The following is a 288,358-nucleotide window of genomic DNA, read 5'->3' as shown; positions in this document are numbered from 1 at the left end:
TAATTTATCGTAATTTTTATCTTTAAATATTTAAATACACAATAAAATATTAAAGGCTTAATATATTTCTATATAGTCTCTTTTCGACATATTCTATAAGTTTTCTTTGATTTTAATACTAAAAATTGTTAGCTTAAGTTATTGATAAATATGTTAAAAGTTGTTTTCCGTTATATGCTTAATATAAAATATATTTCCTTCATCTTGAAATTTAAAACAAAGAGAATAGCATTAAATATTTGATAAAGTATACATTTGATCAGCTTACTATTTTGCAATTATTTGCAGAATAAAGTCCGCTATTGCTTTTATGATATCAACTATTCTACTTTGAAGTTCTCAGAAGAAATGAATTTAAGTGTTTTTACTTTATTTCATGTTTTTAAAAGCAAATTAAAATAGTTCTTTAATAAATATTTAAAATCAGTGCATTTTAAATTGTTTTCTGTTAACATTATTTGGTTTTACATTTACAATTATAGTTTTATGTAATTGCATTAATTTTTAAAGTATTTATTTTAAAATCTCTTTCTTAAAAAAAAATTGTATATTTGTAATTTTCTAAAGAGAGAGGTTGAAAACGGATAAAAATTACTTGAATTAATTAATATTATAAAACTATTAAACTATTAAAAACTATAATTATTATATTTTACGTATTTGTAATTCTTGAAGCTTCACCTCAACTTTTTAAGTCATTTTAAAACTAATTTATAATATAACGTTTTGTAGATTATTATTTTAATGTAAAAATACAACGTAGAATAGTTCTAGTGCGCATGACGTTATAAATTTATCATACAAAACATGATTATACACTAATTTGAACAATAATTACAATCAAGTTTTATATGATATATTAACAGAAATTCTACAAAAAGAATATCTTATCATGCAAAAACACTTTTTTTTAAAAATATTTAAAGATTTAACTTAAGCAAAATACTGTATTTATCTTTTCATATTATAATATCAACAATTTCATCATATCTAGTGTACTATACTCTTAATATATTTAATTAAATACGTTATCATACGGATTCATATCACTGTAGAACTGCAAACAATATTCTATTTACTTAAAATTTAAAAGAAGTAAAGAAGCAAAATAATTTTAAGAGGAATTGTCTTTTACGAGATGTTTCTATTGTTCATTGCAGTTGTAGTTCTTAGTAATATTTTTCAATAACGGTTCAATCTTCTTTATTTTCAATGTAATTTCTGAATGATGTCCCCATATTTTCATGACGTTTGGTTAATTTAGGCAAAATATTTCTTGTTTCCCAAAAATTTCTTGAATTTATATTACTTCCATTCATAGTTGAGTGTTCAATTCATTTTATAAAATTGGACATACGTATTCTAAATGTTTAATACCTGCAATATTATCCTGTTCATATCTTATATAATTTATATATTTTCTTAATAATCAATATATATATATTAATATTATATGAACAGGCTAATATTGCAGGTATTAAACATTTAGAATACGTATGTCCAATTTTAAGGATATATATATATATATATCCTTACCTTACCTCCTACAAATCCCTGATAACACAGTTTTGCGTAAATCCCTTTGCGACTTTGATTTTCAGTCAATATTGCTGCTGATATATATATCCTTACCAATAAATTGCCAATAAGGATACATATATCCTTATTGGCAATTTTAAGCATAGACTTCCTATATTAAATCATAAATTAAGAAAAGAGCGTATGTATAGTATATATAGTATATCTTTATGTGAGGATTGGAAACTAAATAATAAGCACATGTTTATAAGGCAAAAATTATGATTATCATGCTGTATTTAAAACTGGTTCCCTATCTATCCATACGCAGAATGATTTCTTCCACCTTCGGACCACACGTACGCAATAGCGAAAGGAAGAGATGCGGATAAGGTAGACTGATCTAAAATGGTGTTTTCTAAGTTAAAGCAGCAATATTGACTGAAAATCAAAGTCGCAAAGGGATTCACGGCAAAACTTTATTATCAGGGATTTGTACAAACTTCTAGAACATCTGCTTTACCGTACAACACCGTCAGAAAATGTGTGAAAATAATCAGAGGTCATCAGAAAGCAGACGAGGATCAACGTCTGTTTTCTGATGACCTTCTTCTGATGTGCGTACATCTAGGTGAAGAGCATCTTTCCCCACATTCTCACAATGTTGCGGAAAAACAGGTGAGACACTGGCAGCATTGTTGGAGAATAATCGGATGTGGACAATTCGTCAACTAAATCTTGAGAGCAACCTGCCTCACACGATTATTCTTCATATTCTGCGGGAAGAATTGTGTATGCGAAAAATCACATCTCATTGGGCTCCACATTATTTGGGTAACATCCTGAAATGGTAGGGTTATGAGGCGGCACGTCTCTATTTGGAGCGCTATCAGCATGAAGGGTCAGCATTGTTATGCCACTTCATTACTCTAGATCAGGGGTGGCCAACTTTTGTGTACATAAGATCTACTTTTTATCATAAAAATGTGTCGCGATCGACTCGTTGTCATAGGCATAGTCTAAGTGGGGAGAGGGAATTGCGAAATACATACTATGTTTATACACTGTTTCAGTACGAAGTGAACTCACTGCTTATGAGTCGAGTCATAACTGCATGCAAACAGTTGCGTTCGGTTACAAATATAATACATTAAGTCAAGACATCGCTAGCGATCGACCAAAATTGGCTTGGCGATCGACCGGTCGAGCGCGATCGACTTGTTGGCCACCCCTGCTCTAGATGAAACATAGGATCGGTCTTACGAACCGCAACTGAAATTCTAGTCTACCGAGTGACTACGTTGCGGCTCTCCGCGATAATGGAAATTCTGGCAGAACCTCAATAACATAAAGACTCTGATTCTTTCCGCATACGACTGTGAAAGTGTTATCCCAACTCACACAGTGCCTTCAACGCAAACCATAAACGCACATTACTTCACGCACTTCTTGGAACACAATATGCGACTAGCACTGCGTAAGATACGACTTAAGAATCCCTATCATTTTGCACGACAATGCCGGTTGCCATGTGTCAAGAAGGCCTAACGATAGTGTTCTAAAGACAAAGCGTTTTTGTCTTCCACTTGCAAAGATTGGTTTTTCCGAAGCGGGTCACTTCAGCAGGAGGCATAATTAGCAAATTAATCAGCAGTCTCAAACAGGGGTGGACCTGAATGAAAGTGACTGGCCAGTTCCGGATTGGACAACCGTTAGGCCTAGAAATTCTCTTAAAAAGGGAGAGGGACTGTCGAAAGGGAGTAGGACAAAAAGTAGACGGTAGACTTCGTCTGATTTAGACACTGCACGAATTTATTACCTGGTACAATCTTTATATTTGTGTATTATAAAAGACTGACTATTAAAATTCGGGTCGTAAGGTGCCTTTCTGACGAACCACATTCTTAGTGGAGAAGAGAACCTCTGACCGAGACTTCACTTGATACTAATTTGAACTTTACATGTCAGCCTTAATGAAGAACCTGTTCAATAGATGGGGTTGAAAAGCGTTGTACCATCCTCCATACTCTCCAGAAATGAGTCTATATGATTTTGATTTGTTCGCTAAGATGAAATAACATCTCAGTTGGAATTCGTTTTAAGATCATATAAGACATTATACAACAGTAGAGCGTCCCGTAGCAACTTTCAACAGCAATCGGAATGCTAGCGGCATCGATCGACTTCAACGTCATGGGAACGGATGATTAACAACGCAGGTGGCTACATTCAAGGATTATAAACTGTGCACAGTTGAACATCTGTCTGTTCTCTATAATAAATCAGCAATCATTATATATCTTCCCAACCTCGTATATAAATTTTCATATTATCTGAAAAGTTATATATTAATTATCAACATATCTTAATATTGATATTAATTAATAGTTAAAACGAATTTCATGTAGCAGTGAATAGATTTTGATTCATTGATTTATACTTCATTTGATGAACATGTATTTTAACTTAACCATGGTGAATATTAATGACATTCGACGTTTAAAGAAAAACAAAATAATTTACAAGTATTATGTTACAGTAAAAACAATTTATTAATAGTAAAAATCTAGCTCAAACTTTATTATTTCGTTTAACTTATTAATAGTTATTGAATAATAATTAATACTAATCAAGTAAAATTGATTTTGAAACTTCGAAATGAAAGAATAGGTCGAAACAAAAATAATTACAATAATTATTTTAAATCTTTCTTTTTGTACATGAAATGTAAATAACGTAACATCCAATTAAAATGTTGAAGAGAAAACTTTAATACTTAGCAGTTTTGTAATTAGTGCATTGAAATATAAGTTTAGAAAATAAATTACTGAAATATATTTTCGGAGTTTTAATCAGTAGTTCAGACGTATCAAATCCATGATGTTTAGGTATTGAACAGATTAAATAACGCGTTGAAGAGTTTAAAATAGAAATGATTATAATAAAGTCTTGATCATGAATAGATCATGATTTACAATTAAACTGAAGGCGAATTAACTAGATGCAATGAAGTTCATGCGATTTAATGACAGTTGAACTTCCAATAACGAACATCTCCCAACAATTCTAAACAGCAGCAAATTTTTCACACACAGTAAAAAATGCATAAAAATAATCTTCATACAACGACCACTAAATAACGCCACTTTTTATGTTCTCGTCAGTGGCCGTTCTCTATAGATTTGACTGTATATCGTTCATGAACACTACATTCCATTTCAATCTATGTTCTAGAGGCATTTCAGAAGTGTGTTACGGAATTGCCAGTAACACAGCCAATCAGAATCAAAGAAATGAATATTAATCTTACATTAATAGATGTCACAAAGCCAATGGGATTCCTTGAATCTTCTGCTACATTTTATTACAAATATACAGCAACGAGTTGCTTAACTTTCCCAAAATCATTCAAAACTGTGTGTGTAGTGCTTTTGAGCTTAATTTTGTGGGTAGAAATGGGTTTTATAAAAAAAATTGTAAATGCTAATATCGAAAAAAATCGTCATTAATTATGACCCTACTCTAGGCATGACACAGGTGTAAGGTGACCGGGGGAGGGGAAATGTCGAGAAGGCCGAGGGGTCGCTAAGAGGGTCGTATAGGGGTGCGATGGTCGCTGAGACGTACTATATGGTCACAAGAAACAGTTTATTTGACACGAATGGAGCTTACAAGATTTCCGCGATCTTGGAAGTTCTAAGTCGGCAGCAGCCTCTTGGTCGTCATCTCCTTTCCAAGATAGTCCCAAATGAAGGAATGTTCCTGGTTCGCAAATGACAGTTCCGTCAACGCCTCCATGACTCCAGGACGATGCGGTCTATTTCCGGAGATGTGAAGATGTCGATCCGAGGACGGGAGACAGGGAGACGAAGACAAAGATGGGCACAAGGCACATACAACAATTTGTCCGAAACTTGGAACTTTCGGGAGAAGAAGCCGTCGTGTTATTGAATTTCCTGATTTTTATAAATTTCCGTCCTCGATCGCCCACTCCGATTGGTCGCATTACTTCGTTGTCGCTTTCCAAGAGGTGGATAATTCGTTACTAATTGTAATGAGATGTCAGCTGAGATCAGCACAGAGGTCAAAATTGATGTTTAATTTGATCCCTTAACCGGAGATTGTGGATTTTAGGACTTACATTCTTCCATTGTTAATAAGTTCGCGTCGCATTTTCATACAAAAAAGTATTTCTGGCATCTATTTTTTTTTCGTTAAAAAATATTTTAAGACGAATTTTAGTGAGAGTTCAGACCTGTCCAGAGCCTCAAACAGGATCCCCCCCTCTATCTCCCTACCCTGTCGACCTTTGACCATCAAAATTTAATAGTAACAATCCCCTTAATAAACAGTCCTCCCTGCAAAATTTCAGAAATTTTCGACAAAGGGTACAGGAGTTATTAAGCTTCAAACAGGGTGACCAAAATCGTTCCCCCCATACACATACAGAAATTATTCCCGAATTTTTTGCATTTCTTGACGTTTCAAGGCCTCTTGAGTCCAAAAATGTAAAAATCTGGGGGGGGGTCATTTTTGACTGATCATCATACTTTCCCTCTGTTATATATAACAGAGGCGGGAAATAAAAATCGAATGAAACACTAAATTAACTATTTATATATAAAAAGAAAATTTTAATTAATTTTCTTTTTTATTTCCATATACTATAATTATCCTCGTTTTACACTAAAAGATTACCCGGAATGCTCGTCACAAAACTGTCTGTTATTTTTCTCTTTTTTAAAATTCAGAATAAAGCCGAAATTAAGTTGATTAACGTGTAAAAAATTCAATTACTCCAAAATAATTATATTAAATAGTATTTTTGTAAACAGCGGAATATTTTGTTGTTATTCTTTTCTCTTTTTTTCTTAAATTTAAAAAATACAGAACAAAATATTCTTTAGATTTTTGTTTTTGGAAATTATTATTTTGATTTTTAAATAAAATTCATATCAATCAAGAAAAAATTAAATTAATTGAATTCATCGTTTGATGTTTTTATTTAGAAGGTAGCTTCAAAGCGAGTTTCATAACTTTTATGGATTCGTATTGTTCAGATTTCTTAAGAAATATAGAAAACTTTTCCAAGTACTTTTTGTGTAAACATTATTTTTACATTATATTTTAATAAATCTTTAAAGTATTCTTTGAGTTCATTGTTTATTTGAGGTTATTTATATTTAATAGATAAACATTTCTATGAAGGAAAATTGAAAAACATTAACTTTATTTTGTTTATATTCTTATATATATAGTATATAAGAGGGACGTGTATGCACAAACCTTATATATACTGTACTGTACATACTCTTACATACTTCACAAGTATACTTGCACAGTATGTCCAGTACATGTAGCTACGGACGTCCGCAAAGTGGTATACAGGATACTCTCTGGGATCGAGTAAAAACTTCCACAAATTGTAATCATAAATAATTGAGATATGTAACTTTATAGCCTCGGTTATGGGATTCTTTGATACAATATCGTAGTCTATAATCTATATGTGAAAAAAACCCCCCAAAATTAAATAATTTAATAAAAATTTTTTGATGTAATTATTCGACTCCAAGTTTTGTCCCCTGGAAATTTTTCTGAAGACGTCCATGTATCTATCATATACCAATGAGGGTACGAGTTTACATACTCCAGGGCTTCTTAAACTATGGGTCAAGTAAAATTTTCTCGAATAAATGAGATCGCGAATGAAAAATGTTTAAGAAGCCCTAAACTACACTATACAAAGAATTTGTATATAAAGTGTATATGTAGTATATATATATACAGGGTGTATCAGTACAGCGGTTAAAAACTTTCAGGAGAGATAGAGTACACTTAGACGATGGGAAATCACATAGCAATGCATGATCGGAGACGCTTTCCTGCGCGGTAATGACGACACAAAACACAAGAAACAAAGGACACGAACAGGGTAAGAAAACATGTTTATTATTCTTAGTACAGCAAAAATGCTGGGACGTCTTTGGCTGGAGTAGCGACATGTATCGCTTACACCAGCCAAAGACAGACTAAACAAAAGTTTGACTGCCCTAGTATTTTTTTAGTGTTAAGAGTTACGGATCTCAAATAAAATCTAATCTTACTCAGAAAAAACAAACATTTACTAAATAAAATATATTTAATAATTCAAAAGTCATAAAAGATACATTAAAAATATCAATCATTGTATTACTTTCCGACTACAATCAGAGGTGTAAAAAACACTGTATGGTTTCATTTCTCTGCACATGCACTACAAAAATTGAAATTTTTTGAGTTTAATGTAGATTTGCGTCTGAATGAGAAATATTGGGGTGCAAAGTGCAATCGAGTGTGGCCTAATGTTTTGGAGAATTAAAATTCTCTGTAGAAAAAAAAAACCTGTGGATCTTACTGACTCTAGTCGCAGTGTAAGCAACAGTTTTTAACCAACTGTTGCATTTATCAACTTATCAGCGTTCAGAACTGATTTTTTGGATTTGTTTGAAGGTCACGACAATCCGATAATTTGTCTCTTGCTATTTTGTTACTACTGAATGCCACTATTTAATAATTGATTGTAAAATGGGCAAGCAAACTTACTACCCGGACCATGATCATGCTGCTTCCATGCACGAAAACTGTATAAATAATGCTGACTTGTACAAAAATTGTATATAAAAGGATTAATAGAGGTCATTTATTTTTTAGGTGAAAATTCATTTGCAACCCTTTATACAGCTTAAATTAAATGGTCTCCGTGACCATTGATTGCCCTTAATGTCGAAAATTGGATTATTGCAGACGGAAGGTTAATAAGCATTGAATTCATCGCTATTTATTAATTTAAAATTAATATTATATTATAATATATTTATATTAAATTTATATTAAAATATAAATTCGAAAATAATTATCACAAATGAAAAATATATAGAAATTTAAATTATTATAAATTTGATAAATAAATATAATAAAAGAATTTATTAAATTATATTTATTTGTTTTAAATTTTGATATTTGTTAAATACAACATATAACTAATTCGTATTTATCATGTATTCAATAATACTTAAAATATCTATAGCTGTTTAGAACATATTTGCGTGGAAGTTTAGGAAGCCATTTTATACACATTATTATATAATTTAATAAATAGACTATTAATAATTAATAATTAATAAATTATTATAGCTATATAATAATTAATAATAATATATAAAGTGATAGAATTTATTAAAGTTATATAGCTTTGAGAGCCAAATAAAGATAGAGTAGATTTGAATTTGTTATAAAAGATAAAATAATTTATAAATCATTTTTCTTAAAACATTTTATCTTATATAACAAATTACTTTAAATGAAAATACAGCAATTTAACAAAGAACTTGTATTGTTTCATATACATAAAAATATTTTTTAATATTTAGATTTGGAGAAAACTGTTGGCCTACAATCGATTGTATATTAGCAATTGATAACCAAACATTTTTCATAGCAGAGAAGTTAGTCATGGCATTTAAGTTATCGCACAGAACATTACTTCTCAAACAATTTATAGCTGAATGATTGAATGATGTTTTTTAAAGTCGATTCTCATAGTTTATGATAAACGAAAAGCAATAAAATCTTAATAATTACTATTGATTTATCGAACATCATTCTAGTAATGCACAAAAATATATTTTTCTAAATATTAATATTCGTAATTAAGAAAAATTTAATAAATTCATTTATATATATAATCGAGACGAGTTGATGATGATGATGATGATAATAATAATAATAAACGGTTAGGAGTTGAAAGTTGAAATTTGGTACACAGTTAAGCTTAGTTCACACTGAGCGCGGTTCGCTGGCGAAAGCGAAAAACAGAGCGAACAACACGTCAGACATGACGTCGTTTCCGGCGAATTTTACCATTTCGCGAATCGCTTCGAAGTTCGGAACCGTCGAGCTTTTTCGCTAGCGAAAAAATTTCGCCACCAATCGTATTCCCGCTAGTTGTCACGTGGTTCTTGTTGTTTACGAGATGGCTACAGAAACTTTCTACTCAATAGAGTAAATGCTGTAATTACGGATTTTTAATATTCCTTTCACCCAGCATCGTTTTCTTTTTGACGTATCATTCTTCCTCAATAAATAAACAGACGTGGTTAACGACGGAATGTCGGAAGCGGCCATTTTGTTTTTCGAGATAACGTTTTCTCTCGCTTGCAAATGATTGGCTCCTTAAAATTCTCAATCGCTTTTCGCTTTTGGTTGAAGGGTCAATTTTGCTAAGCGAATAAAAATCGCTTTTTGCTTTTCGCATTCGCTTTCGCTATTCGCTCAGTGTGAACTAAGATTTAGGATACGTCACGAGGACGCACACTGACTTAATCCTGTCTCCTATCCCTCTCCTCCCTACGGGGGAGAGGGACAGGATTAAGTCTTAACACTTCCATCGACAATGGAAGTGTTAAGTAACAATGGAAGTGAGAAATAACAATGGAAGTGTGAAGTAACAATGGAAGTGTCAACGATGGAAGTGTTAACAATGGAAGTGTTACGTAACAATGGAAATGTTAAGAGCCCAAACGGTTAAGAGTTGAAATTTGGTACATAGTTACGGTACGTAACGAAAACGCACACTAAGAAGGGATTTTTCGAAATTCCTCCCCACGGGGGAAAGGGATAGAATTAAGGCTTAACACTTCCATCAACAATGGCAGTGTTAAGTAACAATGGAAGTGTCAATAATGGAAGTGTTACGTAACAATGGAATTGTTAGAGAAAGCGACGTGCAAGACGCAGATGCAATTTTTCGTTTTTGCAGGAAATCGAACATATTTTTAGACCCATCTAAAAATTCTTTAATTAGACTGGAAACAGGGGGACCCAATTCTTGCATTCTGTGAAAACGGGTAAGGTTGACTATAACGTTATAATCTTAATCTTCGCTATCGTTATTTTTGCCCGAGCAACGCCGGGCCTACCTGCCAGTATTTATTATAAGCTTTTAAATAAAATTCAAAGTTTTATCATATAATGATAATACACTCAATTGACATAAAAAGTTACGCTGATAGAAATGAGGGATTCTGGAAAAGTGGTACGCTGACAAATAGTGTAAGTTTAATATATTAGCAATAAAATTTAACATTGTTTAAAAATTATATTTTATTATATTAAGTAAATAAATGTATATATTTACTTGCATATTAATGCCATTGATTATCCTTTTATTTTTAAATTAATACTTTTTTTCTTTCAGTTCCACGTTATAGCTTCATGGGACCCATGCAAATTCGAATTAAGGGCCCCTACAATGCTGACTTCAGACATTTTTCTTTGAGAGAATTTTTGGGGAAATATTTTCTTATGAAAGATTGAACCCCTGGCAATTGCCCTTTTTGTATGCCCATAGGATATAACAGAGGAAAGTATGGATGATCAGTCAAAATATCCTACCCACGAGATTTTTACATTTTTAGTCTCAGGGAACCTTGAAACGTCAAAAAATGCAAAAAAGGGCATTTTTTCTCTATGTATGGCTGTTAGTGTGTGTGAAGAGCACGATTTTGTTCACCCAATTTGAAACATAATAACTTCTGTGCTTTTGTCGAAAATTTCTGAAATTTTGCTGGGAGGTTTGCGTATTAAAGAGATTAAAGCTATTAAATTTTGGTGGTTAAAATTCAATAGGGGCGAGAAGACAGAGGAGAGTCATCTATCGTATCTGAAGTGTAGTCGAAATTAATGAAGATTTACTTGTTATTAGTACTTACAATTTTAAAAAAATAAAATTTATCTCTATGCTCAAAATTAAATTTTTTGCCATTTTGTTATCATTAAATTAATAATATAAAAACTTTTTAAATTTCATAAGTGATGGCGCCACAGACAATTTTAACCTTTTTTGGCGGTAAAGTTACGCAATTCTTTACTGGATTTTTATACTTTAGTAAAGAAAACGGTTTTGACACTTATACTACTTTTCCACTCACCCATTCAATTGTTCCATTATTGCAAAACTTGGCATGTGGCTATCAGACATGATCTGACAGTTATCATTAGATGTATCAGAAAGTTATTATCTGATTGCACGCCACATAATGTCATTCGAGTGGCTTAATATTTCTATCCCAGTATCCTATAAAAAAGGCGTTCAGAATTTTCAATGTAAATTGTTGTTCACTGTGTGTTGAATGATAGTTGTTTGAAAGTTTTCGAATACCAGACATGTTTGTATGACGCAATAAAAGACATTACGCATAGTTGATGTAGTTTGACAAAGGCCATGTAATAGAGCTAAGGGAAGCAGGATGGACGTTTCGCCAAACTTCCGCAATCTGCGCCGTTTTGATGTGAGTGTAGTTGGGAACAGTGGACAAGCTTTGGTAAATACACGGCAGACAGATTCTGGATGTTCCAAACAGACCATCAGGAAGTATGAGTGTCTTGTCTTTAATGATCTGATTGTCCTACAAGTACAAACAACTGCAACTTCTCTGTCCATTTAATATTCAAAGACAGCTAGAAGCCTCTCTGGATAGTGGACAAAGAATTAGAAACATAAAAAAAAAATTATACATATATACCTTATGCTATCTTTCTTTAGTTTACGAGAATATATAGTAGAATAGAATATAATTATCCTATGTATAAAATCTGTTTTGAAATGATATTGTAGTAAAACAAGCATTGTGAATAGTACCCGAAATAACGACAATAGCAGGCTAATAGTATGAAAAATATTCCACGTAATTTTTAACAAGATAACTTAACAAATGGAAATGATAATGTTCTTACTCTTGTTAAAATGTCAAAACAATCATGTCTTGTAAATTATCAGAACAATAATGAGTTATTGATACGAATAAGTAATTAGTAAACAATCGCATACCTAAATTTAATATTAGAGTCAAAACGCATAAAAATCCAGTTAAGTACAGACCTTTAATTGATGTTAGAAATTATGTATATTACAATTTAGAAAAATTTTTAAAAATTAAACTTAATACGCTAGAAATTTCGGATCATAGTTTAAAAAATGTAGACTTATTATTAAATAGATTAAAAAACAATAATGTTATAATTAATAAATATACAAAAATGTTATTTTTAGATATTAAAAACATGTACCCGAGTATAATCAAAAATAACATTGAAAATTCCTTACAGAAAATCTCAGCACCCAACTGGATTATTAAATTGTTTGGTAGTAATGGAAACAATTTCTTCAAATATGGTGATAACTTTTATAGTCAAACTGAAGGGATACCAATGGGAACATGCATAGGTCCAAGACTGGCAGAAATCGTTATGATAGACATTGATAGAAAAATTAAAGATATAACAGGAATAACATTCTATAATAGGTATGTGGATGATTGCATTATTTTATTTGATAGCCAAAAAACTAACGAAAATGAAATTTTAAAGCAAGCTAATTCAATAGAAACAAATATACAATTCGAAGCAGAAATAGAAAGTAATAATAGTTTAAATTATTTAGATATAACCATTAATAGAACTGATAATAAATTAGAATTCAAAAAAATTATAAAGCCGATGCAAATACCAAAAGTATTAAATTATAAATCTAATGTCCCTCAGAATATGAAATTTAACATATTTAAAATGTACATAGATAAAATTAAAAACAGAACGAGTAAATCAGAAAATCAGGAAACAGAAATAAAACAAGTATTAAAAATGTTCCTACTAAATAGCTACCCCCAAAAAATATTGGAAAAATGGTTACATTGGATTAATAGTAATAATAACAAAAATAGAAATTTTGATAAAGATAAAAAATGCGTCAAGATGACATATGACTCTAAATTATTTGAAAGAGTAAAAAATATAGTTAAAGGAAAAGTGAACTTGATACCGGAAAAAAACAATTTATTTAAAAAACATTTATACCATAGGTCTGACAAAAAATTAGATATAATGGATGAAAAAGAAATTGTTTATTCATTTAATTGCAGTTGTGATCCAGTTAAAACATATATAGGTGAAACCAAAAGAAAATTAAGTACAAGAATAAAAGAACATATAAGAGCAATAAGGGGTAATTATGCAAATTCTGCAGTCGCAGAACATTGTAATAATTATGGGTGCCAAATTGACAAAAATAGTATAAAAATTAAGAGAAAAGAATCAAACAATTACAAAAGGCAATTATATGAACATTTATATATATAAAAAAAAGAGAAAGGAATAGAATCAATAATAATTTGGGTAGAATAATCCACCAATCATGGAACACCATACTCGGTGACGTTATAAATCAGTATGGTTAAGCAACTCTGTTATTACACTGTGGAATGGCGAAATGTAAAAATTTGATGTAAGTTTATTTCTTACAAGTTTTATTGTATTAATTTATCCGTTTATCTTTTGTTATTTATTATATTTTACCTTTTAATTATACAGCAAATTGTTTAATAGTAGAAAGGAAATTGTCAATTTAAATTGGAGTACGCATTTACACAATATCTGTAAGTGTAAAACGAGAAACATCTATTCATACTCGGAATGGAGATATGTATTTATAGTAGGTTTTAAATTGTATTTTATTAATTTTTTGGAATATTTTAGATTTTATTGTAACTTATATATTTTATTGTTAATTATAGTGCATAGTGGTAATACTACTGATGAGGGGCATGCTAGCCCGAAACACGTGTAAAATGTGTACGGATATTGCTACTACAGGTGATAAAATAAAGAAATTTTCCTGAATTAACTCTCATTACTGTGCCAATACACCAGTACAAGGTCCTATTAATAAATAACGTCCACGTAGACGACTATAAATAATAATTAATTTTTTAAGGACAAAGTTATTGATACGCTTTACCTGGTTTACGAGCGTAATGCTTCCTTGGAAAATAAAACAATAAAGAAAATTCTGATAAATTGAGGTCGAAACTACTATTAATTTCAAGTATCTGAAACGAATTAACCGAAGAGACCATAAAAGGAAACTTGAAGGAAATGACAGACAGTTGGTCTATACTAAATGAACTTTTCCGATGAAATGATAAAGGGTTACCATCTAGCTAATGTTTGTGTAATTTATCTCCATAATGTCTTCGTCTCGATATCACAACATGCTCTGATAACAACAATGCAGAAGTAATGGTTTGCATCTTTAGAAGGGACACATTTGTAACAACACATATTAGAACAATTACATTTCATAAATACTACATGAATAAAATTTTAATACAATGTTTTACAAAATTATCTAAATTGAATACTTAGTAAAAGTGCTTAAAAATCTTCACAAAGAAATAATTAATAATTCCTTTTCAAAATAAGTATTTATTCAGCATTACAAAAATTTCTGGAAACGAATTGCGTAACTTTCCCTGCTGTTGTTAAATTCTATTTAAAAAATAACTTTTATATTATTAACACAATTTAAAAAATTGTGTATGGCGCCATCTGTAATGAGATTTTGTTATAAAAATTTTTCATATTTTTAAGTATTATCGAATGGCAAAAAGGTTAATTCTGAGGGTAGGAATGAGTTTTATAGAATATTGTAAATGCTAATAATGAATAGCATTTTCATTAAGTCTGACTCCTCTGTAAGTGCTAATAACTTAATAACTGGAAGGAACGGACTTAATAAAGAATTTACTCATTACTAGCATTTACAAGTTATTTTTTAAAATATAAAACTCATCTATGCCCTCAAAATTAATATTTTTGCCATTTTATAATAATTAATAATATAAAAAGTTCTTAAATTTCATAAGAAATGGCGTCACGTACAATTTTAACATTTTGGCGGAGGAAAGTTATGAAACTTGTTGCTGGGAATTTTCTTCTTTTTAATGATTGTTTAGAGCACTGACAGAAAATAAGTTTTGAAATGTATTAAATTAAGCATTTTTCAAGTTTTCTTTTTACAGCAAATTGATATGTCATATAAACCTAACATTGAAAAGTTTTTTCAAAATTGCTGCCAGTTTGATAAAACGAGGTAACCATGGGATTTATAAAATACTTTGTTTTATCGTATATACTGTACTGGTATATGTTGCTAGTTTATTTGATCTCTTTTAAAACCAAACGTATATCTGGACATTATGAGAGAAAAACGAATCGAAATCCTGGTTAGAAGCGAGCATGAAAGGAGCCATTTACGTTGTGTTGTCTAGATATTTGGGTTATCTGAAGGTTTCCAAGGAATTTAACATTCTACAGTCGACACTGGAGTCATGAATTAAGAAAATTAAATCAAGAAATGGCGCATTCACAGTTGATAAGTTGATCCAATCTTGCAAGTAAATATGAAACCTACCTTATGACGTTTGCAGCTAGAACTTATTGATTTTTTTAAAACTTATAAATTAAACATCATTCCTTATTGTATAGCGAAAGTGTTTCGATTATAAATCAAACAATTTCTTTTAAGTTGCATTAGTTTAATACAACTTAATTGGAGTTTTCTAGTTAGTTTTTCTGTGTAGCGCTTTGTCAGTTCTCCTATCCCGTTTTATCATAACTGTTTGTTAAAATGGGGTACTTCGCAATTTTTAAATTGAAAAGGAAAATCACATAGTGAAAATACGCTTCACTTACAATAGAAAATCGATAATTATTCATTTATACACGTAAAATACAAAGGCGTTTTGGAACTCTCTTCATTAACTTTAAGTTGACAGTTGTTTTTAACTTTCATTGTAATCTTATTTCAATATGTAAAAGGTCTTATTAATCGGGTAAATTATTAATTATTATTGAGGTGAGGTATTATTAATCAATATGTAAATAAGGGCAAGTTTTTCTTAAAAGACCTCCCGGGATATATTTTCCTATCGGTAGATCGCCCATGTGTCACGTTACCGTAATCAAATAAACCTAAACCGTAATTCTGTTTGATAATTCTGTTTATTTATAACATTGATAATTTTCATAAGTTACATTTAAGAGCAGTCATGTGGGATTACTACCTTACCTCTTATTTCTGATATTTATGAATATAAAATTAAGTTTAAAAGTTTATAAACTTTTAAACTTGAAAATTTTAAAGTTTAAAAGATGCTTCATGTTTAAAAATCGATACCAGGGTATCGATTTTTAAACGTGAAGCATAAACATGTACAGTACTTTCACACTGTCCTCTGTATAGCAACACCAGGAAAAAAAGCATTTTAAAAGCTAGGATAATTTTTGGAACAAGGAAAAAGCCTTTAAGAAATTTTCCATTTTCTAAAAGCTATGTTCATGTTTGAGAATCTATAATTATTTCTGTAAAGAGAAACTATAATTATTTCTGTAAATTTAAAAAGAATTTAAACTACTTTTATAGACTAAAGTATGAATAAATTATTTTAAATTCAGCAATTTTTATCAGCTTTATAATTATCGATTTATTCAATAAATTAACTATATATATATATATATATCTGATATTGTTTACATTTAATTCATCATTAATTTGTTTACTTTATTTTCATTTCTTTTCTTTGTATTTACTTATTTTTTCATTGATGTCTGATGTAGTTTAGAAAAATAGTTTAGAAAAAAATAGGCTCTTGTACAAAAAGTAAATAATCTAAAATATATAATTCTTTGAATTTTTCTGAACGTTTTTTGCTTATACTGTATTATATTATTTCGCAATAATTGATAAAAATAAAATAATAAAAAATATATTTTACTTCATTTATATAGTTTGCTCTTATAAAATGCTTTATATTCGAATAGATGATATATTGTTGAAAACTAAATTATCATATTTGATAAAATGTCCTTGCTATTCATCCCAAAGACGCCTATTCAAGTTGTACGTCCCTGGAGAGTAAATAATCATGTAAAAATATCTTATAAACTAAAAGTATATATTAAAATTAAGTTTTAAAATTGACTTACGTAAGTCAATCAAACATTTGATAAAAGGAATCTACAAAATTGAAAAATAAAAAAAAGCCAAAAATGACTAAGAAAAAAGCTAATGTATATAAATATTTTATTAAATGAGTATGAATGCACGCTTTTACATTTTGTGATCTTTAATAATTCAATACTTTCTCACAATTTTTACTGTAAAAGAAATAGCAATTAAAGTCATTATTTTCGCATTATATAACCATCGGGATCAATTCAGTGCTTTTCAGATATAGCTTTTCAGTAATTCAGATATAATTGTAGTGCTTTTTCTTATTATCGGATTATTCTGACTTCTTTTCTTACCCTCCTTTCTCTAATTGTCAAGTTTCGGTAAGTTAATCAGTAATTAATAAAAATTAAATTTAATAATATATTGCCTAAAAATTATTAGAAAATATCGATAATTAGATACTAGTTCGATTTCCAGTTAAAATATATTATTACCATTTTCTTAGTTATTCTTTCTTAATATTGACTGAATATGAAAGACTTGATTGAAAGTAAAAATATTTTGCTTCTATCAAGTCTTTTTTTTGAAATTTACAACACGTTAAAATTATTTTTGGCATTTTCGAAAACATTCGCTTTACAGCTTGCTTAGTCCTTTACAGTATGCTTATATATATCCTGTATTTATTTCTATCTGCAAATTCATAGCTATTTAAAGGGTTTAGGTATTCATTTGAGATTTTTGTCACCATTTTTAAATTTTATATTCATATTTAGAAACAATCGATTTATTTATACTTTAGTACAATGTGACAAAATTTGAGAAATATTTTTATATTAATAAAAAGTACGTTTTACTGGTCAGATTAAATTAGTGTTTAAATTGGAATAAATTATATTAAATGAAGGAAAAGGATACGAAATTAATAAATAGATAATTGGAGAAGTCGGTAGCTGTTGGATTGCTTGTATTATTATAAAAATATACAGTATAACTGTTATTAATTATAATTATACTAATGAGATTAATTCGATTATTTGCAAATAAATAATATTCAAATACTTGTAAAATTCATTTTTTAAAATATTTATTAATTAGAATTATACATTTTTCTTGTCATTTTAAATGTAATTACCATTTAAATTTTAAATTTAATCTGTATATTATTTAATTAATTATATAAAAGCAATGAAAATTAATTATTTTTAATAACATTTTTATAAAGGATTTTATTATAAAATATTTAAAATTTTATATTTATGAGGAGTAAATTATAATAAAAATTTATAAAACTATTAAATGATTTTTTTCATAAAAAATTAATAAATAACGTATATAAAATTGCTGATTAAATGAATATACTAAAAATATACAGAGAGAAATAATAATTTTTAAAAATTGTTAAAATAATTCTTTAATATTAACAAAAATTGCATAATTTGTCGCATAAAGTAAATACGCTTATCATGTTTATCATTTATTATAAAATTAAATTAATTTATTATTTTTTTATACACACGAGTTATTAATAAATATGATGTCTCGGAGATATATTATATAATTTTTAGTACTAATAATTGTTAAAACAGTTTTATACTGTTATTTATAGGCATATTTATGTGATAATATATGAGGCCTCGGAATAATGCATATTATTGAATTTCATTTAAACTAACAGATAAGTTTTATTAATATTACATTGGTCAATGTTATCAATGTTATTTAGGCTAACAGATACAGCGGAAACTCGATTAACGGAACTTGATGGGAACTTTCTGATAATCCAGAAACTTAAAGCAGATACTAGCTCAGCCAATAATTATTCTAATTCACAAAATAACACCTTTTACTTATAGCTGAGATAATTTATTGAGGAAACTAACGTTTTCGGCTTACTCAATAAGCCATCTTCAGGTTTTAACTTTCGAAAAAGGAACATTATCGTTCCATTAAAAGAATACAATTGTTTGAAAAAATTCAAATCATTAGTAACGGACAAAAAATAAAAACAAACAGGAAGAACATGGTAATATAAATAAATAAATATACAAAAATAAATAAAAAGAGAAAAGGAAGAACATGGTAATATAAATAATGGATCGCAGAAAAACTCAAACCATCGCAGAAAAACTCATTCTATCGGCTGCTGTAGATATGTTGACCATTATGATCGGTGGATCTGCTGGAAGGCAGCTTTCAAAAGTGCCTTTGTCCAATAACACCATCAGTCACAGAATACAGCGCATAACGGAGGTCATCAATGATCAGTTAATTGAAAAATAAAGGGAAAGGAATTTGGATTGCAGCTGGATGAGGCCACGGATAATAATAATGATGCTCGAATGTTTTAATAAAAATAAAAGCTAAACTAATTTTTAACGTTATATCAATATTTAACAAGTAATTTTAGGAAAAATTTTACTAATTTGGACATAGGAAAATGTGTACTTTTATTTAGAAAACAAAAACATTTTATAACTTAATTTACGTACAAGTTCCTATATCATATTCGATGCATTATTTTATTTAATTATCTTAACTAATGTTTAATAATATTTAAAATACTAGAATTTTATACTTATCAATAACTATTTAACGTAATAGATTATTTACTCTATAATTTAAAATTGCTGATACATATACAAGTAAATTTTAATATAATATACACTTAAATGTAGTATTTTATTAAAAATAATAGATTTCCAAAGACAATTTTTCCTCTTCAATACTTTTATTGGTAAATTTCATTAATATAAAGCAGCCACATGTTTTTTAACTTATACTGTAGCTACTTTATAGGCAATGCTGATCAATTTTAATAAATGGATGGTAACAAAAAACAAGTCAGGATTAATACCATTAAGTATCACACATGCAACTGATCAAATTTGTATTTTTGAAAATATCATGATTTGCATACCATTGATGGTGGTGGTGACATCCTGCACCATCGTCTTTATCTACTTATTAAAGCAATATGGCACACAGAACAAATACCAGCCATCTGGAAGAAAGCTATTATCGTGCCAATCCATAAGAAAGGTGATAGCCGGGACTGCAGTAATTATCGCGGTATCAGTCTCGTTTCCATCGTTGGAAAAGTATTTATGAAGATAATCCAATCAAGGTTACAAAAACACCGTGAAGAAACCAACCGAGAAGAACAGGCAGGGTTTCGTCCTGGTCGTGGTTGCTGCGATCAAATCTTTGCCCTGCGTCAGCTTATTGAGGAAAGGACCAGATGCGGCAAACGGACTATTGTCCTGTTCATCGATTTTAAATCTGCATTCGACTGTGTGCACAGGCCAGCGCTATGGAGAGCACTTGAGAATGAGCATGTCCCACAAAAAGTTATCACACTACTTAAGGAAGCCTACAAAGATTCCACCAGTCAGCTGCGAATCCGGGGGGAACTGTCTGAGGAGTTTACCATCCAGACAGGGGTTCGCCAGGGAGACGTAATCTCTCCACTATTGTTTAATATTGTGGTGGATTCAATTATGAGGAAGACATTTGATGGGAAACGTGGGGTCCAGTTTGGGGATGGCCACTTTCTAACTGATCTAATGTTTGCCGACGACAGTGCCGTCTTCACTGACAACGATGCAGTGGCTACAGACACGCTTTATGATATAGCTACTACCGCTCAGTCATATGGCGTTAAAATAAATGTGGACAAAACCAAAGTGCTTACAACGGAAGGATCGCGGGCAACTGTTTACCTTTATGGAGTCCAAATCGAGCAGGTACAAGAGTTCAAATACCTTGGGTCACTGATCCAGGAGAAGAAAGTGGCATCGTCAAAAGAAACTCATGCCCGTATTGGACAGGCAGCCCATGCATTTGCCTCACTTAAATGGTGTGTATGGAAAAAGAATAACATCTCTTTGATGACCAAGATCCGCCTGTTCCGTACACTAGTCATACTGATCCTTCTCTATGGGTCAGAAACTTGGACCCTGCTTAAGACAGACTTGGACAGACTTGAGACCTTTCAATTGAAATGCTTGAGACAGATTCTTGGTATCTCCCTTTGGGATCGTATTACCAACAATGCCGTCCGGGCCAGATGCCAACAACAGCCATCTGTTAAGACACAAATTCAACAGCGACGGCTGAGATGGTTCGGCCATGTGTGCTGAATGGATATTAACCGAATTCCCCACTAATTGCTCTTCCGTCAGCGACCTACTCTGTGGAAAATCCAACACTCCGCACCTAAGAAAACGTGGACCAAACACGTTGAGGAGGACCTCAAGAACCAACGGCTTGATTTGAACCAGGCAAAAACGGCGGCCATGGATCGGGGGCATTGGAGGGGCATTGTGGAGAAAGCTCGACTTCCTGCGGCACCCACAGCAGCATACTGGTTGCGCGGACACCCGCAGCCAAATGCCAGCTAGGGATAAAAGAAGAAGAAGAAGCATACCATTGATTATGATCACTTATTCCCATTGAAAAGAATACCATTATCTGTTTTCTAAAATATCACATCCATAAACTTTAATTTAAAAATTTATTTCTATCTTAAACGTTACTCAGAACATTTTATTATGCTGACTATCCTATTTATTTGACCTAATATATTCTCATTATTTCATATAAAATAGCCTGTACTTAAAATAATTTTTAATTAGTATAGTCAGTTCATTTCTTATTATCCTATAATTAAAATTATGTTACCGTCTTAACTATCAAACACACTAACTTCATAAATGGAATATTCTAAAAGATTGTGAAAAATTATTTTAAAATATTTAATAAGTTAAAAATACATTATAAAAAATGGCTACTTAAATATCTGATTGTTCATAGTTTCCTTAATAACTAAATTTTTCAATTGATACCTACAAAATATTTCATTATACTCTTAGCATATTGACATCATAATATATCAACAATTATGAAAGTTTTCTACTTATTTTTACTTCTAAATACAGATTAATGTAACAGATTATACAATTGTTTATTAAATAATATTTTTGAATAAATCGTATTATTTTTCCAATAAAATGTATTAAATGGATACTTTCAGAGATGCAGTTCATAATATTTAAACTAAAATATAATCTGTAATCAAAAAATAACGAAGTTGCTTTTTTGTTCTTTTCCCCTCAACGAAAAATTCTAGAATTTTATTTGTACGTGTTTAATCGCCAAGTTGTTTAATAAAATAACTATTATTATGATTTTAATTATAATATGCTAAACATTCATAATTTTGGCGATGTGACAAATATATAATGAGAAAATACAAGAACATTGTTATGAGTTTTTCAGAAGTATTGTACATTCGCCAGCTTTATTTTAGGCTTTCTTAGTTACAAGATTTTATGAAAGGCGTTCTACAAAACGTACTGTACCTCACATATCGAATTCTGTGACTTGAAAGATCTCTGCAATTTCATTCAGCAATCAGCTTTTGTTGTCCCATTAGAACTTCCTTAACATCAATTTTGGCACGTGGAACACTTTGGATCTTTCTAGCATCTATAAAATTCCTTCCCTTTTAACAATAACATTATATTACATCGGATCTAGTTCACGTGCACTTAGATACAGAATCACTGCACTCAAAAGGAAGTTTTAGCCAAAAGAAGTTCCATTAGCTAGGTGGACTTTATACCACATCTCAACTTTTAACCATTGTGGAACGAAGCTTCATTGATACACAGGATAGACAACACATACATTCTTTTCTAGTTTCAAACTTTGCTTATCCTCGAAAACAGACCTGTAAACCAACCCACATTCCATCTAACAGTTTTCGCATTGTATGAGCCCTACAACCAGTGGTGATATTCGAAATATTTAACAAATGGTTCGCTAGCAGAAAATTTTTCCCTGACAACCACCGACGAACGAAATGGAAGTTTTGGCTAGAAATAAATACAATACCTTTTCTTGCGATATATCCAGTGATGATATTCAGCGGGTTCACACAGGTTCGGCCGAACCCGTTGTTAAAATTTTCAGTTTTCCGAACTTTGTTAAACACACGGAACATTTCTCAGCGGTTTTGTTTTGTTTTTTTTTTAAATATTAAAATATACGTATTATACTCTGTATTACTACTAAACTAGAGCTTTATACCCCGTTCCCACCAAGCATTTCAATCTAGATTGTGAGCAAGGTCGGGGACTATGTCTTGGTGCGATCTCTCTCGACCGTTTCAATCTCGACCGAAACGAGGTTTAATCGCGATCGATTCAAGAGAGTTCTTGAAACTAGATCCAGTCATAAGAGAGATCCCACAATCTCACGCGCGCGAGATAATACAAGATGGCTGTGGAACACGTGTCGGGCTATGGACAGCGAAATAAAAAGGATATTGTATTTCGAGAGATGATGACATCTATTTATTAGCAGCAGTGCCATTCGGGGTGGAAAATTTCTCTGCCTAATAAAAAGAAAAAAAGGGTCGACAGCACTATTGTTATATACTATTGTTACCTGGTCTTTGCCCAGGGCTCGTTACGTTCCAAATACGCCACTGATTATTAGATATATCGCAAGAAAAGGTATTGTATTTATTTCTAGCCAAAACTTCCGTTTTGTTTGTCGGTGATTGTCAGGGAAAAATTTTCTGCTAGCGAACCCTTTGTTAACTATTTTGAATATCACCACTGGATATATCTAATTATCAGTGACGTATTTGGAACGTAACGAGCCCTGGGCGAAGACCAGGTAACAATAGTATATTAGTGCTGTCGACCTTTTTTTTCAGGCAGAGGAATTTTTCACCCCGAATGCATAGTACACAGATGTCATCATCTCTCGTAATACAATATTCTTTTTGTTTCGCTGTCCATAGCCCGACACGTGTTCCACAGCCATCTTGTATTAACTCGCGCGCGTGAGATTGTGGGATCTCTCTTATGACTGGATCTAGTTTCAAGAACTCTCTTGAATCGATCGCGATTAAACCTCGTTTCAGTCGAGATTGAAACGGTCAAGAGAGATCGCACCAACACATAGTCCCCGACTTTGCTCACAATCTAGATTGAAATGCTTGGTGGGAACGGAGTATAAGGCTCTAGTTTAGTAGTATTACAGAGTATAATACGTATATTTTAATATATTTAAAAAAACCACTGAGAAATGTTCCGTGTGTTTAACAAGGTTCGAAAAACTGAAAATTTTAACAACGAGTTTGGCCGAACCTGTGCGAACCCGCTGAATATCACTACTGCCTACAACTAATAAAACTTAAATCGTTTCTTTCTCTCTCTCTCTCTCTCTCTCTCTGTCTTTAGTTTAATATATGTATGTAACGCTTTTTCTTAAACATCTTGCAACCAAGGAAATCTAAAAGGAAGTCGGCAAGACTATTTTTTAATGCATAAAAAATTCGTAACGCCATTCTTGATTTTCATTTTACGTATTATTTATAATAATCATATTTTTATCTACAACTTAAATTCATAAAAAAACACTAAAATTAAAAAAATCAATAACATAAACGAGATATTTTTTATATTGAAAATTGCAACAAATTTCGTTCTATTATTTACTTTTATTTTATTAATTTGTGTTTTTTATGTTTCACGTTCCTTTAATAAATAATAAAATGTTTATTTTAAGGTTTCCAATTAATTTTCAAATTATCATCTTTTTAATTTCATATGCTTATATTTTTCTTCTAATTTATATAATTAAGTAAATAGTTTTTAGTCATAATAATTCTTACTTAAAAATAAAATTTATATGTATAATTTTCGCATAGATACCGGTATATACAAAAAGTAAAATGTGATCTTTTATATAATGTTAAAAAATGGTATTTTCTCACGCTATATTCATAATTGAAATTTAATGAAGACTATTACAAATAACAGAAATATTATTGTTACCTATACCCAATAAAAATTCTGTAATCAACCTGAATAAATATTTATAAATATTAATTTCTAAAATTATATCAGATAACTGAAGTAAAAATTACGAAATTTATATTATTTTCATTGTTTGGATTTATAAGGGTAACTGAAACTTTGTTGATTATTTTATCGTTTGAAAGCATCATTTAAAATAAATGTAATATCTTGTCGTGATTAAGTACATTAATTTAAATTAAACCGTTAAATAACCATCTTCCATTCCCATTTTATCATTTATTTTCCTGTGACCAAAAGAATTTAAGTAGTTATAATCCTTTTCTCTTTGGATATAGATCATTTATCCTAAATTAGTGATGGAACTTCTCGACTCCTTTGACTATATATATATCCCTCAGTTGTCGGCTCTTTCTACAAAGAGATTAACGTGAGGCGTCTGAGCAGTAAAGTGATTAATGTAGTTTTCCATTGGTAAATAGACATAGGTGAATTATCATCCTAATTAATCTTATTTTATCAAATACTCTGGTAAAATACGTCTATCGATACAAGTAGAATACACTAAACGATTACATAATGAATCGACAGAGGTAACACTTGTTTCGGGGAGCATTTATATTTATCTTGGAAGCAATTAAAAACTTGCTCCCATGATAAAATCATATATTTCCAAAGATGTAATGTGCATCCCATCTGATAATATTTATTTTTTAACTTTTTATTGACTGCTTTCCATTAATGCCAATCATTTGTAATAATCTGTAATGTTATAGATTTCATGAGTGGAAAACAGTAATTATAACTTATTTAAAATTTTGCTATATTGATCACGTTGGTAAAATCGATATTAAAGAATAAACGAAAATCTTTCATTATAGTTTCTTCTATTTACTTAAGCATTTGCTATTTGAAAAAGATTTTAACTAATTTAAAGTGAATTTTCCGTATTCAGTAGTGTGTTACGTTACAAATATATATTATTATTTAATCAAATTTTACAAGTAAGATAATATTTGCGTTTAAGAGAAAGTATCAATAATGACAACAATAAAAGAATAATTATATAATTTATGAAACCGTAGAATAGAGGAATTAATTTTAATTCACTTAGATTATTTTTCTGTGACGTATCAGAACATAACTATAACCTATACAGAATGATAATAGCCTATGTAAGCTATGTAATGTTTACTATTTAATAAGCAGTTATATATTATTCATATGTTTATCATAACAATTGGAAACTCGAAATATTATAAATACTAAGGTTTGACAATAATCATAATTCATAATTTATCAACTAAGAAGTTTCAATTGTTTATCACTTGTTTAATTTCAATAACAAATGAGATATTGCGTAAACAATTAAATCTATAGGAATCTTTAATAGAAAAAAATTCGGAGGGAAAATAACGTCTTAATTGCTTGTCATCAATTCACTTGTCTCCAAAACTATTATTCAAGATTACTTAATTAACAGTAATTTAATTTTGAATTTTATTTAATATATTTTGATTTTTTATTAAATTACTTTGACGTTTTCATCAATATTTTTTAATTTCACAATCTTATTTCACTTTATTAAACTTATCTTAAAATACTTGTGTCTAGAAGTAAATTTATCATAAAATAGTCTATTATTTTTATAAACTAAATAAGATGTTAAATAATTACTTGTAGTTTCTAACGTAAATGATACCACTAATATAATAAATAACATAAATTATTTTACACTTTTCACAATATTTGCAGTTAGGTATTAAAAATATTTATATAAAATTAAAATAAACATTCAAGAAAATTTACCATTTTCTAGGCCTTTAAAATAATCATTGGACTTTATGGAATTTTCATGTTACACAATAACAAATTTTACGGTATTGATAAATAAATACGTTTTGCAGATAAAAGAGATTTATTTAGTGGTTCTTCTGAATGCCTACAATATTTTTCGCTTTATTTTGATAATAAAAGGAATCGAAAAAAAATGTTACAGATTCGTTTAATACACTCTTTTGTTGAACTTCTGCCATTTTCTCGCCAAACAAATATATGTAATACGTTAATACGTGTGAAAAGTATTACATAAATGTTTCTTAATCCTTCACATATCTTATATACACAAAAATAACACAATGCAATTTATTAAAAAATAGTAAATATACACTTGTTCTTTTTTGTTTTGTTTTATCTTGTTTTTTATTAACTTGTAGCTATTTAATATTTTAACGAGTGAAAGTAAAACGGTTAAATTAATTTAATTAAAATGTAATGTTTCGAGGAAAATCCATTTAATTTACAGAGTAAATTGCTATTTATTTACTACTTTCTACTATTTGAAGACTTTATCCATAATGATTATAATTATTATCTGGCAAATGAAAGTATTTTACAATGTTTTTTTTTAATTCTCTTCATTACCTTTTAAAGGCATATTTATTAAAAATAATCCTTTAACACATTAACATTAAAAAGTTTTTAAAATATTTAGCTCCTGAATAATTAGCATTAGGCTACGACGACTAATTGTAATAAGAGTGAATCAATTCGAAGGTAACTTTAATAGGACAGATAAGTTTTGTTAAAAACTTGAAAAATAAAGAAAAACTGAATTTGTTTCAACATATTAAACGTTTTTTAATGATAATTCATATTTTAATGTTGTACATTTATCATTCGTTTATTTTCAAAATTTACGATGGGAATTTAGTTTGGAACTCGTTTATTTTAAAATGTCGCGTATCAAACATTCTAAGACTGAAACGAAAAATTTTCTATTGTTTTTTTCCGAATTCATTTTGCTCTTTGAGACTTATTTAAACAAGTAGAATATAAGTCAAAAATTACTCTATTTTTGACATATTATCATGTAATTATAAATCATATTCAGTAAATAGTTTATATATTTCTTCTTATCAATTAAAATATTATATTTCGGGTTCAAACATTTGTATAAAATATATATAAATATATTTTGGGAGTGCGTAATGCATTTCCACAGAATATTCCTAATTTCAAATATTGCGAGCTCGTTAAATAATACCATATCATATATTATATAACATTTCATTTTGTGCTGTTTAAATAGCTTATTAATAAACATGGGTCGACGGGATAAAAATTTTTGGGACCCCTACTTTAGATGGATAAAGCCTGCTTAGATATCGTCGTTGTGTGTTCCTGTGTGATTCATTCTCTCAAGCAATCTTCTGCTTACGCCAAACAATTAAAACGAGAACAGGAAACAAAATCTTTTGTATTAATATTACAAATATTTTAAAAATTCAGATCATGACTTTAAATAATATTGTATACTAAGCGAAATGTTCAACTTAAATTTAAAAATGTTTAACTTGAATTTAAAAATATATGAATTGAAAGTAATTAAGTTAAATTGAACTTTACCTTTTTTTATAAAACGTTTTAATCAACTTAATTGTTAGACATATTTTATTGAATAACTTATTTCATTCCAATTAATAATTTACTGATCTCTAACCAAGTGAATGCTTTACATACTATGTAATGCATTCTAATTTCTATCACATTATTAAGAGCTTAATGTAAGAGATATGATTCATTTGAATAATTAATCGTCCAGTTCTATAATTCATTTTGATAATATTTAATATACCATGTATTTTTCTTTTCTGCTCTTTAAATATCAAATCTATCAAAAAGTTTTATCAGACGAATTATATTATAGATATTTTAAGACACAGTAATATAAAATTATTTTCCTTTCTAATTAAGAAACTAGCTCAAGTCATTTTTTATTTTCTGATAATTTGACTTTTGAATTTGTATGGTAACAATTAAAATACTGTAATTATATACATATAACAAAAATAAAACACAAAAATGTTTACTCTTGCAAAATAAGTTCTATTATTATGTTAAGTGGGTTAAGTGAGATATACTCGGTTAACACCGGTGGCTGTGTACTATGCCGGACCAAAGTCAAGGCATAGTAACCAAAACAGAAATTAAAGAAGTGTATCAGTGTGTGTGTCTGTATTCAGGAATTTTCTCACAATATGACATGTATTCAATATAGTGGCCTTCTGTAGTGTGATGTATGTGTTTCTATTCAATTGTAATGTGCCCAGGCTTTTGTGTAGTGTGTGTAGTATGACACCTGTAGAGGAGAGAACAACAGGTACAATAAGCACCCTATCCATCCTCCACAGATGCCTTATTTCCTGGGCGAGTTCTGTGTACTTGCTAATTTTTTCAGTGCATGTGTTTTGTATATTGTGAGTGTTTGGAATGGATATGTCTATAATGTATGTGATTTTATTGTGTTTGTCAATGAGTGTGATGTCTGGTCTGTTGTGGTAAATTGTTTTATCTGTGATTATGGCTCTGTCGTAGTACATTTTGTGCGTGTTGTTTTCCAATACTGTCTGTGGAATGTATTTGTAATATGGTTCGTGGATGTCTACTAATTTGTGTTTCCTTGCAAGCTCTTGGTGTATTATATTTGCTACTTGATTATGTCTGTGTAAATAATCTGTTTGTGCCAAGAGCTTGCAACCAGAGGTGATGTGTTGTATAGTTTCTGGCATGATGTGACATTTTCTGCATGTGTCATTTGTGAGTGTTGCATCTTTGAGTATGTGTTTTCTGTAGTTTTTAGTATTTATGACCTGATCCTGTATGGCAATCATGAATCCTTCCGTCTCCCCAAAGAGGCATCCCCGAGCTAACCAGCTGTTTGACGCAGTTTTGTCAACAAAATCATGGGCCAGATCATAAGGATGCCTGCCATGGAGTGCGCTTTCGAGCCCACGATTGCTTAATGGTGTCTATGCTTTTTATATGTTGTGTTGTGTCCATATGATGTGAGCGTAAGTTTAATGGTGTGTTATTTGAATCTGCTAGAGTTACTGCTTTATGTAAGTGTGATGTTTCTTCATTTTTGTAAAAAAACTCGCAGTGAATGTATTTGTTTGCAGTGAAGGTTAACTATGTCAATCAGGCCACGTTCGCCATCTTTACGTGGAAGGGTTAATCTTTCTGTGGCAGATTTAGGATGATGTTGTTTATGCTTAGTAAGTGTTGTTCTTGTTTTCCTTTGGAGTTGCTCGAGATCTGTGTGAGTCCAATGTATAACTCCAAAATAATATGTAAGTACTGGAATGACATGTGTTTATTGCTTTAACTGTATATTTTGCATTTAACTCTGTTCTGAGAATAGCATTAAACCTACTTTGGTATTCTTTAATTAAGCTTTGCTTTATTTGTGCATGTTCTGTTAGTTTGGCCTTTTGGAATCCTAAATGCTTGTAGAACTCGCCCTCTTCCATGGATTCAATAACATCTCCATTTCCAAGCGCAAAATCTTCTTTCTTCAGGATTCCTTTTTCTATGTGAACTGTTTTGCATTTATCTAGGCCAAATTCCATTTGTATGTCCTTGGTGTATGAATGTGTGATTTGTAGGAGTTGATGAAGTTGTTTTTGTGTGGATGCGTAAAGTTTTATGTCATCCATGTACATGAGATGTGACAGTGTATACTGTGTGGTTTTTTCATGCGTGATATTGTAGCCATATTGCATGTTGTTTAACATGTTGGATAATGGGTTCAGGGCTAAGCAGAACCAGAGAGGACTCAAGGAATCTCCTTGAAAAATTCCTCGCCTAATAAAGATTTGGTTTGTTTGTATGCAAGTGTTATGAACACTGAGATGTAGTGTTGTTCTTCAGTGCTGCATAGTATTTTGGAAGAATGCAATGAGTGATGGATGTATTTTGTACGTGTGTAGAATATGTAGCAGTCAACTGTGTGGAACACTGTCGAATGCTTTTCTGTAGTCTAGGCCATGTGTGTGTTTCTGTGTTGTTTGTGTGCTTGCCGTAGAATGACTGAATCTGTGAGTAACTGTTCTTTGCATCCCCTGTGATTTCTATGGCAACCGTTTTGTTGTTCCGTTAGAATGTCGTGTTTTTCAACATGTTTGTATATTTTGTTTGCGATACAGGATGTCAATATTTTGTAGAGTGTTGGAAGACATGTAATTGGTCTGTATTGTGTGGGGTCTGTGGTATTGTTGTTTTTAGGTTTCATGTAGGTGATGCCCTGAGTAAGAAAATTTGGCATGTCTTGTGGATTGATGATGATGTGTGTTAGGTGTTTAGCTAGTTCCTGGTGCAGTGATGTAAACTTTTTGTACCAGAAATTGTGAATGTTGTCTACACCAGGTGTCTTCCAGTTGTGTGTTCTGTTAACAGTGTATTGGAAATCATGTATGCTTATTTCAGCACAGGGCACAGTTGGTATGTTGTGCAAGTTTCTGTTCTCCTCCTCAATCCAGCCTGCTTCAGCATTGTGCGTGACAGCACTGGACCAAAGAGAAGACCAATATGTTGTGAGTTCTTCTTCTGTTGGTGTGCCACTGTGCTGAGTATTAGTGTTTGCATTGTTATTAATTTGTCTGTAAAAGAGTTTTTCATTGTTTGTAAATAATTTATTTTGTTGTTTTCGTAGTGTACATGTTTTGAATCGTTTGAGTCTACGTGCTTTGGCAGCAAGTTTTTGTTTTAGTGTATCAATGTATTCTGAAATGCGTGTGTTGTGATGTTCATGTTTTGTGTATGTTTTTTATTCTTGAAAATGTTTTTGAGCTGTTTCCTTAATTTGGGTGTTATGTTGTTTTTAGTGTATTGTGTCAGCCTGCACATGTTCGATATTGTCCTTCATCCGCATTTATCAAGAACTCAGAGTCGTAGTCAGAAAATTTCAGAAAACTATTTTAGTTACACTATACATTTCGGATGTAAGCCATATCGGTTATCCCTCTCGAATTAAAAAAGATCTACAATTATCTTTTTCTTCGATGTTACAAATTAAAAAAACTAGACAGCTTATATAAGCATTAACATTTTTTACAAAAATGAAAACCGCTCTCAAATCGTCGACATGTATATTACAGGACATTCCCATTCCACCGATATCGACTTTCTCGCATTTCCTATTACATTCAGTATTGTATCCAATTATCCACCGCCTACTTCCATTCTGTTATTTGGCTGCAATTTGAAAAAATTGGAGACCTATAAATTTCCATTGTCGTTCGTCCGTCGTCAGTCTACCTGTCTTTCCTTAATCTCGAGTACTAAGTTAGACAGATGAAAGACGAGAGCAGATATGAAAAGCTTAGACCAGAAAGTTCTAATTAACTATGTAGGAAATACCGGTTAACACCAAAAGTCACGTAATTTCAATTAAAATATTTTCCACTGAAAGGAGTTAGATAAAAGACTGGTACGATTCTATTGTTTAAGGAAAAGCATGATGTACAGGGGCAAGCCACTACTCAATTGAGGTAGAGAGCATGTATTTTAAATTAAATAAATTTAAATATGGTTAAAAAATATATTTCAACTTATTCTGATGTTATTAAAAATAAATTTTAAGCCCCAATTTAAAGATTCCTAACCTAACAAAAAATGGGGCCCCATTGGACTTCAATAAGCCGTAGGCACCGAAAAACCTAGATCCGCCCGTGGTCACAGTATTTTATTTTAAAAACTACATATTTATATTTTTCACTATTCTGTAACTGAAAAAGCTGAATTTTGAGGGTAGGGATGGATTTAGAAAAATTGTAAATGCTAATGACAAGAACAAGAGAGTCCTTTATAAAATCCTTTATATTAATATTATATATATTTCTAAAAAATCAGATTATAACCTTAAATAGTATTGCATGTTAAGCGAAATGTTCAACATGAATTTAAAAATTTATTAATTGAAAGTAATTAAGTTAAATTGATCTAATTTAAACTGAAAACTTTGACTTTTTTTTATAAAACGTTCTAATTAACTTAATTGTTAGTCGTATTTTAAGATTTATTGAATTCTAACCCTACAAGAGATAAACAGGACTCCTTTAGTCATCAAAATTTAATAGCATCAATCCCCTTCATAAACAAACCTCTCTGCAAAATTTCAGAAATTTTCGACAAAAAGCACGGGAGTTATTAAGCTTCAAACACAGTGAACAAAATCGTGCTACGCCATATTTTTCCTCTCTTATAACAGCGGGAAAAGTAAATATAACAGGAACATATTAGATTTAAACTAAAATATTAGCAATCGTTCGATTAATAGTATTTAATTCAAACAATTCAATTTAAGCGTAAAGTTTTCAGATAAAACAAAATTTTTAAATTTTCTCTTAATTATTTTGTATTACTTAATAATAATTATTATTTAATACGTATGTAAACTGCTTAATAACATTAATAAAAATATATTAAAATCAACTAAAAGAAAACAAATTTAAAAAATTATTAAAAAAATTCAATGTTAGGGCTTTAAAATGAAAATGAATATTACATTATATAAATATATATATATCTATATTTATAAATTTAAAAACTTATTTAAATTTATATAAAAATATTTCAATAAAATAAAAAAAATTTCATCTACATAGAATAAAGCTATAAAAATGCAATAAGTTTTGACCTTATTTCTCAAAACAAAAGTCTCTTCATGAAAATTTAAAAATTACTTGAAGCAATAAAAATTCTAATATATAATTTGAAATTACTTCATTTCAAAACATTTCCCAACAAAAACAACATACATTTTGGATTGGTTTTTCTCAAACAATGATAAATATTATTAAAAATTGCTGTTTATAACACATATTTTTCATATAATTATTAACTCATCTTTAAATAAATTTTAAAATTATTTTTAAAAAAGAGTTTTCTCGTATTTGCATTTAGTTGGAATTTAATGAAACTAACTCATTAAATAAATATATAACATGAAAAACAAGAAGTTCTCGTGAGACTGATATAAAATTTTGTTAATGGAGAGAAAATAAATATATTATGTGCAGAATATAAAGTGGCAACACTTTGTTAACCCCCAAAACAAAGGGTTAAAGAGACAAAAGGAGGCCACCTTTTCGAATATAACACTACACAAACAATTAATATAATTGAAAGTGGTTTTTAAAATATATAAATAAAATTCATTAAATGTGCAAAATTATCTTCGTGTTCGGTCGTTACAAATACACTTCGACTACCAAAAACACTTTTCAGTTACAAAGAGGACGTTTTATTCGAGGTTTTGCCCCGCATTTTTATCCGTTTTGCATTAAAATCTTTAAAATATTTTAAATTACATTAATTGTTTTGTGTAAAGTGTTTTTATTCGATGTTTTTATTAAAAGCGATGGAATGAGTAAACTGAGAAACACGAAATAAATATTTATCAAGCGTTATTTAAATTTTTAAAATTACATTTCATATTATATTTTAAAAGGGAAATAAAATAAATTTCACGAAAAATCTCGAAAATAAGAGTTATAATAACACTATTATTTTAAAAGTAATTAATGTAGGGAGATTTATAGAATCGATCATAAATTAATATACATTTTTTAAAACTCTTTCTGCCCTGTGTTTACTAAAAAAAACCTTTTGTGCAAGTCATTAAAGGTTCGATAGGCCCACGATTGGCCAGTCTTGTGGCGAGCGACGGACTAAAAATATCCGGATGGATCACCCCTCGAAAAATTCCTGGAGTTTTTCGACCTATTGGAATGAAAATAATAATTTACCTAAATTATTAAGTCATGAATGCTATTGGATAAACACCGCTTGAAACTGATTAAGTTTAATTTTTCGAATTGAATACTGAATTTACAAAATTATTAATAAGAGATTACGACTTTTATCAAACTTATTGTATGTGATCTAAAATCGATAAACTTCCTGAAAATTTCTTTTTTCTGCAGTGAATTTTCATTTTTAGGCCAATTGTCTGCGAAGAGGTTTGAGAAACTTGTTCCCAATCTCACCAGAGCTATTAATGAAAATCCATAATGGCAATTTAAACACTGAATTTGAACACTGATTATTTAATTATGAAAATTAAAAAAATTTTCTTCACCATCGTGTAAAGTTTATTTTTTTATCGAATCTTATCGATTTTTCTTTAAGTATAAAGATCTGCTTTACTTAAATCATTAATATATTTGCACAGTTTATTTTATGTTTAAGGCACAGTACAACTACATAAAAGAAATATTCAAGTAAATTCATTGATCATTTTAAGATACAGTGATTCAAAAAATGTTCACATGATTTTTGTTTTTTAGTTTTTGAAACTATAAAATCCGAATATGCATTTAACTCTGCAAATTTTAATATGCCATAAAATTTGCATTTTCTGTGCATTATTTTTACAGGTTAGAACATTAAACAATCAGTTGTGGTTAGCACAAAATATTAGGATTTTGACAATCAGGAATTTGAACATTTTCATTGCTGTTCGACAATATAATTTTCGAAAGGTTAAAAAAACAAAAAAATCTTGAAACGTTTATTTCATGAAAATAGTTTTCAAATTTAAAGCATAATTGTTTCTAACAGAATAAACTATGAGACCACTTTCTGCACAACAGAAACGAGCCATCATTGCTGTTGTTAAACAACAGTTATCAATCAGAAAATTGCCTCACGTATTGGCGTCAGCAAAGGAAGTATGTCTAAAATATGTCAAAAGAAGCTGCCTAATGTCAAAAAGCCGTTTCCTGGCCAACCAAGAGCTCTAGATACAGTCTAAGAGTGCAATATTGTGAGAAGAGTTACACGAGAAAAAACTGAAACTAATGTTTAAAATGACAGAAAAATATCATGGATTAAATATTAATGCTCAAACAGTTAGTTGAAACATAATGGAGTGAAAACAGCAGAAAAGCAAAAACACAAGAAACATTTGAACAAAGACTTTTGAATTTGCAGAGAAGTATATAAACTAGGCTTGTGGATGATTGGAGACACGTAATTTTTTCAAATAAAACACAAATTAACGTTTAGGAAGTGATAGACAAAATTGTGTTGGAAAAAAATCACATTTACAGTTCCATCATGTAATACTAACTATGAAAGATGGTTGGAATTCATTAACGGTATGAGGTTGTGTAATAGCGTACGGACCTGGAAATTTTGTTCGAATTAATGATAGAATGGATTCTCAGCTTTATTGTGATATTTTAAAAGATAACTTGCTGGATATATTACAGTTGTATAAATTAAAATAAAAAAATATTATTTTGTAACAAGATAAAAAAGTCCTAAACATAACTGCTAAATGCACTATAAACCTTTCTTCAGCAATTGCATATTGAACGTTTTGATTTACCCCTTCAGTCCTCAGAATTAAATCCAACTGAACATCTGTGAAACTAATTCAACCATGTTTTAAATAATTTTCCTAATCCAGCTAACAGTACTCGTGAACTATGGAAAAAGAGCTGAGGTGGTTTGGGATAAAATAAGTAAAGATAACTAACTGTATTTACTTATTTTTAACATGCATTATATATGTAAATTTCATTGATATATTCAAGAATATAAATTTAAGAGAGCTAAAATTTTAAGCAAAACACATAAAACGTATTTTATATAAGAAATGTAATTTTGTAGAGAAAAAGAAAATTTTGGCTAACAACTGCGAGAAATTCTGTCTTACAGAATTATTGAAGAAAAACATTAACATTTTTAAAAAATTCTTCTTTCTGGCTAGTATCCAACAAGAATATATTGATATAAAGATTTTCTTGTTGATTCACTGAATCTTCGACATAACATAAGACTACGCATAATAGCTGCAAATTTACATTCGATTCGTATGCGAAGAAGCGTCAAGAAAGTTTTTTGAATTCAATGATTAAAATTTGATGATAAACTTGAAAACTGCTTGTAATATTTTCAATTTACTCGATATTTTTTTCTCTTATTTTGTTTTTAGTTTGTATACATCAATTCCATTTCCCCGAAGAAATGGTTCAATATTAATGCACTTTACAAATTTAATTAAAAAGAGAAATCGCCATAAGGAATAGTATGTAAATGAAAATTTGATTCGATAAAAAGACTATTATTTTAATCGGAACTACAGTAATTTATTAATACGTTGCTATTTAACTCAATTCAAAGAATGAACAAACTGTAATAAAATGTGTTCTTATCTTACCTATTAATATTTATTATAACCTTTACAATCATCGCAAAGTTACTTTCAATATTTTATGAACATATGTAAAACTGAGTGCAATTCAGTGAAATGCACTGAAGACCACAAAAGTTATTTATGAAGTTATTTGCATAAAAGTAATGTAAAAAATTTTCTTTTCTTTTCATCAATTGCATTCAATTACAAGTAATAGGCCCTACAAAACTTTCAAAGATGAAGTTAATAACAGAAATAATTTAAAGATATAAAACAAATTACTATAAAAACTAGAAATTAAATTGGCTTATATCATAAATAATAAAAAAACCTAATATCTGACGTAATTTATATTATGAATTTTAACATCATGATTTTAAAAAGAAATTTTTAAAACCATAATGTTAAAATTCTTTTTATTATGGTTTTATTTTTAAATGTATTTATGAATTGATATTCATGAATGAAATAGATAAAATTAATCAAAGATAAGACATTTTTGTTTATTTAAATTCCAATACCATAATAAGATTATTTTCATGAAGTTTGACAATGGCGTTTGGAACGTCATTGTCAAACGTCTAGGCTTACAAGATGGCGGCGCTCAACGTTTGACGTTCACGTTTTAGAGATGAAAACTTCGGCCGCAACCTCTCAATGTCCGAGGACATTCGTACTTGAAGCATAATTAGCGAGTTACTATGCGTTAAGTGTAGTGACGTCATTTCCGTTTTCATTTTAAAGGTCCACATAAAGTAGCCTACGATTGTAAATAATAAAATCTTCTTTTAAACTATTTTATTGCTTTAAATAAGTTATAAGAACTTTTATTTTGCACTTTTAAATTTGTAATTATTTTTAAATATTTAATTTTTTACAGAACATTTTTAATAGGAAAGATTTAACTAAACATAGCAACATCTGGGTAAAATAGAATGCAATTAAATGTAACTATTACTGTTTGTACTATTTTTTCACTTTCGCTTTTTACTTTCCCGGTACAGTACATAAAGGAAAAGTATTGGAATCGTGTCAAATTTGTCTCTTAGAGATTTTTTGCAAATTCCAAATTTTAAGACATCTTGAACTCAAAAAACTAAATAAAAAAGAAAAAACTCCGCGCGAATGTATGTGTGTGTGTGTGTGTGTGGTGTCATGGCGTCTATTTCGTTTAATTTCTCAGAATGGAGTAATGAACAAGAAATGGTAGTTTGAGTGTAAGAGAAGAGACATTGATAATGTTAAATTTTGGTGGTTAACGGTAGAGGGGTAGAGGGAATGCGGAGATAGAGCGAGGTCATATGTCATATTTCGAGGGGAATCGTTATAAACATTTATAATGCTTTTTTTTATAAAACTCATCTCTACCGTTAAATTAAGCTTTTTGTCATTTTATAATAACTAATACTATTATTTTTAAATAAAATCTCATAACAGATGGCGACATACTACGATTTTATTTATTATGATTAATAATATAAAAGCTAATTTTTAAATAAAATATCTTCAGCCGGGAAAGTTATGTAAGTCATTGCTGGAGTTTTTATAAAGCACTTTAAAATTAAATGTACTATGTTTTGGCAACCAAATATTTTCAGAATTAATAATAACTCGCAGCGTCCCTCAGGGTGATCCATTGTCTACTTATTTATTTAATTTCTATATGTTGAACATTGATAACTTGTTTTTAGATGGAAAAGATGGAATTCAAATATTTGATAAAACATATCATTATTTACTTTCTGCAGATGACTGCTATATTCGCTCCAACGAAAAATCAATTTTTTAAATAATTATTTGATTACTATATAACTGAATCTACTAATAACTGAATAAATCTACTATATAACTGAAAATAAATATACAAAAAATCAAAATTGTTATACTTAGAAAAAATATTAAACTATCAGAAAAAGAAAAAAGAATTTATCTGGATGGTCAACTATTAGAATTGGTAAGCGAAATACAGTAAATTAGTCAGGAATAACTTTTTATTGGAATGGAAAGTTTCATAATCATTTAAATAAATTAAATTCTAAAGTTAAACTGTTAGTTTGTAATCTGATATATATATGCTCTTCACTGAAAATTACCAATATTATAATAAATTACATATAAAATTGCATTTTTAATTCATTCTAAATTAAGCTTTAATGTAAATAATTAATCTTCAGCCACGATGTGATAGTAAACTTTAAGTTGTATTAAAGTAAACAATATACTGTTTACATGCTGTAAACAGTATATGTTTACACTATTTTAATATACATAATTTAGTTTAAAATAAAATAACAAAATAATTAAATTAAGAAATAATGAAAATGAATAAATAATAAATGAATAATAATAATAATATAAAGTATTTTCTTTACATTATTAAAAATCAGTAACATTAATTTAATTAATACTTCTTTTATAATCAGAATTAGTTGAATATCTATAATAAATAAATTAAATAAAACTTGAAAAAGAAAAACAAATATTAGTTTAGAGTTGAACTAGTGAAAATAATCGATTTGCTTTCTATTTATTTTGTAAAATAAATTAAAATATATGTAAATTTTTATTTATTTTTAAAAATAAATAGAAGAATAAATTGATTTTATAATTCCGTCTTTTTAGTTTAAAATACATTTATTTTTTATCTTTAATGTTACCCTTTCATCATTTCCAAAATAGTTTCTACTGTATTTTAATTCTCTATTTTAACTTTTCTATTCAAGAGAGCAAATACCGTTCAATCAACTGAATTTTTTTCATAAAAATCTAATTTATTATAAATTTTCTTTATAATGTTTACAAGAGTGTTTATGTAGCTTGTATGTTTCCAACTGCTGAAATAAATCGTCTAAATTAAAAATTATATAAAGTGAAAAAAACAATATAGTAAAATGTGAACGACAAAATTGACAGGGATTTATTTATTTTGTTTTTTGATTTTTACACAATTAAAGACGTTATTTAACACAACCGATATTTCATTTCGAACTTAACAATTCCAATACCCCATTAATCTGACTTTCCAACGTTTAAAATGTTTTCGTATATTGACAAATTTTTCAACCCACATAGACAGGAAAGGTTTTGGGGTTTAACTACAAATTTCAACAGAATAAAAAATGTTTTGAAGTATAATTTACGACACCATAGTTTATACAGTAAAACGTTTCGCCCGTCTTGCAGGTATTTTTTGTTTTGTTTTCTTTTTTTGTTGTTGTCGAAAGCATTTCAAATAATAAAAGCTAATTTTATATTAATTTAAATTAATACAGTAGTTGTAATTAAATAAAGATTCAAAACTTATCGATTTATTATTACCTGTAATTTGGATACTCAAGGTATACAAACATTAAGTAAATAATATTATTATTTGAACAATGAATAAACAAGACAAAAATAATAAAATATAAAATGGAAACGCTGCAAACATAATAGTTCATTCATACGGATAATTCACACATTGAGTTTAAGTACAAACAACTTATTTTTTTGCTTATGCTTTGTACTTTAAAAGCCGCAAATACACAGAAATATATTATTGTTGATGCACTGTCTTGGTTCACTCGGAATTTAGTATTAACTAGGATTATATATTTTGCACAATATCAAATACCATATTGTTTTTGTTAGAAGAAAGTGCAATCTTTCAACATCTGCAAAAAGGTTTAACTTTAATTAAAAGCATAGCCGTTTTAATATCTTTTAAATCCTTCACTGCACTGCATTCGAGAAGTAGCTCGCACGCTTTTCGGTTTTCGATTTCTTCAAACCTATTGTAACTGTATCCCACTGATTATCGTAATCAAAAAATATCAACAAGTATAGTGAAACCTGTAAACAGTAACTTGCAATCCAAAGTGTAATCTGAAAACTACTGTTGTTCCACTATTATCTCTGATTACGGCCCTTGTAGAATTGCATTTCTACAAGCACTTATCTAAGTAGGATCTAGGAGACAATCTCTCTTCGACGAAAATCACAATAACAAAAAATGAGTCCTTAAACTCGAAATAGAAAGCACTTTAATAAACATTTAACTACATGAAAATTACACCAAATTTACTCCAACCATTTCTGGCAATACTCTCTCGCCAATGCCTTTGTCCTTTTTCTGCATGTCTTTCTGCATGCTAATTACCCCATACACAAAAAGTTTATAGACAAATTTCGTTTTTATTTTCACTCGTTCATCGCGACACGCTCTTAAAGTTTTCAGTTCAATTCGAGTCCAAGCGGTCCGTTCTATTTCCTCGAGTCCCGTTTGATGTCTGGCCCCTTGTATAATGAAATTGTTATTTCCTCGTGACAGCTCAAATAGAAACAATAATTGTTTTATTTACTAGATCCCTCGTTAGGCCTAACACAATAGACCGCAGTTTCTTCTTTTCAGCATTAGTTCTGTCGCTATGCTACAACCAACTATTGCGAATAGCGGGAAGATGTCACTCTTTTTGTTTTTGATAAAAATGTCAGGTGCAGCTTATTTATTTGTGTTTTGGATAAAATTATCAAATTCGGGAAGGTCTTTCGAAAGTACGTTTTGACACAGAAAACAAAGGATAAAGTTTCGTTTTTGAAATAATGAATTTCTTTATATGAAAATTAGGCATTTTACCCCAACAGTCGGTAAGATATCTAGTTAATTAGATTGATACACAGAAATATATTATTGTTGATGCACTGTCTTGGTTGTTGATTATAACTTTAAAATTTACCTTACATAATTTATGAATTTCTTTCTAAAGTTTGTTTAAATGTTCGGTCAGTTGTATAAATGACTCCACTAAGCGTCATACTCCAACAGTCGCAGAAGTGGAGTCATTTAAACAAACGTGGCGGTTTAAGGTCAGTGGTTGCTGACAATGGAAAGTCGGAGTCACAACTACATCATATATTAACAGGTTTTCTTACTTTATAATACATTTAAATATTATAATAGTTTTACTTTTTTGTAAAGATAATTTTCATGAAAAGAATGAGTGGCTTTCTGGTTTGTGCTTCTAGAAATTAGAACGTTTTCAGACATTGATAATTTTCGTTTCTCAGAACATAACTGATTCAGGGAATCTGCGCCCCAGGGCGGTCTATGTTGGCAAATTGAGGAACTATAAGAAAATTGGCATTTTCCTCCGATAGCATCATCCCCCATATACATTCACAATATAACAACTAGGACTTCTCGGGAATCCAAAATCAGAAAAGTTCACTTTTTTCTTATTTTGTGTTAAGGTTGAGGAAATTTTGCAAATAGAAAAATCATTAACTCATAAACTGTAAGAATACATTTGTATTTATTAATTTTAAGCCTGCATATTAGTTTTTTAAATTTTTGCTCGTTATGGCAATGTCACAGATTGTCAATAATCAATATGTAGAGCTTATTTGTGGCAAGACTGAAAATTTATTACTTGTCAATATATAATATCTTGAATAAATGTGCTGATGATGTCTTAATTTTTAATTTTAAAGTACGATTTAAATTACAAGTGCAATTTCATTTTTAAATTCCTTATGTAAATACAATGAAAAATAATTTAATTTTAAAATTTTTAAAAACTCCATAAAAAAACTGTTTATTTGAAAATTTTGCTTCAAATACATTTTAAAGTTGTTATTTAGTTTTCATTTAAAAATTAAAAACACGTTTTAATTTAAAAACCGTAACCAATTAAAAAACTTTTTAAAAGCATAATAAATTTAAAAAATAAAAATATTTTTAAAAATTATTTTAAAATTACTTTTTGTATATATTTATTTCTCGTAAACATTGAATTAATATGAAATTTTATATATTTATACAATTTTATTTATTGAATAATTTTTTATGTTAACCTATTAAATTTTTAAAAAAATTTTTGAATAAAATGGATAAGCTCTATGATTATTATTTCTTTCACACAGCAATATATGATTATAACTTCAAAATAATTAGTTTAACTCTCGATATTAATAAGTTTATATGTTATGAAACTATTGAAGTATCGCTGAAAATATATCTGTTTAAAATAGTAATGAATGAATTTAATATTACTAATTATCATATATCATATAAATCTTAAATTTTGTAATGAACTTTCAAAAGAGATTAAGAAAACGCTCAAGAAATGAATTGACTTTTTGTTTCATGGAATGAAAGTGTTCGAATAAGTCTTAAATAAAATAACTATTTATAAATATATTTTTTAAATTAATAAGATTTGACAGAATATATATGTTTTGTTGAGAAGATCATAGATTTATCACAGTTTATAATGAATACTCCTGGAGGCTGGATGTCAGAACGGTAGGTTGGGTGGATGCGAGATCGAATTTCATACTTTCCCTCTGTTATAAACAGTCAGGAAAGTAATGCGCAGTAGATATCAAACTTTAAATGCAGAAATTTCATCTCTTTGTATTCTCAATAGGATAAATGTAATTTACATTACCTGTCTTTTTAAAACAATGCGATAATTATCCAAGTTTTAAGGGTTTTTTTCTTTTTTCTTCATCGACTTATTAATGTTCTCCTTTGATCTATTTGCATCTTTAAAATCTTTTAACATACATTTACGATATTTCTTATGGGAAATTATATAAGTTGAATTTTTCAAGAATTCCAAATACAGAAATGATAAAGAAAATTCTTACTATTAGTTTAATCGTTTATTTAAGCTTATATCAATAAATATTTAACTTATGAAAGGATCACATCAAGAATAATTCTAGCCAAATAATACAGTATTTTAAAATTAAGCTATTTATAAGTTAAATATTTAGTGATATAAGCTTAAATAAACGATTTTTATTATTATTTCTGTATTTGGAATTCTTCAGAAATTCAACTTACATAATTTTCCATAAAAATATCGTAAATGTATGTTAAAAGATTTTAAAGATGCAAATAGATCGAAGGTGAACATAAATAAGTAGATGATAAAATAAGAAAAAACTTTAAAACTTAGATAATTATCATATTATTTTGAAAAGACAGTAATGTAAAATATATTTATCCTATTGAGAATACAAGAAGATTAAATTTCTGTATTTAGGGTTTGATATCTACAGTATCTCTCGCAAATGTAAATAAATGCATACTTTAACGTAATTTAACTTGTTAATAAACTAGACCTGAAACACATTCTTGTCTGTAATAGTCTTTGTATCTTCGTTAAAGTTACCAATAAGTCTCAGAAGAATAATTTATTTAAGACGAATTTAAATAAGCAGAAACAATTTAATGCAGTAAATATTTCAAAGATAAGGAAATTATATAATAATAAAAAGGAATAATTATATGTTTAATAAAATGTAATTACTCCCCTTTGTATAAATTTTGAAGATAATTTGAAGAATTTAATAAGGTAATTATAGTATAAATTTCTAAAGTTTCTGTAAGCATATTTAAACAAATTATTTTATTGAGATGTAATTTAAAAAAATTGTGGATCTATAAATTCCCACTGTCGTCTGTCTGTCCGTCCGTCTTTACTTAATCTCGAGAATGGAGTTAGATATATGAAAGTCGAGACTGAAATCAGGTTTAATCCAGATATGAAAACTTTAGGGGCAGGATCCTTCGATAAACTATATATGATGCACGCCGGAAGTCATGTACTGTACTTTCAATTCAAAACTTCCCCTGAAAGGTGTTAGATAGATGACTGGCATGACTATTGCTAAAGGAATAGTATGATGTACACGGGAAAGCCGCTATTAATTTGAGGTGGAGAGCATACATTCGGCATTGTGAACAATTATTTACTACTATCACTTTTGTATGCAATTATTTTTATTTAAAATTCATTGGATTAGGTTGATAGATTCATCTGTCTAATGTTACTAAAGGGGGCCAATGTTACTAAATGTTACACACGTTAAGGAAATCCTTTGAGGAATTCCTGTTAGTGTTTGGAAGAAAACTGTACAGTCCGCCGGAGTAGAAACGAAAAACCATTTGATTTTCCTGCACAGTTTTGGACTGCGCAGGCCAACGTGTGTGCCGTCGTGTCGTTCAGTTGTGAGGCCGCTGAATAGTGAGAACAATGTCTCGTGAATGTTTGGAAGAATTATTTTTTATAACCTTTTTAACTTTTATTATTTATAACCTGGAAAATTAATTTTTCGGATTATAAATTAGTTTCAGATCAAAAATTTCTTGAGTAAATTAAAATTATAAATAATTTTAATATTTAGAAAACTTCTCAATTCATTTCTTCAGTTTCTATATTTAGAAAACTTTTCAGTCCATTTCTTTAGTTTTCATAAAACATCTTGATACTCATTTTCTTTTACATTTTAAAAAATTTATTGTTTTAATATCCAAGTATATTAAAACACGATAACTTAAAATAATATTTTAACAATAAGACAAAGTAAAACAGAGAAATAGTTTAATATAATAATTATTTAAATTATATTTGTTACTTATTTATTAAATACCTATACAACGTATTGATTTTGAAAAAATATATTTTTTGTTCAATTAAGAATTGTTCGTAAGATAGAATATTGCAAAAAGAACAATGCTTTTTAAAATATCTGTGGTAATAACAATTCTTTTTAATATCTGATTTCAGACACCCAAGAAGTTCGATGTCTAAATAACTGTAACTCCAGTTTTTGAAAAGACTTTTTTCTCGTATCTCTCAACCTATAAATAAAAATAATTTTTTATACGTTGAGAAATAATTTAATAAGTTTTGTAAATTACTATGTTCGATCCAGCCAGTTATATCCGATGGTTTTTTGTCTATAAAATTTAACCCATGAATTTTTTTGGTAGTAAAATCGACTTACCATTGATCTTTCGCTGGTAAGTGATGCTTTTTAAAAGAATCTATAGCCCAAGATTTTTCTTGAAAAATTAATTTTGTGATCTGAAATAATGCCATTAAAAATTATTTATATGAAAAATTAATTTTGTGATCAGTGTCCAAACCTCTACTACTACTCTTTACACATAGACTTATACACACATGTTTTTCCCCGCGAGTTTTAATACAATTTGTTGCCAATAAACATCCAAGAACAGCCAGTATGTCGTCATCAGATGCCATGGCCGACTGACTAACAGAGATTTTCCTCCTCGTGTGTGGGCGATAGGAAATTCTGAATTTCCTCAAGGCAAGGCTTGCACAGTTATTCCTCAAAGGATTTCCTTAACGTGTGTGCCCCCTTAAGGCATTGTCAGGGGATACGTCACACGCCTTCCCTTTTCTCCCAACAGAACTTTCTATGAAAACTGGTTTAAAGTATTGGTCTTTTAGCAGAAAGGGAAAAAAAGAAGCGCGACCTTGTGACCTTATCAATTGGATCCACCTGCGGTCAGGTAATATACCACTTGTATGGTGTTGACTTGTAAACAGAGGGAAAACAAAGGAAGCGCCGACTTTATCAATTGGACCCACCTGTGGTCAGACAATAGGCCGCTTGCCATATAAAAACTACTAAATGTAAACAAGTGGCGGACATTAATGTAAGCTTCACTCTCGTCGAATATCAGTGGACCTAAGTATAGTTTGTTCACGAAAGAACGGTTTGTGATTTGTCGGGAGTAAAAAACTCTTAAATAGCGGAGCGAACGGGAGAGGGAGGAGAGAAGGGCAAGAGGCTGATACGCGATAGTCGCAGGCACTTGGGAAGCCTGCTAAGCATAGAGAGAGTGTTCTCCTCTGATAAACATCTCAGAGATGGGTTAGTGCGGAGACTGGACTGACCATGCAGTTGAGCCAACTCCACAAGCTGACTAAGGCCTCTCCAGAGTTTAATAGTTCCCGGAAGTCAATCCAATAGGTGATCAACTTTGTTCTCCTGTATATATTATGTTGTCGAATGTGTACATTCTACGTATTTTGTTTTGTAAATAAACTGTAAATATTCTCTGAATTGAGTGTGAAGGTGTACTTTCCATCTAACGAGAATTAACTATCGGATCGTGATACACTCGGAACTCAACTCAATAAGACAGAATTTGGGAAAGAACTTTACTACTGGCCTGTATTTAGGTGTTAAATACGCAAAGAAAACTCGGAAAACTCCACATTTCAGGCGGCAAACCCACGACTAATACCCCATGTTCAGTGGTTTTTAATTATTTAAATTAATGTATATACCTTATATTAGCAATTAGAATAGAATATGCATTGGTATAAAAAGATGTAGGTTTTAATCTAAGATCTAATAGGTCTCAACATACACACTAAAATTCGACATAGATCCAACCAATCTCCCTTTATTGCAAAAAAATTGAATAAAAATTAAAAATTTCTTCATATTGAACTGACATATTTAAAAGTTTCTATGACCACTTTAAAAAGTTGGATAAGGTGCAATTGAAAGGAATTTATTAAATTTTGAAAAACTGCAAGCGTTAAATATGCCGTATATCATTGTCATGGCTATGATATATATCATTTCTTGACTTTATGTGAAAGATTCTGCACTACCTGCATATAATCTTATTTATGATTAACTATTATTGGTTTATTCAACGTCATACTAATTACAGACCTTTTATTCAAAAATATTATTTTGGGATATGTTTGAATGGCAAGTGGAACATTTATAGCTGGCATGACCAAACATTTTATTATTATCATTTTATTTTTGCACATGAATCGTGTTAATAAAAGCCTAAAATTAAACTCAGAAAATAAATGAAATAAATGAAGATGTTTCATATTTCCCAATATTCTTTCAATAAACTCCCGTAATACCGATCATTTACGAACTTTAGCTTGGTCCTATGTAGAGTATTAGGCTCTATTGTCATTATTCTTCTTTAGTTAAGTAGAAAGACGAATAACATTATTTATGTTAAGAATTTGGTCTTGATTTTTAATTGTATTTATTATGAATTACTTCAAGCTTTATCACCTGGATAAAATTTATGTTATGCCTATGCATATGTTAACAATATGGACGTTAGCACAAATCAGGGCCGGCCTTCTCGATAAAGGGGCCCGGGTGCAAGAAACTATTTGGGCCCAAATGTTTTTCTAAAATAAAAAAATTTACAAACACGAATGGTGTCAGCTTGATAATTTAATTGCTTGTTATTTTTATTAGTGAAGCCCTATATTTATCTTAAAACGAGCAATACAAAAATTTTTATTAACCTTATAATTCTTTACACAACTATTACTGTATTTGTGTTTCAATGAATTAATTTATCGTTCGGATCTCCAACAATAGACTCATTCGACGAAACAAGATTATGTTGCGCGGCTACAAATATTCAAGTTTGATGTTATTGACAAAAAAAGTCGGATTAATTTTAGTTTGTTTTGCTGTTATTTCAGCGGTTTCAGATATAACATGACCTTCTAGGAATAATTTATTCACGAAAATAAATAGTAAATATTAAGAATATTTTTGATAATTTTAATAGTTTCTTCATTATTTATCTGTTTGTTAGTTTTATCAAATATAAAACGAAATCATTAATTACATTGTATTTACTATGATGTATCTTAGAAACGACATTGTAATTAATGATTACAATATTCTAATTATTATGAAAAAAATAAATTCAAGTTACATATTCACTATAGACATAATATTTTCGAATAAAATGTCTTTAATGATTATAACATTAGTTAAAACAATAATTATTTATAATAAATCAGAGTAAATGGAAAAGATGTAATCTCTTCATGAGATAATAAAAACATTTAACGAACTAACATTTTAAAATTTGCAAATAACAATGGATTAACTTTTCATTTGATATAAAATACAGCAATTATAAATTGTGTTAAAATCAGGGCTGTGGAATCGAAGTCGTCAAAAATCCCCCCCGACTCCGACTCCTTTTTATTTTCCCAACTTGTTATGTATATGAAAAACGAAAAAGTATTTTAATCGTGTCACATCTGACTCTCCGAGTTTTTTGCAAATCTCTACGTTTGGAAATCCTATAAACCCCAAAAATGTCAAATAAAGGGAAAAATTCACTCATCCACGCGCGTATGTTGGCGTCTAATTTGTTTAATTTCTTTATTCTGCTCTGAACTATTAAACAATATCTCAGAATGAGTAAAGTTTAAGAAACAAACTTTGGCACAGTAGCGTGTGTATAAAGGGCATTAATGCTATTAAATTTTGATTCTTTATTAAAGGTCGACAGGGTAGAGACATAGAAGGGGTCATGTGTCATATCTCCAGTGTGATCGGACTTAATGATTATTTTACTCGTTATTAGCATTCACAATCTTATAATACAATTGAGATGGGTTAATAATAATAATAATACCGTAATAATAATGATAAGCTCAGAGTTCAAACGGTTAAGAGTTGAAATTTGGTACACAGTTAGGATACATCATAAGAATGTACACTAATAAGGAATTTTTCGAAATTCCTCTCGCGGGGAGAAGAGAGAGATGTTTAAGGATTACCCTGAAGAACGCCGTTTCTACCGTGCTATTTAGATGCGTTTTTGTGTACCGTGCTATTTAGATGCGTTTTTGTGTACCGTGCTATTTTGCGTTTTGTGAAAAATCAAACATACTTTTAGACTCATCTAAAAATTCTCTAATTAGTCACGGAAGAGAGAGGACCCAATTCTTGCACCCAGTGAAAACGGGTAAAATCGGCTATACTCTAAATATCTTAATATTCGTTATTGTTACTTTTTGCATGAGCAACATCTGGCTCATCTGCTAGTTTTTCTTTTTATAAAACTCGTCTCTATCTTCAAAATTAAGCTTGAGTTCTAATATGAGAACAGACAGAAAAGGAAATCTTACAAAATTTGAAGATGATAGTATATTTACTATTCACTGGAAATAATAATTCACATTGATCACTCTTCAAGTTTGGATGTTAAAACGGCAATACTGCACTATCCAGACATTATCCAAAATACAACATTGATTGTCACAGCATTGTCACCAACCAAGTTTCGGTAGAGCGTTTATTTTTCGCTCTTAAAATTATTAAATATGATTTAAGAACTTCAGTGAATGCTGACTTAATAGAAGTGATTTTTTTTGGTAAGCAGTAATTCAGTTTGTATCAGAGATGAAAAATAATAAATTAATCAACATGGCAAAATAAGCAACCTCTTTTTTTACCAGTCTAAATGTTATATTTCTCATTGTTGACTTAGTTTAATGTATCTGTATACTTATATATTATCCAATATACTCATATATTATGTACTGTACAACATTTTTATTAAACTAATTTGTTTGTATAAGAACGTATTTACTATTTTTATTCACATACGCTTACCAAATATCAATGCCGTCATCAAACGAGTCAATAAATGTGAACTTATATATTCAGTAGATGTGTCAAATTTTAATGTTTAATTAATTTTTTAAAATCGTTTTATTTTGTGTTTTTTAAAAATAATCAGAATCGTCGTCATTATTACTTTCCCGGCTGTTATACAGTAAGACCTATAACAAAGAAAAAGAATGACGATCAGTCAAAAAATGATTTTCTCAGATTTTTACGCTTTTGGACTCGGGAAGCCTCGAAACGCAGATAAGTGCAAAAGCATTCTGGGTTTTTTCTGTACGTACGGGTGTTAGAATGTCTATCAACCGATTTAGTTCAACCATTTTCAAGCTTAATAACTCCTGTGTTAAACCATCCGACTCCGATTCAAAATCGTGCCTTCCATACAGTCTAACATTCGTACATACAGGAAAAAAACCCGAATCTTTTGCACATCTCGACATTTCGAGGTGCCCTGAGTCCAAAAATGCAAAAATTTGGGGTGGGATCATTTTTTGAACTTTCGCTACACTTTTCCTCTGTTATATATAACAACAGAAACATAAAAATTACCGTATTGACTCATTACTTACAGGAATATTTTAGCTTTGGAATAAAAAAGTTTCTACGTTCTATTTTTATTAGAAATATATTTATTGATGCTAATATTCTGAGGTCACGTGATAACGTGAAAATTTTTGGATCTACTTTGTTAACAAGTCCGCCCATGGTCGGAGTCGTGTAAAAATCTACCGATTCCACAGCCCTGGTTAAAATTAAAAATTAAGATCGTTAATTATAATGAAGCTCAAATCATAATAGCAATCTGAATAGAGAGAAGTTAATCAATGTTAATGATAAATTACAACAAACTCCACTTTTTAATTTACATATTCTGTAGCATGTTTTTAATGTTTATTGTTTTCATTTTATTCACATAAGAATTTAGATAATTATAACCTAATCAATAAAACAATTGACGAGTCTTTCCATAAGTGAGGTGAGATTTTAAGAACTTCTGCAGTAGTGATATGGTTTTTTGCGTGTTTTAGTTTTATTGTTAATGGAAAACTAAAGAAATTTTATTATACAAAGCATTCGTATTCTAGAAATATTCTACTTTCTACTGTGATAAATTCTTGTTCAGGAGTAGCGAACTCAGCGTTAAGAAAATTAACGGTGAGTTTGCTACTCCTGAACAAGAATTTATTACAATAGAAAGTAGAAAAAAAAGAAAAACATTACAAAACTTATTATTGATTAAGTTTCCTATGATAATTTAAAATTAAGTAAAAAATATATATAGGTTTGATATTCACTAATCGTGTTATTGGTGTTTTAGAACGTAATATGTTTTTAGATGCTAAAATTAAACACGTTTGTTAAATATACAAGTTATAAATAATCAAAAAATTACTAACGAAATTTTAATTATTATAAATTTGAAAAATTCATTTTTACATTATGTTAGATTTTCTTTTTCTTTTCCATTTTTTTAAATCCAATATCATACCTTAGAATTGAGCTTTCTGCGATTTTCACGACATTCCTGCTGCATTACATTTTTCATTTATAAGATATAATTTGTTACTCTATTACACACACATACAGTATATTCTATATAACGTAAATAATGTATTTATCCAAATATGTTTGGAAAGTAGAAAATAAACGAGTGGTTTTTAAAATAAGTCAAGATATGCTTTTGTGGGACCTTCAATATACTATAAATAGATATCTGTTATGTAACTGCAGAATGACTGACATTAATCAGCTTTTATTACATCTGACAAGTCGATACAAGTATGTGATGTTTTAATCTTTTTATCCTGGGTACGTGCATGACCATTAGAAGAAAGAGGACACAGAAGACAAGCTTTCAACTTTTTTCCGGTCTAAGAGAAAACAATTCTGAGAGAACATTCTAAGTTAGTAAAGGCAAATTAAATAAAGACATATAGTGTCAGCATTGATAGCTGTTGTATATATATTAAGAATAGAAAGATTAGAAATATTAATAGTTGACACTGACATCAGAGCCTAACAATTTAAAATATATGTAAGTAATGCGAGTCAAAAAGTAAAGACAAGTTAAATAAAGTAAATAATGAAAAGCATAAAGTAGAAAAATAAGAAAAGATTAATTTTAAAAGAAAGGGGTTTAGAAACCAAAAGATTTGAAAAATAAACACTGTCAGTCTATCTATTAACAAATATTAAGATTTCGTTTTAAATCATAATATACAATAGACAAAACAAGAAAAAAAAAATTAAGAAGTTCGAGTTCTGGGTCCAAAGCTTTTTTTTTTTTTTTTTTTTTAATTACTTTCCACTTTGTCATATATAGCAGAGGGAAAAGTATGCAGATCGGTCAAAAAATTACCACCAAAATTGTTACATTTTTGGACTCACGGAACATTGAAACGTCGAAAAATGTAAAAAAGGGGTGTTTCTGTATTATGGATGTTAGTGTGTGTAGATGTGTTTAGGTTTGTGTGTGTCTGGGGCACAATTTTGTTTACCGTCTTTGAAGCTTTATAAACTGCTGTGCGTTTTGTCAAAAATTCAGAAATTTTGAATGAAGGTTTGTGTATTAGGGGATTGATGCTATTAAATTTTGGTAGTTAAAGGTCGATAGGGTGGGGAGATAGAGGAGGATCGTGTCATCATGACGATTTTACTCGTTATTAGCATTTACAATTTTTTTACAAAACCCATCCCTACCCTCGAACTTAAGCTTTTTGCTATTTTATAATAATTAAAAATGTAAAAAGTTTTTAATTAATAACGAAATATTATAACAGATGGAGCCACAGACAGTTTTAAATGTTGCCGGGAAAGTTAAGCATCTCGTTACTGGAGGTTTTTATAGAAAAGAATTTATTAGGATAAATTTATTTAATTCAATCATTTCTTTCAAACTGTCGAAAAACGAAAATTTTCATTTGCTTAACAGAATTCATTCAGTGTTATAAAACATGAATTCAATTTGACTAGCTCAAAGAAAAATGAATAGAAAACAAGATGACGGACTATAATAATCGACGATAAGAAAAATAATATTGGACGATAAGAAAATATATTAGAAAACTCAGATATTATTGAAAGCAAACTAAATGGGATTTTTGTTCATTTAGTCAAGAGAGGAACTAGATTATAAAAGAAATATAAGAATAATGTTTTCTGTTTACATTATATTATGTTTTTCAATGATTTAAAAATGATTGTTTAAAGACTGTAATTTTATTTTATTGGATAATTATTCATAAATTCTGAATTACTGTCTGTTAAGTCTTATGTAACTCAGTATTTATGTAGAAAGATTTTTTCCTACTCCATATATTGAAATTGCTACGAAAAATAAAATTATCTTTAATAAACATGTTTTATATAACATCTGTAATCGTTTGATTTGAACGTTATTTTACTTAATAGAAATATGTTATATATATATATATATATATTAAAGTCTGCGAGTGAGTTAAAAAAATTTGCTAGGCAATTTCATAAATAAAAAAAATATAAAATTCATTACTGTAATGATCGATATTGGGTAAAACTTGATTTTTTAATTTAATGAAGAATTTATTTTTCATATCTGTTGTAAAATTACTTAAATTTAATTATTCAAATGAATTAAAGTTAATCTAATTACTTAAATAAAATGGATAAATTTACAAAAAACTCTGCTCTCATAATGTTATAGATATTTTTTTATTTCTGAAAAGTCTTATGTATAAATTTTTACGAGTAATGTCGTATAAAATGTAGTTATAATTAACCTTGGGGCTTTTTTTCTTTAATAATTTATACAATCGAGTTTATGTCGGTTTCGAACAATTAACCTCATTCATTACATTCAATTTACTCTATTAATGCATATGTTTTAACCTAAAATTATGTTGTTTATAATTTATTTCTTAATAAATTATAGATATTTTCTTCGGAAATAAATTTAAAAATACCCTGTTAGATAGTCAAGGAAGTTAAAGTGTCAGCCTACCGCTCTTAGGATCCAGGAAAGAATCCGAACGGTCAAAAAGCCATCAGGAAGTTTTCGGGTGGTCCGTCTTGGTTATGTCTAGTCCCGCCCTCATTATCCGGCCGCTCCATTATGGGCCTGGTCAAAATCATAATGGGCATAATGAAACAGACCCTCTTAGTGTCCAAAGGGCGGAAAGAATAAAAATCACTTTCTAAATAGCTGAAAACACATTATTGTGACAACAATTGCCACTTTTATATTTTTAATTTCAGTAATATTAACGAAAACATCATTTTTATATATTGAAAAAGACAAATCTTGAAAATTGTTGTACTTATCCGAGGAGAAATCAATATAAAGTTTTAAATCTTTATTTTAGAAAATAGCGTGTCTTCTTAGATAACTTAAATTGATGTTTTCCGTCTCATTTATCTTTTACGATTTTTACAAAATCAATACTTTTTAGTTTATCACATAAAAATTTTTTTTGTAAACCCTTTCTAACTTATATCTTTAAGGTATCTATTGCTTTGAAACAAAAATTGCAAGAGAAAAATAAAAATGAAATTAGGAAAGTTGGTATATTTTATTATTTTAAATTTTCACTTTTATTTACAACTGTTTTAATTATTTTATTAAATTTGTCTTAAATAGGGGAAAAATAATGTTTTCAGATATATGCAAGATGTATTCAAGAAATAATTTCAATGTATTTTCAAATACGTAATTGTTTCATTTCATAACATTTCATTTCTTTTAGTGTTTGTTTTTCGTTTATAAAATAAATTTAATAAATAAAATAAAAATAGTGTTAGTTCATTAGAAATTTTTAAGTACTTTATTTATTTATTTGATTAGTTTTATTCACTAAAAATAGTAAATAAAAAGTAAGAAAATAAATTTTTTTATATATTAATTGATTTTTCACACCTGAAAATGTATTTATGAATATAAAATGAAAAATGTTACCAGTAAAATAACCCGGTTAAACAATTAACGAAAATAACATTAAAATTATCTTAAAATAATTATAAATCTATTAACACATTCAAAACAATTATTTTTAGTCACTATTGCTTAATTGAATTCATAATATATTAATTTATACATTTGAATGGTACTTCAAACAAGTATTTTCGTTTATAAATTTAAAAAAAACCTAATGTGATTAATTATTTTTGTGAATTATATTTTCGTGTTCATTTTTTGCTCTGAATAATTTTTATGCAAAAATTATTCAGAGCATAATATAAATATCAAATAAATAAAATATAAATACGAATACTTATTTTTATCTTTATGTCAATAATGTCTATGACAGAGGTAAAATGACATTGCCTCTTTTAGTAACGCTCTGCTAATAAAAGAGAAAAGATCAATACAACGTACATTTTTACATATTGTCATATTGGAATTTATATGAAAAAATAGTAGTAAACGATAGCTTTCATCACTCTCATTGAAAATTAGGACAATCTACAGAAAAAGTAAAATTTTATACATGTTTTTTCTGCAATTGTACTGTACCGTACATGTACTGTACATAGTAATTGTAAATCGTAGTAGTTGTAGCATTTATCAAAAATTGTTTACTAAATATTCTTGAACAATTTTATTTTCTAGAAACTTCATTTTGTTCAGATGAACACTAATAAAATGATAAAATAAACTCCGTAAATTAAATTAATACTTCAAAATTTTTAGGTTTTAAGAAGGTTTCACAATAGATTCACGAGAATTGTTATTGCTGCTTGTCGGGGTGGAATCGAGTAGAGACACGATTCCCGCTTTTTTGGACTGGTAACGGTCGCGCCGTTACAAAAAGAAGGTTGAGGAAGCGACCATTGGACTTTGAACGCGTGATCACCGGTTGGTCGTCCGGCCGCGGTAAACGACTGTAAAGGGTCAAGTCGAGGCGGGAAATTCGAGTTTGCTTTCGGGATGTCAAGTAACTGATAGACTTGGTTGTCAAGGAGAAGTTCGCCGGGGACGTTACGCTATCCCTACAGTTCGTTAGCAGCATCAACTATACGTTGAGTTCGTCTGGGACGTCAGACAACGCATCAAAGCTCGAAGCGAGACAGAACCCAGCGCTCTGTTCGGCATTGGAAGATAGCTACCTGCCATCAACCATCTAAATCGTCACAAGGTGTTTTTCCGACGAACCTCATCAGCGGTTACTCCTAATTGACCCTTCCGAACTTTATCTAATGTTATTGGCGCACCAAGTCGATCGCCAATCGTGTACACATTCTATGATTTAAACTTCACTGGCGCAATCGACAGGATTAGAAAAAAACCCTCTTCGGGAAGATTGAGCTGCGACACAAGACAACGCAGAAGGCGAACCTAGCAACAGACGGAGCACCTCCGGCAATCATAGACCCAGATACTCTCTTTCGCACAGATATGCCGAAACGCGTGAAATCCCCGGTTTTAATGCAAGGGATTGGGATGACGATGAGCCGGGGACGTCGGGCGATCATAGCGAAAACAGATAGCACGAGGCGATGGCGGTCCGACCGTGGGACGCAGGCCAAACGTGACCAATCTAGAAATGAACATGAAGAAGTTAGGCTGCAGTTCGAACTCGAAAAGATCAAGCGGGAAACTGCGAGAATCGAGTTGGTACAGGTTTAGGCAATTTAACGATGCCCATGATTCCGCGCGCACTACCGTCACAGAAAATTTTGACGATTATGCACTGAGAGTTAGGCAGGCACTTTCTAAAATGCCCGAAGAGGAGGAAGTAGTGCCGTCTTGGTTTCGCGCGGTAGAGTTAATTATGGGAATCTATGAAGTCCCAGAAGGGATGCAGAGACAGATAGTTCTCGGGGCGCTATCAGAAAGATGTAAAATAGCCCTAACTAGGTTATTAGGAGACAAAGCTAAACACTATTCTACGTTAAAACAATTTGTTCTCGAAGAGTTAAGGTATTCCCCCGCAGAATATTTGAGGGCATTCAAACGGGCAGAACACTATGCTGAAGAGTCATGGTCTCAGTTCGCGTCACTCTCTGCTGTCTGTCGACAGCAGAGAGGTCAAGACCGTTGACGAACTCATCATGCTAATGGTAGCCGATCAACTAAAGGACATTTTACCCCATAGCGCGAGAAAATATGTAACTCTAAAAGAAGGAAAGGGCTGGTGCAAGCCTGGGGAATTAGCAAAATTCGTAGAGAAGTTCACGGAAGCGTCGTGTAGTAGGTTGGCAATCAACAGCGGGAAAATTAAGCAGCAACAGGATATACGCAAAGAGAAATGACAGAAAAACCCCCCCGCTACACGGAGTTCGGTCGGAACGAACTTCCAAGGCTAATTGCTATGCCTGTGGGAAGGCTGGGCATTACAAAAATAAATACTTTAATTATAAAAGTAAGCAAACTCTTTGCTTGAATTGCTCAAGCTTATTCAAGCCTACAAACAGCAAAATAAAACTCGTTAATAGAAATTTAAAACACAAAAGTTTTGAAGAAAGACGTGAAACGAATTAATTCCTATTTGTGCAACACTAATTATATAAATAATAAATTTTATGTAAATGAAATAAGAAGTTATAATGAAAATAAATATAATAAACCTTTGATATCGAAAAGTTTGTTTGTAGGATGAATGAAATACTAAATACTTAATTCTTTAATTTTACCTTTTGAAAAAATTACTCAATTAAAATAAAGAATTAAGTATTTAGTATTTCATTCATCCTACAAACAAACTTTTCGATATCAAAGGTTTATTATACTTATTTTATGAATTATATTAAAAGAAATATTGAGAAAAATACAATTATAACTGTTTAATCTTGAAGTTTAAACGTATAAAGATTTTAAAAGCGAGTAATAAAGTTAAAATACGTATTTCTGCTGCATATATTCCTGAAGTTTTTATAAGTACATCGTAACTTATTCATATGAAATTTTTTGGTTTAAATTATTAATTCATTTGTTTTATTTTTTATATTTATATTTTAAGTTTCTTCTCATTAAGTTTGCATTTTTTTTATTTGCTTGGAAAAGCTCGAATAGTTCGAGCGAAAACTTAATTCATTTATATTTAAACGTTTCATTTTGTAAAATCGGTAGAAAAGACTTCATTTTCTAGAAATTTTTTGTTATTTTATTATATCATTGCATAAGAATAGTTCAAAAATAAATGTAAGAATGTTTAACAATGATCTGTCTGTTAATTATACGCCGTTAAGTCAAAGTCAACAGTCTTCAACAGTTTCAAATCGTCATAATCAAGTCATGAATTTTTCTGATTAAAATTTAATGTAACGAATTACAACTGTAAAATGCAGTTAAGAAAGTTGTATTATCTGATATTTAAACTGTTATTGAATCATTTCATGAATAACAATATCACGTTTTCATGATTACTTTATAATTAATAAATTCTTCCAACTTTAGTTAATTAATTCTGCAAACGCTAATTAATTTATAACTAATTAATTTTAATTAATAAATTCTTTCGAATTTCAACTTAATTCTGCCTCTTCTAAGCAGTTTCTTTAAGATATATATTGAGGTAAAAATAACTTTTCAGCATTTTCACATATAAATTATTTGTAATGTTTTTTTTTTCATAAATAAATATAAAATATAAATACGACTTTACAAAGTTCCAACTTTGTAAAGTCGTATTTATATTTTATATTTATTAAATGTGAATAACGCCGGCCATTTTCTGTATTTAAATTTTATTTAGAAATGTTTTTTTTTCCTTCTTATGCAACGTATGCTTTATTTTTCTTAAAATTACGTTCTTCATAAATTTCAGTTCATTCTTTTAAAGTATGTTGCTATTTCAAAATTATTATATTGTTTTCAAATAATAGTTTGCCACGGTTTCAAAAACTACAAAAGTTAAACTTTTATTCATTTTCTATTATATAAAAAACAAAAGAAACAGACTTAAGTTTGAATATTTCGAGCAAGGCATCAATGAACTAAAGAAAATTAAAGTGAATTACGTGGAAGAATGTTAATTTATATTGTGAAAATATACAAGTTTTTTTGCCTTTGCATATGTTTAATACGTCCGAATTCATTCGTCTTTATTGTTTTAGCAGTTAAATTTAGCAATTAACATAAACTATTCAAAACATCAAAGAAAAATTTATTTTAAAATTTTGTTATTATTAATAATAAAATGCCATTATATACAGATTACATCTTCACAATTTCAATATAAATACTAATTAAAGTATAATCATTCTTCATTTACAGCCACAATATAATTAAATTATGTCGAATCACTTGCCAAAATATATTTTAATTCCACAACTGACATTAATTTTTGTTAAAGTTTAAGGCATTTTTCCTTCTGTGTGAAATGATGTTTTAATTGTTTTAATGGTTTAGATGCCACCTGATTACAGTTAATTTATTATATTATTAAGATTAATAAATCATTTATAGCACAATTTATAATGTTTTCCTTAACTGTTTAGCTGACAATTAAATTTAGATTATTGTAGGAGTAAAAACTCAGGACACAGACAAGTGAGGCATTTGCCTTGGGCTCCGCGATGCGTCAAAACAAAAGAGTATCACAAAAAAAGAAAATGAATTTGAAGTATACACAAATCAATTCTAACTCATCTTGGCATCCAAACTTGTTGCAAATTTTAAACACGACAATGAATAAACAATACTTTAAAAGCCTCTCCAAAAAGTTCGTCGGGGATCCCGCACAACTTTCGGCACTGACGATAGTGAATTGATGTTTCAAGGAGTTTTAGTTGCACAAACATTATAGGCAAACAAAATTAATATTTAAACATAAAGAATTCCTGCAATTTTTCTTCGGCGACAGCCTTGGGGTACGTTTTTTATCCTTTAGTTCAAAATTTCATGAATTTTCTTTTTAAACCACATTTCACATGTTCGCAGTTAATTTTAAGTTAAAAATTCTATATGCGTACACATACATATATTACATATATATAGAATTTACATATATATGTATATATATTCTGTACAGGGTCGGTTTTGGACTGTTAGCTGCCTGCGTGCTACAGATATTTGACCGTTCTATCAATGCTGATCGCGAGTAAATTTATAACCTAACCCAACCCACGAAATCCTACTGGTATGTTTTAAAATAGTTTCATAGAGTTGACAGAGATAAAAAAAAATCTATTAAAATGTTTGCTATAAGTTATATTTATTTTCATTTTATTCAAATCATGCCGCCTTGTAGATAAAAGGCGCCTTTGTTCAAAATTATATTTTAGCGCTACCAAAGAATAAAATTTGCAAATTAAAATGAAATTAATTTAAAGAAATTGGCCTATTTTCTCAAGAGCTAAAATTAATTCTGCTTTTACTTATATTAAATTATTTCTTTTAATGATTTCATCCTTATTACTATACGCCGCACCTATATGGGCAATCACTTACTATGATAAACTGGAAATCGTCCTTGCTTTATATTTCAAAAAAAATTTTCATGTTTTATAATAAAATTCCAGCATACATATTGCGATTAGAGTTTGGAGTCTCCAGAATATCATTAATTACAGTAAAAGAAATAATTTTATTTTGGATACGTCTCTTAAAATTAGACAATAAAAGCTACGTTAAACTAGCGTATGATAAACTTTACAGATTGTGTTCAACGACAAAATATTGGACATACAATTGGGCGTCGGCATTGCAAAATCTGTTAAATCGACTTGGTTTTACTTTTCTATGGCTATCTCAGGATCCTCACTTGATCGAATGTTATCAACCGTTAATTATAAAACTGTACTATGAACAAAGTATACAAGAAGATTGGTCTCTTAGAAAAGAATAAGCACTTTCAGTTATATTACAGCATTAAAACGACGTTCATGTGTAAAGATTATTTGCTTATGGACATGAATTATTATATTAAACGATTAATCCTTCATTTGAGATGTGGTCAAAATTATATCTTAACGTATAATAGCAGACTAACAATAGATCCTGAAAAAATATGCAGTAACTGTACTATGCAAGCATATGAAACTTGGAAACGTGTTTCTTCATTGTGTAAAAATAGAGATAGTAGGGACAAGTATTTAACAAGGTTTAAGGCTTGGAAAGATATCATTAATATATCGCGCTTCTCAAAAACTGATTATTACTCGATATTTTCTTTGTAATATTTTGTACTAAATTATTAACTTGTTAAATATTATATTACTACTGATTTTGTTTTTGTAGTAAATTATCCCTTGTAACGAACTAGTTCATACAATAAATAATTGATTGATTGATTAAATTTAAAGAAATTATTCTTATTTAGTATATAAATACTATATATACGTACGTGTGTATAAAAATTAATTTAAATATAAATATTTAAATTAATAACGTTCGTGCGCATTTCTTTCTATATTTAATATTCTTTTGGTTCCGTCAACAATTAACACAATACTGTAATTAACGCTTTAAGATTAACGATGCAGATTAATGACCCATTCACAAAGAAAATTAAGCATAAACATAAAACCTTGTATTTATGTTATTTAATGCAACTATTCACAATGGGTTAAGTAAGTGTAATCTTAAACTTAATCATAAGACATTAACATAAATAAAGCTTGGAGTTTGCAAACTTTAAAAGTTTACGAAATTCAAGTTTATGAACTTTTTACGTGGTTTTAAACCAGAAACAATCGTAGTGTTATGGAATTCCCACTGATGAATTTTTCTCTTGTTAAATGGATAAACTCCTCATCAGCTGTTGCTTGCACTTTTACGTTTTCTAATAAAAAACAATTAACATTCTTCAGCATTACTTATATGCATTAACTGCACAGCTATATTAATTTTATATCATCAATTTTCATGCAAACATCAATCTGTTTCATCGCCGACCACTAGATTGAAATAATATTAAATTATATTGTAAATTACACTATTGGCCGCCCTATTAATTTGGCCGCCTGCGTGCACTCACGCACTGCACACCTATCAGAACCGGTTTTGATTCTGTATCATACAGAAACACATATATATTGTGTATGGGTGTGAGTGAATGTGTGAAGATAGACTTTTGTTAGCTTGATGACTCAATAAATTTTTAGTCAATTGTTATCCCGTCCTGATCTTAGAATAAATCTTTCCTCTCTTGAGGCAAAATAATAGTAACCCCATACGTAGTGTTATCAATTTTATATTCAGTGAGGAGAAAATCGATTGATGTTCTACATGTGACATATTTACACATTTAGATACAACATGAAATGCCCTCGTAATTCAAAAAGGATCATTTAATTTTTTTTTTATCTTAGGAAAGGAAATTAATTAAGCAACAGGTTTACTTGTATATTTTTGTTATAAGAGAAATAAATATAAACAGAAGTATACGTTATTTCTCTATTTCTATTTCTTATTCTACCTAAAAATATTAGTTTCTCCATTCACTTCCTAAGATGCAATAGGATATTCCTTAATAATTATATATATATTTAAGTCAGGTTAATTGTACTGTATATTTCATTATAAATAAAAATATGCAGTCATTAATGAAATACAAAAGTTAATTACATAAATTATTTACTCTATAATATCAATTAAGCATTAATTTTTAAGAAACAAGAATGCTTTTCAAGCGAGACATAAGAAAAATAATGTAATTACCAACTGATCAAATTGCTTGAATATATTTAAAATGAAGAAATATATTGGTTAATACAATAAACATATTCTTGACTATGAAGAACCTTTTTAATTATTATGGAATATTAAATACGAAATAAAAATAAATAAAACTAATGGGGCAAGGCAAATTTGAGAACTATCATAATTAGTTTTTATTTATTATTTTTTCTCGAGGCACTCGTGTTCATACTATATAACATCTTTTCCTTGTCTTAATTCTTGAATATCACATTTAATGTATTAATTTAATGCTTTTCAGTTTTAATGTTTTTTTATGCAATTCAATACTTAATCCATTAATTATTTATGTTTAAAATGAAAAACTACTTTTACAACATATTTTATAGTATTAAACGCAGAGAATTATTTATCTTGTTAATTATACAGCATTTCGTAACTAAGTTCTTTGTTCACTTCTTGAGTCATTTTGGATAGATTATTTTTATATATTAAGATTTTATATTTGTTTTGTCTTAGTAATATTTATTTATTTATTTTAATTACAGAGAAACCTAGACAAAAACAACAAACGCGGGTAAAACGGTAAACTGGCTACATTTGAAAAACGCTACAAAATACATTCTATGCTGCCCTGAAGGTTGCAATGGTGATCATTATAAAGTTCTGACATCAGAAAGAGTCTTTCGCTAAAAGAAAAAGAAAAAAAAAAAAAAAAAAAAAAAAACATTTTTCTCTACAATAAAGTATTATATAACATATTATAAGTATGCTAAGCAAGTTTTTATCATCGTAGACTTAATTCATAAATAATTCAAGAAGTAATACTTTCAAATATAAGTAATCTTCATAAATAGCAACAAACTATTTCTCCATCTCTAAAAGTTATATTATGTTATAGCTTATTATTATTCTTGAAGAATACAATAAGTTACATGCATGACTAAATGTTCAAGTTACAGGCTAATATTTTATGTAATGATACTGAATAATTGTGACTTTAAGGTAATTTAATAATTTAGATTATTTAAATTACAGTTGTAAACACCTGTTACTTAAAAAAGAGTCTGAAGTTTTCAGTTTTTGTTATTAGTATTACTTGTGTTATTCAGTGTGATATTATATACCAAAATCACTAAGCATGTTATCAAAGAAAATATTTTGTTTTTACATTTTTCTTAGGGTGTGTCATTGCAGGCCAAGTTGCCATATCAATATTTCTTCTTGAAAGGAACATTGATTTTAAATAAAAGAAAATTTAAGTGGTTTCAAAATATATGTGATAAAAAGCAAAAAATATACTAACTTATTTATATCGTTGTTTCATAGATAACAATCCTGGATGGTTTATTGTGTTATATCAGCTTTTATAGCCTGTGTCATATAAACTATTTTATTAACTCTCGTTATCCAGGAAACAGATATACGAACAGCGCCGAAAGAATGATATTTATTTCTCATTTCATATAATTGATGAAGCTGAAATTACGAGGATATATTAGTATTCTCAAGTTTTCATTTTCTCATTTTATATTTATGTATTAATTAAACTTTAAAATGAATTTTAATCATAATGTAATATATTTTATCAATAGAAATGAAGTAGTTTCTTAATTGAATACCTTTTTACTAGCTTTATGTCATTATTAGTTATTGAAAGTTTTCCCAACAAGTTAACTCTTATATGTTAACAATATTAAATGTTTAAAATCATCATTTATATTAAATCTTTAATATTGTGTTATTATTAAATACAAGTTGCAAACTTATTTTGAAATAAATTGTCATTTGTATATATTCTGCATATAAGGTTTCTGAGGGATAAGAATCAACAAGCATAGCAATCTGTTCTGCTTATTTGATAAGAAGCTGATTACTTGATGCTACGATCGAATGTACAGTATCTATTGTATGAATAGTATGAAAGACAGGAAATAATATACTTAACAAGAATCGTAAGAGTTTCATAAGAAAGTTTCTATTAAGATCAGACATCACATCAGTCATCAAGTCCTATAATTAAGATTCAATCAGTTTCCGGAATTCAAACCAAAACTAGATTGATTATATAGGCAATTGATTGTCTTCATAGACAGACATTTACGTCATCCAAATTTGTTCGTCTTTATTTCAGGTGGTTACTAATTAATCCACTTCTTCAAGATATAAAGGAAAGTTTTAAATAATACATTCGATTTTTCAGTTAAATCTTTTTCCCTTTATCGACCTTCTTTTCACGATTTATAAAATTTCAATAATTAGAAATAATTTTTTAAATAATCAAACTATTTATAAAAGAATATTTATACAAATATAAATTTGTAATACACAAAAATATATTAAAAATTATAAATACAAATTTATATATACATGTAAATAAACATTTTCGATGATATTTTAAATATCTTCTTCTAATATATGAATAAAAATGTTTGTTTGTTTATCTAATAGATAAAGGAATAAATTTGTTTGTTTGTTTGTTCGCTATACACTGTTAGGCCGTTCAACAAATTGCTACGAAACTCGGCAGTTACATTTACATGCTTCTAATTTAGGTAATGTCATAATCATAATAAAAATATCTATTGAATTTCTGTAAATCAATTAATTTCTATCTACATTCAATTTGCTGATTTACATGAAGCGCCATCTATTGGCAATTTTTTTTAACAAAATCAAAAACCAAATATAATTCTTAGAAAAAAATATAATTTTAAAAAAAATGTATATTTCATTCACTTAATTACTGCGACAGGTAGCATATAGCACTTCCCACTCGGATGTTTTCATTTCTGAACGATACTTTCTTCATAAGTTCCCTCCAGTATCCGAATGGATAAAACAACCGAACACCGGTAGTTAGTTTGTCCTGAGTTTGGGCATGGCCAATGGGCTGGCCACGTGCAGTTTTCCAGGTTTTCTTTGCGTTAGTAACACCTAAATTGGGGTTTACATAAAAGCTTTATATCTTTCCGAACCAACTTTACATAAAAGTCTTTTCGAAATGCATTTCCCTCGGCAGATCGCCCACGTGTCACGTTGCGGTAACTGAATAAACCAAACTGATTCTAACGAGTGATTATTGTGACATCGTCAAAATACAGGTCTGCAACTTTTTGTCACAATGTTCTCAACGCTTTTAGTGGTTTCTTGCCCCTGCAAATCATACTTTTCCTGTTAGATGATCGACACGAGTCTATTGCTATCTAACTCCATTCGGGAAACTTTTGAATCGAAGTAACATGACTTCCGGTCCAAACCGGAAGTTAGTATATAGTTAATCCGGACTTCCTGCCCGAAGCTTTCCATACCAGGTCTCAATTTTCATATATCTAACTCCTTTCTTCAGATTAAGGAAGGACAGACAAACAGAAGCAGTCAGAAAAAATTTATAAGTCTACAGTTTTTTTTATACTGCAGCCCAATAATTTTTCTAAACGCAAAATTTACGAGAACATACTTACCAAGTATGTTTATAAAATCTGTTGCAAACATTTAAACATTTTATCACATAAAAGCAATTATTCTAGCATTTTCACAAGATTTTTTTATTTAAACAAGTTTTATATGAACACTTTCGTACATTAAGGTTAGCAACTTCGGTCACTTGTGGGGCCATCACAACCTATCACTTTCCAAATATTAATAGTAGACTGATATTAATTAGTAGTCGTTGACAATTCAGGAGAAGGTCAACGACTATTTTTGGTCGAATTACTTCAACTCCCTTCCGCGAATGTTCCTTCTTCCTACGGACCGGCGGTATGGTGGCATTATTATTATTAATCAATACTACAATAATAATAGAAAATTAGATAATACAAGGTAACTGGCGAGCACAAAATATATTTTAAGTAGTTTTGCAGAATGCCTATTTTAAATATTTTCAGCGAACATTGACTGGTTTGCAGATTAATCCCATGTATTATCCATGTATTAATCTATATTTCTTCTTTATTATTTATATTGTAGCTTTCCTGTTTTCTTTTATATAATAACTTTCAGATACGACCAGATTTGCCCGGGCAAATTCTTTAAATTATGTACAGTAAAGGAATAAAGAAATAAAGAATTTTTAAAATGTGTTAGATTGGTCAGTTGGTGTGATAAACTCTTACGTAAGATATCCTTCGTAATTATGAAAATCAAACACTATAATGTAATAGGAGGATTAGAAGTACGAAATAATCTAATAAACTTACTGTTGTTATATTTTGTCCGGGCAAAGCTGGTCTTGCCTGCAAGTTATTATATAAAAGAAAACAGTCAAGTTACAATATAAATACTGTAATAAAGAACAAATACAGATTAGTACATGGATAAAGCATGGGATGAATTGGATTGATGAAATAAAATAACGCAACACGTGGGCGATCTGCTAAGAAGGGGTGCTTCACGGAGAACTTTCTATAGGAAATTAATCCGTGTTTACATGTTGGAAACGTGAAGAAAACCGGACACTTGCAAACAACTACAGTAGAATATCGTTTTAATGGATCGCAGAACAACGGATTTCTCGGATAACGGATTTTTTTCTAGCTCTATCTACTAAAAACTTTGAGTTTTTCAATATTTAGTTAATATTTAAATGTTTCCGGGATTTATAGAGTTCCATGATGCACTTTTCACATCTGGAATATATACAATTGAAGAATTGTATGAAGAGAGTCAGCAAGCTGATACAATTGAGGGGCCACAAGGTGAACGTTCTGACACTGCTCAAAGTGCAGTGACGAAATTTAGTCTTTCCATGTCGTGAAGACCTTCTTGACGAGTTTCAGCATAAACGAACAGTCTGTACACGACATCGCTAATATCAAGCGATTGTTATATTCAATAGACAGAAAATCGGCGTCAAAACAAGATGGACGGGTTTTTTTTTAACAAATCGTGAAGTCAAGTGAAGTGCTAATAAGCATACGTAATTTGTCTCTTTTTGTGTTTACTGTGCATACAGTTTTCGTAGCTCTGTCATAAACAAGTACGGCACAATATATACGATCTTGTAACATCCGTATTTTATAGAGTAAAGTAATAGAGATCTCAAGAGACTGAATAATTTCAAGTACAGATATTTCTTATATGTAGGGGATTAAATAACGGATATTTTCCTGGATGTTCCGGAAATCCGTTGTTCGTGATTCTTGGAACAATGGATGATTTTCGGCCTCCTGAGTGATTCTTGAAAATGAGATTCTACAGTTCTAGTCTTCAATGGCTTTATCCATTCGGTCACTAATGGTTATAAAAAACTATTGATCAAAAAAGTGTAGTAAAGTAAATAAAAAATTTAATTACCTAACTGTTAATCAAAAGGTTAAAAAACACCTGTAAATATATCAAATGTACCGTACAGTATATATTTCACGAGTTATTTATGAGTATTGTCTAAAAGTCTAGATTTTAATGCTTCAAACGGACGTAAAACATAAAAAATAGTGGCAACAGTTGATAAGATTTTCAAACATACATAAAAACAGCAAAGAAATAAATGATTTAAAACTAGAAATAAAAATAAGTTTGGAGAATACTTCAATATCGATCAAAAACACCAAAATATAAGACAAAATAAAGGCTTATACGTAATTAATTAATTTGAAACTTGTAAAAATTGAGACATTTTTAAAACTTTAATTATTTTTCAATAAGATGTCCAGAAGGTTGTTACAATGGCAGAATATTGGCTAGAAAAAAAAGGAATAAAAATGACACTAAATGTAAAATATTAGCAGCATCTTTATGAATAATTATTTATAAAGAACTAAATTTGAAATAAATAAAATAATAAATAGGCATATAGCGGAATTTATTTTAGACGAACGAAAATAATACCGATAGAACTCCAAAATTACATATAAGAAATAAAGTCATTTGTCGATTTTACATTCATAATGTTACTGTATATAATTTCGAAACTCCTATAAAGACTCATCTAAAAGAATTTCATCAGTTAAGTTTTTCAGTAAAAATTATGACGTAGTCAATTAAACCTAAAAAGTCCTCATCAATCTGCCATTTTGGATGTAGTAGTCTAATTATATACAGTACTGTACTGTACGCTATTACTTGGGACTTTATTCAAGAAATGTATAAAAGTACTAATATGCAGAAATAGTTTAAATAATAGAACTTGCCTATAATAGTAATTATTTTAGACTACAAGAACAGTTTTATTCCAAAAGGATGAACCCACTGGCCGAATGGATAAAACCACCGAATACTTGAACCGGTCGCGGGCCCCCGCGCCCATCAATAGGCTGGTACATGGAGCCTTCCAGATTTTCTTTACGACACTTAAATAGGGACCAGCTCCTCACAAAATATCCTCCTGGGAGGCAATGCACTTGTTGCGTTTCCTTAACCTTATCAATCTATTCCAATCTCAAAAGAATAGGATTAGTAAGAGTACGATTATACATCATAAAACTGCGTAGTATATTAAAGGTTTCGATAATTAGATACGTAAGAACCCGGAGAGTTCCACGTGGACAGCAGGTGAGGCGCAAACCCGCGATAAGTGGCCAAATGGACAAAATATCTATATGCATTTTGTATTGTCTAACTTAACGTAATTTGCTACATCATGTTGAGAATTTCATACCATTTAATATGTGATAGAAAGTGAATTACGACACAACAAATCATAAAAATGTGGTAAATTTATTCCAATCTCATAAATATTCAAAAATAATTCTGTACAAATTATTCGTAAATATTCATTACAATGTAGTGGTATGTTTTGTTATGAAAATTATGAGCTAATTCTATTTAAATTCTTAAAGTTTACATGTAGAATAACCTCTAAGGTCATTTTTCAAATTTTTGTTATAAAGTATTTTGAATAGTAAACGACGAATTTTTTAAAATTCTTTGAAAAAATAAACCAATGAGATATATAAAAATGTTAACAAATAAATCGATTAAAAATTAAATTAATCTGGTTTTATAACAATTGGTATAAAATTTACTTTTATAGTTATTATTAACAAACAATTATAGAATTTCATAATTCCTATCATAACTAGAAATCTGTAAGTTACTGTAAATTTTCAAACACTTGTATAAAAGTATTTGAACTTTCTATTTACTGTAATCATAAAACACAGCTTTATTTTTTATTATAAACAGCAATCTTATAGACATAGTCCATATATTCCATTAGATACGCTTGCCAGAATTTTTATTTTCAGGTATATCACATTATATACAAATACATAAGATCCTGTTCAGCGTGCCTACTAATGGCCAAGTGATAAAAATACTTAATTTCGCGCCTGACCATTTGAAGTTGCCGCGTTTTCTTCTTGTGTCTAACAATTGGTTTGGGGACCTATTTTTCACGTAGTATCCTACTGACAGCACCTCCTTGGCAGATCTCTCTTCTTTTGCGCTACTTTATTCAATTCAATCCGAGATATGTAGACATGTTCCTTAAATTTTCTCTTGTAAATGTTATGTTCACAATGTAATATACCATCAATTCTGCCTTATGTTCCTTAACTGTATGTTTTAATTTTCTATCTCTTTCAGCAATGTATACTTTTTATATTCACAAGTATACGAGATTATATATACAACACCTACTCTTTCCAATTTACTTACATCAAAGTTTTTCTGTGTTTACTCTCTATTTCAAACTATCTTAAAAAGTAAACAGACTTAAATTATTGAATAAATTTATTAAAGACAATTTTTTTTAATTTTCTTTTTTTCTGTTGTTCTACTGCATATCTATTTATATTCCTTATTAAACATTTTTTATTACATCATTTGGTACACATCAATGCTAATTAATTACTTTCCATACATCGCATTCTTTTTTATATTTCAAAAAGTCAATATTATCACCTTAATAATTAAATCTAAAAAATTTATACATTCTGATTAAAAACTTAAATTAGGACACCAATATACAACTTATAGATTTATTATTTCGTTATTAGTTGCTAATTAACACTAAAACAGGGGCAATCTACCACAAAAGTCTTGCCAAGAAGCGCCCTCTTTGAGAGACCGCCCAAAAGCCGCTTTGTCTTATTCCGTCAATCCAACCGAACCCCTAAAATAATTAATTAATTATTCGATTTATAAAATAGTTGCATAACAATTATATTTTTAATTAAGCACTCTAAGAATATATATCATTGATCTTAAATGTTTATTCAGGCGTTTCCATTGATATAAGTATCCGCCAGTTTCACGTTTAAGAGATCTATAATGTAGATCCATTGGAAGAAGACTTAAGATTTTTCAAAAATAAAAACATAAGAATTATTAAATAAAGAATTTGGTCTTTGAAGGCATTTACTTAATACTCAAATACGCCATTGAAAGTCGTACACATCAGTGAGGCATCTATACTTTTGATAAATATTAATGAAATGTTTTCCCTTATATTGGGAATTAGAAAAGAACTATGTACATAAAAAGAATAAGCAACAACCTATTGTAAACATAGAAAAACCTATTGTTCTGTTCCATAAAATGTTATAGAGATAATGGAATTTGTTATGAATTAACAAAATTACAGTTCAATATATCAACTAAAATGACACAAATGATTTAAAAAGATGAAAGATATTCTGTTTTTTGTGTAACGAGTTTAATAATATAATTTTAAATCATTTTAATTTAATTTATTTATTACTTTTTATAAATTGTCAAAATTAGAACGGCATTAATTAAAAACTTTTGAATTATAAAGCAAAAATTACACATGCCAATAATATAAGAAGAGGAAAAAGCTTTTGCTAATTAGATACAGTCAAACCTGTAAACAATGGCCACCGACGAAAACATAAAAAATGGCCATCGTTTAGAGATTATTTTGTATGCATTTTTATTAAAAGAAAGCTTCTGAAAATTTGCCGCTGTTTAGAAGTAAAAACTGTCTGTAAATAATGTAACGCAGATATGAATGGATAGATATGCAGGTAATAGTTAAGATGATTTACAAAGAAGTGCAGTTGTTTACAAAAACATTATGTAACTAGGACCAAAATGGTAAACGGAGTCATTCTGTTACCCAACAAAGACAAAATAATCCACTTTTGTTTCCGAAGTATTGCATACTGCTTATACGTATAATCAACAAATTATTGTAACATTCGGTACTCTGTGCCATAAATTACTAAATTTATACAATTAAAGGAGTGGATCGAGCATGTGCGTTATTTTGGGGGTGATCATAAGCGATTGAGTTACGAAGAGTTTACGGGAATGGAATGGTAGGGAAAGACATAATAAGAAACTTTTTAAAATTGCGTTTGTTTATATATTATGTGTGAATTGAAATATTCTATAATAAATAATAGTAATTTTAGCAAATTATTTATTTGAGCATATATTTATAACCGTTATCTAAAAATATTTCTATGTACGCTTTAAGGAATTTATTATAAACAAAGATAAGACAATATTTATTACAAAGCTGTCAATCAACATGCCATAAAAATTTCGTCTCTCCATACATCATGTAAATATTATGTACTGAAGTACTTTTTGATCTCAATCGATCTGTTAAAATTTAAGCAGTTATTTTTCTTCTTATTATAATTTTATTACGTGAGACATTGAAATTGTTTTATATTTTTCGCCACCAAGTCAGGCTTATACGAGCAATTATTTATTGTGACATTGTCACAATACCGGGCTGCAATTTTTAATCATATTTTTAATTTATTTAATTTAAAATATATGCTCTTTACCTGAAATTAATAGTGACCTGCTCCTGTACATCATACTTTTCCTTTAACAATAGAGTCGTCCTGGTCATCTATCTAACCCTTATTAGGGGAAAATATTCGAATTGAAATAATGCCACTTTCATTCTAGACCATATGCAGTTAATCTGGGTCTCCTGCTTCTTTTCTTTCCATATCTAGTCTCGAATGTTTTACCTAACCATATTCTTGAGATTAAGGAATGACAGACAGACAGACAGGCGACAGTGAGAATTTATGTTTATGTAGGTACAGGTAGAAGTAGCCTGTATATAATAGATATATTTCCATTATATAATTATATAAAAAACATAAAAATATTTGTATTTCTGTATTTCATATACTGTATATATATATGTATATATATATATATATAGCCTATATGTTTGACATGTTTACATAACTTATATTTATAGTTATTTTAAAAATAAGAACATATCAATCACTAATGCCTTTCTCTCTCTTTCTCTTTTCTTTATTTAGTAAATCTGTATTTTATTATATAAACTAATTAGTTAAGCTATACAGATGTAGTTACAAAATTATTTACGAGATTACATTATATAAAATCTATATAAATGTTATTTTTGAGAACAAAAATTTTTAGTTTAACTATTTTTTCATAAAAATTTACATTAAAAAATTATTCGAATCTTTAATAATTATTCAAAACATAAGAATATTTAATAATAAGTTGTAATTTAATAAACAATATAATTAATCCAAGTTAATACTATTTTCTTAATGATATTTTTATAAATTATTTAGATTTTTTTAATTAATAATCGTAGCAGTTATTTATAATTTTTAAAAAAGTTTCCATTTTAAATAACAAATTATAATAATAATTAGCAATAAAATTGATTTGCATAACTGGGCGTGTATAAAATTAGCTTGTAGAATATTAAAATAAGTATTTTATAAAAAAAAAAAAAATAATAATAATTCGTGTTTAAGGTATAAAACAATTTTAACCAATAGGAAACGATCACGTGGTAGTAATACTCTGTTATTGGATGCCAGAGAAGATATAAACGGGTGAAAGAGTGAAAAACAGAACAGAAAGCAGCGAAGTTTGGTCGCTGATAGAAATGTCGATCGAAACTAACCACCAGCAAAATGAAATCGGATAGTCGACAATACGCGATTAGCATAATAACAACTTATTTCATTCTATTGAATAATATTTTAAACTGTGTAACAGAAGAATGGGCTCCAAATAAGATTAACTCTAGCATAACTTGGCCAGTGAAGAAGGTAGCGGAAATTGAAGGAGATATAATATTAGGGGGACTGATGATGGTTCACGAAAGAGAAGATTTACTTACTTGTGGACCTATTATGCCACAGGGAGGTATTCAAGCTTTAGAGTGTATGCTATATACAATCGATTGGGTTAACAGTCAGAAAGACTTTCTACCTAATATTACTCTCGGTGCTTACGTTCTGGACGACTGTGATAAAGATACTTATGGATTGGAACAAGCTGTGGACTTCATTAAAGGTAAGGAAAAATATTTTTCACTTTAATAATATATATTAAAAAAAACCTTAAAAAATGTAAAAAATTTTAAGTTTATATCTTTCGTCAAATTATCAAATTTACATACGAATTATTGTAAACGAATTCAATTAGGTAAAAAGTTCATAGTTATTTCATATATTAAATTTAATAATTAAAAAGTTTGTTTTAAAAAATGATTTAGAAAGTAATTATATTTTTATATAATTCTATTAAATATTAGTAAAATAATTTTTTATAAATTTTTGACATTTATTATTTATAAACTTATAAAAATAAATATAAATTTTTTATTATTCAAAAATTTTTAAATTTTTAATTAATCGACAAATTTATGTTTGAATGAATATAAAATTTATTTTACATTTGAAAGAAAAGGAAATTTTCATAAAAATTAAAATAAAAAAATTTCAATTACTTCAAATTTCGTTCAATTCTATTTAATAATTATTATTTATTTTTAGCGTTTTACACATTAAAGTAGTATTCGATTTAGTTTTTAAAAGAACTGTTTAAAAAGGAATATATATATATATATATATATATTCAATTCGTTATTAACTATAAAATACAGTTTATTTTAAGAAAATGATTTTTTTAAGATCATAGTTTTAAAAAATATAGAGCGAAGAAAAAATTAGATGTAATGCCACTTTTAATTATAAAATGAGTATTTTGAGGAGCTCTTTAAAAGCTTAAATTACTTTTTCACTACTGCAATTATGCCGTTATTCGAAGCGCATCATTTTTCTCTTTGAACCATCAACTTCGATAATTAAACGTTTTCATCACACTGTTTAACTTGCACTAAAAAGTAACCTACTTTATTACAATGTTAATATATTTCAATTGAAAAGTAAAATAAAGTAACTTATTACTATTTAAAATAAAAATAAAAATAATAATAATAATATAATTGACCATTGTGATTTTGTTTCTTGTAAAAAACTTATTAATTAGGGTGGATAAAAGTTGCTTTTCTTTTATTTTTATATTTATTAAGGTAACGTTCATCAAATAAGAAATTACAAAAGTATTAAAATATTTATTGATTCAAATTAAAAAAGTTTTAATTTATTTACACTGCTATTGCAATACTTCTGTAGCATTGTATGTATACATATTATATATATATACGTATTAACTGCACTTGAATACTCGTAATATAGCAACACAGAATTTTCCAGTATTATATTAAAATTTTAATCTTAATATAATACAATATTAACGTATCTGATGAATAATACAATTTCAACTGTGTATGTTGATATAAATTTTCTTTTTTATAGATTATAAATGAATTTTTCTTTATTTTATTATTATTTTATTTCGTATAAAGTAGTGCACTTCATAATTTAATTAAAACGTGTTACTCTTAAGTAAATTCATTTGAAATTAATTTATACATATTAATAAAAACATCAACCTAATAGAAAACTAACGAAAAAGAAATTACATAAATAACTATTCGACTAATATAAAAAGGAAGAAAAAAAATTTGAATAAAGGTCAAAATTCTAGTTATATGAAAATTAATTTATTTTTGATGGTATTTCTTAAGTTCTTTTATTAATTAGACTTCAAATTATATTATATATAAGGTAAAAACCCCTACAAATTGACATTTGTAAGGTAATTATATATAAAGATATTTCAATAAAAAGCTGAAAACTTATTTTAATTAATTGTCGTTACTATTTTCTGCTATAAATCGTTAATTAATAGTCTCTCAGATTGGATTTTTATTATAGAATAATTGGAATGTATTTTTAAAACAATTACAAACATTGTTTAACTTAAAATTTAATGGTTTTCGAAATATTTCATGAAATAGTTTCAAATTATATATTTTAATTAAAATTTTTATGTTCTCATAAATTATATAAACCTTTATGTTAATGTAAAGTATGTAACAAAAAACAGAAGCATAAAATTACTGCCTGATATTTTTCTGAACTAATCTGTTAATAAATATAGTGTAATGTCAGAGGAAATTTAGCATTTTGAATTGTTTATTATGTGCCGTCATGTCAGCAAATGTCAGATTTAATTCTTGGATCGGATCTGAGAATAACATTCTTGGAAATGAGAGTAATCTGAAAAAACTGCTTTTATATTCTATTTAGTACTTTAGAACAGGGATATCAAAATCTGATGAAAAAGATGTAACTTTTAAGATTTTAAAGAATATGTGCAAAAGATAAATGAAAACAACGTGTATTTTTTTAATTGACAGGAGGAGAACAATTAATTAGTATGGAGAAACACTAATAATTTTAGTTTCAAAAATTACAAAATAATATTTAACGTGTAATTTTTAAAATTTTTTTTATGAGAATAGAAAAAAGTATTGTTAGAAAACTATTTCTTTTTTAAAATAAAAATATTTTTTTCATTTTGAAGTAATTAATTTAAGTTAACCTATAATTTTCTGAAAGCATATTGTAATTTAAATAAATTAAAATTTAGTTTGCATTGATTTAATATCCGTAATATTTTTAAATTTTTTATAATATATTAATATTTGAAACTTAAATTACAATATTTAATGATTGTTTCTTATATAAACGTTTTTATTATATCAAATATTTTAATGTCGTTGATTTTATAAAAAATCAAAATATTCAAAGAAATAATAACTTAATAAAAAATAAATAACGTATAATTTATTTTCTCTATTGTTATTTTCAGCAAAAGTATTATTCTATTATTATTAATATCAATTATTGATTTTTGGAAAAATTAAAATTACAATGAAAAAATAGTTGTTGTTTCTTTGTAACTGTTAAATTAACAAGTATTTACAATCAAATTATTGTTTAAAAAATTTCAAATCTTTAAATTAAAGAAACGAAAAAATTAATTTTTACATTCAAATTCTGTAATTTTTTACTCATATTACATAAAATAAACAGATAAAAATTGCAAATTTTATCGAACAGAATTTGAAAATATTTGGTTTAGAACATTGTTTTTATTTCTGTATTGTTTTTATATTGTGAATACGTTTATATAAAAATTTTTTTGTAAATTTTTACTGCAATATTTAATTTATTTGTATAATTTTTTTTTCTTTTTTTAATATTAAATATATTTTTATCTCGTGAATATTTATGCAAAGAGTTTTTTATTTTTTATAATATTTATTTTTTCTATATATTTAGTTTTAATGCAAATTTCTTTTACAATTCATTTTATCAAAACTATTGTTACATCGCAAAAATTGGAACTTGAATTAAACGGAAACTTGCTTAAACGGAAAAAAAGCTTTTGAATGTAACGATTTTTTATGTTAAGTTTTATATTCCTATAAGCCGGAAACCTGTCTAACGCAGAAATGGGAGAGTATTTTGGGTATGAAGAATGTAATTTAAAAGCGGAAATTAACATTCCACTTGTGAACAAATAAGTATAATCGCCTTCAGATGTAACGATCATCACGGGGCATGACAAACTGTTTAAAGAGAGAGAGTTCGAAGCTTGTTAGAACCAATGAGAATTGAGTAACAGCGCTGCCAATTCGTTTTCAAAATTGTTTAAAATTAAATTTAAAGTTTGTTTTTAAAATTGCAATAATTAATTATTTTATAGTTTACGATTTTGTTAGTTTATAGCTTTAGTTTATTTTTATAAAGTAAGTCTGCTTGATTTATTAGCTATGAAAACAGAAAATACTTGTAATGTAAATAATAAAAAAGCAAAGAAGTGGCTTTGAAAGATGAGTGTTTACTGTCACACGTAACAATTCAATTTGATATTGAGTATTAGTTATGACTAGTAATGTTTGACGTTTTCAGTAATTATATAAACTTTAAAGTATTTTTGGTTACTTTAATGTTACCCTTGGTGGCAAGATGGCGACCACAGGGATTTTTCCCTACATTTCAAGACGGCGACGGAAAAATTTTTTTTTCCTGCGTTCGACATAGCGGCCGCGTTTTCTATAACCTCGAAACAAAGACGCGCGATTTCGCGTTTGTGACGTGAGAGGGAGCTCTTTGGAAATGTGACGAAATGTGTTGGTGCCGAAATCGTCGAATTATGCAAATTTCGTTTGCAGGGAGTTTAGAAGACAGTGGTGTGTTGCATGTTCAGTGTTGGCATCGAAATTTTTTTTACAATATCTGTTCTTTCCGAATTGCTAAAAAGGTAATTTATATTTTTTACGAGTAAAAACAAAAAGAAAATGCGTTCTTTTTGTTTAAATTTCGTGCCCGTCATGGGCGACGTTTATTTGAGTTCGAAGGAATCATGGGCCAAATGTACTACCAGGAAGTTTTAAAAAATTATGGAAACAGATTATTCGGAATTGGGATTGAACCCGGCAATTGATATTGCATTCAAATTTGCGGTCAAATTAGGTATACAGCAGATATCGCACGTAAAACACGGTGACTAAGACATGCAAATTATATTACAGAAGCGAAAGAAATGAATGTCTTCTTAGATGCAGTTCGTGTACAGTTAAATATTCAGTGTACGAAGGAACTTTTAAAAGCAAATGTGGACGTCTGTCCTGGGGATGTATCTTGTCATTCATATGGCACTACCTATGTCTAGAATGTGGTGCGACGATTTCGGCTTTAGCATCCAAAATATCTCGAAAAGCTAGTGTAGAACCCGAGACAGTTCCGTCTGCACCCGTTCAAAACGTCGATAATAATAATAAGAATTCAAAGAAATCAAAGAATGGTCGGGATAAGGAAACGTCAACCACTGTGAGTAAAAAAAGAAGAAATAAGAAGTCATCGAAAGTTGCAGCCGACGCAAAACAATAGGGGGAAAAAGGATCTATTATAAACGAAGATCAAAGTTCGAACGTCGGGAGGAAAAGTAAAAAAAAAGAAATGACAGACAATCAACGTGAGTAAAAAAATGTTTTTTTCTATTAAAATAGGGTTTACAGTATCTTATTATAGTACTAGCAAGTCTAGGTCGCGTTATTACGAAACAGTGCGCAACGCGCAGATCTCCATAGAAGACGAAGATGGCAACCGGAAACGCGTAAGCCACGTCGAACGCAGGAGAAAAAATTATCCCCGTCGCCGTCTTGAATGTAGGGAAAAATCCCTCTGGTCGCCATCTTGCCACCAAGGGTAACATTAACCGTATTTTTATTTAATATTATAAATAATTTTCATTTATTTTTAATGGACGGAAATTCAGAAAACGAATTGTCAAAGAGAAAAATACACATTTTAATAGAAAATAAATAGACAAAATAAATAAATCAGCGTAATCTAAAAGTATTTAATGTGAAAAATGCATTAATTGAGGAGAAAAAGTTTACTCATACATAGGGTCATAAATAAATAGCAACCGCGGGTTAATCATAAAATGCGGGGACTCTTTAAAATATACATTATATAATTTTTATCACACGTTTATTCAAAAAATAAATTTTAAATAAAGACATTTCTTTCATATGCGTATAAAAACAATAGTAAAACTACATAGATTATGAAATTTACAATATTACAAAGTTTTATAAAATTCGGAGATAAAAATTAAGTAAAGTATTTATTAAAAAGATATAAAATGTATTTATCCTCCGTGCTCTGATTTCAGCGAAATCCATAAATATATCGTCAAAATCTAACGTTTCTCATATTTTGATTTCTATTGACAGATTCGGAAAAGACAAGAATCTGCAGTTCATTCAGCATATTTAAAACATAGTAACGGAGTTGCATTAGTTGAATCACTGCACAAAATATTTTAATTTCGTCGTATATATCCCGATTATCACCATCCTTCAGTGCTAAATCCAAATCCATACAATGATTCATAAGGCTTTCCTAGTTCATGATCTTTAATATAGAAATATTGTAAAGAAAACCAAAAATACTCTGTAATCTGTACAGATTATTCCTTAATGTACTATTACTAAAAAATAGTTCTTGTAGAAATACTCATGAAACAAATTTCTATATGTATCCGTTTCTCCATTTCTTCGTATCTTCACATTCTTCAAAAAACGAAAATATTTATTTGATATGATTTCTTTCAATACAAAAGAATTGTCTCATTTTGAACTAATTTCATTTGCTAGTAATTTTGATTGTAAGAAACTACTTTTTCCAAAATCTTTTAAATAATCTATCAATCCCGTCAATAGTGAAATTACAAAACTTAAATCGATGTTAATTTTTTTTTTTTTTTTTACACTTTGCTGCTGATAGGAGGGGTTATTTGGTATAATCTTTTATCACAAATTCAAAGTTATAAAAATTTCGAATAATTCAAGTTTTTCAATTTTTCTACGGAATTTTATCGCAACAAATAGTTATTATTAAATACTTTGATGTTTAGAAAAATGTAATAATTTAAAAGAACTATGCTATAAATTTTTTAAAATATAGTAAAGAGAATTGGTGTGTTTCAATTTATTTCGAATAAACCTAATTACCATGAAAAGGAAAGATGGCGTAAAAAGTCAAAAACTAAACCTTATAAGGGAGAAGCCCCTTCAGGCGTGGAGCCCTGGGCAAGAGCTCCAGTTTTCCTGCCCAGTTGCATCTGTGAATTAAGCCAGGTACGGTGCTGCAGAGTCACCGAGTCTTCACTGAAAGATTTTGTGAAGTACAGTATATTTATAAATCGATTTATAGAATTTCGTAAATTCGATTTCCTTGAATACGTTTAAGAAGCGCGCATTCTTCCCTTGCTCGATAAAAGTTCATATCAAGGCTTATCCAAACAAATATCATTGAAAACTGTGATGACCACCCTTCGTTAATATCTATTATTGTAATCTGGTTAGAATTTCCGATAGCAGAACTAGACGCTAGTTTTAAAACTCGAAATGATTTGTTCCTTGCCGTGTAGTCACGAAGAGAGTATTCGAAAAATAGTTAGTTATAAATTCTATTTGTATTGCATTTCGAGTACACGGTTTGGATTGGCTAACTCATTTTAAAATATATATGGTACATAAAATATACGTGTATAAGGAAATTGTTTCGTTTGAATAAGGTTCTGTTTGATTATGCCATGCGACATAATGTGAATAGATTAAGCATAGACCTTGTTTTGGTAATTAGGATTATGAAATTTTACAAAAGAATTAATAATAGTGGCAATATAATAGCTATAATTTTAAGTTCATCCAAAATATTTCTGACTAAGCAAGAAAATGATTATAATAACAATTGGTTCGACAAATTCAGTTCAACTTTGTCTGGCTATGGTAAGTCTTACATTTTATTTAACTTGGATGAAAAGGGCTCGAAATTTGTTTATGCAAATTTACAGGACAATGTGCTGAATATATCAGTTAATAAGGAAATGAAATGTCAACAAAATTCCAAATTTTATAGTTGGTATATAAATAACCAGAGTTTTCTGCCTTCGAATAGTTATCTTTTACTAAGTCCCATTTAAAATAAAAAGATTGAGCAATCTTAACTGCTTAGAAAATTTCAATGTCATGATTGACTGAATTTTTTGAAGATAAAAGATTGTACAGTACATGTAAAATATATCAAGATAAAGTTTCCATTTTCCATTTACCTTGTGAATGTAAAGCGATAGAAGAAATGTGACATTACATTTTTGAGAGATTGAAACTCGATGGATGATTTATATTCTAAGTTTCTTCAAGGAAGTCCAACGCTGATTCTGAGATTATATAAATTCTTTTCTGGGTATGTTAATTTAAAATAAATAATGAGATCCTTGTTAAAATGCTATCGTTTGTTATATTTCACCTTTAATCTAAATAAATATATCTGTAAAATTATATAATATTTTTTAAAATTTATATTATCCTGAAATTTACAGAATAATGCATTTATCCTGTAACGGAAGTATTGATAAATTCTCTATTACGATGAAGAAACGAGTTTATTTGATTTGAAATATTAAGAATATCTTTTTATTTTGAAATAAATTATTCTGATTTACGTTATTTTAACACAATTCAATATTATCGCCAATGGAATTACACTAAAATTTGTTGATTTTTTTTTATTGTTATTCAATTTTCAGCCAAGAATCGCATCTTAAATTGGCACTAAATTGAGTATAACTGTTTGAATTCAAAAAGTTATACTGAATTTAGTGCCAATTTGGTGATAATTTTTGCAGTCGTGTTCATCATTTATTTTTTAATGATTTCTTGCTCTGTTGGTTTACCCGAAAAAATTTTAAAGTAAATTTTGTATTCAATAATTATAATATTCTAATCACTTAAAGAAGTATCTTATACACTTTTAAGAACATTTCATCGTTCTAGGAATTCGCTATTCAACATATATAGGGGAGACGTTGGATAATGGAGTAGGGCAATGCAACACATGGAGCGATGTGCAAGGAGAGATACCTTCAGGAGGATTTTCTAGGTATTAGATACACTAACAAAATCTGAAAAACTTCACGTAGTAACCCGTTAGTCAGGCGAAAAACCGCGAGTAATTACTAATGTTCAATGATTTTATCCACTCAGCCACGTAGGGAGATTCGTGAACAAGTATTCATTGATTTATTGAAAAGCACCAACCTCGTAAAGCGATACATGTCACTTTACGAGAGTTGTACTGTTTAGAAAAGTCCTAAATTAAAGATTTTCTGTATACTGCGAACTCAAATTAATCTGAAAAAATAGTTATAAAAATCAAAACCTTTTTTAGTAAATGAAAATAGTTAGTACAAAATTCCTTCATCAATATATTTCACCATTTCAACTGAAAGCTGTTTTGAAAATTTTATAAGCTGTTTATAATGATATTTTATTAAAAAATCTTCGGAATACGATCGAAACTTTGTTTTAAAAACTTTATTTTAGCTGGAAGCATTTTTAATTGCCATCCTAAATAAATCTATTTTAAATTAAAGTAGTAAAAGTGCTCGAGGAAAATAGTTTTTAAAACAAATGTTTTTTTTCATTATAATGTAATAACTTAAATTTTTTAATATTTTATTAGTTAGTTAAAAAAATTTAAAAATAATTAATTCATATATAATCTAAATTTTATGTAAATTAACAACTGCGAGATAATGAATATGACTGCAAAAATTATTATTATTTTAATGATTTTATACGCTGTTAGTTTGGCACAAAAATCTTAAAAATTCAATATTGTATTGAACAATTACTGCATTTTAATCGTTTACAGAAGTATCTTGTACAATTCTAAGAAGAATTCGTTGTTGTTAAGAGTAGTAACATGTAATAAAATAATAATGTGTATGTGTATATATTAAAATTTTAAACTTTTGTAATTAAGATTTAAATTATAAAAGGATTTAATTTAAAAATTTAAAATACTCGAGTAATTTAAAGAGGATTATAAGAACGTGTAACCTCAAAACTTTATATATAAATCTACTATATTTTAAATATAAATTCTAAAGAAAATAAATCTTGAAACTTTAAACATTTATATTTAAATATTAAATGTTGCTACGTAGTTTAAAATAATGTTACGTTCAATATTTAAATCGTTGATTTTAAAAATTTTGCAATTTTTAATTTCTGTAACGACTTATTAAAAAGTTGTTAAAAAATATAAAATTTCTAGTTTTTTTTTAATTTCATTATATAAAAAGGATTTTAAAGGGAAAAAACGAACAGAAATAATAACTTCATAAAAAAACTTTTCAAATTATTATCAAGTACGTTTCTCAATTTACTCGTTCAATTTTTAATTTATCTTGAATTTTATTTTATTTTTTTGTTAACAAGTTGTTAATAGACTATTTTAATTTATAGAGAAACAAATCTAGAATATTTGAAACTTTAATATTTTTGAAATCTGGAAAGATTAATGATTTTGAAAAATTTTTTTAATACTAGAAAGTATAAATTAATACTTGAGTATTTCGTTGACCATACCAACCACACCGAATACAAATATATTAAATTAAATATCGAGCGTAATAAATAAATAAGGCTATATATATGTAACGCATTATTAAGTTTAAAAGTATTCATGATTTTTACATAAAGAATTTCTTTCCTTATTTAATGAAATTTTTTTATACAGTGAATTTTTGTTTTTTAACAAACAGTGTGTATACGTATGTGTTTTCATTTTTAAATGCTAAAGATTTACTATTCTGATGAAATGTTGTTCAATTATAATTATTTGAACGAAGTACTTCTTAATTAAAAGAAATTATTAAGTACTTTCTAAATGCAAAATGCGTCATGTTTACAATTTATAAAAGTTTTCTTCGATTCTATTGAATTTTATTAATTAAGAACTCTTTCGAAATATTGTCAGGTCAGACTAAACCATTAACCTATGTACTGTATTATCATTAGAATCATAATTAGAAATTCTGAAGTTCAAAGTTCGCACTTTCAACAATGTGAGAGTGGGATGTGTTAACAGAAGAACAATGTTAATTAAAATGTTTATACTAAAAATTATTTATAAACTTCAATGATTTAATTCATACTTCTGAATTAAATATTATTCTATTAGATTTTAAGATTTGCATAATTAATATTAATTTTTAACTATTCTGTGAAAATATTTACTTGAATCGTTTGTAATTAATAGCAATTAGAGTAGATATGATTATTAAATATTCAATTTATAATTGATCATTTTTATTCGCTCAGTTTAAGATATAAATGATGTTTTGTCTGTTTGGACGTCTTGTATAGTTATAAAATCAGTTATTACATAAATCTCTCTTCATCAATCTGAATATAGACTTTTGATAATGTATATTCAACATAGTATTGTTATCCATTGTTAAAATTGATGTCAATTGATGATGATTACTATCAGCACAGAACTTCAAAATACTTATATCATAGATAAAAGTTTTGTATTTGTGAACAATAGTTTTTGAAAAATTCTGAATTTGATACTCGAAAACATTATTTTTTCTTTTTAGAAAAGTTGAACCTCCAAATATCTATGATTTTGTCAATTGCAGTACAAGAAGAAACTATTTCGATTATATGACAATAGTTGAAGCGTAAATTTCATTTCTGCTAAAAGATTTTTGTTGTCAGTTTCAGTTTTATAATGTGAGAATTTTTTCAGGAAAAAAGAGACGTTTGTTAAAAAATGTTATTTTAAACTCGACATTAAATTATCGAATGTCAGATATCCGAGGCGAAGGTGTTAACCATTCATTCTGAGGAACCGGGATCGAATCCAGTTGAACAAACTTATGAGTGGTGCATGGGCGATCTGTTCCAATGATTTTTATATTTGAAAAACAAGGTTTATATTTCTTATTTTAGATTTATATGTAGAAATTTTTATTATAAATTCACGCTTTTAAATGTTAATTATGAGAATACGTAGAGCTCCGTCCCTTACTATTCGGCCATCCCTATTGTGGTCTCGGCTGAACTCACGACAGGTGTGATTTAAAAGGTTTTATTAGTACCCCAAAAAACGGAAAGAGACTAAAATGAAGACAGATGTTAAACTGTTTTATATTTGATATTTATTATGTTTAAATTGTTAGTACTTGCAAATGAGAATCAATTTGGTCCGGCAGGGAGACTTCCCTTGGACATAGAAATCCCCTTGTCTCTTCTGTCTCACACCTGCAGTTTTGCGTCACACTCTCATATGTGGTACCCATCTGTTGGATACGCATCCTATGTTAATATTGTTTTAGTTTTTAGAATAAAAGGAATTGTCTCTGTTACAAATGTTCATCCTGTCTGTCTCCTTAATGAATCTCAAACATTAAAAGATGATTTTTGCTTTATTTTAATCTTTATATTGTTTATTTTCAGTTATTTGTAATTAAATCTAGTGTATTAAAAATTTTTACCAATTATTATCATTGAGAAATTACTTGATTAGTTTTCACAAAATTGTTTTTGAAGTGAATACATAATGAATTTCTCGATAATAATTGAATAATTATTTCTGACATTTTTAATTAAATATTTAGTAATTACAAATAGAATCTAATTTATGCAATGTATTTTGGGGACGTTTGTCATCACAAGTAGAGATTATGTATTTGCAAAACAATATTTTTGTAAAGCTATTTCTATTACATTTTTTTCTCTTTATAAATTCTATCAAAACAGGGGAAAAAGCGAAATAACATCACAAAAATAATGGTGAGAAAATACAGAAAAACAATTGAAATTGGTTTTTAGAAAATTAACGTTTTGAATGTATCGATTCAATTTCAAGTTCTAAAACTACAAAAATAAAAAAACAAAACAAAACTGTTTACAAGAAATATATTTTCTATTGAAATTTTTGTCTTCTCAATAACATATTATTTATGTAAATATGTGATTTTTCATGTTTTGAAAATAAAATAAAAACTAATATTAAATTTATTTAATATAACTGAATTCGTTACATTATGATTAGTAATCTATCGATATCTATTTATACATGAATAAAAACAGGGAAATTTTCATAAGAAATCAAATTTTTTACTATTTTTATTTATTTATTTATTTATTTGAATGAGCAGCAGACCTTGTGATAGTCTTGTGAAAACTTTAAGAATATTCTAAGACAGAATATTCTAGCAGGTAGGCCCGGCGTTGCTCGGGCAAAAGTAACGATAGCGAAGATTAAGATTATTACGTTATAGTCACAAAAGAAAGAGTAATTTCATCAACGAACTAAGTATTTCTAAAGAAAGGTCGAATTTGAAAATCGAATGTTCTAATATTGTTCGATTTTCACGACGTGTTCTGATTATATCCTTCGATTTTCATCGAATCTTCTAAAGAAGAAAGGTCGAGAAAAACCGAAGTAATCTGTTTAAATTTGAAAATCGAATATGTTCCAACATATTACTATTTTTCTTTTTTTTTCAAGCGCCCGTAAATCTTGCACGTCGCTTTCTCTCGTTCTCCATTGTTACTTAACACTTAGGGTACCAGATTTAAGTACCAAACTGTGTACCAAATTTTAACTTTTAACTCCTAACCGTTTTAGCGAATATTAAGATTATTACGTTATAGTCAACCTTACCCGTTTTCACAGAATCCAAGAATTGGGTCCTCCCTGTTTCCAGACTAATTACAGAATTTTTAGATAGGTCTAAAAATATGTTCGATTACCCGCAAAAACAAAAAAAAAAAAAACTGCATCTGCGTCTTGCACGTCGCTTTCTCTTAACACTTACATTGTTACTTTACACATCCAACAATGGAAATGTTAAGACTTAATCCCGTCCCTCTCCCCCGTGGGGTGGAATGTCAAAAAATCCCTTCTTAGTGTGTCTCGTGACGTATCCTAACCGTGTACCAAATTTCAACTTTCAACTCCTAACCGTTTGGGCTCTGCGCTGATTATTATTATCTTTATTATCAACTCGTCTCGATTATATATATAGATACAATAGACCATCGATTATCCGATTTCCAATCAACCGTCACATCGGTTAACCGACCGCGTTCTAGTCGGCAAATTCAATTGTCCGCTAGTGATATGGCGCTACAATATTTGGCTATGTCTTGGCTACTTTAATATGATTTTTGTTAAACTTTTGCGTGTTTTAGCTGGCAACATGGCTCGCCATGAAAGGGTAAGCCAGTTTTTAAACGAGGTTTAATTTTCTACTTTGTCTTTATTTTTGAATTTATTTTGTGCAAAATAAAGAAATAATTTAACGATGATTATTATTTAAAAAGAAAAAAATTGTTAGGCTTAACATCGACAAAAATTCAACGCGAAGTAGGTTAATAGCGATATACTAATTACATGGGATATACTAATATACTATACTAATAATGTATTAGTATATGTTCAAAATAACCACTCAGTCGGTTTGACGAAAAACACAAATTTTATATTTACAGTAAATGTACAAAATAATCCAAATTAGAGTTACAATTAATTAGGCACCAACACTAGTCTGAACAACAACCGACTATTCCCGTACAAATTCGTCGAAAGAACTCCTTACGAACAAACAGACTTGTAATTAACAAAACCTCCGAGTCAGGAACAAGTTCATACACAAACACGTAACTTCCAACGAGAGAGTTAGTTAGCACCTCGATAACGACGATCTCCCTTGATCCGATCCGATCCGATCACCTCCGATACGATGCCAGCCGATCCGAACTCCGATACGAGCTCGATCCGAGCTTAAATAGTCGACGGCGTTCGAACCCTGCTCCAATCAAATTTGAATGTTCCCGCAACGGCCGCCAACGGTCACTTCCCGCCGGCCAATCGTCCGATGGTCGACGATTTGAAACTTAACGGTTCTTCCCACGGAAGTTCCTAACGGTCGTTTCTACCGGCCGATCCTAACGACTTTTCCGTTATGAAAGTTCGTTATAACAAACAGGTGGGAATCGCGCGTCTTGGCGATTCCATACCTTACAGTATTTTTCATACTTTTCAGTTATCCGTTTTTTCAGTTATCCGACCAACTCCAGTCCTCAATTGAGTCGGATAATCGATGCTCTACTGTATTTTAGTTTTCTATCTTAAAGGATAATATAAGTATTGGATTAACGCAGTACAAAAATCAATAAAATTTAATAAAATAATACAGAAATTACAATAAAAATTTGCGTTCTCATGTAACGTGTGTTGAGAAATGGCATCAAATAATTTAAAGAATTAGATATTTTTCAAATTATATCAAAATATGATAGGATAATACATACGTATAAAATTATTCATTGCAGGCTTATATATATATATATATTAAAAACGACTACAGTTGTCGTGGCTCTAAGCCAAAGAACAAAGAACACAAAATCTATGAAAACACGAGCGTATTCAATTTTGGAATTGTTTGAGCCAAGAACTGCTTTTTGTGCTCCAAGATTTTGAACTTCTGGTTATTCTGTATATCGCTTTATTTCATTTAGATTAGAATAATTTGATAACAATAATAAATAGAGTTGTTTAATTTCTTCACAAGGACTTAGTATACATTTAAGTGTTTTGTATGAACTGTTATCGTTGTTCCGTGTCAATATGACAAAATAAAATAATATATTATTATTTCAAACAAAAATATTAATATTGTAAATCATTCGACGTCAGTTGTTAGTTCACATTTTATTATAAAATGTTAAATTTAAATGATTAATATAAGTAGATTTTTTTTCTTGCTAAATAATTATTTAATGAAGCATTTAAATTGAATGATTCCAGATTATAAAGTATTTTTGTACGCTAGAAAATTAAAACTTGTATTTAAAAGTAACGAAAAGATAAAATGTGTTTATGAAATTAAAATTTTTATTATTTAAAACATAAATAAAATTTTTTATGCATATTTATTTCATAAAATTTATAGTACAATCAATCTGAAAAACAATGGGTACTGACAGGAACATAAAAATAGCCGTTGTTTGCAGCTGATTTTATATGAATTTTTGTTGAAAAATTTCCTGAAAAATTGCAAGTGTTTACATATGATCATTGTTGATAAGTGGCCGTTATTAGAACCGACTCTATATTAGCTTTAAATTAAGAAAATTTCTTTTCTGGACCTGTTATTTTTTTGAATAAGTAAATTATACCGAGTCTATCTAGATGAAGTTCCTTAAAAATATTTAATTTTAAACTTAATTGATTAAAGAAATATAAATGTCAAAAAGTAATTATTATTATTATTATCATCATCCGTATTATTAAATTTAAAATCGCTTAATTTCGTAAAAAACTATTTGAATGCAACAATATAAAAAATTTTCGATCTTCCTTGAAGTGTTAACACTTTTGAAGTAATTCTATTTTAAGATATCTAAATTGAATATTAAGAAAGAAAGACATTATTATTAGTACGGGTTCACAATTTCAATATGATATATTCATTAATCTGTTCACTAATCTATGATCTTCTAATTAAAAGATGTTATACAATTAATTTATGTAAAGATAATTTAAGTTTATCTAATGGAGCCTATATCAGATTCATTCTTGTGTTCAGAATATTAATTTAATTTGTCTTCCCATTTTATGAAGTTTTAAGAAAGAAGTAAATATATTATTTTCACTTAATTAAATAAAATCTCTTATTTATAAAGAGCATTAAAGAATTTTTACTGCATGTTTTTAAATTTATTTAAACATATTAACTTCATTGTTTGTACTGTCGCCTAAGGAAAAAGTGAATATTTTTCAACTGACATTTTCATAATATCCTTTAACAACTTTCCCAAAAGATTTACAAATAACTTTATTCTTATTAAAGCTTGTAGTTATTAATTAGAGATTTTATTGAATATTTTGCGATAATTTATTTATAGTGGAACAAAGTGAGAATTTGATAGAAAAATATAATTCATTATTTCTACAATAAAAATAATTTTTATTGTAATTCAAACAAAAGACATTTTTATAAATAATTGGAATAACTAACTGCGTTATTAACTCTAAGTATGATAGATTAAATATAATTCAGAAACAATTGTTAGTACAGAAAAACATCAATAAAAACTTGAATACTTTAATATTCCAAATATTTATTGAATTTTTACTAATTATTTAATTAACGAATAATAATTTATCATTGACTTTATGTTAAATTTACAGTTACTATTAAAAATTTGTTACAATTATCTCTGTGAAAATTAACAGATTAGAAAAAATAACAGATTTTCCTTTAACTTTCAAATGTGTTATAACAAGGTTATCAAATAAAATCTTAAAAATATTTTATAATATTTATTATTATTAATTTGAAGATATATAGAAGTTTATAAAATAATATACTTATTCTCGAGAGATATTGTTGTTTATAATCTTCAAATAGCCTCGAGATATAATGCAATTTTTATGTTACTGAAATAATAAACTAAAAACATTAATAAATAAGTGTGTTTTTGCGTTAATTAATGACTTATAGAAGAATATAAAAACACTATAAATGACATTTTCCTACCTAGTATCAATTTTATGAGCTAGCATAAAACGTTATCACTTATAATGAACGTATATTGTTTTATTACAAGATAAATATTTGCAGTACATTTCAGAAATACGTTCATAACAACAAAGATGAAATGAAATGAATATAAATAGTCAGTTAACTCTGATAAACTTGATCTCTTCGACATCAAGTTTATCAGAGTTAACTGACAATTTATATTCATTTCATTTCATCTTTCAACGTGTTTATAGATACAGAGATATATTTAAAAAATTCTTTTAGAAATTAAAAACATAAATATTTATGAGAATATAAAATATTTTTATTATAGTATTAAGTTAGAAAATTTTGATAGAAATAATTAAACTTGCAAAACAGAAATAAAATAAAGAAAGAAAAAGAAATTCATACAAAATTTACATTACATTTTTATTATTCTTCGAATTTCAGATTTTATAAATGATTTTAATGCATTTATTTTAAATTTAAAATATTAAAATCCTGTTAATATAAGAACATTTAACAATGAGTGTTCATTAATATTTTTAATTAATACAAAAATAGAAATTTTTCCCCCGAAAGATAATTACAGTAATATTTAAATTGATGAAAGAGAAAGAAGAAATAATAAAAATTAATTACTGACAAAACAAAATTATTATTATATTAATCATTTAATTTGATTTTTGAAGAATTATTGAAACACGTGGATAAATTTTAATGAAATATCTTCAATGAAAAAAGAAAAAAACATGAAAGTAAAATAATTAATTAAAAATGCTTGTTTTCATCAGTTATTTTATTGGTAACCATTCTTATATTCTATATTTAACTTATAAAATATTATCTATACAATGTCAATTTACAATTTATAATTTAAAATATAGCAGAAACTAAATCGTCTTCATTTTTCTGCCTTGTCTAATCACCAGAAATAAACCAGTTTTTTAAAGTATGTACAAACTGTGTACTCCATAATTTAATAATGAAAAACTTTTCATTACAGGGTAGATGGGTAATTATATTTTATGCCAAATGTTTTGATGATATTCTGAAGTCATTTTATATTCTCAAAGCTATTTATTTTTCTACTTGATTAACGGGTTATTTGATTATCATAGAATTATTTTTAGTAACTAAACATTGATTTACGGTATTACAAAGCGATTCGAAATTTTTTCCTGAAATTTAATCAGAAAACTTTTTAAAAATATCAAATGGGTAAAATAGCAGAATCTTACATTAATTTAGAAAAATAATTTTAAAATATCTATTTAGTAATATGAAAATATCATAAATTTAGATTTTTTATTTTAGACATTTTTATAAAAAATTTTAAACGTAAAAATTTTTTGTGAAGCAGAAAAGATAAAGAAATATAAATAATTTTAAGTTAAATTTATGGAAGTTTACATCAATATATATATATATATATATATATATATAGTATATATATGCAAACCTTCAAACCTTAATCTAAATCCTTATTTAAATATGTAGATAAACGTAAATATTTAAATTATTTTTAGTAACATGAAACTTCCGAGATTGTTAATGTCAGATTATCGATTCTAATTAATAAAAGATCTCTGTTTATGATATCAGATTAAATAAGATTTATCATGTAAATTATCAAAATGTTTAAATATTAAATTTATAAAATAAAATGTAATCAAATCTTAAACAATAAAATCTATTTAATTAAATAAGATATATTAATGTTCTGGTGTCTAGTGACATGTGATCTCTCGCCAATGCTTGGCTTATCTTTCAATTCTAATCACACTAACAAGACATTGATAAGTTTAGTCAATGATACTAGAATCTCAAATATGTGTAATTAAATAATTCACATAAGTTATAAGAATTTGTTTGCAGTTTTTAAGTTAGATTCTTTTTAGTTAATATTTTGTTTTGGTTTGTTTTCTAATATCCCATAAGTAAAAAAATTAATTTATACAATTATCTTATTAATTTGTAAAGTATAATTTATTTTACAAATTAATAAGATATTAATTATGTAATTAATTATATCAGATTACATGATTATTTAATTCTATTAATTATTTTTCATAATGAATTTAACTTATTGGTTTGTAGATACTCTTCAAAAAATTACTTTGAATTAATCTTTAAATATTATTAAACATTTTCTCTTTTAAATATAAATTAAAGATAGAAAATATAAGGAAAAACTTATTTTAGTCATTAAAAGTCATTACATTCAAAAATAATCAATTCAATTAGAAATGACTGGTTAAATTTCAACTATAAAATAAATTGGATTCATAAAATGATTATTTCATTAATTAATTAAACTTTATTATATTATTTATAAATGGATACGTTATAAAATTAAAAGATTTTAGAAAAAGCTAAATAAATCAACGCAAAGTTATGATGCAAAATAATATTAATAATTATTTAGCCTTCTCGTAATAATAATTTAATATAATAATTTGTTTTTTTAAATATTCTTGAAACCGTGTTTTCTTATATGTTGAGCATCAAACACAAGACCGTGTTATTTATTAAACACTTGGCACTTTTCCACCTCTATTAGTTGAGTCAAGTGTTTAATAAATAACACTGTCTTGTGTTTGATGCTCAAAAAATAATAATTTGTATTGGGGAGCGTGTCTGGTAGTCGAGGCTACGGGTAAATTTTTTGTACACTTTGTTAACTTGCAAGAACCGCAGTGTTGGCTATTTTCTTTCAATTAATTTTACTAAACAAAGTTTTAATTCAAATTTTATCTAATATTTTTGAAGAAATACTACATACTAATTAAAATGCAACCTTCGCCGGTCAAAAGATCAACGCTAAACCATACCAAACAGGGTAGTAAAAAAAACTGGTCTTCTCCGTCCATTTCTAAACTTATAACGGAGTATAACTTGCTCGGTGATAAAGTTTCACACTCATCATTTTCGGCTGCTATTAATTTGTTTCAAGATATAACTCCCCATAGTCCGCAAAGACCATCAGGTGAGCCAAATATTTCTTTAAATAATCCGAACATTTCGCCGGACATCCCAACGACAGTTCTAGGGACAAAATTTCTGACTTAATTCTTTCTTAATTGGGTTGAAAGTTTTTCATTATATCATCTATTAAGAAACATCTGGATCTTATACGCGAAAGTATCCGAGAAACCAAAGAGCAATATAAAGATATGCAAGGACAAATTAATAACCTAAAACAGCAAATTGAGACTTTAAAATCAGAAAAAGAAATGACGCAATACAAAATGGATGTTTTAATTAATGAATTTCATCGTAATAATATAATTCTTTATAATTATTCAACCTCAAGGAATATTTCAAAAGTAGAAATACATAATTTTATTACTATAGTATTGAATATACAAAATGCATCACATGAAGCTATTCTGGAGATTACTCAACTGACTAAATCAATAAACCCAGTAATAAGATTAACTTTACAAAACAATCAAATCTGTGATAACTTTTTCACAAAATTCATAAAAATGAAACAACAAAACTCTCTGAAGTAACGGACAGAAATGCAAATCTCCCATGATTTAACAAAAGAATCCAGAATTAGACGTAACCTATTACTTCCAATCTTTCATGATATTAGAAAACAAAACCAGCAAATAAAATTACGCAACGATCTGTTAATAATAGTTCCAAACAGACTGACATTCAGTGCTGTTTTGGGAAAACTGGTTCATGTAGAGATTTTTCTCACTTTTCCTTGCCAGGCACAACTACAAGTTGATGTCCGTTGAGACAGACTACATTCCATCAGAAGAAACCTATTTTAATTAATCAGCCCTTTGTGATCATGAACTGGAACTGCCAGGGACTTAAAACTAAAATACCAGTACTCAAGTTTTTTACAATCCAAATTTATTCCAGATATTATTGGAATAACCGAGACATGGATGACATCTAACTTAGTATATAAATGAAATTTCTTTAATCATTTCATAATTGAAACAGCATTAGCATGTAAACCAACAGGACCTGGTCGCCCTAGTGGCAGGTTATGTATTCTATTAAAAAAGAACCTTTGTACAATTCTTCACACGGAAAAATCTGATAACTATGTACTATTATTAATATCCATGAAAGAATCTATTTTTGGAAATAAAAATAATAAATTAATTATAGTAATGATTACCTATATTCCACCTGATTCCTTGGAAAAACTAAAAGCAATTTTTAACATTATTGATGTCTGGCAACATATTACTCCATTTATTTTATTATTGGGAGATTTTAATGCACGTGTGGATTCTTGGTATGGACCTAATTCCCGCATTCAGAACATTCGTCTTTCTAAAGATAAGTATACTAAAAGACTTGGAATCAACTTATTCAAAATAATAACTGATAACAAATTATTTATCCTTAACGGACGTATTAAACCCGATTATCCGACTGAATTTACCTATCTGCAGCATAATGGAAAATCCACCATCGATTACACAATTTGCTCAGAATTCCTTCTAGACTGTTGCTCCGAATTCATCACAAAACAATTGACGCATCTGATCACTTCCCAACTATAACTAAATTTTTAATATTCTCGCTATTAAACCTCCTAAGAAGTATCGAAGGATTAGTTACAACACTTCAAGATATTTAACAGAAAATGAGAATCGTTTTTTTAATATTCCTGATCCTATTGACTCTAATAGTAATGACAGCTATAATCTTATGATTCAAATAATGAATAATTATATTCAAGTCAAAAAGATTAAAGGTAATACAAACACTACGTATAAAAACCCCTGGAACGACCATCACTGTCACAAAATGAAAAAAATTAAACAAATTAACTTAAATTTATTTAGAAAGGATCCGAATGCTGTAAACTTTTCTAATTATAGAAAGGCTAAACAAATTTACAATAAGATGCTTAAGGTAAAAAAGAGGAATTATTTTATGAACATCGAATCAACCTTAATCAACAACAGGAAGGACAATATCTTAATTTTGGACCACTATTCGTAAATTTCGCTTCGACATAAATCCTAGTACAAATTCTTCAGTTAGAAACTTTTCCATACATTAAAGTCTATATCAAAGATTCTCAGATATTCAACCTATCTCACTAATAAGTTTTATTATTGATACTGATAATGAAGATTTATATACTTACAGTACAATTAATAACGTAGAAGATGCTGTTTATTAAACCAAAATCAAATCTACGCCAGGTAACAACAACATTCCAACTAGCTTTCTAAAGATGCTTCCTCATCAGGCTCAGAGAAAACAACTAAAAATATTTAATTCTATGTACAAAGAAATTACGTATCCTGACTCTTGGAATTCAGCTACAATTACAATGATATATAAAAAAGGCGACCATCTTTCTCCGGATAATTATAGACCCATTGCTTTGCTTTCAGTATTAAGGAAATACTTTACGCCAATGCTAGCCTCTAAATTTTGTCAGTGGACCAACGATACGGATCCAGATGCAAAATTTCAATATGCTTACACCAAGAATAAAGGAACCGAATTCGCAATTTTTCTACTACTGTCTATAATACAACTTCAATTAATAATAAAACATAGGAAAGTATACGCAGCATTTATAGATATCAAAAAGGCTTTTGACTCTGTCTATGTTCCTCTACTGGTTCATAAATTAAGAATTAAGGGCGCAGGTGACCGATTTTTAACAATAGCACTTAAATTATTTTCAAACTATTGTATAAAAATTAAACAGAAACTCCATTTCTCCATCATTAAATTTATCACGTGGAATACTTCAGGACGACCCTCTCTCACCGTATTTATTCAATTTTTACTTATCTGATCTAGATCATCTTTTTCTCCAATCCAGTAATGGGATTGAGATCGCTGACAGAGTTTTTTACTATATTCAATTTGCCGACGATTTGGTTTTACTTGCACCTACTAAAATTTCTTTACAGAGGAAAAGTAATTAAACTCATATCTCAATTCGCTGCATCTAACAACAAATCCCGCTAAAACAAAGGTTATAATATTCCGTAATAATTGTAAAATTTCACTAACAGAATCGTAGTTGTATCTAAATAATACTCCCCTACAAATAGTTATAGAAGTTAATTTTTGGGAGTCATATTTGATTGGAATATTACCTTCAAAGCACATCTAACTACTATTAGTAACAAAGGAAAGCTGGCAATTGACAATCTCTTGTATCTATGTTCTACTCTGAAAAAGTCAAACATGAATATTCATATGAAATTATATACTATGCCAGTCCAATTTGGGGTCTTGGGGCCAACTGGAATCTTTTCAAATTTATTTTCTTCGTAAACTTCTCTACATAGAAAGATCTATTCCTGGTTATGCTATAGAAACCAACCGTATATGCTCATTTCCTTTTTTTCTTAAACGTATAATAAAATTCTACTACCGTATAAAATTTAAAAGTGATAATAATTTAATTGTTCTACATCAGGATATTATCAACAAAAAGCAAAAACATAAGTTCAAACTAAGTTTCAAAAAATTTTAAACTCATTCGGTGTATCTGACCTGCTATTCAAAGATAATTTGCAAGACTAGAAATATGGCTATACTCTATTAATCGAATCTGTAATATCTGTCTATTAACAAGGATCAAACAAGTTTAAATCAGAGTAAATATCATCCCTGGTACACAAACCTGCTCCATATTACATATTCACAACCATATATATCTAAATCAATTAATTTAAATGTGAAAAGATTAGTAACACAAATACGCCTTAATAAATATTCTGTTTACATCAATAACAGTTATATTAATTTTGCAAATAATCATTGTATTTGGTGCAATTCCGAAAAACTCTTACTCTACCATCTGATACAGGATTTTCAAGGCTTATCAAGTGAGTCGCGCACATTTGTTATCAAACGAATAATTCAATGTAAATCACTCCTTGAACTTAGAATGAGTATTAACAAAGATAATAAAAACGTTTTATATAAAACTATATAATTACTTTATCAAAATTACAGAAATGTTAAAAAACCTAACTTAATAGTTCATTGTTTATTACTACTAAATAACTGTGATTTTATCTGTATTAGTAACTTTAAGGCTTCGATTGCTATTATCCAACAAAAATTTACTTGTAATTAATGCTATAATGGTTATTATTTATATATGAAAACTGTTCAACCTTTTTTGTAATTTTCCCTATTAATTAAATGTAACACTCCCTTAACAGGGAAACTCTCCCGTTTTGTGAATAAACGTTTATTATTATATGTATCACAGAAATTATATATAATAATGAATTTATATTTAATAAATAAGTAGAGTACATAATTACTTTCTATTATTAATCTGTTAAAATATTTGGTCATATCGAATTCATTAAAAACTTCATAATTTAACTTAATTATATCTTTGATTTATTATTATAAAATCAAATAGCTTCTTATAAAATTTGTAATAAGTGCTTTTAAAGTGTTAAATAAACACGTATTTATGATTTAAAAAAAAACTAGCAAATCTTTACATTTCTTCTCTACTTTTCCTACTCATTTTATATCTGTTAATAATATATATTAATATAATAATTGATAGTTCTAACTAGAAATTTGCAAACATATTTTTGAAAATTGTGTATACTTTTTCTTAGTAGGTTAATTATCTTAAATAAATTAAGATAGCAGGCCTAATGTTTCAGACTAAATATTGTCATTAATATCAATGCGATATCTCTCATTATTACTATATTTTCTTCTTGTGTTAAATAAAGTACAGTACATTCATACGAAATTGTACAAAAAGATAATTATGTTTTTATGAAATTCTTTTGATACAATTCCTTAGTATCAAAATTTTATTAAATTATCTTATAGACAGTCCGAGAGCATCGAGAAATAAGTTACACAAAGCAGATATAGATGGAGGTAATAGGTAATCGTTATGATAGCACTTATCATAACGGCTGTGTTTACAGAAACTTTACGTAATGCTACGGTATCTATCATTGGGTAACAGAACGATCCATTTTTGTTTCTGAAATGTTGTGTAGCTACTGTTCATGTCAATGTTTTGTACGGCATGTGTAATTAATAAAACAATAACTACTTCGGGATGTGTCTTATTTGTTAGTACAATTAACGATATCCTTCGATACTAACGATGCAAAAATATAAAAATAGCGTTATTTAATTTATGAACGATCCCTTTATGCAAGAGGATATTTTCAATAATTTTTAAAACTAATTGAAAATTGTAATTTTAATGATTTTTGCTAACTGCAATTTTTAAAATTTAGAAGAGATGATACGTAATAAATATTAGAAAATCGTTTATAAACTAACATTAAATAATTAGTTATTTACAAAAGTCATTTAATTATAGATACAATATTGTCTAATTTAAAAATTACAGCATATATCAAAATATATATAAATTTATTTGGCTTCAAAATTACTTTCGTATGTACAAATATTGAATATGAGAAAAGTGACTGATTCAGTTAAACATCGGAATATTTATGTAAATTTATGCAAATCTATTTTTAGAGTTTGTCAACTTCTTAAATATAAAAAACTATATATATGTTGAGTCCTACTTGGGTCAATAATTTGTTTTTTTTATTGAAGCTAGGTGATGATCCATTATGATAACCATGTTGTTGCAATTGGCTATTTAACATACTTGATATAAAAACTGTTTTAGCTTAACTATGTTAAATAGCCAATTGCAACAACATGGTTATCATAATGGACCATCACCTAGCTTCAATAAAAAAGAAAACAAATTATTGACCCAAGTAGGACTCAACATATGTGATATATAATGTGTGTTTTTTTTAAATTCTGCATTTTGGTTCCTGTTGCCGCCACCTGGGTAAGACGATTTTGCCAACACCAAGGGCAAAAGGAATCATATCTATTTACGGATGTAACAATATTTTATTAAGCAAAAATAATAACAATACAGCAAGTGGGCATTACATTACTTTCTGAATGGATCAGACATACCTGCCACCAGAATAATCCGTACATTTCTCATGGGCCCAGTCCAAGCAGGAATCACACTGCAGACAGTTTTCAGTAGGTGAATGCAAATACATCTCATTACAAAAAATGCAGTAGTAATTTCTGAACAAGGCGCTCGCAGGAGAACAATGAGATGAAGATGCAGACTTCGAAGACTGAAGAAGTTGATGACAGGTTCAACTTAAGCTTAGCAGATGACGCTTGCGTTTTCTTGCTTGCTATTGAAGCAGTTTTTCGTTGAGCACAAAATAATAAGTTTGGATGTCTTTTTAAAAAATTACTGACCCATTGTTTTCCAGCTTTTCCATTTTTAAATGAATGGTTTATGTTATTTCTCTCTACTGATTTGTGTACCATTGTTTCCAAATCTGATTTTGTCAACACACATAAACATTGATCCATTTTTTCGTGAATACCATCTGAAATGGGAAATAAATAAAGTTAGAGATTGTAATTTATGTTTTTGCATACTGAATACCATATCGGGCACAAGGATCCAGTGTTTCCTTTTGTCTGGTTCCCTTTGTCCCAGATGCTGTTAATCTGTCAAAATATTTTACCCATGACAAATGTGCTCCAATACCGAAAATGTAATGTCCCATAAAACCGCTTAAATCTTTCCTTTAAACCCCGTATAGCTCAAATTTTAATCGGTGTGTGTTCCAGTTTTAATTTAGAGAAATTTAGTAATAGAACATTTTAATAAAAATATCCGTTTATTACCTTGTGTTATGTCCTTCTCAAGATGAAACTTCAAAAATGGCGATCGTTGATACTACGGACAGACTTCCTCTCTATCACATAGAGCCAGTTTTATAACAACGACATCTACGTACATTTTTAAATAAATTACGCGGTTCCTTTTTTTCCGAACTTTTATATCCAAAAACACCAAGCATTTTCCGATTGAAACCGGGTCCCTCAGCTAGTGTATTTTAAATTAAGAACATAATGTTCTTAATTTGAAATACACTAGCTGAGGGACCCGGTTTCAATCGGAAAGATAATATACTGCATAAAGAAAATATACTAAAGCTACATTAACTGTCGTATAACATCGGGCTATGAATCGATGATAATAGTTATAAATTACTGATGAGTTCGACCCTATAGGGGACGTTAGGTGCCATCTCGTAATAAATTAAATTAAATAATTTTAGATTAAACTGGAAGAAAAGAATCGGTCTGGAGCGGAACTCGACCCCACAACTCCCGTGGGGATACCTTGCCAATTACGCTATCCGAACCTCCACTCCAATCTGCTCTTCCAGTATATTCAAATTTACGCTATAATCATCGTCGGTTATTACGGTGCCGACTGGGTATGCGTTTAGAGCCCTCGTCCTGTAAACTCTCACTCCGCACGGCAAGCGGGAGTTGCGGGTTCGATTACCGCTCCGGGCCGATTCTTTTCTTCCAGTTTAATCTAAAATTATTTAATTAAATTATAATTATTAAATTTAATACGAGATGGCGCCTAACGCCTCCATCTAGGGCAGGGATGGCGAACCTATGGCACGCGTGGCCAAAGTGGCACGTATAGAGAAATCATCTGGCACGCAGGGCCGGATCATCGAATAGACAAATGAGACAAATGTCTAGCTACTATTTAAATTAACAATATAAATATTATTGTCACAGAATGACACTGCTGCTACTAGATTTACAGACATTCCAAAAACGTCCACAAGGGCACCCTAGCGATGATTTTCAGCTTTTATTCAGTATATTACGGTGCCGACAAATGCCGGTGCCGGTGTATATTACGGTGCGGTATATTAAATAATATACTCAATAATATACGTTAAATAATATACTCAATTATACTGAATAAAAGCTGAAAATCATCGCTGGGGTGCCCTTGTGGACGTTTTTGGCAATGTCTGTAAATCTAGTAGCAGCAGTGTCATTCCGTGACAATAATATTTATATTGTTAATTTAAATTGTAGCTAGATATTTGTCTCATTTGTCTATTCGATGATCCGGCCCTGCTGGCACGTAACGTATATACGATTTCGATTGATCATCTGTCTTTTTCAATCATCTTTTTTTCAATAAGCTTTTTGTACATTTATTCTAAAGCATATTCGTTTAATTTCTTTAAATATTGTTATTCGAAATCTAAAACTTTGGCACACAAACATCTTTAAAGCTAAGTGTACTTACTATATGGCACGCGGACTCAAAGGTTCGCCACCCCTGATTTAGTCAAGGTCTATATAAGGCGGCCAGGACACGCGTACTGGAGCCGCCATTTTGGGAGTTTTTGAGTCGCATGTTTAAAACAAACTTGTACGAGCACTCAGTTTTATACGACATTAATTTAACTAAAATTGCATAAATTAGTTAAATTAATGTCGTATAAAACTGACTGCTCGTACAAGTTTGTTTTAAACATGCGACTCAAACTCCCAAAATGGCGGCTCCAGTACGTGTGTCCTGACCTTCTTATATAAACTTTGATCTAGGGTCAAATTTATCAGTAATTTATAATTATTATAACCCGATGTTATACCACAGTTGATGTAGCTTTATTTTAATGTATCGAGTTTTGTAAGATATGAGTATATTTACATATATAAACATTCTTTTTCCGTACATACAATTTTATATGTATTTATAATAATCTTGATGTAATAAATCCGACCGAAAACAATTTTACATCGAAATTTACTCTAAATACATTGTATAACTTGAGAAGATTAAGCCGTTTTCAGGTGATACTCGAACAGAAAGACAGATGTAAATTCAATTTTTATATACAGGCAACCCTTGTATAACGCGGTACTTATACAACGCTGTTTCATATGAAATTACTTGTTAATCATATTCTTGTAAACGTTCTTTCAGTTACAACAACATAGTTCGCCAATGTATATTATGTATTGCGTTCCAGTAAATTTCAAAGACAATTGGAAATTTGTCTAGCACCATATAAAAAACTTCAAAACAATTGCAACAAAACACTCAGTACTCTCATACATGACTTCTTGAAATTGAATGCTCAGAAGTATCACTAAAGTGACTTCTTGAAAACTAAACCAATACAAGAATCCGAAAAAATTGAAAGTTATAGCAATGTCCAAAAGATTCCAAACGATAAAAGCATCCGACCATTGGCGAATAAAAAATATTGGGGAAATGTTATTTTTAAAGAGTGCAGCGAATACAACTAAAATTTATTTTTGTATGCACTAAAAAAATTGGTATGTACAATTTTTTATTTTACGAATTTCAATAAGTTTGAATTTTTATCTGGTAATTTGTATTTTCTTAAATGAAATTTTCTGAATTAAACAAAATTATTATTTTTTCTTACACGATAGATAAAATTTATATTTAAAAAATCGTTTTGGAATGTAAACCCACTTTTTATGTATGAGAGTTTCGCATAACACAATTTTTATGTAATATAATTTCCGCCTTATACCAAGGTTACCTGTATATAGTAGAGAAGACTAAAATGTCTTGACCTTCTCATGTCGAAACACTGGGAACAACAGTCTTCCATTACAGAGACGACTTTTTATTAGAAATTACGCCCTTGCAAAAACATGCAAAACAGTCTAAAAGGGTCACAGGAGAGAAGCGAAACAATTTTAAAAAATACTAACGTAATCTAAAATAAATATTTAATGAAATTTTTAGTAGTGGGAATATAATGATAATATATAATTACTATTTATTTCTTTATTGTATTGTGCAAATGAATTATGTCAACAAAGTATTTATTTCAGCAAATATTATGATAAAATTTAATTTAGAGATGTATTGTCTCTTTTTAATATGAAAATTTAGGTGCAGTATGCCTTTTATGACATAATGATTAAATAAAATTTAACTAAAAAATGTCATTTTGATGAAGGATGTTGAATTTTATAGTTTTAACAAATATAATACAGATTTTAATTTTTTCTTAAGTTAATTTATGATTTAAAATATTTTCAGTAATTAAACGAGTTGGTAATTTATGCTATTTAGCATAAATTTTCAAGAATATTACAATTATGACATATTAAGATATTTTATTAATATAATATAAATATGCTCTTATAAATGAATTTTGAGATTCTTTTTAATATTATTATCAATAACCACATCTATCTGTATATATTGATAATATAAAAACCTCTAAATCCAATTTCTGTGATCCTGATAAGAATCATACAATAAGTTGAATCGAATCTTTGACTCGGCGATATCGTTCGCATCCCTAACTTTTATACTTATCACTGCCTCAGCTTATCTTAGTAATCACTAACCAGCAACTTAGAGTATCTTTTTTATGGATCTTATTTCTTTTTAAAATAAAATAATGAAAAGAATATTTTTTTTTATCTTAAATTACGTTATCAACAAAATTGATATGGATTTGTTCTATGTTGAATTAAATCTAATCGAAAGTAAAAATAAATGTGGGCTGATATACTTTTCAAATTAAAACTACTTTTAACTACAGTATTAATTAAAATATTTGCATATTTAGATCCGCATTAATATATTTTAATACCTGTGCAAGAAATAGTATTGGGCCTACAAGATCATCTCTGGAGTCATCAGTATGTCAATGGCTGTTACACAAGACTGAATAAAGCAGTTATTCTGACTAATGTCTTGTGTGAAGATTTACAAAAGTTGGAGTTATTAAAAAAACATTCTCTGCTGACCAAAAACGCAGATTATCTTCACACAATACAATTCGTGTTACTTTTGCAACAATTCAGTGTCAACGTTTGGGTAGATATTATTGAAAACAGTCTAATAGTTCCATTAACAATGGAAAACTGATTTGAAGGTTGTAAATATGTAAATTTCCTTGAACCACTTGTAAATTTGTTCATATTGTTAGATGTAACGCTACAAACTCGCAAATATTATAAATTTTTATATCAATTTATTACACACACACACACACACACACACATATATATATATAACTTCCATCGCTACTAAGAGAAACGAGTTATGTTAAAACTGAATGGCGTAAGTTTTTTCAACAACAACAACGACTGGACATTCACGCATGACATATTCTCATGTGAAGGTGAACTAATTATTACCTGGAAGACCCGAAGTCTTTCAGGTAAAAGTGAACTGCCTGTCCAAATGATTTCACACGCCAAAGTAAAAAGTACAGAATTTAGAAGTTTTAGAAGTTCAAGGTATCTGAGAGTATGCAGATGATCTGACGGTTTACAGAAGAAGAATTTGCGATTTTTCTGACGGAGTGAGTGAGCAGGATTTCTTTTCCTTGGGGAGTAGACAAGACGGGGAGGAAGAAAGGAATTTGGATACCACATTGAAAAACAGAAAAATTCGGCTGATCTGAGCGAACAGTCTACGAGCAGATCGATAAACCAGAAGAGACTCCATACCTGCGAACCAAAACTCGACCAACCGGATCTTCGATTGGACAACGTAGAACCGCAAGGATAGTGGAACTGACAGCGGTGTAGCATCTGTTATTTTGAAGTTATCTGAGATCCCTCTTTCCCTTCACGATCCGATAATCACACACGTAACTATGAGTGTCAATAAATTAAACGATTTTTTATAGTAATTTGTTATGCATAGTGACTTTTTATCTGGGTCATAACGGCGCGATATCTTCCAAAAAAAAGGCGTTTGAAAAAGAAATTAAATGAGAAATTGCCGGGTCAAGTGATCTTGGGTTCTCGTCTGTTCATCCTATTACGGTGAACAGACGTGGAAATCTCAGTAGTATGCGTGTGTTAGCTATCAATAAGTGACGGCCGGATGGCCGAGCGGTAAAGGTGGCAGCCTACCGCTCTGGGGGACCCGGGATCGAATCCGAACGGGTCGAATAATCCCCAGGAATTTTTCGGGGGGTGGTCCGTTCGGATATGTCGGACCCCGTCCCTCACCACCCGGTCGCCCCATTGTGGGCCTGGCCGAACCCATAATGGGCCTACTAAAAAAGGCCCTCTTAGTGCCCACAGGGCGGAAAGAGTTAAAAAAAAAAAAAGCTATCAATAAGTTGTGTTACAGTATCTTCACCTTGAAACGTATTTTAGCCGAATAAGATGCTTACAGTATATGATACAAAGAACTTATAAAGCTTAACTCCTGGTAGAATAACAAAATTAGACCGGTATTGAGCAGTTCAGCAGAATAAGCAGGGTTTCTTCCATCTCTCAAAAGGATGATTATTACGTCGGGCCAATGGTCTAAACAAAGTAAAATCTAAAGCTTGTTCAGAAACAAGATAGCAATCCTGTTATTGAACTTTTTCGCGGAGATTGGTCACCACTGTAGAAAATAAATCTGCTAGTCGAAACAATATGAAAGGGAAAAATAAAAGCACAGAAACAAACAAAAAAAAAAAAAGTATTTGTGAGTCGGACTGGACGAAATTTTGAAAGAAAATTCATTTTTCGTCTTTGAGAAGACATTTAGTGTATTTAAATCTCAGAAAAACCTCATTTTTCCATTTTATTACTGGATGAGGTCACACATTTATTCACCAAGAAAAAGTCTATCAGCCTTTACTTATCTAGATCAAAATCTATTCTGGAAATATTACATGCTGCTCAGATCTCACAGTATTTAATACATGCGATAAGTACTTGTACAAAAGCACGTTTGTATATATTAAATTTACAGGTAGTCAATATCAGATCATGAAAGATATGAAACAGTGCTGATGGCAATCTGTATTCTTTATACTATACTGATATATAATAACGAAATTTTTATAGAATAGAAAGCAGCTGTTGATGATAAGATTATAATTTTTTTTAATGATTATGTTCTGATGACTGAATTTTAATCGGATTAGAAATTTAACTACAGATTACTGCAGAAAATCTGAATAAAACAGCAAAACTGTACAAAATGATGGTTTCCAAAACAAAAACAAAATTAATGGCAATCTGTTAAAAAAAAAAAAAAAAAAATGTGGTAAGAGTCAAATACGGAAGTAAAGAAGACAGAATAATAACTGAACAACTCCCTGAATTCAAATCTGAGAGAATATGATATCTCAATTCAACAATGACAGATTTTAAGCTGCTAGACTTCAATGAAGTCAATTGAATAATAACGAAAATACAAAAAACTTTGAAAAACAAATGCAATAGGATCTAATTCTTTCTGCTTCTTTTTATCTATAGACATGATTAATATAAAAGTGATATAATTTTAAACTCTGAAATTTTATAAATGGAATCACTTTACTAAAATTGTTTTGAAAGCTTTTCTGACTGTTGTTATATTTATATTAAAATATTTAAATATTCATATCAAATTTTACTTGTAAAAAGTAATTTGTAGTAAGAAGACACTTTACATTTCATACTTCAGTTCCAAAAGTGGATTTGTATTTGTGTTCAATAATCTATAGTGGATTTTCAACTAAATGATAGTTTTATTTTTTGATATTAACCAAGTTAAATTTTATATAATTCGTTTTCTCAAATATTTATATTTCTTTTCTATATTTTCATATTTCTGGAGTAGTTTACAGAATTTCTTCTTTTGTATAAAAGTATTTCTATAATGCTTAAAGATCTAATCGAATTTGTATTTTGTAACAAAGATAATAATTTATTATTTTAATAAGACTGACAGCAAAATTAAACACTGTTTAATAAATATTATGTTATGTTGAAAGCAATTTGTTAAATTGGTTAATTGACTGTAGAAGAAAACGTGACGCTTGGGCGATCTGCTAAGAGGATACCACCTAAAAGGACTTTTTGTGGAAAATTGGACCCTATTTTAGATATGTAAAGAAAATCTGGAAAACTACGTGGCCAGCCCGTTGGAGAAGCGCAAACCGAGACCACTACCAGTGGAAAGTGGTTTTATCCACTTGCCATTGGCTTTGTTAAATTGAAATGCATTTACCTTCATATTCTGAATATCATAAATTTTAGTAAAGCTTAATAAAACGATATTTAGCAAATTTCAATATAGAAAAATGTTGTAAAGTTGTAAATATTAAGGTTTCTAATTATGAAATATTTATTAAACCGTGAATACGCAGCCTGATGGCCGAACCGTTAAGGTGACGGCCTACCTGGATCCCTAATGAGTATGGGTTGAAAAACTACAAAAATTTTCGAGGGTAGTCCGTGTAGACATGTAAAGCCCATATGTTACCTACTTATAAATTACCTTGCTAAAAGGCTCATTTTGTGCTCACGAAGCTGAAAGTGTTGAAAAAGGTACTTTCCCGTTAACTAGGCGCCAGTCATTTTTATTACTATTTTTAGCGAAATCGATATTTTATTTCGTAATTCACACGTTTAATATTACAATGAATATGTTTATACACGTTTATACACATGTTTATAAGGTTTATCTGTAAAAAAATGTGAAATTAAATATCGTTTTTTCTAAAACTGGATTAAAAATTGAATGGCGCTCAGTTAACGGAAAAATACAAAAAAAAAATTATGGATATATATTAATGGGTTTTTGATAAAGTACTGTTCATAGTGAATATATCATAAATGTATATTAATTTGTAATTGAATTTATAAATTAATTTGATTAGATTTACTGAATTACGAACTTTATAATGGAATATTTCCATTAGTTACTTTTAAAATAATACAGTATAATTATTATTCTTATTTACCAGATTTTTTCATAGAATTTATTTTATTTAACTTTACATTTCATGATATAATTTAAATTTTAAAATTTAAAAGAAAACTTGGTAAATATTTATTTTGTGTTTTTGAACTTACTAATTTCCTTCATTTTATTATTTATTTTCATTTGTCAATAATTTGGCTACATAAAAAAATTATAATTTTGATTTTAAAATCTCTTACAATTATATTAATTCTTTCTGTAAAGTGTTTTCATTTGATTTTTTTTAAATCTAACGTACGTAATTTTCAAATCCAATATTTTCTCTCTGGAAAAAATAACCACAAGCCCGTATTAAAAATATGAGTATAAAAATATTCAATATATCTTAACTTCTAATTTAAAATTTTATCTAAACTAGAAATTCTTCCGTCAAACGGGACTGAAAATTTTTTATGAGAAAGTAAACATTGTAGAATTGAGAAGAGCTTTAAGTCGAGCTTGACGGTATGATGCAGCCCTTGACAAAGCCGTTCTCACTCGATGTTGCTCAAATCGAACTTTACGACCTTTAGGGGTCTTGGTCGTTGTTATTATTTTAGATCTAGCTGAGCAATTTTACGGAATTCACACAAACACAGGCAGATGACTGCTTTTATATTAGTAATTTGATACGCCCGACTTTGTTCGTTTGAAAGACATATTTTACATTGAACATTGTTTACATTTTTTAAAATTTTCTAAAGTAGAAATATATTTTCTTCGATATTTTAATGTAAATTTAATTACGTTTGGAGAAATTTTCAAATATTCTCTGTGAATTAAAATTTAACAACACAAGAGTTTATATCATTCTCACGAGAACTTCTTGTTTTTTGTTATATATTTATTTAATAAGTTTGTTTCATTAAATTTCAACTAAATGCAAATACGAGAAAACTCACTTTTTAAAAGATTATTAAAATTTATTCAAAGATGATTTAATAATTATATGAAAAATATAGCTTATGAATAGCAATTTTTAAAAATATTTATCATTATTTCAGAAAAACCAAACAAAAACAAAAACAAAATGTATATTATTTTTGTTAGGAAATGCCCGGAAATGAAGTAATTTCAAATCATATAATTGAATTTTTATTGCTTGAAGCAATTTTTAAATTTTCATGAAGTGGCTTTTGTTTTAAAATATAAGGTCAAAATTTATTGCATTTTTATAGCTTTATTCTAAGCAGATGAAAATTTTTTATTATTTTATTGAATTATTTTTATATAAATTTAAATAAATTTTTGTGTTTTACTTCTATAAATATAAATATATAGCCTATGTATATAATGTAATATTTATTATTTAAAAATAAATTTTTTAAATATATATATATTTTTTAAAAACTTTACGCAATAAATTTAATTGTTTAAGTTAAATACAGTACTATTAATTGAAAGATTGTTATTATTTCAATTTAAAAGCTAGCTTAAAAACAACAATATATTCGTGTTTTTTTCCATTTACATATGTACTGTACTATACAGTACCTGTGTAAAATCAGTTATTTACATTTGTAAACAGGGATATCACTTCAAACTAGAATTAAGAAATATGAAGCAGCGATACGATGAAAATATAGCCAATCACGCTTCAAGAATAATATTCAAAATTTCATTTTCGATAAGAAAAATGTAAATATACTTTACAGAGAAAAAGAATTGTAGTTACGCTTAATTAAGAACATATTGCGATATTTTATGCTAATAAAACTATAAAATTAAATAAAAGAATGAAAGAAGACAACGCGTGATTGGATGTAACTGTAATAAGAATTGCTACAATGTCAATGTCGGAGAAATGGGAATGCATGATACAAGCATTCTTCAGTCTTTTCACACTTGCGGACTGGCAAAAATAGAAATAATATTTCACGGACCAACAGAAGGCTAAAGATAAATTTTCTTAGATTTAAACTGCTTAGAAGCATTGACGAGCGCGACCATCGTAACTTGCCATAGAAAGACACTGGTTACTATGTATTGCAATGATGTTGCTTTCTTTCTCAAGTCGATTACTTGTTGTCGAGTCGCGTGTGGCCGCAATGAAATAAGAATTTTTTCTATATGTCATCGATAAGTGAGCTGACGCAATACTGCAACGCCTACTATGTGTAACAGAATGGGTGTAAGGGCGGGGAATTATCACAAGACTAACGATCATTTCATAACTATCATGAATGAACGTAATTATTTTATAAATTCATTTAATTAATTATTATTATTATTATATATTAATTATAGTATTATATAATACTTTTAATAACATTTCGATTTACAATAAACTTTCTTTAAAGAATTGCAATTATAAAAAATTAATATAAACAAACAGTTTTTATTTATTGCAAGTTTAAAATTTTATTTTATTACAAAATTTCCTGCCAGTCTACGAAATATTTTTCATGACTGAATCTAAGTCCCTATTAATGAGGATGAAGAAAAACATCAATACATCTAAGTCACTAATGGGAAACTAAATTTATTTCGCAACCTATTCGTAAAAATTTACAATTACATTAAAAATATTATTTTGCAAGAGTAAACATTTTTTGTTTTTTATGACAAAATATATGTTTTAATTTCTACAAATTCAAGTCAAAATACCTTCAAATGAAAAATGACTTGAGCCACTTTCATAATTATCGACACATTTAGTTATGATAACCTTTTAAATCTTCTTTCTAACATGTAATTATTTAATAATAGTAGTGTTATTTGTAATAATAATATATTAAGAGATTTGTAAGAATTGAAAAATGATCTTTATTTTATTATTACAAAAATTACTGTTATAATAATTAGTAAAAATTAGATCAATACCACACGCCATGTGGTATGAGGCGCTAGTGCAGGTGTAGGTTAAAAACATATAAAGCTACATTCCAGAGAAGAAAATACTTTTATATAGCATTCAATCTTGAAATATTCACCTGATTAGAGATTGTAATTCAATAAAATAAGTCATTCAATACATAATACATCTAAAATGCGTCTAACAATTAAGTTGATCGAAACGTTCTATAAAAAAAGTGAAAACTTTCAGTTTAAGTTAGATCAATTTAACTTAATTACGTTCGATTGATATATATTTATATTCAAGTTGAAGATTTCGCGTAATATACTGTACAGTGCTATTTAAGACAAGCAATTATTTATTTTGGCATCGTCACAATGCACGGCTGCAATTTTAATCATATTTTTTTATTTATTTAATTTAAAATATATGCTTTCCAAATCAAATTAGTAGTGTCTTGTCCATGTACAGAATACTTTTTCTTTAGCAATCGAGTCATGCCAGTCATCTACCTATCTACCTTTCAGAGGTAAAATTTGAATTGAAATAACATAACTTTCGGTTTGCATCGGAAGTTCCTATGTAGTTAATTGTGGCCGTCTGCAGATAAGATTTCCACATATTGTCTTGGATTCCACCTATCTTACTCTGTTCTTGAAATTATAGAAATACAGACGGACGGACGACAGTGGAAATTTATAGGTCTACAAATTTTTTCAAACTGCAGCCCAATTATGATCTGATTTTTTAAAGAAAAATATATACAGTAATATTAATATAAAATATGTTTACTAATATTTAAACATAAATAAATGAAATATTGTAAGGTATATCTAAAGGTATTATTTAAGGAGCTCACAATATTTGATATAAGAATTTTTTGGAAGAATTGCATTAAGCACTTCCAAAATATATTTATATATATTAAATCATATGTATCTGTGTCCTTATTTTACAGTGCAATAGTTCAAGTAAAAGTTGGAAATACAATCTGTATCTAAGAAATATAATGAGAGTAGCTCTGTTTGTAATTTTGATTTTCGAAGTGTTTAATAATAGAAAAACTAAAATATTGAATGTAGACCTGCTGATGAGGGACGAACTAGTCCGAAACACAATATCGTGTATGTGTACAGGTGGAAAATAAAGACTGTTTTTTCTTATAAGCTTTCTTAACTTTTGCTGCACAAAGACGTCGGTATAATATGTCCTGTCAATAAAATAAGTCCGAGTAGACATTTTAAATATTATAATATTTATAGATATTTTATAGAAATGTTTGAACCCGAAATATAAACTTTTAATTGGTAAGAGAAAATATATAAACTAATTGCTGAAGATTATTTAGAAATGACGACATAATACGTCAAAAAAAAGATGCTTTTAACATATATTTTACCTGTTTAAATAATCTATCAAAGAGCAAAATGAATTTAGAAAGAAACAATAAAAAATTTTTCGTTTCGGTTTTAGAATGTTTGATACGCGACATTTTAAAATGAATGCGTTCCAAACTAAATGTTCGTGGTAAATTTCCAAATTAAATAAATGATAAATGTACAACATTAAAATATTAATTATTATACAAAACTTAAAATCTGAATTTGCTTCAATATATTAATATATACATATTTTTTAAAATTTTTAACGGAACTTTTCTGTCTTAGTAAAGTTACTTTCCATTCAATTTTATACACACGATTGTCATAATGATAATTTTTCAGGAGATAAATATTTAGCAAACTAACTTTTTAACGTTAATGAGTTAAATAATTATTTTTATTTAAAAAAATACTTTTAAAAGGTAATTAAGAAAATTTTAAAAATATCGTAAAAGACTTTTGTTTTCCAGGTAATTATTATAATCATTATGAATAAATTTTTAAAAACAGTAGAAAGTAGTAAACAAATAGCAATTTACTCTGTAAATTAAATGGCTTTTCCTCGAAACATTTCATTTTAATGAAATGAATTTAACCGTTTAGTATTAATTTTCACTCGTTAAAAATTAAATAGTAACATCATAGTAAAAAAACAAGGCAAAACAAACAAAAGAAGAAGTGTATATTTACTATTTTGCACTAAATTACATTGTTATTGTCGTGAATACTAGTTATATTAAGGATTAAGTAACATTTATGTAATACTTTCAGGCGTACTACAAATATTTGTTTGGCAATAAAATGGCAGAAGTTCAACGAAAGAGTGTATTAAACGAATCTCTAACATTTTTCCAATTGTTTTTATCATCAAAATAAAGCGAAAAGTATTGTAAACATTCAGAAGAACCACTAAATAAGAATCTTTTATCTGCAAAACGTATTTATTTATCAATACTATAAAATTTGTTATCGTGTAACATGAAAATTCCAAAGAATCCAATGATTATTTCAAAAGCCGAAAAAATGGTAAATTTTCTTGAATGTTTATTTTGATTTTATACAAATGTTTCCAATACCTAAATGTAAGTATTGTGAAAAGTGTAAAATGAATACAGTAGTGAACCGAAAATCGGAATCAATTGGGGACTGGGGTTGTTCAGATTAGGGATTTGTTCCGATTACCGATTAGGTACGAAAAAATATATTAATCTGTCCGATGTTCAAATTTTTCTCCGTTGCGTGTCGCTTCGTGTTGAATTTTCGTCGATTTTAAGCCTAACGAAAATTTTTATAATAATAATCGAGGCTATCGTATCGTTAAAAATTATTTCTGCATTTTGTACAAACAAAATAAATATATTGAAGAATATAAAAACATACTAAATTTACTTCTAAAGTATAATTTTTATCAAAAACGTTCGATTCAGCACGACACAGTCCGACTGAAAATCGTGCCGATTACCGGGGTGCCGATTTACGAGTCTTTACTGTATACGCTTTTATCATATTAGTGTATCACTTACGTTAGAGATTGTAAGTATGCCTAATTATTTAATTTTTCGTTAGTAATAATATAGACTATTTTATGATAAATTCACTTTTACACACGAGTATTTTACGAAAAGTGTAATAAAGAGAAATGAAATCGTGAAATTAAAAAATATTGATGAAAACGTCAAAGTAATTTTAATAAAAATATCAAAATATATATTAAATAAAATTCAAAATTAAAACACTGTTAATTAAATGACTTTCAATTATCGCAATTTGGAGACAAGTGATTTGATGAAAAGCAACTTCGAATTTATTTCCTTCCCGTTTTTTTGTTTTTTTCTCTTTTAAACATTCATATAGATTCAATTGCTGTTGCAATAGTTTATTTATCATTGAAATTAAACAATTGATAAACAATTCAAGCTTCCTATTTGATGAATTATAAATAAATTTGTAAAACCATAGTATTATTTTCAATTATTATGATAAATATAAGAATAACTTATATCTTTGTTTATTAAACAGAAATATTATAAAATAAACTACATAAGCTATTGTTATATTTTATATCTTAAAAATACTAACAGGAATTAATTTTAAATCATTATTTCCCAGTTTCATAAATTATATAATTATTCTTTATTGTCGTCATTATTGATACTTTCTCTTAAACGCAAATCTTATCTTATCTTGTAAAATTTGATTAAATAATATTATATATTTGCAACGTAACACACTACTAAATACGGAAAATTCACTTTAAAGTAGTTAAAATCTTTTTCAAATAGCAAATGCTTAAGTAAAGAGAAGAAACTATAATGAAAGATTTTCGTTTATTTTTTTAATATCAATTTTACCAACGTGATCATCATTGCAAAATTTTAAATAAGTTATAATTACTGTTTTCCACTCATGAAATCTATAACATTACATATTATTACAAATGATTGGCATTAATGGAAAGCAGTCAATAAAAAGTTAAAAAATAAATATCAGATGGGATGCGCATTACATCTTTGGGAATATATGATTTTATCATGGGAGCAAGTTTTTAATTGCTTCCAAGGTAAATATAAATGCTCTCCGAAACAAGTGTTACCTCTGTCGATTTATTATGTAATCGTTTAGTGTATTCTACTTGTATCGATAGACGTATTTCACCTGAGTATTTGATAAAATAAGATTAATTAGGATGATAATTCACCTATGTCTATTTACCAATGGAAAACTACATTAATCACTTTACTGCTCAGACGCCTCACGTTAATCTCTTTGTAGAAAGAGCCGACAACTGAGGGATATATATATAGTCAAAGGAGTCGAGAAGTTCCATTACTAATTTAGGATAAATGATCTATATCCAAAGAGAAAAGGATTATAACTACTTAAATTCTTTTGGTCACAGGAAAATTAATGATAAAATGGGAATGGAAGATGGTTATTTAACGGTTTAATTTAAATTAATGTACTTAATCACGACAAGATATTACATTTATTTTAAATGATGCTTTCAAACGATAAAATAATCAACAAAGTTTCAGTTACCCTTATAAATCCAAACAATGAAAATAATATAAATTTCGTAATTTTTACTTCAGTTATCGTTGGAAAACCACTGATATAATTTTAGAAATTAATATTTATAAATATTTATTCAGGTTGATTACAGAATTTTTATTGGGTATAGGTAAAAATAATATTTCTGTTATTTGTAATAGTCTTCATTAAATTTCAATTATGAATATAGCGTGAGAAAATACTATTTTTTAACATTATATAAAAGATCACATTTTATTTTTGTATATATCTATGCGAAAATTTTACATAATAATTCTTACTTAAAAATAAAATTTATATGACTAAAAAATATTTATTTAATTATATAAATTAGAAAAAAAATATAAGCATATGAAATTAAAAAGATGATAATTTGAAAATTAATTGGAAACCTTAAAATAAACATTTTATTATTTATTAAAGGAACGTGAAACATAAAAAACACAAATTAATAAATTAAAAGTAAATAATAGAACGAAATTTGTTGCAAACGAGATATTTTTTATATTGAAAATTATGTTATTGATTTTCTGAATTTTAGCGTTTTTTAATGAAATTAAGTTGTAGATGAAAATATGATTTTTATAAATAATACGTAAAATGAAAATCAAGAATGGCGTTGCGAATTTTTTATGTATTAAAAAATAGTCTTGCCGACTTTATTTCAGATTTCCTCGGTTGCAAGATAATATGCAAGAAAAAGCATTATATACATGTATTAAAATAAAAACAAAGAAAGAGAGAGGAGAAAAGCTTTAAGTTTATATTATGTGTAGGGCCGATACAACACAAGAACTGTACGTCTTGGATGGAATGTGGGTTGGTTTATAGGTCTGTTTTCGAGGATAATCAAAGTTTCAAACTAGAAAAGAATGTATGTGTTGTCTATCCTGTGTATCAATGAAGCTTCGTTCCACAATGGTTAAAAGTTGAGATGTGGTATAAAGTCCACCTAGCTAATGGAACTTCTTTTGGCTAAAACTTCCTTTTGAGTGCAGTGATTCTGTATCTAAGGGCACGTGAACTAGATCCGATGTAATATAATGTTATTGTTAAAAGGGAAGGAATTTTATAGATGCTAGAAAGATCCAAAGTGTTCCACGTGCCACAATTGATGTTATAAAAGTTCTAATGGGGCAACAAAAGCTGATTGCTGAATGAAATTGCAGATATCTTTTAAGTCGCAGAATTCGATATGTGAGGTACTTTCTGTAGAACGCCTTTTATAAAATCTTGTAACTAAGAAAGCCTAAAATAAAGCTGGCGAATGTACAATACTTCTGAAAAACTCATAACAATGTTCTTGTGTTTTTTTATTATATATTTGTCACATCGCCAAAATTATGAATGTTTAGCATAATATAATTAAAATCATAATAATAGTTATTTTATTAAACAATTCGATGATTAAACACGTACAAAATAATACTCTAGAATTTCTCTTCGAGAGAATAAAACGGAAAAGCAACTTCGTTATTTCTTGATTATAGATTAAATTTTTTAGAATGGATACTTTTATATTACGTTATAAACAGGCAATATCTAAAAAAATATCTTTTGATAATACACTATTCGCGATCGCTATATAGTTGAATCTTCATAGTACTGTGCAGTGTAGTTGGAAAATTAATCTTGAACAGGTATGTGTTAAACTGTAGATTGTAATTAATGTCAATTTCTCTGCGAATTTGTTCTAAAACAGATATCTATGTATATTTACGTATGGCTGATGAGGATCTTGGATACCAAAATGCTTATCAGTAATAAAGTTGCATTCTAATGTCATTTTGATGATACCAGTATCAGTGTGATAAGTCTCTGTTATCTCTATTATAGTATTTGAGATATTAGTTTCTTAAATATTTAACTTAAAATAATGAAAAATAAGTTAGAGGAGATTCGAACTACTACATTCAAATTTATATGATAAATATAAACCTACTCAAGTTAAAACAGTTATCAATTTATACATTCGTAGCTTTGATTGAACGCTTATTGTAAAATTTTTAAAGAGAACAGCATAATTAATGACATTATATTGTGACTAGATTTAGCAAATAGGTTATTCTAAGGAGTATTATTGTTAAAATCTAAATAGTGATCAAAGATTGTACTAATGAACTTTTTGGCTTCGACTTTCATGATATCTTCCATCCTTCAACATATTTACTTTTTAAAGGAGCTGAACAATGAAAAAGATTTTAACGATACTATAAAAGTAAATCTTTCCTAAATATTAATTAAAATCTTCCAACATTTACTTTGTACCAATAAAATACACCCGATTAATATTTTCCAAGTGCACCTACGTAAATGCTTGTTCATTGAAATATACTTTCACATCGAAAATCTAATTTTTAAAATCTGGAACCAATTCTTATATTCTGTTTTCTATAGGAAAACATCGCAATCATAACACAGATGCTACAGAGACAACTTTAAACTATCAGAGATTAAATTTCTCTCGGGCAAATAATGAAAGGTTTGAACCAGTTATGTATTCCTTATTCCTTTCATTTCAATATCTCGTCGGATTCGGAGCACTTTCTCTTAGAGGAGTAGCTTAGGTTTTTAAACTCAGCAAGCTTCCCGGATAATTAAAACATGAGAGTAGAGAGACACTCTTGTCTGTATCCTTTTTCCGTGCTTCCGTATAGATTTAAGAAATAGGTCCTACCAGTCAGGAAAATATTTGAGAGAAACTAAAATTAATGCACATCTAATTCGAACCCATGTAGCCAACCTCCATATCTGTTTTCTTCCTTTCTTTTATGAAAAACGGGTTAGGAATAAGTCATATATGGGCTGATATTAAATATAATAAAACTAGCATCTTCCTTATAAATAATCTTTACAATTATTAAACATATTCACAACCCTGGCAATCACATGTATAAATTTAATCTATACGTGGAAACTTTCCGAATTTATCTGTTTATTTAATGCTTCATCCAAATCACATTTAGTTTCGTTATAAATATAATTTCTGTAAATTTACGATAAGTCTTTAACATTCTGGTTATCGACTTGTACAATAGACAATTTCTAATGTTATCTTTGGGAATAAGACTAGTTTATTAGAGAAATTAGGAATATACTTTTCAATTTTATAACGGTAATTTTAGACCTGTTAAATATTAGAGCTTATATTAAAACAAAGTCTTTAGTAACATTAGGCATAACAAACGCTTATATAAATGTAAATAGACTTTACGAGAACATATATCATTTTATATTATTAATGCTTTTTCTGTTAGTTATTAACATAAGATAAAAGACATCCGGTTTAATGTAGTTTATGTAATTAACTTCTTTTAACTTGCGGAATTCATAAGCAACTTATGTATTTTTTTTCATTATTTATCTTCTCGTGGTTCATTACTTAATAAAAACAAAACAAAAAAATTATAATGATTAATTAGCAAAAATGTTTATATACAGAAATGTTAGTTTTTATACTCTTTAATGCAACAGTTTTTAACAATTCTTATTATTAAAATTTATTTTTTGAATAACAATAAATATTGCTTGGTATGAAAAATTATTTATACTTCTGTAAATATGGAACTCTTATCTATAGAACTATAAATAACACTATAATATTATAACTTCAATAATATTTAAAGAAGTTATTTTTGTTTGATTTAGAAAATAATTCATTTAGTCTATAATGCTATTAAGAATTAACAGTTTTAATATAAGATATATAAGACCATTCCTTGAAATATCGATAGTGTTGTTAATCATCACATAAATTATTTATTAAAATATTTCTTAATTTAAAATTTAATATTTTTAATATAATATTTATTATAACCAAAACTTTTAGAAATACTTACTGAAAACATATGTAAAACCTTTTTATTGTTAAATTCATACACAACAAATTTATTTACAATAAAATATTAAAAGATGTTTTTCATGTATCACAACTCTTTAGAAAAATATGAAAATTATGTTTTGAAGATTCTATTTCATTATATTTTTAATGCGGAAATTAATTAAACTTTATTTTTGTGGAATACATTTCTGTTTATTTGCTGCATTTTCATTTCAGTGAAATACTGGATAAATAAAAGAAGGGAAATTCATCTCTTTATACTAATTTGCATTAATTTACAAAATGGAAATAAAGTAAAAAAATTACAGTTTTGAATTTGACAAAGTAGAAATATGAGAAGTGTCAATTATGTATAATAATTGGTATATATTTGCTGCTTATTGCAAATATAATTCATAATTATTTAGTAATTATGTAGCATTCTCTTACAAATATATTGAATTCAAGTCCAAATATGAGTTTCAAAAATGGCAAAAGATTTTTTAGATATAATAAATAATCAATTATTTATTATTGTAAATATATATATTTCCTCATGTCATATATTTATTGCCTTTTCACCATTACTTTACAAATAATATATTTATACTATACATTAAATAACAATTTATTATAAATTATATAATTTGTAATAGAATTTTAAATGAGTATAAATTTTATATTTGTAAATCAAAGATTTTAACTTTTATTCAGTATTATATATATGAATTAATTAACGTTTGTAATTAACATTAATTAATTTATATTATAAATAATATATTTAATAATGATATATTATATTAAAAATATCTAGCATCATATTGTTTAAGATGAAATGTTTACAGCTATCTTAAGGTTTATAAAATATATTAAAATAGTAACAAAGACTCACTTGAGTGTCAAATTTATGCCTTTAATAAACTTGTAGAAAGAAAGTGGTTTTATTTTACTTTTGTTTACTATTGTAAAAACTCATAAAATTATTTTATAAGTTAAAGCTTGTTAAAAATTGATTAAAATATAAATCACAACGAGATAATAAGTGCTAATCGGAATTTTTATAATTTATATAACAGAAATGATAATGTAAAAATGGTTGATAGCAATTTACGTTAGTTAATTAATTTATTTTGATTTTTATTATTAAGTAATTACATTAAATTATTAGTTTGTAAAAAGTTCTAATATTTGAATAATTAAAGTATTTATAAACAGCTTTACTACTTAATTGTGTTCTTAATAGCCTTTTTAAAATTCTAGTGATCACAATTTTATGACACAGGATACTCAGCACAATAAAATTTTATGCTATTTTTATGAGTTATATTTAAGACAGGGCAACAAATTTTCCTGATTAAAGTTTTTAGACGCGACATTCTAACACACACAAACACAAAAAAGCCAGACAAGGTTATTCTTTTCAATAAAAATAAGTAATCATAATCATATCTTTGGATATGCAAATCATGCAATTAGCAAAAAACAAATTTGATCAATCGCATCCGTGGTACTTAATACTTATCGTGACTTGTTTTCTGTTTTCACCTATTTACTAGAATTGCTGCACAATGCCTATCAATCAGCTATAAGATAAAAAACATGTGACTGCTTTATAGCAATCTAATTTCTCAATCAAAAGATTCAAAAGAAAAAATGTCATTCGAAATCTATCTACAATTTTAATAAAATTGTATATTTAACTATATATTATATTAAAATGTACTTACATATACCGTATTTTACGGACTATAAGACGCTACAGACTATAAGACGCATTTTAATTTTTAAGCATTTTTTTTTTTTAATACATATAAAATACATATAAGATGCTACGGACTATAAGACGCACCTGAATTTTGGAGGCAATTTTTCGAAGAAAAAAATGCGTCTTATAGTCCGTAAAATACGGTAATTATATATGTATATATGTAGAGCACGTATAAATTACAGAGTAAACAATCTATTAAATGTTATAATTGTTTATATATAAAAATAAAACTTATTTTAATGTGATAAAAATATCATCATTCCGATATTTTGCACATCGTTGCAGTATATTGACTATTATAAAACAATATTTATGATAATTAGATAAAATAATGTGTTAAATATGATTGTGGGGTCTTTTGTAAAATATACAAAAGAGAACTCCAGTTTAAAAAAAAAAAAAATTCGCGTCTAGTAGGTTCGTTATGGTGAACAAAAACTACAATATTTCCTGTTTTTCTTTACGCCCTGTCGTATAAATTACAAAATTATCAAAATGATAAAGATATTTAAAGATAAATAAAGATGTGAACCCCCTTTTTTTTAAAGTAGGTATTCTCCAATGTACAAAATCGGAAACCTTTTACCTAAGTATTACTTGTTAAAAATAACGTAAAAAATTAATTATTTAAAGAAATAAAGACATTACATAAGACTCTTAGAAATTATTATTTTTATCTATTCTCCTGTTTCACAGACTAATCCAGAAGTAACAGTAAAAAATTTCAAGATATAATTCTTCTAAGACATCAAAATGGAATATTAAAACATTTTATATTTGTTTTTTAAAACAAATAACCGTTATATAATTGCTACGGAAATAGGTTCTTATGTTCTTATGTAAAATATCCTTCCTTATATTACAACATTACATAAGAACTTATTTGTCTAATATAAATATGGAATGGGATAAAAAAACCTATGAGATATTCGGCTTTATAAAAATAGATATAATTTAGTTCTGAAACTGTTTGTAGTGATCTTCAATGATGTTAAATTGCACAATTTTCTAACGTATGCTTACAAATTCCTCTTATTGTGTTTCTATCTAATTACAATAAGAACATTGATTGAACATAAAATATGATTTCCTAGTTTAAAAGCTTTACTATAATTTATGTAAACAAAATTGCTTTTTTAAATAATCTATTTGATTATAACAGAAAATCATGTTTATACATTTATAGGATATTCAGTCCTCGAAAAAAGTTTGAGACCATCTGGGTTTTCAGACATTCCAATAAAATTAAATGATCTCCTGTAAATATGTTGTTGTCTAGGTACTAAAATAACTATAAACCAAATTTGAAGTAAAAATTAATTGTCATAGTTAAGAAAGTGAAATATTACAATTTGTTGCTTGCAATTTGCCAGGAAAAAGTTTGAGACCAGGTTCAAAAATTCATATTTTTCAGCGTATTAAATACAATAGAGATCGTCTCCTAATTTGCATACATCCATATTGTGTGTTCTCAACCTACAATAAAAATTGGATCTGGTAAGACGTTAATCTTCCTTAATTATAGGGTAGCTGTATTCTATTATGGAATCAAACTTAAACATTTTTTATCTATATTTTACCTGTTTTTATTAAAAAAAAGTATGTGAAACTTTTAGCTGTTAACTAAATATTATATGATATTGTACCCAACTGAAGAGAGATGAATGCATACGTCCGAAATGCATATTGAAGTCAATAAAAATGAAATGATAAAACAGTCACCTTAAAGTCATTTGTATTCGTTATGATAAGTTTGGTTTTGAGGCATATTAATAACCAATAGAAAATTAACATAGTTATCCAAACAACAAGCAATTTATAGTAATATTAAAAGTAGTTTTAGCTATCTTTAAACAAAATAGAATAATTTATAGTCTATTATAGTTTATGATAAACATCTTACATGAATAAATATTACATTTACATTTAAAAATAATTATAACGTTATATTATCAAGTGTATTAATATTTTTTCAAGTAGAAAAGGAAGATGAGCAAAAAATATTGTTTTTCCAGCTTCCGCAGGAAAAATCATTTTGTCAAACACAGGAATCAAGTAAAATTAAACAGATACGCGTAATAAGGTTATATTAAAATTATACTTTTAAAACACGTTGAAACTATATTTTAAATTGAATAGATACAGGAAATCCTCGTTAATTCGAACTCGGATAGTTCAAAATCCCATCACTTCTTAACTGTACTTTTGTCCCGGCCGGGGGATATAAAGATCTAAGAAATTCAGTTCGTTCGAAATACGGCTACTTCGAAATTGGAAGTAATAATTCTGTCCTAACTGTGATATGCTTATGTCAACTCGTTCGTTTACATCGAAGTGCCTCCTTGCTGTAAGAGAACAATAGACCAAAAACAACTTTAATGTGGTCAATATGGCTTTGTTTTTAGAGTGACACATGTTCGGATGACACCTTACCCATGGACTACATTTTTTATTCTTATGAGACATGAGGCCCGACATGTTCAAGAAAGTCCGCCCATGCAAAATTCCTGAGATTCTTCACTCTGATTTGAACCCAGTTCCCCAGAGAGGTAGGATGATATCCTAACCCTCTCGACCATCCTGAAGTTACTAAACCAATTTTCCTATTAAGTAAATAAATATTAGGTCTACATAAATACAGTAACCCCTCGTTAAATCGCGCTTCTCGGGAGATAAATAAAAAGCGCGATATATCCGGCGAAGCGATATAACCGAGTACTAAAAATTCTGGGCTTTTACTAAACAGATTATACATGCTATGGAATTTCTATCCTCTATTCTTTCAACAGCAAGTACTTCTGACATAAAATAATCTTCGTTTTTCAATACTGAATTTCATTCGTAGTTATATCGTATTAAATAACATTTACATAAACATCCATACTACTAACGCCCATTTAGTACTATTATTTCTTTAACAATGACATTTAAAGACAAAAACTGTCGATATAAGAACAAAATATCAGTTGAGATTTTATTATACAGTACTTTCTTTCATAATAAATCGCCTATTAAAAATTAGTGTAATGTATATTTTTCAATAAAAATTATAAATACAGTAATTGAAAATTGAAAAAGTAAATATGGAACATAAAATAGAACATCAAAACGTATAAAATTGCGAAGAGTAAAAATTCTCTAAAAAGCAAAATAAAGTTACTACTGTATAAAAATTTCAGAACTTTCAGATCAGAAATAAATAAATCTTTTCCTTACACTACCCGAGGAATTCGAAATTTTACACCTTTTCATGAATTGACGCAATACCGTCAATTCACATAAAGGTATGAAATTTCGAATTCACAGAAACTTGAAAATGAAGAAACAGTACTTAAAACCAATAAATAAACAACTTTTATTATAAAAAGGAAATGTAATAATTAAGGAAAGTTAACGTTTTACCAGATCCAATTTTTATCGACGGTTGAGAACACGCAATATGGATGTATGCAAATTAGGAGACGATCTCTATTGTATTTAATATGTTGAAAAATATGAATTTTTGAACCTGGTCTCAAACTTTTTCCTGGCAAATTGCAAGCAACAAATTGTTATATTTCACTTTCTTAACTATGACAATTAATTTTTACTTCAAATTTGGTTTATAGTTATTTTAGTACCTAGACAACAACATATTTACAGGAGATCATTTAATTTTATTGGAATGTCTGAAAACCCAGATAGTCTCAAACTTTTTTCGAGGACTGAATATCCTATAAATGTATAAACATGATTTTCTGTTATAATCAAATAGATTATTTAAAAAAGCAATTTTGTTTACATAAATTATAGTAAAGATTTTAAACTAGGAAATCATATTTTATGTTCAATCAATGTTCTTATTGTAATTAGATAGAAACACAATAAGAGGAATTTGTAAGCATACGTTAGAAAATTGTGCAATTTAACATCATTGAAGATCACTACAAACAGTTTCAGAACTAAATTATATCTATTTTTATAAAGCCGAATATCTCGTATGTTTTTTTTATCCCATTCCATATTTATATTAGACAAATAAGTTCTTATATAATGTTGTAATATAAGGAAGGATATTTTACATAAGAACATAAGAACCTATTTCCGTAGCAATTATATAACGGTTATTTGTTTTAAAAAATATATTTGATTCCATCTTTCTAGTAACGATTTTTTACAACTTCAGTTATTAGTATCTGAAATGTAATTTGTACAATTCACTAAAATGAAATTATGAAATCATTTGATCTTCGGGAATTTAAAACATTAATATTACTCCCAGAATAAAAATTATCCAGTTCCTCGCCTATTCTAGCATTCATGTCTCCCAAAATATCTATATCATCCTCAGAGAAATTCATCAACAACTCTTCCATTTTTTTTAACAGTATATCATAGAGATCTATTCTCAAATAAACAAGAACAATTATCAAACTTATCAATTATCAGACTAAGTGAACAAAAATTTCTCCTATAATTAAATCTAATCACTATTAGATTGTCGGAGTTAAACAACATTTCCGAATAACCTAATTTTTGGGAAACTGCAAGAATAAGACCGCCATATGGACGACCGGAACCACTCAAACCAGAAACGATAATATTATCCTTCTTCAAATCGTTATATACAGAGTCTATGTAATAATTCCGAAGAGAAAATTTATCCATACATAGTTTTAAAAGACGAAAGTTCGGTAATTTCTCCTTCCAGGCGAGATAGACGTTCATCGTACTCCTTATGTAAATTGGACAGTCAGTCAAATTTCGATGAGAATTCCTCCAGTTTCGATAAAATAGTATCAAAACGAGAAGATACAGAATCTTCTGAGGTAGTTGAGAAGAAATACCCTGCGATACAAAATAGTCCTCCAGTCGAGATGTTGATTCGCTTGGAGATCGACGTCGTTTACGGGCGGAAGTCGAAGCTTTATTGTGAGTTGAAGAAAGTGGTGTAAGAGACATTGGATCTGGGTTAAGTTCAACTCCTCCAATAACAAGCAAAAAGAACAGAATTAAAAATGAAAGTATCACAGTAGAAAAATGCATCTTCAATAATGTCAATTAATAGCAAACAATTAATCTCATAAGCATAATTATTATCAATAATAGTTACACGGTATATTTTTCATCTTGAATACGAATAAATAATGATTGTAATCACTATTTATCAGCAATTAAATTTGAAAAATGCATTTTATAGAATATAATTTAACTCAAAAAATCAGATATAGATGGGTTATAAATCTTAAATCGGATCTTTAAGAATAATTCATTTAAGATTTTATAATACTGATTTAAAGTTGAAACTGCATAAATCTAGAATATTTCACTTATGAAATAACAAGTATATAATTTTTCTTGCATTCAAGTTGACTTATTGTGTATGTTACGTATTTACAAACAATTTTTTATTTCAATTTCTATAAGGGTTTTACAATTTATAAATTAGAAAAAATTATTAAGTATTTTAATTTAAAAAAACTATCTAGATTATAAATGAAAAAACAGTTTTTATTGATTAAATAATATTATCATCAAATTCACCCAAAAGACTTAATTAATTGAGTCACTTATCATAATTAAAAAATAATATTCTCTCATTAAAATTAAGTTTCCACTACACTCGTAAAATAAAACTAAATTTTATTGAAAACAATAAGATTGCTTCGACAAAAACCTGATTAATTAATATTCACATTGCAAAAATAATAATGATTTTACTGTTCTTTTTTGGTTTGAGTTTTTGATTATTATTTTTTAATTATGTTAAATAATAAAGAATCCATTATTTTATTCTATTGAACGATGAAAATTTCAGTTTTATATAATAAGAAATGATAAAATACTTAATTCATAAAAACAAGCAATAATCAAATTATCTTGCAGTAAACTTTAGCCATTTCATAAATTTTTCGAATGTAAATATCAAGATTATTGTTTGCAAGCGTTATCTTTATGAAGAATTATTAATTAAAATTGACTTTATTTTTTTTATCGATTGCGTTAACTAAAGTAATTACGAGTTATTTATGAATTTAGAATTCAGTCGAAAATTTTTAATTAATTATGTTTTACGGTTAAACGATTTTAGTTAATTATTATTCAATTTATTTGATAAAATTGATTTTTAGTGTTTCTGTTATAAATTAAAAACAAAGCAGCACAATAAGAAAGTTATTATGAGATGTTTATCTACTTTTTAAAGTATAGATTCATAATAATAGTTTTAAGAAATTTCTTACTCAACATTTCTGTACATAAAATGGATTCTTTATAATTTTACGTCTAATTACTCTTTTAAATTTGAGTGTTATGAACAGATTTCCATTAATTGTAATGTTTAATATATAATTAAAAGTGTAGAATAGAGTGGACTCAAATTATCGTATATGCCAAAGAACATGAAAGTGACGAATGAAATTGATTTTCAACGACATTTTCTGATGAAAGACGTTTGACATTTTTGTTAACGTGAGATGCAGTATCAACTACATAAGTTATACTTCCAAATAACAACTTTTAAATGTAAGAAGTAATAAAAATTCTCTGCAATGACCTAAGATATCGTTATTAATTAATAATTAACGTCTTCAACTCTTAAATTTCAACGGAAAAGGCTCAATAATAAGCATCTGTATTCACATACTATATTTCCAGCTTTAGATTTCTGTATTTCTCGCACAGATTACAGTTGGTTCGACAATGTATGGCTAAAAAAGAACTATTAGTATGACAGTTCACTTTATCTGCCAACAGAATGTAATTCAAACATTCCATGTTTCGAGAAATTTTGTTAAGGATCCGTAACTTGAAATTAGACTACAATGGTTTTGATTGCGTGTAATTTAAAATTATAAATATAAATTTAAATATATAATTCTTTGATAAGCTAGATCACAGAATAACTCAATTATTGTAATGCAATTAGAATATCCGACGGTAAAGCAAAACACCTACTTCTGATACTCGTCTTGGCTCGTTCAATACCGTGTGAGCTCAAAAGAACGGCACCCAAGAAGTATTAGAAAACCTAGCACGTATTTTCAGGAACAACGAGGACTTTTACAATTCAATTATTGCATTTGAATACTTCCATTGTTTGGAATTACTTTAAATTAATTTGCGTTAAGCGTAGTAATAAAAGTTTTTACGTATTTAAAAGTGTCTTTACTATGACCGTATATGACATTTGTCTGCTCTAGTTTAAAGAGGAGGAAAAAAAAGAAAGAAAAAAGAAAACTAAAACCTGCTCAAAATGAAAACCTGCCAAAAGAGAAAATATAAATTCAGTACCGTGCGATTCCCTTTTACGCAAGTTTCCTTGTATCATATGCTTAATGCGTTTCGAAACTATTCTTGAATATTATCTGTAATTCTCACAAAATTTATGTCTTGATATAAATTCGATGGCGACAGTTCCTACTTGTTAAAAAGTCAGCTTCAATTACCGATAGCAAGTTTAATTAAATTTTAGATGTAGACCTAACTCATTGTCAAATTTTTTGTTATATTCCTAACATTATCTATGTTAGTCAGTTACACGGCAATTCTTGTTTAAAAACAAATTAATTTAACGACAATTCTTTTATATTTTAATAGTGTGATAAAATTTTTGAAATAAATTTTTAAAAGTTTGGATTGCTATTAATAATTCTTGCGTGAAAATAAAATATTTCCTTACTGAATATCACATTATTAAATTATCTGTTTGCATAGTGTTTCTTTATTCATTAAAGCAACTTAGGAAGAAAATCTTATAGATTTTATTTATTAAATTTTACTTTTATTAATTTATTCACATCAATTTTTGAAATTCAAAATAATGACTTTAAGAATTTCGGTTAATGTTACCTATGGTATCCAAGATGGCGACGGGGAAATTTTTCTACCCTACAATCTAGACGGCGGCAGGGATTTTTCCCCCCCCCGTATATTGCACGCGGCGACCGCGAAATTTTTTCTTTCTACCGTACATTTAAACGGCGACGTGAAGGTTATTTCTACCCGACGGTCTATATTAAGAATACTAAAAAACACGAACGAAAAAACAAGAGCACTTACTTTGTTACTGAGCCTTTCCTCTTTTTCTTCGCTTCCCGTCGACTGAACTTGATTCTCCGGCATGAGAAGAGGATCTCTTTTGCGCTTTTCTTTTAACAATGTTCTCGTTTTTTTCCACCTTTTTCTTCTTGGCAATAGGTGCGGGAGCGGCCGGAATGGTCTCCGGTTCTTTCCAACTAGGTACTTTTCCGCGACCGGGAAATATCATTCTGACGTGTTTGATAAAGGTGTGGAATTTTTCGCCGGGATTTTTTAACGTCCAATTGTGATACTTCTTATACATGAATGCGTACATATACGAATCCGACAAATCTTCTGTGTAATGTTTCGGCAAATTCTTCTTGTTTTTTAAGTGACCCCACAATCTTTCGATATTCTGAGTATGAACGCCTGTAATCGGGTTGACAAAATTTTCAGAGTGGTTTACTGTTTTGTGAGAAATTTCTATACCTTCTAAATCGTCGATGTGGTTATATCCCTTCCATTCGTCTGTGAACACTGAGCTGCCGGAGTTAACGTATTTCGAAATGATCCAATTGAGAGTTATTTCAGATCTGTCATTAACCTGGCATATAAAACAAGTCTTGTCCTCCCGGCACAAACCTCCGACGACCCATTTAGTGCTTTTCATCTTTCTTCCTTTCTCGTATTTTCGTTTACATATCACTGTTTCGTCTATTTCCACTGTTTTGCCGACGCCTCCTATTTTAAACGATGTCAGATTGTGTAAGGACACTAACATAACGAAACGTACGTGGTTAGCCCAGTCTATTCCTGCCTTTTTAGAAACGCCCGAGGAAATTGCCGAATTACTCGTCGTGCACTCTAAACCAATATAGTGCCATATGAATGCCAACAGCTTGGCCCACGAAACATTGCCGCATTTCCCTTTGAACGTTCCATCGAAAGCCGAACTATTCCGCCTGCATTTTCGGCAACGCATCGCGCAAGAATTCCGGTCGCTGCGATAAATCAATTTGCATGTTTGGCCGCATTCCTCGCAAACTTCCTCGGCGTGTTGGAGGCCTAATTTCACGGCGAATTTCAGTCCGCCATCAATTCTTTCGTCTAATCCCAACTCGGAATACTCCGCTTCGATTAACTGATAAAAACGTCGTCCAGTACACTGTTTCCAAAATCCGTCCGATTCTAAATCACAATCCGCCATGACTCGGTTGCGAAATATCTATTCCAAAAATCACAGAAAACGCTTAGCCTACTTTTCAATATAAACAACTTTTCCAACAGCCTAAATTCGCAAATAAAATTAAGAACATTACAAATTACCTCGTAATAGAAAAATTCCAGAAGTAAGAAAAACCCAACGAAATCTCTCGGCACGACAAGACGCCCACTCATACTCGGAGGAAAAATTTGCATAATTCCGATAACACGCAATTCGAAGAATCAAAGCGCCCTCTACGGATATCTTCAGTTGATGACGAAATCATGACGTAATCGCGGTCGCAATCTCGAACGGAGAGTGAAAAAATTTCCCCACCGCGGTCTAGAATTTCCCCGTCGGCCTCTAGAATTTCCCCGTCGCCATCTTGGCTACCATAGGTAACATTAACCAGAATTTCTATTGTTATTCGACAACTGAAGGGTCTTAATTTCTTTTACGTTTCTTCTAATATTGTTCTTTTATAAAATGATTTTTATAAAAAAAATAATATAATTGAACAATCAATACTGCCACATTATTTTCATCTGTTTTATAGAAAAAATGTGCTAAAAGAATTTTTTTCTTATTTTTTATTTGTAAATATTGTTTTGAGTAGAATTGAAAATGTCTGTATTAAAAAACTTATTAGCAAACTTTCTAAACTTGGCAGGAATGACAAATGATCGAATAGAGAAATTTAATATGAATTCGATAGTGTCGCTTTACGTCAGGAATAATTTACTACTAAAGCTTGCTCCTATCAAATGTTATAGATGTAAGCTATTTGCTATTAGCTTTAATCCATATATGGTATAATAATTCACTAATGTCATAACATCAATAATTCCCAAAAGAAGAATTCGATGTTGCACTCGCCGACTACAGTTACTGGTTATTGTTTTCTCGTCTTATCTACTAACTCGTTTATTGCGTAAAGACGATCCATAAAGACTTACCGAAACTCTACCATTTTGACAGGAAATCGTTAGTAAAATTCCAGAAAATTTGAAATTGAAAATGAAAGTTTTAATCACTAACTTTTCCGAGGAAAGTGGCAATGTTACATTTACTTTAATCAATGAATTTTTCTAATTAAATTCATTAAATTTTTAATACGCTTTTTGAATTAATTGAATATAATTAATATAGTTAAAATTATACATAACAATTATACTTTTTGAAAAATATAATAACGCTTTTATTAGTTTTCAACACTTTACAGTTTCATTTATATTATAATAAATGATTTTTAAAATTATTAATTATATCATTTTATGTAATTTATTTAATTTAATACAGTTACAGTCCCACTGTTTCATGAATTATTGATTACATAATTTATTAACTATGCACATATATATTATGGTTGTTATTAAAATTCAACTACTATGTTACAAATATATGCATTTAGCTAGTAAATTTAAACGAGCAATTATTTATTGTGACATCGTCAAAATGCCAGGCTGCAATTTTTAATCAGATTTTTAATTTATTGAATTTAAAATATATGCTTTCCATCTCAAATTATTAGTAGTATCTTGCCTCTGTACATAACACTTTTCCTTTAACAATGAAGTCGTGCTGGTCATCTATCTGACATCTTTCGGGGGGTGAATTTTTGAATTGAAATTGAATTGACTCCCTCTTGCATTAGAAGTTTGTCTATAGTTAATCGGTGCCTACTGTCCATGATTAGATAAATGAATGTTGATGATAATGAAGATAAATGGCATTAGATAAATGAAACTGAAGACCTTCGGTCTTCAGTTTCATTCATCTAATGCCATTCTTGAAATTAAGAAACTACAGACAGTGGAGATTTTAAAGTCTATAATTTTTTGAAATTGCAGCCCAAAGAAAAAATTGATTGGTTTTTATTTTCCTAGACAAATCAATGTTATAGCCGCATATGAACTGAATCCACGTTGTTATTGTATTCACCAAATTACTAGGTTATATTTCCGATACAGAGCTATTCATTTTTCCGTTATTAATGAATTAAATGTTTCTTTTCACATCTAGAATGTATTCAGTTCTAAAATCTCTTTAATCGCATGAAAATTTGAGTTACTAAATTTCCTTGGTTAAAAAAATGCACCATGAGTTTGAAATCATTTTTTTTACGAAAAACATTTTTTAGATATTCTTTTTGTGTAATGTCAACCAATGACTAAAGATTTACACAAGGTTTTTTAAATGTAGATTAAAAATATAATATAATAACATTTCATCATCATCATTCACCATTTACGAAGTTAGACCATGTTGATCCGTTTCGGTCTCAACAAGGAGTTGTTTTAGTGAGAATCCAGGTCTTCGTCGTCCTCGTGGATGATAGTGTAAAACTACATTAGGTATCCTACTCGGCGACATTCGAGACACATGTTGAAGGCTTTTTTCACCTTATGTGGAGAGTTTTTCAATTAATAGTTGCATATTGAGTTCTTCCAAAATATCCTTATTTCGACGAAGATCTAGTAGCGTATATCCAGCTGTTCGGCTCGTAAACCTCATTTCAGCAGCCTGTAATCTGTTAATATCTTTCTTCTTTAGGATCAGATTTCGCTTCCGTACAAAAGAGTCGGAAGAGCCAGAATTTTATATAATATTACTCTGGAATGTTTTTGTGCAAGGTGTGGTTTTAAAGTATTATTTATTATTCGTAATATTTCTAAAACTTTTGTGAGTTTTTCATTTATGTCATTCTCACTTTCATAAGAGATATTACATCCCAGATAAAGGAAATTATTAACTTGCTCTAAAATTGTATTATAAATTACGATTTTGCTGCGTATTGGCTCTGTACCTCTAAATGTCATTATTTTCATTTTAGCAGTTGAAATTTTCATGCCATATTCTTTTGAAATTTTATTTAAGATAAATATAAGCTTTTTTGTATATTATCTTCAGAGTCAGCAATTACTACCTGATCATCAGCATGCATGGTATTGAATTTTATGTTGTTTGGGATCTGAATTCCTAATGCATGTTCTTCCTGCCATTGATGTATTGTATCATCTGCATATATGTTAAAAAGTGTTGGTGACAATGGACATCCTTGGCTTACTCCTTGATTTTTTTCTTCTATATTCTGAGGTAGCATTGTTCAACTTAAGTTGTATGGTATTGTTTTCATAGATATTACATATATTTTGAAGTAAAATATTCGGCACGTTTCTGTTTGTAGGATATCAAAAAGTTTGGGTCTTTTGAGTTTTATTTTTGTGAAAAAATAATAATGAACAAAATTTTAAAAAAGGAATTATGAAAAATGAAGAAATTTAAAAAATTTATAATTTTTTGTATTTATTATTTAAAAAAAATAAATTTAAATTATTAATTATTGGAGATGCTTCAGATGATCGGATCATTCTTGAGGATATGATCGATTAATGGGAGTAAACTTTGATTAAGGTTAGTAATAATGTTGAACTTTGATAGCCGATTTTGGTTAGAGTGACCAAATAAGTTATCAACTAATCTGGGACTAAAAAATGGGTCTACAATGACGAAAATTAGATCATTTTTAAAATGTTTATACATCGATCTATAAATTCGTTTTATTAGATTAGAAGACTTATAAAATGATTCCATTTAAAATCATTTGACAAACTTAAAATTTCATTTATAGTTTTTTATACAATGTTATAAAACAAACAATTCAGTACAAATTTTAGGCTCTAAGGATTGATAAAATATTTTAATTAACGGTATATTAGTACGCTTCGGCATTGGATAAGGGAGCAGTTCGTTTGAAAGAGCATCCATCCACATTCCCAATTTTCTCCACTTTATTATATTAGACAGACTCCCATTAACAGTATAGGTTGGTAGAATAGTCCGTTTAAACAAGCACCGTACCAGCAGAATTTTTAGAGCAGAAGTCCGCATAAGGAAACAATATTAATATAACTTTTCTTGAAGTAATGTATAATATTTCTATTTGTTTCTATACTATATGCCGCATTAGAGAGCATTCAGAAATTTTTGAACAAGGTGTCTTTATCTTTTCATTTAGGCCTTCTGTTGTATGTCGGAATGAGACAAAAGTAATGTGACTTGCAAATAAATTGTATTTACTGTTTATTCTATAAATGATAAAATTGATGAAATAAGAATGTAAACCAGTAAGCATAATAAAGTTATATGATGATGAATTTTAACGTTTCCAAGTTTTCAGTTATCCAGAGCTAAGATATGAAGGAGTGGAAAAATTCGCATAGAGTGAACACCCTTAGGGTGATCTTGTTACTTAGGATTAGGGAGCATGATGCAGCGATCTTGAAGTTGCTCTTTTATGTGGATTCGGCTGTATATTATTATCTAATATTACTTTGGTATACGTTATTTCATATGTTTTTTAATTTCTTAAACATACAATTATATATACGAGTCGAATCGCGATAAGTCGACACCTGGATAACTCGACACCCTCGGTTAAGTAGTCAGTTTTCTGTGGTCCCGGCCGACTTACATAGGCATTAATGTTAAAAAAAACTCCGGTTTACTCGACATCGTTTAACTCGACACCACTGGATAAGTCGACATACTTTTGCTGTCCCACACTCCGATAAGTCGACGCCCCCTCCTGAAAAAAGAAATTCACTCTGCACGTGTGGTGCGAACTCATTTTTTTCAGGAGGGGAGTCGATTTATTTATTAGTACTGTATATAATTAATATATTTAATAATATAATAATACATTAATATTACTAATATATATACATATTAATAAAAATGCCTTAACAGATAAACAAAAAGAAAATATACAGTCTACCTCAACGTCATACTAGAATCCAATTTTTTATTTTCTCACGCTAGAGGCATTAAGAATCCTTAGACGTTACTTGCCAACAAGTGACAATTGCGAAGATGATGTTTTCAAGGCATTCATGTTCGTTGAAAAAGAAAGTCGAGATAGTTAAGTGCTCAAAACAAACAACACTAAACGAATTTTTCAGTTTATCATTTACAGAGTAATTGTAAATGGAGAACACAATGTTTTGTAAGTCTATGTTACTGTATAAAGCACTACTGTATTTTATTAATTATAGTTTTGTGGTTTTTTTTCCAACTTCGCTTTAGTCGACACATCGGATAACTCGACACATTTCCACTTCCCCTTGGGGTGTCGACTTATACGGAGTCGACTGTATGTATTACTTGTTACGTGTAATAATACTTGTTAATTTAAAAAACTATACATATAGTTACATATATCTGGATATAGGATAACTAAAAATCGTCTTTCACTTTTCGTAATTACTGATGTTTTTAATGGTAAAATTATAAAAATAATAATAATTGAACAGAGAGAGATATATTTTAAAATGGTATATGAAATATGTATTCGTGAAAGAATGGAACTATTTTGTATAAATATTGTTAAGATAACACAGCAATTGATAATATTGACATCTTGTTTTATCATAATATCAACTTACTCAAATTGTGTAGCAAAGCGATAAAAATATATTTTGTTTTGAATCAGTTATATCTTTTGTTCTCTTTAAAGTGGTGATTTGCAAAACCATTATTTTTAAAAGATGGGTAAGTATCACAATTCGCATGCTTACTATTCCTTATTCGTTAACAATTTGGTAATGAGTAATGAATACTGAGCAGGGAGTAAAGAACTTGCATTGGACTTGATATTTATTACTTAATTTCTATTTGTTTTACTTGTTAATCGATTAAAAACTTATTGGATGTTTCTTATTAAAAACTTATTAGCATTTCTTCTTAAATGTTAATTTCTCAGGCAGCAATTTGAATAACCGTAAACCTCTAAATTCCCACTGTCGTCCATCTATGTGTATGTATGTCTGTCCGTATGCCCGTCTGTTCTTCCTTAATCTCGAGAATGGAGTTAGATAGATGAAAGTCAATACCAGATATGGGAACCTTAGCAGGAAACCCCGATTAACTATACAGGAATGTCCGATGAAAATTGGAAATCACGTCATTTCAATTCGAAAATTTTTCCCTGAAAAGAATTAGATAGATAACCGACACGACTCCATTTCTAAAGGAAAAGTATGATGTACAGGGGCAAGACACTGCTAAGTTGAGGTGGAGAGCATATATTTTAAATTAAATAAATTTAAAATATGATTAAAAATTGCAGCCCGGCATTGCAAATAACTTCTCGTTTATTATGTGTTTTACAATTCAGTGTTTTTACTTTCTAATGTCTGTAATGTAATTTTTCCTTAGTGATTGTATAGTTTTATAAGTTGAATTATAGAGAGGAATTCTTTATAATTCACCTTCATTGCAAATTTTAAACTGATGTTTTTCAATTCACATTTAGTTATTCCACAAATAAATTAACGTGTTGAGATTGGTTATAGATTTTGAACTTTAAAATCAAATCGAAATAAATGAAAATAACGCTTCTGTTCTTTAAAAAGTTGATTTAAACAAAATATAATAATTTGTTGATTATTATTAAATAAATAATAATATCAATTATTTTTTATGTAGACTACAACACTTGATAGATTTTATTAATTTATTTTTAAAAAATATATAAAAATATACACAAAATATAAATATACACAAATAAATATACTCATATTGCAGCTTAGCAGAGTTTTATCGGCTTGACCTTCGGGCCCACTGAGAAAAGGCCACGCTGATCATTGAAAAAAGTCGTTTTATCAATACTAAAGGAATGGTTATTAAACTAATGTGTTCCAGAACTTTAAAAAAAAATAGGATCTCTGCTTTGTTTTTCACGTTCGATATTTATTCTTGTTCGTATTGATTTTATTTTGTTGCTTAATTAACAAATGTTTTCTGATTATCAAAGTTTCCGATTTTTGCTTTTCGTCAATTACTTTTTCCGTGATTATTTATACAATTATATATATATATATATATATATATATAATTTGTATAAATATATATTATACGAGCAAACCTTATTGTGAGATCGTCATAATGCCGGGATGCAATTTTTAATCATATTTTTAATTTATTTAATTTAAAATATCTCATGCTCTCGATCCCAATTTATTAGTGTCTTGCCCCCTGTACATTACACTTTGCAGAGAAGAACAGATGCTGGTCATCTATGTAACGCTCTTCTGAGGAAATATTTGAATTGAAATAATGTGTTTTCAGGCCGAAAGCGAAGGTTTCTATTTATAGAAAGAAACCTTCGCTTTCGGCCGGAAACCACATTGGGCACGAGACCCCGACTCCTGGTCTCGTGCCCAATGTGGTTTCCAAGTCTGTTTTCGATTTTCAAATATCTAACATCTTTCTCGAGACAGACAGCAGACAGGCAGAAGATAGTGGAAATTTATACGCCTACAAGTTTTTCAAATTATAACTCAATATTATTTAATATCTAATTTTAATTCTTTCAGTTGTAAAACGTTTTAAACTAATAAAAATTCAATTTTGATAATTTTCATTTCTGGACTGTTCTAGTGTTAAGAACTTTACATTTTAGTTTAAAATTTTTATTTATATATGTAAATGAAATTAGTCATTTATTTGGGATTAGTAAAAATTAATTTTATCATTAACAATAATTATTTTCTATAATTAAAATTTCAATAACAATGAAACAATGTACTAGCACGAAATATTTCTAATACCGTAAAAATATTCTACAAATCTGTTTGTTGTAAGTTACAAGTGCCAATTAATTCTAATTAAGTTAAAAGAAACAAACTTGGGCCTATACTTTTATCAGTAAGTATAAAAATGAAAAAAGTTGCATTTTCTAGTAATAGTAACAGCAATAAAGACGTCAAATATATTTGTCAGTGACAGACTAATGTACGAGAATAAGAATGTCAACATTTTTATCTTTTATCCTTATTCTACGTACAGAAGAGTTTTTTCAAAATATTTAACAATATATAATACTGCTTTAAAGTAGATTATTCAGAATCAATAATTTATATTGGACGATATAAAAACGTAACCATTTGAAAATTTCAAAATTGATCTTATATTTTGTTTATCTTCTTCGTTTTTGTTTTTCTATTTTTGCTACTCTTGTGACTTCTCTATCCTTCTCTGGCCTCTTTTTCTTCCTGTTTGTAGGATACACTAAAGCTTATCAGCTTGACTGTTTTATTTAAATGTTATATGTCTTTCTGTTATCTTAATAAAATCCGATTTTTAGCTATTACATAGTTTCTTGAGAAAAAATATTTTGAACATTTGCCTGAAATTGATCCATTTATAATAAAGATATCCTCTTTGAAAACGAATTATCATCATCATCATAAACTACATATAAATTATAAACATTTCTCTGTCTTCAGAATCAAATAGTATTTAAGATTCTTCTTGCTTATTACAAACCATTAGTGTATTATTTCGAGTTCTTTGAAGTTAAACCTTTAAGCTCCATTATTTCAATGATAGAATACATCAATGAGATTCTGTCTATTGAAATTTGAGGCTTTTAAAGAATTTTTAGGAGACTTTGGATGTATTTTATTTTGATGAGCCATATCAGTACATCAGAATAATAAAAGGTCCATTTATTCTTTTCAAATATTTTATTTATGACTTTCATCGTAAATGTACGGTATTATATGTATATAAATAATATATCAGTAACAAAATATAATATGTTTGAACCAAGAATTTAATATTTAATACGAATGTAATATACATACATACATACATAGATGTGCGTGCATGTGGTTTCAAACCGTATTTTTGGATGAAACTTTATACTAGCAAATGTGATATAGTCTGGGAGCTTGCATTGAAAAAGTGTCTGATTGTTTAGTCTTTCCTAGGAAAATTAACCAATTCGTCATTTTGCATTACGTTACACATGACGCTGTCACGTGTTACGTAATGTAGATTGCGTTGTCTTGTAAGTTATCGCAAAAATGTCAATCTTCCAAATCACGTATGGCATATTCATACATCCATATCATAATTGTCGATAATTGTGTTAACGCGGTGAATTAAAAACGTCACAATACATTATAAATAAATCTTTAATTAGCAGTATAAATGAAAAAAATACAAAATATGGGTCAAGAGTTATTGCAGAAATGTTTACCCAATCTGACTTTTAAAATAATCTAAATCTTACCAATCATTTCATTTATTATTTGACATGAGCATAAAAGATACATTTATTTTGAAAGTCTAATGAATATGAATTTGTTTAAGGAGTATTCGCTGTAAATAAATTGGTTGCTAAATGATATATCGATTGATATTATAGTCAAGTTTAAATAATAGTTTCTGTGTTGAATCTTTCTGTGCTTGATAGCATTTTTATACATCCCAAGATTGCATACCATAGAGAAACCAAACGAAATTAACGTGATTGCTCTCTGAATTTGATCGAAATTTGTAAGAAATTCTTCTATATTTCGTTTATTATACCACTATTTGAATAAAATTTTTTATATTTTTGTATCATATAAAAGTAAATGATGGAGTTTCCTGATGCAATATTAATTTTAACATTTCTGAATAATGTTATGAAATAGAATTTCAATTACCATAAGCAGACAGAAAATTCTTTTTAAATATTTCAGATTGTTCATTTGTAAATAGATTTTTAGTAGAAGAAATATGTTATTAATACTCTGTTTTAAAATATAAATTAAAAACTAACACTGTTTTAAATAATATTTTGTTATTGAATAATAACAAATTTTTATTTAATGTGTTATTATGCAATAACAAATTAAATAATTTATAAAATATTATTATAATTTGTATAGCAATGATATTTATTGTTTTTACTGTATAACTGTTTTAAATTTTAAAATGTTTATTAAAAGTATTACTTTATTTTATTTTATTAGAGTAATTAATATTAGTAATTACTTTTATTCTAATATTAGTAATTGTATATTAATAAAATTTCATTGTAAGAGAAATCTAATTTTGTTTTTACTTAATTTATTTTAAGACAGATAAAATATTATAATTGTACCAAATATAGTACATTTAATTTCAAATTTTTTATTCATTTTTTGTAAACTTTGTCCATAAAAAATGTGTAACTGAAAATCAATTTATTCATTCAATGAGTAAATTGATTTTCAGTTTCATTCAGATTTGATTACGAATTGTTAAATTCAATTTAATTTTAATAGAGCAGTTAAATATTTATTTAACTGCTCTATTAAGTACATAAAAATCACTGTAAGATTTAAAAATTATTTCTTATGAAGAAGCGATTAGATTTTGCTATTTTTTCTCTCTTTTATAATTTAAATGTGTTAGTGAAGAAAAATTCTGGTTAGTTAAAACTTTGTATCTTAAATATTTTTATCTTTTGTTTCTTGTTTAAAAAAGTAAGAAAACATTTTTTGATGGATAATTTATATATCCAAAAGGCAACATCTCGCTGTAAGTTTTAATATAAAATGTGATTTAAAATGCTTATTAAAGTTTCCACATCCTAAATTCTAAAAACCCACAATGATATATGTATATGAAATAAATATTAAAAACGAAATAAGTAACAAGCAGGTCCTAAGAGAGACGTATAACATTACCTTTGAAGAATTTGATAACCAGATTTTTATATTATATGGAGAAATTATGAATTTGATCTTTCCACGATGGATTATAAGGATTTTTTTTGCATACTCGAAGACATTTTTATAAAATAATTTACTTTCTAAATATTTTTTCTGAAATTACATATTAAACCAATAATAATACAAATACGAATATTTTATTAATAAATATTTTTCCTATTTAGAATTTGCAGAAAAAACACGAATTTCACAAAAGGAAGAATATTTAAAAATACATTGCCTAAACAACAAATTTGCAAATGTTAAAATATTGTAGATATAAGTCTTAAAATAATCTCGGTCTGTTTCAACGTGAAGTAAAATAAAAGTAAAAAAAAGTACAAAAAGAAAATTCAATAATGGATTGCTTTTGATATTATAGCTTATACTTCATAAATAGTTTTAAAAAAAGATGAAAAATTATATTCGGATAAACTAAAAGTGTCCTTTTTGTGTATTTAATGATTTGATACTAAATATAAACACTAAATAGTTTTTATTTTCTTTGACACATTAAATGCCTGTACTGGTTTTGAATTGTGTTATATATTATAACAATAACGGAATTCTAAAATTCAACAAATCGTTACAATATTATAATGTCGCTTTTAATACAATATTCAAAACAATATCTTTTATTGAAGTTAAATTAGTATTATTAATTTCCAAACAAAGATGAATAGTTTCAACACATCGGCTAAATATTTTTACTGTAATCATTTCAGTTCAATTTCCAATCTAACTCGCTAGTGTTCGACTTAAGTTAATAGAATAGACAGGTTATGTTCAGGTCTGATTAATAAAGAGAATGATGATACAACGCCTTATTGAATGAGCCTATATGAATTTGTCATAAGAGGCATAAACTTAGTTGAGATAAGAGTTCTGTCACAGTTTTCTTTTCTTTTTTATGAGTGACTTTCAATGCGATCGGTCAGCACGAATTAAAACGGCATCCCGGTCCAGACTGTTTATGACAGTAATACTCTGAATAAGTTCGAGTGCGGATCTTTCACTGCCGTAGACGAACAACGTAATGAGAGAATAATCTTGTAATATTAACAAGGTTTGGTATTAGAATACTGGAGATTACAAGACGATTATTAGTACAATCTTTAACAAGAGAGTGAACATATAAATAAGCGTACTGTACAGTGCATCACACCCAATAAGTCTAAACTATCCTTTTTACATTTAGACAAAAAGGTCCTCAATTCTTCCGTTTTTCACCTTTATTCTCGCACTACACACCAAACACCGATGGATTGTCTCTTCGGGGAACGAACTTTTAGACATACTCGCGTTACTCTTAGAGATTCATCTACTTACAAATCTTTTATTTGATGGAAATCGTTTTACTTTGCAAGCTGGCAGCAGCTGATAGTGCACATAACTTTGACATTTCTGTTTGGCAAAAAAACAATAATAATAATCATAAGTATTTGCATACACTCACTAACAAATGCCTAGTTAATGGAAATTAAATCAGGCAAAAATACATATCTCAAGTAGTTTTCTGATAATCTAGTTAAATTTGTATAAAAAAGAATAAAATAGCATAAAAAATTAAACAATTAAGCAGAAGAAAGATTGTCTTCAACAATCTCTTTAATTACAGAGATACTAGTTATAATGATAATAATACATATCCTCCACATATTTTCCAAAACAAGGTGTTAACCTCTTGCTGGACGAGTATATGTTCGACTTTTTCGAAATGATACAACTTACAATGAAGAAAATAATAGCAAATAATAACCAAAAATTAAAGAAAGTTAAATGGATTTGATTCATCATTTCTGGAAAAGATTTTTCAACTGTTAAAATTATCTAGTCATAATCTTAAAGTGCGTTCTACGATACTTTGAGAATTATTTGTTAATTTATATTTTTGCAACTTTGTTACATTAAACTTAACTGTAATAAGAAAAAATCATTTTCTGCAGCCTTCTGTAAATAATTACGCTATTTGAATTTTATTTAAAAGGTGTGATCGAGAAATAATTTTTTCCGGTTCATCAAAAACTACTTTTCCAACGCTAATTTCTAAAGATAACGTCAGAAACTTAATTTTAAACCGAATCATTTTCAGATCCCTTATTTTATTTCTGAAGTTAGAGAATATAATTTTTAATTACAAACTTTATTTAATTAGTTTTATGTTTCAATCAATGGCTATGAAGTAATTACATAATTTTAAAAATATTGTTTACTCCTATAGCATTTCCTTTTGCTTATTAATTTTTTTTTAAATAATTAAAAGAAAAATATGAGTTAAAATAGTAAACTCTTATATTTTTAAAGTATAAAATAAAAAATTAAACTATTAAGCAGCAGAAAGATTGTCTTCAATCTTTTAAATTTAATACATGTGTGAGAAGCGAGGGGTTATGCGGCGAGCTTGACCCTACTTATCGGCTTCCATGTCAGGGGATGGCCTGTAAGCGAGTGGGAGGGTTGGTGAGGTGGTGATGAGCTGTCGGCTGTACTCAAGGATGACAGCATTGAACATAAAACCATTTAATAAACAGATAAACGTATACAAAGAAAGTATAAAAATGGAAGATACTATTCTAATTACTATTATTCTAAAGTGCAACTATAAGATACTAAATTAACAGTAAATGCCTGTATCATCACGACAATTCTATTTGGCGCGTGAAATGTTCGTACGTTAACGTTCAGTCATACTAGTCTAACTTATAAACTATTCCGACTGAGAGCGAGAGAGTGTTTATAATCTACGTATAATATACCTCTGAGACCGTTGTATAGGACGTTATCTTTACGCTCCAGGATCGGTAATCTGGAAGGGTGACACGTAGAACTCTTCGGGCTGGAGGTGACTGTTATGGCATATGGCAGGACGGGTCCTATGTCTGCTGTGATGCCGTCATCGATGTCAGCCGGAGCCCGCTGTAGTGTATGCCGGCCAGGGGTCTGGTTGACGTCTGCTGGAGTCCGCCCGGAGGTAGTTGCCATTGTGGATTATGGCGGGACGGGTCCTATGTCCACTGTTGTTGTCCGCCCGGAGGTCTGTGTCTAACCCCGTTTTATACCTGTTTCGGGGAGGTGACATCGGATGATGCAACTCTTTCCCAGCTCGATCTGTGTCTAGAGTTTGTTTATGTTAATTGTTAAAAATCAAACGTTTCGACAAATTTATGATCTCTTTCTATCCGGTATTGTTACTCATTCTACCTCATAAATTTGATAACAGCTGTCAAACATTCGGAATTAATAGTTCGAGGTGACTGAAGTCAGGATTTGTCTTGCGATCTTAGTAATAATTGTTTAAAGTAAACCGACTTTCAATCGTTTTTATCGGTTAAGAAATCGAATGACATAAGACGTATGGGTTTTGGGTTTTTCCCGCTTCGTCATCACTTTCCCAAGGGGAGGTTAGAATCGGATTGGAATATTATTTTAATTAATTAAATGATTTAATTATTTTACTAGCCCCCTCCTCTTCAGATTCTCACACATGCAATATAGAAGTAAAAACTAATTGATAGTTGCTATTACAATTTTTAATTTTTAATAAAACAAATTATATTTTGTATACAAAAATCGTAATTTGTGAGAAAAAATCAATAAATAAATAATTTAAAATTTCAAAAAGTTAAATATTTGAGATCAAACTGTCTCCGAAACTTGTTAAATAAGATCATGTTGACATAGAAGTATATGTCGAACATAAATTATCATCACAAAATTTTAAAAATCCTTCGAACAATTTTATAATTTTTATGTAAAATGTGTAATGTAACAATTATACGAAACACTTTTTATATAACTTATATAGTTTATATCAATTTATAAATTTAAGGACAGATGAAACATCTTCATTATTTATTATTTTACGTGAGAACAGTTATGTTAACAGTTAACAGTATATATTTATAAGTAATAATTCTGCCTTTCTTCTTACATATATTTAGTATTATCGAAACAAATTAATAATTTGCCTTTAAAATAATTTTATGTTAATGGGGAAGTGGCCAATAATTACCAGATGGTAATAACTATACGCTTCTGCTAAGTAGAAAATGTGAAAGTTCAGCAAATCCCAACATTATTTAAATTTAATTACACAATAGATATTTGATTTTATTTATTTAATTTTTATTCATTTTCTTTATTCTTTTTATTTCATAAATGTTAGCAAAAATCTATATTTTCTGTATTGCTACTTAACTCGGATTATTACTTACGATTGAAATCTTATTATAAAAGATATTTTCAATAAATGAAACTACACAATTTAATTTGAAAGAATTATTTAAAAAAATTAATTTAAACTACTTAAGCATATGCAAATAAACAATAAAGTTTTACATTTAGCAACGTGTAAAACAGTTATAACTGAGAATTACAATCGATTGTTTTTTTTCTTTTGTTTACGAATTTTACATAAAATTCAAAATTTGGCGCAATTTTTATAACCCATATATTATATTTTAGTGTAACTTCTTATAAAGAAGGTCCTAATCTTTAAAACATATATCAAAAATTATGTCTACAACTAAAAAATATAACTACTCAATGGTCCAATTTAACATAGTGAATTTTTTCCATAATCTATTAAGACTTTAACTAAATCTGTGAGATAAAAAAATATATATAATTTTATATACCCTGGTACTTTAATTTTAGCCAAAATTTAAAGAAATATTTATCTACACTCTCTCCAGCAATTTATTTTATAATAAATTGAAAAAAACATCAAATATTCATGATTTTGTTTTCAGTGTTTTTTCAGTCCTGAAATGATTGTTTGTGGTTCCTCCTTAAAGCATACAAAATACAAAGTATTTTCTAATCTTTAAATTTTAATCATTTCCATAATAATCTTACATAAGCCCTTTTCCGTTTATTGTGATATGTAAATCCTTTCTTTCATCTTGAAGATTTTCAATTTTATCTTACTTTTATGATAAAAAAATTGAAATCTAATCTGACAGTTGCAAAAAGAATTAACTGTTTTGAAAACAATATTAATTAGCTTCTCTTTTGATTTATAGTCGCTACTTTTATACAAAAAATTAGAAGAAATGAAGTATTTCAATGGATATTAATTTTATCTCATATTTACCAAGAACATAGAATAAAAACGATCCATAAATACTTTTATATAAAATATTTTCTTTTGTTTTAAAATTTTAACATTCAATTATCTTCCTTCCATGGTCTAATTTTGTAAAATTTAACGATAAACATACACTTAATTTTATATAAAAATTCTGTCGTTTTTTTTTCTGTTTATATAAATAATAACTATGTTTTGTGAATTGTATATTATTCTATTAACAAATATTCATATGCTTTCAGAAAAATTGTAAATATATTTATTTAAAATTTCATTATCAATACAGATATATATGTATTTACCTTAATAAAATACAAAAATTATAGATTTTATTTCGATGATTAACATTTAAAAAAAACGTTGTTTTATTCACGTTCCTGATTTAGTCACGTCGCTAATTTAAAGTTTTCTCTAGTTTTGAAACTCTTATTAAGTGAATAATCATACGTGTAAAGAAAGATGATTCCATAGTTTTATAGCTCGTTTGAAAATTTTGTCTGTTCATAATATTGACGAAATTTGTAGACCAAACCATAGAGGTAAGAGGAATAAATAAGTAAATGAATAGAGGATGAGCATTCAGAATTGTTGAGGCAAAATAACTATCTTATTATAGATTAAATAGAAATTCTAAACTTTCAAAGAATTACTGACATAATTTCTATATATGTCAATTCTGAAAATTGTAAACATATGAAATTCAATTCAAGAATCAAACCTTCTACGGAATTAAATTTAGATATATATCACTAAAATAGAATTATGACAATTAACGTTTAGAACTTTTGATTGTTAGCTTTTATTAAATTATATACTCTTATTTTATTAAATGCAACTTTTACTGAAATGTTGAAGGACGAATGAAATTTTTAGTTTATTTTTCGCACTTTAAATTTACGTTTGATTTCTCTTTTTTTCATGCTTACGAATTAGATTTTTACATGAATCAGTTTTGCATTTTTTATTTTTTATTATTCACCTCCTATATTAATATTATATATTATATATATATAACCATATTTTAAGAAAGTATACAAATTTTGAATGTAAAAAACAGTTGTATTGTAATGTAATGATAAAGGTGTATATTTTAATGAATTGATGTAAAAAATAGTGAGAATTAATTTATAAGAAAAGATATTCTATATGACGCATACACAAGGAATATTAGAATGATATAAAGATGATATACAAGTTTCTGTATTTGTATTTAATTTAATTTAATTTTTTAATGTGAGTAAAACGTAAATGGGAAAACTTTTGTTAATCGAAGATGAAGAAGGATGAGAGTATTCGTATACATTATTACATAAGTATTTTAGACAGAGCAAAAAAGGATAATGTAAAATATACAGTAAGTCCCTGCTTAACGCGGGGATGCGTTCCTAGACGACAGCGCTAAGCGAAACAGCGTTAAACGAGGCCATTTTAACATGGAGTAAATGGGGAAAGGGAACACGTGACCACAAATAAACAAATTTTACTCTAATTTTAAGTTATTTTTATATTAATTTGCATAATAATATATGTCAAATAACACATAAACATAAGCACACAATGTAAAGTTCATATTTTGAGATGAAGATCCTGGCTTTTCTGAAATTTTTGTTTTTTGCGATAAAGTTGTATAATTTCATTTGTCGCTTTTTTTCTTTCCTTAAGCAAATGTCAGTAGTAGAAGATCGCATCCAAAACGCCTAGTTTCGCTTTTGCATTCCTTTCAAAATCTGGATCAGTCGTTACAATTTGATCAACGATTTCGTTTATCGTTACCAAACTTTTACCAAGGAAATCTGTAGAGAAATTCTTTGGTGCTCTTCGTTTTCAGAGTCACAATTTTCCGGTTCTTCATGAATTCCTTATTCTGCTAGTTCTTGAAGGTCGTCGTTGTTAAGGCTCTCATAAGAAACCTGCATTAATTCCCCAATATCCTGTTCGTCTGCATCTCCTAGTCCTGTTCTATCGATTAGGTTCACAACCTAATGATACAGTGATAGGCTCTTCTCTTGAGAATTTTGGATACTTCCAGCCATAACTTCATCTACACTCCATTCATGCATTTCTCAATTAATTCTTACCAAGCGAAGTCGATATTTCCTATGGCATCCATAATGTTATATTTTTTTCCAAAATTGAACAAAACAAACATAGGTTTAAAGAAAGTTCGGCGCTACGACGAATTGCCCATTTTTGCCGATTGGTTCGTGTTTGGGAATAATCGTTTTATATAAGAATCAATGAAATGCCGCGTTATATTGAATCAGCGTAAATCGAGGCAGCATTAAGCGGGGTCTTACTGTATTTGGTACAATGTTGTAAAATAGATTTATTGTACAAAATTTACGAAATTTCTCATATCTAACACATTTCTTGTATATTATAAACAATTCAAAACTTGAAAGTGTGTGATTTATACAGCTGTGTAATAGTTCGCTCTACACATAATGCTTGTATAATATCATTTATTGTTATTATTTAACTGATCTTAACATTTAATATACAGTAAATATGTATATAAATAGCAATTATTAGAAGTTTTCGCATTATTTTTCTGGTGTTTAAGTGATTTATTTAAAATAATAAATATTAAATTACATTATTTGCCTGTAGTTTGAATGTTATTAAAAGGCATCATTTGAATAATGTCAGTTAAAATAATTTCAGTTTAAATGATGCCAATTGATGCGTTTGTTCGCGTGTATAGATGTAATGTTTTTGAAATACAATTATAATTAATTATTTGTGATGCAATATAATTATTATTCACTATTAATTAATAAAAAGATAACCTGAACAATTTTCTTCTAACATATTAATAATGTAATGTTTCAATAGCTTATATATTTACTTTCTCCATGTTAAAGTAAATCTTATTTGTTTGACGTAAGCTAACTTAATAATATATAAAAACAAATTACACAAAATGTTTCTCATATGTTGAATCTAGTACTGTTTAAGTATAATTCATTAAGAAGGTAAATTCTTTTTATTCGCTTTCATGAATATATTATATAATAATTTACAAAACAGATTATTTGTTTCTATTTAAATATGACATATATTTTATTTTAATTTTAAAGAACAAACAAAAATTTAATTAGAATTTTAATTTCTTTATTTGTGATTTTGGCGTAACAAATTATTTTCCTAATTAAAATATAACAAAGCAAATACATGCTTTAGCACAAAAATCTTACTTTTTAAAAACAAATGGAATTAAAATACAATTGAAGGAAAATATTATTATTTGACAATGGAAGGATCTCACAAAAATTCTTCTAATGAAAGATATGAAATCAGTTTAAAAGTTTAATTGTTGAAGCTGCAAGAGTTTACATGCAAATTTTCGAATACAATAATTTCATTTTTATAGGCTATATGAAAAGCTTAATGTAAGCTTTAGAAATGAGACGATTATAAAATGGGGAGTGTATGCTTTTAAAGAGACATCAATAGAAAAAAAATCCACAAATGAGTTTCTTAACTTTCCCGGCAATCTTTAAAACTGCTTGTGGCACTATCTGTTATGATAGGATATGTTATTTAAAAACACTTTTTATGTTTTTATTTATTATAAAATAGAAAAAAAGTTTAATTTTAGGGTAGAGATGGGTTTTATAAAAAAAATTGTAAATGCTAATAACGAATAAAATCATCATTAAGTCCGACTCTATTTGAGATAAAACACCCGATTTCCTCTATCTCCAATCTTTAATCGCCAAAATTTAATAGCCTAAATAATAAAGTTTCCTGTAAAATTTCAGAAATTTTCGACAAAGAGCACAGTAGTTATTAAGCTTCAAAGAGAGTGAACAAAATAGTGTCACCCACAACCACTAGCATCCATACATAAAGAAAAAAAAACCGAATTTTTTTCATCTCTCGACGTTTCAAGGTGTCTCGAGTCCAAAAACGTAACATTCTTAGGGGGGATCTTTTTAACCGATCGCCATATCTTCTCTCTGACATATTCGAGACAATAAAAATCCTGTCTAACTTTTCTAGAAGAATTGGGCTTTTAAATATAGTTATTTAAATAAAATTCAACGCTTAATTTCATTAAAGTATTTTTCGCATAACTTAGTAATTAGGAAAGATAAAGTCATTTTATAAAATGAACGTATGTTGATTTAAAATGCAATTATTTTAGTGCAAAACATGATGTGAATAAATAAATTAATTAAAAACTGCAAAAATATATTTATTTATTTATTATTGACGCTACTAGGCAATCAACAACACGAAGTTGCAGCTCTAACAATACATACGTAACAATAATATAATTCGATCGGATAAGGAAATTTAAGTTTATTTGAAAAGTTCCTTTTATTACAAATTGTTATTTATTTCTTTTTAATACAATATTTTAATAAATTAAATATTTTTCTTTTGACATTTATTAAAATATGAAGAGCATTAAACTATTTTGTGTTGTTTTTTAATTAACAAATCTTTCGCTAGTTTATTTTGAGCACGTTTTAATGAAACTTTAGAGAACTGGATGATGAAAAACTAACAATTTTCTAAATACAAGAAGGATGTTCCATTAAATTTTCTACTTAATTTTCGTTATTAGGACGTTATAATAAAGTATAAAGTCCCAGTGGAAAAAAATAATAAATTTTGATTATATCTCATGACTTTTCTCTTGTTTGTTCCATTCGTAATAATAGACTATTCCATTCAACTCTTATTTCTTTCACAGAAAAAATAATAATTTGAAGTAAAAATTTCTCAATAACTGGCAAATATAAATAATAGAAACCATGAAAATTTCATATTTGTAATAATAGCAATTTTTCATTATAATACGGTATTTATATGTCTAGAAGTATTAAAATTAAAATTTATTTTAACTTTAAAACATCTAGACATATAAATTGCTGTTCTTGTATTTTTAAAAATTTTAAAAATTGTAAGTTTAAAAAATATTTTAATTTTCATTAGCAATATCTTTAAATTAGCAATTTTAAAACTGTTGCAATGGTTGCCATAAATTATTACAGTCACAACCATTTCGGATTTAAAATTACGAATATAAAAGAATATATTCGTAACACTTTTTAGCTATTCTTATACCTTAGCGAATTTAATCATGTATAAAACATTTCTTACATCATTTGTTATACGAGTAATATACAAGTATCCCTCGGATAACACGGTAGTTATGAATACGAACTGAAAAAGTTTCGTGTTAGGCAAATCCTTGCTATACATACAAAACAAAGGACTAATGCAAAACATGGGGTTAGGTTCAAAGGTTAGCAAAAGTACACTATTCCTTTTGTTACCAAGAGAAATGTTTATTAAAACAATCAATAATTTATTTCAAATCAATAATTAACTAACAATCACAATTAAAAGTAATGTATTATGCTTTAATATTAATTTTAAGTAAACGAGGGCATTTTATTTTTACAAAGTATCCTCATCGTCTGAGTTTTTTTAATATCTTAATCAGAAATATCAACAACGTCTTTATTTATTTTTATCACAAAAATAAAAAATAAATAAATACGTTGTTGTGCCGGAAGCAGTGTTATACGAGAGATATCCCCAAATTTCGAACCGTATTAGAGCGAAACCGTGTTATAAGAAGTGCCATATTGTACAGTACGAGGGATATCTGTACGTATTGTGTAGTACATCAGTTTTAAGAATTTAAACGTGTATTACTATAGTTACATTTTAAAATGAATAATTTGTCTTACATTGTTAAATGATAAAAATAACAGGAATAAACCATTTTGTAACACGTTTTACCGTTTTACTAAAGCTTTCTTTTATGAATTACAGTATAAGAAATTCACTTAAGGTTCTCCTCGGATAATCGGTGTTCTACTGTATTTTGACATATACTTTCAATTAAAGAAAAGAAGTGATTCGTTTCAAATATGAATAGGAAGCGATAAAAAACTGTCAGTATTATCTGTTTCTAGTATTGATTTATTCTAAAAATAAAAAGATATCAATAAACAATATTTGATACGAAAATCGTTATTTTATCTGTTTTTTTTTATTAGTAATAGATTATTCAGATAAACTAGATGACAAATTTAATCAATGCTTACCTATGAGTTATTCTATTAATGTTCAAGACATTTTAAATTATATTTGATGAAATTTATTTGGAAGAAATTGATTTCGATTCCTTTGATACACACCCACACATATATAGAATGTTTCTCATTAATTTTATTTAAACTATATTTTATAGGCTACATTCTAAATTTTCATAGTACAGTACGTTCTAATATTTTAAACACATTACATTATGAAAGGTGTAAGGTATACTTAATGACACATTTTTAATTTCACAAATGAATTGTCATCATAGCTACTGTATTTTGAAACTAACTTACGCCGTTTTCAAGCTTGACGTGACTATCTCCACATTTTGTTTATTGTATATTGTCACTTGTTATCTTATTATTATCAATTTACTTTTTCATACATTAATTTTATTTTATTAAATCTAGTCAGATATGGTTTTTAATTTAACATTATTTCCATTCGTTTCTTATTAATTTCTCCATGTTACGGCAATTTGCGATTAACTCACATTTTTCCACGATAACGTAAGTCATTTATATAAAACTTCTTAAGCTATAAATTTTTTATGTATAGTAAAAGGGAGCTTCATTCACTCGTTCAAAAATTCGTGATGATTCATCGATTTCCAGCCTCCGTTTCTATTTTTTTCCATGACGATAAAATGTTCATTATGATTTTAAAATAAGTATTTTTTAATGTAGAATAGACTTAATAAAATTTTTTGGATAGTATATATTTTTATATAAAATTATTATTCTTAAATATATAAAAATTAATTTAAAACGATGGAGTCGGATTATTGTATCAAAATCAAATTTTCCTATATTATTTACAATACAATTACGTGATTTTGACATTATTCTTAATTTTACATAATTTTTAGATTATTTTATATAATTTTCTGTAATTTGCTACTGATTTTTAACTCTTATTATTAACATTTCAATGAAAACTCTTAGTCGATAAGGTAATATAACAAATTGTTTTATTTTATTATTTTCAGTTTAAATTTAACTTATCCACTTGAAAAAAATCAGGTTAATAATTATGATAAAAAGAAGCTATACTTAACAATTACAATGTTAGTTTTTTAATGTTTTCTAATTGAACTACTTTTTCCAATTATAAAGTTGTTCCTCGTTACTTATTTTTAATATAGAATAGATTTTATTGAAAGCTTTCATCGAAAATCATGTCATAGCAAAGCGTAATATATCATTGATTGAATGTTGCTTTTCAAATCATTTACTATTTTCTTACTCATTTCTCTCAAATGTTAACCACAACGTTCATTTTACCAATCATTCCTTCTCCGCATCTATCGTAATGATAAAATACTATTGTATGTTAGAATTGCCATACCTTTTTTACGGGCATGATAAATTTAAATCAATGTTATCTGAAGCTTAAAATAATTTTAAACGTAAAAAATATAAATGTTAGCATATAATCATAAACATTAATTCAGCCTAAAAGTTTATTAGCCTGTTGAAAAAACTGCTTTTTTTCAGAAAGTGATCTGTTAACTTTATAGTCGAGTCTATAATCACCCATTTTCCCTTACTGACGGCATAAAGAATGTGCTTTATAAATATTGTGACGTTTTAAATTACATAATAATTTATAACCGTTAAAAAACAAAATTTTTCGAATTTGTAATGGTATCTTGGAATAAAATTATATATAAATTTCAAGTCTCAGAATTTTATTAAATAATAAAATTACCTTAAATTCAATTGACGTGAATTTAAATTAAAAAACTACGCAATTTATAAATAAATGATGAAAATTCTTGTACGGTAATAAGATTTTCTAAGAATTTATTAACAAAATATAGATTAAATTAGTTAGGTACAAATGCAAAAACATTTAAATAATTTTTTTCCTATAATACTTTATAATATTTTTATTCGAGGAAAAAACTGAATGTTTAAATTGTAAGTCAGCTTTTTATATTACAAATTATTCGTTTATTATACTATATATTCCCTTACTTCGGTAAATTAATATATATGAAGACTATATCAATTAATTATTTTAATCTCTATAGACTCATTTATCAATTTACAGTGAAAGCATAAAAAAAAATATTGTTAAAATTTATTTAAATTTTGTAACTTTAATTAATAGGAGCTTTCGTGGAATGTACAAGTATCGTAGAAAACGTTAATCCTATAAATACAAATTGAATACGTTAATGTTGACTGTCCGAATAAAGTTACTATTAATAACAATTAATATTAATTTTGTTATATGTATATGTAGCGTTTTATAGAAGATTTCTTCTTAGTTACAGTTGATAGTAAAATCGTTTTATGAAAACAAAAACTTAAGTTAATTTTATATTTTATATCTAGTTTATTGAAATAAAAATAATTTTTGATATTCAATTTTCTTTAGCTTACATAACAGTTATATTTTTGACGTTCTAAAAATACAGAATAAACACTTCTTGAATCTTTAGAAAAGTAAAACAAATACCTGGGAAGAACGTTTTGTTTGCATTTCTGCTTTTTATTACTCTATTTTCAATTTCTTTTTTGAGAGTGTTATCCAGAATACTACGAATTTTGATGTAACAATGTACAGTACACAGCATTTATTATCACTTCCTGTTTGAAGCTTTGGTAGATATGATTTATGACAAATGGTTCACGAAGCGTATAAACCATCAATGAAATTTATCAAATGTTCAGTATCGATAGAAGAAAGTCATATCTAACCTGGGCGAAACCCAAAATTTATTATAAATAGAATGAGTCAAGACGTCATCCCTATCCTGCCCTTATGCTCAACGGTCTCATTTTTAAATTAGGAAATATAAAGGGCGTAACTCTGTAATGTGATAATGCCTCATTTACTTTAATCAATCAGGGTGATTGATTAATGAACAGAGAACCAGTAAACACAATCAATAAACATAGATCACCTACAATCATCTATGATTAATATAAAATTGAATCTCCTAAATCAAAGACTGTCGTACTTTTTTGGATATTAGCTTCTAAGATATTTTAAATAATGAATATAACAGATAATATGCATTTTAATCAATATTGTTTTTTACTAAATGAATTTTAAATTATATAAACTTAAATATAAATGTCAAACGGTTGCCGAATTATATCAGATATATTAATAATAATTTATAATAATTTGACAACCGGAGTTTGATTTTTATATTTGCTTAAATATCTAAGTTTATATGCCCACGAAAAATTTATAGTTATAAGAAAATAAGACTTGAGTAATGTTGAATAAAAAATAATTGAGTTAAATATGAATAAAATAAGTGAATAATCTTTAAATTTTATTTATTTAGCTAATGAAATAATATTTTTTATGAACAATATCATTTGATTTTGAAGTGAGAGTGAGGGTGAGAAAAATTTACTTTCACGTTTTAATTTAATTTTAATGAATATTTTGTGGATATTTATACGAATATTACATCTAGTTATATTTAGATAAAATATTGTCAAGTTTATATATAATGTTTTATTTAAAAATAATAGTGGAAAAATATCTAAAATTTTATTTTGAATTTAATAATTTTAGAATAAACTAAACAAACATATTTGACGTTGTGTGAATATTTGAGATGTAATTATTATAAGAAGTTTGATAACCGATGATAGCGATTTTTCATTTCTTTTTCTTTTTATTGTATTGAATATTATTACATCAAAACAATGATATATGTATAAATATACATAACTTGTTCAGATATTCCTGTTGCCAGTTTCGAAGGGAATAATAAATTATGCAATTTGATAACTTGTAGTTGCTTCCAATAAATATAAAAGAACAATGATTTATTCGTATTAGTGGTTGTCATGATAAAATTACATTCTATAATTAACATTAATTATGTTTTTCTACAAGTTATCGTAATTTTAACATGCCATTAAATAATAATTTATTCGTTATTAGTTTAAAAAGTCCCAATGGAATTTAACAATAGAATATCTTTATAGTTGTAACTCACCGTTTTCGGAAACAACAATAGGTTACATAATAATGAGGCAAGTACCAGACCAGGACTTTATTTAAAACTAATAATTTCCACAAACCACAGACAATATCAAAATCTTGTACAGCTTTCTCATAATAAAGAAAACGTTTTATCTCCTCCTCAAGCTATAAATAATGTACAGCCAAACACAATTTCCTCGAACTTATCACTGACGTTTACCACCTTGGTCACCTGAAGCTCTCTTCCGAGCAGGCATGGAAGTAAAAGTCCGTCAATCACAACGAGTTCATGGGACAATAAGGTGCCATTTAATCGAAGGTTGGCCACAAATCTGCCCTTTGTTTTATAATACCTGCCCTTTATGGCTAATTTAATATCAGGGCCTGGGCGAAGAATTATCCCCGGAGATTTTCGAATAATTTGGCGCCATATGTCCGCACTTATTAACGAATGGTCCGCACCAGTGTCAATTCTAGCACTAGTCATTATATCGTTAATAATCAATGTTAGTCCTGGTAAGTTTGTTTTAGTTTTTAGTATTAGCCCCAGTTGAGAGGATTTTTCATACCTCGAGGACCAAGCCCCCCTTCTTGGCCTCGGTATTAGTTTAACTTCCGGGTTCCCCTCTTACCTTGGTCCTGTATAGGGTCAGACGTTTTCGGAACTGTTTGGTATCCGGCTCGCTTATTTTGGGGCAGTTCCTTGAATAATGCCCAGTAATTCCACAAGTATAACATCGTACCGGAACTCTATGGGTCGTCTGAGGCTTTCTTTCCGCACTAAGGGGTTGAGTTAGTGCGCGTTCAGGTAAACTTTCTCTCGAATTATCGGTTCGTTCCGCAGATCGGTGACTGGTCGGCTTTCTCCGAAATTCGTACTCCTTGGCAGTTCGCACTAAGTCATTAATAGAATAACAATGTCTAATTTCTAGATACTCACGTAAATTTAAAGGCATTTGAGTCGTTATACATTGGACGATTTCTTCGTCCCTGGAGTAGGGTTTCCACGCACGGTACAGCTGAACAGTGTCCCAAATGTACTGTTCGACACCAGACATACCATCATACGATTGGCTGAATAATTTCTTTGCTAGAGCGACTTCGTCTGTAAGAGGAGAATACAATTCTTTAAGTAAATGGGAAAAGAGAGGCCAGCTATTACCTACTCTTTTCCGTCCATCGTTTCTCCACCATTTAGCTGGAGAACCCTCTAATAAGAAGGCGGCTGTATCAACCCAACGATTAGCTGAGACCTGATTAACGAAAAAATATTGTTCCATATCTTGGATAAAGTCGGCCGCCGGGTATTCAGATGTCCCGTTAAATGTTTTAGATGGCGTAGGTTGAGCATTGACAATCACCACCGAGGTATTTGGTGTCACTGGTGGGAGGGGAGTAGATGTACCTGTTGGCGGCCTATTGGGAATGCTTCCCCCCGGACTGGTTTGGCTCACTTCCCTGGGATCGGGTCGGTTCTCGGCTGGCGGCTCCGCCTGCTTAAAAGATAAGGCAGAAGAGATACTTGCCATACTTTGCGTCAGTGTAGCGACTTGCTGCGATAACGTTGTCAGCTGGTTTTGTAAAGTCCTGAACTCTTCACGAGTAATGGAATCTTCCTCAGACATTATTTTCTCGTCCATACGAAACAAATACACCAACGGTTCGATCTGAAATAAACTCAAAAAAAAACTTGCTTATGACCCATAAGGTCCCTGTTCGGGCGCCAGTTATGTAACTCACCGTTTTCGGAAACAACAATAGGTTACATAATAATGAGGCAAGTACCAGACCAGGACTTTATTTAAAACTAATAATTTCCACAAACCACAGACAATATCAAAATCTTGTACAGCTTTCTCATAATAAAGAAAACGTTTTATCTCCTCCTCAAGCTATAAATAGTGTACAGCCAAACACAATTTCCTCGAACTTATCACTGACGTTTACCACCTTGGTCACCTGAAGCTCTCTCTCCTTTTGGTCCTGGCTGTTCCGCTTTTAATTGTTCATCCAGTGTAGCTCCGCACTGTCTAATTTACATAGGATGATGTTCCAGGATCGGGCAACGATGCAAACTAAGTTAAAAATTTTCGTTTTTTTGTTCTTTTGGTCATTGGTGCTTGGGAGTTTGTCCGTAACAACAAAAAAAAAGGAACCAAGAAAAAGAAAAGAACAAAATAAAAATAACGCCCCAAAACAAGAATTAATGATCGGACATTGACTCCTTTCCATAGTTACGAGTTAAATTATAAATATACTCGTTGGGTTAATGAATTTAAATTTACTTAATTGCAGTACAACTAACTATTTTTATCATTTAATATATTTTAGGCTATATCAATAATCTGGACGAAGGAACCTATCGATGTCCTGATGGATCGAGTCCAAGTATCAAGCAGAAGATCGTGACTGGAGTATTAGGTGCTGCTAGCAGCGTAACATCAATACAAGTGGCTAATCTCTTGCGACTTTTCAAGATACCGCAAGTAAGCTTATTTTTTAATCTTCACTATTAAGTATTTTTATCTTGTTTCTTATCATTAGAATACATTAAGCTTTAACGTATTTTGATAAGTAAAACATTGTAAACTTTTGAGGAAAATATAAAATATTTGTGATTTTGGACAATATAGATTATCTAGAAAGATTGCTAATTTAAGTTCATCTTAGGCTAATTAAAATGTTGTCGTGGCTGTATTGTAAGCGTCAAGTATCTAATATTTATAACGAACAACATAGTATTTATGTTAGATGATCGTTATTAGTGAAAGTTCTAGTTCATTATTTTATACAGTATTCTCATCAATAATGAGGTTTTGTTCAACATTACGTGTTCTACTTTATTAATTATGTTTTGAAATACTATCTTTATATAATTATTAAAATCATACTTTGCCTACTTTTTAAATTAATAATAGTAAAAAATGTACTGTTGTTTCCTATTATAAATGCTATTTGAATTGATTATTTATCTGTTAGATGAATATATATATATACATTTAATATTATAAATAAGTTATTTATTTCTTATCATCTTTTTCGAGAAAAGTTTTTTTATAATGTTCCTGATTTGAATTTAAACAAGTTACAGTTTAATATTACTGCGAATAGTAAAGTTATTGATAATAATATAGTTTGTAAGCGGATCACATACTTAAAATGTTTGGCAGGAAACAGTATTCCCGTCAATTTTAATATAAAAGATCATTTTTAAAATTTATGTAAAAGCGTTAACAAGCATCAAAAATTCTAATAAATATTGCTTTTTTTTCTTATGATGTATAACTTAAGTTGAAGAAAATAATCATTAGTCTGTAGATTTATTTAAAAATAATTTATTAGATATGCAAGCGTTAATATATTACAATTAAAGTAATTGATATGTCGATAGAGAGAATAAAGCTATTAAAATTTCATGTCAGAATATTTCTGCCGATAAGGAAAAAAATTTCAAAATGTGGAAAATCGATGTGATTTTTCAAATGTGTAAAAATACTATATTAAAATCTATATGTATTAGAAAAAAACATTATTTCAAAATTTTATAAATTAATTAAAAAATCTAAGAAAAATTTAAGTTATCCATGCAATATTAATTGAAACTTTTATCGTTATTTTTTTATCTTAAACTTCACAAAAATTTAGATAATTAAATTGTAATCTAATTTTTAAAAATCAATCATTGGATTTATTTATGAAAAATTCAAAATATAAGATCTGGCAGAAAGACGGGCGATTATATTAATACGTGTTTAAAAGTTAACGGTTTTAACTTTTGAATAATTTTATACGAATTTTCATGTATAAGGTTTGAGGTAAAGTAATTTTCCATTATGTTTTGAAGATGACAATACGCAAATGATCTTCATTCAGGCTCAAATACATTTCACATCTTCAAAGAATGTCATGCAAAGAGCGGACCGACATACTCTCTGGTATGTTATTGGTAGCAAGGCATGATTACCTTAAGACTTTCAATATTTTATAGACAAAAAAATGTGGTATATGAAAATCGTTCATTAAAGTTTGAAACTCTTAAAGAGAAAATTCATCTTGAAGGTCAGATGCATGATGTCATATTTAAAACAGAAATGGCAAATTATTTTACTTCAAAAGTTCTATGTTATGCAACTTTGTTTTATTTTTGAATTTCTATTTCACATTCTTCAAAATGGCGGATGCTGCGCACTGTATCAAGCAAATTACCTCAATGCTATTTAAAACGTAATAAGAAAGACAAAGCTTACGAGAGTAAGTCAAAGAAATACTTCTTAATCCATTTTCTGTGAAATATACTGTATTTGGTAAATTGCGATCGTCGTATAAGTTAATTTTGCATGCTGAATTGGAGGAAATTGAATTTGTGTGTCTTGTTAAAATCGGAACTGAAAAATTACACAAAGTAGTCTCATAGGGTTACTTCAGAATAATCTGTCAGCACCAACAACAAACGAAGAATATTTAATATCTAGATGACATTCATTAACGTTGATCATACTATTTCCAAATGTTAGAAAGACATTACTGTTATATTTTATCATAATAAATTTCTTTGTGGGTTGTCTATTAAAATTTAATACATATAAATTGAATTTTTGTATGAATTATTTATTTATTTTTTACCGTTATCAAATAAGAGAGCAAAGGAATTTATATAAAGAATGAAAAAAATAAAATGTGAATTAATCTCGAATGAAAGTTAATCTACGACTTATCGAATTTAATAAGAAATCGATAGTGTGTTTAATTAAATATAAGAAAAATATTTTCTTGTCCATCATTTATTATTTTGCTAATATTATAAATTATTTCAAATTTATAATATATGCATTGAGTAACAATTACAAAAACGGTTTGTTAAAGAACCAAAATATATATATTATAATATATTATATATTTTTTAGTATGTTTAAAATAACCGAAAAATTAATTCCTAAAGAAAAAAAAAAATATATATATATATATATATAAAGAATATATATATATATGTATAAAATATATATGTGTATATATATATATATATATATATATATTTTTTTTTTCTTTAGGAATTAATTTTTCGGTTATTTTAAACATACCAAAAAATAACAAACATGTAATAATCTCTGCTTTAATTTTAAAAATAAAAGATTATAATTAAATTATATAAGATACTATATTCACTTTGTACTCAATCTGTAGATTCGTATGATATCAAAGATTAGCAAAAATAAAACTGAACCATATTAGTAAATTATATTATCTAGCAACATTTACTAAAAGATAAATGTAAAAATATATATTTGTAGTGTATACTAATTCTTATAGGACCTACAAGTTTTTATTTAAAAAAAAATATGTTCGGAAAATACGAAAACACTTTCAGGATGAAGTACAATATGATAATTTTTGGATGTTGAACAAGATGGAATATACGACATCTTGTTATTTATACACAGATGTTCGTGAGACAAACAAGTCAAAAATTATTTATTGTACGGAACAATACATTACTTAGCAAAATAATAAATGATGGACAAGAAAATCTTTTTCTTATATTTAATTAAACATACAGTAAACTTTTTTTATAAATGCTTATTTATTATAAAAATATTATAACAAAATAACTTTAAAATATTAAATAGAACTATTTTAAAATAACCATTTAAATTACAAAAAATTGTAGAAATGCCATATTGAAATTTGCTTTAAAGTACAGTACTTAAAATTTTAAATGGTGCTTTTATGATATTATAAGCAATTAGAACCTTTGGCTTTTACTATATATAATAATTCATTTTTCGGGGGCGTAACTGTCGCTCGGTGCTGTTGGTGAATTTTTTCTACGCACTTTGCTTCACTGGAAAGACCGATCATCGACAACCGTCTACTTACTACATTTTTTATTTTTAAAGTTAAAATTTTAAATTATTAAGAAGAATTAACTAACAATAATTAAGATGCAACTGTCTCCGGCAAAAAGGGCCAGACCACCACTCAATCGTACCAAACTAGATAGCAAAAAGGATTCATCTTCGTCTTCTAATGTTAGACTTATAACCGACTACAATGCTTATACCGAAAAGAACTCCTCGGAACTCCCTTCTGCACCTACCGGATCGAACCTCGACACAACACTTCAAAGTTCACAAATCCCAGGTGAGCCAGTTGAACCTCTCTTTCCTTTTTCAAATGACTCGACAAATACATCCGACATCTCAACTACAGCATTATGGAGTAAACTCTCCGATTTGATAAATACTTCTAATGAAAAAAAAATACTTTATCAAGTGACTTTTATCAAAGAAGAATTAGACATAATTCGTACTAGTGTTCAGGAAACCAAAGATCAAAATAGAAAAATGAACTGTCAAATCAATAATCTTGAACACAAATCGTTAAACTGAAGATAGAAAACGAAATTATGCAATTTAGAATGGACTCACTGGTCAATGAACAATATCGTAATAATATAATATTTAGATATCCTAGCAAAGAAATCCCCACTAAATTAGAAATTTACAACTTAACCAAGTCAACACTAAACTTACAAGAACCCACAATGGATGATTTTCTAGCTGTAACTCAAATGTCCAAATTAAAATATCCACCTATTAAGATAACCTATAAAAATATTCAGATCCGATATTTTTTTACGAGTTTTATAAAAATGAAGCAGAAAAACTTATCGAACGAATAGAAAAACATTCAAATTGCCCAAAATCTAATTAAGAGATCCAGATTACGACGAAAATTGCTGTTGCCTTTTCATTATGAGTTAAGGAAAGAGGGTCATCTCTCCAAACTCCGTGGAGATAGCCTGGCATTCGGTCAACACTCTCTGACCTATAGCTCCGTTTTGGAGGGATTGGTGTTTTCCGATTCCTTTACTCCGTTTTCCTTATCTACAGCACAATCAAAATGACAAATTATCAGTCAAAATAACCCTCATCAAGAACCAAGTATCGTAACTAATCACTCGTCAACATCTTCATCTGCCGCACACGTTAAATCTAAAGATGTAAGTTATAACATCTGCAATCAAAGAAATTCCCATTTTGTAATTGTCAACTGCAACTGTCAGGGGCTTACAAAGAAAGTTCGTACCAGTGAATTTGCGTTTTTATTGAAAAATACAGACATCCTAGCCATTCCAGAGACTTGGATGACTTCACCACCTGACTCTTAAGTTCAAGACAATGAAAATTACAACATTATTACGCAATTAGCTCAAAAACCAACGGGTCCGGGACGTCCTTTCGGCGGACATAATTTAATAATTTAAAAAATGCTAAGTGAAATTATACTCATTCAGCAAAGTAATAACCACATTATTATTCAGCTACTGATTACCAATCCAGACATAGGTAATTTGAAAAATAAAGTACTGATAATTATGGTGATATATATTCCTCCCGAACGGCTGCTAATTTTAAATGAATTATTTCGCCAATACGAAAATTTGAAAAATACTTCTCCGTATGTTATCATATTGTGAGATTTTAATGCCCGTATCGCACAGACCATGGATTTGCACTATAAAGGACCGAACATAAAAATCCAAAATATTCGTAAATCTAAAGATGCCAAATACAACAAGTTGGAAAACCACCTCCTCAAGTTAACGAAACAAGCGCAATTATTTATACTTAATGGAAGAATCGAAAAAGATTACCCCTCAGACTATACTTGCGTAACTGCTACCGGTAGCTCAATAATCGATCTAACAATTTGTTCAGAAATACTTGCGTATTTATGTTCAGAACTTCAAGTCTTAAACTCCGACTCATCGGACCATTTTCCAGTCAGATCTGTATTCGGGTTAAAAGAAAATCACAATTGCAGGCAAGTACCTACATTCTATCATATAACTGATTTATAACTACGATCGTTTTCAAATACAAATTAGTAATAAGATGAACTATTTATTATCTGAAGGATTGTTAGACGTTGTTGATTATTATACTAAATTTGAAAGTATACTAAAAGAATTCATTAAAATACGGAAGATCAAAAACCCGAAAATTCATGGTCCAAAAAATCCATGGTATGATCTAGATTGTATCAATTTAAAAAATAAAAAAACTAAAGCATTACATCAGTTTAGAAAACTATCTACAACTGCATCTTTTAAGCAATATCGACAAATTAAAATTAATTATTTCAATCTATTAAAAACCAAAAAATTAAATTACTTTAAAAAGTTACAACAAAAAATTATAGAAAATAAAAATGATATATTCTGGACAGCGATTCAGAAACTAAGACGACCGAACTTCGAGCAAACTGTACATATAAAATTCTCTGACTGGACCATTTTTTAAATAGATTTACAGAAATTATTATTTCTCCATTGACCGAAGTAACAAATCCCGCAAATGAAATATTCGATTTACAAATCACTGCCGAGGAGCTTGACGTGTCGATTCGGAATTTAAAACCGAAAACATCACCCGGACCGGATCAAATTACAACCAAATTCATTAAAGTACTACCGCCATCAGGCAAGCAAGTTCTTCTTGATCTATTTCACTATTTTTATAACTACTCAAAATATTCACGGTCTTGGAATACAGCAAAAATTCTTATGTTTTATAAAAAGGGAACCCGAACAGATTCCAAAAATTACCATCCTATTGCTTTATTATCTGTGTTAAGGAAATGTTTTACATCAATATTAACTTCTCAATTTCAAATCTGGTCCTCTAAACAAGATTTAAATTCACAATATCAGTATGCTTTTACTAAATCAAAAGGTACCGAGCTGGCTATCTTTATACTGCTGTTAATTATTCAAATTTATCTCCAGAAAAAGCGCAGAAAATTTTTTCTGCATTTATCGACATTTCCAAAGCATATGACTCCGTGCATGTTTCCATTCTGATCAATAAACTAAGAAGGATGGGGGCTGGAACCAAATTTTGTAGCGTAATTAAGTGTTTATTCTCATCTTATACACTTAATATAGCTCATAACAACCAATTATATCCGGATTTAAAAATACATCGGGGATTACTTCAAGGCGAACCTCTTTCACCTTATCTACTTAACTTTTATATTAGCGAAATCGACCATCTGTTTTCCAACGAAAATGAAGGAATTTATATTAAAGGCCGCACTTATCATTATATACTTTATGCTGACGATCTTGTATTACTAGCTCCAACCGGAACTACTCTGCAACGTAAAATCAAATTAGTCAATGAATACTTAAATTCCATCTGTTTAACTATCAATACTGAAAAATCTAAAATTCTCATATTTAGAAATAACGTAAAAATATCAAACTAAGAAAAAAGGTTTTATTTAAATAATCAACTGATTGATGTGGTTTATCAAATCAAATATTTAGGAATAACTTTTAACTGGGATGGCAAATTCCACCCACATGTAGATCAAATTAATATTAAAATTAAATAACATTGTTGATGAGTTGGTTATCTATCTTCAAGATTAAGGATTTCAAATTTAAAAATTCACTTGATGTTTCACTCATTTGTAGTTCCAGCATTCCATTATGCTAGTCCCATATGGGCTTTAGATTTCCATCCAGATCTGGAGAAATATCATATTATATTTTTGCGCTAACTCCTTCATATTGAGCGGACGGTTTCTGGCTACGCAATTAAGTCAGAAACAAACCGATATCAACTTTTTCCCCTATTTCATAAACGCCTATTAAAATTTTACTTCCGTATTCTAAATTCTGAAGATGATGACATAAAATTTTTGTTTCACTTAATGGAAAATCAAAATAAAAACTCACCCAACAATAACCGTATGTGGTATCAAAGATTCAATGAGATAATTCAGTCTTGCGGTATTTCTAATTTGTTACTTAACACAACTGAAGACAACGGTAAGTATGCTTACTCTTTAATGGTGAACACCGCCTTATCACAATCTACAGTTAAAGACCAAGACTCCATATTAAACTCGACTTATCACCGTTGGAGTCTGAATATGCTACATTTCCATCAAAATCGTGTATTGCTATGACAAATACCAACCTAAATGTAAAGCGTACGCTATTTCAGATGTGGCTTAATTATAATTCGTTACTGATTGACAACGTATACATTGACTTCTCTAAGGAGTGCTATTGGTGCGAATCTCGGCCTTTTTCAATATATCATATACTCACAGTGTGCTCAGCCATTGAAGATGCGCAACGTAAATTTGAAGTAAAGGAAATTTTTGTTTCCACTCACGAAGCAAATTTTAGATCTAATCTTAATAATCTATCGATATGCAAAATGTTTAAGATTTACAATTTTTTTGTTTATATTTGTAATATGTTAAAAAAATCAATTATAACGATTAATTAAGTATTGTGTAATATACGTTTTTAACATTTAAATGGTTGCTTTAATTAAGACTGAAGTAATAAATGTTCAGAAAATTTTTTTTGTATATCAAAAGACCTATGTAACTAACTATTCAGCAAAGATAAAATCAAAAATTATCTTTATAATACTACTAGTACCCCCTGTAACAAGGTAACCTTATTACAATAAATTGATTGAAATATACTTCATTTTTCTATGTTAATGTTTACATATATATTATATAAAGCTAAATTATTATTATATGTATTCAAAAAGCAAATCATAACTCAACGTTCAAATGACGACTTGAATGAATTTTGTATATTTCTTCCATTACCAGAAGAAAAAAGTAACAAAAAGTTATAAATTTTTAACAATTTGTCGATGAGAAGAAATAAAAAAACGTATTTTTAAATTGTCGTATTTTAATATGACATATTTAAATATTACATTTATAAACTTAACAAATTACTATATAAATATTTATTACAAAGTACCAAGTAGAAGATATTTCTTTTAAGAAGAAACTTGAAACATTTTTAAAAAACTTGGAGTTTGAATTTCAGAAAGACAAGAAAGAAGTTTTAATGAACGGTTCACAAAACGTGAAATATATTAAGAATGTGATAAATAGTTTTACTTTAAGATACAAAAATAATTTTTGAAAACTTAAAACAAAAATATTAAATTTAATTTTTTAAAATTAGTTAAATTAATAATAATTTAAAAATTTATCTTAAACATATTACATACGTATGTTTAATTCTAATGTATTACTCATATGCATTATTGTCAATAATGAATATTTGTAATACATTAGAGTTAATGAACACGTAATATAATACATGTATTAAACTTATATAATACTTATATCCTAAATTGCTAATATTATTAATGTGTTAAATAACCGAATAAAAATATATTTAATTATTGTCTGTTTGAAATTTAAATTATGTTGTTTTAAACTTTACTAATGCGATATATTAGAAATTATTTTTATTAAATTATTTAAATACATTGAGAAATTACTTCATGTAGTAAGATTTAAAATCTCTGAGAAAAAATACTTAAACTAAATATATTTACATAAAACTAAAACTAAAATTAAATACTTAAACTAATTACATACAGTGCCTACAATATTTATTTAATTACATCTATTCTATTCTTAAATGTATTTAGTAAAGCTAATATTTAACTTTAACGTAAACAAACGAAAACGTTTTCTTTCAAAAAAATTTTTTAAATGTATTATATATTTTTAATACCTTACTTTTATTAATTAATATTTGTATAATATTTCATATAGTTGTGCATTATTGTTCTATATATTTAATAAGTGTATACTTGTTATTTTGGATGGAAGTAATTTCATGCCGATAAATAAAATAAATAAATATATAATTACAGTATTCTAAATATATCGTTTGGTCAATGCTTTCTATTGGTCAATTCGAACATTAAAAATAACGTTTTTAGGAGAACATTGATTAATTCTTTTATAATTTAGCCTATATAAAAGATTTAGCATCATTTCATTTTCTTCTAAAATGCTTTAAATACTGGAAGAATTAAATTGCTGTTTTCCTTCTTTGGCTTAAAATAATTGTATTTCACTTTTAATGGGGCTTCGTTTAAATTTTAGAAATTCTATGACAGATTATTCTTAGTATTGAATTATAAAATATTTAGAATTATTGATGTTTTATCATATTACTATGTTCATACAAATATAAAAGAAGATACATTCTACTTTTAAAAATATTTCTTTATTTAATTTTCAGTTTTACAATTTTATATCGTGTCTTATGTATATTATATTCTCACAATTGCAAATAATTTTTAATCTTGAATAGTTTTTAATCACAATTTAAAAATTTTAAATATTTTTATTATGATATTTAAGAAATTCACAAATTCTAATTTTAAATAACAAATTAATAGATAGATAAAGCAATTTGATTACGAATTGCTTGCTAGAATTATAAAAATTTAAAATGAAGAAGCAATTATTTATTGTGACATCGTGACAATGCCGGGCTGAATTTTTAATCATATTTTTAAATTATTTAATTTAAAATATATGCTCTCCGCATCAAATTAGTAGTGGCTTGCGCCTGTACATCATACTTTTTCTTTAACAGTAAAATCGTGCCGGTCATCTATTAACTGCTTTCAGGGGAAAAGATATGAATTGAAATAACGTAACTTTTGGTTTGTTTCGAAAGTGTATATATAGTTAATCGGAGACTTCTTCACAAACTTTTACATATCTTCTCTCGTCTTTCATCTATCTAATTCCCTTCTCGAGACTAAGGAAAGAAAGTTGGATGGACAGATGGATGAACGACAGTGGGAATTTATAGATTTACAATTTTTTCAAATTGCAACTTAAAAAAATGATCCGCGTAATAAAATTAAGTCGCTGAAACAATAAATTTAAAAATTGTTTAATTAGAATAACCTTTAACTCGGGATTTCAGATTGCTAATAGGAGAGAGTTATCCTATTAGAGAGTTATCCTAGTAGAGAGTTATAAAATATAAACTTTATCCTTCAATAGACATTATCTATATAATATTAAACGTTACTTAAGTAACGCGTTGCTAGATTTATTTTTAACTTTCCCGGAAACATTTAAAACTGCGTATGGCACCATCTGTTATGATATTTTATTTAAAAACAATTTTTATATCTTTAATTATTACGAAATAGTCAAAAGTTTAATGTTGAGAGTAGAATGATAATAAGTGTTATAAAAATTGTTAAATGCTAATAATGAGTAAAATCGTCATTAAGTCGAATCGTACTCGAGATATGACACACGATCCTTCTCTATCACCCCAGCCCTCGACATTTAACCACCAAAATTTAATATCATCACTCCCCTAATATAGAAACCTGTCTGCGAAATGTCAGAGATTTTCGACATAAGACACAGGAGTTATTAAGCTTCAAATAGCGTGAATAAAATCGTGCTACCCACACATACTTAAACACGCCTTCATACATACAATAGCATCCATACGAACAGAAAAAAGTAATAAAATGATGTGAATTTTTTTATTTCAGTATATAAATATATAATTATTTTAGCCATATATTAATATATATTTCTTATTATTTCTCTATGATTACATATTTTTCTTAGATATTATTTCATAAATTACAGTATGTATTCAGAAAATATGTACAGTACGTATATAGGCTATATATATTTCTCATATCTATAGAATTTCTTCATATCGAAAGAATTTGTAATTTAAACTCTAGCTATTCGAGTTTATATTTTTTGGTACAGATTGAAAGTTTTAGTTTATTTTGAGCTTTGTTTGAATTAAATCTATCATCTTGATTCAAGTTTTAAATCGACTTGGTCAATCCGGATATTAAACCAAACTTTTTCTAGTGTAAATGGAATGAGATCCTGAAAAATTCTCGACAAGTAAATTGGAAATGGACATTGTTCCTTCAATTGAAAATAATTTTAAATAATTATTTTTATCTTTTTAATAAATACAGTGGTTTATATATACCTTCTGCGCACAAATATAAACTCCCACATTAGTATTTCACTAATTTATTTAAAATAACGTTGACATTTTCTATACGATTAAATATAGAAATTAAATAACAGTAATATGAATAGTTTTTCTAAAATTTTCGTTCGTATCTAATAAAATTATACAGCTATAAATAATTCAAAGATTTATTTTTCATTTTTAATTATTTATTGGTATAATTTATTCAATAAACAATATATTTTTGATTTATTATTATTACTATTATTCAAGCAAATAATTTTTTTTTCAAATATTGAAATAAATAGGCTACTTTAACTATACACAGGCGTATCTATAATAAATATAAAATCAAATAAATCAATTTATATTACGAATAAATTTAATTTAATATTTAATGTGGATATAAAATTTAATTTATTACATTCTTATATTCACTACTATAATGTATAATTTTAGAAAATGTAAATAATATTCATTTATGAATATTTTAATGACATATTTCTGTAAACTGTATATCGAATCTTCTCATAAGATTTCTTGATATTCTACTATCCAGCATTCCGCAGTCATCACAATAAAGTAATATTAAAACTGCTATGCTCTAAGCTTCATATTATTAATGGCATAAGTATGCGAGAATACAATAGAAAATGGTTTTTACAATCACGCTAAAATGAAACCGTTAAAAATTGTAGATGTGTTTATGAATTATTAATGCTTTTTTAAAATATATAATAAAATAAACTAGATAATACTCGAAAAGTCTTCAAAAATAATTGTAAAACAGTCATGAAAAATGCAATTACATAGAACCTCGATTGAACGGACTTTCGGTAATAACGGCCAATTCTTTCTCCAATTATTCCTTTAAATCGAAGGCATTCTGTACTTTGTTAACGTCTAAAAGAAATTTTACATAATTTACATCTGATGAAGATAATTAATATTTATATATTACATTAGCAACTTATACGTTTTATAGTAATAATTAACATTTATACATAGACACAATACTTTACACTTAAAAATTCATTACTACTCGTATTAATTTATAAATTAAACGATATAATTAAAATTATAAATAAAAATAAACGTTAAATTTACTTTATTACACATATCGTATTTTTTTGAAGAATGTGGATTTTTTCATCCATTATCTGAAGTAAGCTATATTATTTTCTCTCCGGCTTCTACTGCTTAAATTATAAATATGACTCATTCTACCATTTTTTAGTTTGTGAATTATTTATTATAAAAATTCAATTAACAAACATTTTGACAAATATTAATTTTTAACAATAGGTATATTATTACTATATTTGCTATGTAATTATGAATAAAACTAGATAAAAACACAAACTTAAATATTTATTTACTTTTTATTTTATATTAAATTTAGATCAATCAGAAAGATAAAAGAAAAATTTATATAATTTTAATTCATATGAGATGATATTAAACTTCATTTTATATAGCTTTATTAATACTATTATAATAGAAACGTAAAATAAAATCTGAAAATAATAAATAATAATAAAGGTAAAATGATTTATTTCAATAATCAATATAAATTATTAATAAATAACTAATATCTCATCTAAAATAATCGTATCGAGTTGCATAGGGCAGTTTTCCGTCGTTTGCTTCGAAAATAAGATACTAAGTAACGGAATTATTAAAATGTTTATAACCAATTAATTTTATGAATATTCTCTTGATGATTCTTTAATGAAAGTCACGGCTGTTTAATGATTCAGTAATTTACTCATAATGGGAATGAGTTATTTATTATTTATATGTAAATTAGAATGGGAAAATTAATTTTACGATGGTTTTAATTTTGCTAATAGATAATCATTAATTAAAAACAATAAAAAATAAAAAAATGAATAAAATCATTAAAGCATTGTATATTTTTTCGCTGAACAAAACAGTTCTTCAAACTTCAGACTTAGAAATTATGTTAAGTACAGTATATATTAAAGAGATAATAATTATTTAAGCTTAAGATAAATTATAATATATAGAATTTTATTATTAAAATATTCATAGAAATTCTATATATTATAATTTATCCCATAATTATAAAACAATGCAAATTTTTAGGAATAGAAAAATAATTATTTTATCATCATCCTAAATTTTACTGTTCCTTATAAAAGTTACATAGTTAAGATAAACGTTTATCTTCCGGTAACGACAAATAAAGCAAGCAAACTAACTTGTAAGTGGAGATTTTCAATCAAATACCAATCGCAATTAATACTCAGTTAAATTTCTCTTTTAAATTACTTATCTACTATGATCTCTCTTTTTTTCTGACCATACTGCATTTTGTTATTGCTGAATTCCAGCTTTAGTCAAATCATGACACCATCCTAAATTTTATTGTTTTTGCCAATGCAACCCGATTTTACTTCATATTGTATACGACAGCAGCGTTATTCTGCTAGAAGCTATGGATTCTTTATGCTTTCTTAAAATATGAAAAAATATATTAAAAATTTATGATAGCCTCCAATATCTTACATACTACACAGAAAATATTAAACTATTTCATTCAAAGCGTCTCCATATAAAAATTCATCCTTTTCCTATTTCCACATAAAGAATTTTCTTCATATGTCTTCAAATTATATCTGTATCTTCGCCAATCATTCCATCCATTCAAATAAGTTTTATTTTTATCGAATATGCAATAATATTCGATGATATATATATCTTTTCATATTATATATATTGAATATCTCACAGACATTTTAATAGTGTTTATGGTTAATATTAAAGAGGGCATTAAATTTTTTCTCACTTACAGTTTTGTTACTTTTAGTAGCGTTCTTGGCATTATTGAGTTCGAAAATTGCATATCATATTAATTAATGCATGAGTTTTCTTGTTGATTTTATCAATTCAGTTTATTTTTCCGAAGTATAGTATCGAGTTGCATAGGGCAGTTTTCCGTTGTTTGCTTCGAATTTCTTATTTCATATACTACGTATTTTTAGGTTTAAATACGCATTAAATCTTTTTTATGTCAGTAGAGTCATAGTTAGTAGCAGTTTGTGGACATTTGAATACGGCTTATTTCCATGTTTAGTGTCGAACACACTAAACAAATTTTTTATGACGTGCGTTTCTAGGAAAAAATGCATAGAAAATTTGTAAAACTTCCACGACAATTAACTGTTTCTTCATCTTTTCACTTTAATCAAATAATATCGAATAAAATAAATAATTAAGCATCGTTATAATATAAATATAAGAAGTTCAAGAATATTTTATCAGATTATTCCTCAAAAGATTTTTCAAAGAGCTGTTGAAGTAAAGAGCAAATGAATGGAAAAATTAGTATTAATAGCTGTTTATATTGATATTTAAGTAGATGTTTAACTACACTTGGTGAATCGCATAGTATATAGATTACATATATAATTTCAAAAAGGCTTATTTATTTCTTCATAATAATTCTTATATTAAAGTTACACTTTACTGCTATTTCATTCTTTCTGGAAGAATATTCTTAACTGTAGAAATTCTCGGAAATGTTTGAAGCATTAGATTTTTACTACAGGTAAGCAACAAACGTGACTGCAGGTTGCATGGCAATTGGTAATGGGAGGGGTAAATTTATGCATTTCTATATCGAATATAAATTATCTGATAGAATTACGAAATTCCCTATAACGTTATCTGTCATCAATGTATAGAAATCTAAAACAAATTTCTATGAAGTATGCTATACTATCTTTTATAATCATACCATATTTAGTAGAGAGAAGTATGAAATTTGATATATCATTCGAGAAAGTAGTATGTTCAAACTTCTCTAGATAAATGTTCTAAGTTGAATTATCGGAAACACACTTTAGGAGTAAACTACTTCCAACGATCTGGAGTCTATGTCCATACGATTACAAATTACGAAGATAAAGCCTATAGAATTCGGATCAAATGTTCAATAGATCCGTTTCCAGTCAGATGTCACATGAGAGTATCCTGCTTCAGAATATAAGTTACAAAAAATAACCAGAATCGATCCTCTAATTTCTTCTAGCTTTCTAAGTTCTCTTTCTTTTTGTTTCAATGCTTTTGCTCTTCTTATATAAAAATCTGACAAGGCACAATTTCCAATGGAGTTTAGGAATTTAAGCAGACTCTTTATTCGCTTTCGTTGCCGTCACGGTTTCAATCCGGTGACGTCAGAGTGAAGCATCCCGTCGATGCCCACTTTCGACACAAACGTATATATTCAAGTAGAAGACGAAATCACATTGTTGCAACGTCCGAGAAGACATAACAACTCCAAACATCTGAAATTTTTCGATTCTATATTTACAATTTTCTACTAATTTTACTAACTGATTAATGATGCTTTGAGTTGTGTTTTATCTTAAATGCAAATTCTTTTTCAGGTGCAAATACTAATTTATTTTTTACTAGTTTGTTTGAAAGGGATAGCATTTAATGACATTCAAGTAGAGTTTCAGTATATCATCTAATTTTTAGTTGATTTTTTTAATTTCACTTTATCTCACGTTTCGTAATTATGATAGAAGCTTTCATCCACTTGATGACGTTTTCTTATTTAGTTGTCTAAGATTTCATTGTTACTAAACTAAACATTTTCAGCATAATATTCATAAAAATTTTATAAATATAGGTATTCGCCACGTACAGTACGTACATTATATTTAAGAATTATAATTATATTGATAATTAACTACAATGATAGTTCCGAATATTTTTATTGTTTACATATGAGAGAGTCGGTAAATTCATTAAAATATATTCAAAGTAAGTTTAATATTAAAATAAATATTTGAAATTTTAATAAATAAATTGCAGAAGACAAAAGAAAAAATATTTTATTAAAAATTAAATACTATAAATTGATTCAGTAAAATAAATAGTTAATTTTTATAAAACACTCCAACATTTGTTTAAAAGAAGAAAATGTTTTGCTATTTATTTCAGTCTATAAATGACATGTATTAAGAAAAATCAGTAATAAACAGCATAAATATTATCAAAATACACAATGATTATCAGTATTGTTATTTATATTTTATAAATAAATTATTGTTAGCAAAATTAAAACGAAACATTTAAAAAATATATCTTTGTATTGTATAAATAAATAATTTATTATTTTGTTTTTTGTTCCTACTACATTCAACCAAATGTACTTTTTACGCTTTTAAAATTTATTGTTTTAAATCATCCTCGAGAAAATTCTTTAATTATTATTCATTAATCAATTCAATGCTGTTTTGAAAAATTTATAGCAGTTGAACAACTTTAAAGAATAATGAAATTTCAGTATTAAGTTTAAAATTTAGTGCGGCCTTTGCGTTAAATTTACCAAATTAAGCAAATTATAAAATATTGTATTTTTCGTCATAGCATGGAAACATAAAATATATTGATATTTTTATTAGAAGACATATACCTGGAAACCTTTTCTCTGAAGGCTGAAAACAATACATCAAAAGAAAGATATTGTAATAAATAAAGCGTAAATATAATAGAGCAATGAATTTTTATTAATAAAATATTATTCTGTCGTCTCTTATAATTTATTAAAATTACAAATATTTATTTTCACATTAAACCTAATTTGAATATATTTATAATAAATATACCTGCTGCGTCATATGTAAGCAATAAAAGTATTCAGAACTATCATTGTAAAGTATCAATATATTTATAGTTCCTAAATTTCGATATAAAGTACATATTTATTATATTCATTATAAATATAAAAATCATTTAGATGGAGATTTAAAAAATATTACTTAACATTTTTCTGTAGTTATGAAATAAATAAATACACTAAAATATTAAGTTATACTTCTAAATCTATCTTAATAATCAATTTATGGAGTTACATATAAGTTGATTGTTAATGTAAATAAAAAATATTAAAACAGACCTACGTATGAATATATTATCAGTTCCTAACAGAAATAATAGTTCCGAATATCATTTTTTGCTATATTCATATTCAAAAATATTCTTATTTCACAACCATGGCCACAATGTATTCAAACTTAGAAATAATTACTTACCTATGACCAATATGGCTATTCTGCCAATATTCGACACAAATTATTGCACAGACTACATTTATATTTTATATGGAAAAATTGATTGTATTTCTTTCCCGTTTCTATGATATTTACAGTCATTGTAACGTACAGGATTCTAAAGTTATGAAAGAATCTCCCTTTTCCGCTGACAGTTATGTTGTTTTTCTATCTATTCAGATTATGCTCTAACAATAAAGGACAGGTAAAATAAAGGAGAGACAGAAATATTTATCATATCATTAGGGAAAGAAAAGAAAAGTAAAACTTTAGTTTACTCCTTGATATGCGGAATATTTAAGCAAAAGAATTGCAAAACACAGAACAGACATAATACCTGAAAGAAGAAAGCACAAGGCCATTTTCTCACAGAAAATAATTACAAACCAAGTTGGAAAGATGCCAGATTGTTATTTACACCTAGCAATTAGGAAGTTTCTTCTTAGCAGTAGCTCTGTATATTAAGATATATAACACACAAAAAGTTTCTACATTAAAGATTTCGCGAGTCTGGGACTATAAGTTTATACTTCTGTGCACAAATGTAAATTTTTAAATATTGAAATGATAGTAATATCTTCTTAACAATCTTCGTTTTCTACTTGTTTTTTCAAACTTCGAATTCAACTCAAGGTGTTTACTTTGTGTATTTAAGTGAAAGCATTTTTATTCTAATGACTGTTATTATTTTGAATAAAAATGTTCATAGTCTTTCCCCAAAATAAGAATGGAGTCGATGTTCATTAGTCTATATACACGAAAAAGAATAGTTTTGTGTTCGTGGCAAAGTAGTTTGAACCGTTATAACCTATTTGAAATTTCCGACATTTTCGCAAGAAATGGCTGGCCACATGGAGTTTTCCGAGTTTTCTTTACGTTAGTAACACCTAAACAGGTGCCAGTTTCCCATAACAAAACCTCCTGAGAGGCATTTTCCCTTCTGCAGGCCGCCCTTGTGTTGCGTTGCCGTAAAAGAATAAAACCAAAACTAATATCAATCTTTAAATGACACGCCTAAGCATCTTACCTCGATTGTTGGGGTATGAAGCCTAACTTGCATAAGAAGGAAACCCATTATCATAAAAACGGAGCTTAATCTTTTGTTGTTCTGCATCTACGTATACTTTCGAAATAGCTTTCAGAATTTGATATTTGCTTTCAAAGCTCACAACGAAAAGAGACTGCACCTGAGATTTTTATTAAAAGCAAAGAGTTAGTCATCTTTCCTCCGGATCACTATATATCAATAATATCGTGTTGATATATTAATAATTATATTTCATAATTATAAGTAATTATAAAATGATTTACAGTGTAAATCAATTTATTACTATATTGTGTCAAACTGATTCTTCACTAGAAGTAAAAGACTATTTCACTAGAAATATTTGTGAATATAAAACAGCACTTATATTTATTGTACATATATTCCAATAAAATTTAATATCGAAATAAATGAAGCCCAAGAGATGAAAGGAAAAGTATTTAAAAGAAAAATTAATTTTATTAATAAAAATTTTTCCTTTAATATTTCCGCTATTCTTATTGCAATTATTTTTGTTTTATTAATTTTTTAGCCTTTAATCAAGATCATTTCGAGATGTTTAACATGTTCCACATGTAATATACTGTACAGTACATATGACTACTAAATTATATACAGAATTTTCTAAATTATGAATATTTTCAAAACCATAATGAATCAAAATCAGGAAATTTAATCGCTTTAACTTTCTATTTTAATGATTATTAACATAGGTTAATATAGTGGCATATGCTTTCTTTAGTTTTATTCTAAAATTAAAGATATTCTAACAATTTATCACAATGAAGAATTTGCATCGTTTTTTGATTTGTTATTATGAAGTAACTCTAACAGATTACTTTAATTCTTGTGAATTCAATTAAAATTTTTGAAATATTTTAATTGTAATAAAAATAAAATAGGAAAATTCATTAATGTTCAATTCTTAACTAATCATTAAATTTAATCTAATAGACCTTGTAAACTGTTCTTAATTTCTAACTTAGTATATCAATACTTTATGTATATATTATATTATATTATATTAGAAAGTAGGGGGAAACTCCGGAGCCACTCATAGGTATATCACGGAGCTGCAAAGGGCGGGAATAAGAGAGAAAAGGCGAAGAGAAGGGGATGAGTGTGGGGCAGGGGTAAAGAATTTTAGGCGACCGCATCGGAATTAATATAAAACAGAAATAATTACAAAATACAGAAACACAATCACAAATTACAAAGAGAACAATTTCGCGGTACAAATGTGCAGAATACAAAAGAATATGATAGCAGAATTATAATAAAAGCTATGTACAAAGAATAAAAACCGATAACGACATAACAATCGGATTTAAGTTCCCGACAGCTAATCTGCACAAAGGTTTAGTAATAAATACACAATATATGCACAGCAAATACAGTAAGGAACACGGTAACAGTAAAGAAGTTAGCAGTCAGATGAGCGCCGACTTCAGTGATGGGGAGAATTGTAAAAATCCTAATGCACGAAAACATGCAATTAGGATTTACAACCAGTACCGCGTCGGAATTTAATTAAAACAGAAATAGTTACAAAATACAAAATAAAAAGTGACAAAGAAAAACAATTACGCGAATACATCAGTGCAAAATCCAAGGGAAAATGCTAGCAGAATTACAATAAAAGCTATGTACAATGATAAAAACCGGATAGCAAAGTTACAAGCAGTATGAGTACACTTGACAGCTTATACATACATAGATGTAAAAATAAATACACAATAAATATACAGTAAGTGCAGTGAAGAGCGTGGTAGCATTGGACGAAATAACAAGCAGGTGAGGGTACCCCTCAATGAGGGAGTGTGTAGAAAATATCCTAATGTATGAAAACAGACAAGTAGGATTTACAAAGAGTGCAGAGGGAGTACCAAGTAAGGTAGATACAGAAAAAAAAAAAAAAATTCTACAGACTAACAATACGCGTTACAGAGTAAATTACAGATGTAAAGATGAGTAAAATAACATAGGATACAGGCTAATATACAAAAATGCACAATGCAGGATACTACGAGAATACCTACAGAGTGGAGTCAGAGAACAGTGAGCCTTCAGAGCTAAAAGTAAGTTCTAGCTGCTTACAAGTCGGCGGGTTACCTTTGAACCTGCGATGAAGGTGGTCTTGCGAAGGAGTCTTCTACTTGCCGTTTGCAAACATCGAGGTCGAAGATGCTTTCTGCTGTTGTTCACTTAGCTGTTGTTATGGTGGGCACCTGTTGGAAAAAAGGCCTGTGTGTTGATGACGAATTCTTCCAGTTTTTTATAGATTTTCTGATTGTTTATCAACGTGTCTAGCGGGCACGGCCAATTGTGTCCTTCTTTTAACACACAACCAATCAGCTGCTCTCTATGACTGTCGTAAGTGCTGCAGTCAAAGAGAAAATGCTCAGAGTCCTGTCGTGAAATGCCGTCGCAACTGCAAGCCTCGGAATTCATACTTTATGTATAGGGGAATTTTCGGCAGAACGGAACCCGTACATTTTTAAGGATTGTGAAAATACTAAAGGATACATACAGTTAAAAATAAACTTAATCAGGATATCGGAATTAGCAAAATCAATTGCAATGAAAAACAGAAGTTTGCAAAATAATGTACAATTTCGATATTTAATAAAATATGTGAATGCTTTTACAATTCTGAATGTTAATGTTCCTTTGACATTTACGCAAAATAAGACTTACACCGTTCAAGAATCAATTGCACCGATTTTCCGACAGAATGATGTCGAACGCGAATAAAAAAGTATTTCATTCAAAGTGGTAATATCATACTGCCAATGCTTCTATTAAAAACTAAGAAGGATATCTATTCAGCATCATAGGAAAAGAAGGAAGACCAAGAGGAGAAAGAAAAAGAAAAAAGTTAAAAGAGAAGTATTTTAAACTGTGAAAAGACAGCTCTCAGTTATTCCTATTACTTCGTCTAGTATTCTAATATTGCCAACTGAATGGTATTGTTACCCGAATCCTATATGAAATCGCTATCTTAGAGCTTGTTGTAAAGGAAATAGTCTGTGGAAACAGAATTGGATAAGAAGTTAACAGATGATAAAAAGTCAGATCGGTATTAAAGCAAAAATTTATAGCGAATTACTAAAAAGTTTGAAGTGTATAAGAAGCGAATGAACACTAAAATTGAAGATGTTGAAGACAAAGTTATTAACAATATGAAAAGAATGATTTCTTCATTTTTTCTTGTCATTTTGAAAAGTATACCGAAAGGAAAATAGAAAAAACTTCGAATATTTTGGGAGGAAAGTGAGACGAGGCTAGCGGGATAAAGAGGGATAATTAATCTATGGTTAGAGGGTAATGCCAGCATTAATCAATCTGTCGTTAATAGACCAAAAGAAACAAGACAAGTAGAACAAAAAAAGCTTCATTTGCTTGTGATCTGGAAGAGCTTTAATCGACTGTTATTACATTCACGACATCATGACAGCTTCTCCGGAATTCGCCAATTAAGAGAGAAATGATATGGAAAATGGTTAAAGTCTCAATATCCTTATACTCTCGTATAGGCGATACACAATTTTTCAAGAAACCAAACAGAATTAAAATGACTCAATTACTAGTGGTAAATAGATTTGGTCAACATGTCAAGGTTTTCTAAAAAGAACGATAATCATAAATGAATCCTTACCTGTATAGACACGTTCTTTTATTTTTCGATAGCATGATTTCTATCGTAAACAAAACAGTCTGTGACCGAAGGGTCGGTACTTCCTTGGTACCTTGTCAGGACTGATACCACCGTGTCCCGGGTGACACGGAAGCCGAGACGCGTGTTAATTCGGTCACGCGAGCGGCCGCGTACACAGGTGATCGTATTCAGGATGGAGATGAGATGAGAGATAGCGCACCTGAAGTGAATCACTTGGATACTATGTTAACAACCAATAACGATTTAATTTCAACGAAAAGGAGTACATCATACAATACAATAGACATCTCGGGATAGATATACATAGATTTAGCCTATTAATCTAGCGGTCGCGAGAGATAGAGTTCACATGAGGTTCGCGTGGTGATAAATACCTTGTCAAGGTTCTTGGCACGATGCCCAATGGGTCGAACAGGAGAAAGTCCTCGAGATCAGTTCTTGGTTCAGATGCACTACAGGCGTTTTCGGAGAGTAATCCGTAAGGAGGAACTCGATGAGGGTAGATGCACAGGTAATAATAAATCGGAGGATAAATCCACATGTATTCATTGAGCGACTCAATCTAGGAACTGGCGACGACCTTTTTTAAACTGGTGGAGAACATGAAGACCAGTTTTCTGGATGGCCTAGTAGAATCAAGAACATCGAATTATTCCAGCGGACTAATTAAAATGGACGGCCTTATATAATATGATGGACGTAGATTTTTATCATAAAGCTTATGATATTGAGAAACTTATCGAGAACTTTAACTTTCTCATTATCGAGGATTTTAACAACGAGAAAATTGAAATAGTAGCGAGGTTGAGGCCGAAGTTTTCAAAGCAAAACGTGTACGTCGGACGTTCGGCGCCGCTTTCCTGTAAGTCTAGAAGTTTGACAATGGAGTTTGGAAAGTAAGTGGAATCATGCTCGACATTCCAAAAGCCAATGCCAAACTTCTAGACTTACAGGAAAGCGGCGCCGAACGTCCGACGTACACGTTTTGCGTTGAAATCTTCGGCCTCAACCTCGCTAGTGTTTGACGAACAAGAAACAAGATATTACTCTTAAAAACAACTATTAAGTAATTGACATAATATTAACGGCGAAATCTTAAAAATCTAACTACTTAGAAGTAAACCAAACTTTTATCTTTTAACAAAATTTGATAATTTAGCGCACACACCCGCATTACTTTTATGTAAGTGTTGCCTAACCCTTTTAAGATTACAGCTCACTAGAAAGCTCTGGATATAGGTTTTGGACAATAATCTATTAAAAGTGATTTTAAAAATGATCATTATACTGAAAGGCATTGATTCACCGAAGCAAGAAAATGTTTAGACGGCATTTAGTAGTGTTTACAATACGAATACCTTCAATTTTCAAATTTTAACATCAACTATATCTTAAAATACGTAGAAAGAATAAAATATTTACACTTTCGCCATATCCAATTACCAAGAACAACAGACTTCCAATTCAAAGACGACCTTTTGTTAGAGGCTACGCCTCTGCGAAAACATGCAAACAGTAAAAATTCACTGGTGACAAGCCAAATAATTTAAAAATGCAATATTTTTTTTTTAAATGTAGCTTCTAATAAAAGGTCGTCTCTGCAATAAAAGACTGTTGTTCTTGGCGATTAAACATGGCGAAAGTGTAGACATTTTAGTTTTTCTATGTATTTTATAAATGTAAATTTGTCACCATTTTTTAAAGATCAACTATATCTGTTTACATGTAAATGGTGTGCAACTGCGTTCATATAAACACAAGTTTTATCATTGCATGTGCATAGCTATTTACCGAAACGAGTAAACTGATTCGGAATTCGACGCATTGGTAATATTCCTAAGTTATTATTCTAAATGATGATACAGGATGAAGGTCATTTTAACAATGCAGTAAAACCTCGATTTAACAGACAAAGTTTCCGCTCATTGTATCATAAGTGAAAAATTAACACCCTGTTAGTTTTAAGATGCTTTTTATATCTAATTAAATTAACAGGTTATCATTTCTAAATTCTTAGAGTCACCCTCTTAACTTCACGTCACAAAGGGAGTCTCTCGATATATCATCATCCTACAACGAATAAACAGAAAATTTTTTGTTTTTTAAGAACGTTATCTATTTATTTACTTAAATACAATTAAAGTCTATTCTTCAAAAATGTTTCTTTATTTATTTCTTGTACTTGTTTGTTACAGTCTTAAAACTACGGTGAGTACATAAGCAATAATAGATATAGAGAGATTTTCAGTGAAATCAAACTTTCACACACACTTCATTTTAATTACACAAACGTGTCTAGAAAGGATACGTTTGTGTATCCTTTCCAGTTAACTAATTTGTCAATTTTTAATATGACATTCGGAAAACTAATATATTACGGCTATAATTAGGCACGGGCTCCCGTGCCTGAATTAGTCCGTTAAATCGAGAATTTACTATATTAAGAGAGGGATTTTGAAATTGGAAATTCATTTTGAGCCGATGGCTAAAAATTTGATAATTTACTCGGAATTTGAAAACCTGATTTCTATGGATAGAATTTACAACATCTGTACTGTACTTGACTTTTAAGAAAGTACTAGACTACCCGTCACTCGCAATCAGAGCAGTAGCAATGTTTTTGGAGCTCTTAACAATACATTAAATCTTATTTCGCGACGTAAAAATGTTTGTAAGAAGTAAAGGGCACCAAGGTCCCTCATGCCTATTGCTACGGCTCTACCAGTGATCCATTGGGTCACTTATAAAAACTTATAACGAATAGGAAATACTAGCATTTTATAGATTCGTAACGCTCACGCGTATCTCGTTTTAAAGACTTTTCCTCGAAATAAACCTCTGATCATCTGAGACTTAAATCTTCGTTCCGTGGTACAAGGGGAGAGTCTTTTTTGAATATTCGCCAAGTGACAATATAAGTTTATGAACTCGTCGGGTTCACGCTAGTACTCGGCTATTAGTATTTGTTCTTATATTTTTATATATGTTTTACACACGTATCTTTATATTTTCATTTATTCGTAACTTCAAAGGTCAACATTTGAACATTTATTCTAGGATTTTTTAAACATTTTTGTTTTATTCGAATGCAATTGACATTCGATTTGTATTTTTCCCATGAGAAATATTTTTCTAAAATATGGATACGTATTGACCGAAGGGTTTAGAAGTGTATAGAGGACAGACATACGGCCATTCTATCTAATATATAAATAATAAATTTTAAATAATTAGAATTCACATTATCTATCTAACTTGTAATCAAATTTATAGTTATATACTACCTTATCCATAACTCATTGTGTCGCTTAGTCTCGGAAGTTAGAGAGATTACGAGATAATTTCAATATTGCGCCGAAATTAATCGTTGGACAACTTAATTGTAGTTACTAGACAGTAATAGGCAACTTTAAAAGTAATACCGTACAGAATGACGTGTCATAACGCGTCATGAGGCGATAACTCGTTAATTTTTCGCCCGATTTTAACACAACTTGTTTATTTTGTTTCTATTCTCTTTTGGGGTATAGGAGTCTTAAAAATGTGGCGGTATTTTGCGCCGTTTTTTTCTGTATTTAATTTCAACTAACCAAATAATCTCAATCTTTTACTAGTATAAAGATAAATGTACTGTACAAATCAGATGCTAAAGTTATTAAAAACTCCCCCGTTTTTCAGCAAAACAATTCGACGATGTTTACGCATTTGTCAAAAAAGTAGCAGGGAATTCAAGAATTTCCTTTGATTTAGTAAATAATATTGCAATGAAATAGATGGTAGTTTGTTCATGTTTGTTTTTTCGAGTAGTTACTTACAATAGCTTGATTATTTAATAGTAGTATTGTGGTTTCTATTTCAACACTGCATCTGCTCCTTTCATTTCATTCGAATATTTGTTTATACGATAAATGTTTTAGGGCGCAATTAATTTTAAAATTATTTCGTGTTATAAACCTAGAGCTATACATATATTACGTGACGCAGATACGTGGGTGGGTAAACAGATAAACGTTTTAAAACGTAACAAAAGAATGGTGTGTTTACGAAACAACACAATGTTTCAGTGAAGATCCTTACGTAATCCGTTACGATCTTTACGATGATCCGTCTCGAGTTGGGTTTTGTGACTCGAGAATGTCCGTAAGATGGTTCGAGGAAAGCTACACCTCCACACTCAGCAAGTGAATATTTACAGTTTATTTACACAACAGATATTTACAGGATGTACAAATTCGACAACATTACATACACTATGCAACAAGGATGTGATATCTCACGTCGGCTTGTCTACTGGGGACTGTTATACTCCGGGGAACTCAGGTCGCTTTTCGGAGATGGCTCAACCGCGTGGCCGTCCTGTCTCTGCACTAACCCTTCTCAGAGGACTTTCTAAGAGGAGAACGCTCTCTCTACACCTCAAAGGCTCTCTAGTGTCAGAGACTACCACGTACCCGGTCTCTCGCCCTTCTCTCCGTTTTTCTCGCCACCCTTACCTTTTAAGGGATTCTACGGCGACCACTTGCGACCAATCGCTTCTTCTCTTCCCCTGGGAGCTTCCAAAGACGTCTGCCCTACGCCCGACGACGTAGCTTACCAACGCGTCCGTCCCTTGTTTACGTTTTACAAGTCGGCCAACACGTGCAAACACATTGACGTGTACCATAAACGGAGACGCTACTCCCTTTGTTGTTCCCGGCCGTTTATAGCCCCAAACCCCAGGTGGGACTAATTATCTCTGTCGCGTGGCTTTTCGACCTAGGACGCTAAAAGCGGATCTTTACAGTTTCGTATATATTTTGTTTGATGATAGATATACTGTATGTATTTTTGTTTCCGAAGAATTATATACAGAATCTTACGTCCTGCTTTTGTACGTATACTTGCAATTAATAAAATAATGCAACATACTGTACTCTATGATGTGTATTAAGGAATCGAGGATATAGTTTACTTAAGTTTGGGTTAAAGTAAATGCAACGCGTTATGAAGGGTTACGGTAGAGTGAGATAGTAGTTGAAAAGTATAGTGTTACATATTTTATGGACGATCCACATTCCTATTCCTAAAGATCTTTATAATTATTTAACTATAACGAAAACAAATACAGTTCACTTTGAAACTTATAAAAGGAATTTAATGCAAACTATCATGTAAGTGATATATTAGCGCATGATTACCTCTCGCGCCTGTTAGTTTAAATGCTTTGAAGTAAATACAGTGAAAATTCACAATAAGCTCGACAGAAGGATTGTTTAACACAATCATAGAGATTGTCATCATTAGTATAACCGTATAATCAGATCATTTACATACGTATTAAGCAATTGTTTCCAACAGCTATTAATCTCTACACATTGATCATGTATTATTTTATTTTATCTATTTATATAGGCTAAATATTTTCTATAAAGTTTTAGGTATATTTTTTACTTTTAAATTGTTTTAACAAATTTTTCTTCAATGTAACAATAATACGTTATTTTACACTGCCATATTTTATTCTATATGTACAGTACTTATAAATATAAATATGATAAACAGAGGATAGCTTTCATATATTGGTAAAATCGGCAAACTGTCAAAGTGTATATCTTACATCTGCTTGTTTATTGTTGGTCTGCAATTTGAAAAAATTGTCGTCCTCCGCCGGTCTGACTTTCCTTCCTTAATCTAGAGAGCGGTATTAAATAGATAAAAGTCGAGATCAAATATGGAAATCGTAGGGATAGGAGGCCACGATTAACTTTATATGAACTTCCGGTCTAGACCGAAGGTCACATGACTTCAATTCAAATTTCACTCTGAACCGGCATGACTTTTGTTATCAGGAAATGTATGATGTAAGGAGACAAGACTCGACTAATTTGAGATAAACATACATTTTAAATTAAATAAATTAAAATTATGATTAATAATTGCAGTCCTGCGTTGTTACGAGATCACAATAGTTTTTGCTCGGTTAGATCTACAGTATTTCGATTTTTTTTGTATTTCGATAGTTTTTCTTTTTTTTTTTAAATTGAACTATTTAACTTAAATTTTATCGGATTATTTCAAAAAAAAATTTTATTACTGTATTTTCTTTTTATTTTCTGTATTCTTTGATACCTTTTTATTAATAATTTGTAAGGATAAACATTCAAAAGCATTTTGAAAATGATGGTTGTATGTCGTTTTGCATAGCAATGAAATGTTTTCCTATTTAATGTTTTTAATATATTCATGAGGTTAGTGTCGGTGGCAGGTTATTTTGCGCCCCAGGCAAAGTTTACAAGTGCGCCTCTTATTCCACAAATTCGATATTTTTAAAGAATTTCAATATACAAAAAATTAAAATCGTTTTGGCACGCTTTATTAATAATATGCAAAGTAATGTATCTAAATATATAAAATTACTTGTCCTGACTGGTTAATTCATCATCGCCCAGGGCCAACCGCTGAACTTAAAGAGGTGAAATTTGGTACACAGGATATGTCATGAAAACGCACACTAAGAAAAGATTTTTCGAAATTCCCCCGCGGGGGTGAGAGGGAAAGCATTAAGCCTTAACCTGAAAAACGGCTTCTACTGTACGATTTTAGATGCGATTTTTTTTTTTTTTTTTAACTACTGTACTGGGACATTGTTGAGAGCAAGTATGTTTTAACACGTTTTACTTACACGTTATTATTAATTAATTTATCGTTAATTCATTTTGAACACTAAAATTAATTCAAAAATTAATAAATGTTTTTTTAAATTATTATCAAGGATTGAATCACCTCCTGATTCAATCGCTCGATACTTGAACAACTGATAGAGATTTCATTCATTTTATTCATTAGATTTAATTAACATAACAGAGTTATATGCCCTGATTTCGCAAAGCATTATCAGGGTTACATACAAGGAACAAGGATATACAATATGTACAAATTAGAATGTTAGATCACGTAACAGATTTTCTTACAGTAATAAGAGGGGTAACGATGCTATTAATAGACGAGAGGTATTAACAATTACAATATTAAAATATATAGCAGTTTAAAGAAGTTGCAATAAAATCTGTAGGAATACAGATCTGTAGGAATAGAATATGTAGCGTACAATACAATAAAGCCCGACAATGTAGGTTTACATAAATTAGTTAGATACATCAATAAGTGAGAACGATTTCTAAATCAGATGATTTGCGGATAAATAAGAGGACTTTCCAACTTTCAAATGAGTAAGACTCAGGAGATAGGTGTGACTATAAAATATTTTTCAAATAGTTTGTAAAGTAAATCATGAGTGTCCTTATCCATAGTTAGCTCTTGTATTTCACAGGGCCAAGAACGGTTTTTGTAGATTAGAAGAGCACGTAAACAGTGTCTTTCACATTCAGTCATAGGACACTCAAAAATATAATGTAAACTACCATCAATAACGTTACAAACGGGACAGAAGTTATTAGTGTGTGATGTGAAACGAGTAAGATAAGAATTGAAATGACCATGTCCGGTATAAAATTGTACAGAGTGGTGAGAAACAGCGATCCAGATGTTGTGCAAAAATTTTTTGATGTCAGGAAAGAATTGTTTAGTTATTGATGTATTTAAATTCCAATCTCTTTGCCAATCCTCGATCATTTCATTCCATAGAACGGCTTTCAGCACTTTTGTGGAGACCTTGTTATAACTGATAATTATATTCTGATCCTTGGCAGCCATCTTGGCAAGTTCATCTGCCCGATCATTGCCCCAGTTGTTACAGTGAGAATGAGTCCATTGAAAGTAATATTCATTATCTGTATCCACTAATAGTTGTTGTATATTGAATACTAAAGGATGAGCAGACTTTCTCCTAATCGCAGAGAGAGATGAGAGTGAATCAGTAATAATCGCAATTCTAGTATTATTGGCTACCCTTTCACACCACTTAATTGCTTGCAAAATTGCATAAAGTTCCGCTTGAAAAATATTACAGAGTGAACCGAGTCTAAATAAGTTGCAAAAGATTTCAGTCTCATTGCGGTACATTACAAAACTTGCTCCAACATGACTGCCACACTTCGAACCATCGGTATAAATAGTGATGACAGTCAGTAAAAGAAACCTCATTAAATCTAAAGTTAGTATAAGGACTTATGGCATATTTATATGGAATGTTTCCCTCCCAAGACTCCCCGTCGAAGAGGTCTGACACTGAAGCAGAAAAATTACCACATTTAATCGACCAGATTTTATGTAAATAGTTTATGTATTTGTCGACTGGCGGTTTGCGAGCAAGTACTTGCAAGCTTGCGTTGGAAGATGTTCTAAATGCCTTGGTAATCAACAGCAGAGCTCTACGTTGTGCAGAAATCAACTTTCTTTTTGGGTGTACTTTTTTAACAGCAGAGCCCCAGGTACCGCATCCGTAAGTTAGAACAGGTAGAAAAATGCTGTCATAAATTGTTTCCATAGCCTTGTAGCTAAGGCCCCAGGTCGTCCTAGCCACCTTGACAAAAGCATGCATGATGTATCCAGTATGTCTGGTGATATAATCAATATGATTACTCCAGGACAACTTATGGTCTAGAATTATCCCCAGGTATTTAAGTTCTTTCACCACCTTTATATGTCTGCCATCCATACGAAGAGTCGGAACACGTGCATAAAGATTCCTTTTTCTTGGTTTGCTAAACACAATAGCCTTGCTTTTTTCGGCATTGAAACAAAGTTTATTCATTATCCCCCAATCGTGTATTCTTTGCAATGCAAGATTCCCTTTAGTTTCCAAGTCAGCACGGGACTTTCCTCCAAAGAGAACAAAAGCGTCATCCGCATAGGCGATCAGAGCGTCTTGTCCGAAGTCCTGAGAAAGAAATCGATCAAAAAGTACAATCCATAGTAAAGGCCCGCAAACTGAGCCTTGGGGCATCCTCTCAAGACATTACGGCGAAAAGAAAGGTGACCAACAGTAAAGGTTACAATTCTATTATCAAGATAATCATTAAAGAGTTGGTAAATGTTACTTGGGCAATCAAAGGTCCTAAGCTGATGAAGGACCAAAGGCCACCATGCTGAGTCGAAAGCCTTACTTATATCCAAGCTCAGTCCAAGAACATAGGTGTTATTTTCTAATAGGCTCTGGATTTTTTTGTACCACCGTTTCAATAGCATTAGTTGTAGATTTCTGATGTCTGAAACCGTATTGAAAGTTGTTGAGTTTGCTTGAGGATTCTAGATGCCATGTGAGGCGATTAGTCATTAACTTTTCCAAAACTTTACCCATGATAGGCAAGAGAGATATAGGCCAGATCTTGAGAAGAGGACGATTTAGGTATAGGGACAATTTGTGCCATTTTCCATAGCTCTGGAAAGACACCGTGGCGCAAGCACATGTTATAAAGTTGAAACAACTGTGTCGGAATAATTTTCCATAACATTTTTGCTATATCGACAGTCAAACAATCAGTACCAGGTGCTTTGCCTGTTTTTAACTCTCTGAAGGCTGAGTCTATCTCATTATGTGTAAAAAAGGGATCAATCTTAGAGGAAGAGAATGGAAGTGACCTAGCATCTCGCAAACGTTTATGCCATACAGAATCTTCATCTTCAATGTCATCCACACAAAACTTGTCAAGTAAGGTCTCTACAGTATCTTCTAAGTTTGTAGTGTTATAATTTCCAGCGCAAATTGTCGTAAGAATAGTACTCTTTTTTTAATTTACCAGTACACATTTTTGTTAGATAGCCCCAAGGGTTCTCTGAGGCACGAGAGCAGTAGTCTTTCCAAGATTGCAATTTGATGTTTATAATCCGATCTTTGTAAATACGTTGATGTTGCAAGTATTCAGAACGACACCTTTGTCTGACAGAAGGATTGCGACAGCGTTTGTATTTACGGCGTAAATGAGTATTAGTTCTGCGTAGTGCAGATAACTCTTCATTCCACCAGGGAACTAGTCTACGCTTGGGAATGGTCTTGGGAATAAAAGTATTACATGCTAAGTTGATATGCCCAATAACTTGATCTATAGCAAGTCTAGCCTCCTCTCTTACATCACAATCCGAAAAAATAATCTTAGATGAAAGATAATCAAAAATTTCAGACCATTTTGCACGTGAGGGATTAAACCGTGCCCTGCAAGCAAGGGGTGGACAAAAAGCTCTATTACAGATCTTGAAAACAATATATGCATGATCAGAAAAGTTGTGCTTTTCTAATACTTGCCAATCGGTAATAAATGTAAAGCAAGAACTGGAGCATGTGGTAACATCGACCCAAGAAAAATGCCGTTCATTATTAAAAGTAGGAGGAGAGCCTGGATCATTAATGAGAAGCATGTTATTCAGAGCCAGGAACTCCTCAAAAGCCTTGCCCCTATCGTCAAGCATATCTCCACCCCAAGCTGGTGAATGAGAATTAATGTCTCCAGCAATAATAAAATTGCAAGATGGGTAAGATTCCACTATGTTTTGGAGATCTGAAAGAATGATATTAATATTCTGAGGCTTGGGACAATAAATATTAATTATAATGTATCTAATATCACCAATAAATATTTCAATGCACACCATATATTCAGTGCAGAAAGATGTCAGATGAAGTATAGGAATATTACTATGTGGAGCAATAATCACAGCCCACGGAGTATCAGTAGAACCTTTAATTATAGAACAATAGGCAGGAATAGAGGCAGGCTGATCACGAATACAGTATGGTTCTTGAACCAAGATTAAATCATATTTATGGATTTCACTGGCTAAAAGAGAGCTGGCAGCAATGCTCCTGTGTAAATTAACTTGCAATACATTTATACTGTGTCTATAATTCTGTCCCATAATCAGTCCGACTTATCAGACTTGTTTTAACACGTTGAAAAACTTTACATGCTGAATCTCTAGCATTATGCCTAAGGTCCTCGAAGCGATTGTGCCAACAGTTAATACATGTTGGTAACTCTTCAAAGTTGGGACAGTCTTTATATGCATGATTCCCGGCGCAGTGACTACAGATGATGTTGTTTTCAAAGCAATCTCTAGTGCTGTGTCCATATCGACAGCATTTAAAACACTGCAGGACTGGACAAAAGTCTACAGCCCTGCAGCGTGACCAGCCAATATTTAATTTCCCTAAATGCAATATAAGTCTACGCATTGATGGGGATACCTCAACAACCCAGTTTTGAAAATCTCCTTGTCTTTTCGAAGTGGTAAACTTAAGACGAAATTCGTTAGTAAAGACCTCCTCAGAATACAAGGAGTGTAATGACTCGTTTTGATGGTACAAATTGCTAAGTAATTCTTCCTTAGTAGCATGTTTAGGGATGGAAAAAATCATCAGATGAGGTCTCTTCTTTTTAGGAAGTTTAGTGTTAACCTCTGGTATATGTTCTTTGATATACGTATCAAGAATATCAATGTCCTCGTTTTTCTCCAGTTCTACAGCGATTCCCCCATTGCCAATTCGACGAACTCTATCCACTCCAATTTTAATCTTTGAAGGATTAACACGATCCTTTACAAGTTTACATACGTTATCGCTGCTTTTGTCATCGCTGGCATCGTAAATCAAGAGAACATTACTCGTTGTAGGCGCTTTCTTCTGTTTAATAGAAACATAACTTTCGGACATGAGAGCCGTGCTGTACAGTTTAGGTGTATTATTAGTAATGACATTTTTATTTGCATCAAGAGCAGTTAAACGTTCAAGGACCTCGTCCTGCTTAACTAGTATACTGTCATTTTTTACAGAGTTGTCGCACATTTTGTCAATTTTACTTGAGATTTCATGTAACAGTTTGAGTGTAGAGCTTTGTTCATATATATTGATAACACGGTTGATACAGTCCAGAATGTAATCTGTATGTTTAGAGGTCGAAAACTTAGCAGTTGAATTTTTTGTAATATATCCTTTGAGCTCTGAGATTACTTCAAGAGCCGCGGAACGGGTAGCTGAGACTAACAAATTTCCAGACTCAGTCATGTTGTAGTGTATATATGATGTAAAAGTACTATAATGTAATAATAAATAAGCTTGTAATCTAGAATTTTGAATAGAATAATTCTGAGATAGAATAATTTTAAAATATAAATATTAAATAGAATAATTTGAAATAGAATTTTAAATTCTAGAATAACCTTTTCCATGGCAATGCCATGGAACATCAACTTGAGGTGCAGAAAAATTTAATAGAATCGCCATAATTCAAATTTGGCTAAACCGAATGGGATGAAACTTAGTACGAATTTAACTTTTACGGTCCTCACAAAAACTGTACAACAATTTTCCCGAAATTGCAGCCGGAAGCCCACAAAGTGACGACGTAATTCCGCCGAAAGTAGATAAAATTTCCTTATTACTGGTCCGAATGTAATAAAATTTGAGAAGCGTACTCACAGGGGTGATGCACATCAGATCCTGTCGAGCAATCAGGTGATCAATCGATTGTGTTTTGGAATCCAAATTCCGAAAATTTCGAAACGTCGTAACTTTTGAGATTTTTATCCAAATGTAACAAATGTGGCACCGTTGTGATCCTTATTTCCTACAGATTCCAAAAACATATACCACTTATAATAAATAACAGAAATTCCGCAAAATTTATAATCCAAACACAGAGCTAAATTCAAGCAGTCAAGAACTTTACAGTGAAGCGCCCTCTCCAAACTGATAGAGATATTGAAACACGAACTGATAGAGATATTGAAACACGAAACACAATATCTATTATTTCAGAAGTTTGTGCATCCGTCTTACTTATAACTATTTTGGTTAGAAGGCCGGATGGCCGAGCGATTTAGGTGGCAGCCTACCGCTTTGGGGATCCGGGTTTGAATCCGAACGGGTCGGTAAATCCCCAGGAATTTTTCAGGGGTGGTCCGTCCGGATATGTCGGGCCCTGTCCCTTACCACCCGGCCGCTCCATTGTGGGCCTGGCCGAACCCATATTGGACTAAGAGGGCCTTTTTTTCCACTTAGTGCCCACAGGGCGAAAAGAGTAAAAAAAACTATTTTGGTTAGTTCAGGTATAACAACAGATTTCATTACAGCACAATTCATTGTTTGACAGAAATTCAGCTAATAAATGTATAAATTTTTAGGTGTTTCTGATGTTGAACATACGGATAGGAATTTAAAGAAGGGTAACTTCACTTAACAGAATATTATTTTATAAAGTCGCGTCTTAGGTGCACTTAGCTAGTTATCGCACCATATAATTATGGAAACACATCAAGGCAAACCATTGTTTTAAAGAATTTATTGTATCGTATTACATTATTAGAACGCTATAATGTAATACGATATGATAAATTCTTTGTCATCTCAAAAGATTATTGTCATCATACATCTCTTCTAATGCCAGTGCCTCCTCTTTCTACCGTTTTTCTTCATACGGGATTAGTATAATATATGATAGAGTGGAGGAAGAAACCGAAGGAGGCTCAGCAAATCATTATATTCTACTGCTACAACTCTTTGTGCTTTGTTGTATGCTTGTTTACGATAAGTATCTTCCACTGAAAAGTTTTTCTGGTTTTCCTTTCAAAATCAATTTACCATAGTGCATTATTTGAACCTTGGAAATACCGAAAGTTTATTTTCATAAGGCCCTTTTAAATTTACAACTGCTGGAATTTAGCAAAGAAAAGAACTGTTTTTCTGTGTCCGTCTTTTATTTTACCATATTTTTTGCAACTTTAATACAGTTTTTATACCTGTTCCTGCCATTTAGAAACAATAAATAAATATTTCTTTCTATTTTTTAATATTTGGTGTCAACATCATGCGGATGAAAGACTCGCATACCAATAATCTTGTATTTTTCTACGGGTGTAACAGGTGCTGTTTGAGAAAATAAAACAAGCGTAAACCTATTTCAATGTTTCCTCTTTTTGCTCCATTACCAACCAGACGTACTGTATGTAGTGTACATGTGCCAGTTGTCATCATTAAGACAATGAACACTAAAATTGTATACATATAACTGTCTTTTATAGTAAGCAATATTAGTCCGTAGAAAAAGTGTTATCAGAATTTACCATAGGTAACAAGAACAGAAAATATGAAAAACTCAATATTAAGAAACCAATTTTTATTCACGTATATGCACCGAAAAGTAAAATAAAATAATTTTTTTCAGCTTTCATAGTATTCCTGGTATTATGCGACCATAAATAAAAGCATGGAGCGTTATAAAACTTGATAGAAAGTGTAAGTAAGAATATTTCTAAACATGACCTCCCCAAACTTTTATTTTTGGCCGCGTAATACCAAGAATACTATGAAACCTGAAAAAATTATTTTTTACCGTTTAGTGCATTCGTGTGAATAAAGAGCGTTTTTTAAAACATTACATATATATATTTTTTAGTTTTGTACAATTTGCTGAATTATCGAAATTCTTCGTGGTTTAGCATTTTATTGGAAAATGGGTGAAAAATTGAATCACAGAATTTTACGTAGACAATGCGACTAAAAAAAAAACAAGGAATTACTAAGTTACGTGTAGGGCCATGTGTTATCAGATTTTTACAAATTTCAATTTTTCGCTAATGTTTTGCTAATTGCTAAACTTGTTTGCAAACTCTATGAAAATGTATTATCAAGAATACATACATACATTCTAACCGACTCATTTATTATATCTATGTGAGTCTTTTCAGAAGATGAAAATATAGAAAACCATTCATTTGGATGCTTTTATAATTTAAAGTTGAAAACAAAAACTTTTTATTTAAATATTATTTGTATCTCTAATTTTTTTATCAATGAATAAAGAAATAATAGATTCGCACCGTAACGAAACCGGATGTGCCACCATTATTATCTTCAGGAACAGGAATCATTTTCCTTTTAAATAACTACAAACACAAAACAATGTATATATTGCCACTTTCAAACTGTATGCAAAATACGACAAACTGTCACATAAAAATGTACTGTAAGTACTTAAAATTGTCTATTAAGTCTTCAAAGCAAATGTTACTTCAATCTGAGAGAAAAAATTGGCGGCGTTTCCGGTTTGATGGAGTGCTGAATCCGACTTGTATGAATGACAATATATATACAGGTAACCCCCGTATATCACGGGAGTTAAGTTCCAAAAAATTGCCGTGTTATGCGAATCCGTGTTATACGAAACAAAGAACTAGTGCGAAAAGGGGGTTAGGTTCCAAGAATTAAAAAACATGCTGTTAAATCCTTCTTTAAATCGAATTTATTATTCACAAGTCAAAAGGTCCAATGCCAGGCATCGGGGCATACAAAATTACAAATAAAAATAACAATATACTGAATATTATACTGTAAAAATATAAAATAAATATAAAATAATTTATATTGTTAATTTAAATTAATTTAAATACTTGATAGGGGCGCCCCTAGTGGCCATTTTTGGCATACATTGATAGAATCTGGTTTTTCAGCTTTATATATAGTAGATTTTTTTCATTAGTAAAATACTTATTTATTATTTAAGTAAATATTTTACCAGAGGATTATTCATCCTATATGATGATCTCAGCTTGAGCATCATCAACTGGTAACAGTTTTTTTATTACATTTCATGTACGAGGGTTTTACCTAATTCCCGAACCATGTTAGAGTGAACCCGTGCTATAGAAGTGACGTGTTATACGGGGGTTACCTGTATATATCTTGTGCCATAGCCAAACAGAATCAAAGTTTTATCTATGTGTTAAGCGCACTTTCGTAACGAAAATTTCCCTAATGACTCTAGAATATAGATTTTATTCACTCCCTCTCAAAAAAAAAAAAAAAAAAATTGTAGAGCGTACATAGTTAACGAGGACACTTTCGATTTTACAGAAAGTCATTTGATAGCAGTGTACATTATTGACTAGGCAGCAGTATACTTCAATATGACTGGATATAAACTGACCAATGCCTATATTTTGAATTTTATAAAGGAAAATGAAACGATAATAAAATATAATATGAACACAGAATCGTGTTAATAACAATCACATGGCTTTTTCCACCTTTATTTAGTTGAAATTTGTTTATAAGAAAAATTCTGAAATTCGTCTCAACATAAACGTACCAAAGTGCTCAAACGAACTTGGAAAACATACAGTACATTAATCGTCTCTAATAGGAGAAAGAAGATAACTAATAGTAAGAACCTACCCAATAGTTGATGTAATTTTATTACTTTATTAGATTAAATAGATGTACCTTTTTAATTTAAACAGATGTATAAGAATTTTATGGTTTTATAACCTTTTAGTTCTCGGGTTTGTAATGTGCAAATTTACAGTGTGCAAGTGCCATACTGGGGAAAGACTGGTACGTTACATATGTTTTAAAATTTTTATACAATTTGCTTGTAAATAATGTTAAAACGCTGTATACACTATTTCTTATTAATTTAGTTGACTTTATTTAGTTGATTACACGTTTCGGGCACAAGGCCCGAAACGTGTACCGTATCAACTAAATAAAGGTGGAAAAAGCCATATGATTGTTATTAACACGTTATTGTGTTCAACACTTCTAAGACGGTTTCATAACAAATCAAAATATAATATTTTAAAAGTGCAAGAATCTTAATCAAATATCTTAGAACGCACTGAATTTATTTCCTGATTCACCGGTATCGTAATATGATGTTTTAATCTATATTAATTATTACTCTTATGACTTAAATGTTAACGATAAGCATATAGTTAATTTTATACGCGGATATTATAGTTATTGTATATTGTCTATATATATTGTCATTCGTGTATTCCGTTAATATAAACAAAAGAAAAAGTTTAAAATAAAATTGTTATGAGGCGATCTTAAAAAGTTTTATTATATTTTCACCATAAATACATTTTTTAATATCGCCAATTCCGAAATAAAGTTGAGGTATATTACTATAGGGATTGCACAGACTATCATATCCTTCATAAAAATTTACAATAGCAAAAATTATTAAACATCGTATGACTTTTATGTAAAACAGTTTTGATATTACTTATTTTACTATAAATAATATTCGTCTAACTTCACTCAGACTCTATTAAAACATAAGATAAAAAACACCTTGATGCTGAGAACGTTTAAATTTAATCAAAAACAAACGTTTTCGGCCCACTCCATGAGCCATCGTCAGGCTAACTACATTCGAATACAATTTCGAACAAGCAATTTCAAATTGAAATAAACTACAAAAGAACTCACGCGCTACGCTGGATAACGTAAACTAAAACTAATATAAACAACATAGAAAATAATAAAATAAAATATGTCAATGTTACATGTGTACATTGTAAAAATCTATAGTCTATAGTTCTCTAGGCAATCCTTTTGCCGTATCTAATGTATTCCTGTGACTTTTTTAATTAAAAACTTCCAAGCTGATGGTAAAATCGCCGCATCCTTGTAATTTAAGCATTTTTTGGTTAAGCCGGACTTATAAATTTCACATTTTTCGGTTGTAGCCGCAAGTGTCGATATATAGGCTACTAAGGAACGACAAAGATGCAATTAGACCGAGTGAACAACCAGGTGTGTACTCGATACCGTACAGCAACGACCAGTTAAAGATTGATAAAGAATACATCGGGGTCACGACGAGAAGCCTAAGTAAAAGGATTAAGGAACACAGATATGACGTGGCGAAGGGTAAATGCACAACAACGTTAGCAAAAATGGCGCAGACTGAGGGGTCCGTGGTGAAATGGGATGAAGCCAGGATCTTAACACCGATACATTCGCCGACACTTGCGGCTACAACCGAAAAATGTGAAATTTATAAGTCCGGCTTAACCAAAAAATGCTTAAATTACAAGGATGCGGCGATTTTACCATGAGCTTGGAAGTTTTTAATTAAAAAAGTCACAGGAATACATTAGATACGGCAAAAGGATTGCCTAGAGAACTATAGACTATAGATTTTTACAATGTACACATGTAACATTGACATATTTTATTTTATTATTTTCTATGTTGTTTATATTAGTTTTAGTTTACGTTATCCAGCGTAGCGCGTGAGTTCTTTTGTAGTTTATTTCAATTTGAAATTGCTTGTTCGAAATTGTATTCGAATGTAGTTAGCCTGACGATGGCTCATGGAGTGAGCCGAAAACGTTTGTTTTTGATTAAATTTAAACGTTCTCAGCATCAAGGTGTTTTTTATCTTATGCTATAAATAATAGTCTACGTGATTTGTTCTTCCGCAGAATACAAAAGTAGTTCTTTAGTATTTTTAAATACACTCTTCTTCAACTCACTCTTACTCACTTACTCAACTTACTCAACTTACTCACACTGGGGTACATAATACTTTCACTAATACACTGCTCCAAACTTTCCAAAAAAAAAAAAAAAAAAGAAATCCAGATAATTTCACGAAATATCGCGAGATAATTTCGAATTTTTTTATTTTGGACAATTTTTACCGGTTCCTCTATATTTACATTCATTGTATTCGTCTGCTTAACGACTCTTTCGAGTAAAGACATATTTATAATTTTACGCGTATGGTATTTTAAGGTTATAACTCTAATTCTTAAGAGAGAAGAACCATCTGATAATTCGTAAGCAATGTGTTTTGGTGAGACGACTATAAATTTTAATCTCTGGAGACTTCGTTAATTATTCCATTCAAACTGTCGGATAAAGGTATCACCAGATCGCCTTCATACAAAACCAAATTTGTGTTGCAATCCAAAACTTTACTACGTAGTTTTTCCAAATAAGAGTAGAGTATATATGTAATAAAAGCTTATGTATAAATATATGTAGTAAAAGCTGTTAACACCGCATTGCGCCTCAGAGATTGTTTTCCTCTTTACAGTTCTTATGAACTACTTTCAATGCATTAGTGTTTGTAATGTCTTTGTTTATAAATGCTTTTAACTTCTAAGGATTTGCTTCCATAAAGATCAAAGTTCCTCGGGTTTGTTGACAAATCCCCGGTAGGAAAATCCTGCCTCTGGCTCAATTTACCTTATGGGCTGTTTTTCAAGCCGAGTTTGCTACCAGAATTTTGCTCGATATTTTATAATGTAAATCTGTGCCTATGTTCTTTCTATAGTATTCTATACACACTCTTCTCTTTCATAATTCAAATGCCACCCATTATACACCTGCTTTATCTTTAAGAACGCATCTACGTTCTGGAAAACAATACAGGGCGGAAGTAATATGCGTTTTATGAGACTTTGATAGTGTAGAAATTTATTAATTATATTATTTGGTAGTGTCTTCGCGGATAATAGCGGCATCTTATTTACGAAGAAGTAAGCTAGTAATATCTTTAGGCCACACTATCTATGCGTTCGCCATACAAAGCGTGTCACGGATTTAAACAATAAACACTGTACGTGATGAATTAACACGCCCGACCATATCTCCTCTTCTTAATAGTCTATACTTTCCAGGTAACGTAAACAGCAAGTAAAAACTGTTTATTTACAGTTTTTGCTTATTGTTTACTTTATTGGCATCGATCCGGAAGAGACAGAGGAAATACATTTTCTTCGTTCCTTGGGGATCAATGCCAATATTAGAGATATATCCTCCACATACTTCTGTACCGGCAAGTCGTCCCTCCTCGCAAGATATAAAGTACTGTATTTTTATTTTATATCATACTACAAAACTAGGAGTAGAAACGAGTACACTGTACATTTTATTTTTTATTCCCATTCAAAATCCGACAATGAGAAATTTTTCTTACTTAGTGTCATTGATCCGACCCCCAATGTATATACAGATCGACGCCGATGATTTACTTACGTCTCTTTATTCGAGGGTCCTCCTTAAAACGGTAATTCTAGTTGAACGTAATTCGGAAAACTTTTTTCCACAGGGAAAATCATTTCTTCCATCGTTTTCAAAATATGTACTGATAGAAACTTCTCTCAGCTTTGAAAACTTTTCTTTACAATATAAGAAAGGATCCGATTAAAACTTTCTGAATCTTTCCGAATTGTTTTCGAGTTAATTAAATTTATTTCGCGTCTAAAAGAGTTTTTGTTGTGTTGTGTATCTTGCATGGATTCATGCATTCACAATCAGAACACATAATCGGTCCACTTAATTTCTTTATTGTTTTCGGCTCTTCAATAAAGTATTAGAGATCGCCCTCGGCAGATTCTGTATTTTCTCGTTTCACTTGCATGAATATTTAAATTGAAACTCTTTATTCTCTTATTTTAGGATATGTCGTAAAAGGCGAAGTAATCATTTGATAGAAAAACACATGTTCCTTTTTAACAAACTTCCAATTTCTTGTGTTAGGTGTCTGTTTATCATAATAATAGCAGCGAGTAGTTTTGCAGAAATTAACGACTGATGTGGCATGTTTGACAAAAATAATTTCTGTTTAAAAATGTAGTCATTAATGTTATTAGGTAATAAATGAATATGAGAAAACAGAAGGAAAATATTTTTATCTCGATCATAACGACCCTTAAAAACAACGATCGAGAATAGTGACCCTGTCTAGTAATGTCCTAATCTTTACAGAACATATTGAAACCTTTCGAGCTCTTTCAGCTTTACACTACCGAGCGTTACGTCAGCATTTGTATACCGCTTCTTTACCTCTTCTCTGAGTTTCATATTATTGTTATAAATGAATGAAATGGAACATAGTGTTTGTTCAACTGAGATTCCAAGCAATAAAACTAATCAAAAACACAAATTGTCCTCACCAGAAGTAGAAACTATATTCTACATGAATGATGTGCAACACTTTCAGGATGAGGGCCGCAAGAAAACTTCGTAAGTTATCGGGGCTGCATACATGTTTTTCTTGCGGAGTTGCAGGTTTTAAGTCTACCGAGTACAAACTCCATAACCACTAGTACACTACGTAGTAAAATAATATATGCTAATGATATGAAACTAGTAATGTATAGTTTCTTCTCATTTTTTACTGATCTAGTTTTGAATGTTTTTCGTCAGGAATATCAACTTAATTACGATTGCACAAGCAAAAAACAGGAAAATGAAATTACGTTGAGAAAACCCAAGAAATCCACGAGTTGCATATAACTGGTCGACCTACTATACTTTCTTTTTTAAAAAAGTCGTCCAATTTAACTGATTCGCCTCCCCAAATTCAGCTGCGGTCTTACATTTAATCTAACATTCATTAGTTTAAGGTTGAATTAATTTTTCAAAAGTAGGCTATCAGCTGACAGTACAAGGATTCTTTTACTGTCAACCGATCGGTTTGAACACAGTTGTTAAACAAATAGCAAATAAGGATATAAAGTCATTGTATCGGCAGTCTTTTAAGAGGTTAGAGGAATGACTTCGGATAATGATAAGATTACTATAGCCTATCATATACTGCGAATTAATTTTATAAATATTTATTAGAATTTAAGACCAATTGAACACTTAACGATAAAGATCGTTATTTGTTCAATTGTAAGAAACGAATAACGTTTCGTACTGTTGTTCTTACTATAAAAAGAAATACGATTTAGTGTTCGACGAGGATAAACAATCAAGTGATACTTCATATTTTCCCATAAAGAAATAAAATTTACTTTTTAGTTACAGATGGTCAGATGGCCGAGCGGTTAAGATAGCAACTAACCGCTCTGGTGAATCCGGCATCGAAATATTCCAGGAATTTCCTGGGGATTGTCCGACCGGATATGTCGAATCCCGTATCTCACTCCATTGTGAGCTGGCCGAACCTATATTAGTGTTGCCAATATGTTTGGCCAGAGTTAAAAAAAAAAAAACCTACCACACCATCATTATATTACTAATGTAAATATTTTTATTTTAAGTAGACAGATAGCATTGCTCTTACATGCAAATGTGGTTTTGTTTAAAATAAACATTTTTAATATTTAAAATAAATATTTTTAATATTTAGAATAAATATTTTTAAAATTTAAAATAAAAATATAATTAAATTTATATTAGCTTAAACTGCTAATATTCACCTTCAAAATTGTATCTTTTAGTATATTTAGGATTTTCATATTCAATTAAAATAATTATACCAAATTTAATGTTGTATTTACTTCACTTAACTAAAATAATAATTCTATGTATGTTATATTCGAATAATCTATATATATAATCGAGAAGAGTTGATAATAATAATAATAATAATAATCAGCGCAGAGCCCAAACGGTTAGGAGTTGAAAGTTGAAAATTGGTACGCAGTTAGGGTACGTCACGAGAACCCACATTAAGAAGGGATTTTCGAAATTCCTCTCCTCGGGGGAGAGGGTCAGGATTAAATCTTAACACTTCCATCAACAATGAAAGTGTTAAGAGAAAGCGACGTGCAAGACGCAGATGCAGTTTTTTTCGTTTTTGCGGAAAATCGAATTATTTTTAAACTCACCTAAAAATTCTCTAATTAGTCTGGAAACAGGGGAACCCAATTTTTGCATTCTGTGAAAAGGTTTGCTATAACGTAATAAACTTAATCTTCGCTATCGTTAGTTTTGCCCGAGCAACGCCGGTCCTATCTGCTAGTTTTAATATATTGGTAATTACATAATATCAAATTATATATTTATGTAATCTTTAATTTTGTATGAAAATTATTGCATAATTTATATAACAATTTTCACAGTTTTATGAGGTTTACGAGAGCAATTATAAAAGATTTAATAATTTCATTTATAATTATGAACAAATATTTTATATTTAAGTGTTAGTCTATAAAGTTTGCTATTGTATTTCTGAATTTTGCATGTTTTATAATATTTAAATCTAATAATTTTGAAATATTACTGTATATATATATATATTTTTTAAATGTTATACAATTTAGAGTATAATCTGTTTGTATTTGACAACAATTACATATTTTAAATTGAACTAATTGAATTTTTAATCGTCTTTAATTATAACGAAGTATTACAGTAATGTAAACACAATACTCTACTATTAACTTCACTGTAAGGTATGGAATCGCCAAGACGCGCGATTCCCACCTGCTTGTTATAACGAACTGTCATAACGGAAAAGTCGTTAGGATCGGCCGTTGGAAACGACCGTTAGGAACTTCCGTGGGAAGAACCGTTAAGTTTCGAATCGTCAACCATCGGACGATTGGCCGGCGGGAAGTGACCGTTGGCGGCCGTTGCGGGAACATTCAAATTTGATTGGAGCAGGGTTCGAACGCCGTCGACTATTTAAGTTCGTATCGCGATCGGCTGGGATGGTGTGATCGTATCGGAGGTGATCGGATCGGATCGGATCGGATCAAGGGAGATCGTCGTTATCGAAGTGCTAACTAACTCTCTCGTTGGAGATTACGTGTTTGTGTATGAACTTGTTCCTGACTCGGAGGTTTTGTTAATTACAAGTCTGTTTGTTCGTAAGGAGTTCTTTCGACGAATTTGTACGGGAATAGTCGGTTGTCGTTGGATTATTGTTTGTGCATAATTAATTGTAACTCTAATTTGGATTATTTTGTACATTTACTGTAAATATAAAATTTGTGTTTTTTCGTCAAACCGACTGAGTGGTTATTTTGAACATTACTTTCACTAACGTTATAAATGCAATTATGATAATTCTAACTTACCTACTGTATAATATCGCAGATGTTTCCAGTAGAAAATTGATCTATATTCCTTAAAATATTTTAATTGAAATACCATTCAGTTTTATTAACTTAACCAGAAATTTAATTCCAAACTCGGAGTGACAATTACAAAGTTTCTAAACTTGAAAAGAATTGGATATTCTAATTATATTATTTGAAATTTAAAACTTTAGAAGATAAACTCAGATAAAAATATAAATTTTATTTAAACGGATCTTATTTTATGTTGGTTTTCGATAAAAATATTACTTAAAGTAGGAAAAATTTATCTGCAGACTGGATCAAAATATAGAAGTATAAACTCTATCCAAGTCTATTTTGGAACCATAACAACAACTTTTCGTAAAATTATACGTTTTAGAGTACAAAATGACTAGGTTGACGTACGATTTGAGACCGAAAATAACTTTACTATACTAAAAGTATAAAATATTGCTGGATTACATATGAAAACAGAAAATATAAAAAATATTATAAAATAATATATTTAAATATTTTTTTATATAATAATATCATTTTGACATATTGTATAAATTTATATTTGCTATTTCTACCAAAAGACAGATAGAAAATTATATTGAGTTAAAGAAATAAGTTTTTGCAGCAATATAACGTGTTTAAAAATATATATTTATATATTATTTCATTTAAACATATCTTATATTTTTTTACACAAAAATAAAACCTGAAACGACAATATTTTATAATTTTATTTCAATTACAATTATAGAATAAGTATCACTCCACGTAATCTTACCTTTAAATAACATTATTTCAAATATTCAAAAAAGAAAAACATTTAATTAACATTTAAATTTTCTTCTTTAAATAAATTCCAGCTACGAGTTGCTTAACTTTCCCGGCAACATTTAAAACTGTGTGACGCCATCTGTTATGATATTTTATTTTAAATCTTTTTATATTTTTAACTATTATTATTAACTTTATTATTAATGACTTTTAATCACCAAAATTTAATAACATTAATTTCCGTAATACAAACCTCTCTGTAAAATTTAAGAAATTAGCAAAAACGAGGGAGATATTAAGTTTCCAAGTGCGTAAACAAAATCGTGCCTCCCAGACATACACACAAATATCCATACAGAGAAAAAAACTCCGAATATTTTTGCAATTCTCGATGTCTCAAGATCGCGTGTCCAAAAATGGGCTCAAGGATATCCAATATCGAATGGTAATTAATTATTCAAAAATACGTAATTTTTAATTGTGTAGTTTTTAAAACAAATACGTAAAATATAGTATTTTACGTATTATTAATTTAAATTTGACATTAAGGATGTGTATACAAAGTTTAATAAATTATCATATCGTGTTAAAACATTATTATGAAAAGCATATTAAAGTATTACGACGTATTCCACAGAAAAAAAATCAGTTGTAATAAATTTACAAGATTTTGCTATAAGTGTATACTGTTTTACATTTTATTAAGTATATTTAAGAAAAGACATACTTTTTGTAGAAAGGCTTAGGGGAGGGGAGGTGCAAAATAGATCATTTAATTTTAATAAATGGAGCAATACGGCTACTCTTCACTTAACGACCTCCCTGTTTAACGATAACTCGGATTTAATTGCAGCTCTCCAACGCGGGAAATCCCCTTCTATAATACCAGTATAATCATAGCCTAGCTTCTCAGTATTCACTATATGAAACGTTCTCAATTTTTTTAAACCTTCTTCAGTATGAATGACGTTGTTTTTACACTGTTTTTCAGCACTGTTTGACTTGAATGACGATGCAATGTATCGAAAGGAATTCTTAAGTGTTGCGATGCAGAACGCACATTTTCCATTGAGTACCTTTTCAACGACTAGTTTCATGTTTTCTTCTCATCATGTTCCTTAGTTAGAGATTTTTTTATATTTATACACCATCCGGACTGCAAATTAATTTCTTATTATTATGATTTACGCATCATTTTCGAAAATTAGTTTGTAGTTTTTGGAATATTATACAAGTAGGCAAAGTGGATCACACTGTAGCAAGCCCGTTCCGTATCCGTTTTGCCCTGTATATCCATTTTGCCTGGCCTTTCCCTATGGACATTTATAATAAACCCAAAATATTCAGTTATTTTGTATTTATATCATTTTATCTAGAATACAATTAAATGTATTTCAGTATATGACGAATCAGCATGGCGTTATTTATTGATATAACACCATGAAATTGAAATGATTATGTTGTTATTTGATATTGAATATTTTCCTTATTATTCATTATATTCTAAATATTTTATGATATTGAATGAAACGCTACTACCGTATTTTACGGACTAGAAGACGCTATGGACTATAAGACGCACCTGAATTTTGGAGGCAATTTTTCGAAGAAAAAAGTGCGTCTTATAGTCCGTAAAATACGGTAGTTAAAATAATAATATGTTTTCTTAGTTTTATAAACAACTGCGTTAATATTTTGTAAAAATTATATAAAACATTTGTTATTAATGAACAAATTAAACATCTTTAATGTTAGTACTTGAATTTCTCTATTTTAAATATTGAAATTTAGAATTGAATCAACTTGATTATAAAATAATTATTAATTTAAGTTACACGTACTGTACACAAACTATAAAGCTTAGCGAACAAGATACAATTTCCTTTGTACCAGATTCTTTTCGTTCGATTTTTACCGTTGTACTACTTCTCATGCGAAAATATTTCCACTTTTGTAAATCCTACAATTGTATCTAAATACTAATTTTAAGCTATAAATTTAACATGATAACTATAAATTTTATTTATTTTGTTTTAATATAAGTCTTTAGTAATTGCTAAAGACTACTATAATAAAAAAATTAAATAAAATATCTCATATTTATTTATTAAATATTTATAAATAATCTTATTGAAGATTGCATTGTTGACATAAAGATAATCCTCATATATATTTAAAGTCAACACAAATTTTGTTATACATATAAATTAACTTATAATATAAAACTCAGAGCAGTTTCTAAGGGACAATTCTAAATTACTGTATGTTTGCTGGCCATTTTTCTCTTGTTCCTGCTAAAATATGGATGCAAACATCTTATTACATACCGCTGTAAAATATACTGATTCTTATGGGTCAAATTTTAATGACCTGCGATTTAATCAGATCTTTGTAATTTTTACCGTGTAAAAACATTGGCTGACGTAAATTACAACAATTTACCAAGGAAATCGTTGCAAATTCGTCTCCTTAAAACGTTATAAGTAATAAATCATTTCGAAAATTTAAATAGAATAAGAAAATTCGCAAGTTTATTACATACATTTTAGTAAAACCAAAATTAATTTGAAAATTTTGTTTATCTTTAGGTGAGTTTCTTCTCGACTAGTCCCGAATTAAGTAATAAACAAAGGTTCGAATATTTCTTAAGAACGGTTCCTTCTGATCAAAATCAAGCACATGCTATGGTAGAAATTATCAAAAGACTAAAATGGGCTTACATCTCGATCCTTTATGAAGAATCCAATTATGGAGTGAAGGTGAGAGTATCTTCATTTTCAATCATTTTATAACTTGACATTGTATTGTTTATACATTTTTTGTAGGCTTTTAGCGTCTTGGAAGAGTTATTAGCAAAAAATAATATTTGCATCGCAATAAAAGAAAGATTGATTAAAGATTCTGGAGTGGCTGTAGAGAAGGCTTACGATAATATTGTGCAAAAATTGACGTCGAAACAAAATGCCAGAGGTTAGATAACTTACTTTTATTTATATTTTAAGAGAGAAAATAAAATTGTGTAAGATTTAGCTCATATCAAACAAACGAACCTTTATATATTTGGAACAATAACAACGTAGATTAACAATATCTAATTACTTTTAAATTATTCATTCTTCGAGCTATGATATATTCGTAATAACAAAATTAAAGAAATATGCATAAATTTGTATTCCTTTAATAATATTTTTATTATTTAATATATAAAATCAAATACTATAAATTTAATAGATGTTTATTACTTTATGAATATCAAGTTTAACAAAAATGCATAAAACAATGGCTGAAAGTAATTCAGGATTAATGTATTGTGTACAAAATTTAAACGAAAAGCAATAAGAAATCAAATGCTAATTTCGATTCACATTTGAATTCTAGATATTTTTCATGGGAATAGTCGAAATAAGTAAAAACGGCTATTATAAAAGCAATAATTTTTCTTGATATTATTAACCGATGTCACAATTTACGTATAAGTAAGAAAAACAAAAATGCAATGTAAAATCAACAATATAAAGTTTCATTATTAAAACTATTATATAAAAAGATTCACGCAAAAACTTTTAAAGTAGCCTATATACTTTTTCTTCAATAATTTAGAAAAAAAGTTCTTTTCCTACAGAAACTTATTGCAATTTAATGTTTTTGAAACTGCTCAGGTTAATGCTGAATGACTTCCTAAAATTATGTTTTGGTTATGTTACACAGGCAAAAAATTGTTGAAAAATAATCATTATCATTATCATTCAGGCTAGCAAGTACACAACAACAGTTCAAAGACAAAACAGTTGTGTTTTGTCTTTCAACACATATGTATAGACAATGCACTGTTTTAAGTGCATTGTCTATATACGAGGTATATGCGTGTTATTTACGTCTTTCCGTTTGGAAACACGAGGAAATGACCAGTTCTCTTTCCGTTCACTAGATTGTGTGAGATTTTCTTGTACAATCTGGTGAACGGAGAGAGAGAATTGTCGCCGATTCGCTATACAATCCTCTGATTAAACTGACCAATCCTAGATGTAACTACAAAATGTTGCTACGCTATTGTAGCTTCACACAATGCTTGCCGGAGTATGGAAAGCTACATTTGAAATTAATAAACACATCGTAATGACAAATTGTATTTTAACAACTTATTGATTGTGTACACATAGCCCCAGAGAATGTGTAAGAAAACATTAACAGACAAATAAACAGCAGACAATAAAAAATAAACAGTCTATTTTGCTTTTTTACTGGCTTTCTAGTTTTCTACAAGTTCGAATGTAGTTTCCAGTTTGTCTGAGTTGTTTTATAAACTGAATAACATTAATTTTAAGCTCTTATTTGTAAATACTTTATTTATGATTATAATTTATAACAAATTTTCGAATATCTTGTACAAAATTTATGTACAGTACCTAACTTACTGAAAAACATAAGATGAAATTTACCTAAGAATATTCATAACGTAGATGATTCTTTCCACCAAGTATGAAGAAGTCCAATCTTTCCAAACATAACGAGCAATTATTTATTGTGGCATCGTCCCAATGCCGGGCTGCTATTTTTAATCAAATCATATTTTTAATTTATTTAATTTAAAATATATGTTCTCCACCTGAAATTAGCAGTGTCTTCCCCTGTACATCATACTTTTCCTTTAACAATAAAGTCATGCCGGTCATCTGTAACTGCTATCAAGGGAAAAGTTTTGAGTAGAAAGAATGCGACTTTCGGTATTCATCGATCTCCTGTCACTACGGTTTCCATATATGGTTGTGCCTTTCATCTATTTAACTCCGTTCTGGAGATTAAGGAATGACAGATGGACGGACAATAGTGGGATTTTTATAGGTCTAACTTTTCAAATTGCAGCCCAATAATACAAAATTCTTGGAACATAGCCTATAATATGTAAAAAAAATTTTAAAAGGTTACGAATAATTTTAATTGCATATTATATAAAGCGGAAATAAAATCTTCCATTGCGAAGTCTGTATAAATCAATAGCAAATCTACAAAACCTTTAAATCAAATTATAAAATAATTTATAATAGATTTTACTTACAATGAAATTCAAAGTTGTTGAATTAAAATATATAACATACGTACAATAATATAATATAATATAAAATGTAGTTGGGAAAAGTATAAAAACAATATTTCTAAGACTACCAGAAATGAAGGAATAACAAAAAAATGAATTATACTCTATTATAAAAGACTTCGTTCCTGTCGTAATTCAACTAACGCAAAATAACTCCAATTCTTTAATTGATAAAAAAAAATAGTCTTTACTTTAATTTATATTAAATTATCTCCTTTTCTTTTGGTATGTTTGAGTAAAATGTATTTTCTAAATTATTTTATCGCTATACAATGTTTACAAAATTATCGTCCCCTGATATTACAATAAATCTGAGTTTCTCAAATTAGAAAATGCTTTCATGTTCTTCTTCCGTATTGAATCACTCGGAATAGATTTACTTTCAGTTATTGATGTTTGTTGATTTAGATTTAAACATGAATTGTCTATTTTATTAGCTGGTATTTAAGATTGCATTAATATTTCTTTCTTGAAGATTACTTACAACTACACTCACTTCAATATTGAGTGTAGTTGTCATGTTATTTACCATGTTTTATTTCTCACGTAAGATATAACTTATTTTTCCGACTACCTGAACTGAATATTTAATATATAAAATTACCTATATATAAATAAACAACTAACCCGTTACATATAAAGATCAACAACTGCCGAAATATCGGGCTAGCAAATGGCTATAGTAATATACTATAATATACTAATATAATATACTAATATACTAATAATAATAATATAATAATAATATACTAATAAAAATAAATATAATAATAATATACTAATATACTATAATATACTAATATAATTTTACTATAGCCATTTGCTAGCCCGATAATTCGGCAGTTGTTGATCTTTATATAAAATTACCTGTGTTTTAAACTTAAACGAGATGCAAATGTGTAAATATTGTTCTCTAATCTAGAAATCACAACTGTATTAACAAAAAGTTTATTTTAAATATAAAATTTATGCGTTATCATATATATTTGCATTTATGTTAAAGAACAGCAAAACACTTAAATTATTTAATATTTGTAATAAAATTTTCATTTCTTCAGATTTTAATTTTTATTAATGTTAAAATAATAATCATGGTAAGTGACAAAATATTTAACATATATTAAACATTTCAAGAAATTCTGAAAAATATAAAATCTTAGATAAAATAAATGTATTATACACAATTTATTTTAACGGATGAATTAATTATAAAATTTGTCACTTGTTTGTTTCTGCGGAAAATATAATAAAAGTACTCACCACAGAAACAAACAAGTTAGTGCATTTACAGTAATATCAATGTTGTAATTGAAGTTATTCGATCAACTCCGTTAGAATGCAAATAAATAAATAAATAATATACATATATCTTGTTTTAATGTAGAAAGTTTAAACTCTCTTAAAAATATAGAAAAACTTTTAACTTAGTACACAATATAAATTTTTCAATAAAACGTATCCTAGAAAACTACTTTAAAAAAGTAGTTTTCTAGGATACGTTTTTCCTAGAAAACTACTTTAAAAAAGTAGTTTTCTAGGATACGTTTTTCCTAGAAAACTACTTTAAAAAAGTAGTTTTCTAGGATATTTTATTTTAAAATATTTTATGTTGAAATAAAATAAGTTTTTTTTTTGCTTAAAGATGCATATGATATATATAAAGATATGAAATTTTTATAGTTATATCAGATATTTACTGTGCATATGTTTTGAAAAGGATTACTATGTTAAATATGTAATAATTTTTTTAAAATTTCTGACTTGTTTTAAAAATATTATTGTTAGAATTTCTTAAAAAGTTATTTTGACATTTCTGTAAATAATAATAAGTTTCATAAACCTGAGTAATTAAATATCAAATACTTGTACAGTACATAAAATATTAAAGAAATTTTTATTTTTTATGTACTGTAGATAGATTATGACTATTGTAATACGTTTCTATCGTTTCTATAAAGTTATTTTTCGGAGATATAAATGATTATCGATGAATGCAGTATTATCGAAGAGAAACAGAACATATAAAATAATAATAATTTTCTGAGCATTGATGAATATGAAAGTTATAGAACAAAGATCTCAGTTATTGAGAAAGTTTGATGGAGAATATAAAAACAATATTTCTATGAACTATTTAATATTTATTTTTAATTAATTATGTTACAGAAACTGTATTCAACAATATTTTTGTTCAATTCCTGATTGTTTGTCTATTGACGACTTATCAACCCAGAAAATGACACGATGATTGAAATTTTCGGCTATCAAATTAATTGAAATTTCGAATTTTTTAACATAATTAAAAGAGAAAATGTCTGTGTAATTTTTAATATTATTTCTAAAGTTGACATCTTCTAAATAATTGCTACTTTGGGCTATTTTTAAGATTCACATAAAATGACTATATGTAAATTTATAATTTAAAAAATTGAATTATTCGAATATCATTTAGAGTAAGTATTGGTTTAAATGTAGGCCTGTGGTTTTATGTTATTATATATTTTAAACAAAAATTTATTAGCTGAAAATTATTTAAGAATTTAAAAACTAAGATTTTATTTAATATATCATTTAATTAACTTCGATAACAAATTTTAAAATATATAATTAAACTTCGTCTATACTTTATTAATATGTAAACTAAATTAAACTTTAATATAATTGTAAAAGATTAGATGAAAAATTAATTCAGAAGTTATTAATCAATTTTTAATTACTAATCGAAAAGATAAGAGGTTACAAAAATTTAATTTACCAAGTAACATCCAACATAAGTAACGATTTAAATTAAGTTATTCTGTGTTGAAATAAAATAAGTCGTTTTCGCTTTAAGACGAAGCAAATATAAGTGACATTTTGTATAATTATATCTGCTATTTAATATATATTACTATATTTTATTGTTATAATTTGGCAAGAGAACTGTAATCACTATATCATTGATCACTGTAATATGTTTATAAAGTAATTCAGTTGTTTTACAAGAAAATAATGAAATATACAGGTCGAACCAAGCACATTACATAGTCGGACAATTAAGTTTCGACACTGGACTAAAAACTTTATTATATGAAATCATATCTACAAGTATTTTAGAATGTATCGACAGTCTTTTCTGATTTAAACGCACTTGGACTAGCCAGATTTTCACTGAGCAGTGGAAAGCTGTCGCAAACTTTAACCAACAACTTTCTGGATCTCAAAAGTGTCGAAAAATAGAACACTTTAAAGTTTTTCATTTTGTAGAACAACTAGACGTAGGCCAGAGCTACGTTCGACAAATATGGGGAATGCTGCATTATAGCATGGTGTAGGACCCAATACTTCTTTCAATTCGGCTCGGACCTCTTTTTCCGAATTGCATCAAAAAAGGTTTCAGACCTTTCAGATAGAATGCCTGGTTCACTGTTTGACCTGCAGGCAAGAACTCCGAGAGAACGATTCAGCGAACGTCAAAGAAACAAATGAACGTGTCTTCACTTTCGATTTGGAGAGCTACGGCTTTTTCTTCTTGAAAGGTGGCTGTCATCTGAAACTCTCATTGAACTTCTTTTCGTCACCGGTGCGCCACATTTTTCATTATCATTCAAGTCCTCTCCCCATCGGAAAATCTCTTCTGCCATAGAAACACATTGGCTCACGAAACAGTTCCATCTCCATACACAATCTTTAGCATCTTACCAATTCAGAAACGAAACATTATGTTGTTGACCAGTTTGGACAGGACCCCATTCGGATTTTCAAACGTACGTGTAAATTAGCATCTCACGTTCTGTAAACTCTAAATACATTGTAATTCAAGTTTAGGTGGTTTTGAACTGGATTCAACTTAGAACACCTACGTTCAAGCCATTATTTCACAAGGAATGTAGAGAATGCCTAAAAACATTTAAAATATAATTTGTAGAATCACTAAATTAATAAAAATACACTAATGATAATTTTAAAATTAAAAAATTACGAATTCTAAATGAATGTTAGAATATTAACAACTCAAAGACGAAAGAACATCAGTAACGAAGTTACCATTTAACAGAACGTGCTCAGCAAACAATTAGACAATTATAACATACCTTTTTCGTTGCCGAGATAGTTTTATTTATTAAAAACTAGCGTTTTCAACCTATTCTATAGGTCATCTTCAAGTTGAAAATTACCGTTGAAAGAATTAATATGCATTTTTCGATGACCGAATCCGGATTCTCTGCATTTTGGTCACGTTAAACGAGAAATTTTACTTTCTTCTTCCGTAAACAAAATAAACGAAATTTTTCATAAGCATTCGTAACATGTTTCCGTGTTACCATCTGGTAATGCCAGATAAGTGTGCACTGAGATAACCGGCCGGTCTTGAAACTTAATTTCCCGACAGTGTATTTAAATTGTTAATATATAAATAAAAATAGCCATTTTTCTTACCTGTTATCTGTCGATTCTCATCATTTAAATCATCGTCTCAAATTATATTTCATAATAATTTTAATTATTAATTGTTTATAATTATTAAAATATATAATTAATGAATTTAAATCTAGTATTTCGTTTTTCAAAACACTTTTGCTTCTTAGTGATTTTATTTTCTTTAAACTGGAGATGATGTAAAAAAAAAAACATATAGTACCTCTTTAAGGAAATTTGGACAAACTGGGACAATGGGAGAGGAGTAAAAATTTCAAGAAAATTGTGGACATAATTTATGGACAACCCTTTGTAAGCATTCCTACATTCCTTGTGAAATGCTGGCTTGAACTTAGGTGTTCCAAGTTCAAGCCAGTTTTAGGTCATCTAAAGTTGAATTACAGTGTATTTGGATTTTACAGAACTTAAAATGATAATTTATACGTACGTTCGAAAATCCATATGGGATCCGGTTCTAATTAGTCCGGATATCTGACGCTTCACTGTACTTTAAATTTACTCTATAATATTGTTATCTGTGTGATACGGGATTAATTACATTAAATGACCTTTGTGAGTTTTAAATTAATCCTGTCGCTGAGTCTACTTGTTTATTTTTCTTGTCATGTTCACATGTCAACGCGTAATTGACTTTTTGTTCTAAAACATTTTGTTTTAAAATTTATCAACTTAAATATAAGTTTATCATTTTATTAACAGCAATATTAATTAAAAATTATGTTTATTCATTTTTAATGAAAGTTTTGTAAAGTACAGAAGTTTCTAGAAATATAATAAATTCAAGAATATCTGGGGATAATTTAGTTAAGCTTTAAGTTTTTACATGCATTAAAAATAATGAGTTTTCTGTATTCTTTCGCTACATATAACGAATTGTTTAAAAGTATTCATGTTTAATGAAAATGTTGGACACTTCAAACAATAATTTAATTAAAATAAATTATTTTCATGCAATTTTATTAATATTAAAATATCATACATTAGTATTTAATCCTTCGTTTAATGATTTATGATAAGGTTTTGCACCAAATTATGCAATGGATAGGGCCACTTAAGCCAATTAGCTAAAGTTTCACAGTTAACTTTAGTCGTTTATAAACACATTTTGGACAATTAAAGATAATATGTTCACTGTTTCTTGTTATAGAGTTACAGGAGCAGAAATATCTGTCAAGACTTTTATAGCAACAAGTTATTTTAATCAACAAAGAGTGTTTTCCATTTTGTTTTCGTGTTCTGTATTTATTTTTTCTTCTGTTAATTAATTTTGTTTAGCTAGTTTTCTGAATAAATAAATTTCTAGAGAAGATTCGATTGTTTTATTCGTGACAATTTACATGAAGATATTCGTGCATCGTTACTCAAAAAATAATTGATCCAATAAAATTATGTTTAATAAAATAATAATTTTGAACACATTTTTTACTTAATAATAATTAGAAATTCATTTTTCATTTGGGATATATTTGAATAATTGTTCTATTCGATGAACATTTATAGCATTTATATACACACGTATCGAATACTTAAGGACAGACGAAATTTGTACATAAATAGAGAGAACTGTAAATGAATGCAGACAAATGTGGCAAGAACTGTATTACTCGATGTCTAACACAGGGTAATACACAACTTATAGGATTTTACAATCAAGGCAATACAAGTAAGTCATTTCTGTAAAAGATACATGCAGCAGTTGGATATAGGTGGAGAATGGATGGAAATTGCTTACCAATACCTAGGTAGAGAGACTTGGAATATGTTCATCTCGAATTGCGATGCAGCACTCACATCGTCGTGACAATGTCGTTAACAAGACTTCTTAGCAATTACCGTTAGCAATTGTGTTTGTCCTTAAGTTTTGGATACGTGTGTATAATATTTATCATATGATCATTTATTAAATTTCACCAGTTATTAAATAAACAAACTTGAAAATAATGCTAAACAGTTAAAATTGCCGACGTGAAATGTTAAATAAGAAATATTAGGTCATCTGTTTTGGTAAATATCCTATTTAATTAAAATAAGTTATGTGAAGATAGAATAGTTATTGGGTTGTTCGGAAAGTAATTTCGTTTTTTTCCATAGAAAATAAACGCAATATTTTTATAATAAATAAATATTTCATTGAATTATATATTGACCATTTTGGTCAAATACCTGTTGTCATTGTTTTTGGTAGTAGCATGATTTCACATTCATAAAAATTTTGATCGTTTACAAAAAACTGATCCAAGTAATTTTTGACATTGTCGTTTCAAGTAAATGTCTTACAGTTAAAAAAAATTTGTATAGACCGGAACAAGTAATAATCTGAGTGTGCCCGATCTGGCGTATACGGTTGGGGTGATAACACATCCCATCTAAGCTATAACAGTTTCTGACGAGTTACCAAACTTGTGTGAAATTTGGTATTATCGTGGTAAAACACTACACTTTGTTGATCAATTCTGGCCTTTTCTGTTTAATGATATTACTCAATTTGTTTACTCGATGGCAGTACACTTTCGAATCAATTGTTAAATTGTCTGGTAAAAGCTCAAAAAACAAAAAAATTCTTTAAAATCCCACCATAGAGAGCACCTCTCGTCAATAACATGTGGAACCCATATATCGAGCTTTGAAACGAAACCAATTCGTTTTAAGTAATAATAAACGGTTCAATTTAACAGATTTAATCTCTTAGTGATTTCACGTGTTGTTATACGGCAGATTGCTTCAATTAGTACCTTTAATTTGTTTTCATTGGCTTCAAATGGCCATCCAAAACGTGGTGTATTTTCGATATTAAAATTGCCAGAACGCAATTTTGTAAACCAGTTTTGGCACCGTCTTCCTCCCAACACATCTCCAAACATGTATCACAATTTTTCTTTTGTTTGAACAGCATTTTGATTTTTTAGTTATAAAAAAGCAAAGTATGCCGAAAATGATGCTTTCAATTTTTCATATTTGACGGGTCACCGAAAAAAAGAATCGTACAGAATGAAACAAAATTTTTTTACAAATAAGCCTTAAAACGTCAGCCGTCGAAGTATATAATGAAAATGTGGTTTAAAATATAATTGGCTGGTAAAAATGCAACTAATTCCTCTAGTAATAAAAAAACGAAATTACTTTCTGAACAACCAATACATAATTACAGATTATGGGAAAAGCGAAAGAAAAATATCTAAGAATATATGCCTAGATTCTATTCATAATAGAGATTCTAAAAATATGACAAGATGAATAAATAAATAAATAAGCTTCGAATAACGAATTCAATTTAATAAATAGTCAAAGATCATTAAATCATGTTGAGAATTCATTTATTAACAGCAATCAATATATTCTGACGTTACTTAATTCTAAGATATTTATAAGTGTATTCAAGACATTAGAAAAATATATAATGCAATAATAAGTGAACTGTAACAGTATTTTAAATATTATTCACGATAAAAAGATATAGTATACTTTTTCAAGTTTTTCAAATTTAAATCAAAATATTTTATTTTATTATTAATAAGAAATATCTCACTGCTCGTCCATGTAACAAGTTATCTAATTATTTGTGTAAAATTGAAATCGGATTGAAGCTGTGCTCTCGTACAGAGGATCTCTCTATACCAGAAGGAAATTCTTTACCGAGTGAGTATTTGCCAAACGAAGACAATTTTATATTGATCTTCGTAAATGTCCACTCAGTAAAAAGTTTCCATCTCGTGTAGAGAGATTTAGCTTCCATTCGATTTCAATTCTAGTTTAGGATTACCAGAGTCGGAATATATTTCCTTATTTCTGACCTACTCTAACTGTTATCATTTGAAATAAATTAATCTATAATGAAAAATTTGAGACTTCTACGTAGTAGACGTCGTTGATTTTATTTTTAGAGCTAGATCGCTATCCTATTTTATTGATATTGAGAAACTCTCCATATTTATCCTCATATCTATATTACTTTAATATCATATTATATCAAGCTATGAAATAACTAATAAATTTTAATTAAAAAAATGTAACTGAATTAACATAATGGCGTGACGGTAACAGTATTTGTGTAAACTGTCCGTTCAGTTTTTGTGACTTAACTAATACTTAATTAAAACAAGACAGTCTAACAACAACGGTTTTTATTCAAAAATTTGCTGCAAAATTCTATGATGCCTACCAGTGATCGAGTGGATAAAATCATTAAACACTGGTAGTAGGCAGTCACAGGTTCACTAGGCGTTAGAAACGGGTTCACGGGTTCACTAGGTGTTAGACACATAAAGAAAACTAGCTATGTGAAGATTTTTTTTCTTTTCTTTTTAGTTTTCTGTGTGTGCTAGTTTCTCATAAAATTTCCTCCCGGGAGACACTTTTATTGGCAGATTGCCCAAGAGCTGCGTTGTCTTATTTCATCAAACCAATACAATCCAGCATTCCTCGTCAACACTTGATATAAAAAAAAAGTTTATTGAGTCAATATTATTATACTGAGTCTTTAATTGATGCGTCAAGTTATTTGGTATTTTTGATGTTTTCGCGGTGTTTTGAACTAGAAAGCAGTCAATCTTTAAATTGAAAGATTGACAATACACTTTATCCTACGTTCTCCATGCATACTCTTAACGTCAACGTCAACTTAAATATTGTTGTGAGAATCGGGGGTTAAGCGACAACGGGGAGGTGAGTCCCGCTCACGTGGTCAGTGGATGGCAGTTTAGGAGGGCAAAAATCGAGTGGGAGGTCGCGGATAAGTCGATAAGGTGTTGGCCGTGTTCGAGTAATCACACATATTTGAGACTCTAAACATATTTAATAAGGATATTATATAAAAGATACATATATTAATAATAATGACCATAATGGTAATAATAATGATAATAGTATAAGACGCGACAATAATCTTTCACGGAATCGTTAATGAGGCGGTTAGTATGGGTTTGGCGCTCTTACTAGCGTTCGGAGAGAGGCTTTTAAACCCTTTTCTCTATCTATTCTTAACTAAACCTCGACCAACTGAGGGAAGAGAGAGATTTCCATATAATAAGTCAAAAATTACCTCGCTATCTGTTGTCGACGGCGTCAATTAGAGTTGAAGGCATGGAGAAAGGTTGTTGATTAGTCCTATTCTAGTATCCTTGACGTCACTCTCTTTAAAGGGGGTGTGAGCCCTTTTTATACCAAATTCAAGGGGTGTGAACTGTCATATAGTCTGGATTTATACGCACACCTGTTGTTGTGTTCATGACTGGATCTGGCTAGTACGGACGCCGGGAATTGAGATGTTTGTTTACATTACAGACTTAAGTGCTTCGCAGAGATGAACTTAAAATATAAATTTCTATAGACATGACAGTTCTCACCCATCAATTAGCGTGTAGCTGACAATAACTATTGCAATTTTGTCTACAATTTCGATATTGTTTATGTTCAATGTCGGGTTCGACGACGATCTATGTGATTTATTGCTGCGGCCACGTGTCACGTGCAACAAAGGGGGGATGAAAACATCGCTTATTCCCGTCTTGTTGAATCTATCGTCTATCGAGTTACTGTAATACAAACGATTTTCTCCTTCTTGTTGATATATATTTTTTAACAACTATTTCGTAAAGATCGTTGCGGTCGTTAACCTTGGAAGACCTCTTTAGAATTCCTACTTCAAATTCTTCCATAAAATTAAAAAGTTAATAAAAAGAACGATACTATTCAAAAAGGGCGAAGGGGGGTTCAGACCCTCGCATTGTTTTGGATTAGCTAATAGTTGCCAGAGGTTGACAGGTGATTTTTTTCTGAATATATGTTTAAAATTTTCGTAATTACGAATTTTGTCAAAAACTTTCCTTCAATAATAAAAACTTAATAAAAAAACTTTATTAATTCCAGTGCTTGCAAGAAATTAAATACATAATTTCTTTAAAAGAATTTTAAAGAAATTATGTATTTCTTTAAAACATTCTTTTAATTGTTTTTATAATTTAAAGACAATATATTTTTTACACTTTAAAATTAGTTCAGACAATAGTCACTATCAATATGCAATATATCATGAATATAAAACACTGGTGCATTAAGATATATTGATTCCTATTCTATAGATCTATAGGATTAAAACGCCCTATGAGCTTTTCATTCCTTATATGTCTATAACAGACATGGCGAATCTTTTTGAGCCCGCGTACCATACGGTAATCACACTTAGCTTTAAAGATATTTATGCATGCCAAATTTTTAGACTAAATTTTAGATTCGAATAACAGTGTTTAAAAAAATTAAACGAATATGCTTTAATTAGAATAAATGTAAAAAAGCTGATTAAAAAAAGGATGATTACTTGATAAATCGAAAGGATGATTGAAAAAGACAGATGATAAATCGAAATCTTACCACTTTAAACACGCATGACATAGGTTGGTTCGTCATAACTAAGAACTTCGGCTCATCTAGACCCATATTTCCATAATCATAAGCAATTTCATTTTATAAACGTGGTACAGTACATATTACATGTATGTGGGGTTATTGTAAGTTTATTGATTATTTCCACTTTCAAAAAATTTATTTCAATTTTCTACTTCAAAATTTACTTAAAGGCGTGGACCTGCGAGAAACCAGTGCACAGTGGTTATACGCACTTGGCCAGTGACAAGCGAAGGAAGAAAATGAGCAATTACTTGTAAAAAAATGGAATACAATATTTTTATGAAAAAAAGCAGATTAAATAGACCATACTTTAAACTAAAGCTATAATCGTATCTGTCATACGACTGGGCCTATAATAGGGGTGGTTGCTTGGAGTTGGATTGTATCCCTAGACATTCACGAAGTTCGTTACCCACATTTGAAGCCCATGCAAACTTTGTTACGCTGACTCGATCTCTGATCTCCAGAGCAGCAGGTCAAAGCTTTTATCGCCTAGGAATTCGTAAGGATAAGTTTCTTTTTACCTATTGTGAACATCAACTTATAATTACGTATCCTATAATTAAGAAAAATATTTTTCCGTAAATGTAATAATAAGAGTAAAAAATTAATTGTATGAAAACAATAATTTCCTGTCTTTTATTCTACTAGGGAAGTAATTTATTATTTCACAACGTATATAATATATCCAAATTTATTAAAATATAATTGACTTCTAATTATTTCACAAAGTTTTAATATCAGAGATTTGATTTAGATCTATCTTCTAGTGAGAGATTAGATTCATAAGACTGACTTAAATTTTAATGTTCGTTGACAAATTTTTTATTGCTTTGAAGTTTCAGAAATTCATATAGATGAATTTTAATCTAAATTATAAATACAGATTTACAGACAAAAAACTCCGCGTAGACAATATGTCTAAATTGAATTTAAGACTGTTATTGTTATATTATTATTGTGTATCAATATACATTGAGATTTTGTATCATTTGTATATTGTGTATCAATATATATAGAGATTTTGTTTATGTATCAATATATAGGCCTATATATATATTGATACATAAACAAAATCTTTTCCTTGATTTCAAGTTATCTTCACTTTTAACACTAATAAAATAATTCAACACAGTAAGGTAAACTTTCTTAATTCGTATCCTTTAAGAAATCGTGCTTATTGTATTAAAATTAAAGGATATAATGAAATGCAATATACGGTAATCAACTCTTTATTTATTAAAGCAGCATTTTAATAAACCCAAAAAAATAATTAACTTCTTCTAGAAAGAAAAAAAAAAACACATTTTTGTAAAGATAGAAAAAATAAGATTTAGGACTTTTAATCGTACCATGCTTATCCCAAATCGTACTTTGATATCTAATCTTCTTTACGAAAGCTAAGATGATCTATAAATTTGTATTACCATTTTCATCCAGCTGTTTTTCTTTACTGAAACAGTGTGAAAGGCCATATCTTTCTGCTATCCGAAACACAAGATGCCATAAAGCTTTGATTGCAAAGCCAAAAAAGCAAGACTAATTCGAGAACATATCAAACTAACTTCGTTTTCATTTCTGAACTTCACCTTTCGGTCTTTTCATTCTTTGATGTTTATTTAAATTGTTTAGATGCCTTCTAAAAGCTACTTTAGCATTTCACAAGGCAGCAGTGAAGATCTCCGATGATACTCCTGTAGACTACCGCATCAGTGAAGATCTTTACGATAATCCGTCTCGAGTTGGTTTCTACGACTCGAGAATGTTCTTACATTGGTTCGTAGAAAAGTATACCTCCACACTCAAATTATACACTATTTACAGTTTATTTACAATAGGTAGAATATACAAGCTTGAAAACACAATATTTACTAGATAAAAACAGGTGGTGTCTCACGTATCAGCTTAACCTTCGAGAACTATTACACTCTGGGGAAACCTCAGTCTACTAGTGGAGTTGGCTCATCTATACGGCCCGTCCAGTCTCCGCTCTTACTTGTCCCTGAGATCGTTATCAGAGAACACTCTGTCTACGTTCTGCGGGCTGCCCAAGTGCCTGAGACTACCGTATTATCAGTCTCTTGCCCTTCTCCCTTTTCCTCTCGCCCGTCTTACTATTTAAAGAGTTTTTGGACGACAACTTCTGACCAATCAAGATTCTTCCTTTCCTCGGAAGCTTTCCAAAACGTCGGCTCTTCGTAACGTCTGCCAGCTTACCGTAACGTCTGTCACTTGTTTACATTTTTTTCTACTAAGCTAACATGTGGCAAACACATTGCTCGCCCACACACAAGTCCAATAACAAAGACGGTACTCCCTTTGTTTCCCTGACTGTTTACAAATACAACACCAGGTGGGACCAATTAACAAGGTCATGTCGCTTTTGTCCCTACTTTGTTAAAAGCGATCCTTTACAGCAGGGATGAGCAACCTGCGGCCCGCATTCATATATTTTGCGGCCCGCGACGCATAAAATGTGAATAAATATATCAATTTCCCAGCTTAAGGAAGTATGCAGCAAAAATTCAAACGTTATTTTTACAACTTATGTATGTGAATAGTTTTTCCCGCAATGAATTTAGTAAAAATTAAAACAAGAAACCAGCTAACAGACACATGGAAACTAATTTAAAACTAGCAGTGACGAATATTTAACCAAATATTTTCAATATATTACGTTTACATCAGTTCCAGAAGCTAAATTAAGTATACCTAATCTAATTTATAATAATATATGAATAAATAATTCTGATTTACCAACATTTTTTTTTCTCTTTCTCTTGTATGCGGCCCGCATCAGTTCGAAAGTCTTACAATGCGGCCCGGCCCTTACATAGAAAAAGGTTGCCCATCCCTGCTTTACAGCAGCGTTTTAGATCTTCTTATTTGATAAATACGATAAACTTTATTAAATTTTCGATGGCAATCCTTATATTTTTCAGAGCTATTTCTATGATCCTTTGGGACCAAGTGTTATACTTTCGTATCGCCATTTCGGTCTAACAACAGAAACTGGGATAAGTTAAGTAAATACGCTATTATTCTTACTTCATAACAATACGATTTAAGCCTATGCTTAGTGGTGAGAGTTGAGCGCATAGACATTAAAATTCAAGTTTACCACGTTACAATATCAAACACTTAACGACGTGGCAATAGTAAAAATATTAAAAAATAAAGACAGTTTTATGCGATTTACCATCAAAAATATTTAGTAACCAAACAAAACCGCTATGAAACAAGTAAAAACATAAGTGAAAAGTAACGGAATAAAGTTCTTAAATAATTTTTGAAGGAGTCGTTGCTCTATAAATCATTTATTTTGGTGTTAACGTAAAATACAACAATGTCTTTGTATTTTACATTAAAATAAAATAAATAATAAAAGATTTATATTTCTTTATAGAAACGAATATTAATTCATAAATAAGTATCTTGTTTTGTACTTCTCATTTTTTAATGGTAATTAATACCTTAGAAGTGGTCAACATGAAAATGAAGCAAAAGCTTTTCAAAATATTTGAATATTATAAAGCATTTTAAATATCGGCCTACGTACTTAAAGTCATCTGTAGCCACAATAAAGATGAAGACATGAATATTTGAATTAACTAAATAATTATATAAATGTGCAGCATATTATGGGCTGTAAATTATGTAAATTAACTAAAAAATTTGTAAAAAATATTACATTTCTGAAATCAAAATCAAATAAAAAAATCTGAAATAAAATCAATTATCACATAATTTTAGGAAATATTTTTATTTTATTTTAGTTATTCCTTTACTTTAATGTTAGGCATATAACAAATATTTAAAAGCTCTTCTTATGATGAAAGTGGTATCATAATTAGAACAATGCTTCTAAAGTTGGTAAAAATGAGTTATACCTCTCGCTTGTTAAATTTTACTTTTGTATATATGGTGGCTTAATATGATAGCTTGTCGGTTAAAAATGCTGTAAAGTTGTAAAGTATTTTTGGTTTTGCAAATGCTAGAATAGAAATTTTGTAAATGACAAACACTTGAAGCAAATATACAAAAAAATATTGTTACGAAACAGTGAGAATGTTAGTCTTAACCATTGAAAGTCGTCAAGATGTTTAACTGTTGATAGCTATTTCGGTAAAGCCAAACTGTTTGAAGTATTGTTCACAATAATTATGTGAAAGCCGCGAATTTACGCATTTGACGGAACTAATTTGTCGGAAATTGTAACAAATCCGACGGAAGAACGCGCCGAGTGAGAAATTAGATCATCATCACCGTTTTGATGAGAATCTGACGGGAAAATCAACACGTAAGTGCCAACTCAGCGCTGTTGTGTCAACTTTTGACGGTCATGTGACCCCCTTTCCCACGTTAAGGAGATAAAAAGCGAGAGTCGCCGGAACTCGAAGAGAGCGATTCAACGGGAAGTTAGATCGGGACCTCGTGCGCATCCCGTCTCCCGGACATCCATACGTCGGACTGGATTCAAGAAGAGGAGAAGACACCCGTTGGACGAACATCCACGAAAATGACCCTTGCGTACAACGAAGTTTGTCGAATCGACTCTCCGCTACGTATTTAGGGGGCTAAAAATTTGTAAACTCTCTCCGCGAGCAAACCATTAGAAATAGAACGAGTACGCGTTTCGCGAGCAACCTAAAACTATCTGGTTCTCCTCCCGATAGGAGTATTTGTACTTGTAATTAATCGCATATTTAACCATATGTATTTAACCTGTATATCTTACCTTTAGTTATAGAATAAACGCAGTTATTATGTTAAGACCTGTCGCCTGTCACTCTAAGGACACCTGTCGACTTACCGACGCACCTCCCCGCTCACGTTTTGCCTTCCTAGCCATCCAACGACAACGAGCTCGGGTTTTACCAACCCGTGCAGATTAAGTGGTCAGGAAGGGATCAACCCCTGACTCCCTACTTATCTCACAATTACAACAGTATAAATAATAAGTAAAATAAAAATATCTAGCAAAAACATGCAAGCAGACACAAAGCTATATCTTTATTTTTCTGATTTTATGGTAATATGACAAAGAAAGAATAAATTGTTATTGATGATATTGAGCATTCTATGCTGTGAAAGCGAGGTACGTCATACGAAGAACAAGAATCCGAATAGTAATAAGAATAAATGTGAAGTATCTATTATCGACCAAAAAATAACAAACTATTCGTGTGAAAGACAAAGAGATGATCTATCATTATTTGAAACAATGTAATCGACGTGACAACTCTAAATGCATTTAGTTTATACTTAAATAGAAATCCAATTATGAAGTGACTATAAAAAAAGGACAAAGAACATATTTTCTCTTACATAGAGAGAAAAATAAAAGCAAATAAGCATCTAGAAAAGTCCACTTTAGTTGATAAATAAAATTTATTATAAATGAAAAAAATGAGTATTGTGAATGTAACACTACAAAGAGAGAAACGATGTTATACAGTGTCTCTAATCTTTTCCGCAGTATTTTGCAAACGGCGAATACAAAAAGCTTTCCCTGTAGAGTTTTTTTTTTTTTTTCATTCGACCTTAGTTTTGAGTTAGGCGCAAAAACTGTCAATTTTGTAAAATATTACTTTTTGAATATCGCTAAATATAATCAACCAATTTCGATCACTTGTTTTTCCTTTAATGAGGGGGCATCTTCCCTGCTAAATAAACTTTTTTATAACCCTAAAAACATGTTTTTTAAACAGGTCTTAGGAAGATCTAAAACTAAAAATTGACTATTAATCATTAATCCACTTAACTAATGAAGCTTGACTTTATTTTAAATTTATATGACCGGGGTAATTTATCCGGGTTTCCTATCCGGATTTTGGCATCGTGGCTTGAGAAACTTTTTAATTAAAGAGAGGGATAATGTACTAGCTAATAGTGTTTTCGGTTTTACACGCAATTATCCCTTTTTGTTTAAGTGTATGATAAATCTTGTAGAGCAGTATAGAAGCGATTGTTGGCTTTGTGTAGGACTTTGGCTCCTTACTAATTAATTCGGATCTTTCTGTAAGGGATTAGACATGAAAAGCATAGAAACCGACATGAATTGCAACGTTGCTGTTCTTCCTGCCAGTTGTGCTTTTCCAATTCCATACTACAACTAAAAACAATACTTTACTAAAGATTCCAGGAAGAATGTAATTCGTAAAATAGGAGAAAGTTACGTGATTCATCTTTGGAATTATCTTAGCTCTAAACAGGCACTTTTATCTGATTTAGATACTGCTTATGGGATGATTATGTCTGTCAACTGTCCTCACGTATACAAGTATGCAATAGAAATGGGAAGAGAGTTTTGAATTTAGCTGATTTTGAAAATTTTTAAAATTATACAATTTTTTAAACTTTTTGTAAAATTAATTCTTATTGCTGTATATTGAATGGAAATTTGTAAAACTCTTTCGGATTTAAATTGGAGTATAGCCAAAAGTGTTATCGAATCGTAAAGATTTCTAATTGTTATTAAGATTTCAAAAATTTTTTAACCTTGATATTGTTAGTACACAGCTCTTTACAGTATAATAGCAAACGATTACACATCTCAAAAGTAACAATATAAACTCATTTCAAGATCATATGTTTTTGTTTTTATATTGTCTTTTTGAAACTTGTTTATAAATAGGACTTATTATACTGGTGTTTTAGTTTATGATTAGCAGAGAGGGGAAGTCTTATTCAAAATGTAAAACGAAATATCTTTATTTTCACTGGGGAAAACGTTAGAAGAAAAGAAAACACTTGAAAATAAAGATAAAAGTCCAAGTAGACAATATAAAAACTAAAAAGTAAAATATTAAGGGCATAGAGGTAAAAAGAATGAATCATTTCAAGATTGATGACCTTGACGACCTTTTCTTTTTACCTTGAAATACTTTTTTTTTTGCACCATCAGAGCTCCACTGCGCTCTAAGATGGTGCAAGAAAAACATCTCTCATATGATAGAGCTTTACTATAGAGCGCTGCCACTCTGTGTAATAAAGCTCTACCACACGTTTAATTTTAAAGTGCTAAATTTGACCCTTAATATCTCGAAGATTAATGAACCGATGTGGATAAAATTTAAAATAGTGTCCATAATGACTACTATGAATGTCTTAAATTTTAAATAAATTCTTTGAATTGTCTTAAACTTAGGCAATCAGCATTTTGTTGCCTAGATTTACAACGAAAGAGAATAGCAACATTAAAGTACAGAACAATCTAGAAAATCTGCATGTTTGAGAGCTGACCGCCTTCTATTTGTCTTTTTGAAGGTTTTATTTAAAAATATTGACTGTCTATAAAAATACATTTCAAATATTTTTAATTTTTAGTTTAGATGGAAATATAGGAAATCCTCGTTAATTCGAAATTCAAGGGACGAAATATTCCCGAGTTCGAACTATCGTGTTTTAAATTATCCGAGATTTACATATTTCTGTAAAATATGCCAAATGTCATGTAATTGATATAATTTATTAAGCAAACAGAATACAGCTACGTATACAGAACTAATTATTAATAATAATATAAATAAACTGCAGGAAACAGCATGTGTCCTGTGAGAACGTCACAGGTTGCCATATAGGTTTTATAAAAAAAAAAACGATAAAGCAGAATTCCTCGAAACATAGTGCAAATTATGTTTAAAGAAGCCCAAACGTATTAGCCCAGAGCCCTACAAATATCCCAATCTGCTACTCGTAGCCCAATCTTACAATCCCGAAAACCAATCGTTTTTTTATGAGAAAAAAGAAAAAAGGATATGCTTGTTCATAGGTAAAGTGACACCCGAAAATCTGATACTGTAAAAGTAACGCCATATTGACCAGATTACAGTTGTTCTTGGTCTATTGTTCTGTTTAGTATGGAGGCATTTCGATCTAAACTATGAATTAATGTACGCATATCACAGTTCGGACAGAATTTTCACTTCGAATTTCGAACTAACCGAACTCCTTAACGTGTAAATATCTATATCTCCAGCCAGGAAAAAGTACAGTTACGAACTAACGGGATTTCGAATTATCCGAGTTCGAGTTAACGAAGATTTCCTGTAACAGTATCTAGTAGTAAGTATAAACAGAATGTAATAAGCAGTAATCGGTATAGACTTTAATATACAATCTTAAATATACAATCTTAATTACGAGTGGATTAAAGTTGACTTACGGGATTTAAAGAGAGATACAAAGACAATAAAAAGCCTTTCAAAATAATAGTTTTTTGTTTTTTATTTCTTATATAGACTACAGTAATTGATGTATAGTATTTGGTTATATAAAATAATGACTTTGTGAGAAGCAGTAATCGGTATAGACTTTAAATATATAAAGTCATTATTTTATATAACCGAATACTATACATCAATTACTGTAGTCTATATAAGAAATAAAAAACAAAAAACTATTATTTTGAAAGGCTTTTTATTGTCTTTGTATCTGTCTTTAAATCTCGTAAGTCAAATTTAATCCACTCCTAATTAAGATTGGTTAAAACTTTGAGAACATGCGTAAGTCTGATGAGAACGCATTTTTATGATGTTTATGGGGGTGGCTCCACCACCACTATCCTCTCCACCCTGTAGACATAAATAAATGTAGGATTTAATCATGACGTGTATGTGTAAATACACTGTAATGACGACACATTCCATCTTATCCTACCTCTAATCTAGAAAAACATAATTAATAAAAGCGAATCTTTTACACTTTTTAAATCATATTGCCGCCGAGACAAACGGCAACCAGTCTTTAGGAACACAAAGGGATGTTTATTCACTCAGAGAAAGTACAATCACTGCAGCTTGCAGTGCTAGATAATAACCACCCTCAACCTGAGAGCTCGCGATTACATACTGTGCAGACATGGTTGAAATATGTAAATGATAACGAATTAACATGTGTTCTTAGACCAGGAGAACGTACACACACAAAAAAAAACCACACCAAAGAGGTTCGAACCGGAAACCTTCCGTCTGATAGGTGAAGACGCTAATCCCTGAACCATGAATAACACGGTAGGAAAAGTGAGCCGCGGCAATATTAAAATTATTAACTTTTTAAAACGTCGAGCAAATATTTTTATTTTAAAACTATTCGTTGAACGGGTGCGGATGATCGACGAAGATGCGGCGGCGTCTTATTGTTAAGTTGTGTTGTGTTGCCATCGACGACAACACAACACAATTTAATAAGCACGACTTTGGGCTTAATCCAGAGAAAGACCGTCTTCGATCTTGAATTATCGATTTTTATAGTTTTCCTCCCGTTATCCGTATTTCTAATTGGCCTCACGTCCCATTCCTCGTTTCCCGATTGGTCCCTCCTTTGTTTCTCCGAGTCCTGATCGGGTCACGAGAAATGTTAGATTCCACGCGTTTATTTGACATTTTTTCGTCGACTATGCCCGGAGATTGTTGATAGAACCATAAGTCTTGCGCTCATAATTTAACCCATTGTTCGTGATTTCTGTCGTCTTGGAACTTTAACGATCATACGCGATGTTTTTCTATCCTTCAAATCTTTCTCCTTTTCCGAAATTTTTTTCCTAGATCGACTGTTTATGAGCATCCGAGTCAGAGTTCTATCTTTTTTTTCTCGACCGACATTCTATCTGATCCGTTACGTTGTTTGTTTTCGCGTCGCGTTTGTTTGACAGTTACAGTTTTTTTTCTCCTCTCCCTTACATAACTAACATAACCTTTGGTCCGACTCGACAATAGCGTTTTCGCTCCTAATTAATTGAAAATTAAATATTTCTTTCGACCCTTTCTGAAATCTCATAGATGAAAGCTGCTGCATGAACCATACAGTTATGTCATCGTCAGGATAAAATCTGCGACCTTTAAGAAACTATTTAAATTTCCGAACTTCCGAAAACATGAAAGTTGCAAGGCGACCTATCGGAATTGTAAGGGCAGATCTTCTCCTTCTTCTTCAATTTAATATGGAGATTATAGCCTTTGCGGCTCTTTCTCCGACCGACGAGTGTAAGAGCAGATGCTGCAGAACTTTCCATTTGTAGCGATGCAGCAGCCGCCTTAAAAGTCTCAACATCTTACAACATTCATGTTTTCGGATCTTTAAAATGTTTCTCAAAGGTTTCACTTTCCACTCTAACAGCGAAATCCAGCAGCCTTTCTTTTTCTACGTGAAGTAACAGCTAACGCTATATTGTCATTGTAATATGTATAATGTAATCACGCTATGATGACCAACGACACTGTTTTATAAAGTCCAGTCTATGTTTCATTTGTACAACGCTTATAATTGAAATTGCTCAATCTCTTTGCAGAAATTTCTCATTTAACATTTTGATTGATGAAGTTACATTAAAAATAAAGTTAATTTCTTGTATCATTTATATTTTGTAGGAGTTATAATCTTTGGATCAGATCAAGAAGTAGCCGGAGTAATGAGAGCAATTCGAAGGAACAATGCAACAGGTATCTTTTCTTGGATAGGGAGCGACGGATGGAGTGCAAGAGCATTGGTATTTGAAGGTAACGAAGATCAAGTAGAAGGAACTCTTTCTGTGCAACCGAGAGCAAATCCCGTACCTGGTTTCGATGAATATTTTCTAAACTTAACTGTGCACAACAATCGAAGGAATCCTTGGTTCGTGGAATACTGGGAACATTTTTTCAACTGTCGATGGCCCAATAGCAGCGATACTCCATTCAATTTAAGATATGAAAATCTATGTACCGAAGAAGAAATTATGACATATCAAAATGGATACGAACCAGAGAAACAACTCCAGTTCGTTAGCGATGCAGTTCTGGCCTTTGCTCATGCTCTGAAAATGATGCATAACGATTTTTGTTATGGAAAACTAGGTTTATGTGCAAATATGAAATGGAACAATGGAACAATATTATTAGACTATCTAAAAAAGGTATCTTTTGTGGGTAAGTTTAAAAATAACAATAAGAAATTTATTCAACTTTCACTTGTTTTAACAAAAATCTTTATTGTTTAAATATATACGGGTACAAAGATTACAAATCTTGTTTAATACAACACAAGTGCAAGAAATCTAATGTATAACGTCTTCTACTAGTAAATATAAAATTAAATATTAATAGAATTGCTATAATCAAAAATTAAACAGTGACATGCTAAATATAAACTAATTTCTAAAAATGAAGATTGGAATGAGTGTAGATGTCCTTTTTAATTTTTTTCTTATATTTGTAAACAAGGTATCAGGAAAGCTCGTAAAATAAAATAAAACTTAAATTTAAAAGACACAAAAAAATAAAATAATTTGTATTAAGATTCTGAATAGAAGGTTTTGCGACTATAACCTTTCTGAAGCATATAGAAAATTAAAATTCCTTTACAGTTAGCAATTATATGTTATAGACATTAATGCTTAATTTTATAACAATTTGGGTAATATTGGAGAATATTTATAAACACTGTACAAATATTAAGCATAGCTTCTTCATATTAAAATAAATCCTGGTAACAAAAACATACAGAAAATTTATATTTGCTATAGAGAATCAACGTAACAATGTTTGCTCAATTCTTTTATGCTGCATTAGAGAAGATAACAAACATTTTTACATTGATTCGCTATAGCAAAGTGTAGCAAATAAAAATTTTCTATATGTATATATATATAAAATTTCTATTTGAAATTCTATCAGAAAATTTTCTGTATATATACATATATATACAGAAAATTTGTATGTATATTTATATACATACATACATTTTATAATACAGCGGTTCCCAAAGTGTGCGTCCTAGGGCGCCGCGGCATCCTCACAGAGGAGCCACGAAATGTTATAAAATTTTTATAATGCTAAAATTTAATGTAGGCCTACTTGTTAGAATTTCACATAGGACGCCTTGGAAATATCTGCATTTAGCAAGGGCGCCTAGAATCAAAAAAGTTTGGGAACCACTATTATAATATAATCGAGATGAATTGATAATAATAATGATGATGATGGTAAAAATAATAATAATAATAAGCGCAGAGCGCAAACACTTAAGAGTTGAAAGTGTAAATTTGGTACGCCACACTAAGAAGTTAGGAGTTTTGGAAATTCCCCCGCAGGGCAGAAGGAGAGGGTTAAGGGTTACCCTGAAGAATTCGGCTTCTAGTGCTCTACTTTAGATGCGTCTTTTTGCGTTTTTGCGGGAAATAGAACATATTTTTACATCCATCTAAAATTTGTCTAAGTAGTCTCGGAAGAGGGAGATCTAATTCTTGCACCCAGTGAAAACAGGTAAGATAGGCTATATAACTGCTACGTATAAAGATTATCTTAGGTAAGGGTTTATCACACCGAGTGACCAATTTAACACATTTAAAAAATTCTTTATTCCTCTACTGTACACAATTTAAAGAATTTTTAACGAGATCAAATTAGTATATATTGATGCTGTAGCGTTTTAACTTTCGTCGTTATATTAAAAATAAATAGAATGAAGAACTAAAACAATCAAACAGATACATTTTAAATAAAAAATTCTATTTATCAAAATTTCTTTATTCTTGTTCCTTTTAATGTTGAAGCATTTTTTTTTTTTATCTTAAACGTAGGTCTGTAAAATCGATTCTTTTAGGTCTGCATCTTATTTATTCTTAATGTACTGAAAATGATCTAAGTTTACAGCTTCTATCTTGAATCTAGAAATGATCAATTGTCAAAATGCAATAAAACATTAAACTGTTGCAATAAAAATTCGTATAATTTCCAATATAGTTCCTAATATTATCGTAAACATTACACTTTCAGGCTTTATTTTATTTTCATGCGTTATTAATAAATTATTACTTGAATCTTTCCGAACAGTTTATCTTTAAATGTTGCGTATGCATTAATTCTCAAATATCAAACAATTAATAAACTACAACTGGCATTTTAACTAAATAATTTTACGCGATTAAATTTTTGTATAAACAATTGTACCTGACTATTGATGTATTTACTTTCTTATATTATTACTAGCAGATAAGCCCGGCGTTGCTCGGGCAAAAGTAACGATAGCGAAGTTTAAGATTATTACATTATAGCCAATCTTAGCCGTTTTCACAGAATGCAAGAATTAGGTCCCCCTGTTTCCAGACTAATTAGAGGATTTTTAGATGGGTCTAACAATATGTGGATTTTTCACAAAAACGCAAAAACCGCATCTGCGCCTGTAAATCTTGCCCGTTGCTTTCTCTTAAGACTTCCATTGTTACTTGACACTTACATTGTTGAAGCCTTCATCCTGTCCCCCTCCCCCGGGAGGGGAATTTCGAAAAATCCCTTCTTAGTATACGTTCTCATGACGTACCCTAACTGTGTACCAAATTTCAACTTTCAATTCCTAACCGTTTGGGCTGTGCGTTTATTATTATTATTGTCATCAACCCATCTTGATTATATATATAGATTTTAATTTTATATTTTTTGTAAAGAGTAAGCTAATAATTCATTTGATTTATTTCATTATTTATAGATTAATAAAAATTAATTAATTAGTTAAATTTTAAATGCTTAATTCTTAGATGCGTACTTATCATTTAAATAATTTTTCTTTTTAATTATGTTAATTATCTTTCCTTTAACAGGTCTCAGTGGAGACGAATTTCGTTTTTCTGCTTCTGGCGATGGTCCTGCTCGATACAATATAATTCACTTTAAACAGATAACACCCGGTAACTATAAATGGATTCAAGTTGGAGAATATAAAAATGGAGAACTGGAACTGAATTTATCTCAAGTCAGGTTTAGAATAGATAATCCTGAAATGCCCCTTTCTGTTTGTAGTTTACCTTGTAAGAAAGGACAAGCTAAAAAGTTTTTAGAAGGAGAAAGCTGTTGTTGGCATTGTTTCAATTGCTCCCGTTACCAGTTTCTTAGAACAGAAACTCAATGTATGGATTGTCCTCCGGGATTTCTTCCCGATGATAATCAACTAGCTTGCATTCAAATTCCGGAAACACACATGAAACCAGGATGTCCCTGGGCTATAGGAGCAATGGCATTTTCAGCCTTTGGAATATTCCTAACTGGATTTGTCATTGCAGTTTTTCTTAAGCATAACGATACACCTATTGTTAGAGCATCCGGAAGAGAACTAAGCTATGTTCTTCTTTTGGGAATATTTATGTGCTATTTAATGACGTTTATTTTGGTGCAAAAACCAACAAATTTTATTTGTGGAGCTCAGAAAACAGGAATCGGGTTATGCTTTGCTATAGTTTACAGTGCCATGTTGACGAAGACAAACCGCATTTCGCGAATTTTCGATGCTGGTAAAAGGACAGTAACAAAACCGGCATTTATTTCTCCACAATCCCAATTAGTTATTTGTGGTGCACTAATTGGTGTTCAAATCTCAATAATAGCTGTTTGGTTGGTATTTACTCCTCCTCGAGCAATTCACTCTTATCCCTCTCGAGAAGAAAGTCAACTGGTATGTGCAGCCTCTATGAATGCTACTTACATGGTTGCCTTTGTTTACCCTATATTTTTGATCATAGTTTGCACCATTTACGCTATTCTAACTCGAAAGATTCCAGAAGCCTTCAATGAATCCAAGTACATAGGACTTACAATGTACACAACCTGCATTATTTGGTTGGCATTTGTGCCTATATATTTCACTACATCCTCAAATGTGGAAGTAAATATTACGTCCATGTGTCTAGCCATAAGTTTGAGTGCGACAGTAACAGTGATATGTTTGTTTACTCCTAAATTATATATAATAATTTGTCATCCAGAGAAAAACGTACGACAAAACATGATGAAGCAACAGAAACAAAAGTTATGTTGGAATTCTTCGCCAATACAGGCTGAGGCTTCTTCCCAATTTGATGGTAAGAATGTGAAATTTTATTAATATTACTATTTTATTTGATAAATTTTTGGAAATATAGGTTAGGTCTGTAATTAATATTACGTTCTCGAGACATGTAAAACTTAAATTCGATAACATTAACCCACTGGACTTCTGTAGCCATGCTGGATCTAGATCTGAATCCAATTCAAATCTAATATTGTTCATATTTGACGATGATCGATTGCGTATTTCAAAATTCAAAATTTTAATTCTAAATTTGTTCAAATATACTTAATAAAAATGACCGCGTTCAATTTCTTTTGTATTTCTAAAATTGGATTGGTTTGAAGTTTTTCATGAGACACAAACTTGAGTCTTATATATTTAATACAAATATACTTTATTGCACATACGTAGATTATTATTACAATGAAAAGGTTATCACACATCTGACACTATTAATACCTCATATATCCCTAAAATGCATTTCGACCCTTGATGTTAATGGCTTTCTTCAGTTGGGTGAACAACAATTATGAAATATAAGACAAAAATTATCCTAAAGAATTTATTAGAAGACTCACACGTACAAAACGTTAAGATTATAAACTATTGATAACCAAAATGTGATATTTGCATGAACATGCATAATACACTCCTGTATCACTATTTTAGTTGCACCTTGCACCAGTCTTTCAGTTTACATATCCAATTGGTTATTACCATGTAAAATTCTCTTGTACATTAAACTAATGAACTACTCTGACCATTACTCTGACTATAGTTGGTTGGTTGAATATGAGCTGGTAGGGCTTGAGCTACTAGGCCAGGGATGCGAACCTTTTTGAGCCCGCGTGCCATATTGTAACCATACTTAGCTTTAAAGATGTTAATGCGTGCCAAAGTCTTAGACTCCTAATAATGATATTTAAAGAAATTAAACGAATACCCTTTAATTCGAATAAATGTAAAAAAATCTGATTGAAAAAAGGATGATCAGGTGATAAACAGAAAGGATGATTAAAAAAAAAACAAAAATCATATGATACATTACGTGCCAGATGATTTCTCTGACGTGCCACTTTGGGCACGCGTGCCATAGATTCGCCACCCCTGTACTAGGCTATGCAACCTCTGCTTAGTTGTCCCAGGCAGAGACAGAGGATACTGTAGAATATTTAAATTGAATAAAATATCAACTAAAGGCATTAATTTTAATTTAAAATAGAATGTTCTAAATAAAGGAACAGGGGTAGAAGAAAAAAAAATTTTGTTTGCTTAGATGTTAATTAAATCAATGTTCGATAATAGTACATCATACACTCACATTTATCTGAAACAATATGTACACATATCTAATTTTAATTTAAGCTGAAAATGATTCTCAAAACAATTGAGCACGCCATATATTTATATATTTCGAGAGTGGTTAATACATTAAGAAACTAATAAAATGTTCATATTAAAGGGTATATTTCAATAAAGAAATTACAATACAATCTGGAAATATTTTCTATAAAACACTAAACTATTTAACAATCAGAGCAACTACATTTCCCACGTAAATTTTATATTATTTTTATGATGTAGTTTATATATAGCCTAAAATTATTAAAAAATTAACTTAACTCATTAACATCATTAAGGTCATCATTGTGATGAATTATTAGCGAGGTTGCGGCCGAAGATTTCAACGCAAAAACGTGAACGTCGAACGTTCAGCGCCGCCCTCCTGTAAGCCTAGAAGTTTGACAATGGCGTTTGGAACGTCAGTGGAATCATGCTCGAAGGAAGGTGGCTCTGAACGTCCGACGTACACGTTTTCGCGATGAAAACGTCGGCTGCAACCACTCTAAAGTTTGTAAAGCTGGCAATCCAAATTGCATTTTTTTCTTTTTAACAACTTGAACCATTCATTCGCAGCCATTTGTCTACGTTTACCCATTCTCCGAACAAAAGTTATAATCCAACTAAATTTTCGGTAGTTTTACATAACAGCACTCCAATTGCGGTATTTTAAAAATAATTCATGCAAATAGTTTTAAACATAAATGCATAGAAAAATATTTTTCTTATATAGGAGTTTGCTAGGACTTAAGCTGTGAACATTCAGATGTTAGTCAGTGATTTTTTCACGAGAACTATATATAAGTGAGCGAGCGAAAATTGAGAAAAGGTATTTGTAACGTTGTTTGTTATATCGTTACAATGATCGTAGCTGATGCTTGACGACTTGTGTGTTTATTTGTTAAAAAGAAAGCGGATGGGCATCGATATTTAATACTGTTTAAAGGAAACTAAAATTACGTTATTAGGACGAGTAAACAGTTTATAAAAAAAAACAAGTAAAAACAAAAAGTCATTTGGCATTTATTTTATTTGTAGATAACGAAATGGTAAAGGATATCATTGTAAGTGGGTAACAAACAGAGTTTTTATTTTATAATTATATATATATATATATATATATATATATATATATGTATGTGTGTGTGTGTGTGTGTGTGTGTGTGTGTCTGTGTGTGAGTTTTGCCAATGCCATATACTTTACATGGAAAACGAAATTGAAAATCTTCCAACCACGACAAAAATGAAACCGTACTAGATATGTGCGAGAGCGTAATTTCCTGTTATGCGATCGATATATTCTAGTTTTCGTTTGTGCGTGGTTTCACTTCTCGAAACTAAACTTTTATTTTTGCATCTGCGTGGTCTCGATCTTAATTACTAAAAGCACCATATAAGTGTTTACAATCAAAGTTTAACTCATTTATTATATAAAAGCTGGCAAAAAGTTAACATATTCAAAACTAGCAAGTCTGAACGGCGTTGTGTTGCTTATATAAGCAGGACAACGCCGTTCTGCCTTACTAGTTTTGAATATGTTAACTTTTGGAAGACCTGTCGTAATTGATTATTGTAAAGAATTATTATTAAAAATTATAAATTTATCTTTTAAAAATTTAAAATATGTTTTCTATATTTAAACACACTTAAAAATTAGAATAGATATACTCGTTAAAATTAAGTTTATTGACAGTTTATTAAAAAAATTAATTAACGAAGTCATAGATGTCAAAATACATTTTAAAAAAAAAGATTACAATTGAAATTGCCATAGTAAGAACAATAGCAAAATCTTCCGAACCAATTCAGAGAAAAATAAAATATAAATTTAAAAATAATAATTTAAAAATGCGCTATTAACGTAAGCAAAACTGTGTCAAACTGAATAAAGGGTAAAAATGTAAGTGTCGTCATTTGAAGTTATCCAAAATTTCGTTGTGCTACATATTTTATTTATAAACTGAGAAAATAAAACTTTTTGGTGGACGAATGTGGGAAAATGGAGGACAAACAAATGACACAAGTTACTTTGAAAAAACAAGTTAATTTGGAATGCCAACTTTAGATCTAATGAATTAACATAAAAGCATAAAATATTATATTAAGAAAATGCTTTATTAAAATATTAAAATATTAATTACAACTAAATTTTATTGCTTTGTAGTTGTATGTATGTAATATTTAAAAATAAGTTGTTAAACATCATTTTCATTATAATTTTTTTTTTCATTTATTTTAGAAAGCATTGAGATTTTGTTAATGATTTTGTTAAATATAAAATGTACGAGATTTCGAAATTACGTTTAAACAAGCCTGTGATATTTCATTATAAAATTACCATAAGTTTTTAAAAAGTTTTCATGTAGCTATTTTAATTATTTGAAAAGTAATATTTTGATTTTTAAAGACACTAAATTGTATTTTTAATTGTGTTAAGTTTGTTTTATATATAATGCAATTTTTATGTTAGTTATTTCATTATATTGGGAAAAGACATAGATAAATATAAATTTATAATCATCGTCTTATATTTATAAAACTATTAACGTTTAGAGTGATTACTGCTATAGAAATAATTTAAATTATATCTTAATGAAAAATTTTTTTTCCTAATAAATCTTATTAACCCTTCGTCACGCGCGTGCGCAGTTAAATCTGAAATCACGCGAGCTCGGTCAATTCAAGGATAGTTGTAAAATATATAACGTTCTTATTAATAATAAATTATTTTCTGAATCTTTAAAAGTATGCAAATAATCGTCTAATGGGCAAATTTTCTCAAAAGATTTTTCTTTCTATAAAATTGTGAAGATATTAATTCAACATTGTTTGGAAGAAAGATAAGTAAAAAATATAATTAACAATTACTATTAATTACTGTTTGCAATTGATGATAGCAGCAATAATTTACAGTTTAGCCTTACGAAACTGGAATTCATTTAAATTTAATAATATCCAAAAATTGATGGTTGTTTCATTAATCAAGATTTTAAATATGGTTCCTAATTTTATGGAAAATATTAAATAAAATTTTGATACCTATTACATAGGCCTAACTCTTATAATATTGTAAAAACAGAATAACTGTTCTAAAAATTATAATTATAGGAATAGGTAATAATATAATTACATTATTTATAAAAATGCATTTATTTCCTTTGTGTTAAGGGATTAATATACAATTTTTAGAATTTTTATTGTTTGTGCCGTACTTTTTAACGACTATAAGTAATGTTAATTTTTATTTTTATGTGAATAAAAGACTGTAGAATGAATAACGTCTCACAAGTTGTTTAAAAATTAAAAAAAAAAAAAAAAAAAAAAAAATTCATAAATCCAGAATAGATTTAAATAGTAAATGTGTAACTCTTGTAGGAATTTATAACTTTTATTTATTATGTGTATTATCTTAAATTAATCTGTCATAATCTATGTATTTTTTGTGTATTAGTGCAATACATATTGATGATATTTACTATACATTTAACTTTAAAATTAGACAAAAGCAGAGTAAAAACTTAGATTCATCGTAAAATTACAATGTAACATCTGTTATCTCGTATTTACGCCTTATATTAACACAGGTCTGTCAGTATAAATTTTAAACCGACTTTTCATCCTTAGGCTATTGTCAAGATAATGAAATAATTAAATCAAAAATATTTATTTTTCATTAACTATTTGCTTCATAGTGATAAAAGGATATCTACTTGAATGAATAAATATTTAAAATTACACTTGAAAATTTTTGTCATTTTAATTTCTTAAAATTTAACGATTTTTGTCGCGGCATTCATAAATTTAGGATTATATTTCGTTCTTTTTGTCATTGATTGACTGCTTATTCTCGATTCGTAGTCATATGACTTTTTCAGAAGAACTAAAATTTTTTAAAATAATTTAAAAAGTGATATAAAATTTTTTTATATAGCTTTACGCTTTCTGAATCTTTCTGAAATGAGATAAATTTTGTGCCAGTTGGTCGATTGCATTAAAACCTGTTATCAGTTAGTGATTAAATCGTTTTACGTTTCGTTGAATTTATATCGATTTTTCTAATTGCATAAACGTATAAAATTATTTAATTAGTTTGATAGTGTATCTTACTATATATAAATTAATAAAAATATATAATGTAGTACTTTCGTTTTCTGTTATTTACATCATAACAGTTTCATTTGAAGTTTTCAGATACAGCAGAAAAATTATACAGAATTAGTAATGTTCAAAATATCCACTCGGTCGGTTTGACGAAAAACACAAAGTTTATATTTACAATATAAATGTACAAAATAATACAAATTAGAGTCACAATTAAATATGCACAAACACTAATCCAACGACAATCGACTATTCCCGTACAAATTCGTCGAAAGAACTCCTTACGATCAAACAGACTTGTAATTAACAAAACCTCCGAGTCAGGAACAAGTTCGTACTAAAACACTGGAGATTACTTTATCCAGATTTCCGTGGCGTCCAACGAGAGAGTTAGTTAGCACTTCGATAACGACGATCCCCCCCCCCTGATCCGATCCGATCCGATCTGATCTGATCTTAAATAGTCAACGGCGTTCGAACCCTGCTCCAATCACATTCGAATGTTTTCACAACGGTCGACCAACGGTCACCTTCCGCCGGCCAATCGTCCGTCGTCGACGATTTGAAACTTAACGGTTCTTTCCCACGGAAGTTTCTAACGGCTGTTTCTAACGGCTTTTCCGTTATGAAAGTTCGTTATAATAAAACAGGGCGGAAATCGCTCGCCTAGCGATTCCAAACCCTACAGAATTTAATATAGTATGTACTGTACATATTAATGACTTTAATGTAGATTAAATATTGTATAAACTAAACATATTACCATATTGAATTTACTGAATGTAATTTCTCGTTTCTTATGAAGAGAAAGTAAGAAAAATAAATTTTGCATACAGTTTATTTCACATTTCGTTTGTTGTCAACATTTTACAGAAAAACACTCGCAAGAAAAATTAATTTTTTAAAGATTGTCATCGATAGATTTTTCTTCCTACATCATATACTGAATGAATTTCCACTTGTACTACTGTTACCGATTTTCAACAATAAACTGTGCACTTCAACAAATGACGATCGATCGTGACTTACGGCGTAATTAGAAAGAACAGCATAACCAAATATTGACATATTATACAATTCAGACTTTATCTTCTTATATAAAAAATACTGAATAAAATTAAAATTTTCCATTATGTAACAATTGTAATAAGTTTCTTTGGTTTCTTATTTCTTTTTTATTAGTTCAGTTATACAATGACAAATTTAATAATTAAATTTTATTAAAATTATATAAAGATATAGAAAAATACGTAAACAACATAATTAATGAAGTTCAAAACATACAAAAGATATTTTTATAATCAAAATTTCAAATACTAAATGTTTAATGTTATGTAGCTCATTCGAAAAAAAAATATTTTAAATAGCAAAGAAAACACGAATAAAATTCGCAATTTAAATGCACTAATAATTTGAAATACAAATGTAAAATTGTCTTATAAAAGTAATATTTTTTTTTTAAAATTAAAAAGATTAGCGAGGTTCAGGCCGAAGTTTTAAACGCGAAAACGTGTATGTCGGACGTTCAGCGTCGCTTTCCTGTAAGCCTAGAAGTTTGAAAATGGCGTTTGGAAAGACAGTGGAACCATGCTTGACATTCCAAATTAGGTCTTACAGATCAGAAATAATATTGTTTATTTAAATCACAAGTGATTTAAATAAACAATATTATTTCTGATCTGTAAGACCTAATTGCTGCATCCATAAATTCAGTATAATAAGTCCTGTTAATTGATAAAGTACTAGTAGGCGAGATAAGTTTATATTACTGCTACTAGTTTTGTTTTTTCCTGTAACAGGGTTTAAACTTTCCCGAGTTTCATCCATCGTTGACCTCTTTGTTGATTCCTATTTGTAGTATACGGTACTTCGTTTTCTTTACTATTTCTTACTTTTTAGAATTACCATAATCTTTAATTCTATTTTATTATTTCAAAATAAATAAATTTTAAAAATAATAATAAATTTAATTTAAATTTCAAAATAACCTGTATACATTTTACATAAATATGTCTTTTTTTTTTTTTTTTTTTTTTTTTTTTTTGTCTATTTTCTACGTTTTCTGCTGTTAAATAGAATTATAATATTTATTGTTAGATGAAAAAAAGTAAAAATAAAATCTTCATTTTAAATGTATTTTGTATTGCTAATCATACATGTAATAAAGCCTTTGTATAAAATTTTAATAATGCTAAAGGTTCTGTTTGTTAAAACAATTATAGCTTTAATTAAATATTTAAACTTATTGCAAGTTTAAATAATATTTAATTTTCAGTAACTAAATATTTATTATATAAATTAAATCTGTGAAAAGATAGAAATTAATTATTATTAATTGGTTTAATTCATGTATAATACTCGGATTTCGATGTTTAATAACGTGTATTTCAGTATTTAATAATTTATAGCGTTTTACTAATAAAGCATTTTAATTAAAACAAATGAAAACTTTATTAATGAGATTTTACTCTTTAACAAGATACTGAATTAAATTGAGCACGTTTATCTCCCGTTGTTAAACAATCTATAATTAAATACGGGATTATTGCAAAATCTTTCTTAATTGGGCTGAAATTTGAAAAAAAATTGTAGACCTATAAATTCCCATTGTCATCCGTTTGCCCAACTGTCTTTCCTTAATCTCGAGAATGGAGGTAGGTAGACAAAACTCAAGAATACTTTGGAAACCATAGAGGTAGGAGGCCCAGGTTAACTGTGTTGTAACTTTTGATCCAAACCGGAACTCATATTACAGTATTTCAATTCAAAATTTTCTCCTGAAAGGGGTTACATAGATGATAAGACGACTCTAATGTTAAAGAAAAAGTATGATGTACAGGGGCAAGCCACTACTAATTTGAGGTGAAGAGCATATATTTTAAATTAAATAAAACATTACAGACCGAAATTGTGACGATGTCAAAATAATAATTGTTTTCCAGTGTCTTAATATAAAAATTTTAGCAGTTTAGTAGTCATAAAAGCTGTTTAAAGCTGCAGGATAAAGTCAACAGAAGTTCGATAATTTTAAACCGGGAAATTTATTCAGTTGCAGCACATAAATTAATTAATTAATATAAATTAATTCTTAAGATTGCGATTGAAATGATTTATTATCAGACTACTCGAGAAATTATCAAGTTTCAGCAATTATTTATTGTGACGTCATCACAATGCCGGACTGCGATTTTAATCATATTTTTAATTTATTTAATTTAAAATATATGCTTTCTACCTCACATTAGTAGTGGTTTTCCCCTGTACACATAATTTTCCTTTAATAACAATGTCGTGCCGTTCATCCATCTAATTCCTTTCAGGGGAAAATTTTTGAATTGAAATAACTTCTGGTTATAATCGGAAGTTCTTATATAGTTAATCGGGGCTCGCTGCCCGGATTTTATCTATCTAACTCCGTTCTAGAGATTAAAGAAAGACAACGGACGGACGACAGTGCGAACTATATGTTGTATAGGTCTACAATTTTTTCAAATTGCAGCCCAATTAAATTAAATGAATTAACTCACAATTAATATGAGATAATATAGATTTTTATAGTAGGTACATCAATTACAATAGATAAAATATCAAAGTTCTGTACAGGCAACACCACTGTTTTGATAATTTATTATTTTATGTTCCTTATTTTCAATTAAAAGATGCGTAATGTTACTTATAAGTTTCAATTTTTATAATTGGTAAATGTTGATGATAATTTATCAATATATTATGTTTATATTGTTGAGGAAACCGAATTTTCATCATACATCATTTATTAGATAGAATGTTGTAGATAATTTACTTGCAAAACAATTGCATAAATTATGTTTGTATTCATATTTTAAATACAAAGGCTAAATTATATATTATTGATCGAATTTAAATTAACTTTTGATTATTTTCAGCATAATTAATGGTATTGTTAGTATATTATAAGTATTTACTTACCGCATTCATTTACCTAGTCAACATGTTATTATAAAAATAAATAAATATGATGACAAATAAATAGAATGAAATAGAAATTTTATAATAAACAAAATTGTTTATAATGTTAGTATGACAATACGAATATTTGTTTTAATTATTCAAAATTAAATTGAAAAGCTATTCTGGAAAAAAGAAATATAATAAAATTAATATGGTTTTGAATTTTGTAAGATAAAAAATTAATCAAAGTACTTTGTATATTAATTTAAAACTACGACTCTTTGAATAAAAAAATTTTCATCACTTAAGGCAAATAGTGCTCTCTTCAATGCAAGGATAAAAACAATTTAATTATGCACAACTGTCTGAGATATAAACATAACATAATAGTCAAAGTTTAACTAATTGTATAGTATTTAGTATTTCCCAGAATAAAAATAAAGTCGATAAGATGAGTCTTGAATGTGTATCATACTGCCTCGTAGCTAAGTAAAGAATGGAGCGAGTGAAGTTATATAAAATATAACAGAATCAACATTTCAAAGATCAACATGAAGTTATTTGATTTTATGTGACGTCTTTTGTTTTATAATCTGAAATTTCGTGCCGGAATCAAAAGTGTCGGAAATGTCAGATATGTTATAATGTTTAAATATGCTTTATAATTTTCTAATAAATGTTCTACATTGTAATGAACAGAAAATTATTATTGTTATTATTTTTTTGCTTACGGAGAGTAATGAACATGGGATCCATACAGTGGGGCGTATAGCTTGATGGAGTCCACGCAAATTTAAATTAGGGGGACCCCGTGTACGGTGTTGACTTCGGACATTCTTTTCGGAAATTGCTGGGGTTTCACTATTTTACCCTTAGGATAACGCGCCACTGGCTCCGTAATTATCCTAAGAAAGACTATACTGTAATTGAATATGAATTTAACAATTATATTTATTGCAAATAATTATTATTCAAATTATATTCTTAATGTCGTTCACAACGTTATGTCAGGTGTGATTCCCCGCCAGGTAAAAAGTAATTGACAATATATATACAGGAAACATAGTTGCCAATTTTCGGGGGTCGATTTCTCCGCCTCCAAAACACCGAAATAATTCTGATTATCTCGTTTGAACGAAAATTGTTTTCTTAGGTAATGTGCAATATTTGAAGATTTTCTGTAATGCGGTTGCCGAAATATAAACAATTGAAAAGTGCAAAAATCGCCAAAAAGTTGTATTTTCTTCTTTTTCTTCACCCGGCACTGTAGACGCTCGTAGAGAAGAAAAGTACTAGATCTAGAAAGCTCAAATTTAAATTTAAGCTTTTCTCGTTATTAGTGTGGTACTCGCGACACTTTCGGGTCGATAGGTCAAAGTTCACGCGGTTTCCCTTTGAGCTAATTCGATTTTACGGCTTAATTTAATGTCTATAAAGATAAAATTGCACGGAAACAAAAAAATTTTATTCCAAATGTCACTCAGAATTACAAAAGCTTAAATTTATGCCAATTAAAACTTTTTATAATGATTTTTCTAAACGGCGCATCGAAAGCGTCGGTCGGCGCCGACCAAAATGAATATTAAAAGCGTTCCGTTGGCAGCGCGTTCAGTCGCCGAGCACCGACCGAATTGTACTGTACTGTACATGTCCTGACGTAATAGTAAAATTGTTAAACAAAAATAATCCGAACAAAAACATCTGAGATGTAAAAAAAATAAGTGCGCCAAGTAAAGATTTATGACAATTTAGACGAGTCAAAATTTTTCTTAGGAATTTTCCTTTGGTAAAGATAAGCTTGGCTCTTCGAAGGGCTACTCATAAGGCTTTTAACTACATTATTGTTTTTTATATTTCGCCTCCAAGCGCCAAACTTATTTTTACCAAAGAAATCTCCAAAGGAAATTTTTGACTGTCGTCTAAATTGTCACAAGTTTTTACTTGGCATAATTTTTTTACATCTCGGATGTTTTTGTTTCGGTTTTATAAATAACGGAATCCAGAAAAATAAATAAAATTTTGTCATTTCCATATTACAATTATTTTAAATAAGATATATCTATTTATATTCTATATTTTTGATTAATTTTATTTCAAAAATTGTTTTTAATAATAAATGTATTAAATTTATTATTAAAATTTTTATTAAAATTTATTATTAAAATTTTTATTAAAATTATTATTAAAATTTATTATTAAAATTTTTATTAAAATTTAATAAATATTTTCCTGGACAAAAAATAAAAACAAAGATTAAGATTAGGTAATTTCGTACTTCTAACCCTTCTATTCTCTTATATTATAGAATTTGTTTTATATAACTACAAACGTTATGTTACATAGCCGATCTTACCCGTTTTCACCGGGTGCAAGAATTAGGTCCCTCCCTCTGCCGAAGCTAATTAGAGAATTTTTAGATAAGTCTAAAAGTATGTTTCGATTTCCCGCAAAAAGGCAAAAATTCGCATCTAAAATAGTACAATAGAAGCTGATTTCTTTAGGGCTATACTTAACCTTCTCCCTTTCACTAACAAGGGAGAATTTCCAAAAATCTCTTCTTAGCGTACCGGTACATTCCCACGACGTACAGTACCTTAACTGTATACCAAATTTCGACTTTCAACTCCTAACCGTTTGGGCTTTGCATGAACTTTCGATAGAAACCGAAAGTTACGTTATTTCAATTCAAAAATTTTCCGCTGAAGTGTTAGATAGAGATGGCACGATTCGAATGTTAAAGGAAAACTATGATGTATAGGGGCAAGCGACTATTAATTTAAGGTGGAGAGCATATTAAAAATTGCAGCCGGGCATTGTACCCAAATTATAAAATTAAAAAGCGTTGGCTGAGAGAAGACTTTTGAAGAAGAATGTAGCAAGTGCTTCAAATGTTTCTAGTGACAAGGAAAGAAAAGACAGACACAAACGAAGGTATAAATCCAAGCGCTAGTTTTGTTTAAAATGTTGAAATAACCAGAAAGCTGTTCAACCTTTCAAATTAATGACTAGTTTGAATTAAGTAATAATGTTTGCTTTTCATTATTAAGCTGGATTTTTATTTGCATTTACAATAAATTATTTTTAATGTTTATATTTGCTGTTTTATCTATAATCATTAAAAATTGTCAAACATTTTTTACTACGGTAAAAAGGGTTCCGCAATAAAAATAAGTTGTGAACAGCTGTCCTAAACAAAGAATTGCTGGCCGGACGGCTGGATGGCGGAGGATTTCCCAAGAAGGTAGTAAGACGCCTTAAAAGTTAAGGCGTCTTTCTACCTCCCTGGGGAATCTGGGATGAAATTTGGGCGATCGAAAACTTTCAGAAATTTTTCGGAGAGTGGTCTGTCCTGGATATGTCGACCCGTCCTTCCCCACTTCTCAGCCGTCCCAAGGTGGGTCTGGTGGAACCCACGATAGGGTTTAAAAAAAACCTTCTTTCCATAAAGCGGGGAGTGAAAAAACTCAAAATATTAATATATGATTTTACGAATATAATTTCATCTACAAAAAATATTAAAATAATCCTTTCACTCTAGTAAATAGTTTAGTTAAACGAATTATTAAAAACTAGCAGGTAGGCCCGGCGTTGCTCGGGCAAAAGTAACGATAGCGAAGATTAAGATTATTACGTTATATTCAACCTTACCCGTTTTCATAGAATGCAAGAATTGGGTCCCCCTGTTTCCGACTAATTACAGAATTTTTAGATGGGTCTAAACATATCTTCGATTTCCCGCAAAAACGAAAAAACTGCATCTGTGTCTTACACGTCGCTTTCTCTTAACAATTTCATTGTTACGTAACACTTCCATTGTTATTTGACACTTCCATTGTTACTTAACACTTCCATTGTTGATGGAAGTGTTAAGCCTTAATCCCGTCCCTCTCCCCCGTGGGTAGGAATTTCGAAAAATCCCTTCTTAGTGTGCGTTCTCGTGACGTACCCTAACTGTACCAAATTTTAACATTCAACTCTTAACCGTTTGGGCTCTGCGCTGATTTTTACTATTATCAACTCGTCTCCATAATGTATATAGACGTCTTAATCCTGTCCCTCTCCCCCGTGGGGAGGAATTTCGAAAAATCCCTTCTTAGTTTGCGTTCTCGTGACGTACCCTAACTGTGTACCAAATTTCAACTTTCAACTCCTAACCGTTTTGGCTCTGCGCTGATTATTATTATTATTATTATCAACTCGTCTCGATTATATATATAGATCTATTCTCTTAGCAATAATAAAACATATAGACAATTTAAAATTTTTAAAATCAGGCTTACATTTATGTATAGTGTTTACCAGAATAAGAATGCAGTCGATGTGCTTGATATTCAATGTGTATCACTCCGCCGCGACATACAAAAACAGATATTTTACTTAGTTGTATCAATTTCAATCGTTTAGAGAATAAATTTGTACAGTCATTCCGTAAGTTTCAGTTCCTTTTAAGTGTTTTATTTACTGGATTTTGTGTTATATTGTTTTCAGAATTTAGAGTTTCGTGGATAGAACTAGTGACAACCTATTAGCTATGGAATCACAATCTACGGAAAGTTTTGAGAACAGTAAAAAACAAAAAAAAAACAAAAAATAGAAAATAAAATGTTTAAATATAAAAAATAAACTTTATGAAATAAAGTACCTAACGAATTTTAAACATTTCTTTGAAGAATTATGGTATATGTATTATGGTATGTATTATGTATTAGGATATTTAATAAGATGTCTTTTCTATCTGTCACTTGTCCTTGTTATATGATTAAATATTGGGGCATTGCTTAGTAAATGATTTGTTTGAAAGGTATGATACAAATTGATTATTTATTTATACGAATTATAGGATACAATCTTATTTCACATTTACTAATAACTACTTCATGCCTTCATAATTTATTTCCTAATACTATCATAAAGACCGATAGCTGTAAATATCATCATTGATCTTTCTAGTGATATTACCGTAGGTATATCAAATTTCATCAATTTATGTCTGTTGAAAATGGATAAGCGCAACTAGCAATATGTACGGATAAAGAATTTTTTCTCTACAAAAGGCCAAATAGGCCTACACTTTTGCTATACAATAACTAAAGAATCAAACAATTCAGCATTTAAAATTCCCTCTTGAATTTCGTTTTAATTTCCATTGAAGTGTTTTTGTCTAAATGCCTAGAAATTTTTGAAATCATTTAAGCAACGCTAACACTAAAATAAATAAAAAAAGAAACAAATGTTACCGAAATACGAATAAAATTTTACTATTGTTATTTTTTGTTTATAATTTAATGTTTTTGTTATTCTGAATTTATTAAAATAGTATGCATATAATTATGTTAATTTCAAATCATTATTAAGAACAGATTAATAATCATAGTTCACATATACGGACAGTAAAAATATTTTAATTTTATATTATATTTTTACGAAATAAAATAATTTATAAACTGTTGATGATAAACAAGAATTTGTTACTCTCATCGTCACGATATGTTTCAAGTACCTGCGCAATGGCATATCAGTCTTAGTGTACCACGTAAACGTGGTGAATGCCAAAACATGATGAATATCATATAATGTCGTGTGACGTTTTGTTGAAATTTTCATCCTGGGAAAGATTAAAAAATTATTTTCATCTTGAAATAATTTTATAACTTAAATTATTAAAGAAATAAATATTAAGTCTCTCTTCAGATTATAGCAGAAAATTTATAAAATGATTTTATTAATGTTAATTTATAATTATTTCATTATATTTTAATAGAAAATATTAAATATAAATAAAAAATTTGTTAATGTTTAAATAAATATTAAAACCTTCGAATACAAATAATAATAATAATGTACTTTAATATTAATAAATACAAAAATTTCTTCTTAAAATATATACTAATTACAACGACTTTGATTGGTTTTTTTTAATCTATAAAAATAGAACGAATTGTTTTGCGATTCGAAATCTTTAAAAAATAAAAAAAAAATTACTTTAAAAATTCTTTCCTTCTTTTCTCGTTACTGTTTATTTTCAAATCTGCCAAATAATAAAGTAAAAGAAACATTAAATTTATGTATCAAATAATAAAATGATTTGCAGTTTTTTTTTATCTTGGAATATAGAAATAACATTTTTTGTTTAAAAAATAGTTCTATCGATTCATATAAAAAATGTAATTTTTTATATGAATCGATAAAATCCAATACCGAAAACATTCCTTTAAAATCACATCGATTCTTTAATATTGTTGAAATTTTTTTTGGATTTTTTTTTATTAATTATCAATAGATGTTTACTTTCATTCTTTGTTATATTTATTTATCATTTCTGTCAAATTTTAATCTTTTGTTATCGAGGATTTATGAATGGCTCTTTTACTTAAAATAAAAGACAATTTCTTTCCAACAAAATTAATAGTTGTTTACTTATTAATATAACCATCTTTTAATTAAATTGATTAATGACTTGCTGATTCGAAACATTTAAAGCAATTAAGAATTATTTTTATCAGTTGTCTTTATAAAGTAATATGATTGATTAATTATTACATTTATTAGTAAATAAATTAAATATGTTTACATGCAAAGTTACTTCGTCTAATAATTTTGGAATAATAAACATGTGTTAGTATAAATTTTCGTAGCTATTTTACTGGTTAGCAATTATAAATATGGAGTATTCTATAACTAAAAAACAACAAGAATCATTTGAGAATCGGCTGAGTTATTTGTTCTGTTATTAAAATTATAATTCACTTTTAATTAGTTGCAAATTTACTACGAATTAAAAGTGAATTATAATTTTTATTTCTCAAAATATAATAAATCAGATATATATATGTATAATGTAATCGGTTAAAGTTTACGTAGGGAACCCCAATGACCGCGCTTCCGGTCGCCATTTTGTTTGCTGTACTACGCACGCGTACTACGTTCAGAAAATTATGCAAATTAGTTAGTATGTATAATTTTTTGAAAAAATAATAATTACATTAATAAAAAATAAATGTTTTAAGATTGTTTTATATTTCATAGCTAGCTGAACTTGCAAAATAAACTGTTACTCACGTGTTTGATGCTCTGTCATACATTTCCTTTACGTTTTTTCTCGCTTTTCCTTGATTTGCGATCCCTATCGCTGATGTTTCTCTTTTTACTTGATATTTTTATACGTTTTTTAGTTTCGCCACACGAATGTGCCTTACTTTTTTTTCCCTTCTTACACTCGTCACTTTGTGAAGCAGCTGGAACGGACTCCGGTTCTTTCCATTTCGGCTTGATTCCGGCACGTTGCATCACGAAAAGTAGACGGAATAAAAACTTACCTATTTACTATTAAAAATAGCAGAAAGTAGCATTTTTTCTTCAAAAATGTTTAACTGGTGAAAAAAAAACCACTCGCAGCAGTCGAGCCGTCACGAAAAACAAAAAATTTGCATACGATAGCGTTATTTAAAAATTGCGCCACCTACACCGAATTTCTAACATCACCTGCCGTCGAGATTACCGGAAGCGAGGCCATTGGGGTTCCCTAGGTAAACTTTAACCATGTAATCTCAATGAGTAGATTAATGTATATCGAAATTTAATATTTAAAAACATTTCAAAATTGCAAATCAAAGTTATTATTGAAAACATGTCTTCGAAATGAAAATACAACAAAAAATTACAAATAAAAATTTCATTGAAGTAGAATCTCATTCGAAAATTTCATTTCAATTTCATTTAAAATCATTTCATAAATAGCATTAATTAAATTAATTTTTTAAATGTTGATTTGGTTGAAAAATAATTTACAGTTGATTTATTGATTAAAATATCAATATATAATGTTCTTGTTATGTGCTTTTTTTTACATTTCAGATAAAAAATCCGAGGAAAAGACAACTCATGAAATCTTCATTATATCTGAGAAGAACACTTGTGGCACCCAGACTTTACATTCCGATGATAATAATTGTATTCACCTCACTTTAAAAGATAATCATATGTAAAAATTGCTCAATACCGAAATAAAAATTTTATTTCATTACAACCTTATTGCTTGATCTTTACGTACTGTACAGTACATCATTACATAATCGTATTGCTTGATTATTAAATGTTTGGAGATTTTGTTGTACACTTATAATAACTGATTGATTGAAAAGTTAAATATCAAATTAATTTTAGTTAAAAATTTAACTATAAACCTCATATTTTAAATCGATTTTAAAAATTTAAATATAAATACTTTTTCTAACTTCCTTATTTCAAATTTTATCCTTATATATTATAATAAATACTGAAAAAATGCAATTAAATTTAATCTATTATTAAATAAAATTCTACAGTCTTGCCTGTAATTTACATCTTTGTTTAAAAGGTATAATAAATTGTATTAAGTTATTAGTATTTAATTTGATATGAGTCAATTGACTAAATTAGTTTACTAAATTTTAATTTTTATTTAACATACAAGCAATTATTAATGATTATATGATTACGTGGCTATTAATAGACTATTAAATCCGTTCATAAGAATTATTACGAAGAAAACTAATTTAAAGTGTTTAGAAATATAAATGAAATTACAAAATTGAAGACTAAATACAGAATCATTTTGAAATGCGTTCACAATTATCGAAAAACAACGCTAACCGAGTCTGTTTTTATAGGGTTTTTTCCGCTTACAAAAAGATTATTTAAAAGTCTCTCTGGAATAGGATACTAGTGGGAATATATTTAAAATTCTTCTAATCAAAATAGTGTATATAAATTGAAAAAAACTTACAGCGAAAGTTTAACAATTTATATGCATCACTTCAGAATGCATCGATTATTATCAACGCATGAGAGACGAAGGTTTTCAATAAACTAAACTTTCTATTGATATACAAGTGAAAAGCTGTTGACAGTTCTATTGTTCTGCTTAATAGTTTGACCGGTATTTTAGTCAAAATACGAATATTGGAGATAAAAATAAACCAAGCATTCCTATAAACACTAACACAGTATAAGCAGTAAGTTTCTTTCAAATGTAAACAAATTATTATGTTGTATGTAAGATTGTGTAAACACTTCGAATAATTTCGGGTATAAGAAATAAAATCACGTGAAATAACTGTAGTGAAAAATTATCTAAATATATATTTTTTCAGTAGTCTAAAAATATAGAATATTATATCGACTTTCATATGTCAAAAATAATTTTATAGTTAAAAAAAAGGAAGAATCTGATAATAAAATAAATTTAGGAAAAGCAAGAAAAAGAATGTTAGAAAACGAAAAATATATCAAATAGAATAATAATAACTTATAAGTTTTATTTTGCAAAAAGAGGAGTTGCATTTAATACATTTAAAAATTAGAAATATTTTAAAACGGTTACTTACACAATTTTTTTATACACAATTTTTATATTATTAAAAATTCTAATATTGGTTTTTTAAGTTAATCTCACTTTATCTAAAATTGCACTCATTTTCATACAGTATTAAGTATTAAAATTGGCAAAATAAATTTATAACAACAACTTTATATTTAATAATAATAAATAAATAAATAGAATCGTTTAGTTAGAAAATTACTTAATTTTACGCAGTAAAACTTATAGCAAATTACTTTTTTCGAAAACAAAAAATTTCCTTATAGGAAAGTAAATACTCTACAGTATATAAAATAATTCATATTTTGTTCGCATCCTATTCCAATACTGAAATAAAACAATATATATTAAATTTATTGCATTCTGGTATTAAGTACACTAATTGTAATTTGTCTTTTCGTATTCTAAAGAAAAATAAGAATAATTAATATAACAATAAACAATAGAAATTTGTATCATATGATATTTGCATTTAATTATTTTATCTATGTATTGTAAATCATGTATACTATTATAATATAATAAAATTCTGTATTAAAGATCTGTTATTGTTTGTTTTAAATACAGAATAATATCGGATGCAAAAAGTGATTCCTTCCATATTCTAAAAAATTATTTTTTATAACTTCGACAATTACTTTCTAAACGGCTTATCAAGAATTCATTATTATTTAATATTTTTATGATTTATTCATTCATTCATTAAAAAATATTTCTTTTTAAAGTTTTATAGAAAATAATAATAAAAAATACATTTAAAAAATAAATAATTATCATCTACAAAATGATTAATGAAAACGGTTTTGGAATTATCGAGATTTTTAGCGTTTTTGTATAATTATTTCCTTAATATAATTCGCAAATACAGAGTGGGGCACAAAAAAGTAGCCTCTGTCCATACCTTAGCGGAAACACGAAATAATACAGTAATAAAGACAAGAACGAACTGCTGGTATCGTTGTCATAGATGTTGGAACTGCACAGCTGCGCATATCGAATTATGTTTACGTAATATAATGATATCGATGGAGGCTATTGTCTCTCTGATGATGTCTGTCAGTTCTTGTATTTGTACAATAACGAACACCAATGTTCCACTCAACTCCTACTTCGAACCGACCGGTACTCTCTTTTACCATTTTTAGTCCATTTTTTAAAATTATTTTAATATTGGATAATTTTTAAGAAAATGAACTCATATTCGTCTGGAAATTCTTCAACACAGAAAGACGTAAGACTTGCAAACCTGGCACAAATTAATTCTCCATTTCTGGAACGATAAATTGTCTATGATCGATCGGTGACCTTTTTGTGACCCTACCTATCGTTTCAGTGTTTTAGTGTCTGTTAACTTTCTACCGTTTTCTTTTTCCTTTTTATTTGTACTATGCATCAAAGCTCTGGGAGTTTGTACGTTTGTTTAGCGTAAGCTCAGAAATTCACCAGCTGCATTTATTTCCTATAACCGACCTGGCCGTTTGATCTTCTGAAATGAAATTTGCAATGTTTGTAGTTAGGAATCTCAAAAGCTTAAGGTTTGTATTTTCACATTTCTAAATGTCGAACATCAGATTTCAATATTTGGGAACGTGCATGTTTAATGTGTCATATAGCAATATCTAGTCAATAATTTTCTGATAATTATATGGATACCATTAATTTATTAACTCTTTTACAAAGCAATCGTATAAATTTATCAAGCTATACGAATTAAATTATAGTGATTATAAGATAAATTCACTGATTTCGGTTGTGTTATTTAATCGCCGTCGTTCACAAATTTGTCAGTACATAACATCAAGAGTGGCTCCCCGCCAAATAAAAATGCCACTGACTGACTATATATACAGAAATCAAAGTTTCCAATTTTCGGGGATCGATTTCTCCGTCCCCCAAACACCCGAACTAGTTCCTAATATCTCGTTCGAAGAAAATTTTGTTTTCTTAGGTGGTGTACAAAATTTCAAGATTTTCTTTAATGCGGTTGACGAAATATAAGCATTATAAAAGAGTTTCTTGTCTTGAAAATTGTTGAAAACTAATACCTCAAATAATATAGTAGAGATAAGAGAGATTTATCACACTGCTACTGCAAAATGACGCAAAATATCATTTTGATGTTACCAGTAGCCATTGGCGTAGCCAGGGTTTTCTTATGGGGGACCTAGTAGAGGCCAGCCTGACACAAAATTGAATTATTTCAAATTATTGTTCATTAAAATGGAATTTCCATAGGAATAGACAATAACTTAACACATATAATATGAAACTTCCTTTAATCATACGTTCTCGTAACATTAATATCAAACTCTAGCAATGCTTTAAACAAAAATTAACCAATCAATTATTTTTTTACCATTCTTTAATATAGTTCACCGTCTTTAATCTAGTTCTAGACTTTTAGTGTGTACATTACACCCAATTATATTAGCTTCAGTTTTCTATTTCTTTTTGCAAATCGGCTCAACACTTTTTCGGCTGTAGTTTTCTTGGGAGGGGCACCAGGTTAACTGGGGGCCCCACCCATGCCCTTCTTGGCTACGCCCGTGCCAGTAGCAGTATGATAAGTCTCTGTTATCTCTACTATAGTATTTGAGAAATATAAGCAATTGAAAAGTGTAAAAATCGCCAAATAAGCTGTATTTTCTCCTTTTTGTTGCATCCCGCACTGCAGACGCTCGTAGAGAAAAAACTACCGGATCTGGAAGGCTCAAGTTTTAAGCTTAAGCCTTTCTCATTATCTGGCGAAACTTTCGGGTCGATAAGTCAAAGTTTCCCATAGAGCTAATTCAGTTTTACGGCTTAATTTTACGCTTATAAAGATAAAATTCATGGAAACAAATATATTTCATTCATTTGTTTCCATCAACGTTATCTCAGTCACTCAAGATGTCAAATGTTACTCAGAATTTTGTCTTAGTCGCTCAGTCTTCTCAAATGTCACTGAGAAATACAAAAACTCAAATTTATGCGAATTAAAACATTTTATAACTATTTTTCTAAATGGCGTATCGAAAGCGTTGGTCAACAGCCCGTTTAGTCGCCAAGCGCTGACCGAATTGTACGTCATCGTCTTACGTCTTGAAGAAATAATAATTTTTTAAAAAATGAAAACAATTGATATCCAAACAAAAACATTTGAGATGTAAATAAATTTTGCCAAATAAAAATTTATGACAATTTTGACGACGGTCAAAAATGTTCTTAGCAGCTTTGTTTGGTAAAGGTAAGCTTGGCGCTTTGAAGCGAGACCCAGATGATTTTGGCCTGTATTATCGTTTTCTACATTTCGCCTCGAAGTGCCAAGCTTATCTTTACCAAACAAAGCTGCTAAGAATATTTTTGATTGTCGTCTAAATTGTCATAAATTTATTTTCATCTCAGATGTTTGTGTTGGGATTACTAATTTCCGGAAATCGTTTCGTCTTCATTTTCCCGATTCACATAAACCTTATGAAAAATTCAACTTTTCTAAAGGCGAGAAAAACTCATAAATATCTCTATTAAATTCTGCATTTCTTTTAAATTCAGAATTTCAGAATTTAAATTCAGAAAAGTTCAATGTCGAATTGAAGATTATTATTGCAAATAAACGATTAACTTGATAATATATTGAAATGGATTTCCGCTGCTGTAACCATCGGCCAGGTAAGACGCGTCGTAACTTCAGAAATTGTTCGATTATAAGAAATGTTTTTAGATCCATTTTATTTTCCTATTTATTTCTTTTAATGTTAATTAATTCTATTTAACCACTTTTCCTACCCAATGAATTATTTATTCTTTCGTTTCTGCGAAGATCGTCATTTGTTTTACTCATGATAGTATAAATTAAATTTGAATTTTAAAAATTATAGAATAATTTTCTTTATTTCTTTAATTACAAAAGAAATTAGAATAACAGAAAGTATGAATGTTTTAGGTCTGCATTTAATATCGGTAAATAAAGACAATAAGATTTTACTTGTCAGAACAAAAAACGATGCTGGACGGTCTAATAAAATAAACTTAAAATATACAAATATATATCAAAATATGCAGATTTAAACAGACAAATAAGTGTTGTTTGCATAGACATTAGAAAGTATTTGACACTATTTAAAACGCGATTTTATTTCAAAAACTGTAATAAATTTCTTTCAGTAAACTAGAACGTCTCAGTCAGTTAAATAAAAGAAAAATTTATTATCGTTTTAATCATATATATGTGCACACATCAGTTCATTCCAGAAATAAGATTATTTTATAGAAGAAATACGGCAAAGATATGCAAAATTTTAATATGCTTTTAGGAAATGTTTTTTAATAGTTCCTAGTAGTTTCTATTTGTTTAGTAAAATGATTTAATATGTTAAAAACTATAAAAACCCGAATATTAAATTTTCTAATGCACTTGAGAATATTTGTTAAGAAATCATTTTTTTATTTTTAATAAAAAATTTATTTACATTAAAACTATCAATTGGTAAGTTTCTTAATTTATTTCTGAGCAAAATATTGCTTTATAGCATGTAGAATGTCAACAAAGAAAATAATTCCGATAGACAGAATTTTTTAATAATTATATAGTCCTACTAATTAGTAGTGTGGAATAGCATAATAAAGCAGTTCTTACTTGTTATAAATATGCTAAAAGATTGTTCAGAAGGACTTTAAACTAAAATTTTTTCATTATAGTAATTTTATCTTTACTAAGAACTTCACTACTGAATTAACAAATAAATAAATATCTTTTATTTCTGTGCTTTATTTTCTTTGTTTAAAATAGGAATAGAATTAAATTAATAACATTTTCGTTTTGTTATCTGTCATATTTTAAGTATCTTTCGTACAATACGACATTCGATATCTCTAACAGTGTTCGAAAATTAGAGACATTCTATTACAAAACGTCAAAATTTTTAAGTGCTAATACTGTTGTCACATATATGTAAATTTCAATATTCTAAAGTCCATAGGCAATGTAGTTTCGTGCCTTTCACCCGATTTTCTTTAATAGAACCGATTTTTCTTCTTCCTTGTCCTAGCTTCCTATTTTAGCTTTCGTTGGTAGCAGTGCTATAAATGAACCAACCCGAAAGACCGTTGCTGTTTTTTGTCTTTATAGATTAAATTAAAAGTTACTACATAAAAAGATTAAATGTTTAAAGATCTCTTAGGCAAACACAAGCAAATGAAAAATTAGAAAAAAATCAAAATGTTGCTGATACTTCAGATTAAAGTCAACAGAAAAGCTAGAAGATGACGATATTTTTCCAAAACGAAAACGTCCTCGTTTAATAGCGTTTATCAATGAATACAAATTAACATTAACGTGCAATACTTTTGATTGTGATTGTTAGTTAATTATTGATTGCTTTAATAAACACATTTTTAAAAAATTACGATAAAGAATAGTATATTTTTGGAATCTAACCCTATGTTATGTAATAGTCCTTTATTCCGTACAGCACGGACTCACATAACACGGCACTTTTTCAAAGCCTAACTATCGTGTTATTCGGGGTTATCTGTTTTTAGTTTTCAATTTGAAAATAAATAAATAAAAACAAAAGTTTTGCTTTAATTTGATACGAGGTGATAAATAAGATCGTATCAATTATTATTTTATTATTATTTACTTTGTTCCATTTCAAGGCAGTTTAAAAACTTACTTATATAAAATTTCGCTAAACGTCTCTTTTTATATTATGAATTTCTCTGAGATTTTTCTTTGTTTTATACATTACTAAAACAAAACTGAGGTAAAAAACAAACTGTGTGGGGTTAAGAGAAGTAAAAGGAGACAGAGGAAAACAAGATATATATGTGTATAGTATTGAGCGTTATCTTGTTCTTCTCGTCTTTTGTCTTTTTAAATCTAATATACATATAAATACACGATATATGCATGCATCTTATGGACATAGGATACGAATAAAAGGGTTTACTTTCATTATCCAAGTCATTTCCTTCGATCTAACGTCGTGTTTACAAAACATAAATTTAGATTTAATATTATATAAAACTGTATAAGATCGGATTAAATCGTCTCAAAATCTTTTGTGTTATGTAAAATATTTAATTCATTATTAAATATTTAATCTTTAATATAATTTACTCATATTAAATTCGTTTTTTGTATTATACAATAAATTTAAGTAAGGAGAGGAATCAATATGAACAGTTTGTCGACTTTCATAAGTTTTAACGAAAGGTATTTAATAAAAATCATCTTGTTGAATCATTTTTATAATTTAATGTATTTTTCGTAACGTCGACTATTACAACCGTGTAAAAGTTATGAAAATATTTTTTGCTTTTAAAAATTTAAATCAATATCATTAAAAAATAATTATGAATTAAATATCGATCGATGTAGTATATAAAAACTTGTTATCTCTAAATTTGCTTTCTTTATTTAATATAATAAATTAAAAGAAAAATGTTCGGCATAATTCTTTTATATAAATTATTCTAAATCTATAACTATAATTTATTACAAAGCAACATTTAAACTAGTTGAAAGGTAAGTTTATCTAAACATAAATAATAATCTATCATATATTATTGTATTTAAATTTTAAAAAGAGATTGAACATAAATAATGATAAATTCATTTTTTATTAAAGTTTACTTTTTTTCTGTTTGTAAGGATAGTTTAGCATTCAATCACTTTTTATAAGTTACTTTCTTTAAAGTGTATTTTTAATTATTCTAATAAGTTTAAGTTAGTATGAAATTCATAAAAATAATTTTAACTTAATTAATTAATTATAATTATAATTAAATTAAACAAAAAGTGAAAAAAAAGTATTTTACACTATACTTTCAGTAACTTTTAATAAAATTAATTTTTTAAATATTAATTATGCATAGTTTCTAAAATGTGTCCTTGAAGTTTTTGAACTTTATACAACTAAAACTCAATTTATTATAGGTAATTTTTAATAACTTTTAAAAGTATCAATTTTTTTCTGTACAATACGACGTTTTTTAAGAATGAAAGTAACATAATTCATTTATTAGAAAAGGAAATTTAATAATGTTACTTATTAAATTTTAAAAATTCATCTCATTAATTTTGTATGTCTGTAGAGTAATATAGTTTGTTCATATGTATTATTTTATTTTTCTTTCGGTTACTTCTGAACTCTTGCAATTTATTTTCTTGATGTTACTTACATATAGAAAATGTAAGTATTGTCGTTTCATAATTAAAGATAAAATGGGATAAATTTTAATAAAACCGCAAGAATATTTATTTTATTTCCTTTTACTAAGAAATAATATCCATTGAAGTAATTCAATCATTTTTGCAGAATATTTAAATTGAAATGTAATTAACAAAAATGCAATAAATTCAGTTTTAAATTAGGAATACAGTGCTGAATGCTTATGAAATTATGCTTTATATTTATAAATAAATTTTTAATTTTTAATACTTTATTTTATAAAAATTAACTTTTATAAAAGAAATCTTAATAAGCTTAACGTTTAATAATTGAAAATTTAAAATTGCGATGACTTTATATAATATTAACTATTTTTTTATTAAAAAATAATTTAAGTAATTTATAAAATTAACTTAATTAGTATACGTGTACTTATATTGACTTTTTTGAATAAAACTTTATTAAGTTAATAACCAAAAACTACGAATTTTCATTTCCAGGTAAAATGTCTATTTTCTTTCATTACATTATTAAAATTAAAAGTAGAGCATGAATGATTATATATAATTTTCTTATTCATTTTTATGTAGTTCTAGATGTATTGCTTTAAGTTTTAAAATACGAAAAAAAAGACTATTTATTGTTATCGTTCTTCCTATAAATTGGTCCTATGAAATATTTTTATTTTAAATTTATAATATATTAAAAGATTTAACTACAAATCCCCGATATTCGGAAGTAATGGATTTCTAAAAATATGTACGAATTTTTAATATCCGAAAATCGAATAGAGTTGTAGATACTGTATGTTATAAAGTGAGTTTCGTTCGCAGAGAAAAAACTTATAAAATCCCTTAATACGGTACAGGAGTTTTTGCTATTATTGCGAAGTTACAATATATAAGACATTATTATAACCATAAATAAAATAGATATTATATCTTCATAAATAATTTTAATTTTACTAATTCTAAAACAGGTAGAAACTTCGCTCGAACGATAGCAAATTTTTGGGCTTTAATTTGAATAAATTATATAATATAAACTCTCACTGTCATCCGTCTGTCTGTCCGACTTTAATCTCGAGAACGGAGTTAGATAGATGAATGTATTAACAAACATGGAAACTATAGGGCAGGACACACTCCGATATAAGAACGTCTTATGCGAACCGGATGTCAAGTTATTTCAATTCAAATATTTTCCTCTGAAAGGTGTTAGATGGATGAGAGGCACGACTATTGTTAAAGGAAAAGTATGATGTCCAGGGGTAAGCCACTATTAATTTGAGGTGGCGAGCATATACTTTAAATTAAAAATGTGATTAAACATTACAGCCCGGCAATTATTTATTGTAACGATGTCACAATAAATAATTGCTCGTTGTTTCTTGAGTTTAAATGTATGAAACTTCAAACTTAGGTTACGTGAAGAAAATTAGAAGCATCAAGGTGTTGAGCGAGCTGACCGAAAGTCATATGACCGGGAAAAGGAGGACACCTGTATTTACGTAAAATTTTGTTTTATTACACAAACTAAACAAATTTTTATTTTTAAAGTATTTTGATTTTATTTATAATTATTTATTTCAATTCATAATTTTGAAGCTGGAATAGTTAATTTAATTTATATTTTATATTTTAAGCTTAACTTTTGTATTTATTAAATTTGTAATAATATATTATGAAAAATATCATTTAAATTTTGTTTAAAAATTAAACCATAACATAACTTACAATTTGGAAATAATAGGAATTCGATTAAAGGATAACTGTTATATAAAAAAAAGAAAAAACATTGTCTACTTTTAATTTTGTTAAAGTTACGAGTAGTTAATTAAATAACTTCTACTAATAAAAGGAAAGATTTGTTACGAAAGTGAGAAAAATTGGCCTTTTATGAAAACAAAAATCACAAACGTGAAAAAAATGTCAGCCAAACAATAGAACAGAAACTTGATATGTTTCACTAAGTGTATACTGTTTACAAAATGTTGTAAATTTAAAACTTCACAATATTTTTAAATTGTAAATTTTTAAACTAATTGTAAAACGTATAGAAATATTTAAAGAGAATGTAAACGATATTTTTAATGTTTTTGATTAAACTCTTTCATATATAATACATCGCATACTGTGAAAACGTTTTTGTATTATTTCGTATTAGATGAATATTTTTATGACGTGTTTTGCTTTAACTTGAACTTCGAATGTGCTTAGAAAGAGCATAAAAATTTTTATCTTAATTTTTATTTAAATATTACTATTCGTGTTATTTCAAAAGTTTTCATTATAATGTGTTAGAATTTGCTAAACTACATATCTTCAATTTTATATTATTTGATCAAAGTGTTCTATGCCTTCAATTATTTTAAATTTATGCATCTTTTCTATATTCCACAAGCTTCAACATACAAGTAATTTCATTACGTGTAATTATAACTTAATTTTTATTGTAGTATTTACAATATCAAGAACAAGACTGCTGGATGTCCGAGCAACTCCCGGGACCCAAGATCTATAAACTTCATAAAATTGTGGGGGACGGTCCGTCTGAATCTGGATGTGCCAACCCCCTTACTCTCACCACCCAAGCCGCCCCATTGAAGACCTGGCCTAACCCATAATGGTCTCTCTGTTATAGGATACAACGTAGGAAATTTACGGTAATCGATCAAATTTTGATCCTCTGGTGTTTTGCATTTCTTAACTTTTGCGCTTCAAAATGTAAAAATAAAATAATAATAATAATAATAATAAAAAACACAAAACTGTGCTTATCAGCGTCTATTTTGCATATATCTCAGCACTGGATAAACCAAAATTTTTGAAACTTAGCATGTTTATTTCTATATGCGTGAATTCATGCTACTTATTTTGGTAATAAAAAATCAGAAGGTTGAGAGATAAGAGGGTTTTATGTCATATCTGGCATGGGATGAAACTTAATGAAAATTTTACTCGTTATTCTCATTTACATCTTTTTTAAAAACTCATCTCTGCCCTCAAAATTAGGTATTTTCTCTTTTTATAATAATTAATAATGTAAAGACTACTATTTAGTAAAATCTTCAAAACAGATTGTGCTACACATAATTTTAACTTTGAGCTATAAAACAAATGGCTCAAAGTTAAAATTGAGCTATTCCCCATTACTTTAAAATTGAGTCTTAGTACATGGTATTTATTAAACTTAATTATTTTTAATAGAGAAATGTATCATAATTAAATAAAATTACTGCTTTTCGACCTTGGTTATTATTTAAATTTTTTATCATAGCATAATTGAAAATTATTGGAATTCCTTCTCTTTAATCTTGTTCGAGTATCAGAAAACTTTAAAAGTGGAATTCTTTGTAAATGTAAGATTGTGTGAGAGGACGCCGATCCTTATGTGTCTCTTTCACTTACAGAGGCATGTGAGATTTTAAGTAGCTTTCCGGACTTCTGTAGATATTTCAATTATAAAGTTGTTTATTTGTCGATTTGAACTTTTTATTTGTACTGAAGATGAATACAGCATTAGTGGTATTTTAAATGCAAATATAAGTGGAAATAAAAGAATGATTTAGTAAGGCTGTTTTTCAGTTTTTTGAAATTATATGACTGTTAAAAATTGGAAAAAGAAAAAAACTTTGATCAGCATTTAACTGATATTAAAAAATTCCTATAAAAATATAGACTTAATAAGTGAATAACACCATAATCTAAACACTATATTGTGCATTTTGTTAAATAAAATTAAAGCAAATTTATAATTTTGCTTAAATTCTTGCAATATTGTAATTCGTTATACAATTGTATTAACTTAATCTATGCTATACTATAAAAAAAGAGATAATTCTCCATGGGAGAATTTACATAGAAATGTTTGTTAAATCTATTCAGATATACAAACAATGTTTGAGAATTTGCTGAAAAATCTACAAATTATATGTTCGTGAATTAATTGGATTTATTACTAAACTCCAATTTAAAATCTAGTTGTAACTAATATTCGTTAATTGCTTTCTAATTAGACTTAAAATATCCACTTTTCTACATACAAGAAAGCTACGAATTTTGTATAAAATGCTTTTATCAAAATTCTTATCAAATAAAAATGCATCTAATCATAGGTAACGTTTATATAACACAAAATATCAAATACTTTCGAAGAAAATCAAAATGTTGCTAATGAAAGCATTTGTTGCTTTTCATTCTTTAATGGTTGTGTTGCTTTTTAAGTTTTCAATTAAACTTTATGTCTGTTACGTTTCTAAATGTCAAGAAAATGCTGTAATAAGAAATAAATAAACGGACGTGATAAAGACTAACAATGAGATACTTTGTGAACAGAAACAACTAATGAACTTCGTTAGTAGAAAGAATTAATGAATTTGAACAAGCTCATTTGGAAAACGACTTAAAAGTTCAAGTAATTTATAATTTGTCATAAAATAATGTAAAAGCAATACAAATAACATAATGTTTATTAACGTAATTTTACTTCCATAACAGAGGGAAAGAATGACGATCGGTCAAAAAATGATTCCCCCAAGATTTTTATATTTTTGAACTCAGAACACCTAGAAATGCCGAGAAATGCAAAATACGAAAAAAATTGGGTTTTTTTTCCTTCTCTGTATGTATATAATTATATGTGTAGAAGGAACGATTTTGTTCACTCAATTTTAAGCTTTATAACTCCTGTGCTTTTTGTCGAAAATTTTTGACATTTTGCAGGGAGGTTTGCGTATTAGAGATGTTGATATGATTAAATTTTGGTGGTTAAATGTCGAGATACGTGAGGTTACGTGTCATATCTCCAGTGGGGTCGGACTTAATGACGATTTTAATCGTTATTAACATTTACAATATTTTTTTATAAAACGCATCTTTACCCTCAAAATTAAGCTTTTTGCCATTTTATAATAATTAATAAAATAGTAAGTTTTTAAGTAAAATATCATAACAGATAGCGTCACAAACAATTTTAAATTTTTGCCGGAAAAGTTTCGCAACTCGTTGCTGAATTTTTTAATGTTGTTTTCAGTGCAAAAATATTTATCGAATAGCCGATTTATCGATTATATTGACTATAGTAACTGGTAAAAATCTAAACGAATAGGAATTGAAATGTAAAAAGAAAGATCAATTATCTAGGACTTATTTGTATACGAATTTTAAATAATATTTATATAGAAAAGAATTAAATTATGTATGAATCTTTGGAAATTGAAATATTTGATATTAGTGATTATTGATAGAGTAAAAGTAATGAAAAATAAAAAAAATACAGCAAATATTTTCTAGAATCAGGTTGTTTTGATTAATTTTAATTTAGTGTTGACAATTTTAAATATGAAAACTTTGTTTTCTTATTGTTTCTAATCTCGTTGTCTGATAATTAAATATCGAAAAAGTGTATCGATTTTTCTATTATTTGAATATCTCATTAACGCTATTATATTTTATTTATTTGCTTAAATTTATATCAACTCATAATGAAACGTGCCTTTTTAATATATTAGTTTAATTATTTTTTATAAAATATTTACATACGTATTGATAATTATTTTGTTCAAGTTTACATGCATGATATTTTTGTACTATACAGCATTGCATGCTATATAAAAATATCTTATAATAATAATAACAATAATCTTAACCTTAATAATAGTAATAATAATGATAATATAATAATTATTCTTATTTATAAGATTAAAACAGCTTATATCAATCCAATTTTCATTCCAATTATCGTATCCAAAAATACTAAAAATTCCTTCACTAAAACCATATATAAACAATCCATTGAAAATAAATGTTAGAACATTAATAATTCAATTACGATTAAATAAAAGTTCATTAATCATTGGAAATAAATATATAAAATTTTTAAATAAAAATTGTTATTGGTATGATTCCAGCGACTTTTCAGTATTGCACATACTGAAAGACTGTGAGAAGTTTACTCGAATTTGAAAGGTATTTGGAATATCTTATATAATTCAGCAACGCTTAATTCAAGACTTTAGAGAAAACGTAAATAAATTTTATATCTTTTTAAAACTTTATATATTTATATTCTGTTTCAGAAGATTATAAACTTTATATGTTAGATTGGCTACTTGGTGTGATTAACCCTTATGTAAGATAACGTTTGTGGTTATATAAATCAAATACTATGATATAAAAAATATTAACAAGAAAACCGTAAAAATACTTTGGTTATTTTAGCCTACTATTGTCATGTTTATCACGATACACGGATGGTAGGAAATGGCACAATTTCATTGGTCAAGGAGACACCAATTGAAAATACGATATCTTAAGACCTTTCAGATTTCGTTTTTTTTTCTAATGTTAGCACTAACAAAAACTGTTTCATTCACAGCCGAATATCATATGGTGATCAACCAACGAATGAAATTTCGCGAAAAATGGGCGAAATATTTAAACTAGCACCCTCAAAAACCACTTAACCTCTTGGGATGCCGTGTGTCGTATATGACACGCAATTTTCCTTCCAAAGAATGAGAAGCAGCTCTTGTTTTTTGCTTCCTAAACAATTATATTAGTTATTAATTTCATCAGTAGAGTTTAGTGAAGCTTATTAGACTACATGCATCCACTGTGATAGAAAAAAAGGAAAATATGAGTGATTGTCTGAGCACATGTTTTTGGAAGTGATCACAAGTATGACTGTTTCATGTAAGTATTCATTTTTCTCTATTACTATTGATTATAATTTTACAATTTAAACCTGATATTGTTCAGGAGACTTCTAAGATTATATAAGAGTATTTTTAAAAACTATATTAATAACAGTATTTCATGAGATGAGCTAACTTTTGAATGTGTCGTATATGACACGTTGGTTCTTAATGTTACAATAATTACATTACAGCCTATGAACTGTTTTCATATTGGCAAGTTATTTACTTTTATAGTTATTTTGTCATTTAGTCAGCAATATGTATTCTATTATTTATTTTCATTTTTTATTAAATTAATTTATTAATAAAAATGATTATTTATTTTTATTAATAAATTAATAAATTAATTTCTGTGATTTGTTTTTGTATAGTTATTTATCTGGTGTGCAAAATTTGTTTGTTAAGAATTTATAAATTATTAATATGATAAAGCATATATTAAAACTAAAACATTGACATTTATTATAAATTTTTCAGTGTCAACAGATGAAATAAGGAAGGAACATGATAGGACACTTGATATTGATAGAAATTTGTGTGGACTGAAAGGCAGGTCCAGTGATGAAGACAGTGACCAAACATTTAAACCAGTCAGAACATTTATCAACCAAACTGTCCTGAAGAATGTAAGTCATTAGATGATACATTTGACGATGATGAAAATGATGCTTCAGCTATGTAAATAGAGGAAGATTTCTTGACATCAGTGCAGTAACAGACTCCACCATGGCACCATACAAATAGATTTGAGCCCTTGCTACCAGCTCCTGCATTTCAGGAAGAACCCTGAAAGGGTAAGGAGTGTGAGTTTGAAGAATATTTCTTGAATTATATTCTTGAAAATCTCTTTGATGTCAGTGCTTGATGATGACATCCACAAATCAAATATCACTGATTCACCTGGAAAAACTTTTAAACTTTACTGCTGATAAAATGAAAACAATTTTTGGATAATCTACACAAGAGATAGCAGAGCAATAAAAAAGAAGAAGAATAACCCACTTCAATATTTGAAATTAAAGTAAAAGTGTCAAAATGCCTATTACATTCAGATAGTACAGAAAATAAAAAAATGAATAGTGAAGATGACGAAGAAAAGGAAAATAATAAAAAAAATACTCCAACTTTACATCCCAGAAAAATACAATGCAAAGGTGGAGCAAAACACATACCAGAAATCATTGCAAATGGCAATAATCACTGCAGCCAAATGCACTGATATAAAAGTGTATGAGCTACAGTGTACTGTATCAAATGCAAAATCCATCTGTACCTTGTGACAAATAAAAAGTGATTCAAAGCATGTCATATGTAAATATAAAATGTAATTATTGTATAAAATCAGTCAAATAAACCATTTTTTACATGAACAGAACAGTTTGCATTATGTACAGGTAGAGATCCATTGTGTCATATATGACACATACCATTTTTTAATGACCGAATACAAAAAAATTGAAAAAAAATGATAATTTACTAACAAGTGACACCCAAAGGTCAATAATATAACAAAACTTCAATAAAAAAAAAATTAGTAGTGGATCTCAAGAAGTTAAATCATATTTTGTGCAGGCTGATACCTTGTATTATAAAATTTTCCTGTTCGAATGTCACCATACCGGTGGGTCCGATAGGAAGAAGGGACTGTTATAAATGGAGGACGAAGTTAATTCGACCAACCAAAAGTAGTAGTTGTCCTCTTCCTGGGAGAGAGGATAATCATCGACTACTATTTAATACTGGTGTACTATTAATGTTTGAAAAGTGACCGGTGTTGGACAGGTTGTGATCGAAGTTGCTACTCTTAACGTCTGAAAGACTTGATATAAGACATACTTAAATAGAAACATCTGGTAAAAAAATCTGACAACGAGTTATAGAATTTTGTAAATGCTAATAATGAATAACATCTTCATTAAGTCCGACTCCTCTCGAGATATATCACGGGCCCACCCTCTATCTCTCCACCCCATTGATCTTTCACTACTAAATTTTAATAGTATCAATGTCCCTTATATACAAACTACTGTGAAAATTTCATTTCTTTATCTTCACTCAGTCCAGAGATATTAAGCAAAATAGACGCCAACACACACACACCATATATATGGTGTTGACCTCTATATATATATATATATATATATATATATTAGATGTATATATATATATATATATATACATCTAATAAAAGTAAAACATCTATAAAAAAGTAAAAAAAAATCCGTGGATATATATGTATCCACGGATTTTTTTAAATACTTTTTTATAGATTTATTTTTACTTTTTTCGGTTAAGAGGGTCTCAAAACGTAAAGATTTGGAAAGTCAAATTTGACACAATTCCATTACTTTCCTTTGCTAAGTATACTTAACAAGGGAAAGTAAAATGCCAGAATAATTGCTTTTATGTGATCCCGTAAAAAAACTGGTGAAACCAGGTTGAAAAAGTAAAGCTCAGCAGAAACATCTAAGTAAAGGAAACTTGAAAGTTGTGGCATAAGCATACTGGAAGCAGATTTGACAGTAAAACCGAACATGTCAATAAAGTGCAGATTACACAGACTACAAGTGCAGGAAGTTTTAGATGAAACATTGTCGCCATGATAATAAATTGGAATAATAAATATCGGCACAGAAAAAGACTTCCAGCTCTATTTTGTGCCTTAAAATCGTTGCACGTACATTAATTTGACTGAACTTTAGAACATCTCAAACAGTATCAGTGAAAGAAGTTTGGGAAAATTCCCACTGTCTCTGTCTCTATCCTTTCTTAATCTCGATAACAGAGTTCAATAGATAAAAGTCGAGACCAAACATGGAAATTGTAATTGAAAGAGGCAGATTAATTATATCTGAACGCACGACTTGTATCTCAAGTCAAGTTTCAATTCAAAATTTTCCCCTGAACATAGTTACATTACTACACTCCACGCAGGCAAGTGCCACGTGCTAACTGTCGCAGTAATGGCGTAATGGTGCATCTACTTCGCGCTATATCATTGTCGCAGTAAGTCAGTGAATATATTATATATCTTAAAAATGATATCCCTTTTGTATGAATTATATTTAGTTAATTATTTTGTTAAATTATTTCCAATAGATGGCGCTACATGTAAAGCCAGCAATCAAATGTAGACAGAAATTAATCAATATACTGTATAGAAATTTAATCGATATTTTGGATGGAATGTACGATATTATCCAAGTTAGAGATATTTCAACGCAACTGCCGAGTTTCCTAGCAATTGGTCGAACGGCCTAGGTGTGCATAGCGAACAAACAAACAAACATTTCATTTATATAAATTAAATAGATTAATTATTTGAAAATAAATATTTATCAGAATTAAAAATGAAATAAAATTTTTATTTTTATTTAAAATTATTTACAAGCTGTGTAACATTTTATGATAAGTACCTGTAATGAATATAATAAATGTAACGACTAAAATATAAGGCCTTTAAGAGTATGTAAACTTAAAAACACTCTATAACACCATATTTTATCTTAAGTGAGAAAGTAGAATATCTTGTAATTTAATTTGTACTGTACTAAGTTATAAAAGGAGGCAAGTTTATCTCCCTGTAACAAGGCTTGCCTTTATAATAATTAAGTAATAATTATTATTTTTATTACAATTTTTATAATTTAATATCTGAAGAAAAATAATAAAACGTCTAAATATATCATCCAATATTAATAATTACAAACTACATATGTATTGATATTTTATTCGTACAATTTATTTAAATAGGATTTAAAATACGATACTTTAAACATCTCTCTCTTCGTGCCATATCAGAACATCCTGACGTCAACGAGCATCTGGCACAGGTTAATAAGTGGTTAGTAACGCACCGAGGTATATCCTGGGGAAGTTACATCCAGAGTGGTTCCCCGTTACCTTCTCTGGAGCGTGGTGTTACGCGAGGGGAAAGAAGTCTGCCTTCCGGAAAGTCTTGTAAGAGAAACTGGTCCCTATTCAGGTGTTACTAATGGGGAGAAAACCAGAAAAACTCCACGTGGCCAGCCCGTCCGAGCGCAGCACGAACCCGCGACCGAACTTCCGGTGTTTACTGACAGAACCGCTCGGCACTTTAAACATATGAAAATTAAATTTAAGTAATGTAAATATGTGTAATCTTATAGTCAAATACCGTTTCCATTAAATGCCGTTAAATTACTCTTTAAATCTTATATCAAAATGATAAATTCTTAATGATGTTTGCTCTTGTAAAGTATTTAATCTAGTTTATTATGATTAGCTTCTTTCACTCGCATTAATGGAAAGGCAGAAGTGAAATTCTACATGAAGGATAAACACGGAATGCATATTTTGTAGCAGTCTGGAAGAGGAAGTGTTAAAATTGTCAATTTATGTAAATTAAGTCAAAACAAATAAAAATATAGTCGGAGTCGAAAAACTTAAGTCTGTTTATACCATTTTCATTTAAAATTTCGAACAATTTTAGAAAAAGTTTGTTCTAAATGTATATTTTTACTTCCAAAAATTTCAACAATTTTCGTATAAGTCTGCAGATTTAAATGTTTATTTCGCAGAGAATCGATTATAATTTTTAAAATTAATTATTCAAATTTAAACGACTTAATTCATACGTGTAAGTTTGTTGTTATTGTACGTTGTACTTGTAATCTATCTTATTTCAACAATAACATCTACAATCTTAAATAGTATCAAAATTCTAATTGAATTTGTATATTATAAATATTTATAATTTGCGATCAAGACCTAAATGATAAATCTAATTTAAATATTTACTTAACATAACAAACATTTTCAAAAACTAAATTTGTTAATTAAATTGGTGAAGATCATAAACAATTTTGAGAAAGGCATCCGTTAAAACTTATTAAAATATATGCATGAGACATGAAAGTATAAATAGCTTAATCTATCAGAAATTTAATAAACTTTAATAAGGTTTGCTTATTCACTCAGTTTTTAATGATGTTATAAAATAATCTTTCTTCTTCTATTTTAAAATTATATTTGAAATGCAGTATGTTTGTCGATTTTTGCTGCAATTCTTCCGCGATCATCATTATTTATTTTTCATTTGTAAATGTATAATGTAGAAATGTATATTTCTTTTTCTAATTTATACAAATATGTTAAATTCCTTACGTTTTAAAAAGAAACCACATATAAAAATATATAAATGTAAATTGACAGCTGTCAAGTTGCAGAAGATTAGCTATAAATCTGGATTAATTGTACTTATCTTGTTTTTAAAGATTATTAAGTTCTTTAATTCTTTAATGGAAATGAAAGGCTTTAATGAAAGGTTTTTGTAGTAACTGAATATTGCTTACTAAACTATTCACAAGTTATATATTTATATAATTAGAATTTTATAAATATATTTAAGAACTACTTTGATTTTTTTTCTTTAATGTGTGGCTTTAATGTGTGGTTTCTTTAACCTACATTAAAAAATTTTAATTATCATATTGTGGCGGAGGAGAGCCTCAAAATAAAGGCTTTCTCCTCCATGCAGCATAGTTGTGTTACTGAGGTGTGTGAAAGAACAGAATTTAAAGAAAGTTTGTTCTACTTTGGAGTGTTTCTTCTAGTATTTAGATTACATAAATTTTTTCAAGAAAATTTACAATAAATAAAATAGTCTTTAATATTTCTACGACATATGTCTTTAAAGACAGAAATGAATAAAACATTAGCATAAATTAATGCGGTATTCAAACCAATTGTAGTTTTATTTTGTTTATTGTTAGTAATGAACATGTCCTCTTGTCTATTACTTCTTAAGTCAGTCTCTGCTGTCGTTGTATTTTTAGTCAATTTTCTTGTAAAATCAATGGATAAAAAGAAGACTCTACAGACTAAACCACGTTTTCAACACATTCTATCGACCTGAATAAGTTATATGCATAACAATGGTTTTTCGAGCATAGACTGAAATCTGTGTTATGTAAATAAATTGCCTACTTTCAAACAAGTATTAAAGAATTTGAGTAAAAAAATTTGAATTTTGTATAAGAGTGGTGTTCAAACGTTTTCAACTTTCGAATTCTAAATCTATTTAAGCACTACAGTCTAATTGTTAATTTGTTGTTTAAAGTTGAGCTAATAACTTCTTTAAATATCAATTATCGATATTAAATATGGAAAAATCTTGCTGTTGCTTCCTATCACAACTTATACTTCAATAATGCATTATTAATGCATATATTCTACTGGCTGCGGCTTAGGAACAGCATTTGTCATATGAGATATAGCAATTGTCAAATGTAAGATTCTATCGAGTAAGAATGAGAAATGTAATTTTCTTATAGTAATGCCTTGTGTTATATTTATAAAGAAGAACAAAATAGCGAATAACTCTTTTTCATGTTTATTTTAATATTTTAAAAGTGTTAAAGCAAAACAAACTAACGACTATTCTTTAATTTAGTATTTGGGTAGTCTGTGATTCGATTTTTTTTGTATTAACAAAAACATTACTTTTATTCATTACTAAATATATCATTTAAAAATTAAAATATAGGGTTTTTTGTATGAATTTTATTGCATAACATTTATGTTGTTTCTAATCAATGAGACTCAGCTACATTTACTGTTACATAATTAAAAATACAAGAAATTTTCTAGTCTTCTGTAAGATCCGGAAGGAAATCAAGCACAGTGATTATTTTATTATTTTGAAGAAGACATTTGACTCAGATGGTTTTTTTAAATCGTATTTTCAAAGTTAATAAGTACGTAGAAAAGGTAATTTTGCGCATATCCAATTTTTATTTAAACTATTTGATCATAATAATTACAATTTGAATGGTTGATTATGATTTCAAAATGACTAATAACACTTTTAAACTGTTTTTGCAGTAACTAAATATTGCTTACTAAACTATTCACAAGTTATATATTTATATAATTAGAATTTTATAAATATATTTAAGAACTACTTTGATTTTTTTCTTTCATCTCGTATATAAGAGGACACTTAACATAGACAGAATGTACTAAAAGAAGAGATGAAAAATAACTTAAACTACTTAAACTACTTAGAACTAAATATTAGTTTGAACCTCTAACAACAAAATAATTTTATAAAATAAAGCCAAAACTATTTAATGCTTTATTATATTGACATTATATAATACTGTATATATAAGTAAAAATAACATTTTATAATTAACTATACAATACAGTACATATTTAGACCGTGTTTTATTTAATGTATTAAATAATTTTTAAAATTATTTAATACATTAATAAAAATTTAATGTATTAAATTTATTTAATGTATTAATTAAATTGTATTAATGTATTAATGTATAATGTATAATGTAATGTATAATGTATTAATTAAATTAATTAGAAATAATGTATTCACATTATTTCTAATCAAAAAGATGGCGTGAGAAGAATAAAAACTTTAATTAACAACATCCGAGAATTTTTTGCCTTTAATTTCATAATTATTACACTCAAAAATTTTAAATTAATGTTTTTTGTTTCGTGTGCGTTATTTGCAAAAGTATATGTACAGTACGTGGTATTTTGTTATAAATAAACGACCAAATCTGAGTGTAACTTTTTACCTAGTTACAAATTCACTTGTCTGTGTATTACACTTACAATTTATCGAATTTTGTAGTATATATGAGGGGATTAATGGGGAAGTACAAGTAACAAAAAAGTATAACTTGAATACGTAAGTGATTGTGGGTTAAAAAGTCATATTTTATTAAACCAAATAAATAAATACAGTATATTTACTTGAATAATGACACGCACTGTTCTTTTATTTTTAAATTAACACTTTTTGTAATTTTTAAATTAATACAGAAAAATTTATATCATTTATATCACATTTCCAATTACCCCTTCACATAAAGATTAAGTGTATATTTTTAATTTCGTTTAAATTTAATAGAATACATTATAAAGTATTTAAAATATAAAACACAAATCAAGTCATGCAGATGAAATAATTCCCTAATTTATTTAATACATTTGATAAAAATACTTTAAATTATTTTTACATTTTTATCAACAAATCTGCACAAAAATATCAACGTAAGACATAAATATGCTGTATTAAAAAAAAAAAAAAACATAAAATGTCAATTAATAATTGACTTTAATAAAACAGTAGGAAATAAATAAAATAGTCAAATTATCTCTTCTAATCTAAATTATTTATGGTGATAAATAAAGCAGTTGACATTTCAATTATCGAAATTTTCATTTCCTTTTTTCAACGTTACTATTATACTCATTCGACGTAAATACTTTAGTAGTAATGAGTAGACAAGAGCAAAACATTATTTCGTTTTCGTTGCTAAAGATATACAATGATGAGTAAATTTCTTATCCTGTTGTTTACTAATCGAAAGTTTTTGTAACTACAATTCAGTTTAAATTACTTTTAAAGTATAAATTAATAATAAAGAAACGATTTATATAATTATAAAATAGAAAGAATAAGAATAAAAAAATAGAAAGAATAAGAATAAAAAAATAAATAGAATAAAGTAAAAAAATATTAATTTAAATTCTAGTACAGTACAGCAGTAAATAAATTAAGACATAGAAATATAATACATACAAATGATAATAAATTACGAAAATAACTGTCAAACTTATTAAACACAAGCACTAGTTTATTTTTATTGCAATCTACAACGTACTGACAAAATTTTAAATTTAAAGGATCTCACTCGTGTAAAAATTATTTATTACACATTTTTTTAGAGAAGCCATTTATTTTTCTCGTTTTACGCAGTTTCTTTTTAACCTCTGGCTTGACTCAATCAAACAAAATCGTCACGAAAGTTGAAAAATTGCTTCTGGTTGTATTTCAGACCGTGTCAACGTCATTTCTAATGCTTAAATGCTCCATTGTGCCTAGGCGCTGTGAAGCATTCGATGCATTAGAAACTTAACATTAGCATTGTTAATGAGATAGCTTAATATCGGCCCATTAGATAACTGATAATCATTATTACACCAGAACTTCGTACTTTCTGGAATTAGTACTCTGTAAAGTTAGTATTGATTAATCGACCAGATTAATAATTGTAACTATTTGTCTTCAAATAGTAGTTAATTAAAACAATATAAAGTTATAGTTACAAAAATAAATAATTATCTCACAATGTGAACAATAATATGTACATAATACAAACAATACTCACAAGAGATTAAGCGATGAGTAAATAGTTGGTTTCAAATACTTCTCGTTTCACTTTTTTAATCGAAAGAACACTGTTGTGCTGTGAAATGTTAAAAATAATTGATGTTGATATCTTATATAAATACAGATATTTAAATGAAACTATTGTTACGTTAGAAAAGGGAAACTACAAGTATTTCGAATCGCCTATTTACGCATTGCTTAAGCGCTTGATAAGAGTAATGTCTGCGCTGACAAATATTGAATTTCGAATGTTGTTTCTCTACAGTGTAATGTACACATTATTATTACTTTCACGTTAAAACAGAACTGTTTTAGATAAGGTTTTAATAATTACTTACTTTTGTAAATATATATTATTTTTATTAAAAACAATATGCTTAGTTACAATTATTACCCTTGTCTCATTTCAAACAAATTAGTTATTTTAATAAAAACTGTAAAGGAAATAACAATAAAAATAATTAAAATTAAAAAAAATATAACAATTACAGATCGTCAATCAAATGGTAATATTTTAAATTCATAAATTTAATAGAAATCGAAATTAATGGTATACACTTTATTATTTGAATAGCTATAAGACACTACACATACGCAGAATTTCTATACTAAAAAACAGAACCGAGAAAATATATTATAATGGTCATTAAAAAATTTAAATACTGTATTTGTATTTCCTTATTAACTACCGTTGATCAGGTGATTTTATACTTTCATTTTATACTTTCATTGTAAAATCTGCACTGCAGTCTGTTGCAGTCGCCTACATACATATAAATCTAAAATTAAGAATGTTTTTTTATTTATATCTTAAAATCTATTAAAAATATCGTAACTCTGTATCCATCAAATGTAATTACTTATTTTCTAGATATCCTACGAGTTATAAAGTCAAGGATTCTCTACATTTACATTACTTATCGACTTTCTGCTTATAAATTATCTTTTCATTATATTCATAGAAAAATCATATTTCATTCTAAGTATTCAAATACTTTCGAAAAGAAATCCGTAAAAGACATTTAATCCTTCGTTCAATATGCAAACATATAAGAACTTTGCAAGTAAATTTTTGCTACAGATGTGAATTCATTACTCGACGTTCTGCACTATAATACATTTAAATATTTTTGTAAAAATATTTTTTAAGTATAAGAGTAATGACATTTATTTTAAAATTGTAATGAGAAAGGGCATTAATTCAAAATATTATATGCAATTAAAATTCATCAATACAACTATTAAATAAGTTTCGTATGGATTGTGATAAAAGGCGATTCCTCAATAAATATTAAAAGGTTTCTTTAGAAGTTAAGAAATATTTAATAAAACTAGAGAATGAATAAATTTGACCTGATTCATATATTAATCTTAAGAAGTGTTAAACAAGTAATTACATTATAATTAGAGATGCTTATAAACAAATTAATCTATCTTCATTAAAATGCAAATCTTGTAGAAAGATTTCTGTCATTCATCATGTTGTATATAAACTTTAATTACGAATAAACGTATTTTAAATGGTTTAGATAATAATAATTATGTAGACTTACAGGAATATTTTTTAAATTTAATGTAGGACCTATTTCGGAAATTGTTTAGGACTGAAAAAGTATAAGGAAAAAAATAACCTTAATTTTAAAGCAATTTTTATTTTAAGAATGTTAATTTTAAAAAGTAAATTTATCATTTATATGTATATTTAAGTAAAATTCTTTGGGATTCAGAGAGCACTTCGTCCAAATTAAGTCGAACCATTAGACCCACGATACTCAACCTGCGGCCCACTGAGCTTTTGTGAGTGGCCCGGACATGACCCGTAAATAATGCAGTCAAAATATAAATTTTGAAATTTTTGCGGCAAAAAATAGATTCGATCACTTCGCCAACACTGCTAAGTCCCTTTTATCCTTTCTGTAAAAAATATGCTCAAATTTTACGTTGTTCGCATCAACGTATCTGCGTGAAACGTCATACTCAAAAATGAAATATGCAAAGAACATATACCGTATTTTACGGACTATAAGACGCTACAGACTATAAGACGCACTTTAATTTTTAAGCATTTTTTTTAATACATATAAAATACATATAAGATGCTACGGACTATAAGACGCACCTGAATTTTGGAGGCAATTTTTCGAAGAAAAAAATGCGTCTTATAGTCCGTAAAATACGGTATATAGAAATCGGCTTACTGATTCACACCTGGATGCCATTTTACGAGTACCATGCAGCAGTCACAAGGCTAATTCAAATGAAATTGTGAAAAAATGTTCGCAATATCAACAGCCACACTAAATTTCTAGGGTGGGTGAGAAATTATATAAGTCTTTTATTATAATCGTTATGTTGCGGCCCGCGTGTAATAATTATCATGTGTATGTGGCCCGAGAAAAAAAAGGTTGAGTAACACTGCATTAGACTATTATTTTTCTTCAATACTTTAGTTTATTTCGTAATTTTAAATATTTTCAGTACTACGTTAATTCGACTTATTCTTTACTAAATAATTGTAATTAAACTGTCCTATTCCAGATATTTAACAGTCCAAATTTAGTGCGGTGACATTTGAGACACGTGAAAGACATTTGTTTAAAAAGAAGTTAGTACCTAAACCCACCACTTTGGCTATTTTGGCGTTTTGGATCCGTGTAATTTTTGATTGTAATGACTCATAAAAAATGTAGTTTATAGAGGACATGTTGAATAGTTTGCAGCTTTGAAAGATAGAATTATATTGCATGTGAAAAGCATCACAAAGTATCAATTACAATCGGCCGTTGAATATACCATCATTCACCATCTTCTGCAAATATCAAAAGAAGGTGTATACCTTCAGAACGGAGATTGTGTTGAGTATTATTTCGTGCATCGCTAAGATTTGTATAGCATGAGTATCTTTTATAAATAAAATATTTGTTGCTTACAGTAGTTAAAAAAAGTAGCAAAAGTAGTAATCAAGCTCACTACTATGATACAGTTTTGTTACTAATATTTTTAAGGAAATGTCTTTGGTGTGTTCTAAAATGTCACCTTACCAGACCATATTGCATTTGAACTGTTAAATATATCTATAGACAGCATTTAATTACAATCACTCGTTACATTCAATTAGTCTCGCTCCAGTCATAAGATCCTATGATTATCAGATTTATCTCAGTACAAACAACCCTATTCGTCGTCTAAAACGAAAGACAAAACTGTTTTTATTTCAACTTTGTCAACATCAACATTAAACAAAGGTTCAAATGAACAATTGTTTTCAGTTAAATAAATATAAAAATTAGAAACAAAACTAAAGTCGTTGTGGTGAGATTAAGCCGTTAATTCATAAATTAAATGATACGACAAAGAAATTTCCAATGTTTCTGATTTGCTATTATTTCATTGAGGAAATATAACTTAACCTAAAAACAATTTTAGCTGATTCGAAGACAGAATCACAAAACTAAATTGTTTATGCAGATCTGTTGAAAGAAATATCCAAACAATTCAAAACGGATGCATAAGAAATGTAATCTATTAATACTTATCTTTTCTTTAAAGACAGAAAAACTACAATAGATTAATTACTTAAATCCATTTGAGACAAAGTTCAAATTAAAATTATAGAAAAATCATTAATCGAATCTTTATCCTTCCTTAATTCCAGTCCAAAATCTCTGTAGTTATTTCGGTTGGCTTATTCAAGAGCACTCTTAAATGAGTTATGGATAGCCAAAGTCTCAATTTTCAAAAAAATACATTATCAAAATTCTTCCAGATTTATTCGATTTCGCTTAAATCTGCACTGGAAACTGTTCCTACCTTAAAAGAAAATACGATGACCGAAAAATCTTCATTTATTGATGGTAATATTATATTTGTTATCAATACAAAAATGATAGTTTTACTCTAAATAAACTCACCAAATTGGATTATTTTTATAGATTTCTCCACATCTCACTCGTTGCCTCATCAAGCTAAAATCATTCCTTCCAACATTCATAAAATCTCTACCGCTGTTACTAATTAATATACTGTATTAATCTTCTTAACTGAAGTACTTAGTTGCATTCAACATTTATGTGTCCAATATTACTTTTGTTTTTATATTCTGGGACGACTAGAGCTTTTCAACAATTTCGACAAAGTAATCAAGGTCATAAATAGGTAAATCATTCCGAGTTCCCTGTAATTAGTTTGCTAGTAATATAGTAAATTCATATAAATTCTTAGTAATAAAGTTCCAAGGATAAATTTGTTGATTAAATCAAAATTACAACCATACAAATATTTTGGGTCAGTACACAATAATCCTTTTTAATAGTCCAACCAGAGACAGATGATAACAAGTTAAAACCGACGAAATGACATAAAAAAATACATACAATACAATTGACGCCGACCTTTTCTTAGAGGATCCGACGTCAGGAAAACAGCATTAAAATTTTTCACAATATCACTCAGGTAAAAAACAGTTGTATTTATATCCCTCTGCAGCAGACCTCTGGTGGAACTATTTTTTAATGTCATTTCATCAGTTTTAAGTAGTTACCATCTGCCTCTGGTTGGACTATTAAAAAGGATCATTGTGTTCTGACCCAAAATATTTGTATGGTCGTAATTTTGATTTAATCATCATATAATAAATTCTATTTCATACTTTCCTAGTTATGTTTATGAAGAACACGACCACGTTATTTGATAAGTTAAATAATTTCGAACTCTTACTTTTTTAACGATAACAGCTCTATCATCTCCAGAGACTTAATCTATAAAGATTAATTCAAACTGCTCTTAGTAGTTTTATGATTCTCCGAACAGTGAAAATGATAAATATTTATTTTTCCTCTTTGAGATTTTCGCAAATAACTTATCACATATTGATTATATAATTATTAATGGCATTCTAACGCAGAAATCTTTTATTGATACAAACTGCGAAAGAAACAATTTTTACATTCTAAATCTCAAAAATTCTGAAGTCACCTTTACCCGTGTAGACTTCTAAACGACTAATCTTGGCTCATGGCAAAAGAACTTCTGGTTATTATAATACAACTTGCCCTTGTTTCTCGCAACAAGATGTTGCACTCATAATCTGTTTTATAAGACTTGCGCTTTTCTTGTACAGTTGACCCCCTATAACACAGTAGATACGTTTTGTGTTATATGAATCCGTGTTGTACGAGTCACTAAAATACATGAGCCGATCACAGCCCGGCACTTGTGAACTTTAGGGGCTACAGCTGTTTGAAAGGTTTGCTTCCATAAAATTAATTTATTCTAGACTAATCTGAATAAACATTTCTAAACCACGTATAATTTTTTGGGAATAATCCATATAAACTATGCTGTAAACAAAAAATTATAGGATTACTTACAGAGTGCGCACCGTTCAATGACGCCATTGCTAAAGCTTGTTTTCGTCACAGAGCGGCTCATCGAACGGCGGACGCGTGTTTCCAGATCAGCGAATTTTTCGCAGAAAAATAACTTAACTTTGGGGACATCATTAATAAAAATATAATTTTTATGGCCGTTGAACAATAAATGTTTCTTAGTAGGTCCAGTGCTCGTTTAAACTCAACGGTTTGTACAATATCCGCTATTGGTCCAGATTCGACCAATCCTGTCGCGACACGAGTCGGAGATGACGTTTTACCGTGTTATACGAGTCTCTTTTAGCGTGTTATATGAATATGATCGCAATTTTTTCGCCGTGTTATACGAAACCGTGTTATATGAACCCGTGTTATAGGTCTACTGTACTGTTTCTACATTACAACTTTGTGTAAACTTACGTGTTCACTGAACGCACAATAAGTTATTGTGCTATCTTATGTATATATATTATGTTCATTCATTTTCTGCTGCTCAACATTGATAGCTGCACGAACCTACAATGAAATTCTTGTTCCTCATTAATTGTGTTCTTTAATGTATGTTACACTTATAACTAAATTCACGTGGGCAGTTTGATTGTAATGTCCCGTTTGTTTTCTTGTCAACATTTACCAACTAGATCTGCACGTATCTACAATGTAATCAGATGTAATACTTTTTACTGTTATTTTACCTCTCTGATAGTGCTTATGCTGAATCGGGGAATGTATTTATACGTTCAAATAAAGTATGTATGTATGTATGTTACCCGTGGAGACTAGATCCTCGTTGACCAAGTAATCATTCAAAAACTTTAAATCTTAAAATTGTAAAATCTAAAATGGGTTTTATATTTACTTTCCATAGCCTTCGTAAAGTATATACTATTATCTAAGTAATTAATTAAGAACATCGAAGTTTCAAGATTTAAAACGACCTTTTTACAACAAAATTTATTGAAAAAAATCTGTTTTCTTTAGTAAATTTAATATTTCTTGCACCTTAAATATGTCAATAACATTTACAATTAACTTACTGATATTAAGATTTATTTGTTTGTAGGAAGTTGGGCATCAGCTTCTCTGGCTGTATTCGCCTCGTGAAATGTGTAATTTCATTGGCCAGTAATAATAGTTGGTTAAGTTTGTTAGGATGGATGTTACGCGCGGAAAAATGCCTTCCAGGAGGTCTTTTAAGAGTAATTGACTCCTATTCAGGCGCTACAGACGTGGAGAAAACCCGGAAAACTCACGTGGCCAGGACGCGAACCCACGTTCGAACTCCCAGTGTTCAGGGAAAGGAACCGCTTGAAAGTAAGATTTTAAAAATCTGTGACGCGAGCGCCCCTGGTAGTCTGGGTTTTGACACGACCAGTATTTTATGGAAAACACAGCAAACCTTTCGAAATACATTTCGCGCAATAGCAGCGCAGGCGGCACAGTATGTGGGACTTTACGGATAAGTGACGGAGAGGAGAAGGAAAATAAAAGAGACAGAGAACCCCGGAAGCGATGCACTTAACTACAAAATGACTAACACAAAACTAGATTTAGGTCTATTTAGGTCTATTTGATATAAAATTATAACTACACATAACAACGTAAACCCATATAGTACGAGCAAAATAATTCAATATTCAATATAAAATAATGAAACTACGATGGCCTTTTCTTACTATCCTATGAACTATATATCTGTTTTCGTCTAACCGCGAGAGAGAGTTAAAATTTGTTCGCGAGCTGATAAATACCTCGATGATTTGCGAATTGATGCCTTCGATGACGATGATTGGAATGGAGACGGCGGGAATCGGGATTTAAACTGGCAAGGAAACAACGTGCAGATATGTTTCGCGACTGGCTAGTGTGAGGGCAGCCGGGGGTACAGGATATCTTTGTGATCGCTATACCGCTTAATCGGCGACTCGTTTTAAACAAGTCCTCGGTTTTAATATACAAAGGCCTTCAAATTGAAGTAACGAGTGGCTTAGGAGGGACTTAAAGTTAATTCGTGAAAAAAATAGCGGAGACTGGTGATTGTAAGATCAACGTTCTTCTTACGTCAGGATTCCCGACACCAGGTTATCAGTTTTCTATAACGCGGATAACCACGCGTTAATATACTCGCGGAAGTCGAGTACGTCGAGCGAAAAGATGAGTCACGCGTTTGAAAACAAATTTAATATGATCAAAATAAATGGAAGTTACAATAAGCTGATATACAATTATGATTATCATATACACGAAACAAATCTAGGCCTAATATGTTAAACTATCTTAGATTCTAACCTAACTCGAAAATGAAGTTTCCTATTCGCGTGAGAGAGATTTACAACGATCTATTTAAATTTATACTACCTCAGTAGTTGATCTAGTTGATTACATATTCTTCATGTTGGGAGAGGATCTTGTCCATTTCTATGTGGGCTATTTTTCAATGATAAGCATGGGGAATTCAGGTCTAGTCCTACTTCTGATGAATTGCGCTATATGGCTAGTTCGGGTCATAGATAAACCTCCGATGAACTGCTAACTAGTATGACCAAATCTGATGTCGACTTGATCATCCAGGAACTGCGCCTAAATTACAGTATGGCGTATCGTCTTTCAGGAACTGTGCCGATTCGGTATGGCTTCTCCTATCCTCAGAACTGCGCAAAAAGGCGGGAAAAACATCCCTTTTTATAGCTTTGGACGGCTTTAGTAGACGGCCAAGTAACGTGTGCAAAAGCCGCATTTGAATCAGACATGAGTCGGCCTTCTAAGGGAAGTTCAACTTCCTTTTTCTTTCAAAAACAAAAGCCTTACACATCCGTTGATAAAATTTTGTTGTAGTTAAAAATTACATTATTTCCAATTTTTTTACAATAAATTTTACAATTTATTTCTGTTAATTCGGCCCTAAATCCGCGATTTTCACACTAGGATCGACGAAACTGGAACTGAGCACTAAACTGGTCTGACTGGCGACCGCCAAACTGGACTGGACCGGCGGACTAACTGAACTGGACTTTCTTGCCTTTTTATAAGGTTTTCTCCGCTTCCTGAATTGAGGTGTCTCTGAAAAAGGCAATATCGAATGGAAACCCTTTCGTTATCCAATCCCGAATTTTCTTTGTACTTTCTTGGATAAATCGTCTCTTCAGGAGAAAGAGGAGTTGTTGAAAAAAAAATTGTTTTTATTAACAACATCTTGTTACTTCCTCGTCGAATTTTTCTCAATAATTTTACGTTTGTTAACATTTATTTAATAAATTACTTTTCTTTAAAATTTTTACAAAATCGTAGCCCGGAATCACAATTTTTTTCATATTCCAAATTAGAAAAACAGTTCGGTTTGATTTCCAGTGAGCTTTTCTAAAATTGGTAAACTCAATATTTTCAATTATTCAATTATATAATAGCCTATACCCTAATGTTTGCAAATGGAAAACAATTTTCTAAAACAAAACTACGAGAAAACTTAATCTTTCCTTAATTGGATATAGAAAGATTAATTTATTAAATTAATTAACTTTTTAAGTTTTTTGTCTCTTGATAAACACTTTCAGAAGAAAAGTTTTATTCAATTAATATCAGTTAGGTTCTCAACATTTTTTAAATTAATTTCCTTTTATTTCCAAAAATTTTTCTATAAACCAAATTGTTCAGCAACTGTTAGTTCTTTTTTGAACTAAACTTTTTTTCTATTTTTGACTTGAAAACGGCCATTAATACGAGAGGATTAAAATATGCAATTTTTAAATTAAAATATAACTTGACTTGCAAATTAATACCAGGTTTTTGAAAAATATTCTCACAAATTTATTTATCTATTTCTATTATAAACAGCTTTTTTATATTCCAAACCATTTCCATTGCCAAGAAAAGATTCTTCTCAAAATTTTTTCAATAATCAAGATGCTACATCTCTTTCCAATTTATCTTAGCTCGTTGTTAAAAGAATACAAAACATTGTAGAATTTCAATTTGATCACAGAAAAAAATATTTCACAATTTGTTACATTTACTTTTTTGTGTTTCCTCGTGTACTCTTTGTTCGTTTTACCGGTCTCTCCAAAATATTGATTACATATTCTTCATATTGGGAGAGGATCTTGTCCATTTCTATGTGGGCTATTTTTCAATGATAAGCATGGCGAATTCAGGTCTAGTCGTACTTCTGATGAATTGCGCTATATGGTCGGTATGGCTTCTTCTATCCTCAGAACTGCGCAAAAAGGCGGGAAAAACATCCCTTTTTATAGCTTTAGACGGCTTTAGTAGACGGCCAAGTAACGTATCAACATCAGCTCTCAAACTTAGCATAGAGAAATTTCTTTTCTTTATGCTAAGTAAAAAAGTTATAAATATAGTAGCCGAATTAATGTTAAATAAAGACTTTTCACACAATGGGACAGAGTTAGCTTATGTTTTACACAAGCTCATCATGAATAGAATTTATACAAAGTAATTCTAGCGAAGAGACTGGTCGAGAACCTATCGATTTGTGAAAAATTAACATGAACAATTTCTGGACATACCTAATATAAGCAGTATTTTTTAAAATTATTTTGTTTATAATCAACATCATTGCTATTAAATAATATTTTTAATTTGGGCTATAATTTGTTCGAGTTATGTTATCCCTTTGTAAATAAAATTTTTAAATTTATGTCTATTCAAATTTCGTATTCCTGGTGCTACTTTAGATGATCAAAAAAAAAAAAAAAATTGAAATGTACATACGTCTTTTACGAGATTATATGTTAAAAAAAATTCTCATTTGAATTTTAGAATCAGAATGTTGGTGAAGAATGCAGAAGCGTTCCATTCTTTATATGGAATCATTGTAAGTTGTATGTTTAAATTGTTTCTTGCAATAAACGTTCCTTTCTTTGTTAAGAAAGATGAATTATTAATGCATTATTCAACAATGACCCTTTACAGAAACAAAAGCAAATCTGTTTTTTCTAGATTTCGGGACATTGAATTAGAAAGTCGACATTAATCTTTGTTTATTGACTCTTATTTTCGTGTTATACAAGAAAACTTAACTAAAATAATCGTAAACCAGGTATTTTCCGAACGGCTTGAATGCTGTTGCTTCTCCGTTTTTATCATGTAATCACAGTCTACAAATATCATGGAACATATGTTAAAACTTCATAGTTTGTTCAAGAAAACGCATATGTAAAATCATGTGTCGTTTTTATTAATAATTAGAAACAGACGAATTAATTTACATATCCTGGAATAAAAGATCGATCCAGATTGAACCGGTAATTCCTACTTGCAATACAGATGCGTTGACGGTTATATGCCCACGGCCCCCAATTTCACTCATCCGACTTAAGCTTTAAATCCAGCATTTGA

At 28.8% G+C, this 288,358-nt stretch overlaps 2 protein-coding genes across 2 annotated transcripts; both read left to right on the top strand.

The window, feature by feature from the left end:
- Nucleotides 1-12,621: 12,621 nt before the first annotated feature.
- LOC136976906 (uncharacterized) lies at nucleotides 12,622-13,695 on the top strand. Its single transcript, XM_067272276.1, has one exon. The coding sequence runs from the start codon at nucleotides 12,622-12,624 to the stop codon at nucleotides 13,693-13,695; it is 1,074 nt and encodes a 357-aa protein (XP_067128377.1).
- A 60,060-nt stretch (nucleotides 13,696-73,755) lies between these two features.
- On the top strand, nucleotides 73,756-253,264 carry LOC136976882 (metabotropic glutamate receptor-like). The gene is made up of 7 exons (XM_067272254.1): nucleotides 73,756-74,186; nucleotides 158,587-158,741; nucleotides 207,740-207,910; nucleotides 207,977-208,121; nucleotides 231,438-231,974; nucleotides 234,644-235,897; nucleotides 253,093-253,264. Exons 1-7 carry the CDS (start codon nucleotides 73,802-73,804, stop codon nucleotides 253,221-253,223), a joined length of 2,778 nt encoding a protein of 925 aa, XP_067128355.1. The 5' UTR covers nucleotides 73,756-73,801; the 3' UTR covers nucleotides 253,224-253,264.
- The last annotated feature ends 35,094 nt before the right edge of the window (nucleotides 253,265-288,358 follow it).

The sequence above is a fragment of the Centruroides vittatus genome, unplaced genomic scaffold, assembly GCF_030686945.1.
Source record: "Centruroides vittatus isolate TY-2023 unplaced genomic scaffold, ASM3068694v2 contig_426, whole genome shotgun sequence".
Classification (NCBI taxonomy): domain Eukaryota; kingdom Metazoa; phylum Arthropoda; class Arachnida; order Scorpiones; family Buthidae; genus Centruroides; species Centruroides vittatus.
The sequence above is the reverse complement of the archived record's forward strand: the minus strand, read 5'-3'. Positions and strand labels throughout refer to the sequence as shown.

Coding starts and splice junctions, on each gene's coding strand:
- LOC136976906 (XM_067272276.1), top strand. CDS start 12,622: ATGTACCCGAGTATAATCAAAAATAACATTGAAAATTCCTTACAGAAA.
- LOC136976882 (XM_067272254.1), top strand. CDS start 73,802: ATGAAATCGGATAGTCGACAATACGCGATTAGCATAATAACAACTTAT. Junction 207,911..207,976: donor AATCCAATTATGGAGTGAAG/GTGAGAGTATCT, acceptor CATTTTTTGTAG/GCTTTTAGCGTCTTGGAAGA. Junction 208,122..231,437: donor GTCGAAACAAAATGCCAGAG/GTTAGATAACTT, acceptor TATATTTTGTAG/GAGTTATAATCTTTGGATCA.